The 288,358-nt window shown below is 45.0% G+C and overlaps 1 protein-coding gene across 1 annotated transcript; it reads right to left on the reverse strand.

Annotated features, from left to right (window-relative positions):
* Positions 1 to 201,571: 201,571 nt before the first annotated feature.
* Positions 201,572 to 202,521, reverse strand: LOC144893066 (mitochondrial protein C2orf69 homolog). The gene has a single exon (XM_078782690.1). It carries the CDS (start codon positions 202,507 to 202,509, stop codon positions 201,670 to 201,672), a length of 840 nt encoding a protein of 279 aa, XP_078638816.1. The 5' UTR covers positions 202,510 to 202,521; the 3' UTR covers positions 201,572 to 201,669.
* Between the last annotated feature and the right edge of the window lie 85,837 nt (positions 202,522 to 288,358).

Here is a 288,358-nt window from a genome sequence, read left to right on the forward strand (position 1 = left end):
GCGTCATAAAATCATCAATTTTCATCCAATTGACCTGACATTTAAATTTATACCATTTGAGTTTTGTCATCAAATTTTCACCAGAGCTTTATTATGAGAATATGGAGAATACAAATCAATAATTTGGTCAAAAGGTCAAAGGTCAGCGTCACATAAAATTGTCAATTTTCATCATATTGACCTGAAATTTTAAGAATTTGCATATCGGGTCACTGAATTGGTTCACTAATCAAAAGGTAGGAGTCCATTGTTTTTGTTTTTTGTACACCGATAGGTCAAAGGTCAAGGTTGCATAAATAATCAATTTTCATTCATTCATTTTTTTTAAACTGCTTTCGTTGTTTTAAGCATATTTAAGAAGAAGAAGAAGAAGACGTCTCATACAAACGGACGTGCGGACGGGATTTGCATTTTCAGATGTTTTCCAGTTATCTCTTACTATAATTCACCAAATGTCCATATGTCTGTCGTTCGAAGGTACCGTAAAAACTGCTGAACCGATCGCAAAGATATTTTGGGTGGATAATCGTGGGATCCCCAGGAGTAAAATAGGCTATTTAGTTTTCCCAATTTCAGCTTTAGTCTCCAGCATTTTCAGGTTTGGACTCCCGCATAACATTCGCGTTTGCATGACGTTCATTGTGACGTCTTACGTCGAGCAACGGTACCCGCCCTATGGGCGGGGCTTCAATTGGGAGGCCCAAATGAAAAGGCTAAATATCGGAAATTGAAGCTTTTTTTCTTTTAAACGATTTATATAAACATCCGTCATGCGGGAGCAAGTATCAGCAGGATGTGGCAGTATGGGGGTCCACGTTTGCACCGATCGCTGCACCGTGTGCCGCACAAACGACTGCACCGATCGCTGCACAGCTGCATCGATCGGATGTGGCATGAAGGATCAGATCTAACAGATCGCTGTCTCCATCGATCTTGCCAAGGCCGTAACACCTATCGGCTCAAAATCCTTTCAACTGTTGATTTGGTACAGCTATACGTTTCGAGAATTTGGTACACTAGGGCATGCCCGTACTATATCTATATCTAAAATTATATCCCCCCCTCTATTTACATGAAATGGTTTGGTCCATGAAATGTTTTGGTCCATTCGCAACGCCAAAGCGAACGGCGAACGCTTTACATGAAATGGTTTGGTGCATGAAATGTTTTGGTCCATTCGCAACGCCAAAGCGAACGGCGAACGGCTTGCGAGTACAGTGACAATCCCCCCGGGGTTTTTATTAGTTTTAAAACATAGTTTAACGCCAACATAGCGCCAACATAGTTTGCAAACGTGAAATAAATGAATACGCTCTCAAATGTGCCATCCGAGGCAGAGTGTGTCCGCCACGTTCGGCACACGCGATAGCTCGCTGCTCTCTGATTGGTTGAATCGTTTTTTGGACATAGCTCGGTAAGTAATTGTCAGATTAATATGAAACCTTGAAAAGGCACATCCTCGGGTCCCCAGCAATATACCTGGCAAGTTTAAAGTATATCGGACCCGTGGTTGTCGAGAAACAGCGGTCACAGACAAACAAACGTACAAACAAACACACAGAGATTACTGGAATTATAGATAGATGTATCGGGAGTACATATGATCTAGCGATTGTGAACACGATTATCGATCACGATTCACGATCACGATCATCACGATCATAGTGTATGATCACGATTTGAAACACGATGGAATAATATTTACTGATATGAACAGTGATGTGGCTTTTATTGAAATTCTAAAGATACTGTTTAGATTTTGATGTTTTGCGTGTGGTATGATTCAACGGATGTTTATATGAATCGTTCAAAATAAAAAGCCTTCAATTTCTGATATTTTGCCATCGCCATATGCAGATTCGCCACGGTCCCACGATCGATGTTTCTCCACGTGAATGTACCCGTTTGTTTGCGAACGGGTACGTTTTTCATGGAAGTCCTTCACGAACTTGCTGTCCATGTCTGACGTGCGTCTTAAGGTGCTAAAGGAATGTGGAATTTATTGGTTTCATGCTTTAGCATTCACCGTATCTGCATTGCCTGTTTGCTTCTGGCCTCCCACCCGTGCGTAGCACGGGTATCTCTCTAGTATGTTTAAAATTACATTGTCTCCTCATGTTACTGTCCAGTATGTGATATATGTACAAGCTCTTGCATGAGCCTGGAAATGCATATGTCACACAAGGTTACAAAGTTGCATAAAGCTGCATTCAATGTGACATACTGTTACATATTTATGTGAATGTATGTGAATTACCATTCAGGTCTTTGCTTATCCATGTTTAATAGATTAAGGGTTGTTGTGGTTGGAGGGTCATGAGCCCTTCTGAAAAGTGTCCGGAAACGGAAGTGACCGGAAACGGAAGAAGAAAAGACACGAGGAAGGAAAACGACGAGTATTCTTCTTCCTCGCCCCGCTCCGACAAAAGGTGGGATCGACCTTGCGCTGCGTGGAAAAGCGGCGTTCCGAAGCCCGTCTGGCGAGAGGAATTACCGGGACGTGTACCTGCCCGGTGGAGACGTCAAGTTGACGTGGGGCCGTGCATCGACCCCGCGTCTGGCACCGTTCGCGGCACCGTCTAAACAGACGCGTGCGGGTCGCACCTTGGGGCCTAACGCGCCTTGCAAGCGGCGTGGGGCTTTTGGCTTGCTCTACCGTACCCGCTTCGCGTGGCCACGAGGGGCTGCAGCCACGGTGCCTGGTACGATACCTGCCCGGTGGAAAAACGTCCACCCGGGGTTCGTTCAACCGCCCGAGTGCGGCGACGCCGACCAGTATCTTGGTCAGGAGGGGCCCAGAGACATTGTGAGGAGCAGAGATCAAAAGGGGGTCGTGAGTACCGAAGTGAACACACATATATAAGATGGCCATCTTAATCATATAGGGAATTGATTGTGGATTGGGAATTGTTGATGGTGGTTTGCTATTGATTGCTCGGGGAAAATCTCCGTGGTTGTATCATTGAAATTGTATGGTGTCATTACCATTGAAATATATCCTTGAACATCAGTTTTCTCTTGGGTGGAATTCATATGGATTGCGTGGCGAAAGCGCATATATAATACAACTTTCTGGCGAAGTTCCTCTCACGGTCCGGGGGTCACCGAGACCAGGTATTCACCGAGGGGACCACGTAACAGAATTGGGGGCTCGTACAAATTACGATTACGCAATTGGGTCTACGTCCGGGATCTAAAAGAGTATTTGTATAAAATAATAAAATAATATTTTTATTAATTAAAATTTATTAATTAAGTATTAATTGGAAAATTTTTGGGGAAATTGGGGTAAAGTCTTGGGTGAAGGTTAACAGGTGTTAACGATAGTCACCATGGCGTTTGTGGCACAGAACTTTGCGGTAACACCGAGTGAGGCACAGTTCCGAGCGTTACTAAAGTCGGACCTCTTGAAATTGGCCAAACATTTTAACTTGGAGGTCCGAACTAATTTGAGGAAGGCAGAGTTGCAGGCCACGGTGATACAATCTATGGTGGGATTAGGAACATGGGACGAGTTAGCCTGGGAGTGGCTACCCGAAGAACCAGAAGACGTTGAGCTCCGGAAACTGGAGTTGCAATTACGGAGCCAGGAACGGATTAAAGAAGAAGAAAGGAAAGCAGAAAAGGAAAGAGCAGAAGAAGAAAGGAAAGCAGAAGAGAGGAGAGAAGAGAAACAAGCAGAGGAAAGGAGAGTGGAAAGAGAACTCCAGGAAAGGTTAGAAGGGAGAAAAGCAGGGGAGAGGACAACTGGGCGGTAGTTTTGGTGGTGGCCGCAATCAATATTATTATGGAGGCTCCCTGAGTTACGGCCGCTCCCGAAGGAAGGATTGGCAAAGTAGTGGCCGAGAAGGAGACCGCTATTCATGGGACTACAGGGACAAGTGGTCCCACCCTAAGTATTAGGGAAGTTCTGAGAAGTTGAAGCACTGAATGCGGCGGAGCCGCCGAGCCAAGATTCCTACACGGATTAACCGTGAACGCCGTTCCTAAAGGCGTCCATGTAGTGAACTTTCATGCACGGACTAACCGTGAACTCCACGTTCCTCAAGGCGCCCATGTAGAGAACTTTCCTGCACGGACTAACCGTGAACTCCACGTTCCTAAAGGCATCCATGTAGTGAATACTCGGCTTGGCCTCCCGGAAAAAGTGCTATCGAGTGGCTTAACTTTGGATCTTTGATCAACCCCTGAACCTTCATTCACAAGAAACTGACGGTCGAAGTCAGAGGGTCATGAGATGGAGTTTGATTTGGCAGGGACAATGTCGTTGCTGGTGCTTAGTCCAGAGTGAGTAATCTGGAGGGGTTGTGGTGAAATTTTGGTTGCTTTATTTTTAAGTGATAACTGTGCCCGGGGGGAACTGATAATGTGGGGGGGTTGAGTTATCTGGTTTGTTTCTCCAAATTGGCCGGCAAAGAAAGTTTTCGCTGGGTTCAAACTTTCTTTCTTGAAGGGGGGGAGTGTTACATATTTATGTGAATGTATGTGAATTACCATTCAGGTCTTTGCTTATCCATGTTTAATAGATTAAGGGTTGTTGTGGTTGGAGGGTCAGGAGCCCTTCTGAAAAGTGTCCGGAAACGGAAGTGACCGGAAACGGAAGAAGAAAAGACACGAGGAAGGAAAACGACGAGTATTCTTCTTCCTCGCCCCGCTCCGACAAAAGGTGGGATCGACCTTGCGCTGCGTGGAAAAGCGGCGTTCCGAAGCCTGTCTGGCGAGAGGAATTACCGGGACGTGTACCTGCCCGGTGGAGACGTCAAGTTGACGTGGGGCCGTGCATCGACCCCGCGTCTGGCACCGTTCGCGGCACCGTCTAAACAGACGCGTGCGGGTCGCACCTTGGGGCCTAACGCGCCTTGCAAGCAGCGTGGGGCTTTTGGCTTGCTCTACCGTACCCGCTTCGCGTGGCCACGAGGGGCTGCAGCCACGGTGCCTGGTACGATACCTGCCCGGTGGAAAAACGTCCACCCGGGGTTCGTTCAACCGCCCGAGTGCGGCGACGCCGACCAGTATCTTGGTCAGGAGGGGCCCAGAGACATTGTGAGGAGCAGAGATCAAAAGGGGGTCGTGAGTACCGAAGTGAACACACATATATAAGATGGCCATCTTAATCATATAGGGAATTGATTGTGGATTGGGAATTGTTGATGGTGGTTTGCTATTGATTGCTCGGGGAAAATCTCCGTGGTTGTATCATTGAAATTGTATGGTGTCATTACCATTGAAATATATCCTTGAACATCAGTTTTCTCTTGGGTGGAATTCATATGGATTGCGTGGCGAAAGCGCATATATAATACAACTTTCTGGCGAAGTTCCTCTCACGGTGCGGGGGTCACTGAGACCAGGTATTCACCGAGGGGACCACGTAACACATACCCTTAACATGTTGTTGAGGTACTAAAAATGTTTTTTGTGTATTCATGTTGAAACACATTTCTGACGATGAGACTACACACGAAGGAATAACCAGGAGAGGGCGATGCAAACAAGTGCACGACTGATGTGAAGATCCTTCCTTCTGAGCCTAACTTGAGAACATGGGTGGAAAACACTGTCTAATCATGGATATTATCTCCAAGGACACAGCAGGCGTTTCGCAAAGTCATGCAGGTATTATAGCTGGAGGATGAACTTTATATCAATCACCGGAACTGTGGTTAACTCCTCAGTAGGTTGTCTGGGCGAACTTGCGAAAAGTCTGTCTTGTACGTTTACAAATTATTTAAAGTTTGAAACACTTTGAGTCGACATTTTCAATTTCCAACAGCAAGTAACTGTGCATTCGTTGCAATATGAACATGGCACCACTCTCAGAATGCTCAAAAAGTGCAGATACAAAACCAACCTGGCAACCAGTGAGCTCTTGGTTAAAATATTTTGTATTAACGGTACCAAATACACCATGTCCACGATTTACTGATACTCATCAGTGGTAACTAGTAAGAAAAGCGTTTTGATGAAAGCATTCCACCACGGCCTTGATAGCATCAGGGAACCAGAACGGCACTCAGTAGAGAGCATCATACCTCCACCTGGTTGGACATATCTCTCAATGGTGAAGAATCACTTCAAACAATTCTACCAGCTGGATCCGGATCTTCACGAAAATCGAATCGATTCTTCCTTGTCACACACCCAACCTGTCCAACATGTTTCGTCCAAATCCATCCATAACTTTTTGAGATGTCCTGCTATGTATCGTTTTTTGCCCTATCTCCCAAAGGTGAAGAATCACTTAAAAATTAAATAATTCTTCTATCCGAATCCATATTCAGATCTTCACCAAAATCGAAGCAATTCTTCCTTGTCACACACACAACAACATGTCCACCAAGTTTCGTCCAAATCCGTCCATAACTTTTTGAGTTATCATTATATGTATCGGTTTTAACCCTATCACTCAATGGTGAAGAATCACTTTAAAAACTCTTAGATCCAGATAATTAGCAAAATCGAATAATTTCGTCCTTGTCACATACACAACCTCTCCACCAAACTACATATCGTTTTTGGCCAGTTTGAGAGCAGGGACCGAGAGACATGGAGACATCGAGAGATCTGAGAGAGGGCGAGGGCTTTGGGGAGTGGGGGGGACATGGGAAGGGGGGGGGGGGGGGTGGGAGAGGTATAAAACATATGGACACTGCCAGGACTTCCAGGAAAGAGGTTGGAATTTCAAACAAGGTGGATCTGGGGTGAATTAGCGGGGGTAGAAAAGATCAAGGTTTTGGATGGGGGAAGATAAGAGATGCTGGTGAACAGCTGTTTTAAAGACCTGGAGGGAGGAGTGGGATTGAAGGGAGTGAGGGAGTTTGTTCCAGAGGCGGGAGAAAAGAGGAATGAAAGAGTGAAGGTGAGCAGAGAGCCGAGATTTCGGCAGTTTAACCATCAGAGGGTTGCTGGCAGATCTTGTGCGACCTGTAGGAATATTTGGGGGACAGAGCACAGAGAGAGCTGGGGGTGCAAGGCCGGAGAGGAGTCGGTAGAAGACAGAAAGACCACCTACCTGCCTGCGGTGAGTGAGTGAAAGGCCCTCAGCATTTCAACAATATTGATAGATAAAGGTGATATAATACAACAAATATCATGAAACATTTACATTTTGTAGTCCATTGTATAATTTAAATAAACATAAATGCAAATTTCACATGTGGAAAAAGTAAGTACACCCTTGGCTCTAATCGGTGGTATTGCCCCCTTTGGCAGAAACAACCTCAAGTAGGCGTTTCTTATAACTGTCTACCAGTCTCTGACATCGACTGGGAGAAATTTTTGCCCACTCCTCCATGCAGAATTCTTTCAGCTGTGCGATGTTTGAGAGGTTTCTTGCATGCACAGCTCGTTTCAAATCCCCCCACAACATCTCGATGGGATTTAGATCCGGGTTTTGACTTGGCCATTCCAGAACCCTCCATTTCTTTCTTTTCAGCCATTCCTTGGTGGATATACTGGTATGTTTAGGGTCATTGTCATGTTGCAAGGTCCACCTTCGGTTGAGCTTCAACTTACCGACAGATGGCCTCACATTATCCTCAAGCACCCTCTGGGTCCCAAGTAGCTCTACCTTTGACTCATCTGTTGAAATTCCAACTTCTTTCCTGGAAGTCCTGGCAGTGTCCATATGTTTTATACCTCTCCCACCCCCCCCCCTTCCCATGCCCCCCCCCAAAGCCCTCGCCCTCTCTCAGATCTCTCGATGTCTCCATGTCTCTCGGTCCCTGCTCTCAAATGTTGTGTTTGTGTCCTTCCCCCTCTCTCCCCATCTTGTCTACCGCTCCCGATGTTATATGTTTTATGTGTCGGTTTGTCTTTCTGTGTGATTAATGTTCGCTCTTTCACGAGCCTCGATCTTGTATACAAAAAAAAAAAAAAAAAAAAATCTCTTGATAAATGGTGAAGAATCACTTTCAAAATTATCGTATCCGGATCTTCACCAAAATCGAATCGATTTGTCCTTGTGACACACCCAACCTGTCCACCTAGTTTCATCGGAATCCTTCCACAGCCTTTTGAGATATCCCGCTCAAGGACAAACAAACAGACAGACAGACATAGGCGAAAACATAATGTCCTACCCCCTTCGGTGGCAGAGATAAATATGAAGGTAATTTTGCAATGCCCTCCTGGACAACACGAGTCCAAGCGTTACTCCGTATCTCTGCGAAGCAACCGCCCGCAGCTAAATTCCGGGCCATCGCACCAAGGTCCGATCGATCCCAAATTTATCACCGAGTGAAAGGAAGCGGGCACGAGGTCAGGAATCCTGCATGGTCGTCCATAACCCACAGTACCTTGCGCCCCGCCGGGCTCCCTGTAACCAGTTAGCCAGAGAAACTGCTCCGCAAAACGGACCCTTTTCAAACGTCCCAGTGGCCACGCATGTAGTTTTATGGCTGTAGTTTATAGAGTAGATGCATTTGCTGTGTGGTGCCACTTCCTGAAACCCTGGGGTCCCTTTGCATTGCTGTTTGCAGGGCTGAGGGTTTAACGTCCAGTGACTTTAGCTCTCGGCCACAAAGAGGTCCTGGAGCGCATGGTCAATCAGTCTGAGTGTAAAGGGACATTTATCAAGGGAGAGGCCATACTGGAAAATTTACCCATTGGAGAACCAGTCTGCAGCAGAGATTAATTCTGGTCTACATTTTTTAAAGCGTGCCATGGACGGTGTCGTGCCCACATTAATCCAAAGGTCATTGCACACCAATGCCGCATTGCTTGGGCCACAATGACCTGGTCACGAGCCTCCCACTTGTCACTAAATCTAAATCCTCAAAACACTCGAGTAATGATCCATAAGGACCAGTCTGCAGCGTAGATCGTCTGATCTGTATGTTTTTGTCTGTTGGATAAATAGAGATCTTAGAGACATGCTCGGTACATCTTCAGTCTGATAAAGAGTAGACCGGAATCACCAGTTTTTTGTGGTTTTGTATACAGGATCGAGGCTCGTGCAAGAGCTAACATTAATGACAAAAAAAACAAACGGACACATAACACAAAATAAAGGGAGCGGGAGACCAGATGGGGAGAGGGGGAAGCACACAAGTACAACATTTGAGAGCAGGGACATCGGGAGATCTGTGGGAGGGAGAGGGCTTGGGGGGAGGAGGCATGGGAAGGGGAGTGGGGGGTGGGAGAGGTAAAAAAATGGAGTAAAAAAAAAAGAAAATGTTTGGATCAAAATTGTATTCCTAGCATATGTCAATGGACCAAAAAAAATTGCTTTTTAACTTTTGATCCAAGAATGAATGACCCATGCAATTTATTTACTTGAAAAAAATAAAAGCAAGTATAATCACCATAAGGAAAGTTCTGGTAAGTTTGGTAAAAAAATAAAATTCTCTTAAAGTAAATAATAAAATCAATAATAAAATTCTCTTAAAAATAAAATTCTTAGGCTCATCGACTGGAATCGGAACCTTGCAGAACCATAAATTTTTCGATAACTCAAACTCAACTTTCTGGGACGATTTAAGCATTGAGAAAGTTGTTGCCCACCCCGCCATTGGTAGGTAAAGTGAGCTGTCATACCTGCTGGCATTTACTGGCGGACTTCCAAGGTTCCGCCACAGTACCTTTCAAGGTAGTAGGCCATTACGTGTTAGTAACAGAGCGAAAATCTAAATCCTAACGTTAAAGGTGAATTATATCAGAGGTATACATGAAACCCCCAAAATGATACAAGCTAGCAGGTGCCAGATTCTGCATACACATGATAATGAGTTACCTGCATGTGATTGCTTGAATCTGGGCAAATGAATCTGAACCTTTATCAGAAAAAAAAATTCACCAAGGGAAAAGGTGGCCGGTCAGATCAGATGGCCACATGCTCAAGGGTCCAAGTAGTCCTTGAGCCAACCGGCCATTTTTTGAAGTGAATGCTCCGGGGGGGGGGGGGGGGGGGGGGGAGTAATTCTCATTATGATTTTCCATTAGACCAATGTCTCAAGTGTCAGAAAAGGTGTGATGGGACATCTGAGAACGATAGCTTAGTGCCCGGATGGACGCCATCTTTGAAACCACCCAGCTCGAAAATGCCCATTTGGTGGGGTACATTGTTGCACGTGTATCTGGACTTCTATACTAGCTATCGATGTGCGGTTGACGACTAAATATACGTCCGATGTGTACCGTCTAAATAAAAAATAATATGAAGCATTTTGTTTTAGATTAATTATTATAAAAATCAATTATCGAAAAAAAATCATATATTTTTCAATATTTTATTATTAGACTTGTACTTTTTTTAGTGAAACAACACTGCTATGATTTTCCAAATTATGCATTGTGCTACACCGTTTATCTGTCTATAAAAATAACTCAAAAACTAAAACATATCATCCACCACGAGTGTACACAAAAAATATATGAAAAGGCATGCACTTTCCACAAACCGAAACTATGTCAGTTGGAATTTCCCGCCGATAATCAACCCACAGAACCCAGTGCCGAAAGTGACGTCAGTCTATTCTATATCTATAATCTATATTCTATATCTCAGTCTGAGATTTGTTGCGGTGACCTGATTAATTTCTGAGGGGGGGGGGGGGGGGGGGGGTGGGTGGCTTAAGAACTAAAAGTGAACATGTTAGATGGCGCCACATACAACTCTATTATAGAGTTGTATTGTGGCGCCATCTAACATGTTCACTGACTTGGATGAGTATGTCTATGTAAGCTGGCGAGCTTTTCGGATATCGGAGTAATCTAACGTCAGTCTTTTTGTTCTTTCAGCTGAGATGGCCGGTGTCGAGGCGAAACGGGCGAAGATTGAACCTGAGTCCGGAACGTGCACCCTGTGCAGCAAGAAGTCGCCACTCTCTGAACTAAGCAAGGCAGCGGGCAACAGTTCTTGGAAGACATTGTGTGACGCAGCCGCAGTTAGAAACTTTTATCCAATTCTAAAGCTAGTCCAAGAAGGCGCAGTTGAACTTCCTAATATTCCAATATTATACCATAGGGCTTGAAGATCAGACTTCACTCACAAAAACCACCTAGCTACTTTGACCAATGCAGCTAGAAGTTCTTCAGTTGATACTGGCGATGCGGTGCGACGGCGATCATCACGGGAAGAGACAGGATCAACTTCAACGGTCTACGATGATAAATGCATTTTTTGCCAGCGTGCTTCAAAATTCATAAAAGGCAGTCGTACCCGTGAAACAGTTGTCTTGGCTGTTGAACTTCGAGCAGATAAGACAATAAGAGATGCTGCGACAGCTCGCAATGATGAGAGAGTTTTGGCATTGACTACACGAGATATGGTTGCAGCTGAGGCTCACTACCACTTCTCCTGCTATAGAAACTACACACGGCCCCAAAAACCTCAAGTAGAAACTGACATTGAAGATAATATCGAGAAAAAAGAAATGATACGATGTATATTCAATTTCATTCGCACTGACTTGTTCTTGAACCCGAGGATTGTTCCAATAGTTGATGTTGCAACAGATATCCTGTCTTCAGATACATTTTCAGTTGATGTTCATGACTCCATCAAGAAGAATCTGCAGCGCACATTACAAAGAGAGTTTGGAGAATCGCTCATCTTCTTCAATGTGAAACACCGTGTATACTTGATGCCCGATAATCTGACAAAGCGAGAGATTGCTGCAGAGTGCGTAAACCTGAAAGCAGAAGTGAAAGCATTTGAACGAACGGACGGTGAAAGTAACATTGTGCGTGCAGCTACTTCACTGCGACACCAGATCAAAGATGCTCATTACAATGAACGTTGGCCGCCTCAGCCAGCAGAACTCACTTCAGATTACGTGAAGATACCAGATTCTCTTCGTGTATTTCTGCATACTTTGATTTGCGGGAGTGGGGGTAGCTCTGCGCGTGCCGACACACTGGTATGGTCGATGGCTCAAGATATCATCAATGCTGTACACCGGGGTACCATCAGAACATCGAAGCATGTCCTACTTCCGTGGGTCATGAAAACGCTCACCGGTAATACAGAGGTCATCAGAATATTGAATCGACTCGGGCACGGATGTTCGTACACAGTTCTGGAAGAAATCGAGACAGCGCTATGCATAGACAAATTAGCAAGTGTGGAGAAAGATACAGTACCACTTCCGTCACATGTGCACCCTTCGGTCCCGACTGTATTAGCATTCGATAACATCGACAGGCTAGAGGAATCGCTGAGTGGTGGCGGAACATCGCATCGCGTCAACGGTATCATCGTCCAACCGAAGTCGCAGTCGTGTTTGCCGCCCCAACCTCCATCGGCAGTATCCAAAGCAGATAAGAAGCGATCTATCCCGTCATCCAGCGATTTAGTTCCAATATACAGCGGTGGGAAACGAGAGGGCCCACCTGCAATCAAGCCTGCAGATCTTTCTGACACTCTTGCAGGCGCAACATCCCTTGCGCAGCGCCGAAATCACGTATGGATTATGACTCGCATGCTGGAACCATGCGACCAGACAATCAGTTCGTGGACTGGTTTCAACATCATGACTAGAGATCGTGTTCAGGTGACGGAAGATGTAGTTGGCTACCTGCCGACTATAAACGCGCCTGCCACAGATATGGCAACAGTGCAAGAAATCCTCAGAGAAGCTCTGAACATCATGTCATCACTTCAGCTTGAGCGTATACCGGTGGTGCTAGACCAGGCACTATTTGCTAAGGCGACCAAAATAGCATGGAAAGATGTCGATCGATATGGAAGAATCGTGCTCATGATGGGGAACTTCCATACCATCTGTAACTTCATGTCGAGCATTGGGAAAATGTTTGGAGATGCAGGCCTTCGGGATGTAGCTGTTGAGTCAGGAGTAATCGCTGAAGGTTCCATCAACAGGGTTCTGGAAGGCAAGCAATACAACCGTGCTGTGCGACTCCACAAGTTGATGTACGAGGCACTAATGCGCATCATTTGGAAGGGCTTCCAGGTGTGGATAGAAAGCAATCATCCTGACAAGGAACCCCAGATTCGAAGCACTGACCTCAAAATTCGCAGCATCAAGGAGGATGTTTGCCACGAGACTCTCGCTGCTGCTCTCGATGATGATTCATGTGTACAGAGCTTTGACATGTTCGCGAAATACCTACATTTTCTGCGAACCAAACATGGAGACCTGGCTCGCTTCTGGATGATGTATATTGATATGGTAGAGACCCTGCTGGGGTTGATTCGTGCGGATAGAGAAGGCGACTGGATGCTTCACTTGGCTTGTGTCAGAAGAGTGATCCCTTGGTGTTTCGCAATGAACAAGGTGAACTATGCTAGATATCTACCAGTGTACTATGCACAGATGACGCAACTCCACGAAACATGCCCCGAGTTGTACAGGCATTTCAATCAAGGCTACTTCTCCGTACAGCTTAGACCAGGGAATCCATTTGCCAGAATCGCTGTTGATCAGACAACAGAAGAAACAGTAAACAAAGATACGCAAACAGCTGGAGGAACACGAGGTTTTAGTCTTCGACAAGGGGCTGTGTCACGATACTATCTAACTGCAGAAAATCGGGCTACTGCACTGAGGCAACTACGAGAAACTATCCTTGTGAATGGCAGCGACACATCTCACACCAAGCACCCTGACTTGTCTACTTCTCGCATCAAACGTGATGAGTCTGGCGTCACAGCTATCTGTGATCTACTGGAAAATGACTGGACCAATCCATTCGCCGATGATCCGTCATGTCTTCTCAGTATATCTACCGGAGCGGCTGCGAGGGAGGACGTTTCTAATGACCTACTCAACACCCTGCAAAAGGGGGAAGTGGCGTATCAAAGCTTCCAGAAACGTCTTGAAGAGGGAACAGGCTTTCATGACACATTGAACAAGCTAAACTTGAAGACCTTTGGTAAGATCAAGCAGAAAGTTGTGAAGGGCACAAACAAGGAGATCGTCCTGAGAGCTGACAGACAACTGTTTGCCACCATGATACTCATCGCCAAGACAAGGAACCTCGACATGCAACTTGTCCTTTGTCACCCACTAGGGCCGTTACCATGGTCTTTGGCAAACGTTGATGGGTCAATGAAAAAAACGAACAAAGCTGCACTTGCGAAACACATGGAAGGTCTTGTGGAACCAGCCGAGAACGTTGACAAGCGAAGTGCAACAATAATTGATGCGATGGCTCTCATACAAAAGATGCATGGCGAGAACGACACGTTCGAAGAACTATCTGACACGCATCCTTGCTGCAGCGCTTCACGCTGGTCAAGGCAGTGAGCGCATCGATGTTGTCTTTGACACATACACAGAAGAATCCATCAAAGCAGCTGAGCGTGTGAACCGCGGTTCAAATGAAGGCATCAGTTTCAGCGAGATCAGACCCGCACACAAAATCATGAACTGGCGGCGTCTCCTTGCTTGCAGCCAGACAAAGGAGAAACTGGTTGTGTTTCTGGCGGAGTCGTGGAAACATGAAACAAATCGCGAAAAGCTAGGCAACAGAACACTGTATGTCACCTGTGGTGAAAAATGTCTGGTACTGACCCGCGATAGGTGGAAGTTGGTGCAAGCACTCGAATGTAGCCACGAGGAAGGAGACACGTGTATGTTTCTCCACGCAAAGCACGCCGCTACCCACAACAAGACGATCATCTTAGTGGCAGATGACACCGACGTTCTGATCATCAGTCTTCATCTCAGCAGAACCATCGATAGTCAGCTCTTCATCAGACGAGGAACAAAGGTTCGAGTCAGAATGATCGACGTTGGAAAGTTGGCTGCGGTATTGGGGTCTGGAGTTTGCAGTGCATTGCCAGGGCTTCATGCATGGAGCGGGTGTGACACTGTGAGTGCTCTGGCTAGCCAAGGAAAGATAAAGGCTTTGAAGCTTGTGCAAGCGAATGAGCTGTATCTTCAAGCATTCACAGATCTGGGATCTTCGTGGAATGTACCAACAGACGTCTTCAATAGCATTCAGGCCTTTACGTGTCAGCTGTACGCCAAGAACACGAAGATCGTCGGTGTTAATTCGCTCCGTTATCACATGTTCTGTGCAAAGAAGGGCCAGATCGAATCTGGACAATTGCCGCCTTGTGAAGACTCCTTGATGCAGCATACGCTTAGGGCCAACTATCAGGCGGCTATCTGGCGACGCAGCCTTGAAAACCTACCAGACGTCCCAACACCATCAGCAGGACATGGTTGGGAACTCGATGATGGCGGTTCGCTCACAATCCGATGGATGGCGGGTCTACCAGCTCCAGATGTCGTCTTGAATCTCATCTCATGCACATGCAGAAGGACGTGTCGACCGTCAGATTGCTCCTGCATACTGAATGGGTTGAAGTGCACTGTTGTGTGTAAGCTGCAGGGATGCTCCAACATGGTGCAGGATGATGCTATCGTGGCTCAGGATGCCAATGACTCTGATGGCGACTCTGATGATTAACTTTGTGTGCACTGTATATTGTATAGCATATGTTGTTCTCTATTATAATGCAGGCCAAATTGCCTGAAAATCTTTATAGACAGATAAATGGTTTATCAAAATGTATAATTTGGAAGATCATACCGGTGTTATTTGACTAAAACATGACATGTTCAATGATACCTCCGCTTGCTTATTAGGAATATACATCGTATGGTGTTAAAATCAGCTCCATACGTCTTTCCAAACTCTAGTAATGAATAATTAATATAATTGGCGGCCATTTTGAAATCCAAGATGGCCACCAAAGTGCAGATTTCCTATGTAACAATTTCCGCCTGCTTATTAGATATCGTATGGTGTTAAAATCCTCTCCGTACGACATTCCTAACTTGCGTTATCGTCAGAATAGATAATGCCAGCGGCGGCCTAAGTCATTTTATGCCTCTTTACATTTATTTGTTGTAAACTCGTGGTGGATGATATGTTTTAGTTTTTGAGTTATTTTTATAGACAGATAAACGGTGTAGCACAATGCATAATTTGGAAAATCATACCAGTGTTGTTTCACTAAAAAAAGTACAAGTCTAATAATAAAATATTGAAAAATATATGATTTTTTTTCGATAATTGATTTTTATAATAATTAATCTAAAACAAAATGCTTCATATTATTTTTTATTTAGACGGTACACATCGGACGTATATTTAGTCGTCAACCGCACATCGATAGCTAGTATAGAAGTCCAGATACACGTGCAACAATGTACCCCACCAAATGGGCATTTTCGAGCTGGGTGGTTTCAAAGATGGCGTCCATCCGGGCACTAAGCTACCGTTCTCAGATGTGCATCACACCTTTTCTGACACTTGAGACATTGGTCTAATGGAAAATCATAATGAGAATTACTCCCCCCGCCGGAGCATTACTTTTGGTCTGGCTCAAGGACTAAAGTACCTGAGATAGGTGCAGGCCAGCAGAGGCTCTCTTGTTTTCTTTCCGACGTGTGTATCTCGGTAGCATTTAGCTTCATACTATTATACCAGGAAAGTGATTTCATTACTTACAAGTTACCGGTATCTACCCCTACCCATGGGTATGACACTGAGACCAAGCAATATTTTCTTTGCAAAATTTTGAGGATGAGATTGGCGAAGAAAATGAATGGTCCTATAGGTAGACCATGCCTATCCTCGGTGGGCTCAAGAGATTTGATTTCTGTGCAGGTGCATGCCTCCTCGTACCGGTGGATATCCACTGCGGTGCCGTGTTCCCACAGTTCGCTCCATCGCACATCCCGGTGCAGTTACTCCAGCTGCCGCTGGTCCAGCTCTGTGAGCGTTTTCCTTAATTTCGCTCACACTCCCAATAACAGCATGCTCCCGCGCACATTGTGCCTCCCGCGCACATTGTGCTCGAGCAGGCGCACCTGCTAGCATGTGTTTGTGTGCGTTTGCCTGCGCTCTCCTCGCTCTGTGCTTTTGCTGGCTCATCAGCTAGCACGGGACCCTAGAAGCATGCTTTTGCTCACACGATGCTTGTTTTGTGGCACAGGATAGCACAGACCCATAACAGCATGTGCTCACTCATCCCAAAGGTTAGCATATACCTAATACGGTGTGTGCTTGCACTTGGACTCATTCACTGTGCTGGTCAGAGCACACCAAGACCCATTTATTGTCTTCACCGACATGTTACAGACTTGACAATCAGTTATTGGTGCTATCTCCAACACACACCCGGGCTTTGTGTGTCAAGCTCTCAAGTACTCCTGCTTCCTGTCAGCTCATCAATGGCTGAGCAGCTGCCTGCTGTGCAGATTCGCAAGTTAGTATGTGCAATTGGCCAATTTCTGGGCATCTTGCTGTTGTGGTAATCCACAGATTTACATGAGCCATCAGCCAATGGCTAGGTAGCTACCTGCTGCGATGATCCACAAATGGGCATTGGCAATCAGCAGTTTCCATGATCAATGCTACATCTCTCTTCCCTCTCCAGAGAGGTTTTGACCACATTCTTGTGGTATGTTCCATCACCATGGTCAAAGTGGTATGTTCCCTCACCATGGTCAAAGTGGTATGTTCCATCACCACGGTCAAAGTGGTGTGTTCCCTCACCATGGTCAGAGTGGTATGTTCCCTCACCACGGTCAAAGTGGTATGTTCCATCACCACGGTCAAAGTGGTGTGTTCCCTCAACATGGTCAAAGTGGTATGTTCCATCACCATGGTCAAAGTGGTATGTTCCATCACCACGGTCAAAGTAATTCACAAACATGGATGGCACATCTCATGGCAGATCCTTTCCCCTAGTTTTTGCACCATTACCCCCTACCCACAGCAAGCTCTGGCATATTTACCGCGTCCTTTCTCAATCTCCCCTTGGATTGGCTTCCCCTATTCCTGCAAAGTTCCCGAAAGCCACTGCCCCCCCCCCCTCCACCCCCATAGGTACATCACAATCACTGCCAATTAGGTATATAGGCCCACAAGCCTCTTTGGGGGCTGAGGATTTTCTTAGCCCACACTGGTAATAGCACTTATTTTTGTTCACATGGACCACTGTTGCATCTCCACCCTGGAATCAGTGGCTCAACTGGTCATCAGTGATACATGCCACACTATTTATATGGGGCCCTTTCAAGATCAATTCAGTTTACCTGCTTTCTCTTGCCATACTTCAGTGTTCAACAGCCAGGCTCGACTCCCGTTGGCAAACAAGCGTGGCGCCACATACCAATAATGGTCTTGCTTCTGGAAATGATTGACATGTTGCAAGCGTTCTTTCACCAGCCACAAAATTCACTGTGTTGCTTCTACCTGTTGCTGCATGAAATACATACATATGAGGGACAGTTTGGAGGTGGTACTCACAGCACCAAATCCAATGGTAGGAATGCCCACAGGAAAGTTAGGGCTGGGAGAGGTTGAATGAGGTCTGAAGTAGTGAACTGAAATGTCACTAGCACACATGGTGCCCGCATAATAGAATGGGCCAAGCAGGCTAGGAAATGTGGCAGGAAGTTATGGGATGGGCCATCTTATAGTCACAACAAAAACAATGCCTAAATTGGTGGGGATGCTATGCCCACAGGGTCATCTGGTGGGGGCAACTAGGATGGCAACCAATGTGCAGGGAAGTATTGAGCAGTGTTCAACTGACGTGCTCATGGAGAGAGCCGGATTTACATTGGTAGATATGCGGTCTGATATGGGGCAAGGGAGAAAATCTGGTGCAAGGGCATGTCCTGATCTGATGTCCATGATCCATGTCCTGATGTCCAGATAAACCTGGTGCAAGGGCATATCCTGATCCATGTCCTGATGTCCTGATATGAGCAGCATATGACACGTCACTATGGGTGCTCAGACACACTGAGGTGCTGATCCAGGTTAGCAACTCGAGATGCAAAATTCATGTGTTTGTGATGGAAGGTCAAGCTACACTGTTTATTAGTTACTAGCAAATACCACCTGTCGCTTCGCTGATGGTAATACCAAGAGAGGGGGGAGAGAGACAGGTGGGAGAGACAGGTGGGAGAGAGTGAGGTGACAGCAAAAGAGGTGGGAGAGAGAGAGGAGGGTGGGAAAAGGAGGGTGTGAGAGAGGTGGGGGGGGGGGGGGGGGAGAGAGAGAGAGAGAGAGAGACTTTTTGTGTGCTTTTATTATAAAAGTATCAAAACACACACGGAAAACACCACAATTTTTTACAAGAAAAGGAAGTTGTACAAGCAAAAAACTTGTATATACATTTATATGTGATCATTGAGCATAAGTAAAATTTACAAAAACAAACTCAACACCTAATCTGTAAAAAAATCGTCGTTCACACTGCCGAAACTCAAATGGTAAAATCATTTGATTAAAATCTCTAATTTTATCTGGGCCGACACTATTCCTTTAAAGCAAAAGAGCACATTTTCATCTCTGCCACTCAATTTGATCTTCCTAGTTTTATAAATTGCAAGCTTAGCAATCCCGCACAGAAAATTCAAGAAAAGGACCGCTGTCTTGCTCTTGGTGCTCCTTTCAATGCCATACACAAAAATTGGAACAGAAAAAACAAACTTAAATTTATAAAATAACTGTTGGAGGAAACAAAAAAAGGGGTACCAATCTCCTACATTCCACAAAAGCATGGGTCACATTTTCAGCCTCTTCACAAAAAGGACAAACATTCTGTACAGGGAGATCAAACTTATGAAGTAAGTATTGGGTGACCAGGGCCTGATGAACTAATCTCCAATTTAAGTCTCCGGTTCGACCTAAAGTAGGAGACCGATACATCTCTTTCCACACTGGAGATGTACGAGCCGGAATGATCTCCTCCCACCGATTTTTTAAAGGTTTTGTGAAACCCGGTATAAGCACCTCTTGGCATATCCCATAAATAACCTTTTTCCCCATCACATGAAACACACTGCGACCATCTGACTTTGAGAAGACACACTGTTGTTTTTTTGAGGTGATTTGGAGCTCGGGGAAATAGAGACGAGAGTCCACCACTTCATCTACCCCAGTCCACCCGATATTTAATTCCCTGAAAGTTTTAATCACAACTCTCAAAACTTTGTCCACCATTCTCGATGACCGAACCCCCACTTTTGATGTGAGAGAGCCGGTGGATAACCATCCATTTAGGGAAGGCTTCATCAGGTCTCGCACTCTGTTTATTCCATTACTGGTGAAGCAATGCATAAATGACCTGGAGGTTGAAATTTCAGGGAATAAAGGATTCAGAACCAATGGCTCATGCATATATTTTATGGCATCGTAGGACACCTCTAATCGTTGTATTCCAAGGACTTGCCAGGCATTCAAAAGGCTCTGATGAAACTCGGGGAGCAGAGTCGTGTTGACATGCTGCAGGTCCATGAGGAAGAGCTCTCGGTCATACTTCAACCCATCTGCTTCCTGCAGCCAAGCATTTGTGAGAGGCCGCCACGGGACACACTCACCATACAATAAACGCTTTATCGTCAACATGTGGAAAGCCATTATCCGACTCGGCACATGTATCAAGCTTTGGCCACCTTCATTTCGGGTCTGCACACCACATCTGGTCCAAGCCAATGGTGGCCTCCCCAGAAAAACTGAGTTAAAACCCTCTGAATGCCTGTGACCAAGTATCTAGGAGGTTGGAGGGGGAGAACTTTATGCCAAATAAATGGAACCACCAGGTTATTTATTATTGTCACCCTTGCCTTAAGCGATAGAAGGTGGTGCAACCGTTTCCACCTAGCTAGTTTCTGCTTAATTCTTTCCAAGAAACCCTCCCAATTTTTTTGTTCATATACTTGGACTCCTAGAAATAACCCTAAATATTTAAACCCCTCTTTATTCCACTGCATTCCTCCTGGTAACACAGGCAGAGCTGAGGAAGGCGGACTGGGGCCCACCCATAAGGCAACACTTTTGTTCCAATTTACTTTTGCCGTGGAGGCGAGCTCAAACTGGGACAGACATCGAGAGACCTCACCCACATCATTTTGGCTGGAAACAGCAACACAAATGTCATCCGCATAAGCTGAAGTGACCATTTTGTAGTTTTTTGTTAAGGAGACTCCTTCCACTGAGTTGCGGAGCAAAGCTAGTAAAGGTTCGACCGAGAGACTGTAGAGCATACCGGAAAGCGGGCAGCCCTGATGGATGCCTCGCTGAAAGGGAAAAGGGCGACATAAGCTGTTGTTTACCTTCAGACAGGATGCATTTTCATACAACAACTTAACATAGGAAACAAAATTTTGTCCGAAACCAGCTCTCCTTTGTACAGCAAAATGGTCTGGTCAACACTGTCAAAAGCTTTTTTTGATCTAAAAGAACCAAACCAAAACCATGAAATGTAGTACGACCGAGACTGATCAAGTCTCTCACCAAAAAAATGTTATCGTAAATAGAACGTTCGGGAACACAATAAGACTGATCGATATCAATCAAAAGGGGGATGACTTCCTTTAGATGTATCGCGAGCGCCTAAAACAATATTTTATAATCCGTATTTAGGAGTGACACAGGCCGCCAATTTGTGACGTCTTGCAAGTTCTCTTTTTTAGGAAGGAGACACAAAACTGACCTCCGGCAACTTAATGGCAATTCACCTTGTTCAAGGCTATCATGAAAGATGTCAAGTAGAGTAGGGCCTAGAATGTCCCAAAAGGCCTTTTAAAATTCAACTGGGAGGCCGTCAAGTCCAGGGGCTTTCCCATCTTGGATTCCTTTAAGAGCAGCAGTAAGTTCTCCGAGAGAGATGCCAGGCTCCAGTTGTTGTTGCTGGTCTTCAGACAGAGATGGGAGCAGTTCAAACATCCCGTTTCTGTTTTCCTGGTTCACCGTTCTCAAGGCAAACAGCTTTGAATAAAAGTTTCGTAATTCATTCTTGATGTCACTTTGAGAAGACAGAAGCGCACCGGCAGAAGAGCGCAAAGCGTGAATTTGTTGAGGGATCTTGGCTGTCTTTTCCAAATTGAAAAAGTCTTTGTTTGGTTTGTCAAGTTGGATATTGTCCATTCGCAGTCGGACGAAAGCTCCAGATGCACGCTCTTTCACCATTTCAGCCAGTAGTGTTCTTTTCTCTGACAACTGCTGGACATTTTCGTTGGACATTCCAGATTTCTGCTCACAATAAAGTATATCGTTTTTTAAGGCAGATATCACACCGAGTGTGTTACACGTATTGTAACGGCAGTATTGCTGGCAAAAACACTTAATTTGGGATTTTGTGCAATCCCACCATTGCCTTAAATTTAGGGAGGAAAACTTTTGCATTTCACATTCTTTCCATACCATTCTGAATGCTTCTTTGAAATGCTCACTTTGTAAAAGTTTGACATTGAAAGTCCAATATGCACTTCTACAAACGTGATGAGGTAAGCCACATACAACAACAACCATGTGATGATCAGAAAAACCAGATGGCCTTATATAAGAATTCTTGACAAGATTTACCTTATCACGGTGAACATAAAATCTATCCAAATGAGCCATTGTCAAAAGATTTATTGCGGCACAAACCCACGTGTACTGCCGGATGTTAGCGTTCTGTACCCGCCACACATCCACAAGTTGAAATTTTTTAACGAGCTGTGCCAAAGGCCTTGTACTCGGTGGATGAGGCTCAGGAGTGTTTCTATCAAGTTGTGGGTTGAGGATACAGTTGTAGTCTCCCCCCAGACAAACCAACATGGACAGGTCAATAGTGCTTAAAAAACGCGCTAACTTGTGAAGAAAAGCACTTCTTGCAGAGTTAGCACTGGGGCAATATACATTAGTCGTGCAAATCTTTTGATTACCACTGACAAACTCCACAGATAGTAAATGGCCCTTGCAAATTTCCCTGCATCTGATCCCCAACGGCTGGAGTCTAGGATGTAACACTACTGCCACACCAGCCTTGGCATCAACGAAAGCACTGGAGAAAAAGTGACAACCTTTAAAGATTTAACGCACTCAACCTCAGAAGACCGATTTGCATGCGTCTCTTGTAACATCAGCACATCAATTTTTTCATTCTGAAAAATTTGAAATACCTGGAGGCGACGCACACAACTGCGACCACCGTTGATGTTTAAGGATGCTACTTTTATCTCCATTCTGTTAACTATTCATGAAGTTCCTTACCCGCTCGAGTTACACATTTTCTTAGCCTCTGGAATTGAGGTTCTGACATGTTAACCTGATAAGGTTCACGAATCATGTTCTTTGCAGTCAAAATAAAATCATGCAGATTCGGAAAGTAGTCTTTGATTTTTACATGTCTTTTACTGAACGTTTCGTCAAGGAACTTAAAAACATTTTCTTGAGAAACCATGGTAATGGTGTTGTCATCACCCACCTCACTCTCTTGAGCACTTAAAGCACTAAAGAGTGGAGTAGAAGAGGTTTCATCAGAATCAAGTGCTTCATCTTGATCTGCACCTTTTCCGACTATTTGTTGAACACTTCGTTTTGGAAACAGCAATTCTACAGGGTCAAAGACCTCCGTGCTCTTTGCAGACCCTTCCAAATTTACCATATCCCCTGTCGCTATAAGTATGTCCCCCACCTCATCATCCCTTTCATTTTTATCTGTCAGGGAAGGGTTAACGTTATCCTCACAATCGCAAGGACTTTCCCCTTTATCTATTTTTTCCTCACTAGCAGATCCAGCTGTTAACTCGTCTGAGCGAGTTTGGTCGTCAGGACAAGGACTTACCACATCCTGAGATGATCGACTATTTTCGGGGTCTTGCTCAATCTCGGCAAGTGGTGCAAGCGAATCTTCCTCACGTACACACACTTCCGGTACCATCTCCGTTACCGCCAAGGAGTTTCCGGTGTAGGCCTCACCCTGGAGGTCCTGCGAGCCTGACACGATCTGAATCTTATTTTGTTTTTCTTTGGAATCACAGGATTCATCACTTGAACGCTTCTGACCTTTTTTCCTGGTGTCCGCTACGGATACTTCCATGTTATCGTCCGCACTATCGTGTACAGTGGACGAAATGGGAGAGGGTCTCCCATCCCATTGGAGATCTCGCGAGATCTTTGTTGGCGAGTCACGTCTTTTCGAAGCTGTCCACGCTCTCACGCTTTTGAAGTTAAGTAATTGTTCACAATTGTGTTTTTGTCAAAACTGTATTTATCTTTCGGTGTGTGTACCTATAGTGTGTCCTTAGGAAGATTCTCGGTGTTAATTTTTCATACCTGTACAGAAAATCGTTGGTTAATTAGTGTCGCGTCTTTTGAGGCCTTGTAGGCTACCGTGTCCTACCTTGAGGCTCTGTTTTTCTCTCAGCGGTCCGTCGATTGTGCTCCAATTACTTTAGTTCTCTCAGTTTTTCCCAGTATTTTCACCCCATACGTCTTTGTTTAAAATCTCAACACTTATCAAAAAAAAAAAAAAAAGCAAAAAAATATTTCCTTCTTTATTCTTATTCGTTGTTCTTATTCGTTTATTCATTGGTCTTATTCGTTTATTCGTTGTTCTTATTCGTTCATTCGTTCTTCGATCACGTGTTTCGCCTCCATTTCCCCAGATAGTTTTCACTGTTAAATTTAAAAATGTTTAAACTTTCCCCTGAAGTACTGTATTCTGTCGTATATGATAACACCTTTTTCTTCTTCTTCTTGAAAAGGGTGTTTTCGACTTGCTCACCAAATCTATTCATTCCAAAAAAAAATTCCATCTCTTACAGTTCCTCTTTCCTACATTCCCTAAACTCACCTGCACTCCACCCCCCCCCCCCCCCCCCCTCCAGCATCCTCAAACGTATTTTGACTCGAAGGTCACAAGAAACTCATTTTACAATAAATGTTCGTTTCCCATTAATCGTACACTTTCTAAAATCCAATCTCACCCCTCCCCTCCTAATCTTCCCCATCACCCCTCCCCTCCAAAACTTCCCCATCACCCCTCCCCTCCAAATCTCCCCCTTGCCCCTCCCCTCCAAATCTTCCCCATCACCCATCTCTTTCAAATCTTCCCCCTTGCCCCTCCCATCCAAATCTTCCCCATCACCCATCCCTTTCAAATCTTCCCCTTTGCCCCTCCCCTCCAAATCCTCCCCATCACCCATCCCTTTCAAATCTCCCCCTTTGCCCCTTCCCTCCTAAACTCCCCCCACACCCCTCCCCTCCGAGACTCCCCCTCACCCTCCCCTCCTAGACTCCCCCCTCACCCCTCACCTCCAAATCTCCGCCATCTCCCATCCCTTTCAAATCCCACCCTTGTCCCTTCGCTCCTAAACTCCCACCTCGCCCCTCCCCTTCAAATCTCCCCACCCTCATTTCTTCTCCATTTCCCCTCTCTCACCCCTCCTCCTCAAAGCGTCCTCCCTGCTTCTTCCCCCTTCCAACTCTCACCTCCATCTCCCCCAACCTTCTGCCTCGCTCTTCCCCCTCCCCAAATAACACCTCATTGTGCCTCACCCAATCACCATCAAACCTTTTGTCTGCCCCATCCTTCCCTTTCTCCGAGCTATTCTGAAATCTCTGAAACACCTTCAACAGCTCTCCCTACCTCTTCCACCTCTTCCCCTACCCCTCCTTCCCCCTGTTCTGTATCCGATGCTCCCCCTTCCTCTTCATTAACGGCATGGACCTCAAACATCCGGGGCCTTCGTTCAAACTCAACTGATCTTTCCATACAGGATGCTTCTGTCAAACCAGACGTGATCTGCTTAACAGAAACTTTCCTCCTTCATGATGTCTCTGATTCCTTCGTATCTCTCCCGGGTTACTCCCTCCTCCGGTATGATAGACCTGAGCCTCGTCCTGGAGGTGGGGTTGCTATCTTTATCAAAAACTCTCTTCCTCACTCGCCCTGCACTGCACTCTCTCCACCTCACCCCCAGGAATACCTGTGGCTACGGCTTCCCCTTCGCTCCCACCTCTTGTTCATATGTGTGTTGTACCATCCACCAAACAGTGATGACTCCATCAACATCTCGCTGTCTGATAATATGGACCAACTTCTGTCTACTCATCCCAACTCTCTCTTCCTCATATGTGGTGATTTCAATTGTCACCATGCCAGTTGGCTGGGTGTGGGTACCTCTCTCACGAGCCATGGCTCCTCAGCAAAGGACTTCTGCAACTCACTGGGACTGACACAATCTGTCAATTTCCCGACCCGGATCTCAGTCAACGGAGCATCTTCTCTTCTGGACTTGGTTATGACTAACTTCCCTGAAAATGTCTGCTGCTCTTCTTCTGCTCCAATCGGCTCATCTGATCATGTGCTTGTTAAAGTGGACATCTCTCTGACCATTCTCAGAGAGCCTCCTCAGCGTCGACGAGTCTGGCATTTCACTCAGGCCAACTGGCACGGTCTTCAAGCAGCCATCAATGATCTGGACTGGTCTCCCATCTCTAACACCTCTGACATCAACTCATCCTGGGAATTCTTCCAAAGTAAATTGCTCTCTCTCATGCACAGATTTATCCCATCTCGTCTTCAGTTGTCATACCCTTCCTCCCATCCATGGTACACGGAATCTTGTGGTGAGGCTGTTGCCCAGAAACAACTTGCCTTCGTCTCCTGGAAAGCAAATCCAATGGAAGGAAATCACATTTCTTTTCACAAAGCCCGAAACAAGTGTGTGTCCACCCTCAGGAGAGCCAGGAAACAATATCTCTCCGTTCTCAAGACCGAACTCTCTTATCTGTCTCCCTCTTCCAAATCCTGGGTGGCATCTGGTCAAATCTGTTTCTGGTGTTTGTTCCCCCTGCATCCCCTCCCTTACCTCAAACGGCGATACAGCTGACTCCGCGCGTGAAAAAGCTGAATGCCTCAACTCTGTGTTTGCCTCTAAATCTTGTGTCCCAAACCCATCCCTCTCTGTACCCACCGTACCCAGTCGTACCCAGCTGCTCCTGGACTCTGTGTCCTTTCCTCCTGACAAGGTGGAAAAGTTTCTGTCAACCCTCTACTCTGATTCTGCAACTGGAACTGATGGCATCAGCCCACGGGTCCTAAAATCCTGTTCTTCCACTCTTTCACCCCCTCTCTTTGTTCTCTTCACCCTCTCTTTTGCTCAAGGTCATCTGCCTTCTGCTTCGAAATCAGCCAACATCACCGCTTTACACAAAAAGGTGCAAAAACAGATCCTTGCAACTACAGACCAATCAGCCTTATCCCAATTATCAGCAAAGTCATGGAATCTATCATTGCTTCGGATATGAAATCTTTCCTCTTCTCCAATGGCTTGATCTCTGATCATCAATTTGGTTTCAGACCAGGTCACTCTACTCTGGACATGCTGCTTCTGCTGTCTCAACAATGGATGGAGGTCCTCAATGCCAAACAGGAAATTAGAGCTGTCTCCCTTGACATATCACGTACCTTCGATACGGTCTGGCACCCCGCTCTGCTCACCAAACTCTCCTCTTTTGGTATCCATGGAAATCTCCACGCATGGCTGGCGGACTTCCTCTCTAGTCGCAGTCAACGTGTGGCCCTGAATAGGTTTCTCTCATCTCCTCTTCCTCTTCAGGTTGGAGTTCCCCAAGGCAGTGTTCTGGGCCCTGTGCTTTTTCTGGTCTTCATCAATGATCTCTCCGACTCTCTTGAAAATCCTCTCTGTCTCTTTGCTGATGACTCCACTCTCTGCCGCTCCATTCCTCATCCCTCAGATCGGCAGTCTGCAGCCTCCTCACTCTCTGCAGACCTGGACAAAATCACAGACTGGGCAAACAAGTGGAACATGTCTTTCAATCCTGACAAATCTCACACTCTTACGATGTCTCTCTGAAAAGACCGACTGGACAACCCTCCCATCCACTTTCTGAATAATCCTCTCCAAGAAGTTCTGTCACTCAAGCTTTTGGGTCTCACTATCTGCCATGATCTTTCCTGGGAAAACCACATTTCCAAGCTGGCCTCCAAAGCCAGTCGCCGACTGGGCATCCTCCGTCGTGCTAAGTCCTTCCTTGGCACACCTGAGCTCCTCACCACCTACAAGGCTTTCACCCGCAGCTCAATGGAGTACTGCTCTCCCCTCTGGGCTGGTGCTCCTGCCTCACAACTAGCTCGTCTTCACGCTGTTGAAACCAAAGCGTTCAGAATCATTGGAATCTCCTGCGATGAAGCTATCTCCGATGGCCTTTCACTTACTCACCACAGGCAGGTTGGTGGTCTTTCCGTCTTCTACCGACTCCTCTCCGGCATTGCTCCCCCAGCTCTCTCTGGGCTCTGTCCCCAAAATATTCTTACAGGTCGCACAAGATCTGCCTGCAACCCTCTTATGGTTAAACTGCCAAACTCAAGACTCTCTGCTCACCTTCACTCCTTCATTTCTCTTTTCTCCCGCCTCTGGAACAAACTACCTCACTCTATTCAATCCCACTCCTCCCTCCAGGTCTTTAAAACAGCTGTTCACCACCATCTCTTATCTTCCCCCATCCAAAACCTTGATCTTTTCTACCCCCGCTAATTTCTCCCCAAATCCACTTTTTTGAAATACCAACATCTTTCCTGGAAGTCCTTGGTGTCCTTGTGTTTTATACTTCTCCCTCCCCCCTCCCCCTTCCCACGCCTCCTCCCCCAAGCCCTCTCCCTCCCACACATCTCCCAATGTCCCTGCTCTCAAATGTTGTGTTTGTGTGCTTCCCCTTCTCTCCCCATCTTGTCTACTGCTCCCTCTTTTTATATATTTTGTTTGTCTGTTTGATTTTTTTTGGGGGGATAAATGTTAGCTCTTTCACGAGCCTCGATTCTGTATACAAGAAAGAAAAAAAAAGAGGGTTCAACCACTTTCATTCCCACCTTGGGTGGTGGGGCAGGGTTAGTCACCTCACCTTCTAAATCTATCACTTCCCCCCCGGTCGGGGTGGACGCGTCTGGCACTTCGCTCACCGCAGTAGGTGGGGTGGTTGGGTTATCCACTCGATCCACCTCCTCCCCGTCAGTGTGCGGTGAAGAGGAGTCGCTCCTCACCAATCCGCCGCTTTCCTGCGGTGTAACCGCATTGGGGCAGGCACTCTTCACATGCCCATAATCCCCACATCCGAAACACGCCATGGCGTCCGAGGAGGCATACATTTTGTATTCAAAGCTGTTGATTTTCACACTCAACACGACATTGAGCGTTTTTACATTTGCAGGCAGTATCATGTGCACCACTCTTAAAAGGACATGACATGTTTGAATCGATCGCAAACATTTCGCATCGGCACCATCGAAATCCTCGATACTGTGGCGGTTACCTTATTGGGACATAATCCACGGGCACGGGCTTTTGATTGTGTGGGCGTGACGTGCGCGCGGTTGTTGGAGCCAGGCGTTACCTTATTGGGACATAATCCACGGGCACGGGCTTTTGATTGTGTGGGCGTGACGTGCGCGCGGTTGTTGGAGCCACGCCCTCCGAAGAGGGTTTTGGCTTTATAAAAGCTGTACGAGTTCTGTTCGCGATTACAGTGCTGAGGATTTCTGTTCGCGATTACAGTGCTGAGGATTTCTGTTCGAATAAAGGAGCTTTGAACACCTGCGAAATGGCCTCGTCTTCTCGTCATCCGCAACTCCTAAACTGGTGACCCCCGCTGCTCCCGAACGGATTCGGGGGCTTCAAACGAACAATCGAACATAGCAAGCGCAGTTTCGATCGACCTGCCGGAGTTTTGTGAACGTTTTCGGGGGCTTCCAACGAGCATGGCGACACCTACATTGGTGACCCCGGCTGCTCCCGAATGTATTTGGGGGCTTCAAATGAAGGTGGCAAACGCAGTTTCGATCGAACTGCCGGAGTTTTGGGAACGACGGGCGGCCACATGGTTCACGCAGGCTGAGGCCCAGTTCGCCCTTCGGAACATTTCCGCGGGCGACACGGCGTATTTTCGGGTCGTGTCTGCGCTCGGCTCCTCTGCGACCAGATGGGCAAGCCTGCTCCAGGATCCTCCAAAGGAATGCAGTTACGAGACGTGGGTGGCACTGCTGCTCGTCTCCTGTGCGCGCACTGACGTTGGCGGCACGGCTGCTTCGTCACCTTCGCGCGCACTGCTGCTCGTACCCTTCGCGCGTACTGCGCTGGGCTCCTCTGCAACCAGAGTGGTGAGCCTTCTACAGGATCCTCTGATGGGACACTGGTGGCACTGCTGATCGTAACTTTGCGTGCACTGCACGCGGCACCTCCTCTGCGACCATAGGGGTGCGCCTTCTCCAGGATCCTCCGATGGGACGCGGGTGGCACTGCTGCTCGTAACTTCGCACGCACTGCGCACGGCACCTCTGCGACCAGAGGGGTGCGCCTTCTCCAGGATCCTCCGATGGGACGAGGGTGGCACTGGTGCTCGTAACTTCGCACGCACTGCGCGCGGCACCTCCTCTGCAACCAGAGGGGTACGCTTTCTCCAGGATCCTCCGAAGGGACACAACGGTACTGCTGCTCGTAACTTCTCGCACACAGGCCGAGTACTGCTGCTCGGAGCCTTCGCGCGCACTACGGCCAAGCACCTCTGCGACCGGAGCGGTGAGCCTTCTCCAACGAGCACTGCTCGTCACCTTCGCGCAACTACATACTACAACTACAACTCGCGAAAACTCTACAACTACAGCTACAGCTCACGTGTAGAAAGCTGCAACTCGCGCAACTACTACTCCTACTCTGCAACCTTGGGAGGCCCACGAGGAACCTCAGCAGCCTCCCCCGAGGCCGTGACCAGCCCCTCGGTTGGCTCAACCCCACGGCGGGGCCGTCCCCTGTCGGGTAAGGCCCTGGTTGGCCCACCCACCGCCAGGCCGCTCGCAGCCCCTGCTCGGGTCATTAGTCGTTTCGGCCCGTGCGAGTGCATTCTGGGGGGGGGGGGGGGCGCGCATGTGGCGGTTACCTTATTGGGACATAATCCACGGGCACGGGCTTTTGATTGTGTGGGCGTGACGTGCGCGCGGTTGTTGGAGCCACGCCCTCCGAAGAGGGTTTTGGCTTTATAAAAGCTGTACGAGTTCCGTTCGCGATTACAGTGCTGAGGATTTCTGTTCGAATAAAGGAGCTTTGAACACCTGCGAAATGGCCTCGTCTTCTCGTCATCCGCAACTCCTAAAATACGCCCTTACTGAACTTGCTTAATTGTTCACGTAAATCCTCATTTCTAATAAATGGCGGGATATTACTGATGGTAATCTTTACCGTAGGGGCTTGTAAAGCGAACACGGAGAGGAACGTGGTCGGTTCAATGAACAAGCCTTGTTCAACTACACTCGCTACCATGTGATCCTCGGACAAAAATACGACGAATTTCTTATTCATACGAGAGGCAGCGCGAATACTGTGTGCACCAACGATGTTTCCAATGGCGGAAAGCACATCGTTAATTTCCACCTCGTTGGGAGGAACACAAACTAGTCCGTGTTTACGAGTTAGCGATTCGTAAAGGGCCTATCTCATTGGTGGAGACGTCGCCGCGACTGCCGCGACTGATCAGTCGCGGCGACTCGGGAGACCAAAAAATGGCTTGCGCTCTCACCAAGGCGACGCCAGGGCGACGTCTACGCCAGGGTGATGATATTCATCACTACTCCTTTCGCTACATTTTAAACATTTTTTTGCATGTATTTATTTTAATGCAATTAAATATAAATTCAATGCAATTTAAATATACACACATGTATGTAGGGGCTTCTTGATCTCGAAGATGTTCTGCATATCAACAAGGAAGGTTTCAACCGCTGCTTTCTTGTATTGGTTATCTTTGTATCTTGCATACGATTTATCGTAAAATTCCGGATGATCCTCCCAGAAGTCAGCCATTGCCTCTTGATGTCCCTCTTTCCAATCATATTGTTTTCTAGTCGGATCGCCGCTGGAACCATGTTCCTCATCTTCTCTAGCATCAACTGCTGCCTCAGCATCCACAAACTGCGCTGAAGCTGCTACAACCGCTTCATCCTCCTTCTTCTTGCCCTTCCGGCCCCCACTGCCTTTGGGTGGCATGGTGGAAGGACAGTACTACTCTGGAGTTGGAACTGTCCCCTGGCAAGACAAGATGGTGGGGCCTCTTCCAAGGCAGTACAAGGAGCAGTAGCAGGAACAAGTACCAAATGATGAAGACCTTGACCGGATCCTGTACCTGACTTGGACCAGGAGTGAAGGCGTCTCGATGATGCCAGCACGCGCTCAGTCACGTGGTCTCTAAAATGGGTCAAGCAGCGTCAAGCAGCGTCACGGAGACGTCGCCGCAACATCGCCGCAACGTCTCCTCAGTCTCCTTGGTCTCCAGCAGATCGCGGAGACGTCGCGGAGACGTCTCCCCAGTCGCGGACAAAATTAGTCTCCGCGACGTCGCCGAAAAATCGAACATGTTTGAATTTCCCGCGACTTCCCGGAGACCCGGCTAGTCTCCAGGAGACGTACGTCTCCGCAACCAGCGGAGACTCGAGTCGCCACCAGGTCGCCACCTAGTCTCCAGGCCAATGAGATAGGCCCTTTAGTATCAATGCGGAAACGTTCGCCCACCATTCTAACTCGGCCAAAGACAAGTTCGTAACCGAGGAAACCTAATGTTTGTCGAACACCAACAAACAGATCAGCTATACATACTGCTATAGGGAAGTTGCATGTGACGTCATCGTCTTAGTCACGTGACCGCTTGGGTGGCAAAACATTGCTTCTGCCACCATACGTAATGGTGGCAATTTGAAACTCGTCTCACATATAAATTGCCCCCTACACGATGGTAAAGAGTTGTTGTGCTGTCGGATGTACAGCCCGATTTCATAAGGGATCGGGCTTGTCATTCTACCGTTTTCCGGACGACACAACGCTAAAACGACTGTGGAAAGCGGCGCTGAGTAGGAAAGATTGGGAGCCGACCCCCCACAGCTACGTCTGCAGCCATCACTTCGTCACCGGTAATACAACCGTGTTGCATTTATTCTGCTTTAATTTCACAAGTATGTGATATCTTCAGTATGTTGAGGTATTTTGTAATTAACAATAACATGCGTATATTCCGACAGAAAATTGCACCAATTTAAAACACATCCGACCTACCAAGGTGCCATACCCACGCTGGGATTTCCGCGATGTCAACGTAAACAAAGGGTAAAGGGAGGTAACTACACTCGCATTTTGATTTATTTGCAGGCAGAAGAAGTTTTGATCCAACCCACCCAGATTATGTTCCAACTATATTCAGCAATTCTACTCCATTTGCACAGGAGAAAATAGCCAAAAGCATGGACAGGTGAGAAGTAGCCTTGACTTTTGTAAATATTGTGTAATTTTGTAGATCTAGGCCTAAATGAAATTGTTTTGACTCTAAACCTAAAATACATTAGAATCTAATTTGAAGAGTCTGCATAGTCTGTTTTAATTTGCAATAATGTAAAATACAAGAGATTATTCTGTACCTGCATAGTCTATTTAAATATTCCTGGAAGCAACTTTGTAGAAATTTAGTATTGAGTTTAAAATTGTTCAAATTTATACAAGGTGACTAATTTGGATGCCAAACAAATAGACCTTTGAAATACACTTATTAATTAATTTATTATATCAAATCGCAAATGCCTACTTTTCCTCAGCAGTTTTTAGGTAGAGCCTGTATTTTAATTTCATAGATTAATTTCTTAACCACACTATATAGTATCTATAGTACATGAATTTCATCTTATATTAATTATAGATACAATAACGTGCAAGAGCGACGTGGGAAGCGAGAGGAGTCCATGAAGAGGCGAGTAGCAGCCAAGGCTCTCATGGTACTCACTCACCTAGAGGATGATGTCGAAGATGTTTATGATGAAACTTGCACACCTGTGGCATGCCAAACAGAATTGACCATGAAGGACATCAGCGAGTTGGAAACAAGATCTTCCTTTGACTTCAATTCATTGAGAAAGGAAAATGAAGAGTATGTGAAAAGCATTAACAAATTGTTTGTAAGTGAGAAAAGCTTTCAGGTTGATGAGAAGAAGGTTTTGTTCTACACCGGTTTGCCTAATTTTGCGACTTTAATATGCCTCTTGCAGATGCTGTATCCATGTGTGAAAGATTTTCAATCTAGGATTTTGACAAATTTCCAGCAGCTGATGATTGTATTAATGAGACTGCGACTGAATTTAAAGGGTGAAGATCTTGCATACAGATTTGGCGTTAGTCCTTCTACTATATCTAGAATTTTCAGGAAGTGGATTCATGTTTTGTACATAAGACTGAGACCCTTGATAAGATGGCCTACTCATGCTGAACTGAGGTGTACCCTGCCATTAGAGTTCCAGAGATGTTTCAGGAATTGTGTGTGCATTTTGGACTGTTCAGAGGTGTTTATTGAAAAACCGTCCGATTATAAAGCTCGAGCGCAGACTTGGAGCAGCTACAAACAGCACAACACTGTTAAGTTTCTTATAGCAATTACCCCCCAAGGTAGTATTTCTTACATTTCCGAAGGATGGGGTGGACGTGTCTCAGACAAAAATACCACAGAAAACTGTGGAATCCTGAATAATTTTCTATCTGGAGACGTTCTTCTAGCAGACCGAGGATTCACTATTGAAGATTCTGTTGGCATTTATTGTGCCGAATTGAAAATTCCAGCATTCACTAAGGGGAAAAACAGCTATCACGACGAGAAGTTGATGAAACACGAGAAATTGCTCATGTTCGCATTCATGTTGAGCGCGTGATCGGACGGTGGAAACAAAAGTACACCATGATGGAAGGACCAATAGCTATCTCTTTAGTATGTGGTGATGCAGAAGATGATGTAAACATTGTTGACAAAATGGCTGTTGTGTGTGCTGCTTTATGCAATATGTGTCCATCTGTTGTACCCTTTGATTGATGAAATAATATATGCATGATATTCTCTCTGGCGCATCAAAACATAACACCGTTTACAAAATATCAATTATTATTATTATTAATGTTCAACATATCAAACTTCTTTCAGCATTAAACTGACCAGATACATATTTCATTATGTTCTGTCAAACCTTTTATGTAATATCAAGGTGGTCTGAAAATGTCGCATTTCATTTTGAAACTTTTTCTTTACCAAGACTTGTTTAACATGAAAATTAATAAATATTATTGGTTCTATAATTGACACTATTCAGTTCTAGTTCTCTGTTTGCAAGGCAAAGATAAACAACACACAACACAACAACACAACACAAATAAAACTGAACCATTGTTTACTGATTTTTAGTCTCTGAATATATTTTCATATCATTTGAAAAATAAAAACAAAAATTACAACAGCAAGTAGTCTATCTAAATTATAAAGTACTCAATTCTCAACAAGATATCTCTACCTTTGACTCACCTTTGCTGTCAGAACTCGGATGCTGTTATCAGTCCTAACACAAAGCACATCTGACACGAAACCAGCTACAAAATATTTATCAGCGTCCAGGCTCTTGTATGCCCGGAGCGTCTCGCGGGTGTAAGGACTAACAGTGCTGTCAATGAAAAGGTTGTATATGTCCGGGTAGGAAACGTGAGGAAAAACATCGTGATCCTTGGACCATTGTGTAACTGCTGTCGCGTACGGGTCCACAGGCAGATGACACAGCCTCAGTTTCTCGCAATACCGCGAAAACGCCTCAACGGGCAAGCTACGGGCGTAAACTGACAGGTCCGTCTGATCAAACGACAGCTTTCCCGCCATGTTGTTTATGCCACCCAAGATGGCGGCCGGAACCGGTTGCCATGGACGACGCTCACGTCATGCAAGGCCTCTATAGCTTAAAGCCATCGAACACAGCCACAGAGTGAAGAAAAACCTCCCCCCTGGCGGCCATACCAGACCACCGGCTTAGGACCCTCTCAACACCGGACTGTGCGCTCTCTCTCGAAGACAAAGGTGCAGAAAGGATGAAAAACAAAAACGCCAAAGCACACAGGATGGAGAAAGGAGAGGGAGGGGTAGGGCAGGAAAGAAGAAAAATCACACAAAGGACTCACCGCAACACAGAGCAGTTGCTCACAGCCGCCATGATGCCACACCCAAATTGCAATAAACGGCATATATTATATTATATTATATTATATATATATATATATATATATATATATATATATATATATATATATATATATATATATATATATAATGTCGCCCCGCCGTTACGGCGTTGGTGTTAGGTAACAGACTGCGCGAACGTTTTTTTAGGAGCAACAGGCCTTGCGCAGAAGGCAGTCGCTCCCTCTCGCCAAACAACCCAAAGTCCAGTGGCAGGCCACAGCCCGACAAACCGGAAGGGAAGTGTGGTGCAGCGGCTGGCCGGATGCACAGGGAATACCCATAGTGCACCACCCTTATTTTACAGCATACCACAGGTGCTGCTGGTTAATGCAGTAACTCACTGCCGTTGTTCCAGTAAGACAAGACATCCACCAAACGAGCTCATCATTCATCCCAGCAAGCTGGCACTCAATTTGCTGACCTCAGAAGGATGACAGGCTGAGTCAACCCCCCTGGCGTTAATTCAGCAATCGACCGGGATTCGAACTCAGGATTCTAAGATACCAAGCCGGCACCCTAACCGCTAAGCCAACACCAGAGATAGATAGTCCTCATAGATATATATAACTGTGCAGTGTCTGTGTTGTGTTGTCTTGTCACTGAACTACTTTCTCAAACTTTTGTGAAATCGTACCAAACTTCTGGTATGCACATATCTCTCCCGTCGATATGTCCTAAGGGTATTTGTTTGAAAAATTTTCCAATGTTTTTTTTTTTGGAATTTTTTGGGGAATTTTTTTTTTTCTACTTAAGTTTTCAACTTCAATAGTTTATAAAATGTGACATCACGTATATTACAAATACATTTGTGCAAAATAATTGTTTGAATTATGATTGGTTTAAACCATGACAAAACGGCAACTCGGGTACAGTCATTTATCTAATTATCTACACATCTGGGCAGTGTCTGTGTTGTCACTTAACGACTCCCTCAAACTTTTGTTTCCGTGGTTGTGAAGTGTTTTTAATAACGTTGTGGTGCTTTTGAATCACGTGGTGGTGAGGTATTTTGAATTATGTGGTGGTGAGGTGTTTTTAAATCACATGGTGGTGAGGTGTTTTGAATTTCGTGGTGGTGAGGTGTTTTGAATTATGTGGTGGTGAGGTATGTATAATTACTTAGTGGTGAGGTGTTTTTAATTATGTGGTGGTGAGGTGTTTTCAATTAGTTGGTGATGAGGTGTTTTGAATTACGTGGTGGTGCGGTGTTTTGAATTACTTGGTGGTGAGGTGTTTTTAAATGACGTGGTGGTGACGTGTTTTTAATTTCGTTGTTGTGAGGTGTTTTTATTATGTTTTAAGGCTGTGAGGTGTTTTTAATTTCGTGGTGGTGAGGTGTTTTTATTACGTGTTTTATGGCTGTGAGGTGTTTTTAATTTCGTGGTGGTGAGGTGTTTTTATTACGTGTTTTATGGCTGTGAGGTGTTTTTAATTTCGTGGTGTTGAGGTGTTTTTATTACGTGTTTTATGGCTGTGAGGTGTTTTCAATTTCGTGGTTGTGAGGTGTTTTTAATTTCGTGGTGGTGAGGTGTTTTTATTACGTGTTTTATGGCTGTGAGGTGTTTTTAATTTCGTGGTGGTGAGGTGTTTTTATTACGTGTTTTATGGCTGTGAGGTGTTTGTAATTTCGTGGTGTTGAGGTGTTTTTATTACGTGTTTTATGGCTGTGAGGTGTTTTCAATTTCGTGGTTGTGAGGTGTTTTCAATTTCGTGGTGGTGAGGTGTTTTTATTATGTGTTTTATGGCTGTGAGGTGTTTTTAATTTCGTGGTGTTGAGGTGTTTTTATTACGTGTTTTATGGCTGTGAGGTGTTTTCAATTTCGTGGTTGTGAGGTGTTTTTAATTTCGTGGTGGTGAGGTGTTTTTAATTTCGTGGTGTTGAGGTGTTTTTATTACGTGTTTTATGGCTGTGAGGTGTTTTCAATTTCGTGGTTGTGAGGTGTTTTTAATTTCGTGGTGGTGAGGTGTTTTTAATTTCGTGGTGGTGAGGTGTTTTTATTACGTGTTTTATGGCTGTGAGGTGTTTTCAATTTCGTGGTTGTGAGGTGTTTTTAATTTCGTGGTGGTGAGGTGTTTTTATTACGTGTTTTATGGCTGTGAGGTGTTTTCAATTTCGTGGTTGTGAGGTGTTTTTAATTTCGTGGTGTTGAGGTGTTTTTATTACGTGTTTTATGGCTGTGAGGTGTTTTCAATTTCGTGGTTGTGAGGTGTTTTTAATTTCGTGGTGTTGAGGTGTTTTTATTACGTGTTTTATGGCTGTGAGGTGTTTTTAATTTCGTGGTGGTGAGGTGTTTTTATTACGTGTTTTATGGCTGTGAGGTGTTTGTAATTTCGTGGTGTTGAGGTGTTTTTATTACGTGTTTTATGGCTGTGAGGTGTTTTCAATTTCGTGGTTGTGAGGTGTTTTTAATTTCGTGGTGTTGAGGTGTTTTTATTACGTGTTTTATGGCTGTGAGGTGTTTTCAATTTCGTGGTTGTGAGGTGTTTTTAATTTCGTGGTGGTGAGGTGTTTTTATTACGTGTTTTATGGCTGTGAGGTGTTTTCAATTTCGTGGTTGTGAGGTGTTTTTAATTTCGTGGTGTTGAGGTGTTTTTATTACGTGTTTTATGGCTGTGAGGTGTTTTTAATTTCGTGGTGGTGAGGTGTTTTTATTACGTGTTTTATGGCTGTGAGGTGTTTTTAATTTCGTGGTGGTGAGGTGTTTTTATTACGTGTTTTATGGCTGTGAGGTGTTTTGAATTTCGTGGTGGTGAGGTGTTTTTATTACGTGTTTTATGGCTGTGAGGTGTTTTGAATTACTTGGTGGAGAGGTGTTTTGAATTACGTGGTGGTGAGGTGTTTTGAATTACGTGGTGGTGAGGTGTTTTTAAATCACATGGTGGTGAGGTGTTTTGAATTTCGTGGTGGTGAGGTGTTTTGAATTATGTGGTGGTGAGGTATTTATAATTACGTAGTGGTGAGGTGTTTTTAATGATGTGGTGGTGAGGTGTTTTCAATTAGTTGGTGATGGGGTGTTTTGAATTACGTGGTGGTGCGGTGTTTTGAATTACTTGGTGGTGAGGTGTTTTTATTATGTTTTAAGGCTGTGAGGTGTTTTTAATTTCGTGGTGGTGAGGTGTTTTTATTACGTGTTTTATGGCTGTGAGGTGTTTTCAATTTCGTGGTTGTGAGGTGTTTTTAATTTCGTGGTGGTGAGGTGTTTTTATTACGTGTTTTATGGCTGTGAGGTGTTTTTAATTTCGTGGTGGTGAGGTGTTTTTATTACGTGTTTTATGGCTGTGAGGTGTTTTTAATTTCGTGGTGTTGAGGTGTTTTTATTACGTGTTTTATGGCTGTGAGGTGTTTTCAATTTCGTGGTTGTGAGGTGTTTTTAATTTCGTGGTGTTGAGGTGTTTTTATTACGTGTTTTATGGCTGTGAGGTGTTTTCAATTTCGTGGTTGTGAGGTGTTTTTAATTTCGTGGTGGTGAGGTGTTCTTATTACGTGTTTTATGGCTGTGAGGTGTTTTCAATTTCGTGGTTGTGAGGTGTTTTTAATTTCGTGGTGTTGAGGTGTTTTTATTACGTGTTTTATGGCTGTGAGGTGTTTTTAATTTCGTGGTGGTGAGGTGTTTTTATTACGTGTTTTATGGCTGTGAGGTGTTTTGAATTACTTGGTGGAGAGGTGTTTTGAATTACGTGGTGGTGAGGTGTTTTGAATTACGTGGTGGTGAGGTGTTTTTAAATCACATGGTGGTGAGGTGTTTTGAATTTCGTGGTGGTGAGGTGTTTTGAATTATGTGGTGGTGAGGTATTTATAATTACGTAGTGGTGAGGTGTTTTTAATGATGTGGTGGTGAGGTGTTTTCAATTAGTTGGTGATGGGGTGTTTTGAATTACGTGGTGGTGCGGTGTTTTGAATTACTTGGTGGTGAGGTGTTTTTAAATAACGTGGTGGTGACGTGTTTTTAATTTCGTTGTTGTGAGGTGTTTTTATTACATGTTTTATGGCTGTGAGGTGTTTTCAATTTCGTGGTTGTGAGGTGTTTTTAATTTCGTGGTGGTGAGGTGTTTTTATTACATGTTTTATGGCTGTGAGGTGTTTTTAATTTCGTGGTGGTGAGGTGTTTTTATTACGTGTTTTATGGCTGTGAGGTGTTTTTAATTTCGTGGTGGTGAGGTGTTTTTATTACGTGTTTTATGGCTGTGAGGTGTTTTTAATTTCGTGGTGTTGAGGTGTTTTTATTACGTGTTTTATGGCTGTGAGGTGTTTTCAATTTCGTGGTTGTGAGGTGTTTTTAATTTCGTGGTGTTGAGGTGTTTTTATTACGTGTTTTATGGCTGTGAGGTGTTTTCAATTTCGTGGTTGTGAGGTGTTTTTAATTTCGTGGTGGTGAGGTGTTTTTATTAAGTGTTTTATGGCTGTGAGGTGTTTTCAATTTCGTGGTTGTGAGGTGTTTTTAATTTCGTGGTGTTGAGGTGTTTTTATTACGTGTTTTATGGCTGTGGGGTGTTTTTAATTTCGTGGTGGTGAGGTGTTTTTATTACGTGTTTTATGGCTGTGAGGTGTTTTCAATTTCGTGGTTGTGAGGTGTTTTTAATTTCGTGGTGGTGAGGTGTTTTTATTACGTGTTTTATGGCTGTGAGGTGTTTTCAATTTCGTGGTTGTGAGGTGTTTTTAATTTCGTGGTGTTGAGGTGTTTTTATTACGTGTTTTATGGCTGTGAGGTGTTTTTAATTTCGTGGTGGTGAGGTGTTTTTATTACGTGTTTTATGGCTGTGAGGTGTTTTGAATTACTTGGTAGAGAGGTGTTTTGAATTACGTGGTGGTGAGGTGTTTTGAATTACGTGGTGGTGAGGTGTTTTTAAATCACATGGTGGTGAGGTGTTTTGAATTTCGTGGTGGTGAGGTGTTTTGAATTATGTGGTGGTGAGGTATTTATAATTACGTAGTGGTGAGGTGTTTTTAATGATGTGGTGGTGAGGTGTTTTCAATTAGTTGGTGATGGGGTGTTTTGAATTACGTGGTGGTGCGGTGTTTTGAATTACTTGGTGGTGAGGTGTTTTTAAATGACGTGGTGGTGACGTGTTTTTAATTTCGTTGTTGTGAGGTGTTTTTATTACATGTTTTATGGCTGTGAGGTGTTTTCAATTTCGTGGTTGTGAGGTGTTTTTAATTTCGTGGTGGTGAGGTGTTTTTATTACATGTTTTATGGCTGTGAGGTGTTTTCAATTTCGTGGTTGTGAGGTGTTTTTAATTTCGTGGTGGTGAGGTGTTTTTATTATGTGTTTTATGGCTGTGAGATGTTTTTAATTTTGTGGTGTTGAGGTGTTTTTATTACGTGTTTTATGGCTGTGAGGTGTTTTTATTACGTGTTTTATGGCTGAGGTGTTTTCAATTTCGTGGTTGTGAGGTGTTTTTAATTTCGTGGTGGTGAGGTGTTTTTATTACGTGTTTTATGGCTGTGAGGTGTTTTAAATTACTTGGTGGTGAGGTGTTTTTATTACGTGTTTTATGGCTGTGAGGTGTTTTAAATTACTTGGTGGTGAGGTGTTTTGAATTACGTGGTGGTGAGGTGTTTTGAATTACGTGGTGGTGAGGTGTTTTGAATTACTTGGTGGTGAGGTGTTTTAAATTACGTGGTGGTGAGGTGTTTTGAATTACGTGGTGGTGAGGTGTTTTGAATTACGTGGTGGTGAGGTGTTTTGAATTATGTGGTGGTGAGGTGTTTTAAATTACTTGTTGGTGAGGTGTTTTGAATTACGTGGTGGTGAGGTGTTTTGAATTACGTGGTGGTGAGGTGTTTTAAATTACTTGGTGGTGAGGTGTTTTGAATTACGTGGTGGAGAGGTGTTTTGAATTACGTGGTGGTGAGGTGTAATCGTCCCAAACTTCCAGTCTGCACCTACCCCTCCCCTATGTATGTGCTGAGGGGTTCTTTCTTGAAAAAAAAACATTCAACCTAAATCTTCAACCTAAATTGCCTATAAAAATGTAATATCACAAACACAACAAATACATTTGTGCAAAGTAATTGTTTGTATTATGATTGGTGTAAATCATGACAACACAGCAACTCAGGTACAGTCATTATCCTCAGCTAAAATAAGCCTGTTCCTCAGTAACGACGCTTGGTGAGGCGAGCGCAGCGAGCCGAGACAAGCTAGTATACTGGTATATATATATATGTATACGAGAGTGCGTGGACAAATAAGACCTGTTGCCTTGATAAGATAAAGGCAAATAAGACCATACAGCTTACCATGCCGTGATTTTAAACCCTCACCCATCTCCCCCAGGGGTATTTTACTGGTCAACGGTTAAACATGACAATCACCTCCATTACCCAACACAGAGCACCATTTCCGGTGTGTTTTCTATATTACAGCGATGGCCCCACTTCACACAGGGGCAACAAAGGTTTAATCGGCTTGAAGTGTGTCCTCCTGAACCAGGTAGAACAGCCAACTGACTGAAGGACAACACAGTGACTCTGGATTTTTATTGTTCTGGATTTTCTGCTGCCCTAGATTTTAGTTATTCTGGATTTTCTGCTGCTCTGGATTTTTGTTATTCTCGATTTTCTGCTGCTCTGGATTTTTGTTATTCTGGATTTTCTGCTGCTCTGGTTTTTTGTTATTCTGGATTTTCTGCTGCCCTAGATTTTAGTTATTCTGGATTTTCTGCTGCTCTGGATTTTTGTTATTCTCGATTTTCTGCTGCTCTGGATTTTTGTTATTCTGGATTTTCTGCTGCCCTAGATTTTTGTTATTCTGGATTTTCTGCTGCTCTGGTTTTTTTAATTCTGGATTTTCTGCTACTCTGGATTTTTGTTATTCTGGATTTTCTGCTGCCCTAGATTTTTTGTTATTCTGGATTTTCTGCTGCCCTAGATTTTTGTTATTCTGGATTTTCTGCTGCTCTGGTTTTTTTAATTCTGGATTTTCTGCTGCTCTGGATTTTTGTTATTCTGGATTTTCTGCTGCCCTAGATTTTTTGTTATTCTGGATTTTCTGCTGCCCTAGATTTTTGTTATTCTGGATTTTCTGCTGCTCTGGTTTTTTTAATTCTGGATTTTCTGCTGCTCTGGATTTTTGTTATTCTGGATTTTCTGCTGCCCTAGATTTTTGTTATTCTGGATTTTCTGCTGCTCTGGTTTTTTTTATTCTGGATTTTCTGCTGCTCTGGATTTTTGTTATTCTGGATTTTCTGCTGCCCTAGATTTTAGTTATTCTGGATTTTCTGCTGCTCTGGATTTTTGTTATTCTCGATTTTCTGCTGCTCTGGATTTTTGTTATTCTGGATTTTCTGCTGCCCTAGATTTTTGTTATTCTGGATTTTCTGCTGCTCTGGTTTTTTTAATTCTGGATTTTCTGCTACTCTGGATTTTTGTTATTCTGGATTTTCTGCTGCCCTAGATTTTTTGTTATTCTGGATTTTCTGCTGCCCTAGATTTTTGTTATTCTGGATTTTCTGCTGCTCTGGTTTTTTTAATTCTGGATTTTCTGCTGCTCTGGATTTTTGTTATTCTGGATTTTCTGCTGCCCTAGATTTTTTGTTATTCTGGATTTTCTGCTGCCCTAGATTTTTGTTATTCTGGATTTTCTGCTGCTCTGGTTTTTTTAATTCTGGATTTTCTGCTGCTCTGGATTTTTGTTATTCTGGATTTTCTGCTGCCCTAGATTTTTGTTATTCTGGATTTTCTGCTGCTCTGGTTTTTTTTATTCTGGATTTTCTGCTGCTCTGGATTTTTGTTATTCTGGATTTTCTGCTGCCCTAGATTTTTGTTATTCTGGATTTTCTGCTGCTCTGGGATTTTTGGTATTCTCGATTTTCTGTTGCTCTGGATTTTTGTTATTCTGGATTTTCTGCTGCTCTGGATTTTTGTTATTCTGGATTTTCTGCTGCCGTCGATTTTTGTTATTCTGAATTTTCTACTGCTCTGGATCTTTGTTATTCTGGATTTTCTGCTGCTCTGGATTTTTGTTATTGTGGATTTTTTGCTGCTCTGGATTTTTGTTATTCTGGATTTTCTGCTACTCTGGATTTTTGTTATTCTGGATTTTCTGCTACCCTAGAATTTTGTTATTCTGAATTTTCTACTGCTCTGGATTTTTGTTATTCTGGATTTTCTGCTGCTCTGGATTTTTGTTATTCTGAATTTTCTACTGCTCTGGATTTTCTGCTGCTCTGGATTTTTGTTATTCTGGATTTTCTGCTGCTCTGGATTTTTGTTATGGATTTTCTGCTGCTCTGGATTTTTGTTATTCCAATTTTATACTGCTCTGGATTTTTGTTAGTCTGGATTTTCTGCTGATCTGGATTTTTGTTATTCTGGATTTTCTGCTGCCCTAGATTTTTGTTATTCTGGATTTTCTGCTGCCCTAGATTTTTGTTATTCTGGATTTTCTGCTGCTCTGGTTTTTTTTATTCTGGATTTTCTGCTGCTCTGGATTTTTGTTATTCTGGATTTTCTGCTGCCCTAGATTTTAGTTATTCTGGATTTTCTGCTGCTCTGGATTTTTGTTATTCTCGATTTTCTGCTGCTCTGGATTTTTGTTATTCTGGATTTTCTGCTGCCCTAGATTTTTGTTATTCTGGATTTTCTGCTGCTCTGGTTTTTTTAATTCTGGATTTTCTGCTACTCTGGATTTTTGTTATTCTGGATTTTCTGCTGCCCTAGATTTTTTGTTATTCTGGATTTTCTGCTGCCCTAGATTTTTGTTATTCTGGATTTTCTGCTGCTCTGGTTTTTTTAATTCTGGATTTTCTGCTGCTCTGGATTTTTGTTATTCTCGATTTTCTGCTGCTCTGGATTTTTGTTATTCTGGATTTTCTGCTGCTCTGGTTTTTTGTTATTCTGGATTTTCTGCTGCCCTAGATTTTAGTTATTCTGGATTTTCTGCTGCTCTGGATTTTTGTTATTCTGGATTTTCTGCTGCTCTGGATTTTTGTTATTCTGGATTTTCTGCTGCCCTAGATTTTTGTTATTCTGGATTTTCTGCTGCTCTGGTTTTTTTAATTCTGGATTTTCTGCTACTCTGGATTTTTGTTATTCTGGATTTTCTGCTGCCCTAGATTTTTGTTATTCTGGATTTTCTGCTGCTCTGGTTTTTTTAATTCTGGATTTTCTGCTGCTCTGGATTTTTGTTATTCTGGATTTTCTGCTGCCCTAGATTTTTTGTTATTCTGGATTTTCTGCTGCCCTAGATTTTTGTTATTCTGGATTTTCTGCTGCTCTGGTTTTTTTAATTCTGGATTTTCTGCTGCTCTGGATTTTTGTTATTCTGGATTTTCTGCTGCCCTAGATTTTTGTTATTCTGGATTTTCTGCTGCTCTGGTTTTTTTTATTCTGGATTTTCTGCTGCTCTGGATTTTTGTTATTCTGGATTTTCTGCTGCCCTAGATTTTTGTTATTCTGGATTTTCTGCTGCTCTGGGATTTTTGGTATTCTCGATTTTCTGTTGCTCTGGATTTTTGTTATTCTGGATTTTCTGCTGCTCTGGATTTTTGTTATTCTGGATTTTCTGCTGCCGTCGATTTTTGTTATTCTGAATTTTCTACTGCTCTGGATCTTTGTTATTCTGGATTTTCTGCTGCTCTGGATTTTTGTTATTGTGGATTTTTTGCTGCTCTGGATTTTTGTTATTCTGGATTTTCTGCTACTCTGGATTTTTGTTATTCTGGATTTTCTGCTACCCTAGAATTTTGTTATTCTGAATTTTCTACTGCTCTGGATTTTTGTTATTCTGGATTTTCTGCTGCTCTGGATTTTTGTTATTCTGAATTTTCTACTGCTCTGGATTTTCTGCTGCTCTGGATTTTTGTTATTCTGGATTTTCTGCTGCTCTGGATTTTTGTTATGGATTTTCTGCTGCTCTGGATTTTTGTTATTCCAATTTTCTACTGCTCTGGATTTTTGTTAGTCTGGATTTTCTGCTGATCTGGATTTTTGTTATTCTGGATTTTCTGCTGCCCTAGATTTTTGTTATTCTGGATTTTCTGCTGCCCTAGATTTTTGTTATTCTGGATTTTCTGCTGCCCTAGATTTTTGTTATTCTGCATTTTCTGCTGCTCTGGATTTTTGTTATTCTGGATTTTCTGCTTCTCTGGATTTTTTATTTTGGATTTTCTACTGCTCTGGATTTTTGTTATTCTGGATTTTCTGCTGCTCAGGATTTTTATTATTCTGGATTTTCGACTGCTCTGGATTTTTGTTATTCTGGATTTTCTGCTTGGGGATTTTTTATTTTGAATTTTCGACTGCCCTAGATTTTTGTTATTCTGGATTTTCTGCTGCTCTGGATTTTTGTTATTCTGGATTTCCTGCTGCCCTGGATTTTTGTTTTTCTGGATTTTCTGCTGCTCTGGATTTTTGTTATTCTGGATTTTCTGCTGCTCTGGATTTTTGTTATTCCAAATTTTTTACTGCTCTGGATTTTTGTTCGTCTGGATTTTCTGCTGATCTGGATTTTTGTTATCCTGGATTTTCTGCTGCCCCAGATTTTTGTTATTCTGGATTTTCTGCTGCCCTTGATTTTTGTTATTCTGGATTTTCTGCTGCTCTGGATTTTTGTTATTCTGGATTTTCTGCTGCCCTAGATTTTTGTTATTCTGAATTTTCTGCTGCTCTGGATTTTTTATTTCGGATTTTCTACTGCTCTGGATTTTTGTTATTCCGGATTTTCTGCTGCTCAGGATTTTTGTTATTCTGGCTTTTCTGCTGCTCTGGATTTTTGTTATTCTGGATTTTCTGCTGCCCTGGATTTTTGTTTTTCTGGATTTTCTGCTGCTCTGGATTTTTGTTATTCTGGATATTCTGTTGCCCTGGATTTTTGTTATTCTGGATTTTCTGCTGCTCTGGATTTTTGTTATTCTGGATTTTCTGCTGCTCAGGATTTTTATTATTCTGGATTTTCGACTGCTCTGGATTTTTGTTATTCTGGATTTTCTGCTTCTCTGGATTTTTTATTTTGAATTTTCGACTGCCCTAGATTTTTGTTATTCTGGATTTTCTGCTGCTCTGGATTTTTGTTATTCTGGATTTCCTGCTGCCCTGGATTTTTGTTTTTCTGGATTTTCTGCTGCTCTGGATTTTGTTATTCTGGATTTTCTGCTGCTCTGGATTTTTGTTATTCCAGATTTTTTACTGCTCTGGATTTTTGTTCGTCTGGATTTTCTGCTGATCTGGATTTTTGTTATCCTGGATTTTCTGCTGCCCCAGATTTTTGTTATTCTGAATTTTCTGCTGCCCTGAATTTTTGTTATTCTGGATTTTCTGCTGCTCTGGATTTTTGTTATTCTGGATTTTCTGCTACTCTGGATTTTTGTTATGCCTTGTTTTTTTTTCTTTCTTATTTTTCTACTTCTACCTTACTTTATCTTCCTGTCTTTCTGCCATTATTCTTGTTTTATCTTCCTTCTTCTATGTGCCTCTACTCCTTCTTCCTTTCTTTTTTGTTATCTTTTTTCATTGTTCTTCTTCTATCTTCCTTCTCTTGTCTTCCTCCTTATTCTGTGTTCCTCTTTCTGTCTTTCATCTTCATCACTGTTTCTTCTTCTTCACCACTGAGGATTTCACAACACATTTTAACATTGTGTTTGACATTTTCTTTTATCCTAGTGGAGCTTTAGGATGGACAATGTTGCATGTTTTCCCATGTGTTGCCAAAATGAAGCACACATACATTTTTCCCTTCAGTGCTGGTTCCTGCCTGCAGCCATTCCTGCTGCGTTTGCTTCTCGTCTTGATTTTTGTCGTTGAGGAGTTAACCCATAAAGTGCTGGATTTACTGATTAGTCAGCCAGAAATGCATTTTTGTCAAAGGCTTTTCTCCACCAATTAGAAGCAAGTTTTCATAAGTTACCTGGGCATTATACATTGTAAGAAAGGTCATGATTCGTGCTTTGGGTTGACGTCAGTTTAAACTCATTTGCATACACATGTCGGTGGCCCGATGCGATTTATGAGTTAAGGCTGCTCTGGATGCAGCTTTTGTTGCAGTATTTGTTTCTTGGCTTCTTTCATGCTCTTGAGGAATTTGAACTGCAAGATGGAGATACAAGATGGAGATCGAAGACATTATTGGAGCCATCTTCCTGCAAAATAAAGGAGCGAGGAGTGAGTAGAGTGGATGTGGGAGGTAAGCCTGAATATTGGCAGTTTAACCAGAAGTCTTGCTACTGCAGAAATCATACATCCTCATGGAGCTGGGGAAGATCAGAGGACAGTGAGGACAGAAGGAATTATACCAGAGGAGAGGTGGTAAAAAAAACAGAGGTGCTATACTGTCCTGTCTATGTCGTGAGAGCAATAGGTCTTAAGCAATAGGTCTAATATATACGTGTTCCATTTATCAAAGCAGCATCTAATGTTGATCGCTTCAGATTTCAAAAAACCCAGTGGAAATATAGTGCTGGGGTACCAGCCAATAGAGGAGAGCATCATTACTCCATTGAGCTATGGATGAAGGACTTGTTGGCTGTGTATTAGTAATGTTTAAAGGAATGACTTGGCATGATATAATATGTCCATTCTGTGAGCTTTGCTATCTCGTCAGCCCAAGAGACTGCATCACTGATGGTGAGGCTGAATTCAAGAGAGTGAACCACTCCCAGGGGATGACCGTGGAAGTAAATCTGTGGGTTCATTTAATGGTCTTTTCCAAGCAACAGGATCAGATGAAGATGCACCAGGATTGAAAGACGTGTTCCATTTATCAAAGCAGCATCTTATATATTCCAGACCAGCAGAGAGCAACACAGCTGGTGAATGCCTGTCAGTGGGATGGGATACTTATTGTCTGACACAATGTGCAGTCATCTGTAAAAAAAAAGGAAGAGCCTCAGAGAGGTCGTTAATGTTCAGGAATTACTAGACTGGCCCAAACAAAATTCCATGGGGGCACTCCTGCCCTAACTGGGGAAAATAGGATATGGTTCCATTGATCGTAGAGGAATTCAGAAAGGCAGATATGAAGGCGGTCTTGTATGCAGCAGGAAACCAGCTTGGCAAGTGGGGCAGTTTGTCAGAGTGTGATGAATGCCCAAGGTATGCTCAGGGAGACAGATGGTCCTGACCTCTTGTTTGAGATTTAGGGTCTCAGACCATTGCTGAGAGAGCCGCAGCAGCGTGTCCAGAGTTGAGTGATCGGGATAAAATCCAAACTGATAGTCAGAGATCAAGCTATTTGAAAAGAACAAAGACCTGATGTCAGGAGCGAGGATGGATTCCATACATTTCCTTATAATTGGAAGCAAGCTTATACGGATGAGCAAGATGAGAGGATCTGGGTTTTTTCACCCTTCTAATAAACGGAAGGGATGTTCAATACCTCCACCACCTAAGGGTTATGTTTTCACCCCTGTCTGTCTGTCTGTTTGTTTGTGAACAGGATATCTCAAAAGGTTGTGCTCGTATTCGGACGAAATTTTGTGGAGAGGTTGAGTGTGTGAGACGGACGAAATGATTCGGTTTTAGAGAAGATCTGGATCCATATCTGATAATTTTAAAATGATTCTTCAACATTTAGAGATATGGCAAAATGATATATAACACGATATCTCAGAAAGTTAAAAGACAGATTCGGCTGAAACGTGGTGGACAGATTGTGTATGTTAAAAGGAAGAATTGATTCACTTTTGGTGAGAATTCGAATCCGGATCCGGATCAAAGAAAATTTTTAAGTGATTCTTCACCATTGGGAGATAGGGCTAAAACCAACATAGAGCACGATATCTCTAAAAGTTATGGATAGATTCGTACGGAACTTGGTGGAAAGGTTGCCTATGTTACAAAGAAAAATTGATTGAATTTTGGTGAAGATTAGAATCCGAATCCAGATCAGAGAAGTTTTGAAGTGATTCTTCATGATTGAGTGATAGGGCTAAAACCGATATATAACACGATATCAAAAAGTTGTGGATGGATTCGGACGAAACCTGGTGGACAGGTTGGGTGTGTGACAAGGACCAATCAATTCGATTTTGGTGAAGATCTGAATATGGATTCAGATATGAGAATTATTTAATTTTTAAGTGATTCTTCACCGTTGGGAGATAGGGCCAAAAACTATACATTGCGGGATATCTTAAAAAGTAATGGATGTATTTGGACGAAACTTGGTGGACAGGTTGGGTGTGTCACAAAGACCAATCGATTAGATTTTGGTGAAGATCTGAATATGGATTCAGATATGACAATTATTTAATTTTTAAGTGAATCTTCACCATTGGGAAATCGGGCCAAAAACGATACATTGCGGGATATCTTAAAAAAGTTATGGATGGATTTTGACGAATCTTGGTGGACAGGTTGGGTGTGTGACAAGGACCAATCGATTTGATTTTGGTGAAGATCTGAATATGGATTCAGATATGAGAATTATTTAATTTTAAGTGATTCTTCACCATTGGGAAATCGGGCCAAAAACTATACATTGCGGGATATCTCAAAAAGTTATGGATGGATTTGGACGAAACTTGGTGGACAGGTTGGGTGTGTGACAAGGACCAATCGATTCGATTTTGTTGAAGATTTGAATCCGAATTCGGATATGAGATTTGATTTTTTTTTTTTTAAGTGATTCTTCACCATTGAGTGATCGGGGGAAAAAACGATATATAGCATGAGATTTGAAATAGTTATAGACGGATTCGGACAAAACTTGGTGGACAGGTTGGGTGTGTGACAAGGACCAATCGATTCGATTTTGTTGAAGATTCGAATCCGAATTCTGACATGAGATTTGATTTTTTTTTTTTAAGTGATTCTTCACCATTGGGAGATCGGGGAAAAAACTATACATTGTGGGATATCTCAAAAAGTTATGGATGGATTTGGACGAAACTTAGTGGACAGGTTGGGTGTGTGACAAGGACCAATCGATTTGATTTTGGTGAAGATCTGAATATGGATTCAGATATGAGAATTATTTAATTGTAAGTGATTCTTCACCATTGGGAGATCGGGCCAAAAACTATACATTGCGGGATATCTCAAAAAGTTATGGATGGATTTGGACGAAACTTGGTGGACAGGTTGGGTGTGTGACAAGGACCAATCGATTCGATTTTGGTGAAGATCTGAATATGGATTCAGATATGAGAATTATTTAATTGTAAGTGATTCTTCACCATTGGGAGATCGGGCCAAAAACTATACATTGCGGGATATCTCAAAAAATTATGGATGGATTTGGACGAAACTTGGTGGACAGGTTGGGTGTGTGACAAGGACCAATCGATTCGATTTTGTTGAAGATTCGAATCCGAATTCGGATATGAGATTTGATTTTTTTTTTTTTAAGTGATTCTTCACCATTGAGTGATCGGGGGAAAAAACGATATATAGCATGAGATTTGAAATAGTTATAGACGGATTCGGATAAAACTTGGTGGACGAGTTGATAAAGTGACAAGAACAAGCCGATTACATTTTGGTTCAGGTGTGAATGTAGATCCGGCCTATCAGTGGGATACAAAAACATACACTGTTCAGCCTGGTGGAGATATACGCTCTACCGAGTGCCCTTTTATTTTCGAATATAATAATGATAAATTCAATAATTCCACCAGCAAGCCCTGTTGTTTTATTCTCTGTAATTATTGCATCATTTACCAATGCCAACAATGAAATGGAATGCCAAATGAAGGTAATCCAAGGTGAATGTGTGGCAGATGCTCACGGAAAACAGAAATCTCAGCAGTTCCTTGGGGTTGCAATCCGTACCTGGATGAGGGTTTCATACATCCTTTCAGGTTACCGACTCACCGAGACAGAATGAGCTTTTCAAAGTGCCCCCGTGAATCACACGACTTGGGATTCTAAAATATACTCCCCTTCCTCCTGGCTCCAAAACAATCTCCGCTCCGTATCTCCAGCTGTCATTTTACGTCGTCCGCTTAAACCAGAAACGGAACAAAGTCAAATGTTTCAGCAACTGTAAGCACAAACCATGTTCCTGTGGATCATTTAATTGAAAACTATTGGAATCACCATACCACTATGGACAATATTTCATTTAATTGTTTCATTGACATCTAGAAAGTCACATCAAAGGACGGAACGCACGTTAATGTTTTTATACACCGGCGAAGCGTCGTAAAAATGGCGAGAAATACATTACACATTATGAGGAGATTGTGAGCATGAAACGCAAATCCATGTCGTTTAAATGCATGGATAAATGAACCTCAATTTTCCAAAGTCCTCTGGTGTTGTAAAAGAAAAATGATGGTCTGAAAAATAAATGACGTACTTGAATCGTTGGTCCTTTATGTTGCCATCACCACTTAGCCTACTAAATCTTGCGGAGTGAAGAAGAGACCTTTTCTTGACCATATAATTAATTAATCTAAAGTTTTGATCAGATAATGCATCATGGGATCATACCTATTTAGATTCTCATGATGGCAAAGAGCTTGGGTATAAACCAGGGAGGGTGAGTTTATCTTATGCTTGATATATTTGGCTCGAATGGCTGGCTACCTTTTTATCTGCGACTTGTGGCAGGTGCACAAGAGCTCTGCATGGTTGTTGTTGCTGTTGTTCCTGGTTCTTGGTGGGGGGTCGATTTTTTAAATGTGCACCTATTGGTCAGACAGCTGCTGGACCTCATCCACATTTGTCGCTTGGCTCCACCTAATCATGGCTCCCAGACAAAATAATATGGCCACCATCCTGTTTTTTTGGTGGGCCTAAGACATCAGGCCTGTAGGTCTCTGATGATTATACACTGCCCGGGTTTGTAGCGTCAGATGTCCATTGGCTTTGTTTTGGTCGAGTGTTCCTCACGATGAGGGACCCCAAAAAATCTAATCAATCTACTATATAAGAGAGCCGTTGGTCTGTGTGTCACCATTTTACTCAGACATGGCTGAACGGATCTTCTCAAACTTTCAGAGGTTCATCGGTGATTGCCTGGGAGTGTTTTAGGCAAAAAAAACCCAAAAAACAAGTTCGTTTTTTGGGGATTAAAAAAAAAATCGCTCTATAGTGCCTAAAACTTTTTGATTAATGACAGTTATATACAAGTACACATTCGTATAAATAAATACAAAAGAATCACCAGACATTTGAACACAAATATAATCAAACTATTCCGGAAGCGGGCAAGGTTGGTGGCAAGGCTTCTTCTTCCTGAACGTCATCAAACTTAACTCAGAAACGTGATAAATGGTACTTTCACAGCATATATTCAATGAAAAGGTAAAATGATGATTTGACATTTGTGATGGATTCTGATTTGGATGTAATTGCTTTTCCATTATATTTGCCCTCATTTGAAATACTAGGGCATGCCCGTACTATATATAAGCTAGGACGTGCCCGTACGTGGGTGCCCGTTCCTTGCCAAAAAAAAAAAAAAAAAAAATTTGTGTAGGGGTGTGTGTGTGTAAACATCCTAGGGCGTGCCCGTACGTGGGTGCAAAAAAACATGCGTGCAAACAACAACAACAAAAAAAAACTTTGAAACCACGTGGCAGTAACGACCACAGAACCCCCCTCCCTCTATTTACATGAATGGTTTGGTCCATTCGCAACGACCACAGAACCCCCCCCTCTATTTACATGAATGGTTTGGTCCATTCGCAAAGCCAAAGCGAACGACCACAGAACCCCCCCCTCTATTTACATGAATGGTTTGGTCCATTCGCAAAGCCAAAGCGAACGGCGAACGGCGAAATCGCCATAGCTCGGTAAGTACTTGTCCGATTAATTTAAAACCTTGAAAAGGCACATCCTCGGGTCCCCAGCAATATACCTGGCAAGTTTCAAGTATATCGGACCGGTAGTTGTCGAGAAACAGCGGTCACAGACAAACAAACGTACAAACGTACAAACGTACAAACGTACAAACGTACAAACGTACAAACGTACAAACAAACAAACAGAGATTACTGGAATTATAGATAGATGTTAATGTTTCTTTTTCGCTTGAGCAACGCCGGGTACTCCAGCTATAAACACTCCCTCTCTCTCTGACCCGGCCACCTTCGCTAACCTGCAAAGCTGGATTGATAAGACTGCCTCTCCGTCTCTCGTCTCTTTGCCTTGAAATAAAAGGCTGTACATTTGGTGCCTTTCAAACCTGCTCGTGTTGTCCTTTTCTCCATTGGCCTAGCATCATCCGAAACTGAATTTCACTTGAATCAGGCCCATCAATCATGCAAGGTAACGCCACTTCCCACACCGTGCAATCCGCTCGGCACGCCATAAGATGTGTGGAAGCGAGGGTTCAATCCCCGGTCTCTTTGGCCACGTGTCTTGAAGGTATTTGGGATTCATTGACCAGCAAACTCTTCGGCGCGTGGCTGGGAGATTGGCGATTGGAGTTGCTTAGCAACCTGTCGACCACGAGTTTAGTCGTGGTCGGCAGCCTGTGGACCCGGAGTTTGAGGGGGGAATGGGGGTCATAAACCCCCCTTAGTACGTCGACTGACCCAGGATCCGCAAGAATATATGTATGTATATATATATATATATACTTGGCATTTAATATGGAATATTTTTTTGTGGGGGTGAACTTACTTTTCAAGATGTCTTAGAACCAAAAGTTCATTGGAATTATGTTGAAATTATTCTTGTTTTTGTTAATGTGACCTTTAAAAGAAACAAAAACCACATTTGACATTTCAAAACAAATAAATTGATCCTTGAAAGTGATGTAAACTGATATCGAACTCAATTCATGGACAGTACTGTGTTAAACTTCTGTACGTTTTCCAGAAGTATCTCTTTATTTTGCACATTAGCCAAATTTTTTTTTAACAAAAACAAAAGTTAAATTACGACTGGGATTATGGACAGTAAAATTACAGTTCAGTACTTCGTGTAACCCCCACGAGCATTCAGGAGACCACGCACACATTGAGGCATGCTGTTCACGAGATTTGCCAAGGTTTGGACAGGATTTCGCTTGCCATGCAGTGACAATAGCCTGCTGCAATTCACGCACAGAGGTCGGCTGCTGGTCCAAGTGATCGATTTGACGCGTTAATTCTGCCCACAAGTTCTCTATCGGATTCATATCCGGGGACATGGCAGGCCACTCCATATGCTCTACACCACGGTCAGCAAGAAAGTGTTGGATCATGCGAGCACGATGAGGCCGCACATTGTCATCTTGGAAGACAAAGTTTCCTCGAAAGGCTGCACGAGCAAATGGAAGCAAAGTTCCTTCCAGAATGGCCCTGTACTTGAACTGGTTCAGGTTTCCATTCAGAACAACCAGGTCAGTTTTTCCCCCTGCATGAAAAGCAGCCCAAACGTCACCCCACCACCTCCAGCTTGGACTCTTGGCACTATACAATCTTTGTTGTTGGCTTCATGCACTTGTCTGCGCACTCGGACGCGGCCATCTTGATGATAGACCAGAAATCTAGACTCGTCACTGAAGTTCACGTGATTCTAGTGTCCTGGCTGCCATTGACGGTGCTCTCTGGCCCCCTGCAATTGGTGCTGGCGGTGTTGTCTGGTCAGGCGTGGATTTCTCAAGGGACACCTGGCACGATAGCCTGCTTGAACCAGTCGTTGGTTGACTAGCCTTCTGGCTACAGGCACATTTGTCAGTTGCTGCCACTCAGCCGTAAGCCGATTAGCTGACTTGGTACGGCCATTGCGGACTAACCGGTGCAGCTGGCGATCATCCCTCCTTGTGGTTCTGCGGGGACGTCCTGGCCTCGGTATTGGAGTAGGGACACCCCTCTGAGCATTTCGTTTCAGGATCTTTGACACCTGACCTTGAGTGATGCCATACTGCCGAGCAACAGCACGCTCTTTCATGCAGTAATTTCGTAAAGCCACCACTCCATGACAAACAGCATTGTCGAGTTGACGGACCATCTCCAGAGGAAGCGGCAATAACTTTTGGAGACGTGCAGCAGTTGTTTTCCACTGTACAGAACGCAACAACCCTTTTATACCCGACTGAAGCCAATCGTCAAATGCACCTGACTGTACATTTTGCCACGCCACCTGTGATATAATCCTGTTGTTGACTTCTTGCTGCGACAGACAATCAGTGACATGGTTATTTTAACAAATAAAACACCAAAGTGTAAAAGAAACTCACCAGATTGATATACTGAGTTAAGAAAGTAAACCCAAGTCAAGAAAAAAAAAAATTCAATATTAAATGCCAAGTCTGTATATATGCCTCTCTCTCTCTCTCGCGCCCCCTGCTGGTCGTTTGCATGCTGGTTGTACTGTCATGGCGTCTGCTTGTGGAGGCCTGTGAGTGCTCTGTGTTGTTGCTCCATTCCCCCCCCCCCCCCGTTTTCCCCCCTCTGTGTCCTTGTACCTGTTCGTGGAGTCTTCCTGGTGATTCCCATATACGTTGAGACGAGAGAGAGAGCCGGAGAGCACAGGGTGATCGCTGGTAAGGGTTCGCCGTTTTTGGGCGTCGCCCGATCGGTGTTTGCTCCTTCATCTTAAACCTCTATTTCCTTTTTTTCCTTTCGTTTATCCTTCCTTCAGTTTGTTTTGTTGCCTCCCTTTTCCGAAGTTAGGGAAATCGGAGAGGTCTGATTGCTTCCCATTCCCGGAGTTCGGGTAGGGAAGATTGTATTATATATTCACCCTCCCCGAGTTGGGGAGGGGTTGTAAGTGCAGCTGTTCCAGCATGGCAGCTGCACTATCTCGATTTACGGCCTTTCAGAGCCTGACCCGTAAGCACGGGTTCTTTTGTGTACCTCCGGAACGTGAGGTTAGTGTCGAGGACGTTGTCCTCGCAACCGGTCGTGTTGTCGGGATCGACAAGGTTGTTGCCGCTTCGCGGATGAACAAGCGGATCGTTATTTTTTTGTCCGACGTGGATTGTGTCCCACAAATTGTCGAACAGGGTTTGACAATCGATCCAGATTTATTTGTAATGATTTCCCCACTAGATAGCCCAGCGATAAAAGTCGTGATATCAAATTGCCCCCCATTTGTATCCGACGATGTACTAATTAAAGAGTTGTCCCGATACGGTACCATCGTGTCTCGTATCTCCATGATTCCCTTCGGGTCACGAAACAACGATTTAAGGCACGTGGTTTCATTCCGGCGGCAAGTGTTTATGATTTTAAAAAATTCCCAGAAGGATTTAAACCTTATAATAAAATTAAAACATCAACAGAACGAATATACAGTGTACGTGTCCACCAACGTTCTAAAATGTTTTGGCTGCGGACAATTTGGGCATGTTAAGCATGACTGCCCCCGAAAAGAGAATTCTCCACAAGTGCAACCTCCCCTCCGAACCGGGAATAAGCAACCCCCCCACCTTCCCACCACCGGTCCAAACCCTTCCACCACTGACCCAAGCCCTCCCACCACCGACCCAAGCCTTCCCACCACCGAACCAAGCCCTCCCGCCGCCGAACCAAGCCCTCTCACCACCGACACGAACCTTCCCACCATCGACCCAAGCCTTACCACCACTGATCCCAATCTGTCCACCACCGACCCAAGCCCTCTTACCACCAATCCAAACCCCCCCGCCGTACCCCCCTCCCCTCCCCTTGAAACAGGGGCCCCTCCCTCTACTGAAGGATCTAATTGCAGCCATCTCCTGTTAACTATAGATCTCACCCCCCAGGCGACATCGTCCAATCACAGCTTGTTGCCTGCTACAACTGATCCTACCTCTCCCGCCGTGGTAGCCGATGGGATCCCCCTCCCGATGATCACGTCCTCCCTCCCCCCCCTCCCCCCAAACCCTTGCAATCTCTTCCCACTAACCAGGACGAGTTTCAATTAGTCTGCCCAAAAGGAAAAAGACATCTGCAAACAACAGATGAAAACGGTCATCTCTTCAAAAAACCTACAACTGAAAACCGACAGCCCCTCCTCTCTGGCCTAGATTTGTCCCTCGTCACAGAAAATCGTTTCTCGGTATTGGAGGACATAGATGTGGATGAATCCTCGCCCTTGTCTACTGACCTAGAAACTGATATGGTTGAACCACAAAAATTAGTACCCCCCCCCTCCCCTGAAGATGGCTCATTTCTCTCCCTCCCCGTCCCCCCCCCCCCCCTCTATGGACTATGCCCCATCCGATAACGTGGAGGGATGTGATGACGGTGAGGAGATAAATGATGAAAACCAGTGTGACACACCATCTGAGCCATCTGATATAGATGACTCTGTTAGTGAATGTGGTAGCCTTAAGGAAGAAGAAATCCCTCCAATCCCTCCCTCCGAGATAAAAAGGTTTCTTAAGGACACATTCCGAAAAAGGAATGTTGTAATAGAAACCTTTTTTCCGGAGCTACCTGATTTTATACATTCCGCTAAACTGATGGTAAAACGGCCCCACGTTTTTAATTTCAATTCCTCCCAACGTCACCGTTTAAAGAAGTGGTTGCAAAAAGCTAAGAATGAACTGCTATCAAAAAATTGAGTGGTGGTCACTCCTCCTTATAGCTGTAATGAGTTTTTCCATTTGTAGCCTGAATATTAACGGAGGATGTAGCTCTGTCCGTAAAGTTCAAGTAAGGGATTTTTTATTACAGAAGAAAGTTGACATTGCCCTCTTACAAGAGACCCATGCCAACGACTGCTGTGTCGCAGAGTGGTGTAGGCTCTTCCCCGGCCTGTCCTTCTTTAGTAACGGTGACTCCCGCAAAGGCGGTGTCGCAATAATTCTTAGCCCCCCCTTTTCGCCTTCATCGCTTAAATTCGACGAAATACACAAGGGATCCCTAGCATCCCTAGAATTCCACTACTATGGAAAATTCTATACTATTTTTAATATCTATGCCCCAAGTACGCCTGTAGCTCGGCGAGTTTTTTTTAATGACCTTGGGACACACCTAACGTCCCTCGACAGTCAAAACGCCCTAAAAAACCAAGACAATCATGTTTGTATTGGTGGAGATTTTAACTGCACCCTCCAACCCCAACTAGACAGGAACAGTGCAGAGCCCCATCCTGCCTCCACAATCCCTCTCAACAAATTTTTAAAACAAATGAATTTGACAGATATATGGCGGGTACAGCACCCATCAATCAGGCAATACACATGGTGTCGATGCATTCAGGGTAATATTGTACTTGCTCGCTTGGACAAGTTTTATATTAATCCTCCACTTGAACGCCTCGTTCTGTCATCCAAAATTTGCCCATCAGGATTCTCGGACCACAGCGCAACATTTCTCAAAATTTCTGCCCCCTGCCCAAAACACAAGAGTGCTTTTTGGAAATTTAATAACAACTTACTTGATGATAGTACCTTTAAGGACATTTTTCCGGAAATTTGGAATATTCTGGTTGCCTCCCAAGGGAATTTCTCAAACCTCAGACAATGGTGGGATAATGCCAAAACGCACATCAGACTGTTCTGCCAACAATATCGTGCGTATGGTGTTCAAGAGGAAAGAAAAACCACAACCTTACTTGAAGATGAAATCCTGGAATTACAGGAACAGCTTCAGGGAACCGCAAGTGTGAGCTACCAGGGAATGAGGCAACAAATCCATGGAAAAACGGCCTTACTGAATTCCATATCCGAAAGGCGAGCACAAAATGCTTTATTGCGCCTGAAGATGAGGTACATACACGACCTTGATGCTCCAACCAAATTCTTCTTCAGCCTTAAAAGGGGGGCCTCTTCGTCAATGATTACACGCTTGCTCCATGATGGGGAACTCCTTTATGAAGATGGCAGAATCAGGGAATGTGCCCGGAAACATTTTAAACAACGGTTTATGCGGCATGACATTAACCAGGATGCAATATCGGAACTTGTTTCTAACCTTCCAACATTGGCGGAGGATCAGAAGCAGCAGTTGGAGGATCCTCTTAGGTTACCTGAGCTCACCGCTGCCTTGAAGGCCTTGGAACCTGATAAAGCCCCTGGACTGGATGGGCTGACAAGTGAATTTTTCCAGTTTTTTTGGGACACCATTGGACCTCACCTACTGCGGGTATTGAATGAATGTTTAGAGGATGGACAACTGCCGTGGAGTTGCCGGAGAGCAGTCACCACCTTAATTCCTAAGAAAGCGGACACTCAACTTATAGAGAACTGGCGTCCTATTTCTGTTTTATGTACGGATTATAAAATTTTAGCCAAAGCCTTGTCTAATCGAATGAAACCTTTTATGAATGTACTAATAGGAGAACATCAATCCTTTTGTATTCCTGGACGTACTATTTTTAATAATATCTTTCTTATCCGTGATACCATTCGGTTTTGTAACAATTTTAATATGAATGTTGGTCTGTTTTTTATTGACCAAGGAAAAGCCTTTGACTGTATTGACCACATGTACCTTTTTAGAGTTTTAGAAAATTTTGGGTTTGGACCTATTTTTATCTCGTACGTTAAACTTTTGTATTGTAATATATCCAGTGTTCTTAAAATTAATCAAGTATTGTGTAGCCCCATTGCTGTACAACGGGGAGTACGGCAAGGTTGCCCGCTATCTGGACTTTTATACTCTCTTGCCATCGAACCTCTTCTGCTCCAGTTACGTACGCACATTTCTGGCTTCACTGGATCAATTCTTACCACACCGCTAAAAGTCTCTGCCTATGCAGATGATGTCTGTATTTATATAAAAAATAGTGCTGACGTCACTGCGGTGGCTCAGGCACTAAAAACATATTGTCAGGCTTGTTCAGGCCAGGTAAACTGGAAGAAGAGTGAAGCCCTTTGGATAGGACCTGGGGATTGCCCGCCAATTGTCCTACCAGGAGGAGTGAACTGGCAGAAAAGTGGCATTAAATACCTCGGTATTTTCCTCGGAAACAACACCTTTGAGCAGCAGAACTGGGTGGGATTACCAGACAAGGTAATGGCAAAACTGGCCCGCTGGAAAGGACTTCTTTTTCAACTTTCGTACCGCGGAAGAACTCTCGTCATTAACAATCTTGTCGCCTCTATGCTATGGCATAAGATGATATGCCTACAACCGCCCGGGAGCCTTCTTATTACACTGCAAAAGAGCATTGTCGACTTTTTCTGGAGCGGGAAACACTGGCTCCAACCCCCCGTGGCATACTTACCACTCACTGAAGGTGGCCAAGGTCTTATTGATATCCGCAGCCGGATTATGGTCTTCCGGCTTCATATCGTGCGCCAACTTGTATATGGAGATGAAGCCCTACTCTGGAGGCCTCTGGCTAACTGCATATTACAGCTTACATGCAAACTGGGTTACGACCGAGAACTTTTCTTGATGAACCCTCATCAAATCGATTCATCCTTGCTGCCCACCTTTTACCAAGGGGTGATTAACGCCTGGCAAGCCCTGTCCTTTTCCCGTGAAATGGCAACATACAACATGGAAATGTTGTTGAATGAGCCCCTATGCTACAACCCCTTCCTGGAAAACAGCTTGAATAATAGGGGACTCGTTCAACGCTTTATTGATGCCAAGCTGCTACGAGTGAAAGACCTCATGACAGAGTCTGGGAGCTGCCGGCTGAGTGCTGCCGCTGTGGCACAAAAAACCGGAATAAAATCTGTCAGGATCATCTCTCGGTTCCTTCAAGGGATATCCACAACGTATCGTAATACCTGCGAGGAACTTGGCCCTTCCCCCGAGGAAACAGCGGGTGACTTCCCCAAACTCCTAGTCTTCAGCCCGCCACTTAATCTGTCCCCTGGCCTGAACAGCCCTGATGATACTGCATTATCCCTTCCCGCCTTTCCAAAGAAAACTTTGTACAACGCGTACGTTAAAATTTTATACGCAAAAACATTTTCTGAGCACCCGAGGCTTCGATGGCGGGATGTTTTACCCCCAATACCCCCCAATTGCCTCAATTGGCGAAGTTTTTATCTCTTGCCTACTCCAAAGTATGTTGGAGATATTCAATGGAAACTTGTACACTGGATTTTACCTTATAATGTTTTACTGAACCGGTTTTCTACTGCTAACTCTAATCTATGCCCTTTCTGTGCATCCATTGAAACCCTACCGCATATATACCTTGAGTGTGAACGATTGCAACCTCTTTTTACATTCCTTCAGGAACGTTTTGTGAAGCTTGGTTCCCTCTTCAATCACAATGTTTTTATTTATGGTGTTTTAGGACCGTCTTCCCTTAGAAATGTGGTTTTAATGAATTTTTTAATTGGCCAAGCCAAGTTTGCAATTTATAAATCCAGGAAGAAAAAAATGGGAAACGCTTCTGACTCGTCATATGATGTACTGCTCACCTTTAAGGCTCTTGTAAATGCAAGACTAAAGCTAGAGTACCGGTTTTTTAAAATGAACAAGAATTTAACATGTTTTAAAGAAAAGTGGGTTTTTAATGATGTCATATGCACACTTGATGATGATGATTTGATAATAATTTTTCCTTGAGACCATTTTTATTGTGTTTTGTTTCTTTATGACTGAACATTACTGATTTTTTGTACTCTTGTAATAAAAGGAAGAAACAGTCAGTCTCTCTCTCTCTCTCTCTCTCTCTCTCTCCCTCTCCCTCTCCTTCTCCCTCTCCCGCTCCCTCTCCCTCTCCCTCTCCCTCTCCCTCTCCCTCTCCCTCTCTCTCTTTGTCGCCACCTGCTGGCCGTTTGTATGCTGGTTGTACTGTCATGGCGTCTGCTTGTGGAGGCCTGTGAGTGCTCTGTGTTGTTGCTCCATTCCGCCCCCCCCACCCCCTCCGTGTCCTTGTGCCTGTTCGTGGAGTCTTCCTGGTGATTCCCATATACGTTGAGACGGGAGAGAGAGCCGGAGAGCACAGGGTGATCGCTGGTAAGGGTTCGCCGTTTTTGGGCGTCGCCCGATCGGTGTTTGCTCCTTCATCTTAAACCTCTATTTCCTTTTTTTCCTTTCGTATATCTTTCCTTCAGTTTGTTGTGTTGCCTCCCTTTTCCGAAGTTAGGGAAATCGGAGAGGTCTGATTACTTCCCATTCCCGGAGTTCGGGTAGGGAAGATTATATTATATATTCACCCTCCCCGAGTTGGGGAGGGGTTGTAAGTGCAGCTGTTCCAGCATGGCAGCTGCACTATCTCGATTTACGGCCTTTCAGAGCCTGACCCGTAAGCACGGGTTCTTTTGTGTACCTCCAGAACGTGAGGTTAGTGTCGAGGACGTTGTTCTCGCAACCGGTCGTGTTGTCGGGATCGACAAGGTTGTTGCCGCTTCGCGGATGAACAAGCGGATCGTTATTTTTTTGTCCGACGTGGATTGTGTCCCACAAATTGTCGAACAGGGTTTGACAATCGATCCAGATTTATTTGTTATGATTTCCCCACTAGATAGCCCAGCGATAAAAGTCGTGATATCCAATTGCCCCCCATTTGTATCCGACGATGTACTAATTAAAGAGTTGTCCCGATACGGTACCATCGTGTCTCGTATCTCCATGATTCCCTTCGGGTCACGAAACAACGATTTAAGGCACGTGGTTTCATTCCGGCGGCAAGTGTTTATGATTTTAAAAGATTCCCAGAAGGATTTAAACCTTATAATAAAATTAAAACATCAACAGAACGAATATACAGTGTACGTGTCCACCAACGTTCTAAAATGTTTTGGCTGCGGACAATTTGGGCATGTTAAGCATGACTGCCCCCGAAAAGAGAATTCTCCACAAGTACAACCTCCCCTTCGAACCGGGAATAAGCAACCCCCCCACCTTCCCACCACCGAACCAAACCTTCCCACCACCGACCCGAACCTTCCCACCACCGACCCAAGCCCTCTTACCACCAATCCAAACCCCCCCGCCGTACCCCCTTCCCCTCCCCTTGAAACAGGGGCCCCTCCCTCTACTGAAGGATCTAATTGCAGCCATCTCCTGTTAACGATAGACCTCACCCCCCAGGCGACATCGTCCAATCACAGCTTGTTGCCTGCTATAACTGATCCAACCTCTCTCGCCGTGGTAGCCGATGGAAATCCCCTCCCGATGATCACGTCCTCCCTCCCCCCCCCTCCCCCCAAACCCTTGCAATCTCTTCCCACTAACCAGGACGAGTTTCAATTAGTCTGCCCAAAAGGAAAAAGACATCTGCAAACAACAGATGAAAACGGTCATCTCTTTAAAAAACCTACAACTGAAAACCGACAGCCCCTCCTCTCTGCCCTAGATTTGTCCCTCGTCACAGAAAATCGTTTCTCGGTATTGGAGGACATAGATGTGGATGAATCCTCGCCCTTGTCTACTGACCTAGAAACTGATATGGTTGAACCGCAAAAATTAGTACCCCCCCCCCTCCCCCCCCCCTCCCCTGAAGATGGCTCATTTCTCTCCCTCCCCATCCCCTCCCTCTATGGACTATGCCCCATCCGATAACGTGGAGGGATGTGATGACGGTGAGGAGATAAATGATGAAAACCAGTGTGACACACCATCTGAGCCATCTGATATAGATGACTCTGTTAGTGAATGTGGTAGCCTTAAGGAAGAAGAAACCCCTCCAATCCCTCCCTCCGAGATAAAAAGGTTTCTTAAGGACACATTTCGAAAAAGGAATGTTGTAATAGAAACCTTTTTTCCGGAGCTACCTGATTTTATACATTCCGCTAGACTGATGGTAAAACGGCCCCACGTTTTTAATTTCAATTCCTCCCAACGTCACCGTTTAAAGAAGTGGTTGCAAAAAGCTAAGAATGAACTGCTATCAAAAAATTGAGTGGTGGTCACTCCTCCTTGTAGCTGTAATGAGTTTTTCCATTTGTAGCTTGAATATTAACGGAGGATGTAGCTCTGTCCGTAAAGTTCAAGTAAGGGATTTTTTATTACAGAAGAAAGTTGACATTGCCCTCTTACAAGAGACCCATGCCAACGACTGCTGTGTCGCAGAGTGGTGTAGGCTCTTCCCCGGCCTGTCCTTCTTTAGTAACGGTGACTCCCGCAAAGGCGGTGTCACAATAATTCTTAACCCCTCCTTTTCGCCTTCATCGCTTAAATTCGACGAAATACACAAGGGATCCCTAGCATCCCTAGAATTCCACTACTGTGGAAAATTCTATACTATTTTAAATATCTATGCCCCAAGTACGCCTGTAGCTCGGCGAGTTTTTTTTAATGCCCTTGGGACACACCTAACGTCCCTCGACAGCCAAAACGCCCTAAAAAACCAAGACAATCATGTTTGTATTGGTGGAGATTTTAACTGCACCCTCCAACCCCAACTAGACAGGAACAGTGCAGAGCCCCATCCTGCCTCCACAATCCCTCTCACCAAATTTTTAAAACAAATGAATTTGACAGATATATGGTGGGGACAGCACCCATCAATCAGGCAATACACATGGTGTCGATGCATTCAGGGTAATATTGTACTTGCTCGCTTGGACAAGTTTTATATTAATCCTCCACTTGAACGCCTCGTTCTGTCATCCAAAATTTGCCCATCAGGATTCTCGGACCACAGCGCAACATTTCTCAAAATTTCTGCCCCCTGCCCGAAACACAAGAGTGCTTTTTGGAAATTTAATAACAACTTACTTGATGATAGTACCTTTAAGGACATTTTTCTGGAAATTTTGGAATATTCTGGTTGCCTCCCAAGGGAATTTCTCAAACCTCAGACAATGGTGGGATAATGCCAAAACGCACATCAGACTGTTCTGCCAACAATATCGTGCGTATGGTGTTCAAGAGGAAAGAAAAACCACAACCTTACTTGAAGATGAAATCCTGGAATTACAGGAACAGCTTCAGGGAACTGCAAGTGTGAGCTACCAGGGAATGAGGCAACAAATCCATGGAAAAACGGCCTTACTGAATTCCATATCCGAAAGACGAGCACAAAATGCTTTATTGCGCCTGAAGATGAGGTACATACACGACCTTGATGCTCCAACCAAATTCTTCTTCAGCCTTAAAAGGGGGGCCTCTTCGTCAATGATTACACGCTTGCTCCATGATGGGGAACTCCTTTATGAAGATGGCAGAATCAGGGAATGTGCCCGGAAACATTTTAAACAACGGTTTATGCGGCATGACATTAACCAGGATGCAATATCGGAACTTGTTTCTAACCTTCCAACATTGGCGGAGGATCAGAAGCAGCAGTTGGAGGATCCTCTTAGGTTACCTGAGCTCACCGCTGCCTTGAAGGCCTTGGAACCTGATAAAGCCCCTGGACTGGATGGGCTGACTAGTGAATTTTTCCAGTTTTTTTGGGACGCCATTGGACCTCACCTACTGCGGGTATTGAATGAATGTTTAGAGGATGGACAACTGCCGTGGAGTTGCCGGAGAGCAGTCACCACCTTAATTCCTAAGAAAGCGGACACTCAACTTATAGAGAACTGGCGTCCTATTTCTGTTTTATGTACGGATTATAAAATTTTAGCCAAAGCCTTGTCTAATCGAATGAAACCTTTTATGAATGTACTAATAGGAGAACATCAATCCTTTTGTATTCCTGGACGTACTATTTTTAATAATATCTTTCTTATCCGTGATACCATTCGGTTTTGTAACAACTTTAATATGAATGTTGGTCTGTTTTTCATTGACCAAGGAAAAGCCTTTGACTGTATTGACCACATGTACCTTTTTAGAGTTTTAGAGAATTTTGGGTTTGGACCTATTTTTATCTCGTACGTTAAACTTTTGTATTGTAATATATCCAGTGTTCTTAAAATTAATCAAGTATTGTGTAGCCCCATTGCTGTACAACGGGGAGTACGGCAAGGTTGCCCGCTATCTGGACTTTTATACTCTCTTGCCATCGAACCTCTTCTGCTCCAATTACGTACGCACATTTCTGGCTTCACTGGATCAATTCTTACCACACCGCTAAAAGTCTCTGCCTATGCAGATGATGTCTGTATTTATATAAAAAATAGTGCTGACGTCACTGCGGTGGCTCAGGCACTAAAGACATATTGTCAGGCTTGTTCAGGCCAGGTAAACTGGAAGAAGAGTGAAGCCCTTTGGATAGGACCTGGAGATTGCCCGCCAATTGTCCTACCAGGAGGAGTGAACTGGCAGAAAAGTGGCATTAAATACCTCGGTCTTTTCCTAGGAGACAACACCGTTGAGCAGCAGAACTGGGTGGGATTACCGGACAAGGTAATGGCAAAACTGGCCCGCTGGAAAGGACTTCTTTTTCAACTTTCGTACCGCGGAAGAACTCTCGTCATTAACAATCTTGTCGCCTCTATGCTATGGCATAAGATGATATGCCTACAACCGCCCGGGAGCCTTCTTATTACACTGCAAAAGAGCATTGTCGACTTTTTCTCGAGCGGGAAACACTGGCTCCAACCCCCCGTGGCATACTTACCACTCACTGAAGGTGGCCAAGGTCTTATTGATATCCGCAGCCGGATTATGGTCTTCCGGCTTCATATCGTGCGCCAACTTGTATATGGAGATGAAGCCCTACTCTGGAGGCCTCTGGCTAACTGCATATTACAGCTTACATGCAAGCTGGGTTACGACCGAGAACTTTTCTTGATGAACCCTCATCAAATCGATTCATCCTTGCTGCCCACCTTTTACCAAGGGGTGATGAACGCCTGGCAAGCCCTGTCCTTTTCCCGTGAAATGGCAACATACAACATGGAAATGTTGATGAATGAGCCCCTATGCTACAACCCCTTCCTGGAAAACAGCTTGAATAATAGGGGACTCGTTCAACGCTTTGTTGATGCCAAGCTGCTGCGAGTGAAAGACCTCATGACAGAGTCTGGGAGCTACCGGCTGAGTGCTGCCGCTGTGGCACAAAAAACCGGAATAAAATCTGTCAGGATCATCTCTCGGTTCCTTCAAGGGATATCCACAACGTATCGTAATACCTGCGAGGAACTTGGCCCTTCCCCCGAGGAAACAGCGGGTGACTTCCCCAAACTCCTAGTCTTCAGCCCGCCACTTAATCTGTCCCCTGGCCTGAACAGCCCTGATGATACTGCATTATCCCTTCCCGCCTTTCCAAAGAAAACTTTGTACAACGCGTACGTTAAAATTTTATACGCAAAAACATTTTCTGGGCACCCGAGGCTTCGATGGCGGGATGTTTTACCCCCAATACCCCCCAATTGCCCCAATTGGCGAAGTTTTTATCTTTTGCCTACTCCAAAGTATGTTGGAGATATTCAATGGAAACTTGTACACTGGATTTTACCTTATAATGTTTTACTGAACCGGTTTTCTACTGCTAACTCTAATCTATGCCCTTTCTGTGCATCCATTGAAACCCTACCGCATATATACCTGGAGTGTGAACGATTGCAACCTCTTTTTACATTCCTTCAGGAACGCTTTGTGAAGCTTGGTTCCCTCTTCATTCACAATGTTTTTATTTATGGTGTTTTAGGACCGTCTTCCCTTAGAAATGTGGTTTTAATGAATTTTTTAATTGGCCAGGCCAAGTTTGCCATTTATAAATCCAGAAAGAAAAAAATGGGAAACGCTTCTGACTCGTCATATGATGTACTGCTCACCTTTAAGGCTCTTGTAAATGCAAGACTAAAGCTAGAGTACCGGTTTTTTAAAATGAACAAGAATTTAACATGTTTTAAAGAAAAGTGGGTTTTTAATGATGTCATATGCACACTTGATGATGATGATTTGATAATAATTTTTCCTTGAGACCATTTTTATTGTGCTTTGTTTCTTTATGACTGAACATTACTGATTTTTTGTACTCTTGTAATAAAAGGAAGAAACAGTCAGTCTCTCTCTCTCTCTCTCTTTCTCTCTTTCTCTCTTTCTCTCTCTTCTCTCTCTCTCTCTCTCTCTCTCTCTCTCTCTCTCTCTCTCTCTCTCTCTCTCTCTCTTTCTTTCTTTCTTTCTCTCTCTCTTTCTCTCTTTCTCTCTTTCTTTCTTTCTCTCTTTCTCTCTTTCTCTCTTTCTCTCTTTCTCTCTCTCTCGCCCCTGCTGGTCGTTGGTGAGTCGTGCGTGGGTGTGGCATCATGGTGGCTGTGCATGTTGAGCTGTGAGTTCTCTGTGGTCTTGATTGTTTTTTCCATCCCCCATCTCGCTCCCTTGTGTCCTTGTTTATGCTTGTAAAGTTTCCCCTGTGGGTCCTTTCATTGTTGAGACAAGAGAGAGGCAGAGAGCGCACACGGTAGGTGGTGTTCAGTTGCCTCTTTTCGAACCTCCGGGTTTGAGGCCTGGCCTCCATTTTGCCGTGTTTTCCTAGTCCAGGCAGCGGTGTTTCGCTGCTCTAAACGGTTCTTGGACCTAGTCCATTAGTTTTTGGTTTTACCTCCACTTGCCGGTGTTGCTTGTGGTTGGTATCATTTTGTTGATTTCTCACCTTTTATTTATTTAATTTACGTTTGCTATGGCAAATGATTGTTTGAGGAATAGCATGTACGAGTCGCTCACTCGCAAGCATGGGCTGGTGTGCGACCCTCCGAGTGAGGTAAAGATGGAGCAAGTGCTTCTAGCAATTGGAAAATGCGTCGGCTCACATAATATCCGTGCAGCCTCTCGAATGAACAAGAAGGTTGTTGTGTTTGTATCGGAGGTGCACATGGTGAACTCCGTTGTGGAGCAAGGCCTTCTCATAGAACACGACCTGTTTCTAGTGGTTTCCCCATTAGATACACCTGCGGTGAGGGTCAATGTGTCTAATGCCCCTCCCTTTGTTAAAGGTGAGGACTTGTGTGCTCAATTGAGCAAGTTCGGTACGATCGTATCAAAAGTGACAATGGTGCCGATACACTCGGCAAGGGGTGAATTTCGACACGTGATGACTTTTAAAAGGGTCGTTTACATGATATTGCCTGAAAATGTGCAAAAGCTCAATGTAGTTTTGCATGCAAAGATTAATGGCCATACTTATAGAATGTATGCCTCCACGGACGTCATGACGTGCTATGGGTGTGGAGCTTACGGACACGTAAAGAGTTCCTGTCCCGGTTTGGTGAGACCATTAGAAAATCGAGACCAGGTGATTGCAGATTCTCCTCCCTCCCCACCTAATGGGGCGGATGATATTGTAGACTCCTCCCCACGACCTAATGGTGATCGGGAAACAGTTGACTTCTCCCCCTCACCTACTGGGATACGTGGAATGGTAGACCCCTCCCCACAACCAATGGGTGAACAGGAAACAGTAGACCACTCCTCCCTTCCTGCTGGTGTGACAAAAGTGGTTGATCCCTCTCCTACTGTACAGGACTGTACGGATGACAATATGGAAGGGTTCGTAACAGTGGTTCGTAAAAAAGGACATAAACGTTCATGTCCCGTCGTGAAGGATGCAAGCACAGTGCAAAGTAAGGTACTTGTGTCAAATGTGTCGCCGAGCTTGCAAGGTGGAGCTTGTGTAGAGAATCCCTGTTTGGGATTGCAAACTGAACCGGCACCGGGTTTAAATCTAAGCAATTCGTTTGCACCACTTGCCGAACTGTTTGAGGGTTCTGAGTGTGATATAGACATCGAGCATCCTCGTGCATCTCAGGAGGACACAAGTGGTGATATTGATAACACTGATGTCGTACATGACATTAATGTAATGGTCACAGAGGTGGGCGCAGGGATGACCAGGTGTAATGATAAAACAGATAAGTCAGACAGCCCCTCAGAAGAAACCTGTAAGCCTACACGTTTCGAACAAAATAAAAGGGATGATAAGAAGGAAGCTGCATATGACGATGAGCAGCTAAACATGAATGAAAACGATATCCATGTTTCTGATCCTGGGGAGTCTTGTGCCTCAGAAATAGGGTTGCATCAGGAAGAGAATGACAAAGATGATGCGTTTGATTTTGATGAACCCTACTCTACCTCATCAGGTAGTGGGTTTTGTGCCCAAGAGGATGAGGATGGGGACACTGTAGTTACAGAAGATGAAGTAAAAAAATTCCTCGATGAATCCTTCAGAAAAAGGAATGTCAGAATTCAGGATTATTTCCCAAACCTACATGCTTTTCTAAAAACTACTAGAAACATGATTCGTGAACCCCAGCAAGTTGGGATCTCAGAACCTCAATTTCAGCGGTTGAGGAAGTGTGCCACTAAGGCAGGAAAACAACTCCAAGAGGAGGAAAATTAATAAAGAATAAATGAAGGTAACGTCTCTCAACATAAACGGAGACCGCAGCTGTATGCGGCGTCTGGAGGTGTTACAACTACTTGAGAAAGAAAAGATTGATATTTTCATGTTACAAGAGACACACATTAACGAATCTTGTGAAGACGAGTGGTGCAGAATGTTTAAAGGGTGCCATGTTTTCTCCAGTGTGGTTGAAGAAGCTAAAGCGGGGGTGGCAATAATCTTGCATTCTCGCCTTCAATCATCTGAGATTCACTATAGAGAGATTTGTAAGGGTTTCTTGATGGTGGTGGATTTTATTAGCAGCAATCAAAAGGTTAGCATTATTAATGTGTATTGCCCCAGTGACAGCGCTGAAAGGGCTCTATTTCTTCCAAAATTAGCGGATTGTTTCAGCACTGTTGATTTGACTTGTTTAATTTGTATGGGGGGAGACTATAATCGCACACTCAACCCTCGACTGGACAGGAACACTTCTGAGCCACATCCACCCAGTGCAAAGTCCTTGGCACAACTTGTGAAAAAATACAAACTTAGAGATGTATGGCGATTACAAAATCCAAACACCCGTCAATATACATGGGTGTGCTGTGCAAAAAAACAGTTAACCATGGGTCGACTGGACAAATTGTACGTGAACCAAGGAATGGTGAATCTGGTTAAGAGAACATGTATAACTCCATCTGGCTTTTCTGATCACCATATGATTGCAATGGATTGTATGTTACCCTATCATTGCTGTAAGAGTGTACACTGGAATTTCAATGTGAAATTGTTACAAGATGAACATTTTAAAAATGCCTTCAGACTGGTATGGGAAGGATTAGAAAAGAAAAAGTGTTCCTATGTCAGATTTGCGACAGTGGTGGGACTGTACCAAGTCACAAATTCGGATTTTCTGCCAACAATATTGCTCGTATGCCACCAGTAATACGTCTGGGTTGATAAGTGCTCTAAAAGCAGATGTACTTAAATATGAACAAAAAGCTGGAACATCTTGGGGAAGTGACCAATATCAGCAGCTGATATAAAAAAAGACCCTGCTGGCCGAACTGGTCAAAGAGCGTGCGGCGGGAGCAATGATTCACCTGCGGATGAGCATAATACACCTCGAGACTCCAAACAAAGATTTCTTCAAAATGCAGAAGGCTGCCAACACTTCTCGGCAGATTCAGAGTCTACGCTCTTCCGACGGTGTTCTGACTCGCCAAAGTGACATTAAACATTCACTGCAAGAGTTTTACTCAAACTTGTTTACGCCAAGAACGGTGGATAAAACGACGGCAAATGAGATGATTGAACTTCTCCCATCTCTTTCTGAAGAGCAGCAACTCCAACTGGAATGTGACATTTCTCTGGAGGAGTTCACAACAGCAGTGAAACAACTCGAAGACGGCAAGGCCCCCGGAATTGACGGACTTCCTGCTGAAATTTACAAAGTTTTTTGGAATGTTCTGGGTCCTCCTTTAATTGAGATTTTTCATGAGAGCCTAAATCAGGGGGAATTGCCCTTGAGCTGCAGAAGAGCTGTCTTATGTCTTCTTCCCAAGAAAGGGGATTTGCAGCAGATCACAAACTGGCGGCATGTGTCATTGTTAAATACTGACTATAAGATTGTGTCAAAAATGCTTGCAGTGCGTCTTAAAAAGGTCATCTCGTTCTTAGTTGGGAATGACCAAACGTATTGCATACCTGAACGATCCATGTATGACAGTATTTTCTTGGTTCGAGACTTGATTACTGTCGGTCAAACTGCGTCGCACGCTTTTGGGTTATTACTCCTTGATCAGGAGAAAGCTTTTGACAGTGTGGATCACTCATTTCTGTTTGCAGTTCTTACTAAAGCAGGATTTGGAGAAAAATGGATTTCTTGCATAAAACTTTTATACAACAATGTATCATGCCTGCTAAAAGTAAATAACAGTCTGTGTCGTCCTTTCCCCTTTCAGCGTGGCATCCGTCAGGGCTGTCCACTGTCAGGCATGTTGTACACACTGTCCATCGAACCCTTACTGGCTCTCCTTCATACCACTTTATCTGGGTTGTCCTTGTCAAACAATTCCAAAATTGTTACGTCAGCATATGCAGACGACGTGTGTGTTGTGGTTAAAAACCAGGAAGATGTTTTTGAGCTATCCCGGTGTTTTGCCAAATTTGAACTTGCTTCATCAGCAAGAGTAAATTGGAACAAAAGTGTAGCTCTTTCTCTGTACCCAGATACCCTATCGGGGTCACAGGCTTCACATATGGTTCCCCCAACTCTTCCAGGAGGAATGTTATGGAAAACGGATGGGTTTAAATATTAGGCATCCATTTGGGAATTTCAAGCTATATGAAGAAAAACTGGGATGGTTTCCTAGATAACATTAAGCAGAAACTATCAAAGTGGAAAGGGATGCTCCATATCTTGTCACTTAAGGCACGGGTAACGATAATAAACAACCTGGTGCTTCCAATCGTATGGCATAAGATCATAGCACTCCAGCCTCCTCAAGCTCTGATCACCAACATTCAGAGGGGTCTAGTTGACTTCTTCTGGGGAGGCCACCACTGGCTTAAGCCAGATGTGTTGTGCAGACCACGTAATTCAGGTGGTCAAAACCTAGTGCACATCCATAGTCGAATAATGGCTTTTCGACTAATGACAATAAAACGTCTGCTGTACAGCGAGGTTGTGCCCTGGCGTCCTCTCACGAATACCTTGCTCAGGCAAGTAGGTGGAATGGACTACGACCGGGAACTTTTCCTTATGGACTTGAAGCAGGTCGACAGAGCTCGGCTCCCTGCATTTCATCGGTCTCTCCTGAATGCCTGGCAAGCTCTAGGAGTGCAGCGGTTGGAGATCTCTTATGATCCCAGGAGGTTTGTGCATGAGCCATTGTTCCAAAACTCACTATTCGCTGAAGTATCTACCAGCCGAGCTTTTATGGAACATTTTACGAACAATGGGATTAATAAAGTGCGAGATCTTATGGAGCTATCCTTAAAGCGATGGTTGTCTGCCAGCACTGTTTCTGGAAAAATTGGCTTGCGTTCAATTAGAATAGTGAGCAGGGTCATAAAGATTGTATCCCAGACTTTTTTAGATTTAAACATTGGGTGGAATGGGGTAAATGAAGAAGTAGATTTTCGTTTAACCTTCCCTGAACTCTCAGTCACTGCCCAGGAACAACATGGTGTGTTTTCCTCTCACAGCGAAGAATCCGGTGTGTTCCACATAATGGGAAAAAGGGCAATGTATAGAATTTGTCTAGAGGTGTGCTTACCGGGCTGTGCAGCACCCTTAAGGAACAAGTGGAAAGCGCCTCTACCTGCAGGAGCATTTCTCACTCCAAATTGGGATGAAATGTACAGGAGTCCTACTGTTGGACGTACAGGAGACCTAAATTGGAGACTGGTCCATCACGCCCTGGCCACACAGGTGTTAGTTCAGAAATTTAACCCTGCTGTGTCTAATTTATGTCCTTTTTGCGGTAATGTTGAACATTTGTATCATGCATTTATTGAGTGCAAGAGATTGTCATCTCTGTTTCTGTATCTGAGCCGAATCTTTTGTAAATTCAAAATTGTTTTTTCTGTTACAATCTTTGTTTACGGACTTGCATGTAATACTAGGAAAAACTCTGTGATTTTTCTTTTGAATTTTTTGCTTGGAATTGCTCAGCTTGCAATTTATAAAACCAGAAAAGCCAGATTAGGTAGTGGAAAAAATGAAGCCAGATATTTCAAATATCTTGGTGTCTATCTCGGCAACCAGGAAGTAGAAATGAAGAACTGGGAAGGAATGATTGAACAAATTACACACCAGTTGAAACGATGGGAAGGACTGCTGCGATCTCTTTCTTACAAAGGCCGCACTCTTGTTATAAATAACTTGATAGCAGCAAGATTATGGCATAAACTAATTGCCTTGCAGCCACCCAAGGAGTTGATACCAGCCATCCAGCGGGTCTTGGTCAATTTCTTTTGGAATGGATACCACTGGCTTCGGCCGCAAATACTGTACCATCCTCGGAAGGAGGGTGGACATGGAATTGTGGATGTGTCCACCCGGCTTATGGCTTTTCGCCTGCAGTCTGTGCAACGTCTGTTGTATGCTGAAGAGCTGCCCTGGCGCTCATTTGCGTTCTGCTTGTTGCAACAAGCGGGAGGCCTGTGTTATGATAGGCACTTGTTCCTGGTGAACCTTGACCGTGTCAGCTTAGTTTCAATCCCAATTTTTTATCAGAGTTTGGAAAGGTTTTTGGGGTTCATCGTTGCCTTGAGGCTTATAATTGCCGGATGTTTATCCAAGAGCCTATTTTCTATAACGGTTTTTTTCCATGCATTCCTCATAGTCCGACTTTGATTAGGAAATTTACTCAAGGAGGAATTGGCAAGGTTTGTGACCTGAGGGATACATCTGGGACAAAATGGATGTCTGCTGGCAGGGTGGCGGCCATTCTTGGTTTAAGATCCGTGCGTATTGTCAGCCAAATTATACGCATCGTCAAGAGGAAGTTTAAGGAGTTAAATATTGGCTGGGAAGGTATAAACAATGTCGAGGATTTTCGGCTGTCTTTCCCTGAAATTAAGGTGCTCCCAGCTCTCCAGTCAAATGGTGAACTTGTATCTCCTTTTCATTTGGTAAAAAAGGCGGGTATTCACAAGCTCCTTCGAGAAAACCAAGCATCACCCTTCTCCGGAGTGGCCTTGTGGTCAGAACGGTTAGGGCCGGGGTTTCCCTCTACTCCACTGTGGCATAATATGTTTGTTCCACCCATCTATGGGTTCTTAGCGGATATCCAATGGAGGCTAACACATTGGGCTCTCCCCTCAAACACTTTTATCCACCATCTTAATGCCTCGGTGCCTGTAAATTGTCCCTTCTGCGAACAGGAGGAGGATCTTTTTCATGCATATGTCCAGTGCAGGAGGTTAGCACCTCTACTTTCTGTGATTGCACACCTTTCTTATAAATTATCCTTCACCTTTACCTTGCATATGTTTATTTTTGGTGTACCCTTTACCTCCTCTTGTAAAAATGCTGGTGCCTTGATGAATTTCCTGATTGCCATTGCAAAATATGCAATTTATAAGTCAAGGAAAATTAAGATCGATAAATGTTATGGTGATGACGTCATTCCAATATTTAAAGGGCTGGTGTCAGCAAGATTAAGGCTGGAATTTGATCACCATATGAGTAACGGGAATATTGAATTTTTTGAATGGAAATGGTGCACTCACGAGGCCTTGTGTGTGGTTCAGGACTCGAAACTCGTCATGATGTTTTAAGAATTGCATCAAGAGTGTGATGCTTTGGTGTTGTTGTACCTTTTTTTCTCTGCCCCTGCTTGTGGTGTAATAATGAAGCATTATGTGTTGTAAATGAATCGGATTTGTACTTTTTTCGTTTTAACATTAAGAACTGTTGTTTTTATTTTTATTTTTCTCTCCTGTAAAAATGTAACTTGACCTGGTGTATTTTTTTGTGTGAAATAAATGGTGTTGCAAATTCAATTCTCTCTCTCTCTAACTCTAACTCTAACTCTAACTCTAACTCTCTCTCTAACTCTCTCTCTCTAACTCTAACTCTCTCTCTCTCTCTCTCTCTCTAACTCCCTCTAACTCTGTCATGATCCTGACTTCATGAAGGTGGGGGATCTCTTGGTCGCTCCTGCGAGATCGATTGGCTGTCTCCGTGCCGTGGGCTTATTCGAGAGAATTGTCCGGGGCTATACAACAACAGCAACCAAAGACATGACAACAATATGTGTTACAAAAAACAAACAAACTTTTTTTCAAGTACTTTACTTTGTTTTCCATCCTCATTGAGATTTACAGATAGACATGCAATATGTTTGTGAAGCACAACATGCTGTCTTTTGATTAAACTACTCAGTGAAGCGACGAGAGGCACATCTAGCTTCCTTTTAAACACGTGTTTCAACTGGGAATTGTGGGACAGGTGGTATACATAAGCCTGAATATTGGACGTTCTCGGTTTTGATCGTAACTGCTGATAAATCTTTTCCCTCAAATTGCACGAATAAAACAGTCCGATCCTGAATAATCGAGTCCGAGTCTCACATTTAGTTGATGGAATCAATGGAGATCCAACTTCTCAGTTAAATTAAGTTTGAAAATTGTCTTTCCTTCTTGCTTAATGAAACAAAAGTTTGTCGTTCACTGAAAAACGTCTTGCACTTACCCACACATTTCATTTGTGCATAGTTGTGGGTAAGTGCAACATGGACCTGTGCATGATCACTTTGAGAGTTCATTGTAGCTCATTCTTCCGGTTGTAAAACAACATGAAATACTTGTACCCGACTGCAAAGCCGCAATGAGCCGGCGAAGCCAAAGCTCTTGCCACTATTTTACCTATCACTATGGCATCAGTAGGTTAGGTAGTTGGTAGTAGGTAGGTGTAGTAGGTACCGTATCTAGTTCAAAATGACACCATTTGCATTCTGGATGAGATTAAAATATATAAAATCTTGATTAATTCGGTGAATTCCATCTCAACTTCGGATATTTCCGGCCGTGAAAAACTATCCCCTACGGCCGCAAGATTCCTAAAAAATAATTCTTCGTCAATTTTAGAATATTTGACGCCGTTTTCAGCCTCCGAAACGCGGTAATAAGCTTTTTAAAAACATTTTTTCAAATGCTCAAATCTCATTGGTTCCGGTGTTTGGTGACGATTTTCGTTGAAGATAACCAGGGCCCGGGGAACGAAGTTGGTCTTAAAGTATTTTAATTACAAATTAGAGGTGCATTAGATTGTGAATCAAACAAAGGTGGGTGAAACAAACTCCTATTGAACTTTTTCTCAATTTTTTATACATACTTCCGCATCTGCAAGATGGCGGCCTCCATGGAGCGATTTGGTTTTTGAAATATTTTTTCAAATCCTCGAATCTCATTCGTTCCGGTGTTTGGTGGCGATTTTCGTTGAAGATAACCAGGGCCCATGTGGGCCTGGGGAACGAGGTTGGTCTTAAAGTATTTGAATTACAAATTAGAGGTGCATAAGATTGTGAATCAACAAAAGACGGGTGAAACAAACTCCTCTTGAACTTTTTCGCAATTTTTATGCGTACTTTCGCATCCACAAGATGGCGGCCTCCATTGAGTGATTTGTTGCGTCAAAGCTCGGAATTCTCAAAGGATCCAGCAAAATCTGTTTTTTCAACATAATACGTACGCGTTCATTCACAACACCGGCTTCGCCGGGTATGATGAGCTGGATAGGAAATGCAGAGTTGGACAACAGCAAAAGTGAAAAAAAATAAAAATAATCGAATTGGCTTGTTCTTGTGACGTAACCAACTCATTCACTTAATTTTGCCATAAGTCGTCCACAATCTTTTGAGATATCATGCTATATATCGTCTTTGACCTCATCCCTCAAGGGTGAAGAATAACTCAATTTTTTTTTTAAATCTCGCATCAGGTTCTGGATTCGGATCTTCACCAAATAGAATCAATTCTTCCTTGTTCACACCCAACCTGTCCACCAAATTTAATCCGAATCGGTCCGCAACTGCTCGACAGACAAACAGACGGGTGAAAGCATATAGCCTGCTCCGTCCACCTTCGTTGGCGGAGGTAAAAGAGCATGCATTATGATCTTGTCAAGAGAGATATATTTACCAATATCTACACCAAGGCATATCAGTATTTGGAAAATAAATAAAATAAAATTTTTAAAAAAAGATAAATACCCAGGTCTCTCCTGATGCACTCTCAGTGGCACTTTGAACTACAATGGCACTCAGTAGAGAGCATACCTCCACCTGTTGGCCATATCACTCAATGGTGAAGAATCAAAAAAAAATTCTTAGAGCAGAGCGCGGAATCCATCTATATTCAGATTTTCATCAAAATCGAATCGTATCGTCCTTTTCAGACACTCAACCGATCCACCAAGTTTCGTCCAAATCCGACCACAACTTTTTGAGATATCATGCTATGTATCGTTTTTGGCCCTATCTCCCAATGGTGAAGAATCACTTTAAAACTCTAGTAGCCGGATCCGAATCTGATCTTTACCAAAATCGAATCATTTCGTCGGTGTCACATAAGCTACATCTCTGCCAAATTTCGTCCGAATCCGTCCACAACTTTTTGAGATATTTAGTTCACAAACAAACAGACCAAAAAACAAACGGACAAACAGACAGGGGTGAAAAAATAACCTCCATCCACCTTTGGTGGCAGAGGTAAAGATGTTTATAAAATTGGATACAGCACCAAGGTTTGTGCGAGGAAATCATGTAATAGAAAATATATTTTCTGAAAGAAAGTGATAGATGCGGTTAAAATGAGCTTCAGAGCAGTGAAAAGTTGCTGATGTCTGTCCCACTTCACTAATATTATGATCAATCATACTTTCCAACAACAGCAGGTGTATTACTGTAGATTCGTCTTTGTGACATCATTTCATCTTATTTGGTGTCCTCCATATCCTCAACCTTTTTGGATATATTGTCGATTGAGCCCCCAACAACTGCATGCTGTTTAACCTGCAGAAACTGATTTCCAAGGAAGCTTTCAGGTAGCATTTGCAAGAGGTAGTATAATTTGCTGCACAGACATAGGTAAACGTTGGTGCCTCAAACCTTTCAGTTATCTTTTGCTAAATATAGCGGGCAGTTTATTTGGTGGTTCGTCACTATGACGACTCCTGCAGTGATGTCACGTGTTGTTTTCATCTCAGTTGAGGGTTATTTCGACGTGACAAACTTTATTGCAATCCCAGTACATCCGCTGCATTCAGTATCTACGCCACCAGGAAATGAAGCCCAGGCCAAACGAAAGTCACACGCGCCTCCCAAACTCCCCTTCTCTGGTTTTGCCTTATAAGTACTGACAGCAAGCAGGGCATAGTCGGATGCAATAAGCAAGGGAATCAACAAAACAAGAAAAAAGAGGAGAAACAGAGCGGGGAAGTAAACACAGTGACATACAGGTAAAGGAGTTGTGTTTGGTGAGATATGATTAATGGGAGCAGCAAATATTGCAGGTTGGTGAATTGGGGATGAGAGGAGAAGGTATCACACTGACTGATCAAAGTCCTGGAAGTAAGAATAGGATTAAACAGGGTCAGCAAGGCAGTTCCACAGATGGGGGGTGAGGGTGGTGGAGTTGGCCGGGGTAGTAGTTGATCCATGCCTTCATAAGAACACAAGCATCTAAAAGTTTCTATGAAGCGCCGGAGGGCTGAGAGAGCAGATTGAGCTACACCGGGGGAGAGGTGGGAGAGACCACTGACCCGTCTACCATGAGAGAGCCGTCTGATTAATCTTCATTACTGGCAATGCCAATGATATTGAAAACTTCAGGTTCTACAAATTCTGGGAGAAACAGACACGGTGCCAGGGTGCCAGCCCATATGTGAGGACAGCACTCCATTGAGCGATGGACAAAGGTCTTTTAGGATGTGATTAGTTCTGATCTTTCAAGAAATGACTTGGATCGATGGATGATGCCCAGTCTGCGGATGCTTTAAAAGCCAGATTTTCTATGTGGTTGGCCTAAGAGAGACCCCGGCTCAAGGCGAGGCCTAAATGCTGCGGACACTGAACCTCTTCCAGTGGCAGGCCGTATGTACATAGATTAGTGGGTTAATTTGAAGATCATTCCAGAGCAACACTGCGACACTTATGAGATCTCATTTGGGATCTTTGACACATTTCAGTTCATGAAATTCCAAAACATTTGGAATTTTAAAAAACTCATTTGCAATTTCAAAAACCACTTGAAGAATCTTCCATCATTCAAGAGTTCTAAACGACATACTCTGGAATAATGTTTTTTCCTTCTAAATATATTCATCATCTCACCTTTAAGTTAAATTTGACGGATAATCAGTGAAATCTTCATCTTGTTCCAAGAGTAACATTACATCCAATTGTCAGACAAGTGGTATGGATAAGGTGCTCTCACCTCTTATCACCATCCACGTCCAGAATCGCCCATTCAACTAATCTCAGGCACTCCATCGGGGGAACCTGTGAGGTCAAAATATTTATGCGGAAACCGAATCGACCACGATTCTTCCAATGCAAATCAGTGCTCCACCCACGAGAGGTTGCCCGAGATGATGGATGTGAGGACAGAGATGCAAAAGAAGCCACAGCACCATGATCGTCCATATTGGTATGGTGCTGCATGGCATGCGAAGCGTGCTTGGCCTGAGACATAGCTCAGACTTAAATGGCAATGAGTCTGTCAAAAAAGGGAACCGAAATTATTTATTACAAAAGCCTTGAGCACCTTGTTTCAATCTCCTAGCCATGGCTCTCCTTTAGTTCGTACTCTACTTCTCTGCCGTTAATGAAGCATGTCAAAGCTTATGGTAGAAATTCACTTTGCTCATTCTGTTCACTCCGTTGTTGGAATTTCCATTTCGGTTTTCATTCACGTTTTATTTTTTCCTGGCCCGAGACCGAGCGCTTGGGTTTCTTTGCTTAATCAGGTGTGCAAGATTGTGTTACGTGTAATGTGCAGACCTCCTGAGTCGTTTGTCATTCCCTGTCATCTCACAAAAGCCAAAGTGCCCTTCCTCGCGGGCTGCCATCAACGGCCGACTTTGTCTGCACTCCGGGGACTCGGTGTGGATACTGTACACGTACCTTGTCCTCACGTGCTCTTTACCCTTTCTTGGCTGCAAATTAAAACTAATGGATACCTCTTTATCCCCATGAAGTTTGTGCCAGTGCAATATGATTATACCTTTGTTGATTGCAACTTTCAAAATCAAACGTAATTATATATGTATATAATATAATATAATATAATATATATATATATATATATATATATATACTGTATATATATATATATATATATATATATATATATATATATATATATATATATATATATATATATGTATGTATATATACAGACTTGGCATTTAATATGGAATTTTTTTTTTTGTGGGGGTGAACTTACTTTTCAAGATGACTTAGAACCAAAAGTTCATTGGAATTATGTTGAAATTATTCTAGATTTTGTTAATGTGACCTTTAAAAGAAACAAAAACCACATTTGACATTTCGAAGCAAATAAATTGATCCTTGAAAGTGATGTAAACTGATATCGAACTCAATTCACGGACAGTACTGTGTTAAACTTCTGTGCGTTTTCCAGAAGTATCTCTTTATTTTGCACATTAGCCAAATTTTTTTTTAAACAAAAACAAAAGTTAAATTATGACTGGGATTACGGACAGTAAAATTACAGTTCAGTACTTCGTGTAACCCCCACGAGCATTCAGGGGAGCACGTACACGTCGAGGCATGCTGTTCACGAGATTTGCCAAGGTTTGGACAGGAATCGCTTGCCATGCAGTGACAATAGTGTGCTGCAATTCACGCACAGGGGTAGGCTGCTGGTCCAAGTTGTCGATTTGACGCGTTAATTGTGCCCACAAGTTCTCTATCGGATTCATATCCGGGGACATGGCAGGCCGCTCCATATGCTCTACACCACAGTCAGCAAGAAAGTGTTGGATCATGCGAGCACGATGAGGCCGTGCATTGTCATCTTGGAAGACAAAGTTTCCTCGAAAGGCTGCATGATCAAATGGAAGCAATGTTTCTTCCAGAATGACCCTGTACTTGAACTGGTTCAGGTTTCCATTCAGAACAACCAGGTCAGTTTTGCCCCCTGCATGAAAAGCAGCCCAAACGGTCACTCCACCACCTCCAGCTTGGACTCTTGGCACTATACAATCTTCGTTGTGGGCTTCATGCCCTTGTCTGCGCACTCGGATGCGGCCATTTTGACGATAGACCAGAAATCTAGACTCGTCACTGAAGGTCACGTGATTCCAGTGTCCTGGCTGCCATTGACGGTGCTCTCTGGCCCACTGCAATCGGCGCTGGCTGTGTTGTCTGGTCAGGCGTGGCTTTCTCAGGGGACGCCTGGCACAATAGCCTGCTTGAACCAGTCGTTGGTTGACTAGGTTTCTGGATACAGGCACATTTGTCAGTTGCTGCCACTCAGCCCTAAGCCGATTAGCTGACTTGGTACGGCCATTGCAGACTAACCAGTGCAGCTGGCGATCATCTCTCCTTGTGGTTCTGCGTGGACGTCCTGGCCTCGGTATTGGAGTAGGGACACCCCTCTGAGCATTTTGTTTCCGGATCTTTGACACCTGACCTTGAGTGATGCCATACTGCCCAGCAATAGCACGCTGTTTCATGCCAGAATTTCGTAAAGCCACCACTCCATGACAAACAGCATTGTCAAGTTGACGGACCATCTCCAGAGGAAGCGGCAATAACTTTTGTAGACGTGCAGCAGTTGTTTTCCACTAATACAGAATGCAACAACCCTTATATACCCGATTGTGAAGCCAATCGTCAAATGTACCTGTCCTTACATTTTGTCTCGGTGGCGACCTGTGATATAATCCTGTTGTTGACTTCTTGCTGCGAAAGACAATCAGTGACATGGTTATTTCAACAAAGACATCACTGAAGGGTAAAAGAAACTCAACAGATTGATATACTGAGTTCAGAAAGTAAACCCAAGTCAAGAAAAAAAAAATATTCCATATTAAATGCCAAGTCTGTATATGTGTGTGTGTGTGTGTGTGTGTAAAAAGGCTTGTATCCCAGGTCCCACACTTGAACTATATATATATATATATACACACACACACACACACACACACACACACACACACACACACACTGGCCACAAAGTCCCAATGTATAATAATGTGTCCTCTGTTACTTATTTGTTGTGTTTGTTTTCCATGTACGGCTTCAGCATGATGAACACCAGTGAGTACACGATAGAAGATAGACTGATGACTTGAGTTTGGGTTCACGACCGCGTGCGAGAAAGAGCAAGTTTTGAAGACATAAGAACAATCAAGATTTTCGCAGAGGTTCGATAAGCCAGCTCCTATGTGCAACACGATGCGGGCATGCGAGAAGAAGGCTTTTTCAACTGGAGTGTCCTTGATTTAAAGTGTTCTAGTCGTCCAGCATCACGTCAATGCCATGTGGACATTAATGAAGTGTCCTGCTCGAGATCACCACTGAAATCATCTCAAAAAATATTTTTCTGAGTTGGGCATTCCACGCTCAACAGTCCAAAAAATAATGAAAAAGGTCTGGGATTGAAGCCATTTAAGCCTGGATGTGTTAATGAGCTTTCTGATAGAGACTTGGCCACTCGTTAGGTCGCTTGCAAGGCTCTTCTGCAGCGATTTCCCACCAATAAATCAAGATGAAGCGTATTTTTTTTTCGGAAGAGTGTGCTATTTACCTCAGCAATCGATCCAGGAATATTTATGTTTGGTGCAAAGAATATCCTCATTTTTATGAGGAAATTGAACAGCATCCTCCTCATGTCATGATGTGGGCAGCAATTTCAGAAGATCGCTTCATTGGGCAATATTTTTTCGACACAAGTGTCAATCACCCTGCTTATTTGAACATGTTTCAGACGTGGTTTGTTCCACAACTGTGTGAGAGGTCTCGAGGCAACAGATATCCTGCAACAAGATGGTGCACCGGAACATTATGCTCTCGCAGTTGGAGAATATCTCAACGACAAATTCAGTGGAAGATGCATTGGACGTGGATCTGAGATAGTGTGGCCTCCTCGACGTCCGGACTTAACAACATGTGACAACTCATTTCGGGGCATTGTGAAAGAGGAAATTTCTCATCTTCGCCTAACAACAGCTGAAGACCTCAAAACAGCTGCCAGGGGATGCTTTTATGACCTCCAACCCTCAACATGGAAGAAGATGTCCAGAAGAACATGGAGAAAAATTACAAATTTTAAAATTTCAAATTCAAAAAATTCAAAAATTCAAGTTCCGTCTGGCCACTCTGCCATAAAGCCCAGATCGGTGGAGTGTTGCAGTGATGGTTGTCCTTCTGGAAGTTTCTCCCATCTCCACACAGGATCTCTGGAGCTCAGCCAGAGTGACCATCGGGTTCTTGGTCAGCTCTCTTACCAAGGCCCTTCTCCCCCGATTGCTCAGTTTGGCCGGGCGGCCAGCTCTAGGAAGAGTCCTGGTTGTTTCAAACTTCTTCCAGTTAAGAATTATGGAGGCCACTGTGCTCTTGACAACCTTCAATGCAGCAGAAAATTTTTTGTAGGCTTCCCCAGATCTGTGCCTCGACACAATCCTGTCTCTGAGCTCTGCAGGCAGCTCCTTCGACCTCATGGTTTGGTTTTTGCTCTGATATGCAGTCAGCTGTGAGACCTTATATAGACAGGTGTGTGCCTTTCCAAATCATGTCCAATCAATTGAATTTACCACAGGTGGACTCCAATCAAGGTGTAGAAACATCTCAAAGATGATCAAGAGAAATGGGAGGCACCTGAGCTAAATTTCAAGTGTCATAGCAAAGGGTGTGAATACTTATGTCAATGTGATATTTCTGTTTTTTCTTTTTAATAAATTTGCAAAACGTTCTAAAATCCTGTTTTCTCTTTGTTATTATGGGGTATTGAGTGTACATTGATGAGGGAAAAATGAATTTAAACGATTTCAGCATAAGGCTGCAACATAACAAAATGTGAAAAAAGTGAAGGGGTCTGATACTTTCTGAATGCACTGTATGAATAAAATACATACAAAAAGCAGAGTATCGTTTATGCTCACTCACCCTCCTCGAGTTCAACGAAAATGAGCTCCAGTTTACAGTTACAGTTTTACATTACAATTTGTACACGCGTACATATATAAACACATCCAAGCACATATTCATATACTATTTAGATTTATTGAAATAAACTGCCTGCATTTGTTAACGACATATGTTTTTGAAAATAGGATGTTAATAAAAAAATTAAGTGAATGAGTTACGGTGATTGAGCTGAATGAGTTGAGGTGGATTGAATGAGTTGGAACATCCGTTAATCGTCAAAATTTATGCCATGAGGGAATTTTGTCCGAAGTTTGTGTATCCAAAAAGACTCACGTCTCAGAATTGTGGTGTGTGATCGATTTGTAATTTATTCGATGGCAGAGATTTGAATATCGTTCATAGAGTGATCCGGTTGATTAAAATGTACAGTGTGAGTTAGAGATTTGCCCTGATTTGTGTGAAAGTTACTGATCTCTGACCGTGTGTTATTAAAGCGTGTGTAGAGTGTGTTTTCAGTTTTTCCAACATGTTGTTTGGTGCACTTTTGACAAGTGATTAGGTATATGACCCGTGTAGATTTCCAGTCCATATAGGCGGTCATGGGGAACTTTTGTCCGGTGCGAGAACTGCAGAATTGGTTTCCTTCTAATAAATGATTGTGAATAATACATTTGTTTGCTGTGCATTTATGGAAGCCTGGAATCTTCTTTTCTTTGCTGTGGGGCTGTGGGTGCTTTGCTTTTACTAAAAGGTCGCTGAGCGTCCGACCACGTCGAAATTTCGAAGTTTGTTTATATATATATATATATACATGTGTGTGTGTGTGTGTGTATAATCTATATATATATATATATATATATATATATACACACACATACACACTCGTGGGGGTATGTACACATCCAGGTGTAGCTACTGCATGTGGAGGCGTATGTGCCCCTGCCGGCCCACCTAAGCTGACCGTATCGAGGTTGAAGGGCCGAAACGGGATGATGATGAAGGACCTCGACTGAGGACCCAGTCAGTGAGGCACACTTGTGACCAGGTGTGTTTTGAAATTATCCGTATGTACACTTCATGACCAAAAGTATGCGGACACCACTTATAATTAGTGGATTCGGCTATTCAGCCACACCCATTGCTGGCAGGTATATATAATGATGCACACAGCCATGCAATCTCCATAGACAAACATTGGCTGTAGAATGGGCCTTACTGAAGAGCTCAGTGACTTTCAACGTGGCACCGCCTTGGGATGCCACTTTTCCAACAAGTCAGTTCGTCAAATTTCTGCCCTGCTAGAGCTGCCCAGGTCAACTGTAAGTGCTGTTATCGTGAAGTGGAAACGTCTCGGAGAAACAACAGCTCAGCCGCAAAGTGGTAGGCCACACAAGCTCACAGAACGGGACCGCCGAGTGCTGAAGCCCGTAAAAATAGTCTGTCCTCGGTTGCAACACTCACTACCGAGTTCCAAACTGCCTCTGGAAGCAACGTGAGCACAACAACTGTTCGTCGGGTGTTTCATGAAATGGGTTTCCATGGCTGAGCAGCCGCACACAAGACTAAGATCACCATTGGCGGAGCCCTGATTGGCGGCTCGTTGCTTACCGGCCACTCCCCCTTCCGCTCGTCCCTTCGGCCGTGGTAGACTTGCCCAGGCCTGCCGCATGGTATTTCAGCGCCAAACCAAAAGCATCAAAGCAAAGCGCCAAAAGAACACCTAATCTCACTGGCCTACTCAATGCAAAGCTAAACACAGGAAAGGACTACGCTTACATTCACTAAGAAATAACTGAACTATCGCGAGGCTTCATGTTGTGGTGTAACTAACTAAGAGGGGGAATTAACCTTTATTCCAAAACCGCAACAATATCATGGTTTTTGATGGGCATAATATATTTGAGATGGTGGAGAACAGCTATTCTGAAGACCTAGAGGGCAGAATGAGACCTGTGAATTATTTGTGGGTTTCACACTTTTTACCATATAACCTTATTATAAACGATTATATTTACTGATAAACTTTGTCCTAATTCACCAAATCAGCAGTGTTGAATTTGGAGATGTATGGATATAGCAAAGGCAATCAAACACCTTTGCGTAAGGCAACTTTGGACGTCCCTTGCTTTGTGGTTTACAAAACTAGCGAGCAAACTGGGATGGACTGGAATCATCCCTGTCTCACAAGGACTGGTCAGGTCTTTACCTCCGTCAAGACAGACATTTTTGTGACCTCTCCCAAGACAGACAGCCTTAATGAAGAGGTAAGGGTGGGAGCAAAGTCTTTGGATATATCATGGTACTTTGACACTGTCTGCAACCCTGCTCTGCTTTGCAAGGTTTGTAAAGGAACAATTTGTAATCCAATGACCATGCAAGTGATATCCAGTGCAACCTTCACACTTGGATTGACAACCTCCTCCAAGCACAATTAGTGCATAAAACTCAACAGAGTCCATTAATCTCCTTTCGCAGTGGAGATTGGAGTGACAATGTATCGCCTTGGGTCCAGTTTTGTTCCTCATATATGGCAATGACCTGATGACATAGAAAGCCCTTTGTAATGCAAAATATAGGCTCATGGAAGACTGGGGTAACAAAGGAATAATGTAATGCATTGACAGTGGGGCAGGAGGAAAACACATGCACGCAACATAAAACACATGCAAAACACATGCAACATATAGACAGGAAGGGTTAATGAGGGTAGAACACATCATGAGTGGGGATGGACGATGAAATAGTGGTGTGCACTACCAACCCGAAGTCTTGAAAGGAAGAGTGAGATTGAATGGACTGAGAAAGGAGGTTCTGCAAGTTGAAGAAGACAGGACTAAAGCAGTGGAGGTGAAGAGTAAACCTGGATTTTGGAATATTCACAAGGAGTTGCTGCAAATACAGAAGCACTATAGAAAGACTGAGGTGAGATGGAGGAATAAAGCAGTAGAGGGAGCAACACCAGAGGATATGTGGTACAATGGCTTCAAAAGTATTCACATCCCATGACCTTTTTCCACATTTTGTTGTGTTACAGCCTGAATTAAAAATGGATTGAATAGAGACTTTAAAAATCGCTAATATACACATAATACAACATAATGTCAAAGTGGAATTCTTTTTTTTTTTTTGAGAGAGAATTTTTTACAAAATAAATAAAAATAAAAAGCTGAAATGTCTTGAGTCAATAGGTATTCAACCCCTTTGCTATGACACACCAAATTGAGCTTAAGTGCATCCAATTTCCTTTGATCATCCTTGATATGTCGCCACAACTTGATTGGAGTCCACCTGTAGCCAATTCAATTGATTGGACATGATTTAGAAAGAAACACACTTTTCTATATAAGGTCCCACGGTTGACAGTGTATGTCAGAACAGAAACTCTACCATGAAGTCCAAGGAAATGTCCATAGAATTCCAAGATAGAATTGTGAGGAGGCATAGATGTGGCGAAGATGATAGGTATAGATGTAGGGAATAAAACAATTTTTAGAGTCTTTAAAGTTCCCAAGAGCACAGTAAGCTCCATCATTAGGAAATGGAAAGAATATGGAACTACCCAGACTCTTCCTACAGCTGGCCGTCTGACCAAACTGAGCAACCGGGCAAGCAGGACGTTGGTCAGGAAGGTGACCAAGAACCCAATGACCACTATGACAAAACGACAGATTTCCTTGGCTGAGATGGGAGAACCTGCCGGAAAAACATGAGTCTGCAGCACTTCACAAATCTAGTCTTTATGGGAAAGTGGCCAGACGGAAGCCACTCCTGAGGAAAAGGCACATGACAGCACGTCTGGAGTTTGCAAAAAGGCATGTGAAAGACTCAGAGTGTGAGGCAAATATTCTGTGGTCTGAAGAGATGAAAATTTAACTCTTTGGCCTGAATGCAAATCGAAATGTCTGGCGGACACCCAGCACAGCTCATGACCCATCTAACACCATCCCTACCATGAAATATGGTGGTGGCAGCATCATGCTATGGGGATGCTTTTCAGCGACAGAGAATAGGAGACTTGTAACGATGGAGGGAACAATTAATGGAGACAAATACATGCAAATCCTTGAGGACAACCTGCTTCACAGTGTAAAAGACCTTAGACTGCGGCAAATATTTATGTTCCAACAGGACAATGACCCCATGCATACAGCCTAAGCAACACTGGAATGGCTTCAGAACAAGAACGTGAAAGTCCGTTAGTGGCCCAGACTTGAATCCCATTGAGAATCGGTGGTAAGACTTGAAGATTGCTGTTCACCGACACTCCCCATCCAACTTGACAGAGCTTGAGCAAATCTGCAAGGAAGAATTGGAGAAACTCCCCAAATCCATATGTGCAAAGCTGATACAGACATTCCTCAAAAAAAAATCGAAGCTGTAATCACTGCCAAAGGCACTTCTACGAAGAATTGACTCAGGGGGTTGAATACTTATGTAAATTCGATATTTCTGTAGTTCATTTTTAATTATTTTGTAAAAATTTCAAAAAAATACAAAAATCTCACTAATATTATGGAGTATTATTTGTAGATCAGTAACAAAAAATCTCCATTTCATCTATTTTTAATTTCAGGCTGTAACACAAAATAATGTGAAAACAGTCAAGGGGTGTGAATACTTTCTGAAGGCACTGTCGATAACAGCTATCCGTGATGAGAAAGCAGGAGTCCCTGTGCTTCTACAACTTCGTCGGAGGTGCTATTGATATTGATAGCTTTGGATATCATGGCATCCAGGATAAATAGGGGTGAAACTAGGGCAGCAATCCATAAAGAGCAGTACTCCATTGAGATATACAAGGAAAACAACATACAAGGCCAACAGACTGACCAAACTACGTCCCTCTACAGTCAGATCACCAAATCCATGACGCCACTAACACACCACGACAACAACGGTACCCACATCACAATCCAACATGCCATCCACTCAATACAAATGGAAAAGCCAAACAGTTGGAGAGGCAGGGGTGTAGAGGTTAATTACACACATCAACAATCACAACATATGTGTGAGTTAAGAGTAACCGTTCTGAGTCTGGGAGGTCGGCAGTCTGAATCCTGGCCGAGTATTACCAAAGACTTTAAAATGGTACAAGATGCTTCCTTCCTTGACAGGATAGAGCAAGGAAAAAAACCCATAGGTTGGCAATACTAGTGCAGTCTTTGATGGGCCTGATGTTCTCATCCTGTGTGGAAGTTCTTTGAAATGGAACTCATATTTTATTTTATTATTTTTATTTTATATAGAGACTTTTGAAGGGAAATGTAAGGCGAGTATTCAATTAACACATACAACATACGTTGGGTGTTGACTTTACGGCTAAGGTGGCTGGCTTGAGATCTTAGGGTCCTTATTTTGACCTCCCGTCATACCATTAAATTAACACCAACACGTTGGTTGACCCAGCCTATCATCCTTCCGAGGTCTGAAAAATGAGTACCAGATGACTGGTAATAGAGGGAATTGCATCAGTGGCAGACACACCCCCAGAAAATGATGCAACCAGCAGTCACAGGCTGCACACGAATCACCACGACACTTGCAACATGAAACAAGTACAGATGCATTCAAAGTACACTGCCCTCATGCCACATAAACAAATAACATATCCAGCAGGGCGTGACATTACCTGAGCGCCAAGCCTATGGCGCCCGGCAATGCTGCAGTGCAGCACATGGAGATTGAATTGGGAGGGAGCGGTGCACAATAATTGATTGATTAATTGATTAATTTCGTAATTAAAATAAATAAATAATCTTAAAATAATTAATTTCCAAATAAATTGGCTAGTATCATACCTAAACCACCACTGCTTCATCCGAATCTGTAATTTTTTGAAAATTAATTAAGCAATTAATCGAATAATAAAATAATTAAGTGATTAATTGATTAATCAATAAATCAAAAATACCCTTTATAGCCAAATCACTTGGTCACTGTCTTGTCCAAATATCAGCTTCCTCGCTTTAAAGGTGCCTAAGATATTGCCCACATGAGAAAGAAAATAAATAAGTACATAATAAATTGATAATAATTTAGTAATTCATCAATTAATTGGAAAAATAAAAAATAATGTTTTGCCAAAGTACTTGCTCACTATTGTGCCCAAATTTCAGCATCCTAGCTCAGAGGATGGCTGAGATATCGCCTGGCCAAACAAACAAACAAGAAAGGTGTTGGTGTTGTGCAGAGGATGATACTTGCAAAATCCACCCCCTCTCTCTCCAAATAAAAAAGTTGATGGACCAAATTAATGACAAATACATCAATTTGTCCGTTTCATTAAGATTAAAAATTAACGATCTTAATTAGTGCTCAGGTCAATCGGATGAAAATTGACGATTTTTCAGATGTTAATTGATGATTTTAGAAGCTTTACCTTGAGTTGACCTTTGGACCTCCGAAAAGTTGGTTTCCTAATTCAGTGAAGCACTGCGCAATTACTCTTTAATTTACAGTTTAATCGGATGAAAATTGACGATTTTTCAGATGTAAATTGACGATTTTTCAGATGTAAATTGATGATTTTAGAAGCTTTACCTTGAGTTGACCTTTGGACCTCCGAAAAGTTGGTTTCCTAATTCAGTGAAGCACTGCGCAATTACTCTTTAATTTACAGTTTAATCGGATGAAAATTGACGATTTTTCAGATGTAAATTGATGATTTTAGAAGTTTGACCTTGAGTTGACATTTGACCTTTTAACCTTAAATAGTTGCTTTCCTAATTCAGTGAGGCACCATGCAATTGTAATTGTGATTGACATACAAACAGAGAACAACGGACAAGACCAACCAATATACTTGAAAAATCTTTGATTTCGCAAGTGACAAACGGAGTGAAAACTGAATACTCCCTCTTGGCACGCGTCATCGCCGGGCCCCCTTCGGCACCTGCGATGACCTCACGTAGCACCTGGAGATGGAAGAGGAAAGGGGTGGTGTACTCTTTGCTTGACAAAACCTACAATTCAGAGAATCAATACCTTGAGATATCAATACAGCACAACATGCACACAATATCCACAGATCATCATCCAATATAGGAACCGCCTTTCGAGGCCATCTTTCCCCGCAGAGTGGGGGTTTGCCTTTTTCCTGCCACCAACCCTGTTAGTCGCCTCTTGCGACACACAGCGAATTACCAGTGAACTGGTACTCAATTTGCCCCTCAGAAGGATGACAGGCTGAGTCAACGCCCCTTGGCGTTAATTCAGCGATCGACCGGGATTTGAACCCAGGATCCTAGGATCCCAAGCCGGCACCTTAACCGCTAAGCCAACACCAGGCTCAGATCATCATCCAATATGATTCTCGTTTACCTTCCATTTTTACCAATGTATCAATACTTCTATATCACTGTAATGTTTCTGGTCACCATTCAATTTCAACGTCCTTCATCATTTTAAACATTTCAATTAGATCCGCTTAGTCAACTCCCTGCTGGAGTAAAAAGTCAATTTTCCCACAGCTGATGCACATAGCTTTGTCTTTAACCGTGAAATCAACCTGTTAGCTCTAAACCTCTTCAATGGCAGATTTTCCCATCCTCATATGCAGTGACCAAAACTGAATATAACATTGGGAAATTAAATGAGTTGACTGTGAAAAATGACCTAGCTATAGTCCCATAAAAACCAGTTTCTCCTTGGGGAAGGGATTTTCACAGTTTAGAGTCATGCTATTTGGTTTATGAAATGTTCTTTCTGCCGTTGAAAGGTTTATGGAAAAAGTAGTGTGGCCTGAACTTGCAAAACTACTTTGTATTTTTGGATGACATTTTGGTTCATTTGAAAAAAACCTTTTAATTAGCCTTGCAACAACTGGATCATATATTCTCTTGCCTTTGATAATTTTGACAGGCTGGTGCAGAGGTAGCACAATTAACTTTAAACTGTCTCGTTTGGGTTATATTACAGACTTGAATTTACAAACAGTCGAATTTGGGCTTCACATGTGTTGCATTGCATCACACGGTGTGCCCTCCCTTTAATTTACGTTAAGCTGGGTATCCCATCTGCGAACATTAAAGATCACATGGTGTACTGCAGAGTTATCATGGGCACTCGGAACAAATTACAAATTCCTGCCCAAATCAGCTCGAGCTCAATGGCAGACTTGTCCTGGAATTACATTACAATTGTGAATATTAAACTAGTAGTATTAGTCGTAGTAGTAGTATTCATAGTAGTTGTCGTAGTAGTATTAGTTATGGTAGTCGTCGTACTAGTAGTAGCAGTGGTAGTAGTGGTCATAGTAGTAGCAGTTGTAGTAGTAGTTGTAGTAGTAGTCATAGTAGTAGTAGTTGTGGTCGTACTAGTAGTAGCAGTTGTAGTAGTAGTCGTAGTAGTTGTAGTAGTAGTCATAGTAGTAGTAGTTGTGGTCGTACTAGTAGTAGCAGTTGAAATAGTGCTCATAGTAGTAGTATCAGTTGTCGTAGTAGTGGTCTTCCAAGTATCAGTTGTAGTAGTGGTCATAGTAGTAGTGGTCATAGTAGTATCAGTTGTAGTAGTGGTCGTAGTAGTATCAGTTATAGTAGTGGTTATAGTAGCACTTGTAGTAGAGGTCGTAGTAGTATCAGTTGTAGTAGTGGTTATAGTAGCAGTTGTAGTAGTGGTCGTAGTAGTAGTTGTAGTAGTGGTCGTAGTAGTATCAGTTGTAGTAGTGGTTATAGTAGCAGTTGTAGTAGTGGTCGTAGTAGTAGTTGTAGTCGTGGTCGTAGTAGTATCAGGTGTAGTAGTGGTTATAGTAGCACTTGTAGTAGTGGTCGTAGTAGTATCAGTTGTAGTTGTGGTTATAGTAGCAGTTGTAGTAGTGGTCGTAGTAGTAGTTGTAGTCGTGGTCGTAGTAGTAGTTGTAGTAGTGGTCGTAGTAGTAGTTGTAGTAGTGGTCGTAGTAGTATCAGTTGTAGTAGTGGTTATAGTAGCAGTTGTAGTAGTGGTCGTAGTAGTAGTTGTAGTCGTGGTCGTAGTAGTATCAGGTGTAGTAGTGGTTATAGTAGCACTTGTAGTAGTGGTCGTAGTAGTATCAGTTGTAGTTGTGGTTATAGTAGCAGTTGTAGTAGTGGTCGTAGTAGTAGTTGTCGTAGTGGTCGTAGTAGTAGTTGTCGTAGTGGTCGTAGTAGTAGTTGTAGTCGTGGTCGTAGTAGTAGTTGTCGTAGTGGTCGTAGTAGTAGTTGTAGTCGTGGTCGTAGTAGTAGTTGTCGTAGTGGTCGTAGTAGTAGTTGTAGTCGTGGTCGTAGTAGTAGTTGTAGTAGTGGTCGTAGTAGTAGTTGCCGTAGTGGTCGTAGTAGTAGTTGTAGTCGTGGTCGTAGTAGTTGTGATAGTGGTTGTAGTTGTAATAGTAGTTGTGGTAATGGTCGTAGTTGTAGTAGTAGTAGTAGTAGTCGTAGTAGTAGTGTAGTAGTAGTCGTAGTAGTAGTAGTAGATTCTCTTGTGTTGACAGGTGTGCTTAGCTCATGTTCTTTCCTTCTTTGTCTCCTCTACTTTCCCATGCGTTCACCCAGCTGCTTAATTTTGTCCCAATTCACCAACACTGCACTGTCAGTCTGTTTTCCATCATCAATTGATTTGCTCTTCCATGTGCCTGTATGTTGAACACAAAAACGCACTAACACTGAAGCTGGAATTTTGTCCTCCTTTCACGTTTTCTTCTGAGCGGAATACTTTCTCGATTGACGACATATGGACTTGTTGGTTTACATGAAAAGCCTAATCTTTCATTGTACCAAACACTGGTATCACATTATGATTGAAAATGCGAAGAAAAATAACAATTGTTCACTCGACCAACTTAAATCTGCTCAGCATCGCATTAATAATTGTTGATAAAGGAGATGTTGATGTAAGTGCAGGAGCCTCGAGGGCTATTCAAGCATTAGTAGCAATGGCTCACTCTAAAAGTTCTACCTAGGGCAAAATAGAGCTGAAAATGTAAGTGCACTTTTCACAAGCCTTGCAGCAAGCCTATCCACCGGAGTGCTTACAGATTTTTCAAAAGCCTTCGATCGAATTGATCATAATATTCTGGTTTGTAAATTGATTCACCTTGGAGGACGCCCATATATTATCTCTTGGATTATTAGCTTTTTGGAATTCCATCGGCAGTGCGTGAAATATGAGGGAACAATATCAGATAATGAAAATGGTCATGCTGGAAGACCACAGGGTACAAAATTAGGTCCAATTTTGTTTTTAGTAATGATCAATGATGCATGTGAGAAAAGTATTTTTATTTATCAAGTATTTATCAAAAAGTATTTTTATTTTATTTTATTTATCAAAAAAAGTACCAACCATCCCGTTTTTTTAAATACTAGGGCATGCCCGTACTATATCTATATCTAAAATTATATCCCCCCCTCTATTTACATGAAATGGTTTGGTCCATGAAATGTTTTGGTTCATTCGCAACGCCAAAGCGAACGGCGAACGCTTTACATGAAATGGTTTGGTGCATGAAATGTTTTGGTTCATTCGCAACGCCAAAGCGAACGGCGAACGGCTTGCGAGTACAGTGACAATCCCCCCGGGGTTTTTATTAGTTTTAAAACATAGTTTAACGCCAACATAGCGCCAACATAGTTTGCAAACGTGAAATAAATGAATACGCTCTCAAATGTGCCATCCGAGGCAGAGTGTGTCCGCCACGTTCGGCACACGCGATAGCTCGCTGCTCTCTGATTGGTTGAATCGTTTTTTGGACATAGCTCGGTAAGTAATTGTCCGATTAATATGAAACCTTGAAAAGGCACATCCTCGGGTCCCCAGCAATATACCTGGCAAGTTTAAAGTATATCGGACCCGTGGTTGTCGAGAAACAGCGGTCACAGACAAACGTACAAACGTACAAACAAACAAACACACAGAGATTACTGGAATTATAGATAGATGTGGATGGTCTTGCCCTTGTTGAAAGTTGAAAGGAGACTCAACAGTCATAGATGCAGCAATCCTTAGTTTCTTTTCAGAATTTGACATCTAATAATAACATGAAACTAAGTGCATCAATGTTATGTTACACGATGATAGTTTCCTTCACCAAGCAGCGAGTGCAAAACACAAAAAACACTCTTTATAAACTAGATGGTATTCATAGAATACTTACCCTGCGCAATCAACTTGTTGTGAGCCAACTCTTCTGTTTTTGAACATTTTTTTTTCTTTGATCCAATATGACTGCCAGACCACGTGAGCGATGACATCATACATTTATATTCTCTAATATAATTGTTGCATAGATCACGCCCAATACATTTCAAACTGATCAGACTAAGCGTTGTCTCTGTCGAATTATGATGTTGTGGCGGACACAAAAGCCCACTGGCGTGGTGACATCATTCCGCGCACCAAGCGGGCGGTGGCCACGCACCAGGGGTAGGCGTGGCCTCATGATATACACCGGGCGCCCAGCCCGGGACAGTACAGTGTTACAGTGTAGTCTTACAATAAAGACATTTATATGTTACCGCTTGTCCGCTTCCTCCTTGCTCACAAGCAGCGCGCGTAACGCCGCGCCTTACTGGTGACCCTCGACGTTGGATCCGCCGAAGCGATCCTTCCGAACACGACGCCATGGCATTGGCGATTAAACTTCCCGAGTTTTGGGAGGCCCAGGCCGAGGTCTGGTTCGTTCAAGCCGAAGCCCAGTTTCAGCTTCAGCCTCACCAACGACGACCTGCGCTACTGCCATGTCGTCGCCTCCCTCGGGCCCGGCACGGCCGCTCGAGTTGTGTCCGTCCTTCGCCACCCACCGGACGGCCACAAGTACGAGACACTCAAGCGGCTACTCCTAGCCACGTTCGGCCTCACGGACGACGCACGTGCCGATCGCCTCCTGGATCTCCCCGAGCTCGGTGAGACGCGCCCGTCGGTCCGAATGGACCATATGCTGTCACTGTTGGGCGACGAAGCCCCCGGTTCGCTATTCCGGGCGCTTTTCCGGCGCCAACTTCCAGCGCAGGTTCGCCTTGCGTTGGCCGGGACCGAGCTAACGGAACCCCGAGCATTGGCAGCTGAGGCGGACAGGTATTTCGCCGCTTCGGACACGCGGGCGAGCGTCGGCGTGGTCTTCACGGCCCTCGACGCTGATGTTCAGCAGCACGCTGATGTTCAGCAGCACGCTGATGTTCAGCAGCACGCTGATGTTCAGCAGCACGCTGATACACGCCTCGTGAGCGCCACCACGCCCCGCCCACCGCCGCGGCGAAAACCGCCACCGCGGGGAAACCCGCCAACTCCACCGGCCTGGCGGAGCCAGCCGCGCTCCTCCAGCTCCACCACCTGGTGCTGGTTCCACACCAAGTTCGGCCACGAAGCTCGGCGGTGTCATCCGCCGTGCTCCTTCCACGGGTCGGGAAACGCCCGGGCCGGCGCTCAATAGTGGCGATGAGCGCCGGCCGTTCGAACAGCCTGCTGTTCATAACGGACACCTTCTCCGGGCTACGTTACCTGTGCGACACGGGAGCACAGGTGAGTGTCATTCCCGCCGGCACGTCAGACAAGCACGCCACGGGTGGGGGCCCCGCGCTGCTTGCCGCGAACGGGACGCCCATCCGTACGTACGGAAAACGCTGCCTCTCTCTGCGGTTTGGAGGGCAGGTTTTCCGATGGACGTTCGTCACTGCCGACGTGCCCATGGCACTGCTTGGCGCGGACTTCCTGTGCGCTAATGGGCTCCTGGTCGACGTCAAGCGCAGACGGCTTGTCCAGGCCGAGACGTTCAGCTCGCTCGCTTGCGCGTTGCCCAGCTCAACGAGCGGCTTGCCAAGCGGCTTGCCGAACGATTCGGTTCCGGCCACGTTGGGCTGTACGCTTCCGGCAGCGGACGCATTCACCCGCCTCCTCGCCGGCTTCCCGGCCCTCACGCGGCCCACCTTCTCGGCGGGGGCCGTCAAGCACGGGGTGGCCCATCACATCCCCACCGTCGGGCCACCGGTCTACGCCCGGGCACGCCGCCTCGAGCCGACGAAGCTGGCGGTGGCAAAAGCGGAGTTCGCTACCCTGGAGCGACTCGGCATCGTGCGGCGCTCAGAGAGCGCTTGGGCGTCGCCGCTGCACATCGTGCCGAAGCCCGGCGGGGGATGGCGACCGTGCGGGGACTATCGCCGTCTCAATGACGCTACGACTCCCGACCGCTACCCCGTCCCCCACATTCAGGACTTTTCCGCCCGTTTGGCGGGCAGGTCCTTCTTCTCGAAGGTGGACCTCATACGCGGCTACCATCAGGTCCCCGTCAGGCCGGAGGACGTCCCGAAGACGGCGGTCATCACGCCATTCGGACTCTTCGAGTTCCTGCGCATGCCCTTCGGTCTGAAGAATGCGGCTCAGGCGTTCCAGCGACTGATGGACAGCGTCCTGCGCGACTTGGATTTTGTCTTTGTCTACCTGGACGATATCCTCGTCGCCAGTGCGTCCCGCGAAGAGCACCTACGCCACCTCCGCACGCTCTTCGAACGCCTGGGCCAGCATGGCCTAATTGTGAACCCCGCAAAGTGCCGGTTCGGCGCCACCACAATCGATTTTCTGGGGCACCGTGTCACCAGGCACGGAGCCGTCCCCCTGCCGGCCAAGGTGGAGGCGGTGAAGGGGTTTCCGCGCACCCGCACGATCAGAGGGCTGCAGGAGTTCCTGGGCATGGTGAACTTTTACCATCGGTTCCTGCCCCGTATCGCCCAGCTCCTGCGCCCCCTGCACGAAGCTCTCCGAGGTAAGCCGGGCAAAGGCGACGTTACCTGGACCGAGCAGATGGACACGGCGTTCACGGGCGTGAAGCTCGCCTTAGCTAACGCCACCATGCTCGCGCACCCGGCGCCCGATGCACCGATCGCCCTCACCACCGATGCCTCGGACTACGCGGTGGGCGCGGTGCACGAGCAATGGGTGCGTGGAGCTTGGCAACCGCTGGCGTTCTTTAGCCGGCAGCTTCGCCCGCCCGAACGCCATTACAGTACCTTTGACCGCGAGTTGCTCGGACTTCACTTGGTGGTCAGGCACTTCCGCCATCTGCTCGAGGGCCGTGCGTTCACTGCCTTCGTCGACCACAAGCCGTTGATCTTCGCGATGGGCAAGGTCACCGAGCCGTGGTCGGCCCGGCAGCAGCGTCACCTCTCGGCCGTGTCCGAGTACACGACGGACATCCAGCACGTCGCGGGGAAGGACAACCCGGTGGCGGATTGCCTTTCCCGGGCCGTCGCCCACGCAGTCCACCTCGGCATCGACTATGCCCGGATGGCAGCGGACCAGGCCGCTGACCCCGACGTCCAGGCCTTGCGGACCGCCGTCACGGGCCTCCGCGTCACCGAGGTGCCGTTCGACGGCGCGGGCGCGGCCCTCTTGTGCGACGTCTCTCTCGGGCGTCCTCGCCCCATCGTGCCCGCGGGCTGGCAGCGCCAGGTGTTTGACGCCATCCACGGCTTGTCCCACCCGGGCGCGAGGGCCTCCCAAAGGCTGATCGCCGACAAGTTCGTCTGGCATGGCCTCCGGAAGGCCGTCCGCGGCTGGGCCAGGACGTGCCTCGCGTGCCAGCGCGCCAAGGTGCACCGGCACACCCAGGCCCCGTTGGCCCCGTTCACGGTGCCGGAACGCCGGTTTGACCACGTCCACGTGGACCTGGTGGGACCTCTGCCCCCCTCGCGGGGTTTCACCTACGTCCTCACCATGGTGGACCGCACCACCCGGTGGCCGGAGGCCGTGCCCTTGGCGTCGACAACGGCGGCCGATGTCGCGCAGGCTTTCATCGCCACCTGGGTCGCCCGGTTCGGCGCCCCCTCAGACATCTCATCCGACCGCGGCCCCCAGTTCACCTCGGAGCTCTGGGGGGCGGTTGCGCAGGGGCTCGGGGTCCGGCTGCACCGAACCACGGCCTACCACCCCCAGGCTAACGGCCTGTGTGAGCGATTTCACCGCTCATTGAAGGCCGCGCTCCGGGCCACCCTCCGCGACGGCGGCTGGGTCGACAGGCTCCCCTGGGTCCTGCTGGGCCTCCGGACGGCGCCCAAGGAGGACCTGCGCGCATCCGCGGCGGAGTTGGTCTTCGGGCAACCGCTGCGGGTGCCGGGCGAGTTCCTCCCCGACTCCACGGCACCATGGTCCGCGGCACAGCAGCGCTCCGCTCTGCAAGAGACCGCCCAGAGGTTCGCCCCGGTGCCAACGGCATGCCACGGGCACCCACCGACACACGTCGCCCCGGAGCTTCGCACGGCGGAGTACGTCTTCGTCCGCCACGATGCCCATCGGACACCACTGCGGCCCCCATACGACGGGCCTTTCCGCGTGCTGGAGACCGGGGCGAAGCACTTCACCCTGGACATCGGCGGTACTCCTGACCGCGTTTCGGTAGACCGCCTCAAGCCGGCCCACCTCGATGTGGACCATCCACCGCCAGTGGCCCGACCCCCACGTCGGGGCCGACCTCCTGCGGGCGGACCCCCGGCACCGCCCAGCCCCGCCGCCACGCCGCCCCCCGGTCCTGCACCCATCCCAGGGGCAGCCAGGGGCATCCCACCTGGCATCCCTGCACCCCGGACGCCGCCGATCGCCAGGGGGCGCTTCGGCCGGGTCATTCGTCTGCCCCGCAAACTGGCCCTCCAGGTGCGCGGGAATTCTGGGGGGGCGCGTGTGGCGGACACAAAAGCCCACTGGCGTGGTGACATCATTCCGCGCACCAAGCGGGCGGTGGCCACGCACCAGGGGTAGGCGTGGCCTCATGATATACACCGGGCGCCCAGCCCGGGACAGTACAGTGTTACAGTGTAGTCTTACAATAAAGACATTTATATGTTACCGCTTGTCCGCTTCCTCCTTGCTCACAAGCAGCGCGCGTAACGCCGCGCCTTAATGTCATAATTATGGCACCAATGACGTCATCGTTAACAACACCTATTCCCCATATGGAGTTATTTACAATGAGCCATGGTTTCAATTTTTTTCCATTCATCATAATTATCATTAAAATATTCTACAGGAGGAGGCCATCATATGGTGACAATTTCGTGTCCATCGGTCCAACAGTTGCAGAGGAATTTTTGTTTTATTCATACTGATCAGATCAAGCATTGTACTTGTCGAATTAAGACGTCATAATTAAGGCACCGATGACATCACCATCAACATAACTTATTCCCCATGGTGAGCACTTGACAATGAGCCACGTCTCTATTTTTTTCCATTGAGCGGTTTGGGAGATATAGAGGTGTAACGTTTTCCAAGATGGCGTCTGTACCACGTGACCAATGGCGTCATAATTATCATTAGAACAATTCTACAGGAGGAGCCGCTCATATTCTGAAAATTTAATGTTCATCGGACTATCAGTTGCAGAAGAATTTTTTTTTTCATACTGATCAGATCCAGCGTTATACTTGTCGAATGACGTCATCATGGAGGCACCTATGACATCATCGTTAACATATTTTATTCCCCATGGGGTGTACTTGACAATGAGCGATGTTTAAATTGTTTAAATGAAGCGGTTTGGGAGATATAGAGATGTTGTAGCGACCCATGGGTCCCCCAAGCGAGACCAACAACAGAATCTCCTTGCTCCAGCCGGTGACGTAACCGGCGGGCAAACCACGGCGCCGGGGTGGCCGGTCACGTGACCACCAAAGCGTGCCGCGCGTGCGGTTATAATCCTTTGCACCTGTCGGTCACGTGACCACCAAAGCGCGCCTTGCCTGAGAGGCGTGGCTTTCGGTTTCGGTTGTGCTTTTCTGGTTGTGATATATATATGCAGCCCGATAAACGGGCTTTTTAGAGTTCCCGAGTTGGTTTTTACAATAAACATCTTCTCGGACGAGTTTGTGTCTTGCCCGTCACTTCGTCCGTCTCAAGCAAGAGCCCTGCTCTTCACTGGTGACCCCGACGTGATTTGAACACGCAACCTTCAACCCCCGAATTTACGACACGCGATGGATACCGCAGTGTCCCTCAAATTGCCCACCTTCTAGGAAGCACACGCCGCCGTCTGGTTCGCGCAGGCGGACTCCCAGTTCGCCCTGCATAGCATAACGGAGGACGCCACGTGATACCATTACGTGGTCGCCGCGCTTGGCTCCGCGACCACCGCCCACTGCCTGAGCTTCCTCCAGAACCCGCCCGCTGACGGCAAGTACGACGCCATCAAGGCACTTCTTCTGGGCGCTTTCGCCCTCTCCCTGGCTGAGCGCGCACGATGCCTGCTCGACCTTCCTGAGCTCGGCGATACGCGCCCGTCCGAAAGCATGGACTACATGCTCGCGTTGCTCGGCGAGCACCCCTCGGATTTCCTTTTTCGGGAGCTTTTTCTTCGCCAGCTCCCGGCCCAGGTACGGGTTGCCCTGGCAGGCACGACCATCGTGAACCCCCGCGACCTTGCCAAGGAGGCCGACAAGATCGATTCGGCAAGCCAGCTCGCCGAAGCGGCGAGCCAGCTCATCGGGGTGGCGGCCCGGGAACCCTCCCGCCCACCCGCCCGGCGCCTGCGACGCAGTTTCCTTCCCGGAGGCCGCCGGGCCGGCGACTGGCAGCGGCGACGCCGCGTCGCCCGGTCCCGACGCGTCGACCGGAGCCCCCGCCGGACCCGGCCTGGTGTTATTTCCACGCCAGGTTCGGGCGGCAGGCCCGATCATGTCGACCCCCATGCACGTTCGGCAAGTCGGGAAACGGACGGGCCGGCGTTCCCTACCAGCAATGAACGCCGGCCGTTCCGGAAACCTGCTATTCATCGCGGACCAAGCGTCGGGGCGGCGCTTTCTCTATGACACCGGCGCCCAGCTGAGCGTCATTCCCGCTTCGGCGGAGGACAGGCGGGCCGCCGTTTGCGGCCCCTCCTTAATCGCGGCCAATGGCTCCGCCATCCGCACCTTCGGCCCACGCACCGTCGCCCTCCGCTTCGGCAGCCAGCTCTTTCACTGGGAGTTCGTGACGGCAGACGTCCCCATGGCTTTGCTCGGGGCCGATTTTCTGTGTGCCCACGGGCTGCTGGTCGACGTGAAACGCCGGCGTCTCGTCAACGCCGAAACTTTCAGCTCCCTGGCATGCGCTTTGAGCCGTTCCGCGCCCACCGAGTTTTCCTGTGTCCTCCCATTGGCAGACGACTTCGCACGTCTCCTCGCGGAGTTCCTGGACCTCATGCGACCGACGTTTTCGGCCATCGCGGTGCGTCACGGCATCGAGCATCACATAACCACTACAGGCCCGCCGGTGTACGCCCGGGCTCGCCGTCTCGATCCCGCCAAACCCGCCGTCGCGAAGGCTGAGTTCGCCGCGCTGGAGCGCCTCGGCATCGTGCGGCGCTCCGACAGCGCCTGGGCCTCGCCGCTGCACATCGTCCCGAAGCCGGGGGGTGGATGGCGGCCATGCGGCGACTACAGCGGCCTTAACGACGCCACTACCCCTGACAGGTACCCCGTCCCGCACATCGAGGATTTTCCCGCCCGGTTGGCGGGGCAGACCATTTTTTCAAAAGTGGACCTGATTCGGGGGTACCACCAGGTGCCCGTCCGCCCGGCCGACATCCCGAAGACGGCCGTTATTACACCTTTCGGCCTCTTTGAATTCCTCCGGATGCCCTTCGGCCTCATAAACGCGGCACAGGCGTTCCAGCGCCTGATGGACGGCGTGCTGCGCGACTTGCCGTTCCTCTACACCTACCTGGACGACATCCTCGTCGCCAGCACGTCCAGAGCCGAGCACCTCCTCCACCTCCGGACGCTGTTCGGCCGCCTCAGCGAGCACGGATTGATCGTCAACCCGGCCAAATGTCACTTTGGTGCGGCGACGATCGACTTTTTGGGCCACCGCATCACACGGACCGGCGCCGTGCCGCTACCGGCCAAAGTCGAGGCCCTCGCCGCTTTCCCGTGCCCCCGCGCCGTCAAGGCGCTGCAGGAGTTCCTCGGGATGGTGAACTTTTATCACCGCTTCGTGCCCCGAGCTGCGCAACTCATGCGGCCCTTGTACGCCGCCCTCCGTGGCCAGCCGGCGAAACGCGACATTGTCTGGTCCACGGACATGGACGCTGCTTTTACCGGTGCAAAACGGGCCCTCGCCAACGCCACGCTGCTGGCCCACCCGGTACCCCAGGCTCCCATCGCCCTCATCACGGATGCCTCCGACTACGCCGTGGGCGCGGTCCATGAACAATGGGTAAACGGGGCCTGGCAGCCGCTCTCGTTCTTCAGCCGGCAACTCCTGCCCAACGAGTTGAAGTACAGCACCTTCGACCGCGAGCTCCTCGGGCTGTACCTGGCCGTCCGCCATTTTCGGCACCTCCTGGAGGGCCGCCCGTTCTCGGCTTTTGTCGACCACAAGCCGTTGGTTTTCGCCATGGCCAAGGTCACGGAGCCGTGGTCGGCCCGCCAGCAGCGCCACCTTTCCGCCGTGTCGGAGTACACCACGGACATCCGGCACGTCGCCGGGAAGGACAACGCCGTGGCCGACTGCCTTTCTCGAGCCGGCGCCAACACCGTCGACCTCGGCGTCGATTTCGCCCTGATGGCAACGGACCAGGCCACCGACGGCACGGTGCAGGCGCTCCGGGTGGCGGACACGGGCCTCCGCTTGGCTGACGTCCCCTTCGCGGACACGGTCCTGCTGTGCGACATCTCCCAAGGCCGACCTCGCCCCGTTGTGCCGGTCACCTGGCGGCGGCGCATTTTTGCTTCGCTCCACGGCCTCTCTCACCCGGGCCGGAAGGCGTCCCAGAGGCTGGTGGCGGCGCGTTTCGTCTGGCATGGGCTGCGACGGGACGTCCGTGACTGGGCCAACGCCTGCACACCCTGCCAGCGGGCCAAGGTCCACCGTCATACCCAGGCTCCGCTGGCTCCCTTCACCGTGCCCGAGCGACGGTTCGACCACGTCCACGTGGACCTGGTGGGTTCCCTTCACCCGTCGCAGGGGTTCACCCACCTGCTTACCATGGTGGACAGGACCACCAGGTGGCCGGAGGCCGTGCCCCTTGCCTCCACCACCACCGCCGACGTGGCCCAGGCGTTCATCGCCACCTGGGTCGCGCGTTTCGGCGCACCAGCGGACATCTCGTTGGACCGCGGCCCACAGTTCACGTCCGAACTATGGGGCGTGGTCGCCTGCACGTTGGGCGTTACCCTGCACCGCACCACGGCCTACCACCCCCAGGCCAACGGGTTGTGCGAGCGGTTCCACCGCTCCATGAAGGCCGCACTCATGGCCGGCTTCCAGGACGACGGCTGGGCCGACCGGCTCCCGTGGGTCCTTTTGGGCCTCCGCACGGCTCCCAAAGAGGACCTCCAGGCATCCACCGCCGAGCTGGTGTACGGCCAGGCCCCCCGCGTACCGGGCGAGTTCATTCCCGACGCCACCAGCCCCTGGTCCGCCGCGCGCCAGCGCACGGACTTCCAGGAGGCCGCCCGACGTTTCGCCCCGGTGCCCACGCCCCGCCACGGCGACCCCCAATCCTACGTCCCCCCAGCACTCCGCACGGCGGAGTACGTCTTCATGCGCCACGACGTGCACCGGGGGCCGCTCCGGCCACCATACGACGGACCCTTCCGGGTCCTACGACGGGACAAGTCCTTCATCGTCAACATCAGCGGCCGGGCGGACCGGATTTCGCTGGACCGCCTCAAGCCGGCCCACATGGACGTCGGCCAGCCGCCACGGCTGGCTCTCCCACTGCGGTGCGGCCGCCCCCCGTCCACTGCACCCCCCGTCCGACCACCCGCCACCACACCGCCCCCCCCCCCCCCCCCGTGACTGGCCAGGGGTCGTTTCGGTCGGGTCATCCGGACCCCCCTCAGGTTGACCTTCCTGGATCAAGTCCATTCTGGGGGGGCGTGTGTAGTGACCCATGGGTCTCCCAAGCGAGACCAACGACAGAATCTCCTTGCTCCAGCCGGTGACGTAACCGGCAGGCAAACCACGGCGCTGGGGTGGCCGGTCACGTGACCACCAAAGCATGCCGCGCGTGCGGTTATAATCCTTTGCACCTGTCGGTCACGTGACCACCAAAGCGCGCCTCGCCTGAGAGGCGTGGCTTTCGGTTTCGGTTGTGCTTTTCTGGTTGTGATATATATATGCAGCCCGATAAACGGGCTTTTTAGAGTTCCCGAGTTGGTTTTTACAATAAACATCTTCTCGGACGAGTTTGTGTCTTGCCCGTCACTTCGTCCGTCTCAAGCAAGAGCTCTGCTCTTCAATGTAACGTTTTTCAAAGATGGCGTGCGTACCACGTGACCTATGACGTCATAATTATCAGCAAAAAAATCTGCAGGCAGAGGCGCTCCTACGGTAAAATTTCACGTCAATCGGACGAACGGTTGCCGAGAAAATGAATTTTAAAAAGGAAGGAAGCTCTTTCGATAAGTTATTGATGGATATAAAATGAAGCGTTCCTGCTTGTCTAGTCTTGTGAAAAGCAACTTTAACACAAAATATGAAAATGCAGGAACAGGGAATCCACGAGTTACAAAAGGATTCCGTTCCGAACAATTATTAATTAATTAAATTAATCACCTGTTCACAAAGTGTTATAATAAATGGTGTTAGCAGCACACAGGTGGGGGCACTCACCTGATTTCACAAGGTTAGCATGAGAAGAACCAAAACAAGGAAATTTCGGCATCCTTGGAACTTGTACCAGAGGGTAGCGCACGAGCACCACTCGATATGGGGCTCCATGTGGTCCCGTTCAAATCACAAATGGAGTTGATGAAAGAATCAGTGGCGAAATGCAGGTGTTGGGCACTAGAATGGACGCGATGAGCGGGGAAATCAAGTGTGAGATGGGCGAAGCGATGCGCAAGGAAATGGCGCCTGTTCGGGAAGAGTTAAGGAGAGCGAAGCCAGACTGGCGGGAGAGATGGGGAATGTGAAGGAGGTAAAATGGGAATGGTTAAGGTGGCGTTTTGAGTGAGAACTCGTAGAGGTGCACCAGGAAATAACATGGGTAACAGAGGATGTAGACGAGGTTAAAAACGAAGTAATCATTATTACGGGGAGGAATAAATAGAGCTCCATGTGTTTGGTTCCGTGTTTTGGGAAGGCCATGCGCCTTATAGTTATAGGATCACGTGAGATTGAGCGAGAGCACGCCAGAGCATACAGTCTAACGAATGAAGCAGTAATTTTACAAACTGCATGTAAAATGTGCCTCATTTTGCTCGGGGAGCCAGAATACTGTGAGTCCACTTTTGAAAAGTGAAAAAAATAAATATAACAGACACTTTGATGCACCTTTGCAACGTACGACGTCAAGACGTATTCTGCCATGTCAGGAAGGACCATCGCAAATCACATGGTACAGTATGAGCCGTCGCGTTTTACTTTGTACTCGCAGCTTTTTCCAAAGCAATAGGTGAAACGTTTTCTCTAATCTCTTTATTGAAATTTGCTCTAAACAAGGGTGAAAGCTACTCAAGGTTTGAGGGTTGTATAGAGTACAGTACAACTGTAATCGATAAAATCGGAACTGTGCACCTATTGTAAACTGCCGGTAGTTGTACCAAAAAATAGCAGATGTCGGCCTGTTCCGATATCGGCACAGCACTAATATATATATATATATATATATATATATATATTTATATATATATATATATATAGATATATATATACAGACTTGGCATTTAATATGGAATATATATTTTTTCTTGACTGGGGTTTCCTTTCTGAACTCGGTATATCAATCTGGTGAGTTTCTTTTACGCTTCGGTGATTTCTTTGTTAAAAGAACCATGTCACTGATTGTCTGTCGCAGCAAGAAGTCAATAACAGGATTATATCACAGGTGGCGTGACAAAATGTACAGACAGGTACATTTGACGATTGGCTTCACAATCGGGTATATAAGGGTTGTTGCGTTCTGTATTAGTGGAAAACAACTGCTGCACGTCTACAAAAGTTATTGCCGCTTCCCCTGGAGATGGTCCGTCAACTCGACAATGCTGTTTGTCATTTAGTGGTGGCTTTACAAAATTCCGGCATGAAACAGCATGCTATTGCTCGGCAGTATGGCATCACTCAAGGTCAGGTGTCAAAGATCCTGAAAAGAAATTCTCAGAGGGGTGTCCCTACTCCAATACTGAGGCCAGGACGTCCCCGCAGAACCACAAGGAGGGATGATCGCCAGCTGCACCGGTTAGTCCGCAATGGCCATACCAAGTCAGCTAATCGGCTTAGGGCTGAGTGGCAGCAACTGACAAATGTGCCTGTATCCAGAAGGCTAGTCAACCAGCGACTGGTTCAAGCAGGCTATCGTGCCAGGCGTCCCCTGAGAAAGCCACGTCTGACCAGACAACACCGCCAGCGCCGATTGCAGTGGGTCAGAGAGCACCGTCAATGGCAGCCAGGACACTGGAATCACGTGATCTTCAGTGACGAGTCTAGATTTCTGGTCTATCGTCAAGATGGCCACGTCCGAGTGCACAGACAAGGGCATGAAGCCTACAACGAAGATTGTATAGTGCCAAGAGTCCAAGCTGGAGGTGGTGGGGTGACCGTTTGGGCTGCTTTTCATGCAGGGGGCAAAACTGACCTGGTTGTTCTCAATGGAAACCTGAACCAGTTCAAGCACAGGGCCATTCTGGAAGAAACATTGCTTCCATTTGTTCGTGCAGCCTTTCGAGGAAACTTTGTCTTCGAAGATGACAATGCACGGCCTCATCGTGCTCGCATGATCCAACACTTTCTTGCTGACCGTGTTGTAGAGCATATGGAGTGGCCTGCCATGTCCCCGGATATGAATTCGATAGAGAACTTGTGGGCAGAATTAACGCGTCAAATCAACAACTTGGACCAGCAGCCTGCCTCTGTGCGTGAATTGCAGCAGGCTATTGTAACTGCATGGCAAGCGATTCCTGTCCAAACCTTGGCAAATCTCGTCAACAGCATGCCTCAACGTGTACGTGCTCTCCTGAATGCTCGTGGGGGTTACACGAAGTACTGAACTGTAATTTTACTGTCCGTAATCCCAGTCGTAATTTAACTTTTGTTTTTGTTAAAAAATTTTTTGTCTAATGTGCAAAATAAAGAGATACTTCTGGAAAACGCACAAAAGTTTAACACAGTACTGTCCGTGAATTGAGTTCGATATCAGTTTCCATCACTTTCAAGGATCAATTTATTTGCTTTGAAATGTCAAATGTGGTTTTTGTTTCTTTTAAAGGTCACATTAACAAAATCTAGAATAATTTCAACATAATTCCAATGAACTTTTGGTTCTAAGTCATCTTGAAAAGTATTCACCCCCACAAAAAAAAAAATTCCATATTAAATGCCAAGTCTGTATATATATATATATATATATATATATATAATTATATATATATATATATACGTATATATATATATTTATATATAATTATATATATATATATATATATATATATATATATATATATATATACGTATATATATATATATATATAATTATATATATATATATATTTATGTATATATATGTATATATATATATATATATAATTATATGTATATATATATATATACAGTTACATATTTATGTGAATGTATGTGAATTACCATTCAGGTCTTTGCTTATCCATGTTTAGTAGATTAAGGGTTGTTGTGGGTGGAGGGTCAGGAGCCCTGCTGAAAAGTGGCCGGAAACGGAAGTGACCGGAAACGGAAGAGGAAGGGACAGGAGGAAGAAAAGGGACGAGTATTCTTCTCTTTCCTCGCCCCGCTCCGAGGAAAGGGGGAATTGATTGAGCCGTGTGGAAAAGCGGCGTTCCCGAGCCTGTCTGGCGAGAGGAGTTACCGGGACGGATACCTGCCCGGTGGACGTCAAACTGTCGTGTGGCCGTGCACCGACCCAGCGTTTGGCGCCGTTCTCGACACCGTCTAAAAAGACGCGTACGGGTCGCCCGTTGGGGCCTAACACGCCTTGCAAGGGGCGTGGGGCTTTTGGCTTGCTTTCCCGTACCCGCTTCGCGTGGCCACGAGGGGCTGCAGCCGGGGTGCCTGGTAGCGGTACGATACCTGCCCGGTGGAAACACGTCCACCCGGGGTTCGTTCAACCGCCCGAGTGCGGCGACGCCGACCATCATCTTGGTCAGGAGGGGCCCAGAGACATTGTGCGGGACCGAGACCAAAAGGGGGTCGTGAGTACTCACCGGGACACACATATATAAGATGGCCATCTTAATCATAGGGAATTGATTGTGGATTGAGAATTGTTGATGGTTGTGTATTGTTGATTGCTCGGGGAAAATCTCCGTGGTTGTGTCATTGAAATTGTATGGTATCATTACCATTGAAATATATCCTTGAACATCAGTTGTCTCTTGGGTGAAATTCATATGGATTGCGTGGCGAAAGCGCATATATAATACAGCTTTCTGGCGAAGTTCCTCTCACGGTCCGGGGGTCATCGAGACCAGGTATTCACCGAGGGGACCACGTAACAGAATTGGGGGCTCGTCCAAATTACGATTTCGCAATTGGGTCTACGTCCGGGATCTAAAATTGTATAACATAATAAAATAATAATATTTTATTAATTAAAATTTATTAATTAATTATTAATTGGTAAAAAAATTTTGAGAAATTGGGGTAAAGTCTTGGGTGAAGGTTAACAGGTGTTAACGATAGACACCATGGCGTTTGTGGCACAGAACTTTGGGGTAACCCCGAGTGAAGCACAGTTCCGAGCGTTGCTAAAGTCGGACCTCTTGAAATTGGCCAAACATTTTAACTTGGAGGTCCGAACTAATTTGAGGAAGGCAGAGTTGCAGGCCACGGTGATACAATCTATGGTGGGATTAGGAACATGGGACGAGTTAGCCTGGGAGTGGCTACCCGAAGAACCAGAAGATGTTGAGCTCCGGAAACTGGAGTTGCAATTACGGAGCCAGGAACGGATTAAAGAAGAAGAAAGGAAAGCAGAAAAGGAAAGAGCAGAAGAAGAAAGGAAAGCAGAAGAGAGGAGAGAAGAGAAGCAGGCAGAGGAAAGGAGAGTGGAACGAGAACTCCAGGAAAGGTTAAAAGAAGAAGAAAGGAAAGCAGAAGCGAGGAGAGAAGAGAAACAAGCAGAGGAAAGGAGAGTGGAACGAGAACTCCAGGAAAGGTTAAAATAAGAAGAAAGGAAAGCAGAAGCAGAGGAAAGGAGAGTGGAACGAGAACTCCAGGAAAGGTTAGAAGGGAGAAAAGCAGAGGAGAGGAGAGCTGCAAGGGACCTCGAAGCAGAGGAGAGAAAAGCGGAAAGGGAATTAAAGGAACGTGACATGGAGCTTCAGCAAGAAATCAAATTCAAGGAGCTGGAGTTAATGAGAGAACGGGGAGAGGCACCACCCTTGCTGACGGGGTCGACACCTAACCAGAGAACCTGGGATGTGGGCAGACATGTGAGGCTGGTTCCACCGTTCAGTGAAAAGGAAGTCGCGAAATTTTTTCCACACTTTGAGAAAGTGGCTCGACAATTAAACTGGCCGGAGGAGGCCTGGACCATACTCGTGCAAAGTGTGCTGGTGGGGAAAGCTCAGGAAATTTATTCGGCGCTACCAATGGACCAATGTGCAGATTATGAGGTACTGAAGAAGCACATCCTCAAAGCCTATGAGTTGGTTCCGGAAGCTTACAGGCAAAAATTCAGGAATGCCAGGAAGGGGGAGAGTGAGACCCATGTGGAGTTTGCCAGAGTGAAAGAAAACATGTTTGATCGGTGGTGTGAGTCAAAAGGAGTCGGGAAAGACTTCAAAACATTGCGGGACTTGATCCTGGTGGAGGAATTCCAGCAGTGTGTCCACGAGGACATCAAAGTGTACCTGCAGGAAAAGAAAGTACCAAAGTTGTGGGACGCAGCCACCATGGCAGATGATTATGCTTTAACCCACCGAATAGGGGTCCACAAACCTAACTCCTCGCCTAGACTTCAGCAGGGGAGTTATGGAACAGCAGGGGCGGAGAACGACCATACATGGCGGCGGCCTCGAGATGATTATGGGGACAACTATGATACCCCACCTGTTCGAAATCAGAGGGATGCGGGCCCAAGACAAACTTATAGTTCGGGGGGCCCGAGGCAGACCACGAGTTTTTCCTCCGGGCCTACTTGCGCTTTTTGCAAGAAACCTGGACACTTGATGTCCAGTTGTTACCGCATGAAAAGCGAAGACCCAGAGCGGAGTCCGACTACTACGACTCCAAACGCAATGGCCATTGTGAGAAATCGCCATCAAAAGGGTTACCAACCATTTATTTCAGAGGGGTTTGTGTCACGGGATGGAGCCTCGACTAACCGGAAACCGGTTAGGATATTGAGGGACACAGGGGCACATCAATCTTTAATGCTTGAAGGCATTTTGCCATGGTCCGAGGAGACGGCAACGGGGGATAGTGTTCGTTTACAGGGGATCGGGGGCGGTGTTAGTGCTCCCCTTCATGTCATCCATTTGGAGTCCGATTTGGTGTCAGGACCGGTCACCGTCGGTTTACAAGCCACGCTTCCTGTAGAGGGTGTATCTGTGGTTATCGGGAATGATTTGGCCGGGGGTCAAGTTTATGGTAACCTGAGGGTTGGTAAAGAGCCCAGCAGGGAAAATAACGCCACACCAGCTCGGGATGGCGACAAAAGGGCCAAGCTATTTGTAGGGGGACTGAACTTCAAAACAGAGGAAGAAGTTCTGACCTCTGTCTTCAACAGATATGGGCCGCTGGTGGAAGTGCGGTTGGTAAGAGACTGGGAAACGCAACAGTCAAGAGGGTTCGGCTTTGTCACGTTTGCCAGCACAAAAGACGCCAGAGAGGCAGAGAAGAATTGGAATGGCAAGGATTTGGAGGGTCGGACCATAACAGTAGGGAAGGCATTTCGTAGGCGTCGAGAGGTCTACAGGAGAGGACAACTGGGCGGTAGTTTTGGTGGTGGCCGCAATCAATATTATTATGGAGGCTCCCTGAGTTACGGCCGCTCCCGAAGGAAGCTGGGCAAAGTAGTGGCCGAGAAGGAGACCGCTATTCAGGGGACTACAGGGACAAGTGGTCCCACCCTAAGTATTAGGGAAGTTCTGAGAAGTTGAAGCACTGAATGCGGCGGAGCCGCCGAGCCAAGATTCCTACACGGATTAACCGTGAACGCCGTTCCTAAAGGCGTCCATGTAGTGAACTTTCATGCACGGACTAACCGTGAACTCCACGTTCCTCAAGGCGCCCATGTAGAGAACTTTCCTGCACGGACTAACCGTGAACTCTCCGTTCCTAAAGGCATCCATGTAGTGAATACTCGGCTTGGCCTCCCGGAAAAAGTGCTATCGAGTGGCTTAACTTTGGATCTTTGATCAACCCCTTAACCTTCATTCACAAGAAACTGACGGTCAAAGTCAGAGGGTCATGAGAGGGAGTTTGATTTGGCAGGGACAATGTCGTTGCTGGTGCTTAGTCCAGAGTGAGTAATCTGGAGGGGTGGTGGTGAAATTTTGGTTGCTTTATTTTTAAGTAATAACTGTGCCCGGGGGGAACTGATAATGTGGGGGGGTTGAGTTATCTGGTTTGTTTCTCCAAATTGGCCGGCAAAGAAAGTTTTCGCTGGGTTCAAACTTTCTTTCTTGAAGGGGGGGAGTGTTACATATTTATGTGAATGTATGTGAATTACCATTCAGGTCTTTGCTTATCCATGTTTAGTAGATTAAGGGTTGTTGTGGGTGGAGGGTCAGGAGCCCTGCTGAAAAGTGGCCGGAAACGGAAGTGACCGGAAACGGAAGAGGAAGGGACAGGAGGAAGAAAAGGGACGAGTATTCTTCTCTTTCCTCGCCCCGCTCCGAGGAAAGGGGGAATTGATTGAGCCGTGTGGAAAAGCGGCGTTCCCGAGCCTGTCTGGCGAGAGGTGTCTGGCGGGACGGATACCTGCCCGGTGGACGTCAAACTGTCGTGTGGCCGTGCACCGACCCAGCGTTTGGCGCCGTTCGCGACACCGTCTAAAAAGACGCGTACGGGTCGCCCGTTGGGGCCTAACACGCCTTGCAAGGGGCGTGGGGCTTTTGGCTTGCTTTCCCGTACCCGCTTCGCGTGGCCACGAGGGGCTGCAGCCGGGGTGCCTGGTAGCGGTACGATACCTGCCCGGTGGAAACACGTCCACCCGGGGTTCGTTCAACCGCCCGAGTGCGGCGACGCCGACCATCATCTTGGTCAGGAGGGGCCCAGAGACATTGTGCGGGACCGAGACCAAAAGGGGGTCGTGAGTACTCACCGGGACACACATATATAAGATGGCCATCTTAATCATAGGGAATTGATTGTGGATTGAGAATTGTTGATGGTTGTGTATTGTTGATTGCTCGGGGAAAATCTCCGTGGTTGTGTCATTGAAATTGTATGGTATCATTACCATTGAAATATATCCTTGAACATCAGTTGTCTCTTGGGTGAAATTCATATGGATTGCGTGGCGAAAGCGCATATATAATACAGCTTTCTGGCGAAGTTCCTCTCACGGTCCGGGGGTCACCGAGACCAGGTATTCACCGAGGGGACCACGTAACAATATATATATATATATATATATATATATATATATATATATATATATATATATATATATATATATATATATATATATATATATATATATATATATATACACGTATATATATATACTAGCGGGGTCACCCGTGGGAATCCCACGGGCATGGATGTGTGTGACATTTCGACATATTGAGTTATATGCTGCACATTCATTTTTACAAAATGGTTACTGGCAAGTCATCAGATCCAGAAATGGTGTGAATTTAGTTATTTCACATAATATGTGACCCCTCACTCCTCTCCACCTGACACTCTCCTGTCTCCACCTGACACTCTCCTGTCTCCACCTGACACTCTCCTCTCTCCACCTAGCACTCCTCTCCTCTCCAAACCCTCACATCCCTCTCCTTTCCAATCCCTCACCTCTCCAATCCCTCACACTCCTCTCCTCTGCAATCCTTCACACGCCTCTCCAATCGCGCCTCACACTCCTCTCCAATCGCGCCTCACACTCCTCTCCAATCGCGCCTCACACTCCTCTCCAATCGTGCCTCACACTCCTCTCCAATCGTGCCTCACACTCCCCTCCAATCACTCCTCTCCAATCGTGCCTCACACTCCTCTCCAATCACGCCTCACACTCCTCTCCAATCGTGCCTCACACTCCTCTCCAATCGCGCCTCACACTCCTCTCCAATCGCGCCTCACTCGCCTCTCCAATCGGCTTTCCCCGTCTCGTTATCTCTCCTTTTTCTCCCGTCTCGTTCTTTTTCTTGCTCCAAATCGGCCCGTCGGAATCGGAAATCGGCCCGTCTCGCCCGTCGGCCCGTCGGAATCGGAAATCGGCCCGTCTTGCTTTTGTGCTTGTGCGTAAATAAATTGTGTTCATGACACCATTTCTGGTGTTGGGCTAGCGGCTAGGGTGCCGGCTTAGGATCCTGGGTTCGAATCTCGGTCGATCGCCGAATTAATGCCAGGGGGGTTGACTCAGCCTGTCATCCTTCCGAGGTCGGCTAATTGAGTACCAGTTCACTGGTAATTCCCTGTTTGTCGTTGAAGGCGGCAAAAAGGGTTGGCGTCAGGAAGGGCATCCGGCCGTAAAACATTGCTTCAAAAAGGGGACAAAAAAACAACAACTACCACGGTCCCCGAAAAGGCCAACCCCCGCTTTGCGGGGAAAAATGGCCTCTAAACGGTGGTTTTTACACCATTTCTGGATCTGATGACTTGCCAGTAACCATTTTGTAAAAATGAATGTGCAGCATCTAACTCAATATGTCGAAATGTCACACACATCCATGCCCGTGGGATTCCCACGGGTGACCCCGCAAGTTTGCATTGACGTTCGTCGATGGACTCGTTCGCCCGTCTCATTCGTTTTCTTGCTGCATCCTGTTCAAGTCTGCGTTCTTCATCGATCGTCTCATTCATTTTGGAAATAGAAGTTTCCACGCAGCGCATGAATTGTCACGATCCTCAAGAGGAATTTGTCTCGTAATCATCAAATGATAAATGGCAAGTAAATTATATTGTGGAAAATTAAAGATTTCAAATAAACCTATTTAAAGTGTATTCGCACATAACTAATTTTAAAAAACGAAGAAATATCTCTCGGTAATTTCCTGAAACATATTTTACTTCCGGCTAATAATGTTGAATTAAATAAAAACGAAGAAATATATGTCGGCATCATTGTTGACGTTTTTGTGACGACTGTCATCAAACGAAAAAGTAATATATCTTAACGGAAAAGCAAAAGCGAATTTTTAATATATATCGACACGTTGCCGTTGGTGTCATGTTGGGCGGTGTATGATACACCATGACGCGATTTTAAAAAATATATCTCTGCATTTTCCCGCGTGTGTGGAATGTTCTCAATTATTGCTGACACCGAGTCCAAAACCATCGATAAAAATGAAATCATATGGTGAGTTAGATTGGAGATAAAGGCGTGAGAGAGACTCAATGGCCTTGAAGTTGAAGTTACAGGCGTTTGAGAATTCATTTCGTTCTATAAACGGCAACTTTCATTGGATTTCCTTCCCGTTTTTTTTCAACCGAGTCGAAAACTATGTTAGCGACTGTGAAAAATGAAATGATATATCGAATTTTTAATATGTATCGACACGTTGCCGTCGGTGTCATGTTAGGCGGTGTATGATACACCATGACGCGATTTTAAAAAAGATATCTGCATTTTCCCGCGTGTGTGGAATGTTCTCAATTATTGCTGACACCGACTCTAAAACCATCGATAAAAATTAAATCATATGGTGAGTTAGATTGGAGATAAAGGCGTGAGAGAGACTCAATGGCCTTGAAGTTACAGGCATTTGAGAATTCATTTCGTTCTATAAACGGCAACTTTCATCGGATTTTCTTCTCGTTTTTTTTCAACCGAGTCTAAAACTATGTTAGCGACTGTGAAAAATGAAATGATATATCGAATTTAAAATAGATATCGACACATTGCCGTCGGTGTCATGTTGGGCGGTGTATGATACACCATGACGCGATTTTAAAAAATATATCTCTGCATTTTCCCGCGTGTGTGGAATGTTTGTGGAAAATTAAAGATTTCAAATAAACCTATTTAAAGTGTATGCGCACATAACTAATAAAAAAAACGAAGAAATATCTCTCGGTAATTTCCTGAAACATATTTTACTTCCGGCTAATATGTTGAATGAAATAAAAACGAAGAAATATATGTCGGCATCATTGTTGACGTTTTTGTGACGACTATCATCAAACGAAATAGTAATATATCATAACGGAAAAGCAAAAGCGAATTTTTAATATATATCGACACATTGCCGGCGGTGTCATGTTGGGCGGTGTATGATACACCATGACGCGATTTTAAAAAATATATCTCTGCATTTTCCCGCGTGTGTGGATTGTTCTCAATTATTGCTGACACCGAGTCTAAAAGTAAAACCATCGATAAAAATGAAATCATATGGTGAGTTAGATTGGAGATAAAGGCGTGAGAGAGACTCAATGGCCTTGAAGTTACAGGCCTTTGAGAATTCATTTCGTTCTATAAACGGCAACTTTCATCGGATTTTCTTCCCGTTTTTTTTCAACCGAGTCTAAAACTATGTTAGCGACTGTGAAAAATGAAATGATTTATCGAATTTGATTTGAAATAAAACTGGGGGAGAGCAAGACACCACGGGCCTACAAAACAGGACTCAAAGCTATGCGAGTTAATAAAATGGTGGATATTTGTTTATAGCCACTCCCAGAATGGGTGGAGCTATGGGTGGAGCTACTCTGCAAACCGAGTAAGCCACACCCCGGACAGACACCCAACAGATAGACAGACAGACAGACAGACAGAATCATCTACGGCTATTATAATATAGATATATTATACTGTATTGTTGTTGTTGTTGTTGCTGGGGTTCTTGTTGGGGGTCGATTTTTGAACAAATAATGTCCCAAAGACCAGTGTATCATACACATACAGAATCTAATGAAGATGATGCCCATTTAGTCAGTCCTCAAAACAAGGACTCCTGGCTATTTTTACTTGGAGCATCGAGAGTGAGAAACCTTTTTTTTCTTCTTTTTTTTTGTATACAGAATCGAGGCTCGTGAAAGAGCTAACATTTATGACACAAACAAATCAAACAGACAAACAAAATATATAAAAAGAGGGAGCGGTAGACAAGATAGGGAGAGAAGGGGAAGCACACAAACACAACATTTGAGAGCAGGGACATCAGGAGATGTGTGGGAGGGAGAGGGCTTGGGGGGAGGAGGCGTGGGAAAGGGGGGGGGGGGGAGAAGTATAAAACACAAGGACACCGAGGACTTCCAGGAAAGAAGTTTGTATTTCAAAAAAGTGGATTTGGTGTGAAATTAGCCGGGGTAGAAAATATCAAGGTTTTGGATGGGGGAAGATAAGAAATGGTGGTGAACAGCTGTTTTAAAGACCTGGAGGGAGGAGTGGGATTGAAGAGAGTGAGGGAGTTTGTTCCAGAAAAGGAAGGCGGGAGAAAAGAGGAATGAAGGAGTGAAGGTGAGCAGAGAGTCTTGATTTTGGCAGTTTAACCGTAAGAGGGTTGCAGGCAGATCTTGTGCGACCTGTAGGAATATGTAGGGGACAGAGCCCAGAGAGAGCTGGGGGGCAAGGCCGGAGAGGAGTCGGTAGAAGACGGAAAGACCACCAACCTGCCTGCGGTGAGTGAGCGAAAGGCCCTCGGAGTTAGCTTCATCACGGGAGATTCCAATGATTCTGAACTCTTTGGTTTCAACAGCGTAAAGGCAAGCTAGGTGTGAGGCAGGAGCACCAGCCCAGAGGGGAGAGCCATATTCCATTGAGCTGCGGATGAAAGCCTTGTATGTGGTGAGGAGCTCAGGTGTGCCAAGGAAGGACATCGCACGACGGAGGATGCCCAGTCGGTGACTGGCTTTGGAGGCCAGATTTGAAATGTGGTTTTCCCAGGAAAGATCATGGCAGATAGTGAGACCCAAAAGCTTGAGTGACAGAACTTCTTGGAGAGGATTATTCAGAAAGTGGATGGGAGGGTTGTCCAGTCGGTCTTTTCGGAGAGACATCGTAAGACTGTGAGATTTGTCAGGATTGAAAGACATGTTCCATTTGTTTGCCCAGGCTGTGATTTTGTCCAGGTCTGCAGAGAGTGAGGAGGCTGCAGACTGCCGATCTGAGGGATGAGGAATGGAGCGGCAGAGAGTAGAGTCATCAGCAATGAGATAGAGAGGATTTTCAAGAGAGTCAGAGAGATCATTGATGAATGAATGATCGTTTTAAGGCCATTTCCCCCCCCCCTAGAGCGGGGTTATCCTTGCGGGCCCCATGACAATCATGGTTCCCTGTTTGAGGCAATGTTTTTATGGCCGGATGCCCTTCCTGATGCCAATGAGAGATCATTGATGAAGACCAGAAAAAAGCACAGGGCCCAGAACACTGCCTTGGGGAACTCCAGCCTGAACAGGAAGAGGAGATGAGAGAAACCCATTCAGGGCCACACGTTGACTATGACTAGAGAGGAAGTCCGCCAGCCATGCGTGGAGATTTCCATGGATACCAAAGGAGGAGAGTTTGTTGAGCAGAGCGGGGTGCCAGACCGTATCGAAGGCATGTGATATGTCAAGGGAGACAGGTCTAATTTCCTGTTTGGCATTGAGGACCTCCATCCATTGTTGAGAAAGCAGAAGCAGCATGTCCAGAGTAGAGTGACCTCGTCTGAAACCAAATTGATGATCAGAGATCAAGCCATTGGAGAAGAGGAAAGATTTCATATCCGAAGCAATGATGGAATTCCATGACTTTGCTGATAATTGGGAGAAGGCTGATTGGTCTGTAGTTGCTAGGATCTGTTTTTGCACCTTTTTTGTGCAAGTCGGTGATGTTGGCTGATTTCCAAGGAGATGGCAGATGACCTTGAGCAAAAGAGAGGGTGAAGAGAACAGAGAGAGGGAGTGAAAGAGCGGAAGAACAGGATTTTAGGACCCGTTGGCTGATACCGTCAGGTCCAGTTGCAGAATCAGAGTCGAGGGTTGACAGAAACTTTTCCAGCTTGTCAGGAGGAAAGGGCACAGAGTCCAGGAGCAGCTGGGTACGACTGGGTACGGTGGGTACAGAGAGGGATGGGTTTGGGACACAAGATTTAGAGGCAAAGACAGAGTTGAGGCATTCAGCTTTTTCACGTGCGGAGTCAGCTATGTAGCCATTTGAGGTGAGGGAGGGGATGGAGGGGGAACAACCACCAGAAACAGATTTGACCAGACGCCACCAGGATTTGGAAGAGGGGGTCAGATAAGAGAGTTCGGTCTTGAGAATGGAGAGATATTGTTTCTTGGCTCTCCTGAGGGTGGACACACATGTTTCGGGCTTTGTGAAAGGAAATGAGATTTCCTTCCGTTGGATTTGCTTTCCAGGAGACGAAGGCAAGTTGTTTCTGGGCAACAGCCTCACCACAAGATTCTGTGTACCATGGATGGGAGGAAGGGTATGACACCTGAAGACGAGATGGGATATATTTGCGCAAGCGCAAGATTGGAGGTCAAGTTCTTTCGAAGCTGTCCATACGCTCACGCTTTCGAAGTTAAGTAATTTTTTCACAATTGTGTTTTTGTCGTAACTGTATCTATCTTTCGGTGTGTATACTTATAGTGTGTCTTTAGTAAGATTCTAGGTGTTAATTTTTCATACCTGCATACAAAATCGTCGGTTAATTAGTGTCGTGTATTCTGAGGCCTAGTAGGCTTCCGTGTCCAAACTTGAGGCTTTGTTTTTCTCTCAGCCGTTCATCGATTGCGCTGCAATTACTTTCGTTCCCTGTTTTTTGTCCCAGTCTTCCACCCCATAATTCCTTGTTTAAAATCTCAACTCAGAAAAAAAAAAAAAAAAATATCATTCTCTGCTCTTATTCGTTTATTCGTTGTTCTTATTTGTTCGTTCGTTCTTCGACCACGTTATTCGTGATCACATGATCACGTTGTTAAAAAGGTTTAAACTTTCCCCTGAAGAATTGTATTCTGTCGTATATTATAACACCTTTTTCTTCTTCTTCTATAAAAGGATGCTTTCGACTTGCTCACCAAATCTATTCATTCCAAAAAAAAAATCCATCTCTTACAGTTCCTCTTTTCTACATTCCCAAAACTCTCCTGCACTCCACCCCTCCTTCAACGTCCTCAAACGTATTTTTGACTCGAAGGTCTCAAGAAACTCATTTTGCAATCAATGTTCGTTTCCCATTAATCGTACACTTTTCAAAATCCAATCTCACCCCTCCCCTCCAAATCTTCCCCATCACCCCTTCCCTCCAAAACTTCCCCATCACCCCTCCCCTCCAAATCTATCCCCTTGCCCCTCCCCTCCAAATCTTCCCCATCACCCATCTCTTTCAAATATTCCCCCTTGCCCCTCCCCTCCAAATCTTCCCCATCACCCATCCCTTTCAAATCTTCCCCCTTGCCCCTCCCCTCCAAATCTTCCCCATCACCCCTTCCCTCCAAAACTTCCCCATCACCCCTCCCCTCCAAAACTTCCCCATCACCCCGCCCTTCCAAATCTACCCCCTTGCCCCTCCCCTCCAAATCTTCCCCATCACCCCTTCCCTCCAAAACTTCCCCATCACCCCTCCCCTCCAAAACTTCCCCATCACCCCTCCCCTCCAAATCTACCCCCTTGCCCCTCCCCTCCAAATCTTCCCCATCACCCATCCTTTTCAAATCTCCCCCCTTGCCCCTTCCCTCCTAAACTCCCCCCACACCCCTCCCCTCCGAGACTCTCCCTCGCTCCTCCCCTCCTAGACTCCCCTCTCACCCCTCCTCCTCAAAGCGTCCTCCCCGCTTCTTCCCCCTTCCAACTTTCACCTTCATCTCCCCCAACCTTCTGCGTTGCTCTTCCCCCTCCTCAAATAACACCTCACTGTGCCTCACCCAATCACCATCAAACCTTTTGTCCGCCCCATTCTGCCCTTTCTCCAAGCTATTCTGAAATCTCTGACACACCTTCAACAGCTCTCCCTACCTCTTCCTCCTCTTCCACATCTTACCCTACCCCTCCCTCCCCTGTTCTGTATCCGATGCTCCCCCTTCCTCTTCATTAACGGTATAGACCTCAAACATCCCGGGCCTTCGCTCAAACTTGACTGATCTCTCCCTACAGGTTGCTTCTGACAAACCAGACGTGATCTGCTTAACAGAAACTTTCCTCCTTCATGATGTCTCTGATTCCTTGGTATCTCTCCCAGGTTACTCCCTCCTCCGGTTTGATAGACCTGAGCCTCGCCCTGGAGGTGGGGTTGCTATCTTTATAAAAAAACTCTCTTCCTCACTCGCCCTGCACTGCCCTCTCTCCACCTCACCCCCAGGAATACCTTTGGCTGCGGCTGCCCCTTCGCTCCCACTTTTTGTTCATATGTGTGTTGTACCGTCCACCAAACAGTGATGACTCCATCTACATCTCGCTGTCTGATAATATGGACCAACTTCTATCTACCCAACCCAACTCTCTCTTCCTCATATGTGGTGATTTCAATTGTCACCATGCCAGTTGGCCTGGTGTGGGTACCTCTCTCACCAGCCATGGCTCTTCAGCAACGGACTTCTGCGACTCACTGGGACTGACACAATCTGTCAATTTCCCGACCCGGATCTCAGTCACGGAGCATCATCTCTTCTGGACTTGGTTATGACTAACTTCCCTGAAAATGTCTGCTGCTCTTCTTCTGCTCCAATCGGCTCATCTGATCATGTGCTTGTTAAAGTGGACATCTCTCTGCCCATTCTCAGAGCGCCTCCTCAGCGTCAACATGTCTGGCATTTCACTCAGGCCAAATGGCACGGTCTTCAATCAGCCATCAATCATCTGGACTGGTCTCCCATCTCTACCGCCTCTGACATCAACTCATCCTGGGAATTCTTCCAAAGTAAATTGCTCTCTCTCATGCACAGATTTATCCCATCTCGTCTTCAGTTGTCATACCCTTCCTCCCATCCATGGTACACGGAATCTTGTGGTGAGGCTGTTGCCCAGAAACAACTTGCTTTCGTCTCCTGGAAAGCAAATCCAACGGAAGGAAATCTCATTTCCTTTCACAAAGCCTGAAACAAGTGTGTGTCCACCCTCAGGAGAGCCAGGAAACAATATCTCTCCGTTCTCAAGACCGAACTCTCTTATCTGTCTCCCTCTTCCAAATCCTGGTGGCATCTGGTCAAATCTGTTTCTGGTGTTTGTTCCCCCTCCATCCCCTCCCTCACCTCAAAAGGCTACACGGCTAACTCCGCACGTGAAAAAGCTGAATGCCTCAAGTCTGTGTTTGCCTCTAAATCTTGTGTCCCAAACCCATCCCTCTCTGTACCCACCGTACCCAGCCGTACCCAGCTGCTCCTGGACTCTGTGTCCTTTCCTCCTGACAAGGTGGAAAAGTTTCTGTCAACCCTCGACTCTGATTCTGCAACTGGACCTGACGGCATCAGCCCACGGGTCCTAAAATCCTATTCTTCCGCTCTTTCACTCCCTCTCTCTGTTCTCTTCACCCTCTCTTTTGCTCAAGATCATCTGCCATCTGCTTGGAAATCAGCCAACATCACCGCTTTGCACAAAAAAGGTGCAAAAACAGATCCTAGCAACTACAGACCAATCAGCCTTCTCCCAAGTATCAGCAAAGTCATGGAATCCATCATTGCTTCAGATATGAAATCTTTCCTCTTCTCCAATGGCTTGATCTCTGATCATCAATTTGTTTTCAGACCTGGTCACTCTACTCTGGACATGCTGCTTCTGCTTTCTCAACAATGGATGGAGGTCCTCAATGCCAAACAGGAAATTAGAACTGTCTCCCTTGACATATCACGTGCCTTCGATACGGTCTGGCTGGCACCCCGCTCTGCTCACCAAACTCTCCTCCTTTGGTATCCATGGAAATCTCCACGCATGGCTGGCGGACTTCCTCTCCAGTTGTAGTCAACGTGTGGCCCTGAATGGGTTTCTCTCCTCTCCTCTTCCTGTTCAGGCTGGAGTTCCCCAAAGCAGTGTTCTGGGCCCTGTGGTTTTTCTGGTCTTCATCAATGATCTCTCTGACTCTCTTGAAAATCCTCTCTATCTCTTTGCTGATGATTCTACTCTCTGTCGCTCCATTCCTCATCCCTTAGATTGGCAGTCTGCAGCCTCCTCACGCTCTGCAGACCTGGACAAAATCACAGACTGGGCAAACAAGTGGAACATGTCTTTCAATCCTGACAAATCTCACACTCTTACGATGTCTCTCCGAAAAGACCGACTGGACAACCCTCCCGTTCACTTTCTGAATAATCCTCTCCAAGAAGTTCTGTCACTCAAGCTTTTGGGTCTCACTATTTGCAATGATCTTTCCTGGGAAAACCACATTTCAAATCTGGCCTCCAAAGCCAGTCGCCGACTGGGCATGCTCCGTCGTGCGAAGTCCTTCCTTGGCACACCTGAGCTCCTCACCACATACAAGGCTTTCATCCGCAGCTCAATGGAATACTGCTTTCCCCTCTGGGCTGGTGCTCCTGCCTCACACCTAGCTCGTCTTCACGCTGTTGAAACCAAAGCGTTCAGAATCATTGGAATCTCCTGCGATGAAGCTAACTCCAAGGGCCTTTCACTCACTCACCGCAGGCAGGTTGGTGGTCTTTCCTGCTTCTACCGACTCCTCTCTGGCCTTGCCCTCGCAGCTCTCTCTGGGCTCTGTCCCCCAAATATTTTACAGGTCGCACAAGATCTGCCTGCAACCCTCTTATTGTTAAACTGACAAAATCAAGACTCTCTGCTCACCTTCACTCCTTCATTCCTCTTTTCTCCCGCCTCTGGAACAACCTCCCTCACTCTCTTCAATCCCACTCCACCCTCCAGGTTTTTAAAACAGCTGTCCACCACCATCTCTTATCTTCCCCCATCCAAAACTTTGATCTTTTCTACCCCCGCTAATTTCACCCCAAATCCACTTTTTTGAAATACCAACTTCTGTCCGGGAAGTCCTTGGTGTCCTTGTTTTATACTTCTCCCACCCCCCCTTCCCACGCCTCCTCCCCCCAAGCCCTCTCCCTCCCACACATCGCCCTGCTCTCAAATGTTGTGTTTGTGTGGTTCCCCTTCTCTCCCCATCTTGTCTTCCGCTCCCTCTTTTTGTATATTTTGTTTGTCTGGTTGATTTGTTTGTGAAATAAATGTTAGCTCTTTCACGATCCTCGATTCAGTATACAAAAAAAAAAAAAAAAAAAATCTGTGCATGAGAGAGAGCAATTTACTTTGGAAGAATTCCCAAGATGAGTTGATGTCAGAGGCGGTAGAGATGGGAGACCAGTCCAGATGATTGATGGCTGCTTGAAGACCGTGCCAGTTGGCCTGAGTGAAATGCCAGACTCGTCGACGCTGAGGAGGCTCTCTGAGAATGGTCAGAGAGATGTCCACTTTAACAAGCACATGATCAGATGAGCCGATTGGAGCAGAAGAAGAGCAGCAGACATAATATGTCCCTCTTGTCCCCATAACCATGTCCCTATTCTGGACATTTCCGAACAGCTTGAAGACCAAGAAGTCCCAAAAATATTTTATCACCGGAAATGCAGAAGCCTCCCCACCATGAAAAGAGATCTGGAGATTCTGAAAAGGAAAGCACATGAAGGCCTCAGTGCTGAGGCTATTAGTTGTGGTTATACATAAAAAGGCCATCTGGGAGATCGTCATCAGAAGCTCGGGTGTGTGATCCAATCTGCATTTTCTTTAACAAGGTCAAGAAAGATGAAAATATTGTAGCAGTGACACTTATCTTGTTCATAGATATACTATCATCATATAGGTCTTTCTGTTGGTTGCAGGTTGGTGGTCTTTCTGTCTTCTACCGACTCCTCTCCGGCCTTGCCCCCCCAGCTCTGTCTGTGCCCCGTCCCCCAAATATTCCCGAAGGTCGCACAAGATCTGCCAGCAACCCTCTTCTGGTGAAACTGCCAAAATCAAGACTCTCTGCTCACCTTCACTCTTTCATTCCTCTTTGCTTCCGTTGTTGCACTGATGCACCCGCCTCTGGAACAAACTCCCTCACTCTCTTCAATCCCACTCCTCCCTCCAGGTCTTTAAAACAGCTGTTTACCACCATCTCTTGTCTTCCCCCATCCAAAACCTTGATCTTTTCTACCCCCGCTAATTCACCCCAGATCCACGTTTTTGAAATTCCGACTTCTTTCCTGGAAGTCCTAGCAGTGTCCATGTGTTTTATACCTCTCCCACCCCCCCCCCGCCCATTCCTATGCCTCCTCCCCCAAAGCCCTCTCCCTCCCACAGATCTCCCGATGTCCCTGTTCTCTGCTGTTGTACTTGTGTGTTTCCCTCTTTCTACCCATGTGACTCCCGCTTCCTTTATCTTATGTTTTATTTGTCAGTTTGTCTTTTTGTGATTAATGTTGGCTCTTACGAGCCTCGATCTTGTGTACAAAAAATAAATAAAACACTCGTCTTTGTTTCTCGGAGTATATCCTTCAATAGCAACAGGGAAAGTATCCTGACATTGATAAAACTCCAAAACTCCCTTAAAATGAGGTATTTTTCATTTTGGGGTTACATTTTCTGCTGTTCTGATTTTGATATACTACTGGCACAAAAATATTTAATTATTTGGATTCGTCAATAAATTTGCTCGAGACCCATGCAAATTCCATATGCAGCACATGGCTGCGAGTAGCATAATTGGCTGATGGCGATGTGACACCGATGTGACACCCTCTGTATAGGTTCGGGTAGGAATTTGTAATTATTGTTCAGCGTGTCGCCCAGAAGCTCACCCACTCTTTGCGATGGACACGGTGGGATCTCTTAGCATCCTTCAACTAATGCCAGTAGATGGGACTCCAACTTTAACATCCACCCATCCATCCGAGGGATGGAACACACATCGATGCTTCGCTCAGCAAAAAAAAAACCCAGGATGACATTTCGCAGCTGGGCCGAGATTCAAACTCAGCATAGACAGCTCAGCCATGCGCGTGCATATCTCAAGCACCAAGGCCATCCTGCCGGCCCCAGATGAGTCTCGACTCGAGTCCACAATTCCTCAACTCCAGGCATCGTCTGCCCGTCCCGTTTTGCTTCCAATAACTCAGGTCTCCAGCCAACAACGTACGGTCTATCCTCATTCACTGGAATAAATGAACACAATATAATTTCTCGCAGCAGTAAACATTCATTTGAAGATCGACAGAAGCTGCGCCATTATGGAAATTGTCTGTCAGAGAGCACTGCCTGAAAAGCTATAAGGGGTGATTTGCACACATATGTGTCTCGGCAACTTATAAAAGTAATACTGTGGGGATTATACATTTTAAGCTTCGGTAAATACAAGGATGAAGTTTGAAGAGGAAGTGTGTCGTCAACTGGAAATGTTGAAAATTCGCTCTGAACCCGTGTGGGATTCAGGTGGCAATGCTCACTCGAGTGCTGCGGATAAAGGTTTACCTGTACACTTATTTAATTTTAAAGGTAAAGCAGATCACCTTTACCATTAATATTCGCTCTTCAAGGACAAAAAGAGGCTCTTGGCAAATCCTTATCGCTACGAGCAGAGTTACCGTTTGCCAAGCGAAGAGTTCTTACTTTCACACCTTTACTCCCACTTTACGTCATGGCAGGTGAGTTGCTTATCGGACACTCTTCTGGCGGCTTTGCCATCGTCCTGAGTGGTGTGTGTGGCATCTGCTGCCGTTCCACGGATGCGTAAACGTGGCTTGCAGACAGCTGCCCGATGTCTGTCGTCGGGCCGCGGTGCGCAATGAAAAGCAGAATCCATCGTGGCCTTTACCTTCGGTGTACCAACGCGTCACCACGTGTGCCTGCGCTGACAGTTCCTGCAGAGTAAATACATCATTGTTCGTCGTCATTACTTTTTGTTGAAGCCTTTCGTTGTTTTTTAGTAGATTCAGGAGATTAAACTTGGTGGAGTTTGGTGAAGGTTAAATTGTTTTCGCTATAACTGGGGTTAGTGATAACATAACGTTAATATTAATGCTAAGGTTACAGTCATTGTTGGGATTAGAATTCGTGTTAGGAGTTAATGGCAGTTATGGTTGGGGTTAAAATGGTATCGATTGGTTATTGATAAATATTGTTTGAGGTTAAAAAAAAGTATGTTATTGCAATAGTAAACGTGGAAAGGTTAACACGAGAACACTCTGGCAATAACCATGTGATATTGTGATAAATTGGTGCCACAATCATCATCACTCAATTTGCCAAACATGCTCTTAGCAAAAGGACGGTGCTGACAAAGCAGTTCCTTCAAAACGGATATGCTGGGTGCTTTGCCTTCCCAGAAATCAGGTGGGGCAGGAATTTGGAATTTTTCCTGGTGACCGTGATAACTCGGCTACACTTTGGGAAACACACAGTGGGACCTTTGCTACTGACCAATGACCAGCTTTGGTAGATGGGTCCTCTGGCTTAACGTCCTTCTGGTGGACATTGCACACACTGATGCACCACTTGCATGCGAAACTCCAGGGTGACAGTTTTGTATTTGAATCGCGATTCAAACCCATGCTCGACGCTCAAAGGCAGGTACACGTTTTTCTGTATGCGCAGTCGAGGCTCGTGCAAAAGCTGGTACAGGGAACGGATCAGAGCATAACAGACAATATCAGGACGCAAAACACGCATGCATGGGGGGGGGGGGGGGGGGGGGGACAAGCTGGACGCAGAAGACGCATGGGGTGGACAAGTTGGACACAGAAGATACATGGGGTGGATAAGTTGGACACAGAGGACGCATGGGGTGGACAAGTTGGACACAGAGGACGCATGGGGTGGACAAGTTGGACACAGAGGACTCATGGGGTGGACAAGTTCGACACAGAGGACTCATGGGGTGGACAAGTTGGACACAGAAGACGCATGGGGTGGACAAGTTGGACACAGAGGACTCATGGGGTGGACAAGTTGGATACAGAGGACTCATGGGGTGGACAAGCTGAACACAGAGGACGAATGGGGTGGATAAGTTGGACACAGAAGATGCATGGGGTGGATAAGTTGGACACAGAGGACTCATGTGGTGGACAAGTTGGACACAGAGGACGCATGGGGTGGACAAGTTGGACACAGAAGATGCATGGGGTGAACAAGTTGGACACAGAAGATGCATGGGGTGAACAAGTTGGACACAGAGGACGCATGGGCTGGACAAGTTGGACACAGAGGACGCATGCGGTGGACAAGCTGGACACAGAAGATGCATGGGGTGGACAAGTTTGACACAGAGGCCGCATGGGGTGGATAATTTGGACACAGAGGACTCATGGGGTGGACAAGTTGGACACTCATGGGGTGGACAAGTTGGACACTCATGGGGTGGACAAGTTGGACACTCATGGGGTGGACAAGTTGGACACTCATGGGGTGGACAAGTTGACCACAGAGGACGCATGGGGTGGATAAGTTGGACACAGAGGACTCATGGGGTGGACAAGTTGGACACAGAGGACACATGGGGTGGACAAGTTGGACACAGAGGACACATGGGGTGGACAAGTTGGACAGAGGACGCATGGGGTGAATAAGTTGGACACAGAGGACTCATGGGGTGGACAAGTTGGACACAGAAGATGCATGGGATGGACAAGTTGGACACAGAGGACGCATGTGGTGGGAAAGTTGGACACAGAGGACGCATGGGGTGGATTAGTTGGACACAGTGGACTCATGGGGTGGACAAGTTGGACACAGAAGATGCATGGGGTGGATAAGTTGGACACAGAGGACGCATGTGGTGGGCAAGTTGGACACAGAGGACACATGGGGTGGACAAGTTGGACACTCATGGGGTGGACAAGTTGGACACTCATGGGGTGGACAAGTTGAACACAGAGGATGCATGGGGTGGATAAGTTTGACACAGAGGACTCATGGGGTGGGCAAGTTGGACACAGAAGATGCATGGGGTGGACAAGATGGACACAGAGGACGCATGGGGTGGACAAGTTGGACACAGAGGACGCATGGGGTGGATAGGTTGCACACAGAGGACACATGGGGTGGACAAGTTGAACACAGAGGACTCATGGGGTGGACAAGTTGGACACTCATGGGGTGGATAAGTTGGACACTCATGGGGTGGACAAGTTGGACACTCATGGGGTGGACAAGTTGGACACTCATGGGGTGGACAAGTTGGACACTCATGGGGTGGACAAGTTGGACACAGAGGACGTATGGGGTGGACACGTTGGACACAGAAGATGAATGGGGTGGACAGGTTGGACACAGAGGACGCATGGGGTGGACAAGTTGGACACAGAGGACTCATGGGGTGGACAAGTTGGACACAGAGGACGTATGGGGTGGACAATTTGGACACCGAGGACATATGGGGTGGACAAGTTGGACACAGAGGACTCATGGGGTGGACAAGTTGGACACAGAGGACTCATGGGGTGGACAGGTTGGACACAGAGGACTCATGGGGTGGACAAGTTGGACACAGAGGACTCATGGGGTGGGCAAGTTGGACACAGAAGATGCATGGGGTGGACAAGTTGGACACAGAGGACGCATGGGGTGGACAAGTTGGACACAGAAGATGCATGGGGTGGACAAGTTGGACACAGAGGACGCATGGGGTGGACAAGTTGGACACAGAGGACGTATGGGGTGGACAAGTTGGACACAGAGGACTAATGGGGTGACAAGTTGGACACAGAGGACACATGGGGTGGACAAGCTGGACACAGAGGACGCATGGGGTGGACAAGCTGGACACAGAAGACGCATTGGTTGGACAAGTTGGACACAGAAGACGCATTGGGGCAAAGAAGGAAACTATAGAGGTATAAAAGGAAACTCCACGGAGGGAAAACTGGTAACTTGGAAGAAGGAGGGATTTGGGTGGGGTTAACGAGGATAGAAAAGATGATGGTTTTGGAGTGGGGACGATCTGAGATGGTGGTGAGCAGTTGTCTTGAAGACCTAGAGGGAAGAATGAGATTTAAGAGGATGTGGAAGTTGATTTCACAGTTGGGAAAAAGAGGAACACATGGGTGGAGTTAAGCAGTAATCCTGGAGTTAGGTAGTTTCACCAGAAGGTTGATGATAGTGGATGGACCATGTGTGTATTTCAAAAACCTGGAGGGGGGGGGGGGGGGTGTGGGAGGAAAAAGCACGGAAAGAGCAGAGGGTGAAAGACCAGAAAGGAGGTGGTATAAGACAGACCACAGACCTGCCTGTGATGCCAAAATGATAGATCCATTGACTCAGCTTCAGTGCAGGGGATTCCAACAATCTTTGCTTTGGTTTTCACGGTGTTAAGCCGAGCAAGATGTGAGGCAGAGGGAGCCAGCCCAGAGGGGAGAGCAGTACTCCATTATGCATTAAGCTGTGGATGAAGGCCTTGTAGAAGGATAGGAGTTCAGGTGTGCCAAGGAAGGACTTTGTACGACGTAGCATGCCCAGATGCTTGTGAGGCCAATTTTGAAATGCAGCTTGCCCAAGAAAGATCATGGCTGATAGTGAGACCGAGGAGTTTGAATGACTGAACTTGCTCAAGAAGATTGTTAAGAAAGCAAATGGGAGGGGGGGGGGGGTGGTTGCCAGATAGGAAGGAGAGTTTAGACATACCTCTGTATATTAGAGGAGCAGAGATACTTTTTTTGCAACAAAATGTTAAAAGGCATCTGATACTCAGAGCAATGCCACTTCTTCTTTTTTTTTTTCAATCGTTTTTATTTATTAGAGTGTGGCGGTTACCTTATGTGCAGATAACCGCATGTGGCGGTTACCTTATGTGATTACCTTATTTGGGCATAATACACGTGCACGGGCCTGTTGGACTTGTGGTTGTGCGGACGTGACGCACGCGCGGTTGCCGGAGCCACGCCCTCCGAAGAGGGCGTTTGGCTTATATAAGCGTGCCGACTTCCGTTCGAGTTTAGTGTACTGGATCTTGCTGTTACAATAAACCATCTTCGAACCCTACGAATGGCCTCGTTCTCTCGCCTTCCGCGACTCCTAAAAGAGTAGTGTTAGTGTAGTGGACATGTGAGGACATACGTAGATAAATGTATGGCCATTTTGATTTGTGACAAAGTGTGTGTACACTTCTGAAAGAGACACAACAGTTGATAGTTCCAGATCATAGGCATTGTTTGATTTCTCTATTTGGGGGGGCAAGGGCTTTATATTAATAATGGGTAGCTAGGTCTGACTACCAAAATTACTGTTTGTTTGTGTAGTTACAGTGTACGTGAAATCACATTTACAGTTTACGTTCATTATTGTTACTCACCTTTAAATATGGGATGTTTTTTTAATCAAAATTGTAAACTACTGAAAACAAGTACAAAAAGTTTTAATTAAAACAAAAGCCGCGTCGATGTTACACAATGCCTAGATGCAGCTGTGCCTATAACGTCGATGTTATAGGCACAGGACATTCCTATTGATTCGATTACTTGATGTTATTTTTGTGCAAAGTGAAAATATATCTCGACAATTTCCCGTGTGTGGCGACGAATTTTTAATATATCTCGGCATTTTCCCGTCTGTTATTTCAGGTGGTGTATGACTGACCATGCCGCGATTTTAAAAAAATATATCTCGGCAATTTCCCGTATGTGGCGACACGTGAACGAAGCTATGCTCCTCTCTCCACATTATTGTGACGACGTATAAATTAAATATTTCATCGTGACGATTGTCATCAAATGGACGAATTTTTAATATATCTCGGCATTTTCCCGTCTGTTATTTCGGGCGGTGTATGACTGACCATGCCGCGATTTAAACAAAATATATATATATATCGGCATTTTCCCGTCTTATTTCGGGTGGTGTATGACTGACCATGCCGCGATTTAAAAAAAAAATATCTCAATGGACTTGAAGTTACAGGCCTTTGAGAATTCATTTCGTTCTATAAAGGGCAACTTTCATCGGATTTTCTTCCCGTTTTTTTTCAACCGAGTCTAAAACTATGTTAGCGACTGTGAAAAATGAAATGATATATCGAATTTGATTTGAAATAAAACTGTGTGAGAGAGGAAGACACCACGGGCCTACAAAACAGGCCTCAAAGCTATGCGAGTTAATAAAATGGTGGATATTTGTTTATATGAAGCCTCTTCCAGAATGGGTGGAGCTATGGTTCCCAGAATGGGTGGAGCTATGGTTCCCAGAATGGGTGGAGCTTTGAGGTTTTGTCTTCTCTGCAAGAACAAGAAGCAGAAGAAGAAGAAGAAGAACAACAACAACAGCAGAGGGCACTCTATGACCAGCGTCTGCGACGCGGCTAAAAATTAAGGTGGGGGCATTGCCCCCCTTCCCCTCCCCTCCCCAAACTCCGCCGGTGTTCCAGATACAGTATTGTCATGTCCTATAAAACAAGGTGAAAGCAAATGTTCTCGGAAAATGCAGACATTTTCATTCCAAAAGCTTATGATGGAACCTGACAATGTTCGTACACACACTGCTAAACTGAGGAATTAGGAAGTCCGAAGGTTAGACTGAAACTGTGAAAGGTTATACCATAGCTAATTTGATCCAAATATCACAACATAAGATTTTCACCCATGTGGGTCCCATAAAATGATATTTTGGTCAACATTTTGAAAGTGATGAATATTGGTGAAAAGACTAGCTAAAACAGCAGCATCTATATTTCCTCACTACAAGCATATGAGCTTCAGTTACATAAATCAACGAAAGTACTTCCAAAGAAAGTCAAAAAGTGATGCAAACATTGGAAATATACTTATATATCCACTAAAAACTGCAGAATAAAATACAAGCATCTTTCCTTTTTAAAATAGTCTCCTACAGACAAGTACATTTCAACATGGCCTAGTTCAGTTCCGAGAAGTTGAATCAAAATCTCAAGATTTTGAGTTCAAGTCCTTGAGTTTCAAGTCTTTGAGTCTTGGACGTGTGTCTTGTATTACTTGCATTTGGTCATGACAATGCTACTGTAAGAATATCCCGCTGCTGCTTGCAAAGTCCTACAAATTTCAATAATCTAAACCAGACAATTAATTAACCACACAGAGGCGGCAGAAGTGAAAATAAATATGTCAAAGTCAACACCAATGGAAATATTGACACAAAACAAATTTTAAATGATTGCGTGTAATTTAAAATGTGCATTCATTATTTTCAAAGACACTTAACAAGCAATAGGCAAGAATGAGGTCATTTAACCCATGGGCATCTCGTGATTAGAAGAAATATGCCTGATGGACCATGGCATCTGATGCCAATTATCATTGGAAGTGATCCGAGGAACTCCAAGCGCATTGAGAACGATTTATATGTGTAATATTTTGCCCATCACATCGGAAACTTTTTAGGAATAAATAGATATCTTCTATAATCTTGGGGAAAATGGGATAGCTTAGTTCGTAGTGAACTGGAACTCTTATTTTTTGTATACAAAGTCAAGGCTTATGGAAGAGCCAACACATTGGATCAGGATGCAACAGAACGAAATGAACCGTAGAGAGAGCAGGGAAACAGCAACAGCTGGGTGGAAGGACAAAATATAGGGAGACTTGGACAAATACGGGATGTGGGGAGGAATGAGGGGTATGCGGAGGACACATGAGGAAGGATAGAGAAGTAAACACTGAGGAAGGAAACTAAGGAAGGATGCAGAAGGAAATACTGAGGAAGGAAACTCTGGAAGGATGCAGAAGCAAACACTGAGGAAGGAAACTCTGGAAGGATGCAGAAGCAAACACTGAGGAAGGAAACTCTGGAAGGATGCAAAAGTAAACACTGAGGAAGGAAACACTAGAAATTTGGAATGAGGTGGGGTTGGGGTGGGGTGAACGTGGGTAGGAAATATCATGGTTTTGGATGGGGGTGACCTTCTGAGATGGTGGCGAACAGCTGTCTTGAAGACCTGGAGGGAAGAATGATATTGAAGGGAATGTGAAAGTTGGTTCTACAGGTGGGGGGAGAATAGAGGAATAAATGAGTGGAGGTGAGCAGTGATTTTTTTTTTTTTTTGTATACAAGATCGAGGCTCGTGAAAGAGCTAACATTAATCACACAAAAAGACAAACCGACACACAAAACACAAAAAACAAGGGGAGCGGCAGACAAGATGGGGAGAGAGGGGAAGGACACAAACACAACATTTGAGAGCAGGGACATCGGGAGGACTTGGGGGGAGGTGGGAGAGGAATAAAACCTATGAATACTGCAAGGACTCTGGGGTGAATTACCGGGGGTAGAAAAGATCAAGGTTTTCGATGGGGGAAGATAAGAGATGGTGGTGAACAGCTGTTTTAAAGACCTGGAGGGAGGAGTGGGATTCAAGGGAGTGGGGGAGTTTGTTCCAGAGGCGGGAGAAAAGGGGAATGAAAGAGTGAAGGTGAGCAGAGAGCCTAGACTTTGGCAGTTTAACCATAAGAGGGTTGCAGGCAGATCTTGTGTGACCTGAAGGAATATTGGGGGGACAGAGCACAGAGAGAGCTGGGGGAGCAAGGCCGGAGAGGATTCGGTAGAAGACGGAAAGACCACCAACCTGCCTGCGGTGAGTGAGTGAGAGGTCCTCGGAGTTTGCTTCATCGTGGGAGATTCCAATGATTCTGAAAGCTTTGGCCTCAACAGCGTGAAGCCGAGCAAGGTGTGAGGCAGGAGCACCAGCCCAGAGGGGGGAACAGTATTCCATTGAGCTGCGGATGAAAGCCTTGTATGTGGTGAGGAGCTCAGGTGTGCCAAGGAAGGACTTCGCACGACGGAGGATGCCCAGTCGGCGACTGGCTTTGGAGGCCAGCTTGGAAATGTGGTTTTCCCAAGAAAGATCATGGCAGATAGTGAGACCCAAAAGCTTGAGCGACAGAACTTCTTGGAGAGGATTGTTGAGAAAGTAGATGGGAGGGTTGTCCAGTTGGTCCTTTCAGAGAGACATTGTAAGAGTGTGAGATTTGTCAGGATTGAAAGACATGTTCCACTTGTTTGACCAGTCTGTGATTTTGTCCAGGTCTGCAGAGAGTGAGGAGGCTGCAGACTGCCGATCTGAGGGATGAGGAATGGAGCGGCAGATAGTGGAGTCATCAGCAAAGAGATAGAGAGGATTTTCCAGAGAGTCGGAGAGATCATTGATGAAGACCAGAAATAGCACAGGGCCCAGAACACTACCTTGGGGAACTCCAGCCAGAACAGGAAGGGAAGATGAGAGAAATCCATTCAGGGCCACACGTTGCCTACGACCAGAGAGGAAATCCGCAAGCCATGAATGGAGATTTCCCTGAATACCATAGGAGGTGAGTTTGGTGAGCAGAGCTGGGTGCCAGACCGTATCGAAGGCATGTGATATGTCAAGTGAGACAGCTCTGATTTCCTGTTTGGCATTGAGGACCTCCATCCATTGTTGAGATAGCAGAAGCAACATGTCCAGTGTAGAATGACCTGGTCTGAATCCAAATTGATGATCAGAGATCAAACCATTGGAGAAGAGGAAGGATTTGATATCTGAAGCAATGATGGATTCCATGACTTTGCTGATAATTGGGATTCTGGATTTTGGGAGTTTTTCACCAGAAAGGGTTGATGGTGGACCACGTCTTGATGTTGATGGTTGATAGTGGACCACGTCTTGATGTTGATGGTTGATGGTGGACCATGTTGCAATTTGCAGCAAGCTGCTTTTGTAAACAAACTTTCTGGGCTATGGCTATACTTGTGCCTACAATAGAGAAGATCTTTACGAGTAAGATGGGAACAGTTTAATAACTAAAAAAGAAAAACAGAATGCACGAAACAGCCTTCTTCTTTTTTTTATTTTCTTTTTTTTTTATACAGATATTGAGGATCGTAACATTTGAATTACAGAGAGGTGCCATTGATGGAGCGATGGAGCAGGTGGGAGTTGGCATGCAAGTGAGGACCAAGAAATAGGGAAGGAACAAATGCAGAGGCAGCATAATTGGGGATATTCTGACAGGACAAGGGAACCAAGTGGGCTGAGCAGACAGGAAGAGCTGGCAACACAGGATGTGTGAAAAAATGTGGGTTTACAGGAGAGAAGAGGCAGAGAGAATAGAAAAGATCCAGAATAGGAAAAGGGGAAAAATGAGAAGTGATCACTTGCCAATTTTATGGAGTGGACAGAAGGGTAATGCTGGATATACTCAAGGGGCAATCCCACAGTTCAGAGAAGAGGGACAAAATATTGGAGGTGAGTCGTTTGACCTGGATTTAGAGAGAGATTAGAGAAGGTAACAAGGTTTAGTTTGCTTGCTCGGACGCAGCTCGGACTGTGGCCTGTTCAGGCTCATGAGGAATAAATAGCTGAAAATTTAGGTGGGGCAAGACCAGAATGAGGTGATAAAAAACTGCCAAGCCACTAGTATAAAGGAGAACAGAAGATTGATCAAAGTATTCCATCCGCCATGGTAAACAAGGAGAAGCTGACGTTTCAGGGGTTAACCCTTTGTCAGAGCAAAAGTGTACCACTAACCTATCTAGGCCACTAACCTGTCTGCGGTAGGAATGCTCAAGCTACAAGCTCAGGTCTGACACCTGAGCATCCTATTGAATACTGTTGAATGTTGAACTCTTATAGTCGAATTAGTCTCAGGACCTTGGATTCTACTTCTTCAGGGGCACTGCACGAGAGCTGGCAGCACCAACCCACACAGGACATCCATCCACTATGGCATTGTGGATGAAGGCTTTGTATGTTGTTGTGATATGAGAACCACTGAAGAATACCTTAACTCAGTGGAGGATTTCAGATTTCAAGGTGGCTCTCTGCCATGGAGGCAGCTTGGATATGCGATCAGCCCAAGAAAGGTTATGCTAGATTGTTGTTATGCCGCAAGCTTAGTGGCGGCCAAATGCAACCGTCATCGTTTGACTGGCTATCATGTTTCTAATCGCTGGTGATTTTCCTGCTTCGCCACAGGACCAGTCATCATCAAAGCCTATATTCGTCCCATTTCATTTTCTTCATTATTCCTTCTACCCACTGTTTGAAAATTGCACCAAAATCATTGTAGTTATCTCTTCTGCAATTGGCAGGCCCCCTGGCCCACTTATGCTCTACTTCCCTCACAACTAATCATGGAAACTCGATTTCATTGCCCACAATTTTTCCACTCTTCATTCCAACCTTACTATCCACCATTCCAATATTACAATGGATCATTCTAAATATGATTTACATAACTGAGAGTGATTTGGGGAGGGAGTGTAAATATATTTAGAAAATATAACACATTTAATAAATCAAAGAAAAGAGGGAGGAGGGAAAGGAGGAAAATGAAAACAATATTCTGAATAATATGCCTTTTCTTTTTCTGAATAATATATCTGTTCTTTCTCTACATTAAAAGTTCATCCATTGATACCAAATAATTTATAAGGAACCCTGTACCGTAAAATGGGGTCAATAGGGACACAAACTGAAAAAAAGTTCGGAAACTTTTTTCGCTGAAAATTGATAACCATACTGATTTGTTGATATTTGGGTTGAAAGTGTTCTCTTGTTTTTTTAAAAAGCAACTTATAGTCCCTATTAACCCCATATATGGGTTAAATAGGAATAAATAGGATTTTTATGGCTGTCCTGATTCACCCCGTTTTACGGGTGAATCGGGACAGTCACTAATACAAAAAAATAATAATCAAGAAACAGGGAAAGTTTGGAGAAACTTTTTATCCCACATTTTTTTTTCATTGGCACCGTGGTTTATATTATGGGTGCATATTATGTGCATCCATCTGAGCTATCAATTTAGCAATAAGTTGGAAACTCAGGATTGTTTCTTGATTATTATTTTTTTGTATTAGTGACTGTCCCTATTCACCTGTAAAACGGGGTGAATAGGGACAGCTATAAAAATCCTATTTATTCCTATTTAACCCATATATGGGGTTAATATGGACTATAAGTTGCTTTTTTTTAAAAACAAGACAACACTTTCACCCCAAATATCAACAAATCAGCATGGTTATCAATTTTCAGCGAAAAGAATTTCCGAACTTTTTTTCAGTTTGTGTCCCTATTCACCTTGCTGTCCATATTCCCCCCATTTTACAGTAATTAATAAATAATTATTTATTTGGTGGTGAACCTGAAATGTGGCTTAACCTGATGTTTTCCTATTTGTGCTGATACAGAACCGTCTGGAAAGAACAAACCCAGAAGCTACATTGTATGTGGAGGTCTTGCACACATTTCTGAATGAATCATCACTATTATTGACACCCAATCTTAAAAGGGCCACATCCTTAATGTGAGTGTTTTTTAGAGTTTTGCATGTCATCAAAGACAGTGATGGGAAAAAATATTGCCCATCACCGTCTTTGTTGGAATGAAACATTAAGCATTGCAAAGCAAGACATTGTATATTGTCCGCCATTTGTCAAATGAGCATTTAAAACGAGCTAATTACCAACAACAACCACGGTCCCCGAAAAAGGCCAACCCCCGCTTGCGGGGAAAAAATGGCCTCTAAAGGTGTTTTTTTAAATTTTTTTATTTATTACCAGCAGGGAATGTTTATTGTTTTTCGGAATGCATTCGATTGGTGATGTTATTTAGCTGATATATTTTGTGCAGCACTTAGTAACAAATTTTCAATGAAACTATTTACTGCAAAGATGGATCGTTAATAACTGCAGTACATTGCCTCATCAGAAAGATTTAAATTCATGGAATATGGCCTCCACCAAAAAAACTGTTTTTTTTTCTTTTCTTTTTTGACGCAGAAGTCTTTGAAATGTCTCCCTGGGTTATATTCTCGGACCATCTCGAAACTATTGGATTGGTGCTCCGCAGGCAGGAAATTTTTTTCACAAAGTGCACCGCCGCTCGAATGAATGCGAAGTTATATATACTCCACCACCATTAGTTGGTCGACCTTAAAGATCCAACGGTGTCTTTCGATGCAGAGTAGGCGAGTTATTGCCAGGATCTTGGCGAAATACGAAATGTCTTGCCTTCATTCACAGGTGGAATTGCATCAGCGGCACGACTGCGATCCCAACGATGATGCTCCGAGCAGCCTTGTGCTGCACACCGATGAATCAAGCCATACCTTATTAATTACCTCTGGTTTGCTCCAAATTCAGTAAAGTAGAGTTGATTCCTTTCTTGTACAGAACCTAAGACACATGGAAACAGATTTAATCAACCAGAAGCCAACAAGTTATCGACTGAAATAATTACTGATTGTTTAGGTGAGCTTAACTCAGACATGCATTTTGTGCAGTATTTTCTTACTAGTGCAGTTCAAACTAAAATTGTGCAATTTATTTAGCCTTCTCAGCTCTCTGGTGATTCTTTGTTTGTACATCTTCTATCAATCTCTGCTTCTTCTTTTTTTTTTTACAGTGATCTAAGGCTCATGGAGGAGCCTATAATTTATACACCACAAAGACATGAGTAGATTATTGATACTTCAACCCTAGTCCAAGGATTACAAGCTCTGAGCTCAGATGGGAATACCAACAACACGAAACCCTCTTGTTTTCTTGTTTGTTTTTTCTTGTTTTTTTGTTTCTTGTTTCTTGTTTTCTCTTGAACTTCTCTTGTTCTGCTTGTCTTGTTTCTTGTTTCTTGTTTTCTCTTGTTTTTTTTTCTTTCTTTCTGAACTGTTTTCAAAATTCATTAATTTCCTCAGATTTTAACTCTATGTTATTGAACCTCAATCTTAATTTATATATAAGCATATTCATCTCATATTTAATGCATGTTTTTGAATGCCTATAAGCATATTCATTTTTATATGTTCACCACATTTCTGTTGGTGAAGCTTGTTGCTCCTAATTTAACTTTTTTTTTTATTTCACTTTAAACCTCACACCACATTTCTGGATTAAAGAGAGTGTGGGAGTTTGTTCCAGAGGTGGGAGAAAAGAGGAATGAAAGAGTGAAGGTGAGCAGAGAGTCTTGATTTTAGCAGTTTTAACCATAAGAGGGTTGCAGGCAGATCTTGTGTGACCTGAAGGAATATTTGGGGGACCGAGCACAGACAGAGCTGTGGGAGCAAGGCCGGAGAGGAGTCGGTCGAAGACAGAAAGACCACCAACCTGCATGCGGTGAGTAAGTGAGAGGCCCTCAGAATCGGCTTCATCGCGGGAGATTCCAATGATTCTGAAAGCTTTGGATTCAACAGCATGAAGCCGAGCTAGGTGTGAGGCAGGAGCACCAGACCAGAGGGGAGAGCAGTACTCTATGAAGCTGCGGATGAAAGCCTTGTATGTGGTGAGGAGCTCAGGTGTGCCAAGGAAGGACTTCGCACGATGGAGGATGCCCAGTCGGCGACTGGCTTTGGAGGCCAGATTTGAATATGTGGTTTACCCAGGAAAGATCATGGCAGATAGTGAGACCCAAGAGCTTGAGTGACAGAACTTCTTCAAGAGGGTTGTTGAGAAAGTAGATGGGAGGGTTTTCCAGACGGTATTTTCGGAGAAACATAGTGAGAGTGTGAGATTTGTCAGGATTGAAAGACATGTTCCACTTTTTTGCCCAGTCTGTGATTTTGTCCAAGTCTGCAGAGAGTGAAGAAGCTGCAGACTGCCGATCTGAGGGATGAGGAATGGAGCGGCAGAGAGTGGAGTCATCAGCAAAGAAATAGAGAAGATTTTCCAAAGAGTCAGAGAGATCATTAATGAAGACCAGAAAAAGCACAGGGCCCAGAACACTGCCTTGAGGAACTCCAGCCTGGACATGAGGGGAGATGAGAGACCTCCATTCAGGGCCACACATTGACTGTGACAGGAGAGGAAGTCCGTGAGCCATGCATTAAGATTTCCATGGATACCATAAAAGGAGAGTTTGGTGAGCAGGGCAGGGTGCCAAACCGTATCGAAGGCACGTGATATGTCAAGTGAGACAGCTCTGATTTCCTGTTTGGCATTGAGGACCTCCATCCATTGTTGAGACAGCAGAAGCAGCATGTCCAGAGTTGAATGACCTGGTCTGAATCCAAATTGATGATCAGAGATCAAGCCATTGGAGAAGAGGAAGGATTTAATATCAGAAGCAATGATGGATTTCCATGACCTTGCTGATTATTGGGAGAAGGCTGATTGGTCTACATCACTAATATAACCCGAACTCACTCAACTTTGGCAAACACAAGTCAGCAAGCAAAAAGGTGGTTCCAACCACTAAATTAAGTGAGTTCAACCACAAAGCAGCCTCAATTAATCAGCAAATGAGCTCGAGCTTGGATGAGTTTATTTATTTATTTAAATTTAATTAATTTAAATTTAATTTAAATTTATTTAATTTAAATTCACCCACATCAAGGCTGAAAGGCACTAAATGTGAAGAGGGAGTATGTATGCCCTCTGTAGCTTAGGCAGGAATTTTGAATTTGTAGACTGGACGCCTAGTTTAACGTCCATCCGAGGGATGTCACACATTGATGATTCTCCCTGACTGTGGAACATTGGGATGGCAGTTTATAGCTAGGTCGGGATTCAAACCCAGGCTAGATAGCTCAGAGGCGAGTATGCGTACCTCTCGGCCATCATGTCAGCTCCACTCGGAGCTGGGAACTTGTTTCTTCACGCTCACATTTAACGAATAGCGGATTACATTTTTCTTGAGTCTTTGGTACATAGCTGTATTCTGAGAAATACTTGATAAGGAATTAGGTGGGGATATTATAATGTATATGAGAAAGAATATCATGCTGGAATTTAAGAAAAAAAATCCTTTAAAAAGGTTTGCATTTTAATCCATCGGGTGGCCTCCACACATAATTATCACAAACTGCCACCCAAAAGATGCATGACAGGAGCCAGAAGGAAAACTATTTTTGGTTTACAATGCAATATTCCCATTTTGTTGGTTGGAAGTAAATTGTCATCTGTGCATTAATTAGGAAATATTTATAGTTGCAAGGACTATTTTCAATGTCTGACTATTATACAGTGTACAACTGTAAGGGGACAGGGGGCTTCAAAGACCCTGCCACATTTGATGACTCAAGCTGTAAGAAATCACTGAAGTAGCTGACAGGGTAGACAAAGGGTCACAGACTATCACTCAATGATTTCCCATGCTCTCTATTTTCAAACAATCCTAGCAGCTTTCGACATGAAATCATGTGGAGTGAGGGATAAATATATACCATTGATGACAAATGAGCAGCAGATGTGCTCCACTCCAATGAAGAGTAATGCATTATATACATTTACCCCACTGTCCCTGTGCACGTAAAGCGAAAAGTGGGGTTAAGCAATTGGTTAATGTCCATCTGTCCGTCTGTCTGTCCATCTGATCAGTTTATGATAGTCAGTTTATGATCGAGGAACATCTTATTTAAATTGAATGTTATATATATATATTTATATATATAACATATATATATATATATATATATATATATACATATCTTTTTTTTTTTTTGGATACAGAGTCTAGACTCGTGTAAGAGCTAACACATTAAACATGAAAACATGTAAGTTTTCTAACATGCAAAATAAATAATAATGGTAATATTTTGAACACAAATCGGAACATGAATTGGAAGGCAAGTTTCTTGTTTACCGTACTTTGGCTCTGAATTTGTCCCGATCGCGCATGCGCAGAGAGGAGCGCGATAATATTTTTACTCTGTCTGCCTTCCTGGCAAATTTTCTATCAAACAAAATAGAAAATCATTCCAAACAGGAAACTTCCTGTTTTAAGGACGTTATAATAGACACAAACAACATACACTAATATCTAATGTAACGTGTTAGATAGGGTGATGTAATAGACACTGGGTAAACTGGCGCTGAAACCCAGAATTAATTTATTTATATGCCATTAAACCTCTTCAAACATTTATTTAAATGGGATTATATACTTGAACACTGTAGAACACAAATTGCCTTCATAATACTTCCAAGAACCATGACATGTATCGATACATAATGTAAGAGGGAGTGGCATGAGAGGATCCGGATGAAGAAGAGGCCGATTGAAGCTGGTTCAATAGATGGTGATCAATGAAGTCTTCATCTCCTAAACTGCGGCTCAACGTCGTCGTATTACATTTTACAAGTGTGATGTATCGAAGACTGCTTCAGTAGCGTTAAACTTCCGGATTTTTAAAACGGTCTGTAAAACCATTATTTTATTGTAATTGAAATTTTATAATTGAACACTGTGTGGGGTATCGTGTTCTATGAATTCTCTGGTTGAACGAAGAGAATGAGCTTGGTTAAAAAAAAAAAAACTCTTATAATCAAGGAAGAACTTTACTTGTTGAAGAATGTGAAGGTGACAATCCACCTGTGAAGCCAATATTGAAACATAAAGTTCCTACAAAAGTTAAGTACAGTACAAATATTGAGTCACAGGAATAGTAGAGGACTCCAGAGTTTGACCAAAGAAGATGGTTTTATTAACTTTTATTTGTTTTACTAGCAGGAGTACCCAGCGTTGCTGGAGGGGGGGGGGGGGGGGAGGGGAGGGGGAAGGAAGCAGGAGAGGGAGGGGTGAGGAAGGGAGTGGGGGGGGGGGGGGGTGCAATGGGGGGGGGGGGGAGGGAGAGATGAGGAGAGAGGGAGGGGAACTATATACAACATATACATCTTTTGGGGGGGTGTGGCTTTGACAGGCCCCTCCGTTTTGGGGGAGATGGGGGGGGGGGGGTAAGGGAGGAGGAAAAATTTTCCCATGCAAAGAGTGCTTCATAACCTCAGTGTTGACCAGGTTAAAAAAATGAATTTGTAATACCCTCTGCCACCATCACCAGGTGGCGCTATACGGTACACATTTACATAGAGAATTGACGCCCCTCCCACGGCACCCCAGACCCCTGAATGAGGATGCGGCCACATAGCCTATGTTACCCACCAGACAAAGTTGTATTTGTATTTGTACCTCGAGTAAAGTATATAAGCGTTTATAGCTGGAGTACCCAGCGTTATAGCTGGAATGGGACCCAGAAAAAAAACATTAACATATTTGAAATGAGGGCAAATATAATGGAAAAGCAATTAAATCCAAATTAGGATCCATCACAAATGCCAAATCAGCATTTTACCTTTTCATTGAATATATGCTGTGAATGTGCTGTTCATTACGTTTCTGAGTTAAGTATGATGACGTTCAGGAAGAAGAAGAAGCCGTAACACCAACTTCGACTGTTTCCGGAATTGTTTTATTATCTTGTATTTATTTATGCGAATGTGTACTTGTATATAACTGTCATTAATCAAAAAGGTTTAGGCACTATAGAGCGATTTTTTAAAAATCGAAAAAAACGAACCTTTTTCGTTTTTTTGTTTTTTTTGCCTAAAACACTCCCAGGCAATCACTGATGAACCTCTGAAAGTTTGAGAAGATCCGTTCAGCCATCTCTGAGTAAAATGGCGACACACAGACCAACGGCTCTCTTATATAGTAGATTGATTAGATTTTTCGGGGTCCCTCATCGTGAGGAACACTCGACCAAAACAAAGCCAATGGAAATCTGACGAGAAAAATGGCGACACAGATAGACACACACAGACCAACGGCTCTCTTATATCGTAGATTATTAACTTATCATAAAGTGAAATGAAACGAGTTAGAAATTTATACTAATTTTTGCCCAATATGGCCAAGAATTGCATCAAGATGTGAAATTAGTTCAAGATGACAAAACTCATTCAAAATGCACACAACCAATGAAGATGCAAGTGACGTCACAAGGAAGTGACAACAGCATTGGTGCACACATTGGGAATGATGGCAAAACAAGTTAAAAACAACGAATATTAAAATATATAAAACGAACCATAGCAGAACAAGGAGGAATAAGAGGGAGGAATCGGAGGGAAGCTTCACAGCTAGCTCAAATGTCTGGTAATTGTTTGATGAATTATTTGTCAGTTGATGGAAATGTAATTTTGAATTTTGGTAATTTGATGGAAGCGCAGAGTTGATGAGTGCCGAAGCGCAGCTGGATGATGTTGGATCAAGTGGGTGGGAGTATACTGTCTGCGGTTAGTTTATGCAAACAACTTCAACGCTGAGAACAGCTCGGATTGACCCAACCAGCACAGGCCCCACATTGGCTTATACATATGAAGTCATTGCTTGACTGCCAAAACACAGCTGGAGCAATTTGTCTGTCAATCATTCAAATTCAATGATGCTGGATATGCAGCGTATTCAATATGGCCCATATGTTTGTTAGCATGGATCTTAGATGGTGGGGGGAGCTGCTATTAGAAAAGGAATCGAAGGGAGAATGATAGAGGAAGGAATAAGTATGGCTGAGCGCACCGGTCAAGGAGCAAATGCGACTCAGTGGGTTTGACAAGGGGTCAGTGGGAGATTTCCACAGGGATTTATTATGGATCATGACCCCAAACAGGCAGTGTGCAATGGTCATGCAGTGTACTTTAACAAGTTTATTTCAAGTCTTCACAGCCAGAAGCTGGAGCTCAGATTTTTTTGATTTTTACTAATGGTGCTTGAGGTTTTTATATTCCAACAGTTTAGGACCAGATTGTAAACACAGCCTTGTATGCCATAATATATATATATATATATAGATATATATATATATATATATATATATATATATATATATATATATATATATATATATATATATATATATATATTGTTACGGTCCGCGGTTAAGGATGTTGTTTGCCGAGCGGAGGCGCCGCGGCCCGAACAGTTTTTTCCCGACTAAACCCGATTCACCCAGACGTTGGCCGTATCGCGCCACAGCTACTCAATATGGAAAAGACTAAGACGACGAATGCAAAGAGGAAGAAGAAGAAGATGTACAGAAGAGTAACGGGGTTTATTATTATTTACACACACATAAGCAAAAAGAGCAGTCACGGGTATTTACAGCGGACATGAAAAAACAGGTAACACAGTGCAAATTACTAGCTTATACAGACTTAGTTACCTACCCAGGACAGAACAAACAAAGACGACTCACACGGGGAATGATGATAGGAATTGGCTGGAAGGAGAGGAAAGTCCAATTGGTTCGGCAGCACGAATCGGCGCGTTGGGCCGCCGCCGTTCCTCCGCGGCCCTGCTCCAAACCGCCGTCCAGGCCCCAAATGGATGGCGAGCGTTGTGGCTGCTGGGGACGCTGCTGCTGCTGCTGCTGCTGTAGACGCTGCCGCTGGCGAGCAAGGTGACGAATAGCAGGCTTTTGCGCTTCCCTGGATGACCTCTGCTTTTGGACCTCACAACTCAGCTCTTGTCATAGCTCATCTCAGATCTCAGCTCATCTCTCGTAAAAGCTCCTCTCCTTTCTCCGCCCATCTCATGTCTCTCTCGGGAACGTCCCGCGGCGGGTTATATAGCCCCTGCCCCTCAACCTTTTCGAACCTCCTTGCTGTTCCTTTCCACACCCTCTCCAAGTCCAACCCCTTGTTCGTGGTTGGTTGAGTGGGGCTGACTCACTCCTCCCCTCTCTGACGAGGTAGGGACCCGCCTTTCTTCCCCAACCCTGCCTCGTGGTCAATGGCGGCAATTGGAGGGGATGTAATTGGCAATCGAGGCTTGGCAATGACGAAAGGGGGAAATGGAGGTTTTTGGGAATGGGAATGAAGGGAATCTATCTCTTTGGTTTGGTGCAATGGAGTGTCATTCTAATGGAAGACAAGGCCTTACTCTAAAACACATAATAAGATATAAGCTACTGAACAAGGGTTTTATCGTGTCCTTCAATGTGGTGTTTCATGGAATTAACTACCGGGACGCCCTTTTTACCTTTACACAACTCCGGAGGCAGGAGGGGCCATAATCAACAATGTTACACAACAATTTACCACAATACAATACACACAATCAAAAAAATGCAATCCTCATATCCACAACACTGCACCCTCCTCCTCTTAGGCACGTCCCGGGCCTATAACTTTAATTTAGTGTGACACGTAGGTGTAGTTCCCTCTACTTTTAACCTGACCCTGAGTGCGACAGTTTTAAAACATAGATAAATATGTCCCGCTGCTCCATTGCACCCTGCCTAACAGACTCACGCCCACAGTTAACCGAATTGCGGAATGGTCTTCAAACTACACACTGACGGTGGGGAGCATTATTTACAATTGACGCTACTTTTATTTACAAAACTAACCCAGGACCTGTGATTGTTCTTTCTGTGGGGGAGACAGTCTGCTCTGCATCAATGCACCATGAAAGCACCCATAACGCACCAACACACCCTCAAGCACCAATCAGTGCAGTCACCACAGTTCATCAATAAAAAATAAATCAACAACCCCTAACCCTGCAGGTGGTCTCTTGCTCTTCGGCTCCCTCTGCTGGCTATTTACTTTCTTCCAGATGTTGTCATTTCCTTTCATTTTCTTACTGGCGGCCTATTTGAGCATAAAATGAAATGCACCCAACGTGTCCATTTTTATTTATTTATGGCCCACAGGGCCAACTAGTGTGGTTCACCTGTGGGGCATCGGTGCCCTGTGGCCAAGGTACGCCAGCAAGATTTCGGGCCCTCATGGCCGGTTCCAGCAGAGGGGCCATGCCCCAACCCATGGGGTCCATAAGTGGTGCTCGGCCACAGACATGTGGTCCATAATGTGGTGCATCGATGCAGACAGCTGGTTCTGGGAGTTCCGGGTGCACAATGGCGGACTCACGCACGCTCCCCTCGGCACCCAATGGCGCACAGGTCATGTGGGAGACAAAAGGGGGGAAGACAGATGAGCGAGGGGTAAGGTCACAAGGGTACACATCAACAAAGGCAATGCAAGGCGAAATGCGTACGGAGAGCGGTGAGAAAACTCGTCCCTACCGTACGTCACCCCCCCTGTCACCTACACTACCCTTGCCCTTACCCCATATCTACAAAAATCTACACATTTACCAATCCGTCGCTATCATCACGTCTTCCCCATATTTCTTCTATACCTAGTTCGTCTCCACAATCCCTCTACTTCAAAATTTGCCATCATCAATTCATCATCAATCCTCATAAGGAGGAAGAGATGGAACATCAAGCACAATGTCACACCCACGTCATGATGCGTCTCACAATCCAAACATTTGCACAAAAATAATAAAACAACCTGGCATGGTGTGGAGTACCTGTCATCTCAGGTGAGTGCATGTAGATGGTGCGAGGAGACTTCAATCCTAACTATCCTCTAAATGACTTTAACACACTTTACTCTACCCGGGGTCTCTCCCTGCCAATCCATTGGCCAACTTACACTATGGGTTCTAAAAACCAATCCCCATTGACCAAACTGTGGTGCTTCTCAATTTGGGGTCTCACTCCCCCGATTCATCTCCCGGTGCCCTTGCACAATTTCTGGGCTGAGACGTGTAGCTCTCCCAGCAGGTCTACCCACCTGCACACCTCCACCACTGCAGTTGCCACCCGAGCTTACCTAGCTCCTCACCCTAACCTAACTACTGGGGAAGGTCCCTTCTGGCTCTGTCACCCCTTGGTGCCCTCTGGCACTGGGCTACCCGGGTTCGTCCTCCGGATCCTCGGGCCCCATCCACAACAACTACCGGCTCCCAGAGCCCACCTGCGGCCTCACCTGGCCGACATCCTCACAGTGGTGGAGTGCCCAAACCAACTACACACACTAACAGGCTACACGCCCAGCCATTTCCACAACACTAATGCACCCATCCAAATATCATTCTCTCACCCGCACCACAGATGCCAATATCCAACCACAATTTACCTATACCCTCTACCTAACACTTACACTACCCGCCCCGGGTATTCGTGATTGGGGTCCATCCTTCCCCCATTCACACCTTCGCACCATCCACTCCACTCCATAGTTTCCACCATACTCACTCCACGACCATCCATTCCAATACTCCATATATTCCACATTCCATGTATTCCACACAACCATTTATTCCATACACCTGTTGGTGCACACCTGTGCACTCACACCTGGTGCCACCTGCACCCTCCTTCTCTGCTGGACCATTTGGTCAACACAACACCCATCACCTTCACTCACTCATACACTGCTCTATCCACCTGTTCAGTTGCACACCTGTGCAATCACACCTGTTCCTCATACACACGGCATCATCTCATCTAACTACTCCCCTCTGAAACTTGCGCTTCCCCGTCGCCCCTTACATTATTGCGCTCCCTCGTCATTATCATCGCCACTAATCTACCTGCGTCCCCACTACAGGTATCAGTCACTAACTAACCTTAACGTTACCTAAGGTCATCTTCTAGGTCCTTACACACGATATATCCTAACCCTCCCGGGCTAGTTTTCACTGCCATCAACCCCATAAACTAGTGCTCCTTTGCCCCCCGGCTGTGAGGGATGACAGAGTTGCCATCCCACCACATCGGGGACGTTCCACTATCAATTTTGCTTACCAAATTTCAACAAATCAAAAATTTGCCAATCACTACCCATCATCTGCCAATCACTGTACCATTACCAATCATCACTCTGCCAATCCTTTGCCAATCATCAAATTTTGTTTTTCTAATTTCGGGTCCAGACCACTATCCTCATCACCCGTCTACTTACTAGATCCTCTCGGTGCGCCAATTCACTTCTAAAGCTCGGCTTCGTAAAGCCGAGCAATGAATGCGGTTGTTTGGTGCCGGCGGCTGGATGCGTCCGGCACTCGGTGCAGGGAAGGGCGCTTACCCGGGCCGAGATCCCATGCACCACCTCGGCACGGAGCCATCCCATGGCCCGATCTCGACCTGCCGGAACGCCTCAACAAAAGGGGGTCGCCATGATGACCCTTCCTATCGGGCTGCCCGTTCCGCCTAGCGGAGCACGGACGCGGCCGTTCCATGCGCGGCCCAGCGTGGATCACGTACGGCGGTCCTTTCGAACCCGCCGTGGTTCGGATCCCCGCTGGTCCTCGCGGCACGCGAAGCTGCCCGACGCGCACCGAGGGCCCGATTCGGCTAAATGTCGTTCTAACCGCTAACCCGGTTACCGTCGATGCCTCACCTGCATGCTTACATGCATACGCTACCCCTTTCACCCTCACTGAGCTTGATGCTCCAACGCCGCCCGTACACCCCGCATACTTCGTGATTGCACTCGTTCTTTCGCTCACAGACTTGGTCACACACCTGACCACCGAACACCTTGGCACACACTCGTCGTTCGCACACCTCACCAACACACCTCTTCGCGCCCCCTCCTCGGTCACCTCCTCCGTGACAATCACAGGTGTGCTCTCACTCGCACACCCAACCACGTGCCTCACTACCAACTCAAGTGTGCATTCCCACACACGCTCTACCATTCCAGGTGTGCATCCTTCCATTCCAGGTGTACATCCTCTCTCACCTGTCACAACCAACTCACGCTCCGTGTCACTCTCACTACTTTCACCACCACTCTTGACAGCGCACTCACCCTTACTCTCGACAGCGCACTCTTTCCTCATGCACCTGTCCATTACACACCTTTCTCGCACACACTCTTGCGCACACTCTCCCGTTACTTCCTCCGTAACACTCACCACAGGCGTGCATTGTCCCTTACTTTTGACAGCACACTCTTTCCCCATGCACCCGTCCGTTACACACCTTTCTCGCGCACACTCTTGCGCCCACTCTCCCGTTACACCCTCTGTAACACTCACCACAGGCGTGCATGCTTCCGTTACATCCTCTGTAACACTCCTCACTACGCGCTTCCATGTGCTCCCTCGCACACGCGCTACGACCGACTCACTCTCGACAGCACACTCACTCCTCGGCGCGCACTTTTTCCTCACACACCCCAGAGTCGGACATTCTCGCACACCTCCTCCTTCGCACACCGTACCTGTCGCACACTTCACCAACGGCCTCTCACGAACACCCGGATCCAAATCAACCCCCAAGCCGACTGAAGCTCCCCTCACATCATATACATTTCCGAATATATCGCCACTCACCTTGACACCTCGTCTCCGCACCTCCTCTGCCACCTGCAAACCCTTTATTTGGTTAGTGAGCACATCATCAAGATTCGAGCACAGACCTTGTACCAATTCCATTACCTCCTCCTTTATTTCCTTTTTAGTTTCCCTTCGTCTCTTCTTAATTTCACTCACCCCTTCTTCCACCTCCTCTAATTTTTCCTTTACCTCCTTCATCTCCTGGTGCGCCCCCTCTATCTCTTCCTCTAATGCCACTTTAACCGTTTCTATGTGCGTCCTCACCTGCCGGTCCTTCGTCTCCATTACCTCTGTCACCTCGTCCAACCTCATTGTCAGTCCCTCACGTACCATCTGACATTGCCTCTGTGTCACTATTAAGTCGTCCTTAATGTCTTTTTGTGTCGCTTTTAACCCTCCTAGTACCGCAGTGTTCCTTTGAACCTGCTCCACTAACTCCATCTGTCCCTCCGTCAGCTGTTCCACCTCCTCCGTCAGGTCCTCTATTCCCCCTTGTAACTTTGCCGTCCCATTTCTCACCTCTTTCTCTATACGCTTTTCGCCTCGCTTTACCTCCTCGCGTACCCCCGAGACCTCCTCACTTACACCTCGTCGTATCTCCTCTTTCATCTCCTCCCTCTTTTTTGTAGATGCCACCCTCATCTGTCCCAATTCATCCCTCTGAGCATCCAGTTTGGTTTCTACCCCGATTTTCACCTCCTCTATCTGCTCTCCCATTTGTTTAATTTCTCGGGCGGATTGCTCCCCTATTTCCCGCAATTTGCCTTCCATCCTATTTTCTATTAACTATATAGTCTAGTAGGAAGACTAGGTCCCCCTGCACCCCCCGGAGATATACTTCTAATCAGTGTTTCTAGATTGGAAAAAATGTGTAGAAAATGACTAGCTATGGCCCCAAGCTGAAAAAATGTCCCACATACCATTTTTATGCAAATTACTGCTGCAAATTTTATGCAAAATTATGCAAATTTTATGCAAATTTTTGATGAGGAGTAGAGTTGAGGGGTCTTTGAGGGCTTCATCGAGGTGCTCTCGGTTGCAAGACTGGGTCATTCTGAGAAGCACAGCAGGGTCAGAGATCATGATGTTCTCCTCCTCAGTGAATCTCTCCATCAACAGCCTCTCCATTGCCTCACACACTGTTTTGAGGCAAAAGAGGGACTTTGCGTAGGCCTTTCCACTGAGAACACCTTTGAGAGATCCACTTGTTACTAGTTGTGCCTCAAAGAGAATCTCTGCATATCCAGAACCACGCATCTTGTGTCCAGTGAGCATCCCGATGTAGTTCATGGATGTGTGGAAGGGTCCAATCGTTACTACATGACTAGCAAATTCATTTGGCCAGCGCCAGATGATGGGAAGGGCTTTCATGCAGACACCCAGATCAAATGTATTCAGGACCCATCTCTGACCCACCTCAGCAGTTGCTGCCTCGGAACGCTTCAGTAGCTCACGAACAACTGCGTTGTCTGTGATCGGTCTGTGCCTGGTGCCTGCATGGCATGGCAATGGCCTGCAGCCTGTGCCTGGGCTAGGGGGTTTCACCTCTGCAACTGGTTCTCCCCCACCCAGCAAATCAACAGTCGACTACTGCACGCCTATCCACCAACCGATCACAGACAACGCAGTTGTTCGTGAGCTACTGAAGCGTTCCGAGGCAGCAACTGCTGAGGTGGGTCAGAGATGGGTCCTGAATACATTTGATCTGGGTGTCTGCATGAAAGCCCTTCCCATCATCTGGCGCTGGCCAAATGAATTTGCTAGTCATGTAGTAACGATTGGACCCTTCCACACATCCATGAACTACATCGGGATGCTTACTGGACACAAGATGCGTGGTTCTGGATATGCAGAGATTCTCTTTGAGGCACAACTAGTAACAAGTGGATCTCTCAAAGGTGTTCTCAGTGGAAAGGCCTACGCAAAGTCCCTCTTTTGCCTCAAAACAGTGTGTGAGGCAATGGAGAGGCTGTTGATGAGAGATTCACTGAGGAGGAGAACATCATGATCTCTGACCCTGCTGTGCTTCTCAGAATGACCCAGTCTTGCAACCGAGAGCACCTCGATGAAGCCCTCAAAGACCCCTCAACTCTACTCCTCATCAAAAATTTGCATAAAATTTGCATAATTTTGCATAAAATTTGCAGCAGTAATTTGCATAAAAATGGTATGTGGGACATTTTTTCAGCTTGGGGCCATAGCTAGTCATTTTCTACACATTTTTTCAATCTAGAAACACTGATTAGAAGTATATCTCCGGGGGGTGCAGGGGGACCTAGTCTTCCTACTAGACTAATAGATATTTTCTATTTTCCAAGGGATCTGAGTGTATATATGTATATATATGTATATATATATATATATATATATATATACATATATATATATATATATATATATATATATATATATATATATATTATATATATATATATATATATATATATATATATATAAATAAAACACAGTTTGCGTGTGTGTGTGTGTGTGTAATGTTACCGATAGACTCCGAAACGGAGAGGCTCACGTGCTTGATATTTGGCATAGACATGGCCATTGAGCGTGGGACGAACATGGCCGAAACAATATTTGACGAGATCCATATTTTTTATTCATATTTACCTCAGCGCATTTCAGCGAAGTACCCGCTAATCTCAGCCAGTGCGAGCAGCTCGCTGATTCGCTCAGAGCGATCACGTGATGTTCCATCCGCCGCTCGACTGATTCGCTCAGAGCGATCACGTGATGTGACCATCGCCATTCACTCCACATCGGTGGAGATGCAGTTACCGGGCGCCATCTTGGTTGGCATTCGATGCTGGGCGATGGTGATTTCCGTCACACGTTTGCACGTAATTCAGAGCGAAAAGCGATCGTGTTTTGTGGCGATTTTTGTCGATTTTGTGCGATATGGATTAAATGTCTTTGATAGGGACCGGTAATTCCGCCAGGGGCGCTGCGCGCACGACTTACGTCACGCTGTGCATGGCACTCTGTGACCGCCGTTGCAGTGCAATGCTTTGCGGGCAAATCGTTTTTATGCCATGGTATGCCATATTTTGGATTTAACCACTCTTCATGACTGATCATGTGACATCCACACACTCATGGCTACCACCGAGACGGATCCTGGTTACACGTGAGTAATATTTACCATATTTGCTCGATTTTTGAAACCGATGCATGCAAATATCGTGTCTATACCACACCTAAAATATTTTTTAGAAAGAATAAGCACATCTCCCCTTTGAAAGTGCCCCCTGAAGTGTGTCCAGGTGGAATTTCTAAGTCGTAGGTCTTAGCAACTCTCAGCAATCTTTTAGTTTTACCGCATGGATTTATCTCGAGTATTTACTAAACTGTGCTAAGTTGAAGTTGCGTACATATATCAGCAGTTTTCAATGTAAATCGGTGTAATGTAACCTCCCCCTTCCCCCTCCCCCTCCCCCTCCCCCCTCCCACTCCCCACCCCCCCTTACCGCTCCCCCTCCCCCCTTCCCTGCCCCTCCCCCCCTATCCCTCCCCTCTCCCCCTCCCCCCTTAACCCCCTCCCCCCTTAACCCTCGCCCCTTCCCCTCCCCTACCCCTCCCCTCTCCCCCTCCCTCTCCCCCCTCCCACCCCTTCCCATCCCTCACCCTCCCCACCCCCCCCTCTTCTCCCCTCTCCCCCTCCCCCTCTTCTCCCCTCTCCCCCCTCCCCCCTCTTCTCCCCTCTCCCCCTCCCCCTCTTCTCCCCTCTCCCCCTCCCCCTCTTCTCCCCTTCCCCCTCCCCCTCTTCTCCCCTCCCCCCCGTTCCCCTCCCCTCCCCTCCCCCCTCCCCTCCCCCGCCCGGCAATGCGGGTACTTCTGCTAGCCATACTATATATCACCCAGATCCCTTGGAATCGACCACCACCTCCTCCTACAATACTATTGTTGTGGATATGAGAATGTTTTTTTATTTTGTTGTTGTGGTAAAATGTTGTTGTAAAAGGTTGTTGTAAAATATCACCCCTCCTCCCTCCGTTTGTGGTTGTATAAAGGTCAAAGGGCGTTTCTGTAGTTAGTCCATAAAACATACATGCAGGACACGATATATCCTTTCTTTTGACAGTTATATCCTTATTATGTGTATTAGCGTAAGGCTGTGTCTTCCATTAATTGAAATACTCCATTGCACCAGTGAAAGAGAATAGATCCCCTTTCCTCCCATCCCCAAAATCTCCATCCCATATTACATCCCCTCTCGTCATTGCCGAGCCTCGATTGCCAATATTACCTCCCCTCCAATAACCGCCATTGACCACGAGGCTCGAGTCAGGGAAGAAAGGCGTGTCTCCACCTCGTCAGAGGGGAGGAGGGGCGTGCCCGCCCGTCGTCATCCAGGGCGGAGCCCGAGGGTCGCGCGACCAACCAGGGCCGAGGTGAGCACCCCGATGGGCGTTGTCCTGAACGCCGGCGGCTTAACCGCCGGAGGCGCTATAAAAAGGCGCGCACGGAAGTAAAAGGAGAGGTGGTTGGACAGTTGGTTGGTTGCACAGAGTTGGTTGCGCAGAGAGTTGGTTGCACCGTTGGTCAGGGTTGGTTGCACCGTTGGTCAGAGTTGGTTGCACAGAGTTGGTTGCGGTGAGGAGTCGGTGGTCAGAGTGAGGGACCAAGAAAGAGTGGAGGGTTTTGGACCAGACGAGTGGGACAAGGCCTGGCAAGGCAAGTGGAGGCGGGAGCAGCAGCGACACCCGGCAGCCGCTTGGGGCCTGGGCGGCGGTTTGGAGCAGGGGCCGAAAAGGAACGGCGGCTGCTAAACGCGCCGATCGTGCTGCATGACCCCCCCTTGGACCTCCCTCTCCCTCCAGCCATCCACATCCTGCGATTCCTGCAATTCCCCGCGTGAGTCAGTGTCTTTTGTTTGTTCTGTCATGGGATAAGTTAAGCCTGTAGATAAGCTAGTATTTGCACTGTGTCACCTGCGTCTTATGTGTTGTAAATAAACTTGATTGCTCCTTTTTGCTTGTGTGTGTAAATAATAAACCCCATTACTCGTCTGTACGTCTTCTCGTTTTAATTCCTTTTCCTCTTGCATTGCGTCGTTTTTGTCTTTTCCCTCATTGAGCAGCTACGGTGCGATACGGCCAAAGTTCTGGGTGAATCGGGTGAGTTTTGTTAGGTCGCGGTCTTACACCACCGCTCGGTCTATAACATCTAACCGCGATCTGTAACAATTGGTGTCAGGAGTGGGATTCGAGGCCCGACCAAATTTGAAAAAAAAAACGAATAGAGGAAAAAAAAAAATTTGGTCAAAATTTGGAGCGGCCGAAATTCGTTTTGTTTTACAAAACCCCGAATTTTGAAAGTCGCGCTATGGCGGATCAAGACGGCTGGGGTCCGGTTAGGGAGAGTGAAGCAGGGTCGGTCCCAGGACCAAATTGAGGGACATGAGGGACATGAGGAGAGCGAAACAGCGGGGTAGCAGATTCGCAAAATAGCGTCGTCACGCACGAGGTAACGGGCGCGCGAAATGGCGCCTCGCAAGTAGCTACGGCGGCCGCACCCGCTGCACAAGTGGGAGGGATGGCCCAAATGCAGGCCCTCATGGAGCAATTTATGGCGCAAATGCAGGCGTCCCTCAACCTGCAGAAGGACGATATGAGGGCTAATAGTGAGCAAATGAGGGCTGATAGTAAGCGATTGGGTGAGCGATTGGAGGACCAAATGGGGGTAATGGGGAACCGGATGGATGCTCAGGGTGAGCGATTGGAGGCCAAATGAGGGTTGATAGTGGGCGATTAGAGGGCCAAATGAGGGGTACCGGTGAGGGATTAGAAAAGAAATTTGAGGGGTTAGACAACGGGATAAAAGAGGTGAAACATGGGTTAGAGGGGGTAGAAAACAGAATGGCCGCTCAGAGAATCAAATAGAGGGAGTGAAAAATGGGTTAGAGGGGTTAGAAAACAGTATGGAAGGCAAATTGAGGGACATGAGGGACCAAGCGGAAAGGGAAGTTAAACAAATGGAGCAGCAGATAGAGGGGGTCAGAATGGGGGTAGAAACCAAACTGGATGCTCACAGGGAGGAAATGCAGCAGATGAGGGTGGCATCTGGGCAGGAGATGCAAGTGATGGGAGAGGAGATCAGAAGAGGAGTGAGTGAGGAGGTCGGAGGAGTGCGCGAGGAGGTGAGGCACTGTAAGGAGCGCATGGAGAAAGAGGTGAGAAAGGGGACTGTAAAATTGCAAGGTGGTATAGAGGAGTTGACGCTGGGAGTAGAACAACTGACAGTGGGACAAAAGGAGTTGGGGGACCAGGTAAAGAAGAACACAGCGGTAATAGAGGGTTTAAAATCGACACAGAAGGAGATGAAAATGGACGTAGGGGTAATTAAAAAAGAGTGTCAGACGGTACATGAGGACCTGACGAGGAAAATGGACAAGGTGGTAGAGGTAATGGAGGTTAAAGAGCGGGAGGTGCGGGAGCACATAGAAAAAAATAAAGTGGAGTTAGAGGAAGAACTTAAAGGGGCGCACGAAGAGATGAAGGAGATGAAGCAAAAATTAGAAGAAGTGGAAGAAGGGGTGAGCGAAATTAAAAAGCGACGGAGAGAGGATAAGAAAGAGATAAAAGAGAAGGTAAAAGTAATAGGCCCGGGACGTGCCTAAGGGGAGGAGGGTGCAGTGTTGTGGATATGAGAATGTTTTTTTATTTTGTTGTTGTGGTAAAATGTTGTTGTAAAAGGTTGTTGTAAAATATCACCCCTCCTCCCTCCGTTTGTGGTTGTATAAAGGTCAAAGGGCGTTTCTGTAGTTAGTCCATAAAACATACATGCAGGACACGATATATCCTTTCTTTTGACAGTTATATCCTTATTATGTGTATTAGCGTAAGGCTGTGTCTTCCATTAATTGAAATACTCCATTGCACCAGTGAAAGAGAATAGATCCCCTTTCCTTCCCATCCCCAAAATCTCCATCCCATATTACATCCCCTCTCGTCATTGCCGAGCCTCGATTGCCAATATTACCTCCCCTCCAATAACCGCCATTGACCACGAGGCTCGAGTCAGGGAAGAAAGGCGTGTCTCCACCTCGTCAGAGGGGAGGAGGGGCGTGCCCGCCCGTCGTCATCCAGGGCGGAGCCCGAGGGTCGCGCGACCAACCAGGGCCGAGGTGAGCACCCCGATGGGCGTGTCCTGAACGCCGGCGGCTTAACCGCCGGAGGCGCTATAAAAAGGCGCGCACGGAAGTAAAAGGAGAGGTGGTTGGACAGTTGGTTGGTTGCACAGAGTTGGTTGCGCAGAGAGTTGGTTGCACCGTTGGTCAGGGGTTGGTTGCACCGTTGGTCAGAGTTGGTTGCACAGAGTTGGTTGCGGTGAGGAGTCGGTGGTCAGAGTGAGGGACCAAGAAAGAGTGGAGGGTTTGGACCAGACGAGTGGGACAAGGCCTGGCAAGGCAAGTGGAGGCGGGAGCAGCAGCGACACCCGGCAGCCGCTTGGGGCCTGGGCGGCGGTTTGGAGCAGGGCCGAAAAGGAACGGCGGCTGCTAAACGCGCCGATCGTGCTGCATGACCCCCCCTTGGACCTCCCTCTCCCTCCAGCCATCCACATCCTGCGATTCCTGCAATTCCCCGCGTGAGTCAGTGTCTTTTGTTTGTTCTGTCATGGGATAAGTTAAGCCTGTAGATAAGCTAGTATTTGCACTGTGTCACCTGCGTCTTATGTGTTGTAAATAAACTTGATTGCTCCTTTTTGCTTGTGTGTGTAAATAATAAACCCCATTACTCGTCTGTACGTCTTCTCGTTTTAATTCCTTTTCCTCTTGCATTGCGTCGTTTTTGTCTTTTCCCTCATTGAGCAGCTACGGTGCGATACGGCCAAAGTTCTGGGTGAATCGGGTGAGTTTTGTTAGGTCGCGGTCTTACACCACCGCTCGGTCTATAACATCTAACCGCGATCTGTAACACTATATATCACTCAGATCCCTTGGAATCGACCACCACCTCCTCCTGCAATACTAAATATCACCCAGATCCCTTGGAATCGACCACCACCTCCTCCTACAATACTATATATCACTCAGATCCCTTGGAATCGACCACCACCTCCTCCTACAATACTATATATCACTCAGATCCCTTGGAATCGACCACCACCTCCTCCTGCAATACTAAATATCACCCAGATCCCTTGGAATCGACCACCACCCCCTCCTACAATACTATATATCACTCAGATCCCTTGGAATCGACCACCACCCCCTCCTACAATACTATATATCACTCAGATCCCTTGGAATCGACCACCACCCCCTCCTACAATACTAAATATCACCCAGATCCCTTGGAATCGACCACCACCCCCTCCTACAATACTAAATATCACCCAGATCCCTTGGAATCGACCACCACCCCCTCCTACAATACTATATATCACTCAGATCCCTTGGAATTGACCACCACCTCCTCCTACAATACTATATATCACTCAGATCCCTTGGAATCGACCACCACCTCCTCCTGCAATACTAAATATCACCCAGATCCCTTGGAATCGACCACCACCCCCTCCTACAATACTAAATATCACCCAGATCCCTTGGAATCGACCACCACCTCCTCCTACAATACTATATATCACTCAGATCCCTTGGAATCAACCACCACCTCCTCCTGCAATACTAAATATCACCCAGATCCCTTGGAATCGACCACCACCCCCTCCTACAATACTATATATCACTCAGATCCCTTGGAATCGACCACCACCTCCTCCTACAACACTAAATATCACCCAGATCCCTTGGAATCGACCACCACCCCCTCCTACAATACTATATATCACTCAGATCCCTTGGAGTCGACCACCACCTCCTCCTGCAATCTATATATACTAGGACGTGCCCGTACGTGGGTGCCCGTTCCTTGCCAAAAAAAAAAAAAGAAAAAAAAAAAGAGGTCTTCGCCCATGCATGCATGGGCGTGCCCATGGGCCCATGGGCGTGCCCGTAAGTGCGTGATGTGACCGTACAATGAATGTATCGTCCCGACGCCGCAGCTCGGATGGCGCTGCAGTTAATCGGGCCTGTATCGGCAGAGTTATTATAAACGTGTACTACAATCGATCGTACCTTACAACAATCAACACAGATTGCAATGTCAAATAAATGAATACACTCTCAAATGTGCCGTCCGAGGCAGCGTCTGCTCGCCACGTTCAGCATCAGTACGTCGTCACTATGACTATCCGTAAGTCCGGAAGTGACGTCCTCATTTGACTGTCCGGAAGGTCGCATATCGCAGTTACGATGAATCGCAAATTAGTTTTAATTAGTTTTAAAACATAGTTTAACGCCAACATAGCGCCAACATAGTTTGCCAACGTGAAATAAATGAATACGCTCTCAAATGTGCCGTCCGAGGCAGAGTCTGTTCGCCACGTTCAGCACACGTGATAGCTCGCTGCTCTCTGATTGGTTGAATCGTTTTTTGGACATAGCTCGGTAACTACTTCTCCGATTAATATGAAACCTTGAAAAGGCACATCGTCAGGTCCCCAGCAATATACCTGGCAAGTTGCAAGTATATCGGACCCGTGGTTGTCGAGAAACAGCGGTCACAGACACACAGACACACACACATACACACACACATACACACACACATACACACACACATACACACAGAGATTACTGGAATTATAGATAGATAAAACACAGTTGTGTGTGTGTGTGTGTGTGTGTGTGTGTGTGTGTGTGTGTGTGTGTGTGTGTGTGTGTGTGTGTGTGTGTGTGTGTGTGTGTGTGTGTGTGTGTGTGTGTGTGTGTGTGTGTGTGTGTGTAATGTTACCGATAGACTCCTAAACGGAGAGGCTTACGTGCTTGATATTTGGCATAGACATGGCCATTGAGCCTGGGACGAATATGGCCGAACTCAAAATATTTGACGATCCATGTTTTTTATTCATATTTACCTCAGCGCATTTCAGCGCACGGAATCAACGGAATCAGAGCAGGTGGGCACTGATTCGCTCAGAGCGATCACGTGATGACGCTATGACGCTATGAACGCTATGACGCTATGAAAAAATAATCGCTCTCACGCTATGAAACGCTATGAAACGCTATGAACGCGATGACGCTATGAACGCTATGACGCTATGAAACGCTATGAAGGTATGAACGGTATGAACGATATGACGCTATGAAAAAAAAAATCGCTATGACGCGATGAAACGCTATGAACGCGATGACGCTATGAACGATATGACGCTATGAAGCTATGACCGCTATGAACGATATGACGCTATGAAAAAAACAATCGCTATGATGCTATGAAACGCTATGATGCTATGAACGATATGAACGCTATGACGCTATGAACGCTATGACGCTATGACGCTATGAAAAAAAAAAAATCGCTCGCTTTACCAAGGGGCTCGCTCTCCCCCCGTTCCCCTCCCCTCCCCTCCCCTTCCCCCTCCCCTCCCCCGCCCGGCAATGCCGGGTACTTCTGCTAGTATATATGTGTATATATATATATATATATATATATATATATATATATATACTGTATATGTATACTGTATATGTATACTGTATATGTATACTGTATATGTATACTGTATATGTATACTGTATATGTATACTGTATATATGTATATATATATATATATATATTGTTACGGTACGCGGTTAAGGATGGTATGCTTGCCGAGCGGAGGCTCCCCGACCGAACAGTTGTTCCCCGACTCACCCGATTCACCCAGACGTTGGCCGTATCGCGCCACCGCTATTCAATCGGGAAAAGACTAAGATGAGTAATGCAAAGAGGAAGAAGAAGACGTACAGAAGAGTAACGGGGTTTATTATTTACACACACATAAGCAAAAAGAGCAGTCACGATTATTTACAGGTGACATGAAAACGCAGGTGACACAGTGAAAATTACTAGCTTATACAGACTTAGTTTACTACCCAGGACAGCACGAACAGAACAAACTCACGTACGCAAATGGATGGAAGGGTAGGAATCATTTGGAGGATGAGCAGGTGGGATCACAGGGCACAGCGAGCAGGTCCACTCTGGGCGGGAAGCGAGGAGCCGGCAGCTCCTTGTATTCGGCTTCACAGCGCATGCCGGCAGGGTCACTCGGCGGGTTGAAACGGGGCTGGTTGAAGCGGCTCTTTGTCAAAGGCTTTTCGTATCTCTCACGCAACTCCGGTGCTACTCTGAACTCTCTCCCGGTGGACTGCCGACCCTCTTACGCACCTGGACTCATCTGCCGTATCTCTGGTGTAGCTTGTCCCTGCGATCGTCGCACCCTTCTCCCCAAACCTTCAGCGCGGGTCTGACACGCCCCCCTCGGATTTGGTACCGCCCTCCCCCCGTGCTCTGTTTCGTGACCTTGTATGGTAATCCCACGGGCTTGTCTCCTTATTTGGGCATGGCGCCGACGGCACGTCCCTCGTGGCGAGCCACGGGCTTGTTTCCTTATTTGGGCATGGGGCTGAACAGCCCCGCCCTTCGTGGCGCGCCCTGGGCTTGCCTCTCCCTGGCGACCCCGCCCCTCCTGTTCAAACAGAGCACGGAGCACATATTCACCATAGCAGCGAAATGAGAGGGCGTGCACCCCACGCTTGTGAACTGCTTTACCCGCAGATGGAGAGTTTGGCTGGGAAATGGAAGTATTGAAGGGGAGCTATTCTTAATTGATTCGGTGCAATGGAGTGTCATTCTAATGGAAGACAAGGCCTTACTCTAAAACACATAATAAGATATAAGCTACTGAACAAGGGTTTTATCCGGTCCTTCAATGTGGTGTTTCATGGAATTAACTACCGAGACGCCCTTTTTTCCTTTACACAACTCTGGAGGCAGGAGGGGCCATATCCAACCAATGTTACACAACAATTTACCACTAGAATACACACAATCAAAAAAAATGCACTCCTCATATCCGCAACAATATATATATATATATATATATATATATATATATATATATATATATATATATATAATAATAATAATAATAATAATAATGCATTTATTTTATATAGCGCTTTTCAGGGAGCCCAAAGACGCTTTGACAGAGTGCAAAACATAATGCATAGCAAAACATAAAAACAATTGCAAAAAAGAAGAATCAATAGGGAAATATTCAAAGCACAAAGGAGGGAGAAGGAGAGGAGATAGTCAGGGGTTAGATGCTGTGGGTTAAATGTTGAATGCAGTGTTGAACAGGTGGGTCTTGAGTGATGTTTTGAATGTGGTGAGTGAGGAGGAGTCTCTGATGGTGTGAGGTAGTGAGTTCCAGAGGGTGGGAGCAGCGATGGAGAAGGCCCTGTCCCCCCAGGATCTAAATTTGGTCCGGATGGGGGGGGGGGGGGGGGGGTCAGGAGGTTGGTACCAGCATAGCGGAGGTTGCGGGTGGGAGTGTGTCTGGAGAGGAGGTAATATATATATATATATATATAAATATATATATATATATATATATATATATATATATATATATATATATATATATATATTGTTGCGGATATGAGAATGGTTTTTTTTTTTTATTGTATAGTAAATTGTTGTAAATATCACCCTCTGTAAAATGTAATGATTCCTTGTAAATACCTCCGTAGTGTAAAGGTCAAAGGGCGTCTCGGTAGTTATTCCATAAACACCACATTGCAGGACCCGATAAAACCCTTGTTCAGTAGCTTATATCTTATTATGTGTCTTAGGGTAAGGCTGTGTCTCCCATTAATTTAAATACTCCATTGCACCAAGTGAAATAAGAGTAGATCCCCTTTCATTTCATTTCAAAGGCCAACTGCATTTTGGGCGGTTTTCTTCAACCACCATTGGCCACGAGGCAGGGTTGGGGAAGAAAGGCGGGTCCCCACCTCGTCAGAGAGGGGAGGAGTGGCCCGGCCCCGAACAACCAACCAAGCACGAGGGGTTTGGTTTGAGAGGGCGGAGGAAGAGCGATCGGGGAGGTTCGCAAAGGTTCAAGGGTGGGGCTATATATAACCCAGGAGAGACGCCCCCAAGAGAGGAGTCCAGGAGATGAGTCCAAGGAAAGAGCTGGGTCGTCAGGAGAGATGCGCTTTTACAGAGACAAGGAGATGAGTTTGAAAAGAGAGGTCCATGACAAGAGCTGAGTTGGTCGTCAGGGGTGGTCGGTGGTTGCGTTGAGTGGTTGCGTTAGAGAAAGAGTGGTTGGACAAAAGAAAGAGAGAGGAGAGAACCCGTCACGCCAGACCCCCCACCAGCGCGTCGGCTCCGACCGTGATCCGACCCGTGATCCGACCCGTGATCCCGCGCACATGACAGGATCGGTGGCATCAGCGGCCGTCGAGGTCCAGCCCGACGTCCCGTGCGGGATCAAGCTCCAGCCAGCTCTGTGCCGTCCTCCCCCTCCAGCCACACACCTCCGTCCAGCCAATCCACTCTGCAATTCCCCGTGTGAGTCGTCTTTGTTTGTTCTGTCCTGGGTAGTAACTAAGTCTGTATAAGCTAGTAACTTTCACTGTGTCATCTGCGTCTCATGTCCCCTGTAAATAATCGTGACTGCTCTTTTTGCTTATGTGTGTAAATAATAATAAATCCCGTTACTCTTCTGTACGTCTTCTTCCTCTTTGCATTCGGTCGCTTTAGAGTTTTCCAGATTGAGTAGCTGTGGCGCGATACGGCCAACGTTTGGGTAAATCGGGTTTTGGTCAGGGAACAACTGTTCGGCCGCGGTTATACCTCCGCTCGGTAAAAATAACATCCTAATCCGCGGACCGTAACAAATTGGTCGGCAGGAGTTGGGATTCGAACCTGGGACTAAATTTAGTTCGCCCAAATTTTGGACACCAATTGTGTTATTACAGTAACAAATTGGTGTCGGGGAGTGAGATACGAGGCCCGAAGCGCGCTTAACGCGCTCAAAATTACGAGCTGCTGGAAATTGTTTTGTTTTTAAAGCAAAACCCGAATTTTGAAATCGCGCCATGGCTGGTCAAGGCGACGGGATGCCGATGGGAGAGATAAGCGGGGTGGAATCGACCCATGACCTCGGGGAAATGTATGTGGAGGAAAGGGAGGAGGAGAACATAGGCAATGTGGTTGAGGGGGTATCAGGCGCACAAAATGGCGCTCTCGCGCACGAGGTTATGGGCGCGCAAAATGGCGCCTCGCACATGGCCACGGCGCCCGCGACCATAGCAGCGCCGCTGGTGGATTCGAACCTTTTTTTCCTGCAAATGGGGGCCTATATGGACAAAATGAGGGACGAAGCGAGGGCTAATAGTGAAAAAATGGAAAACAGAATGATGGGGGCTCTTATGGGACAAATGGGAGAAATGGGGGAGCGACTAGGAAATCAAATCAGGGGGCTAGAAGCTAAATTTGAGGGGTTAGACAATGGGATAGAAGGGGTGAAAAATGGGTTAATGGGGTTAGAAAATAGGATGGAAGACAAATTGCGGGAAATAGGGGAACAATCCACCCGAGAAATTAAACAAATGGGAGAGCAGATAGAGGAGGTGAAAATCGGGGTAGAAACCAAACTGGATGCTCAGAGGGATGAATTGGGACAGATGAGGGTGGCATCTACAAAAGAGATGGAGGAGATGAAAGAGGAGATACGACGAGGTGTGAGTGAGGAGGTCTCGGGGGTACGCGAGGAGGTAAAGCGAGGCGAAAAGCGTATCGAGAAAGAGGTGAGAAATGGAACGGCGAGGTTACAAGGGGGTATAGAGGACCTGACGGAGGAGGTGGAACAGCTGACGGTAGGACAGACGGAGTTAGTGGAGCAGGTTCAAAGGAACACTGCGGTACTAGGAGGGTTGAAAGCGACACAAAAAGAAATCAAAAATGACTTGATAGCAACACAGAGGCAATGTCAGATGGTACGTGAGGGACTGACAATGAGGTTGGACGAGGTAATGGAGACGAAGGACCGAGAGGTGAGGACGCACATAGAGACGGTCAAAATAGCCTTAGAGGACGAACTTGAGGAGACGCACCGGGAAATAAAAGAGGTGAAGCAAAAATTAGAGGAAGTGGAAGAAGAGGTGAGTGAAATTAAGAAGAGACGGACAGAAACTAAGAGAGAAATACAGGAGGAGGTGATGGAATATGTACAAGGTCGGTGCTCAACTCATAATGGTGTGCTCACTAACCAAATAAAGAGTTTGCAGGTGGTGAAGGAGGTGCGGAGACGAGGTGCCAAGGTGAGTGGCGATATACGTGGAAATGTACATGATGTGAGGAAAGCTTCAGTCGGCTTGGGGGTTGATGTGGACCCGGGTGTTCGTGAGAGGCCGTTGGTGAAGTGTGCGACAGGTCTGGTGTGCGAAAGAGGAGGTGTGCGAGAATGTCCGACTCTGGGGTGTGTGAGGAAAAAGTGCGCGCCGAGGAGAGAGTGTGCCGTCGAGAGTGAGTCGGTCGTAGCGCCTGTGCGAGGGAGCACATGGAAGCACGTAGTGAGGAGTGTTACAGAGGATGTAACGGAAGAGGGTGCGCGAGAAAGGGGTGTAACGGACAGGTGCATGGGGAAAGAGTGCGCTGTCAAGAGTAAGGGAGGATGCACACCTGTGGTGAGTGTTACGGAGGAAGTAACGGGAGAGTGTGCGCAAGAGTGTGCGCGAGAAAGGTGTGTAACGGACAGGTGCATGAGGAAAGAGTGCACTGTCGAGAGTAAGGGTGAGTGCGCTGTCAAGAGTGAAGGTGAAAGTAGTGAGAGTGACCCGGAGCGTGAGTTGGTTGTGACAGGTGAGAGAGGATGTACACCTGGAATGGAAGGATGCACACCAGGAATGGTAGAGCGTGTGTGGGAATGCACACTTGAGTTGGTAGTGAGGCACGTGGTTGGGTGTGCGAGTGAGAGCACACCTGTGATTGTCACAGAGGAGGTGACCGAGAAGGGGGCGCGAAGAGGTGTGTTGGTGAGGTGTGCGAGCGACAAGTGTGTGCAAAGGTGTTCGGTGGTCAGGTGTGTGACCAAGTCTGTGAGCGGAATGAGTGTACCTGGGTGTGTTAGAGAAGGTGCAATGACGAGGGGCATGGGAACAGCTGGATGTATGAGCAAGAAAGGGGTAGCGTATGCGTGTGAGCATGCAGGTGAGGCATCGACGGTAACCGGGTTAGCGGTTAGAGCGACTAAAAGCCGAATCGGGCCCTCGGTGTGTGCCGGGTTCCGCGTGCCGCGAGGACTAGCGGGGATCCGAACCACGGCGGGTTCGAAAGGACCGCCGTACGTGATCCACGCTGGGCCGCGCTTGGAACGGCCGCGTCCGTGCTCCGCTAGGCGGAACGGGCAGCCCGATAGGAAGGGTCGTCATGGCGACCCCTTTTTGTTGAGGCGGTCCGGCAGGTCGAGATCGGGCAATTGGATGGCTCCGTGCCGAGGTGGTGCGTGGGATCTCGGCCCGGGTAAGCGCCCTTCCCTGCACCGAGTGCCGGACGCATCCAGCCGCCGGCACCAAACAACCCGCATTCATTGCTCGGCTTTACGAAGCCGGGCTGTGGAAGTGAATTGGCGCACCGAGAGGATCTAGTAAGTAGACGGGTGATGAGGATTGTGGTCTGGACCCGAAATTAGAAAAAACAAAATTTGATGATTGGCAAAGGATTGGCAGAGTGATGATTGGCAGAGGATTGGTAGAGTGATTGGCAAATTTTTGATTTGTTTGGATTTGGACGAGCAAAAATTTATAGTGGGACCTCCCCGATGTGGTGGGATGGCAACTCTGTCATCCCTCACACCACAGGGGGGCAAAGGAGCACTAGTTTTATGGGGTGTATGGCAGTGAAAACTAGCCCGGGTGGGTTAGGATATATCGTGTGTAGGGATCTAGAGAGATGACCTTAGGTGACGTTAAGATTAGTTAGTGACAAGGATACCTGTAGTGGGGACGCAGGTAGATTAGTGTGGATGATAATGACGTGGTATGTGCTTAGTTTAAAGGGAAGACAGGGAGCACTAAGTTAGCAGGGCAACAGGTAGTTCAGATGATGCCGTGTGTTTGAGGATTGGAAGTGTATTGTGAAAAGTGTGTGAGGAACAGGTGTGATTGAACAGGAGTGATTGCACAGGTGTGCAACTGAACAGGTGTGTGGAGCAGTGTTTGAGTGAGTAATGGTGATGCGTGTTGTGTTGACCAAATGGTCCAGGAAGGAAGGAGGGTGCAGGTGGCACCAGGTGTGAGTGCACAGGTGTGCACCGACAGGTGTATGGAGAATGGTTGTGTGGAATAAATAGTAGTGTGGAGTATATGGAGTATTGGAATGGATGGTCGTGGAGTGAGTTTGGTGGAAAATGTGGAGTGGAGTGGATGGTGCGAAGGTGTGAATGGGGGAAGAGTGGACCCCCATCACGAATACCCGGGGCGGGTAGTGTAAGTGTTAGGTAGAGGGTATAGGTAAATTGTGGTTGGATATTGGCATCTGTGGTGCGGGTGGAAGAATGATGTTTGGATGGGTGCATTAGTGTTGTGGAAATGGCTGGGCGTGTAGCCTGTTAGTGTGTGTAGTTGGTTTGGGCACTCCACCACTGTGAGGATGTCGGCCAGGTGAGGCCGCAGGTGGGCTCTGGGAGCCGGTAGAGTAGTTGTGGATGGGGCCCGAGGATCCGGAGGACGGACCCGGGTAGCCCAGTGCCAGAGGGCACCGAGGGGTGACAGAGCCAGGAGGGGCCTTCCCCAGTAGATAGGTTAGGTTAAGGAGCAGGTAAGCTCGGGTGGCAACTACAGTGGTGGAGGTGTGCAGGTGGGTAGACCTGCTGGGAGAGCTACACCTCACAGCCCAGAAATTGTGCAAGGGCACCGGGAGATGAATCGGGGGAGTGAGACCCCAAATTGAGCAGCACCACAGTTTGGTCAATGGGAATTGGTTTTTAGAACCCATAGTGTAAGTTGGCCAATGGATTGGCAGGGAAAGACCCCGGGTAGTGTAACGTGTGTTAAAGTCATTTAGAGGATAGTTAGGATTGGAGTCTCCTCGCACCATCTGCATCCACTCACCTGAGGTGACAGGTACTCCACACCATGCCAGGTTGTTTTTGTTATTTTTATTGGTGCAAATGTTTGGAATGTGAGACGCATCATGACGTGGGTGTGACATTGTGCTTGATGTTCCATCTCTTCCTCCTTATGAGGATTGATGATGAATTGGTGATGGCAAATTTTGGCTAGAGGGATTGTGGTGACGAATTTGGTATAAGGGAAATATGGGAAGACGTGACAGTAGCGACGAATTTGTAATGTGTAGATTTTGTACATATGGGGTAAGGGCAAGGGTAGTGTAGGTGACAGGGGGGTGACGTACGGTAGGGATGAGCTTTCTCACTTCGCCCTCCGTACGCATTTCGCCTTGCATTGCCTTGTTTGATGTGTACCCTTGTGACCTTACCCCTCGCTCATTTGTCTTCCCCCTTTTGTCTCCCACATGACCTGTGCGCCATTGGGCGTGAGTGAGTCCACCATTGTGCGCCCGGAACTCCCAGAACCAGCTGTCTGCATCGATGCACCACATTATGGACCACATGTCTGTGGCCGAGCACCACTTATGGACCCCATGGGTTGGGGCATGGCCCCTCTGCTGGAACCGGCCATGAGGGCCCGAAATCTTGCTGGCGGACCTTGGCCACAGGGCACCGATGCCCCACAGGTGAACCACACGTAGTCGGCCTGGTGGGCCATAAATAAATAAAAAGGACACGTTGGGTGCAAGTTTTAATACAAATAGGCCGCCAGCAAAGAAAATGACAACAACTGGAAGAAATAATAATGGCCAGCAGAGGGAGCCGAAGAGCAAGAGATCACCTGCAGGGTTAGGGGTTGTTGGTTTATTTTGATTATTCATGAACACTGATGAACTGTGGTGACTGCACTGATTGGTGCTTGAGGATGTGTTGGTGCGTTATAGGTGCTTTCATGGTGCATTGATGCAGAGCAGACTGTCTCCCCCCCAGAAAGAACAATTACAGGTCCTGGGTTAGTCTTGTAAATAAAAGTAGTGTCAATTGTAAATAAAATTCGGTTAGCTGTGGGCGTAAGTCTGTTAGGCAGGGTGCAATGGAGCAGCGGGACACATTTATTTATGTTTTAAAACTGTCGCACTCAGGGTCAGGTTAAAAGTAGAGGGAACTACACCTACGTGTCACACTAAATTAAAGTTGTAGGCCCGGGCCGTGCCTAAGAGGAGGAGGGTGCAGTGTTGCGGCTATGAGAATGTTTTTTTTTTTTTTAATTGTATAGTAAATTGTTGTAAATATCACCCTCTGTAAAATGTAATGATTCCTTGTAAATACCTCCGTAGTGTAAAGGTCAAAGGGCGTCTCGGTAGTTATTCCATAAACACCACATTGCAGGACCCGATAAAACCCTTGTTCAGTAGCTTATATCTTATTATGTGTCTTAGGGTAAGGCTGTGTCTCCCATTAATTTAAATACTCCATTGCACCAAGTGAAATAAGAGTAGATCCCCTTTCATTTCATTTCAATGGCCAACTGCATTTTGGGCGGTTTTCTTCAACCACCATTGGCCACGAGGCAGGGTTGGGGAAGAAAGGCGGGTCCCCACCTCGTCAGAGAGGGGAGGAGTGGCCCGGCCCCGAACAACCAACCAAGCACGAGGGGTTTGGTTTGAGAGGGCGGAGGAAGAGCGATCGGGGAGGTTCGCAACGGTTCAAGGGTGGGGCTATATATAACCCAGGAGAGACGCCCCCAAGAGAGGAGTCCAGGAGATGAGTCCAAGGAAAGAGCTGGGTCATCAGGAGAGATGCGCTTTTACAGAGACAAGGAGATGAGTCTGAAAAGAGAGGTCCATGACAAGAGCTGAGTTGGTCGTCAGGGGTGGTCGGTGGTTGCGTTGAGTGGTTGCGTTAGAGAAAGAGTGGTTGGACAAAAGAAAGAGAGAGGAGAGAACCCGTCACGCCAGACCCCCCACCAGCGCGTCGGCTCCGACCGTGATCCGACCCGTGATCCGACCCGTGATCCCGCGCACACGACAGGATCGTTGGCATCAGCGGCCGTCGAGGTCCAGCCCGACGTCCCGTGCGGGATCAAGCTCCAGCCAGCTCCGTGCCGTCCTCCCCCTCCAGCCACACACCTCCGTCCAGCCAATCCACTCTGCAATTCCCCGTGTGAGTCGTCTTTGTTTGTTCTGTCCTGGGTAGTAACTAAGTCTGTATAAGCTAGTAATTTTCATTGTGTCATCTGCGTCTCATGTCCCCTGTAAATAATCGTGACTGCTCTTTTTGCTTATGTGTGTAAATAATAATAAATCCCGTTACTCTTCTGTACGTCTTCTTCCTCTTTGCATTCGGTCGCTTTAGAGTTTTCCAGATTGAGTAGCTGTGGCGCGATACGGCCAACGTTTGGGTAAATCGGGTTTTGGTCAGGGAACAACTGTTCGGCCGCGGTTATACCTCCGCTCAGTAAAAATAACATCCTAATCCGCGGACCGTAACTATATATATATATATATATATATATATATATATATATATATATATATATATATATATATATATATATATATATATATATATATATATATATATATATACATATATATATATCTATATATATATATATATATATCTATATATACATATATATATATCTATATATATATATATATATATCTATATATATATATATATATATATATATATATATATATATATATATATATATACATATATATATATATATATATATATATATATATATGTATATAAAAATATATATATGATTATATGGAGTTAGTATGTAAAATATTTGGCTGGTGGAAAATTCCCAGATGCCATCTTCACCTTGAAGAATTATAAGAATATATTTTAGGTTGACTAGAGCACATTATGCATAATAAATGTAGAGCAGGATTTTTAATCATGGAAAGGCTGCTTTGTAGAATCAGGAAGTAATTTAGTTGTTGGTACTTTAATGGTTGGTTTTGTAACTATGGAGATGTACATTATTGTAGAGATTGTAATTTACTTTTCTGTAAAGTACCATTGCTATTAGCTGAAGTGGAAAAATAATTTTCACACTTGGGTTTTGTTTATTAATTTCACTTTCTGCTAATGGCCAGTTTTTAATGAGTTCATAAACTTAAGCTAAATATAGTTATCCACAAAAAAGAGTAGGCCATTATGGGATGGTAGCCTGGGCAAATTTAAAATTCCTGGAAACTCACTGAGGAGGAAATAGAAAACCATCTAGCACATTTATTCATAAGTGCACTGATTTGCTGAAACATACCGTAATATCTGAGAATGCCAGCTCACCCTCCCAAGTAAACCTGCTGAGTAAATTGTATTCTGTGCTACAAAAGGAGCCGTTCATACGTGCGAGTTCCAACCACTGGTTGGACAGTTTGTCTGGCTCCACCCACAACATTTTTATACCACGGCCGCCAATTGGGAACCCTTTAAAATTTTACCATATTTACCCTTTAGAACCGTGTCGCTCAAGCAGCGCTTTTAGTACAGAGGACATGCTGGTCCTTGCTATTATTTCTGATTATTTTATTATAAAACTGTGAGTAGAACAGGTGACTGATGGGTTTCTGTGAAGTTGGTGACAGCATGAAGGGGAGCAGAAAGTGTTAAATATTCCGCCGTGGAGGCACTTGCTGATTGGAGTGTGCGGGGATGTCATCAGAGAATGTTCGAGACCGATAATTTTCCTACTAATTCATTTTAATACTGAAAAATAATGGCATTCCTTGGACTATTGGGAGTATCTCTTCCATATCCGACAGAGCATAATTTTCATCTTAGTTCAGATACAGTCATAAGTGTATGAAAAACTCACAGTTACCGACCTGGTTTTGCCTGGTATATAACTGGTATATAACCGAAAGGTTTACAGAGTCATAAGTGTATGCAGGACTCACTGCATTGCACTGATGAGCCCCAACAGGGCATACATATATATTTAATATACATGTAATATTATTACGTTTATGGGCGTAGCTCATGAAATACCTTAGTCCAGGTAGAAGTGCATAGGATACCCTGCACCGAATGTCGTGTAAGGACGCCTTGATGTAAGTAAGTCAGCCTACACCTTGTGTTCGTGTGAGGACACCTTGTGATCGGCGTAAGTGTATATTTGTCTCCATGCGAGAGGTGGAGCTATGCTAATTAGTTCGGGTATAAGGGTAAATTCCCTGTATGTAAATTGCCTCTGTGGTTTTCCCTTTGTTCCTTATGACACATGCAACACCAGCCATGCACTCCGCACCTATTCTAAATACACTAAATAAAGCTACCGGATGCGGACATTCGAACACTACCACTTACGCCACCAGCCGTGTCATCACAAGGGCCGGCAAGAGGGGCCATGGAGCCCCGCCCTGAAAGGTGATGATTGGTCGTGGCCATGGAGCGATGCGATGGCACTTGCTGATTGGAGCGTGTGGGGACGTCATCAGAGAATGTTCGAGACCGATAATTTTCCTACTAATTCATTTTTATACTGAAAAATAATGGCATAACTTGGACTATTGGGAGTATCTCTTCCATATCCATAAGTATCTCAATCGAGCAAATCTCATCAAAATCTTCCCTATCTTCCTCTACAAACTGGTGCCAGTGGAACATATTGTTTCAATAGCAGACGAAATAGACAAAATTCAGTCCTTCCATATCAAACTATAGACATACAAAATCTCTACTGTCCTGCAAAATGAACATTGATAGACTTCATTCAGCAAGGAAATACCCAAATATCCTGTTTATTTCAACCAAATCTGCATGGACTATAGGAAAGAACTGGCTCATGCCAAGGAAGATAAAAAGAAAAAGAATGAATATAAACTTCAAGTTTTAATCCTTTTATCAATTAGTCAGGGTTATTATGGCCAAAAAAGTGGTCAGATGTTTTCTGAGGGCTAGAAACGATGTGAAGACAGTTTGGAATCTATAGAGGGTGTATATTAAGGATTCACATGTTTCCAAAAATATTTTTTGGGGAAACACCCATTTTGGTGGCCATTTTGAAAATGGTGGAAAGATGCTTATTTTCACCTATAACTTCACAAGTAAACATGCCACAGTCATAGCCGGCGAAGCCGGTATTGTGAATGAACGCGTACGTATTATGTTGAAAAGCCAGATTTTGCCGGATCCCTTGAGAATTTCGAAGCTTTGACGCACCAAATCGCTCAATGGAGGCCGCCATCTTGCGGATGCGGAAGTATGCATAACAAATTGAAAAAAGTTCAATAGGAGTTTGTTTCACCCCCCCCCCCCTTTGTTTGATTCACAATCTTATGCACCTCTAATTTGTAATTAAAATACTTTAAGACCAACCTCGGCCCGCACGGGCCTGGTTATCTTCAACGAAGATCGTCACCAAACATCGGAACCAATGAGATTCGAGCATTTGAAAAAATATTTCAAAAACCAAATCACTCGATGGAGGCCGCCATATTCCGGATGCGGAAGTATGCATAAAAATATTGCGAAAAAGTTCAATAGGAGTTTGTTTCAGCGTCTTTGTTTGACTCACAATCTTATGCACCTCTAATTTGTAATTAAAATACTTTAAGACCAACCTCGTTCCCCACGCCCACACGGGTTATCTGGTTATCCACCAGATAACCACCACCCTGGTTATCTTCAACGAAAATCGTCACCAATTACCGGAACCAATGAGATTCGAGCATTTGAAAAAATATTTCAAAAAAGCTTTTTACCACATTTCGGACGCTGAAAACGGTGTCAAATATTCTAAAATTGACGAAGAATTATTTTTTTAGAAATCTCGTGGCCGTAGGGGATAGTTTTTCACGGCCGGAAATATCCGAAGTTGAGACGGAATTCACCGAATTAATCAAGAAGGAAATTTTATAAATTTTAATCATCCAGAATGCAAATGGTGTCATTTTGAACTAGGTACGGTACCTACTACACCTACCTACTACCAACTACCTAACCTACTGATGCCATAGTGATGGGTAAAATAGTGGCAAGAGGCTTTGGCTTCGCCGGCTCATTGCGGCTTTGCAGTCGGGTACTAGTACTTTTTGCAGTTTTACCCATGTTGTATGCGTCTGTAGTTTCAAAATGCAGCATTAAGGAAAATTGTAAAATGTACTGTCACGTCTGATGATGATGATAACCATTCCTTTTTGCACCGTGATGATGCATAGGGCTGCCAAAACAGTCTCCTTGGCTATTGGGCACAATCCTGGACGGGTCGCCACTCCGACGCAGGATACCCTAATGGCTCATTCATCCCAGCCAACTGGTATTCAATTTGTTGACCTCGGAAGGAGGACATGACAGGCTGAGTCAATAAAAATAATGTCAGGATGGCACTTCCATCTCCAGAGCATATTACGCCACCATGGCTGACGCACACTGGCCAGACAGATGTGTGACCCTCTCATGAGAAGTTTTTGCCTACTATAATCCCACCTACCATGATGTGTACACACCCACATATTAACATCTAACCTGCCTATAAATTACATACGCTGCCTCCTCAGTGCCACATGTAGCAAACAACTTAAAATGACAGGTCCCCGTTACATGTCTACCTAACAGCTACTCGAGACACACGGACCATACTACACTTCACACAGAAACACACGGGTAACTGAACCACCACAGAGACAGCTTGTGGTAGATGGTATGGCTATCCTGCATCTGATATCAGACAAAGCAAAGATAGAGACAATGCCTGATCTCTGCAGAGCCTTCAATTCGATTAATTTATCAGAGCATGGTGATGGACGACCGGATTATGTTGGTTTTTGATCCATATTGTGAGGGTTCAAGAAAGATGACAATGAAGGAGCTGCGCTCCAACGCGAGTCGAAAGAAGTGACGCGACCAAAGATGGAATTCGTCTGAGTTGCTTTATTGAAACAAAACAGCTCAGGTATTCTGACAAAAGCCCGTTTATCGGGCAGCAATATATATACACATTTATGTCGGGAAGTTTGCCCGGCAAAAGCTATACCGGGCATGCCCGGGTGTCAAGGGCGAGCCTTGGAAAGGCGAGTCTGGACCTGCCCGGGTGTGTTTGGCTGCTGCCTGGCAAGTCGAGGCTGGGCGTGCCCGGGCGCTCTGGATGAGCACTGCAAAGGCGAGAGCGGGCATGCCCGGACGCTCTGGGCGAGCCCTGGAAAGGCGATAGCGGGCATGCCCGGATGCTCTGGGCGAGCCCTGGAAAGGCGATAGCGGGCATGCCCGGACGATCTGGGCGAGCCCTGGAAAGGCGAGAGCGGGCGTGCCCGGGAGGTTCGGGCGTGCCCGGGAACAGTGAGTCCGGGCATGCCCGGGAGAGGCGCGTCTGGCCGTGTTCTGGCCGGTGCAAAGCGATTGTGTGCATCCAGCGGTAACCGCTACAAACGCCCCTCCAGAATCGACCTGCACCGGCAGGGTCAATTTAAGGGGGGTCCGGATGACCCGGCCGAAGCGACCCCTGGAGGGTCGTGGGGAGGGGTCCGACGTGGTGGTGGTGGGTGGTCGAGCGGGGGGAACTGTGGACGGGGGGCGGCCTCGCCGCAGAGGAAGGGCCAACCGTGGTGGTCGGTCGACGTCCATGTGCGCCGGTTTGAGGCGGTCCACAGAGATCCGGTCCGACCGGCCGCCAACGACGACGACAAAGGACTTGTCGCCCCGTCGCAGGACCCGGAAGGGCCCGTCGTACGGCGGCCGGAGTGGCCCCCGGTGCGCGTCATGACGCACAAAGACGTACTCTGCTGTGCGAAGCGCCGGGGGGACTTAGGACTGGGGGCCACCGTGGCGGGACGTTGGCACGGGGGCAAATCGGCGGGCGGCCTCCTGGAGGTCCGAGCGCTGGTGTGCGGCGGACCAGGGACTGGTAGCGTCGGGCACGAACTCGCCCGGGACGCGGAGCGGCTGGCCGTAGACGAGCTCGGCGGCGGACGCCCAGAGGTCCTCCTTGGGGGCCGTGCGGAGGCCCAAAAGGACCCACGGCAGCCGGTCGGTCCAACCGTCGTCCTGAAGGCCGGCCATGAGTGCGGCCTTCATAGAGCGGTGAAACCGCTCGCACAACCCGTTGGCTTGGGGGTGGTAGGCCGTAGTGCGGTGCAGCATGACCCCCAATGAGCGGGCGACCGCGCCCCAAAGTTCGGACGTGAACTGTGGGCCGCGGTCGGACGAGATGTCCGCCGGTGCGCCGAAGCGCGCGACCCAGGTGGCGATGAACGCCTGCGCCACGTCGGCGGTGGTGGTGGAGGTGAGGGGCACGGCCTCCGGCCACCTGGTGGTCCTGTCCACCATGGTGAGCAGGTGGGTGAACCCCCGCGATGGGGGCGGGGGACCCACCAGGTCCACGTGGACGTGGTCGAAACGCCGTGCAGGCACGGTGAAAGGTGCCAGCGGGGCCTGGGTGTGGCGGTGGACCTTGGCCCACTGGCAGGCCGTGCAGGCGTTGGCCCAGTCGCGGACGTTCCATCGAAGGCCGTGCCAGACGAAACTCGCCGACACCAGCTTCTGAGAAGCTTTCTGGCCCGGGTGAGAAAGGCCGTGGATGGAGGCGAAGATGCGGCGCTGCCAGGAAACGGGCACGATGGGGCGAGGCTGGCCCTGGGAGACGTCGCAGAGCAGGACGGTGCCCGCGAAGGGGATGTCGGCCAGGCGGAGGCCCGTGTCCGCCGCCCAGAGGGCCTGCGCCGAGGTGTCGGTGGTCTGGTCGGCCGCCATGAGCGCGAAGTCCACGCCGAGGTGGACCGCGTTCGCGCTGGCCCGAGAAAGACAGTCGGCCACAGCGTTGTCTTTGCCGGCGACGTGCCGGATGTCCGTGGTGAATTCCGACACGGCGGAGAGGTGGCGCTGCTGGCGAGCCGACCACGGCTCCGTGACTTTGGCCATTGCGTAGACCAACGGCTTGTGGTCGACGAAAGCCGTGAACGGGCGGCCCTCCAGGAGGTGTCGGAAATGGCGAACGGCCAGGAATAGACCGAGCAGCTCGCGGTCGAACGTGCTGTATTTTAACTCGTTCGGCCGGAGCTGCCGGCTGAAAAAAGCGAGTGGCTGCCAAACCCCGTCCACCCATTGTTCATGGACGCTGGACGGCGCCCACCGCGTAGTTGGAGGCGTCCGTAGTGAGGGCGATGGGCGCGTTGAGCACCGGGTGAGCCTGCAGTGTTGCGTCGGCGAGGGCCCGTTTTGCGCTCACGAAGGCCGCGTCCATGGCCGCAGACCAAACGATGTCATGCTTGGCCGGCTTGCCCCGGAGGGCCTCGTAAAGGGGCCGCATGAGCTGAGCAGCGCGGGGCACGAATCGGTGATAAAAATTCACCATGCCGAGGAACTCTTGTAGGGCCTTGATGGAACGGGGACGCGGGAACATGGTGATGGCCTCGACCTTGGTCGGCAGCGGCACGGCCCCGGTCTTGGTGATGCGGTGGCCCAAAAAGTCAACGGTCGTCGTGCCGAAGTGGCATTTGGCCGGGTTGACGATTAAGCCGTGCTCGCTGAGGCGACCGAACAGTGTTCGGAGGTGGAGGAGGTGCTCGGCGCGGGACGTGCTGGCGACGAGGATGTCGTCCAGATAGACGAAAAGAAATGGCAGGTCGCGCAGCACACCGTCCATTAAGCGCTGGAACGCCTGGGCCGCGTTCTTGAGGCCAAACGGCATCCTCAAAAATTCGAACAGGCCGAACGGCGTGATGACGGCCGTCTTCGGGACGTCGGCCGCCCGGACAGGTACCTGGTGGTATCCCCGCATCAGGTCAATTTTGGAAAATATGACCCGTCCCGCCAAACGGGCGGAAAAGTCCTGGATGTGCGGGATCGGGTACCTGTCGGGGGTGGTAGCGTCGTTGAGGCGGCGGTAGTCGCCACACGGGCGCCATCCGCCCCCCGGCTTTGGCACGATGTGCAGTGGTGAGGCCCACGCGCTATTGGAGCGCCACACGATGCCGAGGTGCTCCAACGCGTCGAACTCGGCCTTTGCCACGGCGAGCTTGGCCGGGTCGAGGCGGCGGGCCCTGGCGTAGACCGGCGGGCCCGTAGTGGGTATGTGGTGCTCGATCCCATGCCGCACTGCGACGGACGAAAACGTTGGCCGTGTGAGGGCCGGGAATTCCGCGAGCAGGCGAGCGAACTCGTTCGCCGTCGGGAGGGCACACGCCAGTTCGGTCGGCGCGGAGCTGCTCATCGTGCACGCCAGGGAGCTGAAGGTCTCGGCGTTGACAAGGCGACGACGTTTGACGTCGACCAGCAGCCCGTGCGCGCAGAGGAAGTCGGCGCCCAGCAAAGCCATGGGGACGCAGGCGGTCACAAAGGTCCACTGAAAGCGCTGGCTGCCGAAGCAGAGGGTGACGTTGCGCGGGCCGAAAGTGCATATGGCCGAGCCATTAGCAGCGACCAAAGAGGGGCCGCAAACGGCGTCCCACCTGTCCTGCTCGGAGGCGGGTATGATGCTCAGTTGGGCGCCGGTGTCACAAAGGAAACGCCGCCCGGATGCTTTGTCCCGAATAAAAAGCAAGTTGCCCGAGTGGCCGGCGCTCATGGCTGGGAATGAACGCCGGCCCGGCCGTTTCCCAACTTGCCGAAATTGCACGGGGGTCGGCACGTCCGAGCCTTGTGTCCGAACCTGGCATGGTAATAACACCACGCCTGGTCAGGTGGAGGCCCCGGCCGTCGTGTCGGTGCGGCGTGGCGGCCGCCAGTTTCACCGGCAGTTCGGCCTCCAACCGCGCAGGGCGCTCGGGCGTCGTGGGTGTCGCCTCGGACGGCGGCAGGCTCCAGGTAGCCGCGCCGATGTGTTGGCCCGCCGAGGAGATCTTATCGGCTTCCCTGGCGAGGGCGCGGGGATCGGTGATCGACGTGCCAGCCAGGGCGAGGCGTACCGGGTGAGGCAGCTGGCGAAGGAACAACTCGCGGAACAGAAAATCCGGAGAGTGCTCACCGAGCAACGAGAGCATATAGTCCATGCGCTCGGACGGGCGCGTGTCGCCGAGCTCGGGCAGGTCGAGCAGGCGCCGTGCGCGTGCCGCCGGTGAGAGGGCGAAAGCGTCGAGGAGGAGTGTCTTCAGCGCGTCATACTTGTCGGCAGCCGGCGGGTGCTCGAGGAGGCTCAGGGCGCGGGCCGCGGTGGCGGAACCGAGCGCTGCCACGACGTGGTGGAAGCGGGTGTCGTCCGCGGTGATGCCTCGCAGGGCGAACTGGGAGTCCGCCTGGGCGAACCAAACAGCCGCGTGAGCCTCCCAGAAGCAAAAGGTAGGCATGTTTCTTGCAAATGCATTCATTAATGATGACTTCCAAGGAAATAAATACTTGTAACAGCATAATCAGATAATGCAAGAAGTACACCAGTGCCATGCACAAAAAAAAACATCAAAGGAGATGTACAGCCAGTTCCTGAGTTGATGATGGATCATGATGAATCAGATACAATATGCTATTTACAGCTGCTATTCATTTCACCGATCAAGGTTCACCTGAAGATGTCCTACGCATTTGGAGTCTAGATGCTAATGTATTACTTCTACCGGTGTACTGCAGGCCATCACTCCTGTTTTGGCAGGAGAAGACATAGTGTATCACTGGGCTGTTCAGCTATATAGGCCTAGGCAAAGCTATAGGTGTATTGGAATGGCATGCTCGTATAGGTTAATTACGACTTGAAGTTTTACAGAATGAGGAAAAAAAATAGTGGTGGAACCTGTTCCTTGATCTGGACACAAAAAATGACAAGGACATAATGGAGGGATTCCAGTAATTTGAAAAAACGCTGAAATATCAATCTGTAGAACAGGCACTCACTATATTTGTTTGCCTCAGATATGTGAAGGGTACAAGCACATTTCCTGTCACACAGTGGCATTTGTTCACAAATAAGATGGCTGCAAGAGAGAAGCTACCACCAACCTCAATGCCTTCAAATAATAGTTGCAGAGGGCTTTGGTCTAGACATACATAAAGCGATACGTTCATCTGCCGAAGAGGCCTCCTCGAGATGTGAAGAGTGGTGTGTTTGGTTTGAAGAGGGATGGCAACAACTGGAGAACGCTATTCCACTCATGATTGGGGCAGCACCTTCAGCTATCATGGAGCTGATCAAATGCAACTGTGCAACTGCCATGGAACATGTGATACCAGAGTCTGTACTTGTTTAAAGGAGATGCAACCATGTCCTGAGATGTGCCATACCTCTGGTGACAATAGCTGTGAAAATATTGATCCAGAAGGGGTATTAGGCATATAATCTGAAGGATTGGTAAGGAGTGCATCAGAGGGAGATGGAATGCTAGAGTCATCCATTGTGGAATTGGAAGAGAGAAGAGAACCAAAAAGAGTTGCTTTATCAGCCGGAGAGACAGCGGTATCATCGGTATGGAAAAGCGAAGGAAAGGTAGAGCGACATAAGTTGTTGGTGACACTTTTAGCTAATGTCCAGAAAGATATATTAGTGGAATCAGATGAGAGGTTGTCACATTTCTTTTGGATAAAGGAATGCTTTGCCTCACGAATAACATGTTTGCAATGATTTCTGGCAGATATGAAAGCTGAATGCGAGTCAGAGGAAGGAGAGTTTTTCCATGTGTTCCACCATGCACGAATGGCTGCAAAGAAGGAATTATTGAACCAATAATTGGTAGGCGAGATACTGGATAGATTTGAACGAGAAGGGGATATAAGCCTCCATTCTTGTACTGTCTTTCCCTCGCGGTCCCCCTGTACTGTCTTTCCCTCGCGGTCCCCCTGTGCTGTGTTCCTGGATGTTCTTTTGTTGAATGTGTTTTAATGAATGTTTCCCCCTGTACTGTCTTTACCTCGCGGCCCCCCTGTACTGTCTTTCCCTCACGGTCCCCCTGTACTGTCTTTCCCTCGCGGTCCCCCTGTGCTGTCTTTCCCTTGTGGTTCCCCTGTACTGTCTTTCCCTCGCGGTCCCCCTGTGCTGTGTTCCTGGATGTCTTTTTGTTGAATGTGTTTTAATGAATGTTTCCCCCTGTACTGTCTTTCCCTCGCGGCCCCCCTGTCTTTACCTCGCGGCCCCCCTGTACTGTCTTTCCCTCACGGTCCCCCTGCACTGTCTTTCCCTCGCGGTCCCCCTGTACTGTCTTTCCCTCGCAATCCCCCTGTACTGTCTTTCCCTCGCGGTCCCCCTGTACTGTCTTTCCCTCGCGGTCCCCCTGTACTGTGTTCCTGGATGTCTTTTTGTTGAATGTGTTTTAATGAATGTTTCCCCCTGTGCTGTGTTCCTGGAGGTTTTTTTGTTGAATGTGTTTTAATGAATGTTTCCCCCTGTACTGTCTTTCCCTCGCGGCCCCCCTGTACTGTCTTTCCCTCACGGTCCCCATGTGCTGTCTTTCCCTCGCGGCCCCCCTGTACTGTCTTTCCCTCGCGGTCCCCCTGTACTGTCTTTCCCTCGCGGTCCCCCTGTACTGTCTTTCCCTCGCGGTCCCCCTGTACTGTCTTTCCCTCACGGTCCCCCTGTACTGTCTTTCCCTCGCGGTCCCCCTGTACTGTCTTTCCCTCGCGGTCCCCTGTACTGTCTTTCCCTCACGGTCCCCCTGTACTGTCTTTCCCTCGCGGTCCCCCTGTGCTGTGTTCCTGGATGTCTTTTTGTTGAATGTGTTTTAATGAATGTTTCCCCCTGTACTGTCTTTCCCTCGCGGCCCCTCTGTCTTTCCCTCGCGACCCCCTGTCTTTCCCTCGTGGCCCCCCTGTACTGTCTTTCCCTCGCGATCCCCCTGTACTGTCTTTCCCTCGTGGTTCCCCTGTACTGTGTTCCTGGATGTCTTTTTGTTGAATGTGTTTTAATGAATGTTTCCCCCTGTACTGTCTTTCCCTCGTGGTCCCCCTGTGCTGTCTTTCCCTCGTGGTTGTCAGCTCTTTCACGAGCCTCGATTCAGTATAATAAAAGAAGAAAAAAAAAAAAAAAAATATTCAGTTATACTTTCAGCAGAGATAGAGGCAGTGCCCAGAGAGAGGCAGTAATCTTTCCAGGGAAAGTCATAAATTTAATAAGTTTCGTAAACCAGTCAAGTCAGCACTATTGAAATGCCAATATGGTATTTAGTCAGAGCAGTCTGAGGAGAAGGAATGGTAGTAAGTAAAGTGATGTTCACAAGATTGCGGTCAAAAGAACCAGGAACCGATGTGCCAAGCTTTTAACTGTTCCGTTCGTCAAGGAATTTGCCCACAGAACTCAGAAGTCGTTTGTTTTTTTTGGATGCCGGCCACCAAAAGATCGTTAACGATTGTGTGCTTTGTGGTTGAAAAACCTAGGAACAAACAGATTCCACATGAAAACGTATGTTCATTCAAAACATCATGTTGTTTGTGAAGACCATTTTGAGCCATCAGCATATTTGATCAACAGGTGATCACTACTTGGGAAACAAGCCTCGGACATTGCTGAAACACGACGCTGTACTGACACTTACCGGGCGAGAGTTACCTGTGGATTTGAAGGCAGGCCCATGTGACCCAAGCTCCGAGATAGTCCTCAAGTATAGTTGTTGTATAATATTATACTATAATTATATATATAATATTATACTCCTCAAGTATAATCTATATTACTAGAATACTAGCAAAGCCTACCTGTTGCTTCACTAACAGACCAATTAATCATCCTGTTTGTCAAAAATTTATATATTGGTTCACTGTGTCTGTACTGAGTCCGCAGATTACAGATCATAACTGACCAACATCTATATTATAAAACAGGAGTGTCTGTCTGTCTGTCTGTCTGTCTGTCCGTCCCCAAACTACACCCTCAGTTTTGGGGTTAGCCCCGCCAAACCTTCTGTGGAACGTTTTGAGTCCCAGCGGATGTTGTAAGGTAGGTAGGAGGTTTCAAAAATTCCTCAATAAAATTATGAATTCGAAATTAACTCGATATGAACCTGCTGCGATGTGGTGGTGTACCAATATGGCGGCCCGCCATCTTGGTCATCCCACTGCACCTCGCTGGGTTCTTAAGCCGCCATTTTGTTTCAGCATACTCAAACGTGCCTTGCCTTGGAAGCACGATTGCTTACCATTACATAATTGAAGCATATCATCAAAATCTGGATTCTGATATGTGGATTGGATGCTGTAAACGAAATAATTTCCAAATCTGGAGTGAAATCTGACAAAATTTACCATATCTCTCGATTTTATAACTAAGTGTATGTATGCATTTATTTAAGCAAGGTTGTGATTCTCGTTCTGGTGTTAGTTAAAAAAAAAATTTAACTTAATAATAGTTTTTAACTTAATTCTTACTTTCATGGGAACTGTTCGGAGACGCGTTTTTTGAAGGAAACGCTTTTAGCAAAGAACACTATTTTAGTAGTTGGGACTGCTGTTACATTTTTAGTAACAGCTTCAATTTTAGTAGAGTCAATTCTGAAGTTGGAATTTTGAAGATCGGTTCGGATTAAGAGTTTGTGGAGCTTATTGGATTGTGGTTTTTAACCGTGTGCGGAAATTAAAGAAAGGGGTGGAGGGGGTCGGGGGGAGTCGTGAGGGTAGGATCAGTTGCAACTGCTAAACCCGAAAGCATCTGAAAATGCAAAGCCTGTCCGCGTCTGTTTGTATGTAGACATCTTCTTCTCCCTCCGTATGCTCAAAATAACGAAAATAGTTTTTTTTAAATACAAAATGTGTCATGTATGAAGGCTCGGATGCCCCGAAAACCTCTGCGAACGCTACACCCCTCGTGGAGACCAAAGGAATCACTTCGGACTCTGTATCCACTGGTCCACCGCGACACTTAATGTGCGAGAGAAAAGCACCCGACCGTTTGAATCTTTGAAGATGTTTTTTCACGTTGACACTTGTTCTATTTTCACGTTGACACACGTTATATTTTCACGTTGACACACGTTCTATTTTCATGTTGACACACGTTCTATTTTCACGTTGACACATGTTCTATTTTCACGTTGACATGTTCTATTTTCACGTTGACACATGTTCTATTTTCACGTTGACACTTGCTCTATTTTCACGTTGACACATGTTCTATTTTCACGTTGACACATGTTCTATTTTCACGTTGACCCTTGTTCTATTTTCACGTTGACACATGTTCTATTTTCACGTTGACACATGTTCTATTTTCACGTTGACACACGTTCTAATTTCACGTTGACACACGTTCTATTTTCACGTTGACACATGTTCTATTTTCACGTTGACACTTGTTCTATTTTCACGTTGACACATGTTCTATTTTCACGTTGACACACATTCTATTTTCACGTTGACACACGTTCTATTTTCACGTTGACACATGTTCTATTTTCACGTTGACACACGTTCTATTTTCACTTTGACACACGTTCTATTTTCACGTTGACACATGTTCTATTTTCACTTTGACAAACGTTCTACTTTCACTTTGACATACGTTCTATTTTCACGTTGACACATGTTCTATTTTCACTTTGACACACGTTCTATTTTCACGTTGACACATGTTCTATTTTCACTTTGACACACGTTCTATTTTCACATTGACACATGTTCTATTTTCACTTTGACACATGTTCTATTTTCACGTTGACACACGTTATATTTTCACGTTGACACACGTTCTATTTTCACGTTGACACACGTTCTATTTTCACGTTGACACACGTTCTATTTTCACGTTGACACACGTTCTATTTTCACGTTGACACACGTTATATTTTCACGTTGACACATGTTCTATTTTCACGTTGGCACATGTTCTATTTTCACGTTGATACATGTTCTATTTTCACGTTGACACTTGCTCTATTTTCATGTTGACACATGTTCTATTTTCACGTTGACCCTTGTTCGATTTTCACGTTGACACATGTTCTATTTTCACGTTGACACTTGTTCTATTTTCACGTTGACACACGTTCTAATTTCACGTTGACACACGTTCTATTTTCATGTTGACACACGTTCTATTTTCACGTTGACACATGTTCTATTTTCACGTTGACACTTGTTCTATTTTCACGTTGACACACGTTCTAATTTCACGTTGACACACGTTCTATTTTCACGTTGACACATGTTCTATTTTCACGTTGACACATGTTCTATTTTCACGTTGACACACGTTCTAATTTCACGTTGACACACGTTCTATTTTCACGTTGACACATGTTCTATTTTCACGTTGACACTTGTTATATTTTCACATTGACACATGTTCTATTTTCACGTTGACACATGTTCTATTTTCACGTTGACACACGTTCTATTTTCACTTTGACACACGTTCTATTTTCACGTTGACACATGTTCTACTTTCACTTTGACAAACGTTCTACTTTCACTTTGACAAACGTTCTACTTTCACTTTGACATACGTTCTATTTTCACGTTGACACATGTTCTATTTTCACTTTGACACACGTTCTATTTTCACGTTGACACATGTTCTATTTTCACTTTGACACACGTTCTATTTTCACATTGACACATGTTCTATTTTCACTTTGACACATGTTCTATTTTCACGTTGACACATGTTCTATTTTCACGTTGACACATGTTCTATTTTCACGTTGACACATGTTCTATTTTCACGTTGACACACGTTCTATTTTCACTTTGACACACGTTCTATTTTCACGTTGACACACGTATTTTCACGTTGACACATGTTCTATTTTCACGTTGACACACGTTCTATTTTCACGTTGACACATGTTCTATTTTCACGTTGACACACGTTCTATTTTCACGTTGGCACATGTTCTCTTTTCACTTTGACACACGTTCTATTTTCACTTTGACACATGTTCTATTTTCACGTTGACACATGTTCTATTTTCACGTTGACACAAGCTTTAAGCGCTTTAAGCGGTGAAGCCACTTCAAAATTTGGCGATATCCTTCCTTCCATCCATCCATCTGAAGAAGAACGTTCCTATCCCATCGTGTTTCATTCTAAAGGGTTCTAAAGGGTAATTCTAAAGGGGAATACTAAAGGGTAATTCTAAAGGGTTCTAAAGAGTAATTATAAAGGGTTCTAAAGGGTAATTCTAAAGGGAAATACTAAAGGGTAATTTTAAAGGGTTCTAAAGGTTAATTCAAAAGGGCAATTTTAAAGGGTTCTAAAGGGTAATTATAAAGGGTAATTCTAAAGTGTAATTCTAAAAGGTAATTTTAAAGGGCAATTTTAAAGGGTTCTAAAGGGTAATTAGAAAGGGTAATTCTAAAGGGTAATCCTAAAGGGCAATTCAAAAGTAATCCTAAAGGGTAATTGTAAAGGGTTCTAAAGGGCAATTTTAAAGGGTTCTAAAGGGTAATTATAAAGGGTAATTCTAAAGTGTAATTCTAAAGTGTAATTCTAAAGTGTAATTCTAAAGGGTAATTCTAAAGTGTAATTACACTTTATTAATTTACACTTTGTAATTACACTTTGTAATTACACTTTACACTTTGTAATTACAAATACTCTATTACACTTTTGTAATAGTAATTACACTAATTGTAATAGTAATTACAGTGTAATTACACTTTGTAATTACACTAAAGTGTAATTCTAAATAATTAATTCTAAAGGGTAATTTTAAAGGGCAATTTTAAACGGTTCTAAAGGGTAATTAGAAAGGGTAATTCTAAAGAGTAATCCTAAAGGGTAATCCTAAAGGCTAATTCTAAAGGGTAATTTTAAAGGGGTATTTTAAAGGGTTCTAAAGGGTAATTCTAAAGGCTAATTCTAAAGGCTAATTCTGAAGGGTAATTCTAAAGGCTAATTCTGAAGGGTAATTCTAAAGGGTAATTCTAAAGGATAATTATCATGGGTAATTCAATTCTAATGGGTAATTATAATGGGTAATTCCAAAGGGTAATTATAATGGGAAATTCTAAATGGTAATTCTAAAGGGTAATTCTAAGGAGTAATTCTAAATAGTTCTGAATGGTATTTTTAAAGGGTAATTCTAAGTCGTTCTGAAGTAAAATTCAAAAGGGTAATTCTAAATGGTAATCTAAAGGGTAATTCTAAAGGGTAATTCTAAAGGGTAATTCTAATGGGTAATTCTAAAGGGTAATTATAATGGGTAATTCAATTCCAATGGGTAATTCTAAAGGGTAATCTAAGGGGTAATTCCAAATGGTTCTAAATGGTAATTTTAAAGGGTAATTCTAAGGAGTAATTCTAAATAGTTTTGAATGGTATTTTAAAAGGGTAATTCTAAGGAGTAATTCTAAATAGTTTTGAATGGTATTTTAAAAGGGTAATTCTAAGTCGTTCTAAAGTAAAATTCTAATGGATAATTCTAAATGGTAATTCTAAATGGTAATTCTAAAGGGTAATTCTAACGGGTTTTAAATGGTAATTCTAAAGGGTTTTAAATGGTAATTCTAAAGGGTTCTAAATGGTAATTCTAAAGGGTAATTCTAACGGGTTTTAAATGGTAATTCTAAAGGGTTTTAAATGGTAATTCTAAAGCGTTCTAAATGGTAATTCTAAAGGGTGATTTTAAAAGGTAATTTTAAAGGGTAATTCTAAGTCGTTCTAAAGTGTAATTCTGAATGGTAGTCCTAAAAGGTAATTCTAATTGGTTTTGTTCGTTTCTAAGCTTTGTAGTCAGGTTCACTATGTTTTTTCGTTCAAAATTTTGGTAGATTAGCAAAACTATACATTTTTGGAATATTCAGAGCATGAGGAATCCAAAAATTAATGTTTACATTTGCGTAGACACCTTTGCGAAAATGACACTCAGGACAGTGATGAAGATCTGTAAAAGCATAGTCCTGAACGGTATAGACCTCGTAGATCCTGTGTATAGGACTTATAGTTCAATCTGATACTACCTATAACTTCCTATAACAACCTATAACTTCAAAGGACTTGCAATATCATGTATTATGTAATACAGTTATATCACAAATATAAAGACAATGGTTTTCAATTACCTTTGTTTGTTGCTTTTCTATAATCCTGAGCACTATTTTGAGGCCTTTATTGGATTCCTTGACCCAGAAAACATAGGATTAGCATATTTAATTAAGTCTCTGGGTTGACTAGAAGCCGAGATCGCGCAAAATATGTATTTTATGGCGGCCATTTTGAAAATCCAAAATGGCGGCCATGCAGGTGTCTGTGCAAATGCCAACATTGATTTTCAGATTCTCCATGCTCTGAAGATTCCAAAAATGTACAGGTTTGCTAATCCCAAAATTTTGAAAGAAATTATATTTGTTAACATAGTGAACCTGACTATCTTCATCACTGTCCTGAGTGTCATTTCCGCAAAGGTGTCTACGCAAATGTAAACATTAATTTTTGGATTCCTCATGCTCTGAATATTCCAAAAATGTATAGTTTTGCTAATCTACCAAAATTTTGAACGAAATTATATTTGTTAACATAGTGAACCTGACTATTGCCTATTTCATATTAAAAATGCAAAACTGAACCACTTCCTTGAGACACAGGTGCGATTATTTGAATAAACAGTGACTGCAAACTGCAATTAGCTGGTATCATTTTATCTATTACTATGTTATGCTGTTATTATGGTATTATAGGATGATATACTGTTGGTCCTTAGCTATGCTATAGAGATGAAACGGGATGATATGCGAAATAACACACTATTATCGCACACCTTGAAAATTAATTTGGCCTTCCATAATAAATATTAATTTCTGTATGGTTCTGGTATTCTCTGCCTCCTGTATTTTTATTGTAAACATGTAATTTGCAAGCACAACATTTATATATCTTCTTCGTTAAATGAATTTTAAAAGAATAATATACCATAAAAAACAAGATCTACTTTTTGAAAGAATGTTTCATTAAGTGGAATGTATGGATTTACTGGGGGTGTTAATTAGGTAGAGTATTTGTAAACATCCTGATCCAAGCTAGATGGTGGGCCCTTTCTGGGATCATGCACCAATTTACTGGGATGAATATGAAATGGTAATTTTTCCAGCTAAACAAGTTCCAGTATGGCATTGTACCGGCTACTGCCTTTCCTGATAACTCAGAGTATTCCAAAGCCATCTGTATAATATATTGGAAAATTCAGAGAAATGCTCATTAACTTTGGGAATCATGCTGCATGAGTCCTTTGCCTTATCATTTGCCAATGTGGTGGCCATGTTGCGAGATGGAATTGAAGTCATGCCGATTGTAAGTACACCAGGCAATCATCGAATTCCCAATTTATTGTGATGTAGTGCTGTACATTTATAAAGGTTCTGAATATAGGTGGCCCTTAGGTGATTTTTTTTGGCAATAGCTACTTGTGGGAACAGGTTAAAGATGTCATCTGCTGAGCAGACGATGAAACAGTTGAATTTCAAAAATGCAAATTTCATTCTGTGCCCGCCCCTTGGAGATGATTCTTATGCCACATTCCATTTACTTGCAGTAATACATTTTGGTGTTTTTGCATATCGGTAGGGTAATACTGCACTATGCTAGTTGCCACTTGATGCTCCATGTTCCTGCACTGAAATTAATTGCAGGGAAAGTCTGACCTGTTCCTACGATGTGAGATCAGAATTCAACGCATCACATCCTTTATATTTCATATGAAGCCACGGAAGTAATATTATTAATAAAAAACGGTGTTTGAAAATTAGTGTTAATAAAAAACGGTGTGTGCAAATTAGTGTTAATAAAAAACTGTGTGCAAATTAGTGGTAATAAAAAACTGTGTGCAAATTAGTGTTAATAAAAACTGTGTGTGCAAATTAGTGTTAATAAAAAACGGTGTGTGCAAATTAGTGTTGATAAAAAACGGTGTGTGCAAATTAGTGTTAATAAAAAACGGTGTGCAAATTAGTGTTAATAAAAAACGGTGTGCAAATTAGTGTTAATAAAAAACGGTGTGCAAATTAGTGTTAATAAAAAACGGTGTGTGCAAATTAGTGTTAATAAAAAACGGTGTGCAAATTAGTGTTAATAAAAAATGGTGTGTGCAAATTAGTGTTAATAAAAAAAACTGTGTGCAAATTAATGTTAATAAAAAACGGTGTGTGCAAATTAGTGTTAATAAAAAGTGTGTGCAAATTAGTGTTAATAAAAAAACGGTGTGTGCAAATTAGTGTTAATAAAAAAACGGTGTGTGCAAATTAGTGTTAATAAAAAACTGTGCAAATTAGTGTTAATAAAAAACGGTGCGCAAACTCCACTGATGCAACTCGTTTTGAGTGAACACATAACCTATTGCAGTAGGATTTTGCTTTAAATATGCACTGCGACTTTCCCCATTGATCTGCGATTATGTTCATTCTCTTGAAGATTATTCAGCAGTTTGATTATACTGTGTAGTGAATCGTAGAGTAATTCTACCATGTTTTTTTTATAATGCATGTGGTCTTCAAAGTGCAGTACATTGTTGAAATGTTTTTATAGAAATGTGTTGGAGTTGCAAAACAGAGGGCAGCGAATTTATAGATTGACAGGAGATCAAAGGGGACTAGGAAGGACAAAGAACTCAGAAACCGAAACCGGAAACCGTTCGGAAACCGAAACCGGACCTTTTTAAGCTGCCCTCTTCCTCATATATATTTAAGAAAATGAAATGCATGCAGATTACTAATGTGGTGCCTTACTTGGTATAGAGTGGGTCAATGATAACTTGGTTGTCCAGACCAAAGAAGCAGAAGGAGATAACTCCCTGTGGATAAGAAAAAAGGATAGGACCAAAATGGGGAAGGAGGCATGGATATTAAACTTAACCAGGCACAAATAATTATCTTAGAGCTTCTGGTATGATGCAACAACAAACATTGTTATATTCAAGGGGGGGGCAGGAGAAGTGGTAGATATACAATAAGACCTTAGTACATTTTACAATGATGGTAAGAATTTAGTAAACTTTCTCTGTATCAAGGTCAGTGTTGAGTGCAAAGTTGCCCTTCGTACTACCGCTGAGAGGAGGGTGCTGTCCAATTCAGTAGTTGGATAGAAGAACAACATCTCGCCGCATGATCTCCATAGCCCGAAACCAGTTGGGGTCCAGGCAAGGTAATGGTGTCATGGCGGTGTCACCAAGCCTCAACAACCAGGCTGAGGGACGGTACTAGTGATTGGCTGCATCCTTATTGGGTATCAGGGCCTCAGCGGCTTGGTGAGTGGGAAAGACTGTGGCAATGGATTCTGGCCGGTGGCTCGCCACTACGGGCAGCGCTAGACTACCCCATCCAAGTCGTGGAAGCTGGGCGCGGTGTGGAGAACTAATAAAAGCCGAGGCAGAAAACGGCTAGTCCTCTCTCACTTACTGCCCTCTTCCTAGCTGCACTGCTGCTGCACCCGCTTTACTCACCCACGTCTCATTGGATGCCTTCCCCACCTTCCCCACCCTATGCGCATGCCAGCGAATCCCTCAGGGAGAAGGAGGACTCAGAACTGCGTGCCAACAGCACCTGTTCCCTGCCCAGGATGCAATAACCTTAAAACTCAACCGAGACATTCAGACATTTAGTATGTGATGCCTGGACATTTGGATCAATCTCTATATGTCCAAGTTATTTATTGTAAATACCTGCCCTTTTGTCTGTTCTCCCAAGATTTTTTTTACAGTACGTTTGTGTTCTGTCTCGTCGAATAAATTATTTATATTTTATAAAAGACAAGTCTGCCTCGCCTCGGATCTGCTTTACTCACAAAACATCTTGGTCCATTGGACTTTCCCTGGTTGGGAGGATTTTGTTGAGTTAAGTTCATCAAGGGGGATTATCATAATCTGATAATTACTTGCGCCTTCAGTGGTTGCCGAAGGCGGTCCAATAGAATCACTCGCTATCGGATTGACCTACCAATTGGTGGCCAACCCTAAAAAGTGAGCCATACACACAACAATATATAAACTTCAAAATCAGCATCATGTTCACGAGTACATTACCCACTTAAATAATTATACCTGTTGCACCATTTTTTGCATTACTATGAAATTGAGCAAAGGATGATAACGGTCAAGTATAAAGCGGCTACGTCTCTCGCATTAAAAATGAGTTGCCCAAGGAGGTTATTGTACCACTTGATAAGTACCAAGTTAACCAGAGGATGTGCTTTTAAGAAAACAAGTGATCACAGGCAGAGAGTTGGTGGTACAGAAACTTAAGTTGCCGTTCCCAGCATCATCACTTCAAGATTGCTCGGGCTGCACATCATGCCATTTGATTGCTTCCGTTGAAGGTATCGATAACACTGGTCGACAAAATCGAACCTTTTTATCTCATGAAAGATTTAAACACACTTTTCTGGAGCAGTAGTGCATGCCGATTCCAAATCCGTTTTTGGTTTTCCTCTAGCATGTGTAGTTTTAGTGATGAAACTGATCAAATTTGAAAGGTTATTGCCTTACAACTCAAAAACCCATCAGATATGACACAGTTGGAACCGTTTATTTGACGGAGCAGCCTTGTGAGCATGTCAAAGTCTGAAGCCTTAGTCTAGTGTCAGGTGTGCTTATATCTTTATTTACAAGACATCATACGGATGTAAATGAACACTCGTTTTACTCTGCGAGCATTGCACATCACGTGCGGCGAATTTCATCTACCTGCGCCTTTATTTCACCTACCTGCGTATTTATTGATATTAAAAAAACAAAAACGCTTCTGTACACCGCCCTTGAGGCTCGATTTGCCAGCCACCGTCTAAAATTCCAATAGAAGAGACATAATTACTTTATTAATGGAAAATGTTTTTCAAGTTTGTTTTATCCTCAAAAAATAGACTGTAGTGAATGCACATTCCTGTTAAAACATTGGCCTTTAAAACCTACCCTTATGAAAGGGGGACAGACATCTGTACAAACATACAAACCGACAATGTGTTTTATATGGTAGATAAGGCAATAACCTTTCAAATATCACGAAAACCTTGACGTGCTAAAGGAAAACCAAAAGCATATTTAGAATCGGCGTCCGAAAAGCTATCTAGTCCCCTATAATTCAAATACCTGTCCAAAAGTGAGCACAACACAAGTGAGCTTCAAAATGGTGAAAGGAGCGCTTGGCTTCATCCTCAGCAGCCACCAAACTGCCAAAGTGGCATTCTACAGGGAACAAAGCATGAGTTTATCAAACTTTGTCAACTTCATCTATGGTGTATGCTCCTCCACCCCCTTCCATTTTATCAGACACCTCAAGACTCTGTTGGAGGTGTCATCACTCTCTGCTATGAAGTTGATTATATGATGGTCTAATTAATAATAAAAGCTCTCAACATTATTTGCATCTCTCACGATGAGGCTGAAGCACAAGCTCTGCTACTGTGATACAACAAACAGGTCGGCAGTTTGTCTGACTGCTTATTACCAACACCTCTGATTGAGTTCCCCAAGCTCTCTCAGTCCTCTGACCATCCCCAGCAACTCCGGGATGCACCTGTTCTTCCAGTAACCCCTTCCTGGTTAAACTCTCACAATATAGGCTTTCTGCTCGTCTGTTCCTCTTTTCTCCCCTTTGTGGAACTTGCCTTACACTGAGACCGTTTGATTGCACTCTTCCCTCAAGGTATTCAAGTAAGTAATGTACTACTAACTCTTGCATTCCCTTACAAGGAAATGTATCTATCCCTTACAAGGAATATCCTTTTAACACGTGAAGACGCGTGACGTCAAGGCTCCATAGCGAGGCTGGTTTACCGAAAGTCGCGAGGGAATTTTGAGTTCCTTGAAGGGACATCCAGCGATAGGAATTATCGCTGGAGTGGAAAATCTGCGTAGTCAGATTTGGGCGCTGAGATTTCGACGAATCCCCCATCGGCTCAAGTAAGAGCCGTCGGCCATTTTGAACCCCGCGCTTCGGACACCTGCAAAGGTTTTGCCTCGTGTCATCTTCACCCCAACATCCTACCGTTTGTCGGGGATGTGTGTGTGCGACCGCCTCGTCTCCAATTACATTGCAGTTCACTGAGTGAGCGGTGAAGGTGCCCCTCTGAAGGGCCGTTGTACAGTTGCGGCGGGGCGATCCCCATTGTCAACTGTACGCGATTCGAAATCGACTGGAGAGCGAGATTCGGGCTTCAACTGGATATCGTTCCAGCGACCGCTGAGGCGAATCACATTCGCCTTGGAAAAGGTTATAGAGACATTGAGGAGTGTCCTTTTCACTCGCTGGGAGCAGTGATTTATTTGACTTTATTGATGGTATATAGAGTGCACTCTTAATTGCCATTTGTTGTACCGTTATTCCTGTGTGATTTTCAATATATTATTTGTTCATTTATAATCATTGGTGTGGTTTTACTATTGATTTCTAACACAGAGAATAACATATTTTTCTGCCGGGGCTCTTCTCTGGGTTCAGAGGTTTACCGAGACCAGGGGATCGGTGAGGAACCCGTAACACTTCTACATTCATTTTCATCACTCTTCTCAACCAGTCACTTTCATCCTTCCTCAACACATGACCAAACCATCTCAAACTGTTTCTCTTCACAGCATCCATCACAGGCTCTATTCCCATCATCTTTCGCAATTCATCATTTGTCTTTCTCTCTCTCAACGATACTCCACACATCCACCAAACCATTCGCATTTCCACCCTTTCCAGCCTTCGTTGCTGCTCCACGTTCATTACCCATGTCTCGCTCTCATAAATCATAACACTTCTCACACATGCAGCATACATCTTTCCCTTCAGCTTCAACGACACTCCCCTCGCCATCTGTGGAGTGGAGTGGATGGTGCGAAGGTGTGGATGGGGGAAAGGAGGATGGACCCCATCACGAATACCCGGGGAGGGTAGTGTAAGTGTTAGGTAGAGGGTATAGGTAAATTGTGGTTGGATATTGGCATCTGTGGTGCGTGGTGGAAGAATGGTGTTTGGATGGGTGCATTAGTGTCGTGGAAATGGCTGGGCGTGTGGCCTGTTAGTGTGTGTAGTTGAATGGGCACTCCACCACTGTGAGGATGTCGGCCAGGTGAGGCCGCAGGTGGGCTCTGGGAGCCGGTAGAGTTGTGGATGGGGCCCGAGGATCCGGAGGACGGACCCGGGTAGCCCAGAGCCAGAGGGCACCGAGGGGTGACAGAGCCTGGAGGGGCCTTCCCCAGTTAGATAGGTTAGGGTAAGGAGCAGGTAAGCTTGGAGGCAACCACAGTGGTGGAGGTGTGCAGGTGGGTAGACCTGCTGGGAGAGCCACACGCCCCAGTCCTGAAATTGTGCAAGGGCACAGGAGTTGAATCGGGGGAGTGAGACCCCAAATTGAGGAAGCACCACAGTTTGGTCAATGGGAATTGGTTCTTAAAACCGCATAGAGTGTAAGATGGCCAATGGTTTGGCAGGGAAAGACCCCGGGTAGTGTAAAGTGTGTTAAAGTCATTTAGGAAGTAGTTAGGATTGAGAATCTCCTTGCACCATCTACATCCACTCACCTGAGGTGACAGGACTCCACACCATGCCATGTTTTTATTATTTTATTGTGCAAATGTTTGGAATGTGAGACGCATCATGACGTGGGTGACTGGGTGTGACATTGTGCTTTGTGTTCCATCTCTTCCTCCTTATGAGGATTGATGATGAATTGGTGATGGCAAATTTTGAAGTAGCGGGAGTAAAGACGAATTTGGTATAAGGGAAATATGGGGAAGACGAGACATTAGTGACGAATTTGTAAATGTGTAGATTGTTGTAAATATGGGGTAAGGGCAAGGGTAGAGTAGGTAACAGGGGGGGTGGCGTACGGTAGGGACGAGCTTTTCTCCGCTCCGTCTCCATACGCACCTCGCCTTGCATTGCCTTTATTGATGTGTACCCTTGTGACCTTACCCCTCGCTCACCTGTCTTTCCCCCCCCCTTGTCTCCCACACGAGGACTGTGCGCCACTGGGCACCGAGGGGAGCGTGCGGGAGTCCGCCATTGTGCGCTCGAAACTCTCGCAACCACAGCTGTCTGCATCGATGCACTACGTATGGACCACATGTCTGTGGCTGAGCACCACTGATGAACCCCATGGGTTGGGGCATGGCCCCTCTGCTGGAACCGGCCATGAAGGCCCGAGATCTTGCTGGCGGACCTGGGTCACAGGGCACTGATGCCACACAGGTTAACCACAATAGTCGGCTCTGTGGGCCATAAATAAATAAAAACGGACACGTTTGGTGCATTTCATTTTATGTCCAAATAGGCAGCCAGTAAGAAAATGACGAAGTTGACAACATCTGGAAGATAACAATAGCCAGCAGAGGGAGCCGAAGAGCAAGACACCACCAAGGGTTTGTTGTTTTTATTTTTATTGAACTGTGATGACTGTGCACCGATTGGTGCTTGAGGGTGCTTTGGTGCGTTTTGGGTGCTTTCTGGTGCGTCGATGCAGGGCAGACTGTCTCCCCCCCAAAAGAACAATCACAGGTCCTGGGTTGCGTTTTGTAAATAAAATAGCATCGTTGTAAATAATGCGCCCCCACCGTAAGTGTTTTAGTTTGAAGACCATTCCGCAATTCGGTTAGCTGTGGGCGTGAGTCTGTTAGGCAGGGTGCAATGGAGCAGCGGGACATATTTATTTGTGTTTTAAAACTGTCACACTCAGGGTCAGGTTAAATGTAGAGGGAACTACACCTACGTGCCACACTAAAAAGTAAAGGTAATAGGCCCGGGACGTGCCTAAGAGGAGGAGGGTGCAGTGTTGTGGAAATGAGAATTGTGTTTTTTATTGTTCTAAAAATATCACCCTCCTTCCTCCAGTTGTGTATAAAGGTCAAAGGGCGTCCCTTAGTTAGGTCATATACAATCGCGTTAGCCAATCATAGATTTCCTGCTTGTTGGTAGTTATTTCCTCATTCTGTGTATTAGGTTAAGGCTTTGTCTTCCATTAATTAATACTCCATTGCACCGAATTCAAATAGAGTAGATTCCCTTTCATTTCCATTCCCTTTCATTCCCATTCCTAAAGCCTCTATTGCCAACTGCATTTATTGCCAACTGCATTTGCCGCCATTACGGCGTGGTCAGCTCGGGGAAGAGGGGCCCGCCCGCCCATCGTCATCAAGGGTAGAGCCAGAGAGCCCGTGCCAACCAATCGGCACTGCGGAGAGCGACCCGATGGGCGTTTCCAAAAGGCCGGCGGCTTGATCGCCACGCGCCTCATAAAAAGGGGTTGGGAGGGATTGCTTAAGCAGATGAGTTCTGAGTCCAAGAGAGATGCGCCTGAGATAAGTCAAGAGGAGGTGAGACAAGCTTCGGAGAGAGACGCACAAAAGAGTCCACCGCAGCTTGTGAACAAACCGCAGCTTTGAACCAATGGCAGGTTTAGCCACCGCAGCTTGGAGCATCGACGGCGGTGACGGCAGTTGCGGCCAAGAAGCCACGTCGCCGTGCGGAGATGATTGGGGAGAGTCGACAGCTGCTCAACTCGAACCAGGGATCACACCCACCACCCGCATCCTTCCAGCTCTGTGGACCACTTGGACCTTACCCTCCTTCCAGCCAATCGTTCCTGCCTTCATTTCCCCATTCGTGTGAGTTTGATTGTCGTCCATTTTGTGTGTCTTGTCCTGGGGTATAAGTTAAGCCTGTTTAGATAAGCTAGCATTTTCACTGTGTCCGCTTCTTCCTCTTCTGTGGTTATTTTCTTATCCTTCTTTCTCCTTGGTTATTTTGATGTGTAAATAGTAATAATAAATAATAGTCGTATTTCCAACCATTTGCCTTCGTCTTCTTCTTCTTCACATCCGTCGTCTTTGTCTTTTCCCCATTGTAAACCTGTGGCACGATTTTGGCCAACATTAAGGAATCGGGTCTAGTCTTGGTAAACGGCTCACGCCGCGGTTCGCTTCGCTCGGCGCAACATCCATTACGCTGCGGCCGTGAGCGGGGGGTGTTCCTTCGCGTACCGGGAAGCGCTGGTATTTAGGTCATAGGACTTGTGGGCCTAAAACCCTACCCAGCGCCGACCGGGCGTGGCGTCATACCCCCGGGACCACGTCGGTCAGTAACAGACTAGGGGCTTAATCCCCCCTCAAAGGGGAACCATAGGCTGACGTTGGGTGCCGTAACAATACTATCTTTAATTTCAGTTTATCAAAGTATCCTCTGCAATGCAATACATTTTACATTTCCTTTACATCGATACAATATTCTCCATTTTTTCAAAACCTGCTTTCTATAAATCATGACAGTTAAACAAAATCTCAAAGTACAATGCAGTCATCATTTTCACTTAGCAACCGCTGCTTATGACATATCCATACTTTTACCATTTAGCATGGTTGGTTGAAATATTCAGCCTACAGTGTGTGAACCAGAAGTATGGACATACCCCAAATTCTTAAAATTAATTCGACCAGCCTTCATTTAAATATCACACACCTAAGGGGGCTACCAGCTACCAGCTTTGATGCAATACTTACTGCAGTGAGTTCTTCCACCCAACTTCCACAAAAAATTGGTACAAAGTGAGTGTCACAGATTGGCTCATGTCTATTACCAAAAGGCAGACCAACACCACATGGGATTATTACAACATTTATTCAAGATACCAATATTTTTGGGAACAATGAATTATTCAATGTCAACATTCAGGAAAAATAAATTGTGCACACTTTCCATGAATTGGTCATTGGAAGGTTAATGTCGAAAGGGGAGGTCCAAATGTAAGTGTAATGAACACTGTGACCATCAAAACACTTGGTAACTTGAATAATTATGTAATTATGCTCATAAGTACATTCGGCTGAGGCCGAGCGAGGCGAAGTCAAGGATGTTTATTCCTTACTAGGAGATACATGAAACACCCTGCAACCCATGCTTGCAGAAAACAGACTTTTTGGAAACGCCAGCCACATTTTCCATCCAATCATCATGTAACTGTTTAAAAAATATCCATGGGAAGGCGCTCCTATGTTGAAAGTTTTGTATCAATCGCTCATGCGGCTAAACATTTTTAATGCGAATAAAGGTGAAAAAGTGAGGGCCTCGGCTGATGTTCCACAAAATGGTTAAGGATGATTGTGGACGCCCATTAATATCTTCATTTTTGTTGACGGTCGTGGGGGGAATGTTTAGTGTTGCTACAGTCTGGCCGTGAAAGAATAACCAACAAACACTTGAAATTATTTACAAGATTTATCATATAATCATGTAACGGTTGGCATGGTTGGTTGAATGGTTGCAGGATCTTTAATGTTAAAAAAAGCATAAATAGGCATTCATTCACAATATTTGCATCTGATAACTAGGTACAGATTTATGTGAATAACTGGTCCTCCATTGAATGAACACAATGCACTTTGGATTGTAGTACATAGACTATTGTAAAGCAGCAAGGCTACTGGCTAATGACAAACAAAACAAATTTAAATGTGCGATGTCAACAAATAACAATAGAGATAAACTTCAGCAATAAGACTTGTTTCAATTTTTTTCAACATCGTCCAAGTTGAAACCCTTGCAACTTGCTCATGAAATGTGTGGGTCATGCATGACCCATTGCTTGTATGTTAAAGTAGGTCTTGCCAATTGTAGCATATGCTGCAATTATGATGCATCTTTCAAGATCCTATGTAAAACATTGCTTCAAAAAGGGGACCCAAAAAAAAACAACAACAACCACGGTCCCCGAAAAAGGCCAACCCCCGCTTTGCGGGGATAAATGGCCTCTAAAGGTGTTTTTTTTTTTTTTTAAGAAGATCCTATGTACGGCCTCTTTCACTGCCACGACTATGTCAGCAGATGACCATATCTTGGAAGAAAAAGAAATACTACTCCAAAGTCCAATGTGTGTTCCTCAACACCTCAGAATTCCTCCAGTATGCGAAAGTGTTTTTCCAACGAAGGCTCCTCATCCTCAAAATGCACTTTCTCCTGCACCAAGCCACCAAGCAAATGTAAGGTCCGAACAAACCGCCGTTGCTCTCTTCCAATCCAAGCACGCCGAGGGTCCTGGACCTGGTAGGGTGAGACATGCACGTGGACGGTTGCACCGCAAGCCCCCAATTCTCTTAAGGGCTCCTCTGCTGTCACCCAGGTGTCCGAGCCACCAGGATGTCCCCCATCGAGCCAAAATAAATCTGTAATGCAGTGCATGAGAGCTGCTAATTCCGGTTGTTGCTGTGCAGTGCTGAGCTCATACACTAGCTGGTTGAGGACAACAGACCCTTTGCTGAAACCTACTAGTGTGAGCTGTGTGGGAAGCTGGAACAAGCAGTCTTGAATCCTGCATGAACCTTTAGCACCATCGGTTTGTAGCTTTTCTGGACAAGCACTTTCACGGAGATTATCATTAGCTTTAGTGGCCGCTGCGTCACATGCACTTTTACCAGTAGAGAAACCTCCATTGTGTTCTTGTACAAAATCTGAAAATTCTGCACTTCCTTTGATAATTCGTGAGGCTTGCCGTCCACCATGCAACAACAGAGCAAGCAGGTGTTCAAAGGCGTGACCGTTGGAGCTATGCTTGGGTGCACCGAACAGGTTGCTCGTCACAAAGTTGTCGTAGCAGCTGAACTTTTGCAAGTGCATTCGTGAAGCCGGTATAAGCCACACAAAGCTATCAGGAAAACGGCGAGAGAGCAGCTCGGTCGTGTCCTCGAGGCTCCAACGTTGGCAGTGAAAATTATCACGATGGGCAGCCATCTTTGCCCGATAGTTCTGCATGCCAGGGAACAGACAGCTATGTGTAAGGGGACTTGTAAACAACAGAACATTATTCAAAATTTAGAAGATAGCTGTAGTATCTTACTATAATTCACCAAATGTCTGTCTGTTCATCCATTCCCAGGTACCGCAAAAACGGCTGAACCGATCGCAACGAAATTTTGGGTGGGTAATCCTGGGACCCCCTGGAGTCAAATGGGCCATAATGTTATTCCAATTTTTTTTCTCCAAATTTCCAGTTTTTCCAATTTTCCTGTTTTTCCAAACACGATGGAATAATATTTACCGATATGAACAGTGATGTGGCTTTTATTGAAATTCTACAAATACTGTTTAGATTTTCATGATTTGCATGTGATATGATTTAACGGATGTTTATATAAATCGTTTATAATAAAAAAAGCCTTCAATTTCTGATATTTTGCCTTTTCATTTGGGCCTCCCAATTGAAGCCCCGCCCGTAGAGCGGGTACCGTTGCTAGTCATTACAATTTACTAATTCTGTATTTTTTCTATGAAGATGAGAGACAAAAGGAACATCCAAATTATTTAAATCTAAAGAGAAAATAGTTCAGTCGTACAAAGACATCAAAAACTAAAACAACACTCGTTGGAGAGCATACCTGTGCCAGGCTGAACAGTACATTTTGTATCTCACTGATAGGCCGGATCTGGATCCGAACTTGAACCAAAATTGAATCAATTTGTTATTCTCACTTACTCAATTCATCCAAGTTTTGTAATAACTCATCCATAACTTTTTGAAATATAACGCTTCACATCCTGGTGTTGGCTTAGCGGTTAGGGTGCTGGCTTGGGATCGTAGGATCCTTAGTTCGAATCCTGGAATCCTTAATTTTCATTATTAATCATTTATTTATTTTCTTTCTCATTTGGCCAATATCTCAGGCACCTTTTGAGCTCGGAAGCAAATATTTGTACATGAGTGACCAAGTGATGTGGTTATCAAGGATATTTTTGATTAATTGATGAATCAATTAATCAATTAATCGATTAATTATTTAATTATTCGATTAATTACTAAAAAAAAAAAAAAAAAAATCAGTCACAGATTCTGATGAAATGGTGGTGGTTTATGTGTTCTGTGCCTGAATTGATTAATAATTTAATTTTTTAATGATTATCATTATTATTTTTTCATTATATTAATCATTTATTTATTTTCTTTCTCATTTGGCCAATATCTCAGGCACCTTTTGAGCTGGGAAGCTAATATTTGGACATGACAGTGACCAAGTGATGTGGCTATCAAGGATATTTTTGATTTATTGATTAATCATTTAATCGATTAATTATTTTTTAATTAATCGATTAATTATATTTATTGATGAATCAATTAATTATTTAATTTTCTATTGATGACTTATTTAATTACATTTCTAAAAGATACATCTTCGGATGAAGCACTAGTGGTTTAGTTATGCTATTAGCCAATTGATTAAGAAAATATTTTGTGATAATCTTTTATTGATTTTAATTATACAATTAATCAATCAATTCGTGTACACCTCTCCCTCCCAATGCAGCCTCTATGAGCTGCACTGCGGTATTTCCGGGCGCCGGAGGCGCCCCAGCAATGCCGCGCTGCAGGATATTTAATTATTTGGCATGTGGGCGGTGTACTTTGAATGTATCTGTCCTTGTTTGTTTGTTTTCTTGGTTGTTTGTCCAGGCGATATCTCAGCCATCCTTTGAGCTAGGAAGCTGAAATTTCGGCACAATAGTGAGCAAGTACTTTGTCGAAAACGGTATTTTTTTTTGATGAATCAATCAATTGATGAGTTATTTAATTATTAGCGATTAATGAAGTATTTATACATTTCCTTTCTCTTCTGCCCATTATCTCGGGCACCTTTTGACCGATGAAGCTGATATTTGGACGCACCAATGACCACGTGATTTCGCTGCAAAGGCAATTTTTGATTTATTGATTAATCAATTAATCGATTAATTATTTAATTATTTGATGAATGACTAAAACTTTTTTTTTTTTTAAGTTACAGATTCTGATGAAATGGTGGTGGTTTATGTGTTATATTAGCGAATTGATTAATTATTTCATTTTTTATGATTATTATTTATTTATTTTCAATATTAATTATTTATTTATTTTCTTTCTCATCTGGGCAATATCACAGGCACCTTTTGAGCTAGGAAGCTAATATTTGGACATGACAGCGACCAAGTCATGTGGCTGCAAAGGATATTTTTGATTTATTGATTCATCACTTAATCTATTCATTATTTATTGATTAATCAATTAATTGTTTAATTTTTTTAATTAATGCCTTATTTTAATAAATTTCTGAAAGATACATCTTCGGATGAAGCACAAGTGGTTTAGTTATGCTCTTAGCCAATTGATTCAGAAAATATTTTATGATAATCTTTTTTTGATTTTAATTATGCAATTAATCAATCAATTATTGCGCACCTCTCCCTCCAAATACAGTCTCGATGAGCTGCCCTGTGGTATTGCCGGGCGCCGGAGGCACCCCGGAAATGGCCTGCTGGAGGATATTTTTTTATTTGGCCTGGGGGCGGTGTACTTTGAATGTATCTTTACTTATTTTCTTTCTTGTTTGTCTGGGCATCTCAGTCATCCTTTGAGCTCGGAAGCTGAAATTTCGGCACAATAGTGAGCAGGTGCTTTGGCAAAAACGGTATTTTTGGATTCATCAATTGATTGATAATTATAATCAAACGTGTGTGGTTTATAATATTTTTACTGCTGGTAAGGGGTGCTCCCTGTTGGTCAAACGATAAGTTGTTTATACACGTTAACACTGGCGTTTGTTCAAGGAGGAAACACTCACCCCATGGGAGACGGGGTATTATTCGTATTAATCGTGTTACGTAATAACATTATTATTATGATTTGGTTATTAGAAGCGTCCTTGGAAAAACGCAACGATAAAGCTAACTTTACATGGATATACATCTCAACACGCAACCCCATTGGCGGGGGAAACCCCCTTGGTGGAGAAAACCCCCATAGGGAGGGGGCAAATTAATTCGCTACAACCTTGTGTGACCCTTCGTCCTCCTGTCAAGTTTGGTTAAGATTGGATAAGTAACGACCGAATGTATCACGGTAAAAAATAGTCAGAGAGACAGACACCAAATTGCATATTTTAGATTGATAAAGCTTTTGCATGATCAATACTTCTGATTTGTGAGTTATGTTACTGTATCTGATGGCTCCTGGAGAGTTTAAGCTTGGAGGTGCATATTCGATGAGTTATCAGGGCATTAAAATGGCGAAAAGCCAAAAGCTAAAGTGTTTGCAATGCCGGCTAAAGTGTTTGCAATGCTGGCCAAAGTGTTTGCAATGCTGGCGAAGGTGTTTGCAATGCGAGCGAAAGCGTTTGCAATGCTGGCCAAAGTGTTTGCAATGCTGGCTAAAGTGTTTGCAATGCTGGCCAAAGTGATTGCAATGCTGACTAAAGTGTTTGCAATGCTGGCTAAAGTGTTTGCAATGCTGGCCAAAGTGTTTGCAACGCTGGCCAAAGTGTTTGCAATGCTGGCTAAAGTGTTTGCAATGCTGGCTAAAGTGTTTGCAATGATGGCTAAAGTGTGTGCAATGCTGGCTAAAGCGTTTGCAATGCTGGCCAAAGTGTTTGCAATGCTGGCCAAAGTGTTTGCAATGCTGGCCAAAGTGTTTGCAATGCTGGCCAAAGTGTTTGCAATGCTGGCTAAAGTGTTTGCAATGCTGGCTGAAGTGTTTGCAATGCTGGCTGAAATGTTTGCAATGCTGGCGAAGGTGTTTGCAATGCTGGCTAAAGTGTTTGAAATGCTGGCTAAAGTGTTTGCAATGCTGGCTAAAGTGTTTGCAATGCTGGCTGAAATGTTTGCAATGCTCGCCAAAGTGTTTGCAATGCTGGCTAAAGTGTTTGCAATGCTGGGCAAAGTGTTTGCAATGCTGGCTGAAGTGTTTGCAATGCTGGCCAAAGTGTTTGCAATGCTGGCTAAAGTGTTTGCAATGCTGGCTCAGGTGTTTGCAATGCTGGCCAATGTGTTTGCAATGCTGGCTAAAGTGGATGCAATGCTGGACAAAGTGTTTGCAATGCTGGCCAACGTGTTTGCAATGCTGGCTAAAGTGTTTGCAATGCTGGCTAAAGTGTTTGCAATGCTGGCTAAAGTGTTTGCAATGCTGGCCAAGGTGTTTGCAATGCTGGCTAAAGTGTTTGCAATCCTGGCGAAAATGTTTGCAATGCTGGCCAAAGTGTTTGCAATGCTGGCCAAAGTGTTTGCAATGCTGCCTAAAGTGTTTGCAATGCTGGCTAAAGTGTTTGCAATGCTGGCTGAAGTGTTTGCAATGCTCGCCAAAGTGTTTGCAATGCTGGCTAAAGTGTTTGCAATGCTGGGCAAAGTGTTTGCAATGCTGGCTAAAGTGTTTGCAATGCTGGCCAAAGTGTTTCCAATGCTGGCTAAAGTGTTTGCAATGCTGGCTAAAGTGTTTGCAATGCTGGCCAAAGTGTTTGCAATGCTGGCTGAAGTGTTTGAAATGCTGGCGAAAGTGTTTCCAATGCTGGCTAAAGTGTTTGCAATGCTGGCTAAAGTGTTTGCAATGCTGGCTAAAGTGTTTGCAATGCTGGCCAAAGTGTTTGCAATGCTGGCTAAAGTGTTTGCAATGCTGGCGAAAATGTTTGCAATGCTGGCCAAAGTGTTTGCAACGCGCTCTAAAGTGTTTGCAATGCTGGCGAAGGTGTTTGCAATGCTGGCTAAAGTGTTTGCAATACTGGCAAAAGTGTTTGCAATGCTGGCTAAAGTGTTTGCAATGCTGGCTAAAGTGTTTGCAATGCTGGCCAAAGTGTTTGCAATGCTGGCCAAAGTGTTTGCAATGCAGGCTAAAGTGTTTGCAATGCTGGCCAAAGTGTTTGCTATGTTGGCCAAAGTGTTTGCAATGCTGGCTAAAGTGTTTGCAATGGTTGCTTAAAGTGTTTGCAATGCTGGCCAAAGTGATTGCAATGCTGACTAAAGTGTTTGCAATGCTGGCCAAAGTGTTTGCAATGCTGGCCAAAGTGTTTGCAATGCTGGCTAAAGTGTTTGCAATGCTGGCTAAAGTGTTTGCAATGATGGCTAAAGTGTGTGCAATGCTGGCTAAAGCGTTTGCAATGCTGGCCAAAGTGTTTGCAATGCTGGCCAAAGTGTTTGCAATGCTGGCCAAAGTGTTTGCAATGCTGGCCAAAGTGTTTGCAATGCTGGCTAAAGTGTTTGCAATGCTGGCTGAAGTGTTTGCAATGCTGGCTGAAATGTTTGCAATGCTGGCGAAGGTGTTTGCAATGCTGGCTAAAGTGTTTGAAATGCTGGCTAAAGTGTTTGCAATGCTGGCTAAAGTGTTTGCAATGCTGGCTGAAATGTTTGCAATGCTCACCAAAGTGTTTGCAATGCTGGCTAAAGTGTTTGCAATGCTGGGCAAAGTGTTTGCAATGCTGGCTGAAGTGTTTGCAATGCTGGCCAAAGTGTTTGCAATGCTGGCTAAAGTGTTTGCAATGCTGGCTAAGGTGTTTGCAATGCTGGCCAATGTGTTTGCAATGCTGGCTAAAGTGGATGCAATGCTGGACAAAGTGTTTGCAATGCTGGCCAAAGTGTTTGCAATGCTGGCTAAAGTGTTTGCAATGCTGGCTAAAGTGTTTGCAATGCTGGCTAAAGTGTTTCCAATGCTGGCCAAGGTGTTTGCAATGCTGGCTAAAGTGTTTGCAATCCTGGCGAAAATGTTTGCAATGCTGGCCAAAGTGTTTGCAATGCTGGCCAAAGTGTTTGCAATGCTGGCTGAAGTGTTTGCAATGCTGGCTAAAGTGTTTGCAATGCTGGCTGAAGTGTTTGCAATGCTCGCCAAAATGTTTGCAATGCTGGCTAAAGTGTTTGCAATGCTGGGCAAAGTGTTTGCAATGCTGGCGAAAATGTTTGCAATGCTGGCCAAAGTGTTTGCAACGCGCGCTAAAGTGTTTGCAATGCTGGCCAAAGTGTTTGCAATGCTGGCCCAAGTGTTTGCAATGCTGGCCAAAGTGTTTGCAATGCTGGCTGAAGTGTTTGTAATGCTGGCCAAAGTGTTTGCAATGCTGGCCAAAGTGTTTGCAATGCTGGCCAAAGTGTTTGCAATGCTGGCCAAAGTGTTTGCAATGCTGGCCAAAGTGTTTGCAATGCTGGCCAAAGTGTTTGCAATGCTGGCTAAATTGTTTGCAATGCTGGCCAAAGTGTTTGCAATGCTGGCCAAAGTGTTTGCAATGCTGGCTAAAGTGTTTGCAATGCTGGCTAAAGTGTTTGCAATGCTGGCTAAAGTGTTTGCAATGCTGGCGAAGGTGTTTGCAATGCTGGCCAAAGTGTTTGCAATGCTGGCGAAGGTGTTTGCAATGCTGCCAAAGTGTTTGCAATGCTGGCTAAAGTGCTTGCAATGCTGGCCAATGTGTTTGCAATGCTGGCTAAAGTATTTGCAATGCTGCCAAAGTGTTTGCAATGCTGGCTAAAGTGTTTGCAATGCTGGCCAAAGTGTTTGCAATGCTGGCTAAAGTGTTTGCAATGCTGGCTAAAGTGTTTGCAATGCTGGCTAAAGTATTTGCAATGCTGTCAAAGTGTTTGCAATGCTGGCTAAAGTGCTTGCAATGCTGGCCAATGTGTTTGCAATGCTGGCTAAAGTATTTGCAATGCTGCCAAAGTGTTTGCAATGCTGGCTAAAGTGTTTGCAATGCTGGCTAAAGTGTTTGCAATGCTGGCCAAAGTGTTTGCAATGCTGGCTAAAGTGTTTGCAATGCTGGCTAAAGTGTTTTCAATGCTGGCTAAAGTGTTTGCAATGTTGGCTAAAGCGTTTGCAATGCTGGCCATAGTGTTTGCAATGCTAGCTAAAGTGTTTGCAATAATGGCTCAAGTGTTTGCAATGCTGGCTAAAGTGTTTGCAATGCTGGCGAAGGTGTTTGCAATGCTGGCCAAAGTGTTAGCAATGCTGGCTAAAGTGTTTGCAATGTGGCTAAAGTGTTTGCAATGCTGGCTAAATGTTTGCAATGCTGGCCAAAGTGTTTGCAATGCTGGCCAAAGTGTTTGCAATGCTGGCCAAAGTGTTTGCAATGCTGGCCAAAGTGTTTGCAATGCTGGCCAAAGTGTTTGCAATGCTGGCCAAAGTGTTTGCAAAGCTGGCTAAAGTGTTTGCAATGCTGGCTGAAGTGTTTGCAATGCTTGCCAAAGTGTTTGCAAAGCTGGCTAAAGTGTTTGCAATGCTGGCTGAAGTGTTTGCAATGCTGGCTAAAGTGTTTGCAATGCCTGCTAAAGTGTTTGCAATGCTGGCGAAGGTGTTTGCAATGCTGGTAAAGTGTTTGCAATGCTGGCTAAAGTGTTTGCAATGCTGGCTATCCTGTTTGCAATGCTCTGAAGCACCTGCGGCTGTAAGTGCACCTGGAAAAAAAACTTGCTGGCAATTACCAGATATACACTACTCACAATAAGTTAGGGATATTGGCAGGTTCTTCGGTGTGGTTGATTTTGTGTATTAATTATGTTGAAAAAAGTTATTGGTCCTCATTCTATGGTTATTAATGAGTGTGAAAAAACACAGCATTCTCGATTTCAATACCCCAACCGTAACCCCTATAAAAAAAAATCAACTCACTCCCACAATATCCCTAACTTATTGTGAGTGGTGTACATTGCTGTTTTGGGTGCTATAATAATTGGAGAGTTAAAGATTATTCTCAAAGAAATCAATGGAAATTGCTGAAGCCTGTGACTCAGTGTTAGGGTGTGACAAAAATGGCCTATGTCACTCCAGCAGAAATATGCATGCCCACTCAACATAAATCCTTACCTTGTACCTGGAAAATGGAGAGTTTTGCCAGTACACTGAAATCCTCTTACCTTTCAAATGCTTAAAGAATAAATTTCTGATTCTTTATGCAAACCATGATGAATGAACTCATTCGCATTAACTGTCAGGATGGCCAAATCAGAACAAAGCTTTCATGTAATAAGACGAATGAGAAAGTGATTGTGTTTTCAGCCATGAGGGAAGATTTTCTTCACCAGCTCTTCGCATAAAAGCTGAATGGACTGCAAAGCTCATCCGAGAGAACTTTGCGGATGTTCATGCCAGCCAAAGGGAAAGATACTTGTATCTATATCAAAGTAAGTACGGTATTTCTATATTAAGGCAATGTGAATGTGTCTGGAAAACCAGTGAGAGATTAATTGACTTGCAAGAAAGTGCTCGGTTCTAGAAACTCATTAATTTATTCTTTTTATGTTTGCATCGATTCTTGTTAATGGTATCTGGTCAACTTTTCCAATGCTCTAGATGCAATGAATAAATAGTGAGGGGAGCGAGGTGATAAATCAGAGAAAGTGAACTGCATTTTTGATTTCCTGTACAGTGAGTATTTACAACCACTGACTGTCGATAAATCCATGGGTTAGTCCTTTTATCTATTCAACTCCCTGCTCCCACCCCCCAAACATTTCACCTTTCGAATGACCCTCTTCCAGTGGCTGACCATGGGAATAGATCGGTGGATTCGTTTGATTGCTCAAGAGTGACAGGGTGAGACAAAGGTTTCCCAAGATTGAAATACATGTTTCATTTGTCAAACCATTGTCGAATCAACCGGGAATTCCAGATCAACAGAGATATACAGGACTGGGGGTGGGGGTACTCTGTGACACAATGTGCAGTCATCTGCAAAAAAAGGAAAGCTTTTCCAGAGCTTCAGAGGTTTATTATACAAATGTATACATATATATAAATATATACACACATCAAAAAAAATAATATATATATATAAATATATATACATATACATATATACACAGTCTTTTTTTTTTTCTTTTTTTTTTTGTTTGTTTTGTATACAAGATCGAGGCTCGTGAAAGAGCTAACATTAATCACACAGAAAGACAAACAGACACACAAAACAAATAACATCGGGAGCGGTAGACAAGATGGGGAGAGAGGGGGAAGGACACAAACACAACATTTGAGAGCAGGGACCGAGAGACATGGAGACATCGAGAGAACTGTGGGAGGGAGAGGGCTTTGGGGGGGAGGCATGGGAAGGGGGGGGGGGGGGGGGGTGGGAGAGGTATAAAACATATGGACACTGCCAAGACTTCCAGGAAAGAAGTTGGAATTTCAAACAAGGTGGATCTGGGGTGAATTAGTGGGGGTAGAAAAGATCAAGGTTTTGGATGGGGGAAGATAAGAGATGGTGGTGAACAGCTGTTTTGAAGACCTGGAGGGAGGAGTGTGATTGAAGTGAGTGTGGGAATTTGTTCCAGAGGCAGGAGAAAAGAGGAATGAAAGAGTGAAGGTGAGCAGAGAGCCGAGATTTCGGCAGTTTAACCATCAGAGGGTGGCTGGCAGATCTTGAGCGACCTGTAGGAATATTTGGGGGACAGAGCACAGAGAGAGCTGGGGGAGCAAGGCCGGAGAGGAGTCGGTAGAAGACAGAAAGACCACCTACCTGCCTGCGGTGAGTGAGTGAAAGGCCCTCAGAGATAGCTTCATCGCGGGAGATTCCAATGATTCTGAAAGCTTTGGATTCAACAGCGTGAAGCCGAGCCAGGTGTGAGGCAGGAGCACCAGCCCATAGGGGAGAACAGTATTCCATTGAGCTGCGGATGAAAGCCTTGTATGTGGTGAGGAGCTCAGGTGTGCCTAGGAAGGACTTCGCACGATGGAGGATGCCCAGTCGGCGACTGGCTTTGGAGGCCAGCTTGGAAATGTGGTTTTCCCAAGAAAGATCATGGCAGATGGTGAGACCCAAAAGCTTGAGCGACAGAACTTATTGGAGAGGATTGTTGAGAAAGTAGATGGGAGGGTTGTCCAGTCGATCTTTTCGGAGAGACATAGTAAGAGTGTGAGATTTGTCAGGATTGAAAGACATGTTCCACATGTTTGACCAGTCTGTGATTTTGTCCAGGTCTTCAGAGAGTGAGGAGGCTGCAGACTGCCGATCTGAGGGAAGAGGAATGGAGCGGCAGAGAGTGGAGTCATCAGCAAAGAGATACAGAGGATTTTCCAGAGAGTCGGAGAGATCATTGATAAAGACCAGAAAAAGCACAGGGCCCAGCACACTGCCTTGGGGAACTCCAGCCTGAACGGGAAGGGGAGATGAGAGAAATCCATTCAGGGCCACACGTTGACTATGACCAGAGAGGAAGTCCGCAAGCCATGCATGGAGATTTCCATGGATACCATAGGAGGAGATTTTGGTGAGCAGAGCTGGGTGCCAGACCGTATCGAAGGCACGTGATATGTCAAGGGAGACAGCTCTGATTTCCTGTTTGGCATTGAGGACCTCCATCCATTGTTGAGACAGCAGAAGCAGCATGTCCAGAGTAGAGTGACCTGGTCTGAAACCAAATTGATGATCAGAGATCAAGCCATTGGAGAAGAGGAAAGATTTCATATCCGAAGCAATGATGGATTCCATGACTTTGCTGATAATTGGGAGCAGGCTGATTGGTCTGTAGTTGCAAGGATCTGTTTTTGCACCTTTTTTGTATAAAGCGGTAATGTTTGCTGATTTCCAGGATGCTGGCAGATGACCTTGAGCAAAGGATAGGGTGAAAAGAACAGAGAGAGGGTGAGATAGAGCGGCAGAGCAGGATTTTAGGACCCGTGGGCTGATGCCATCTGGTCCAGTTGCAGAATCAGAGTCGAGGTTTGACAAAAACTCCTCCACCTTGTCAGGAGAGAAGGTCACAGAGTCCAGGAGCAGTTTGGTTCGACTGGGAAAGGTGGGAACAGAGAGAGATGGGTTTGGGACTAAGGATTTTGAGGCAAACACAGAGTTGAGGCATTCGGCTTTGTCACGTGCGATGTCAACTGTGTGGCCATTTGAGGTAAGGGAGGGGATGGAGGGGGAACAAACACCAGAAACGGATTTGACCAGACGCCACCAGGATTTGGAGGAAGGAGACAGGTTTGAGAGTTCATTCTTGAGTGAGGAGAGATAGTGCTTCCTGGCACTCCTGAGGGTAGACACACACTTGTTCCGAGCTTGGTGGAAGGAACTGAGATTTCCTTCAGTTGGATTAGCCTTCCAAGAGGCAAAGGCAAGTTGTTTCAGGGCAACTGCCTCACCACAAGATTCAGTGTACCATGGACGGGAGGAAGGGTAAGACAACTGAAGGCGAGATGGGATAAATCTGTGCATGAGAGAGATCAGTTTGCTTTGGAAGAATTCCCAGGAAGAATTGATGTCAGAGGCAGTGGAGATGGGAGACCAATCCAGACGATTGATGGCTGCTTGAAGACCGTCCCAGTCGGCCTGAGTGAAATGCCAGACTCGTCGACGCTGAGGAGGCTCTCTGAGAATGGCCAGAGAGATGTCCACTTTGACAAGCACATGATCAGAAGAACCGATTGGAGCAGAAGAAGAGCAGCAGACATTAGCAGGGAAGTTAGTCATAACCAAGTCTAGAAGAGAAGATACTCCATTGGCTGAGATCCGGGTCGGGAAATTGACAGATTGTGTCAATCCCAGTGAGTCACAGAAGTCCTTTGCTGAGGTGCCATGACTGGTGAGAGAGGAACCCACACCCAACCAGGTGGCATGATGACAATTGAAATCACCACATATGAGGAAGAGAGAGTTGGGATGAGTGGATAGAAGTTGGTCCATGTTGTCAGACAGTGAAATGTAGATGGAGTCATCACTGTTTGGGGGACGGTACAGAACACATATGAACAAAAGGTGGGAGCGGAGAGGAAGCCGTAGCCAGAGGTACTCCTGGGGGTGAGGAGGAGAGAGGGCAGTGCAAGGAGAGTGAGGAAGAGAGTTTTTGATAAAGATAGCCACCCCACCACCAGGCCGAGGCTCAGGTCTATCATACCGGAGGAGGGAGTAACCAGGAAGAGATATTAAGGAATCAGAGACATCTTGAAGGAGGAAAGTCTCTGTTAAGCAGATCAAGTCTGGATTGTCAGAAGCAACCTGTATGGAGAGATCAGTCAGGTTTGAGCGAAGGCCCCGGATGTTTGAGGTCCATACCGTTAATGAAGAGAGAGGGGGAGCATCGGGTACAGGACAGGGGAGGGGAGGAGTAGGGTAAGATGAAGGATGAGAGGGGGAGGTAGGGAGAGCAGTTGTTAGTGTGTCAGCGATTGCAGAAGAGTTCCAAGAAAGGGAAGGATGAGGAGGATGAAAGGTTTGAAGGTGAAGGGATGAGGCACAGAGAGGGGTTGTTTGAGGGGGGGCAGAGGAAAGAAGAAGGTTGGGGGGGGGGGTGGAGGTATGAGATAGAAGGGAGATGAAGTGGGGAGGAGTCAGCTTTGAGGAGGAGGGGGGAGGAGGGAGAATTGGAGAGGAATGGTATGGGGAGAGATTTGAATGGGAGGGGTTGGGGGGGAGTTTTGAAGGGGAGGAGTGAGGGGGGAGTTTAGGAGGGGAAGGGCAAGGGGGGAGTTCAGGAGTGGAAGGGCAAGGGGGGAGTTCAGGAGTGGAGGGGTAGGGGGGGAGTTTAAGAGTGGCGGGGCAAGGGGGGAGTTTAGGAGTGTAGGTGCAAGGGGAGGGATTTGGATGGGAGGGGCAAGAGGGGAGTTTAGAAAGTGGATGATTAATGAAAGACGAACATTGAAAACAAATTGGGTTTGTTGTGATTTTCAAGTTAGCAATCCGGTTCAGAATGATGGAGGAGGGATGGAATGAATGTGAATTTAGACCATGTAGTGAGGGAGACGTATAAGATATTGAATTTCTTTTTTTTGAGGTGGAATGAGTTGGAGAGGAAATTGAGAAAAGCCTTTTAAATAGGAAGAAAAACAGCGTGTTGTAAAATACCACTGAGTAAAACACTGAAGGGGAAAGGTTATACATATTTAAATAATATTTAAACAGAACCGTGAACAATCTTATGTGCACAAAAATACCAACGGGGGGAGAGCCGAGAGGGACCACCACGAGTCACGTGAAGGGCAAACGGTGGATGGCAAGGAGTTAATGGGGGCGGGGCGAACAGCACACCTGGACAGAAAATACAGGATGAGTCAACAGTACACGTGGAGAAAGGAAAATAAATGTTTTTGGTTTTTTTTTTGTTTGTTTGGTTTTTGGGGGTGGGGAGGTGGGGATTTAGAACGTTAGACAGAGTATTATGTTCGGGGTAGAAGGGAAAAAAACTAAGAGCCAAGCAAAACACGATTAAGATAACAAACACCGACGGGGGTACAACTACAAGGCCGCACACGAGGAGCAGAACACGATTAAATAATTACAAGTTACAGGAAATTCAAACCAAAAGTAACTATAATCAAAACAATAATGCATGGACGATAAAATAACGAGTTGAAATTTGACAATCTATCTGGGGAAATGGGGGAGAAACACGTGGTCGAAGAACGAACGAACGAACGAATAAGAATGAATAAACGAATGAGAACAGAGAAGGAAATGTTTTTTTTTTGGATTTTTTTGAGTTGTGATTTACACAAGGAAGAGGGCTATGGGGTGAAAAGATTGGGAAAACAGAGAACGAAAGTTATTGGATCACAAAAACACGGACCGCTGAGAGAAAAACAAAGCCTCAAGGTTGTACAGTGTTCACTGTACAACTACAAGGCCTCAAAACACGACCCGAATTAACACGATTTTCAATACAGGTATGAAAGATTTGCACCGAAAATCTTCGTCGGTAGACAATATATACACCATAAAATAAATAGTTATAACGAAAATACAAATGGGAACAATTACTTAACTTCGATTTCGATGGATAGCATGGAGAGCTGAGAATAAACGAACCCTCGCCAGCAAGACCGGAAACGGAAGTCAGTTGGCATTTAATATGGAATATTTTTTTTTTCTTGACTTGGGTTTACTTTCTTAACTCAGTATATCAATCGGGTGAGTTTCTTTTACACTTTGGTGATTTATTTGTTAAAAGAACCATGTCACTGATTGTCTGTCACAGCAAGAAGTCAACAACAGGATTATATCACAGGTGGCGTGGCAAAATGTACGGACAGGTGCATTTGATGATTGGCTTCACAGTCGGGTATACAAGGGTTGTTGCGTTCTGTATTAGTGGAAAACAACTGCTGCACGTCTCCAAAAGTTATTGCCGCTTCCTCTGGAGATGGTCCGTCAACTCGACAATGCTGTTTGTCATGGAGTGATGGCTTTACGAAATTACGGCATGAAACAGCGTGCTATTGCTCGGCAGTATGGCATCACTCAAGGTCAGGGGTCAAAGATCCTGAAACGAAATGCTCAGAGGGGTGTCCCTACTCCAATACCGAGGCCAGGACGTCCCCGCAGAACCACAAGGAGGGATGATCGCCAGCTGCACTGGTTAGTCCACAATGGCCGTACCAAGTCATATAATCGGCTTAGGGCTGAGTGGCAGCAACTGACAAATGTGCCTGTATCCAGAAGGCTAGTCAACGAACGACTGGTTCAAGCAGGCTATTGTGCCAGGCGCCCCGTGAGAAAGCCACGCCTGACCAGACAACACCACCAGCGCCGATTGCAGTGGGCCAGAGAGCACCGTCAATGGCAGCCAGGACACTGGAATCACGTGATCTTCAGTGACGAGTCTAGATTTCTGGTCTATCGTCAAGATGGCCGTGTCCGAGTGCGCAGACAAGTGCATGAAGCCTACAACAAAGATTGTATAGTGCCAAGAGTCCAAGCTGGAGGTGGTGGGGTGACCGTTTGGGCTGCTTTTCATGTAGGGGGAAAAACTGACCTGGTTGTTCTGAATGGAAACCTGAACCAGTTCAAGTACAGGGTCATTCTGGAAGAAACATTGCTTCCATTCGCTTGTGCAGCCTTTCGAGGAAACTTTGTCTTCCAAGATGACAATGCATGGCCTCATCGTGCTCGCATGATCCAACACTTTCTTGCTGACTGTGGTGTAGAGCATATGGAGTGGCCTGCCATGTCCCCGGATATGAATCCGATAGAGAACTTGTGGGCAGAAGTAACATGTCAAATCGACCACTTGGACCAGCAGCCGACCTCTGTGCGTGAATTGCAGCAGGCTATTGTCACTGCATGGCAAGCGATTCCTGTCCAAACCTTGGCAAATCTCGTGAACAGCATGCCTCAACGTGTACGTGCTCTCTTGAATGCTCGTGGGGGTTACACTAAGTACTGAACTGTAATTTTACTGTCCGTAATCCCAGTCGTAATTTAACATTTGTTTTTGTGAAAAATATTTTTGGCTAATGTGCAAAATAAAGAGATACTTCTGGAAAACGTACAGAAGTTTAACACAGTACTGTCCATGAATTGAGTTCGATATCAGTTTACATCACTTTCAAGGATCAATTTATTTGTTTCGAAATGTCAAATGTGGTTTTTGTTTCTTTTAAAGGTCACATTAACAAAATCTAGAATAATTTCAACATAATTCCAATGAACTTTTGGTTCTATGACATCTTGAAAAGTAAGTTCACCCCCACAAAAAAAAAATTCCATATTAAATGCCAAGTCTGTATATATACAGTACATTCAGAAAGTATTCAGACCCCTTCACTTTTTTCACATTTTGTTATGCTGCAGCCTTATGCTGAAATCGTTTAAATTCATTTTTTCCCTCCTCAATCTACACTCAATACCCCATAATGACAAAGAGAAAACAGGATTTTAGAAAGTTTTGCAAATTTATTAAAAAGAAAAAACTGAAATATCACATTGACATAAGTATTCATACCCTTTGCTATAACACTTGAAATTTATCTCAGTTGCCTCCCATTTCTGTTGATCATCTTTGAGATGTTTCTCCACCTTGATTGGAGTCCACCTGTGGTAAATTCAATTGATTGGACATGATTTGGAAAGGCACACTCCTGTCGATATAAGGTCTCACAGCTGACAATGCATATCAGAGCAAAAACCAAGCCATGAGGTCGAAGGAACTGCCTGCAGAGCTCAGAGACAGGATTGTGTCGAGGCACAGATCTGGGGACGCCTACAAAAAAAATCTCTGCTGCATTGAAGGTTGTCAAGAGCACAGTGGCCTCCATAATTCTTAAATGGAAGAAGTTTGGAACAACCAGGACTCTTCCTAGAGCTGACTGCCTGGCCAAACTGAGCAATCGCGGGAGAAGGGCCTTCGAAAGAGAGGTGACTAAGACCCCGATGGTTACTCTGGCTGAGCTCCCGAGATCCTGTGTGGAGATGGAAGAAACCTCCAGAAGGACAACCATTACTGCAACACTCCACCGATCTGGGCTTCATGGCAGAGTGGCCAGACGGAAGCCTCTCCTCAGTGAAAGACACATGAAAGCCTGCTTGGAGTTTGCAAAGAAGTACCTAAAGTGGGCCAGTTGCCATTGCAGATCAAATTGCTCTTTTCGTTATGAGCTTACCATACATTAAATCACAAACAGGTTCAGGGGGGAGACTTTCAGATACTTATACTCTACTGAGCAACCCCAGTGGATGGTGAATTCCCAAGATGTAGCTTGATAAATGATACATAATGTTGTGAAACAGACTTGAACTCATACTTACAGGAAGTAGTCTATTATGAATGAAATCTACAATTAAGATTGGAAAAAATTTTTTTTATTGGACGACGTCTTAACACTGAGTCCATTGTAGACTGAGCTGGAAAACCTTTTGGATCACATATAAAAACTCTTCCAACTGGTCTTTTTGACCAAATCTAGACGAGAAGATGCTCCGTTGACTGAGATCTGGGTCGGGAAATTGACAGATTGTGTCAGTCCCAATGAGTCACAGAAGTCCTTTGCTGAGATGCCATGGCTGGTGAGAAAGGTACCCACACCCAGCCAGCTGGCATGGTGACAATTGAAGTCGCCACATATGAGGAAGAGAGAGTTGGGATGAGTGGATAGAAGTTGGTCCATGTTGTCAGACAGCGAAATGTAAATGGAGTCATCACTGTTTGGAGGACGGTACAGAACACATGTGAACAAAAGGTGGGAGCGGAGAGGAAGCCGTAGCCAGAGGTACTCCTGGGGGTGGGGTGGAGAGAGGGCAGTGCAAGGAGAGTGAGGAAGAGAGTTTTTGATAAAGATAGCCACACCACCACCAGGACGAGGCTCAGGTCTATCATACCGGAGGAGGGAGTAACCAGGGAGAGATATTAAAGAATCAGAGACATCTTGAAGGAGGAAAGTTTCTGTTCACGAGATTACGTCTGGTTTGTCAGAAGCAACCTGTATGGAGAGATCAATCAGGTTTGACTGAAGGCCCCAGATGTTTGAGGACCATTCTGTTAAGGAAGAGGGAGATGGAGTATCAGGTGCAGGACAAGGGAGAGGAGGGGTATGGTAAGATGAAGGGTGAGAGGGAGAGCTGTTGATAGTGTGTCAAAGATTGCAGAAGAGTTAGGAGAAAGGGAAGGATGAGGAGGGCAAAAGGTTTGATGGTGAAGGGATGAGGCACAGTGAGGGTTTTTTTGAGGGGGAGGGGCAGAGCAAAGTAGAAGGTTGGAAGAGGTGGATGTATGAGATAGAAGGGAGATGAAGTGAGGAGGAGGCAGCTTTGAGGAGGAGGGGGGAGATTTGGAGAAAGATTGTTGGGGGAGGGGAGATTTGAATGGGAGGGTTTGAGGGGGAGTTTTGAAGGGGAGGGGACAGGGGGAAGAATTGAAAGGGAGGGGTGAGTGGGGGAGTTTAGGAGAGGATGTGTGAGGGAGTTTAGAAAGTGGATGATTAATGAAAAACTAACATTTATTACAAACTGGGTTTATTGTGATTTTCAAACTGGCCTTTTGGATAACGTATAAAAACTCTTCCAACTAGTCTTTTTGACCAAATCCCTGTTAAATCAACCACTTCATTCACAGATTTCCAGCTCCAATTTGAATCACCAGTCCTCCTGTTTCCTATGGGAGTGGTAAGAAGGGTCATTCCTCTATGGGGAATATAGATTACAGTATAGCTAGGGTTGGGTCTCAAGAACATTGGGTGTGTGTTCATTTACCAATTTCTTGTGGAGAAATCGCCAAGTGGTTTGAGCATTCCAGCAAGCATTCCATTCAATACCATTGATAAGGAAAGGCTGGCTTGGCAAGCGCTAGCTAGCTAGCTGTTAGGTAACGGAATACACCCCAGGTTTCCTCCCTTTCCGTTTAGTGTTAAACAGCATTAGCAGCTGTTTAAAAAGGTAATCATACGTGTTTGTGATTTATAATATTTTTACTTCTGGTGGAGGTGCTCCCACGAAAATGGCACGATAAGCTATTTATACACAATAACACAGCATTTGTTCAAGGAGGAAACACCCCTTGGAGAGAGATGGGATATTATTCGGACTAGTGGGGTCACCCGAGGGAATCCCACGGGCATGGAGGTGCATCGTTGCGATCGGTGCAGCCGTTTTTGCAGTACCTGGGACAATAACGTTAGGCGGGAGTCCAAACCTGAAAATGCTGGAGACCAAAGCTGAAATTGGAAAAACAATATAGCCTATTTTACACCAGGGGATCCCAGGATTACCCACCCAAAATATAGTTGCGGTCGGTTCAGCCGTTTTTGGGGTACCTGGGAATGGACGGGCGGACATTTCGTGAATTATTGTAAGATTAATATAGCTTTGTAATAACATTAATATTATGCTATTATATTTGGTGTTGTTGTTACTTTTGTTATTAGAAGTGGGCGTGGAAAAACGCCATGATAAAGCCATCTTAACACAGATATACACCTCAACACGCAACCCCCTTTGTGGGGAAAACCTCCTTGGGATGGGGTGTGAGTTAAATCGCTACAACCTCCACCGCTCACGTTTATATAACATAGGTATCCACTTGGTGTCTCAGCGAAAACTCTGTCAGGCATTCGAAAGACTGGTAAAAAAAAAATGGAGAGAAGAGATATGTCAACATGGTAGAGATTGATCAATAATATCTCAAGGCCACAGCCAAGATTGCCTGCTTGCCACAAAATGAGACAGGCCAAAGGCCGGCCGAGCAGGCAATCTACATACAACAAGCATTCTGGGTATTGCGCTGCAATACATATCCCCTACCAAAGTTCAAAGTGCCATAACTTTGTCAAAAATGATCGAATATGCAAATTTATGCACGGTTGATGCTGGTTTTCAAACTTGATCTGAGGTATGCTGAGACACGTGTGTCACGCCTCGCCTCGTTGATAAGCCCGCAAGGTCGCTCCGTGGAGCGGCCTGCACGTATTGCACTGTGTGAATTATATAAATTATTACCAACTCATGGTCTGAGGTACTGGCGATTCAAGAGATATCCTTTTTTTTTTTTTTTTTTTTAATATATTTTCGTTTAATTAACGACATCTGCCAAACCACGTGCCCTATCGCAAATTCCAAAAGGACATTTTAGTAGACTGACATGCTGAACAGATTTGTGAAGTTTCCACTCGATTGGATCAAAAATGAGGGAGGAGCTTGGTTTTATAGGTTCATGCTTAAAAACGTCATAACTCTGAAACCATCAGTAATTTATTATATTTTTGGGTTCACGATCAATGATCGATGTATATATACATGTGTATACATATATATATATATATATATATATATATATATATATATATGTTGCTCGGCTTGGCTCCGCCCTTCTGGAAAGCGCGCGCTGTGTCGCGCTGTTGATGTTCGCGAGACGAGGCTGAGGACACGCAGTGCGGCTTGAGGAGAACCGGAGAATAAACAAGAGATATCCATTTTTTAAAAATATTTTCGTTTAATTTACGATATCTGCCAAACCACGTGCCCTATCGCAAATTCCAAAAGGACATTTTAGTGCTGAAAAGATCTGTGAAGTTTCCCCTCGATTGGATCAAAAATGAGGGAGGAGCTCGGTTTTATAGGTTCATGCTTAAAAACGTCATAACTCTGAAACCATGTGATGCATGACGTCATGCTCGGTGACTTTTTTTGTTCGTCATGGGTATGCGATTCTGCCTGCAAAGTTTGGCCTCGATCTCTTCAACCGTTGCAGAGAAAAAGGGGTTTTCGTGTTTTCACGAAAAACAATATGGCGGCCGAACGACGTGACCTGTGACGTCATAATTACCATTAAAATATTCTCCAGACCGAGTCCATCATATGGTGAATATTTTATATCAATCGGTCCTATTATTGCAGAGAAATTTGTTTTTAAAGGAAATTAAAACTTAAAATGGCACTGAGTTAAGGATCATCAGAATTATCAGAATTCCCAAAGTTCAAAGTGCCATAACTTTGTTAAAAATGATCGAAACGTCGTGAAGTTCGAACCTGACCTGTAAGTTATCATGAGGAAACCATGTGCCAAGTTTGAAATCATTAGCATTAAGCGTTTAGAAAAAAAGTCCGGGAAACTGTTCTTTGCGTGATGGACTGACGGACTGACGGACGTAGGGACGGCGTGCAAACCTATAGTCCCCTCCGGTGTACACCGGTATAGTACATGGTGTTGTGTTATTGTAGTGCAAATTTTGCTACACTAGTGGAACCAATGTTTTTTGGAATCCTTTTACCCTAGGCAACAAGACCTGAGTTGGTTCCATTTTTTTCAATGGCGTCTTTTGCGGCCATTTTGACTTTCAAAATGGCCGCCATTTTTGCAATTTTGTATGTATCTTTTCACATAAAACACTTTGATTAACCGTTTTTTCTGGCATTTTTGTCATTCCTTGTACAGAAAATCCACCAGAACACTTATATTTGTTTGTTTTGGTTTGTAGTTTGCAGGCTTAACAGACGTTTTTTGAGAAATATCTTTGGCTAACAACTTGTTTTGAGCATAATCTAGTGGGTTGTAGCTGAAGAAGTATATGCACAAATTTTCTAGAGACGCCAAGTACAGGAAGAAATCTGACTGCTTCAGTGAACGTGTGAAGTTAATCAGCACCAACACTTGCCTCATGTACATTCGTGCCCATTGATACATTGGGAATTTACTGTAGCTCCTGTCAAAATCACTCAGCTGTTTTTCCAAGTTTAGATGTTCAATCTCCATTAGAAGTTGGTGATGGGCTTCCTGAATGCCTACCTCTTTCTTGTTTGCTTCTATCAAGTTATCCATACAGGCAGATAGAGCTTCTACAACTGCAGGCTTCTCTTTCAGAAATTCTGAAAGCCAGAGATCAAAGAATACCTCTAATGTGAGCTCATGAGCTTGAACAGCACGATTGTGGTGATTCCCATTGAGTATCTGATTTACTATCACAGTGCTGTACAGATCCTTGCTCCAAGCTTCATCAAGCCCGCTGTGCTCAACAGTCCTCTCAAGGCACCTTAGTGCACACAAGACAGTGTGGAAACCACCAGGGCATACCATCCATTTCCCAGCATATTGGTCATGAAGATATTCTAACTTTAGGGCCCTCTTTAAAGATCCATGTCAAATGTAACTAAGATCGTTCCAGTGTTTTCTGGACACAACACTATTGAGGTACGAAAGCTTCTCAAGAACTGTCACCACTCATGAGCTGGTGCCTTAATGATGGGCATTGTGTGATCTTGATCAAGGTTGGGTGTCTTGTTCTCTTCTGGAGTGCACACACGAGAATTGTATGCTGACCAAACTGGTATACCGTCTGATGTCTCTTCATGGTGTCTCTGTGAATACCGTGAAAGTAGCCATGCAAAGCCTTGCTGTGTTGCATTAACAACTTTATCTTGATACTGACCAAGTTGAAAGTTTTCATAGCGTGGACTTCTACTTGGCTTGGGGTTAGGGACGAAGACGCCATTGAAAAAAATGGAACCAACTCAGGTCTTGTTGCCAAGGGTATATAGATGCAAAAAAAACATTGGTTCCACTAGTGTAGCAAATTTTGCACTTACATATAATAATTCTACATCACACCATGGACTAGTAGGGGACTAATAAACGGTGGATGGAGCACAGCCGAAGGGCTATTACACAGCATTTCGCATCAATGATACTTTGGATGGTCAAAGGGTGGACACATATAATATTCGGCTGTAACCAGAGATGCCCCCCCTCTCCCACCCCTCAGAAAAAGTCAACTGGTTGTCCTTGAACTGCTCTAAGCAATTGAGGGGACGAAATTATTAAATAATTAAAACCCAGCCCTTTCAGACAAGTGGGTTTTGGGCCTTCTGTCATAGATTTAGATCTTCCTTTAATTTGATCACCTGTACCATCCCAATTTTTGAGAAAATAAAGTGGACATCCAAGGAATACATCGAGATACTGTACCTTAACCCCTTATTTTTCCCAATCTAACTCTGCTGGAAGAGGCATTGCTGGCACGAACATCAAACCAGGTAGCTGACCATGAACAAATGGCACCAATGCAGTCTTACTCTATTTCCAATTACACATCAAGGAAGAAAGTAAGTTGAAGAGATTTATGCACTCAAAGATAGAAACATCATGGTTATGTTTAATAACAAGAGAAAAATGACCACAGTGTGGTCACCAGCTGCAACGTGTAGAATCATGAGGATATCCGTTGCAATATGTTCTTAGCTCATACCAACGCACGTCCGAGTGTATGCGCATGCGCTATTCAAAAAGGCACCCCAACAACAAGAACAACAACGCGGTCCTCATAGAGCTGCTCGTCACAGCTAAAAACAAACACCCTCTGCATATAAAGGACATCCAAGGAAGAAAGTAACTCCAGAAATATTTTTCCTTTTTCCAGAAAATAAAGGGTTTGATAGTAAGAGCAAACAATAAACGAGAAACCAGACATCACAAATAACTTTCTTCAGCTGGTTTGCCAGGACCTTGGAGAAAAGTTTAGAATCTGTGCCAACAAGTCGGCATCTGTCGGAGATCTCCAATCTTTGGATGAACGCACACCACTGCCTTCCTAAAACTTAGTGGCGTTTCTCCAGACAGCAAGGATGCATCTCGGACTTCAAATAACCCTGGGCCCAAAAGGTCCAAAAATGCCCGAAAAAAAATTCATTCCATTAGCACATAATCCATCAATTACCGGAGCCTTCCAAGAATCCATATCAGCTATAGCACAGGTTAACTCAAGAAGCATGAATGGAAAGTCCAGCTCCAAGCGCTGGTCTTCACTTGCGGAGGGAAGGTCAAAGGTGAGGTTAAATGTAATTTTGTCACAAATAGTCTGTTTTGTAAAGGTTCAGAGAATTATTTCCTAATACTCAACCTGACATCATTCACACTCACCTTTAAGTTCTCTCGCCTTGGTGTGAATACCAACCCAGCTATAAACGGTCATCCTGGTGTTTCACAGGAAGGGTGATTCGTCAATACGTGTGCCGTACCTGGATGGACGCTAAACCGGTGTCCGTTCTGCCAAAATTAGTTGAAGGACGTGGAAGATCCCATGGTGCCCTTCGCGAAAAGTAGGCGAGCTATCACCGGCACTCTGAAGAAATGACAAATTCCAGCCCTAACCTGAGTCGAACGTCAGGACTGGCCTCCGGGGGTGACGCTGTGGTCTGAGCTGTGCAAACGCGATTGTCTGCGCATGCATAGAGATCTGGAGGAGCGCCCATCACACTCCATAGATTTTATATACTAGGGCATGCCCGTACGTGGGTGCAATGCCCGTACGTGGGTACGTGGGTACGTGGGTGCGAGTACGGTGACAATCCCCCCCCCCTCTATTTACATGAAATGGTTTGGTCCATGAAATGTTTTGGTCCATTCGCAACGCCAAAGCGAACGGCGAACGGCTTGCGAGTACAGTGACAATCCCCCCCCTCTATTTACATGAAATGGTTTGGTTCATTCGCAACGACCACAGAACCCCCCCCCCCCCCTCTATTTACATGAAATGGTTTGGTCCATTCGCAACGCCAAAGCGAACGGCGAACGGCTAAATCGCCATAGCTCGGTAACTACTTGTCCGATTAATTTCAAACCTTGAAAAGGCACATCCTCGGGTCCCCAGCAATATACCTGGCAAGTTTAAAGTATATCGGACCCGTGGTTGTCGAGAAACAGCGGTCACAGACATACAGACATACAAACAAACAAACATACACACAGAGATTAATGGAATTATAGATAACTAGGGCATGCCCGTACTATATCTATATCTAAAATTATATCCCCCCCTCTATTTACATGAAATGGTTTGGTCCATGAAATGTTTTGGTCCATTCGCAACGCCAAAGCGAACGGCGAACGCTTTACATGAAATGGTTTGGTGCATGAAATGTTTTGGTCCATTCGCAACGCCAAAGCGAACGGCGAACGGCTTGCGAGTACAGTGACAATCCCCCCGGGGTTTTTATTAGTTTTAAAACATAGTTTAACGCCAACATAGCGCCAACATAGTTTGCAAACGTGAAATAAATGAATACGCTCTCAAATGTGCCATCCGAGGCAGAGTGTGTCCGCCACGTTCGGCACACGCGATAGCTCGCTGCTCTCTGATTGGTTGAATCGTTTTTTGGACATAGCTCGGTAAGTAATTGTCCGATTAATATGAAACCTTGAAAAGGCACATCCTCGGGTCCCCAGCAATATACCTGGCAAGTTTCAAGTATATCGGACCCGTGGTTGTCGAGAAACAGCGGTCACAGACAAACAAACGTACAAACGTACAAACGTACAAACAAACACACAGAGATTACTGGAATTATAGATAGATAATATATATATAGAGATGTCCATAGAGATATATATATGTGTGTATGCATGCATGGACTGTATATACATATATACTTTTTTTTTTAAGGCGCTTTTTTGCCTTTAGCCATTAAGCATTTAGGTGCATTTATGCAAACTCCAAGCGGGCTTTCATTTGTCTTTCACTGAGGAGAGGCTTCCGTCTGACCACTCTGCCATAAAGGCCAGATCGGTGGAGTGTTGCAGTGATGGTTGTCCTTCTGGAAGTTTCTCCCATCTCCACACAGGATCTCTGGAGCTCAGGAAGAGTGACCATCGGGTTCTTGGTCACGTTTCTCTCCAAGGCCCTTCTCCCCCGATTGCTCAGTTTGGCCGGGCGGCCAGCTCTAGGAAGAGTCCTGGTTGTTCCAAACTTCCTCCATTTAAGAATTATGGAGGCCACTGTGCTCTTGGGAACCTTCAATGCAGCAGAAATCTTTTTGTCGGCTTCCCCAGATCTGTGCCTCGACACAATCCTGTCTCTGAGCTCTGCAGGCAGTTCCTTCGACCTCTTGGCTTGTTTTTGCTCTGATATGCATTGTCAGATGTGAGACCTTATTTAGACAGGTGTGTGCCTTTCCAAATCATGTCCAATCAATTGAATTTACCACAGGTGGACTCCAATCAAGGTGGAGAAACATCTCAAAGATGATCAAGAGAAATGGGAGGCACCTGAGCTAAATTTCAAGTGTCATAGCAAAGGGTATGAATACTTATGTGAATGTGATATTTCAGTTTTTTCTTTTCAATAAATTTGCAAAACTTTCTAAAATCCTGTTTTCTGTTTGTCATTATTGGGTATTGAGTGTAGATTGATGAGGGGAAAAATGAATTTAAACGATTTCAGCATCAGGCTGCAACATAACAAAATGTGAAAAAAGTGAAGGGGTCTGAATACTTTCTGAATGCACTGTATATCTACACTGCCGGTCAAAAGTTTTTGAACACCTCAATTTTTCCAGTTTTTATTGAAATTTACGCAGTTTAATGTCTCAATGTACACTCTGAAATTAAGCATAGAACAAATAAACAATTGGAGATAGAAAAGAAATCATCGAATCATTTTGTTTATCAAAATTTAATTTAAATTTTTGACTCAGCAAAGTCGCCACCTTTTGCAGATATAACCGCCGAACACACTCGTGGCATTCTTTCTATAATGGAAAACAAATATTGTTCGGGAAGTTCTTCCCAACAATGTTGCAGAAGTTCCCACAAATGTGTTGCACTTGTAGGTTGCTTTGCTTTCACCCTTCTGTCCAGTTCATCCCAAACCAGCTCGATGGGGTTTAAGTCTGGAGACTGTGCTGGCCATTCTATGATTTGAAGCCTACCGTCTTGTTCTTTTCCTCGAAGGTAGTTTTGACATAGCCTGGAGGTGTGTTTAGGGACATTATCTTGTTGAAGGATGAACCCCTGACCAACTAGGCGTATACCAGAGGGTATTGCATGGCGCTGCAAAATGCTGTGGTTGCCCTTTGGGTTCAGGGTGCCAGTCACTCTGTGCACGTCGCCGACTCTGGATCCAGCAAAAGAGCCCCAGACCATCACGCTTCCTCCTCCATGTTTGACAGTTGGTGTCACGCACTGAGGAATAATCCTTTCTCCGACTCAAAAACCAAAAACTTGAGGAACCCAAAAAATTTCTGCTGCATTGAAGGTTCCCAAGAGCACAGTGGCCTCCATAATAGTATATACAGTACATGCATGCATATACATATATATATATATATATATATATATATATATATATATATATATATATATATATATATATATATATATATATATATATATATATATATTGTTGCGGACGCGGTTAAAGATGTTATTTTACCGAGCGGTTGGTATTACCGCGACCGAACAGTTATTCCCCGATTAGAACCCGATTCCACCCAAACGTTGGCCGGATCGCACCGCGGCTGCTCAATGAGGGAAAAGACTAAAACGACGAATGCAAAGGAGGAAGACGAAGGCAAAGAAAGGTTTGGAAATACTACTAAATTTATTTACTATTTACACACATAAGCAAAAAGAAAGCAGTCACGTTTATTTACAGCACATAAGACGCAGGTGACACAGTGAAAATACTAGCTTACCTACAGTCTTAATTAACCCAGGACAGAACAAACAAAAGACAGACTCACGCGGGGAATGATGACAGGAATCGCAGGAGGTGGATGGCTGGAGGTGAACGCTTGGTGGAGGTGAACGCTTGGTGGAGCTTTGGTGGAGGTGAACGCTTGGTGGAGCCAACGTGGAGCTTGGTGGAGCCTTGGTGGAGGTGAACGCTTGGTGGAGCCAACGCAGAGCTTGGTGGAGCCTTGGTGGAGGTGAACGCTTGGTGGAGCCAACGCGGAGCTTGGTGGAGGTGAACGCTTGGTGGAGCCAACGCGGAGCTTGGTGGAGGTGAACGCTTGGTGGAGCCAACGCGGCTGGTGGGGGGTTGGTGTGACGGGTTCTCTCTCCTTCCCTCACAAGCTTCAGGACTCTTTCTCTCTCTTTCTTAGTCCCACCCAGTCCAACAACTTCCTCTCTTGCTTAGTCCAACTCAAGGCCTTTCTGTCTTCTGATCTCCTCCCTCCTCGACTCTCTCCGGGGGCCTCTGCCTTGGGTTATATAAGCCCCACCCTTGACCCTTTGCGAACCTCCCCAAAACGTTCTCTCTCCGCCCTCTAAAGCCAACCCCTCGTTCTGGGTTGGTCGGCAAGGGCTGGTTCACTCCTCCCCTCTATGACGAGGTGGGGACCCGCCTTTCTTCCCCAACCCTGCCTCGTGGTCAATGGCGGATGAAGGGAAAACCGCCCAAAATGCAGTTGGCAATTGACGAAAAGGGGGAATGGAGGTTTTGGGAATGCGAATGAAGGGAATCTATCTCTTTCACTTGGTGCAATGGAGTACTTCTATTAATGGGAGACACAGCCTTACCCTAAAACACAGAATAAGATATAACTATCGAACAGGGGTATTCTATGATTGGCTGACGTGTATGCTTGTGGACTAATTATGGGATGCCCTTTGACCTTTACACAGCTCCGGAGGCAGGGGGCGCAGAATAACAATAATAATAATAATAAAGCACACAATCAAAAAAAAATACACAATCCTCATATCCGCAACAATATATATCTATCTATAATTCCAGTAATCTCTGTGTGTGTGTGTGTGTGTCTGTCTGTGTGTGTGTTTGTTTGTCTGTGACCGCTGTTTCTCGACAACCACGGGTCCGATATACTTGAAACTTGCCAGGTATATTGCTGGGGACCCGAGGATGTGCCTTTTCAAGGTTTCATATTAATCGGACAATTACTTACCGAGCGATGTCCAAAAAACGCTTCAACCAATCAGAGAGCAGCGAACTAGCGCGTGTGCCGAACGTGGCGGACACACTCTGCCTCGGATGGCACATTTGAGAGCGTATTCATTTATTTCACGTTTGCAAACTATGTTGGCGCTATGTTGGCGTTAAACGATGTTTTAAAACTAATAAAAACGAATTTGCGATTCATTCGCTTTCCTGCGCGTTTGTGTACGCGATGGCGATTTCTTTACCAAACTCCGGAAGCCGTTCGCTTTGGACCGAACCATTTCATGTAAATAGAGGGGGGGGGTTCTGTGGTCGTTGCGAATGGACCAAACCATTCATGTAAATAGAGGGGGGGGATTGTCACTGTACTCGCAAGCCGTTCGCCGTTCGCTTTGGCGTTGCGAATGGACCAAACCATTTCATGTAAATAGAGGGGGGGGATATAATTTTAGATAGATATATAGTACGGGCATATATATAGTACGGGCATGCCCTAGTCTATCTATAATTCCAGTAATCTCTGTCTGTACGTTTGTACGTTTGTACGTTTGTCTGTTTGTCTGTGACCGCTGTTTCTCGACAACTACCGGTCCGATATACTTGAAACTTGCCAGGTATATTGCTGGGGACCCGAGGATGTGCCTTTTCAAGGTTTTAAATTAATCGGACAAGTACTTACCGAGCTATGGCGATTTAGCCGTTCGCCGTTCGCTTTGGCGTTGCGAATGGACCAAACCATTCATGTAAATAGAGGGGGGGGGGGGGTTCTGTGGTCGTTCGCTTTGGCTTTGCGAATGGACCAAACCATTCATGTAAATAGAGGGGGGGGGGGGGTTCTGTGGTCGTTCGCTTTGGCTTTGCGAATGGACCAAACCATTCATGTAAATAGAGGGGGGGGTTCTGTGGTCGTTGCGAATGGACCAAACCATTCACATCGAATCATCGAATCACATCGAATGGACCAAACCGTTCGCTTTGGACCAAACCATTGCATGTAAATAGAGGGGGGGGGGGTTCTGTGGTCGTTGCGAATGGACCAAACCATTCATGTAAATAGAGGGGGGGGGGGGGTTCTGTGGTCGTTACTGCCACGTGGTTTCAAAGTTTTTTTTTGTTGTTGTTGTTTGCACGCATGTTTTTTTGCACCCACGTACGGGCACGCCCTAGGATGTTTACACACACACACCCCTACACAAATTTTTTTTTTTTTTTTTTTTTGGCAAGGAACGGGCACCCACGTACGGACACGTCCTAGCTTATATATAGTACGGGCATGCCCTAGTATATATAATCTATGGAGTGTGATGGGCGCTCGTCCAGATCTCTATGCATGCGCAGACAATCGCGTTTGCACAGCTCAGACCACAGCGTCACCTCCCGGAGGCCAGTCCTGACGTTCGACTCAGGTCAGGGCTGGAATTTGTCATTTCTTCATAGTGCCGGTGATAGCTCGCCTACTTTTCGCGAAGGGCACCATGGGATCTTTAACGTCCTTCAACTAATTTTGGCAGAACGGACACCGGTTTAGCGTCCATCCAGGTACGGCACACGTATTGACGAATCACCCTTCCTGTGAAACACCAGGATGACCGTTTATAGCTGGGTTGGTATTCACACCAAGGCGAGAGAACTTAAAGGTGAGTGTGAATGATGTCAGGTTGAGTATTAGGAAATAATTCTCTGAACCTTTACAAAACAGACTATTTGTGACAAAATGACATTTAACCTCACCTTTGACCTTCCCTCCGCAAGTGAAGACCAGCGCTTGGAGCTGGACTTTCCATTCACGCTTCTTGAGTTAACCTGTGCTATAGCTGATATGGATTCTTGGAAGGCTCCGGTAATTGATGGATTATGTGCTAATGGAATGAATTTTCTTTCGGGCATTTTTGGACCTTTTGGGCCCAGGGTTATTTGAAGTCCGAGATGCATCCTTGCTGTCTGGAGAAACGCCACTAAATTTTAGGAAGGCAGTGGTGTGCGTACATCCAAAGATTGGAGATCTCCGACAGATGCCGACTTGTTGGCACAGATTCTAAACTTTTCTCAAAGGTCCTGGCAAACCAGCTGAAGAAAGTTATTTGTGATGTCTGGTTTTTGGTTTATTGTTTGCTCTTACTATCAAACCCTTTATTTTCTGGAAAAAGGAAAAATATTTCTGGAGTTACTTTCTTCCTTGGATGTCCTTTATATGCAGAGGGTGTTTGTTTTTATTAAACATAACCATGATGTTTCTGTCTTTGAGTGCATAAATCACTTCAACTTACTTTCTTCCTTGAAGTGTAATTGGTAAAAGAGTAAGACTGCATGGGTGCCATTTGTTCATGGTCATCTACCTGGTTTGATGTTCGTGCCAGCAATGCCTCTTCCAGCAGAGTTAGATTGGGAAAAATAAGGGGTTAAGGTACAGTATCTCGATGTATTCCTTGGATGTCCACTTTATTTTCTCAAAAATTGGGATGGTGCAGATGATTAAATTAAAGGAAGGTCTAAATCTATGAAAGAAGGCCCAAAACCCACTTGTCTGAAAGGGCTGGGTTTTAATTATTTAATAATTTAGTCCCCTCAATTGCTTAGAGCAGTTCAAGGACAACTCATTGACTTTTTCTGAGGGGTGGGAGGGGGGGGGGGGCATCTCTGGTTACAGCCGAATATTATATGTGTCCATCCTTTGACCATCCGAAGTATCACTGATGCGAAATGCTGTGTAATAGCCTTTCGGCTGTGCTCCATCCACCGTTTATTGTATGTAGATTGCCTGCTCAGCCGGCCTTTGGCCTGTCTCATTTTGTGGCAAGCAGGCAATCTTGGCTGTGGCCTTGAGATATTATTGATCAATCTCCACCATGTTGACATATCTCTTCTCTCCATTTTTTTTTTTTACCAGTCTTTCGAATGCCTGACAGAGTTTTCGCTGAGACACCTATTGGATACCTATGTTATAAAAACGTGAGCTTTAAAGGCCGAGAAAAATATATTTCCGGTCTCTGGTCAGCGCGTGCATCGATTTTGACCCTGCGCGTCAAAAAAATTTTTGTTTTAATTTCTAACGGTATCAACAACAGCGTGTGCCTATTGTTGCCGGGCCTGCGCGCTATCTCGGGAAATACAGTCACGTGAAAAAGTAAGTGCACCCCATGTAAAGTTTTGACTTTTTCAACATATTTCAACATACAGCTATTTGATCTTCATTTCCACAATATTGATAGATAAAGGTGATATAATATAACAAATATCATGAAACATTTACATTTTGTCGTCCATTGTATAATTTAAATAAACATAAATGCAAATTTCGCATGTGGAAAAAGTAAGTGCACACCTACATTTATCACCACTTCAAATACCTAAAATTGAAATCAAGTGTACCAGCTCAGGTGCAAATGATAAGAACATCGTTAGAGAGGATCTTGGAGGAACCTGTCTTATTTAAACCTCAGACATTTAGTTTGGTTTGCTCTTTGTTGTTGAAGTGTGCGGCGTCACAATGCCTAGATCAAAAGAGCTCTCTCAGGCCTTCAGAAAGAAGGTTATAGATGCCTACAAGTCTGGGAAGGGATTTAAAAAGATCTACAAGCAATTTGAAATCAATCATTCGACTGTCCGGAAGATCATCTACAAGTGGAGAAGATTCCAAACAACTGCCAACTTGTTCAGGCCAGGACGCCCCAGCAAGTTCAGCCTGAGAGCAGACCGCAAGATGCTGAAAGAAGTCTCTAAGAACCTCAGAATGTCATCACGGGACCTACAGGTAGCTCTTGCCACTGTTAATGTCAAAGTGCACGAGTCTACCATTAGAAAGAGGCTCCACAAATTTGATCTACATGGGAGGTGTGCCAGGAGGAAACCTTTGCTGTCCAGAAAGAACATCAGGGCAAGACTAAAGTTTGCCAATGAACACCGAGTCAAAGACCAGCACTTCTGGAACAATGTCCTCTGGACAGATGAGTCAAAGGTGGAGCTATTTGGCCACAGTACCAGAAGAGATGTTTGGTGCAAACCAAAGACAGCATTTGACCACAAGAATCTGAAACCAACTGTAATGCATGGTGGTGGAAATATTATGGTTTGGGGCAGCTTTGCTGCATCAGCGCCTGGGCAGCTCACCATCAGAGAATCCACTATGAATTCTTAATTGTACCAGAGGGTGCTTGAGGATAATGTGAGGCCATCTGTCGGAGAGTTTAAGCTCAACCGAAGTTGGACCTTGCAACATGACAATGGCCCTAAACATACCAGTAAATCCACCAAGGAATGGCTGAAAAGAAATAAATGGAGGGTTCTGGAATGGCCAAGTCAAAGCCCAGATCTAAATCCCATCGAGATGTTGTGGGGGGATTTGAAACGAGCTGTGCATGCAAGAAACCCCTCAAACATCGCACAGGCGAAAGAATTCTGCATGGAGGAGTGGGCAAAAATTTCTCCCAGTCGATGTCAGAGACTGGTAGACAGTTATAAGAAACGCCTACTTGAGGTTGATTCTGCCAAAGGGGGCATTACCATCTATTAGAGCCAAGGGTGTACTTACTTTTTCCACATGCGAAATTTGCATTTATGTTTATTTAAATTATACAATGGACTACAAAATGTAAATGTTTCATGATATTTGTTATATTATATCACCTTTATCTTTCAATATTGTTGAAATGAAGATCAAATAGCTGTATGTTGAAATATGTTGAAAAATTCAAAACATTACATGGGGTTTACCTACTTTTTCACATGACTGTACCGGTCTGTGAGGGTCGCCATTGATATTGACGTTCGTGCACGGTTCTCCTCTATGTTAATTTGTCCAAATCCAACCAGCCATTCCAAAGATATGAGTAGTGTTGTGTGCCGTGACGTCATGAATCCAATCGGCTGGATATTGTCATTTATTGAAATGGAGACGTTCTTCGTCGGGTTCGTGTGAAGCAACCAGAAGGCCTAGAGAGCTGCGGGTGGTCTCGTCAGGTAGGTCTAGATCCTATCTCGTTTGTCCTGAAGTTGTAGGTGTCTGTGATAATCTGGTGGACTGGGCGAAGAGATCGTGGGAGACCATCGGCCTGTTAGACCACTTGCGCATGCGCAGTGTTGACGCGATCGACGCATTGGAATGTTTGACGGTACGGTGAGGCGATCTCGAGAACGAAATGGCAGTCTGTAATATGCTTGAAGAACTTAATGATTTTCAGAATAAATACATTTTAAAATAACTTAAGCTTGTGTTCATTATTTACACAAAAGGCCTACAAGTCCCATTGGCTGTCTTTAATTTCTCTCTGGACGGCGCCACGGCAGATGAGGAGGACCGCAAGGCATGAGGACACAAAAAACAACACCTTTATATGTGCAATCAATGCTTAAAAAAAAAAAACAAGAAAAAAAAAAAACAGCATCGCCGCATCAATTCTGCAACTTTGGTCTGACCAGAGACCAGCAATATATTTTTTTTCGGCCTATATGAGCTTTTATTTCATAATCCTCTTCTTCTTGACATTTTTAGAAGTCGTGATTTTCCTCAACATTTTATATTGGCAGATATTATAATGATGTGGCACCTCTGACATCATATGCTAAAATATGCAATTTGGTGTCTGTCTGTCTGTCTGATAATTTTTCACTGCGATATATTCGGTCGTAATTATCCAATCTCAACCAAACTTGACAGGCAGACTGAGGGTCACACGGTGGAGCTTGCAGCGATTTAACTCACACCCCACCCCAAGGAGGTTTTCCCCACAAAGGGGGTTGCATGTTGAGGTGTATATCTGTGTTAAGATAGCTTTATCATGGCGTTTTTCCAAGGCCGCTTCTAAAAACAAAAGTAACAACAACACCGAATATAATAGCGTAATATTAATGTCATTACAAAGCTATATTAATACTAATAATATCCCATCTCTCCAAGGGGTTTTTCCTCCTTGAACAAATGCTGTGTTATTGTGTATAAATAGCTTATCGTGCCATTTTCGTGGGAGCACCTCCACCAGAAGTAAAAATATTATAAATCACAAACACGTATGATTACCTTTTTAAACAGCTGCTAATGCTGTTTAACACTAAACAGAAAGAGAGACAACCTGGGGTGTATTCCTTTACCTAACAGCTAGTTGGAGCTTGCCAAGCCAGCCTTTCCTTATCAACGGTATTGAATGGAATGCTTGCTGGAATGCTAAAACCACTTGGCGATTTCTCCACAAGAAACTTGGCAAATGAACACACACCCAATGTTCATGAGGCCCAACCCTAGATCTGCTGTAATCTATATTCCCCATAGAGGAATGACCCTTCATGCCGCTCCCATAGGGAACAGGTGTACTCGTGATTCAAATTGGAGCTGGAAATCTGTGAATGAAGTGGTTGATTTAACAGGGATTTTAGGTCTAAAAGACCAGTTGGAAGAGTTTTTATACGCTATCCAAAAGGTTTTCCAGCTCAGTTTACAATGGACTCAGTGTTAAGGCGTCGTCTAATTAATTGTTTTTTTTTTCAATCTTAATTGTAGATTTCATTCATAATAAACTACTTCCTGTTAGCATGAGTTCAAGTCTGTTTCACAACATTATGTATCATTTATCAAGCTACATCTTGGGAATTCACCATCCACTGGGGTTGCTCGGTGGAATATAAGTATCTGAAAGTCTCCCCCCTGAACCTGTTTGTGATTTAATGTATGGTAAGCTCATAACGAAAAGAGCAATTTGATCTGCAATGGCAACTGGCCCACTGGATTCTTCCTTCCAACACTTTATTAGTCATTTTCCCCTGTGTCTGCTTGTTGCCCTTTTTATATGATTGCTGAACTTGTTTAATATTTACATTGATTATTACAGGCTATTTCCCCTATTTCATTGGCTAGACCAGCTTTTACATGGAGGTAATGCTACTTTTTCCCTTCGGTGTTTTATTTTTGTTGTTAAATTAGCATGAAAAATGGGAACGGGTACATGTGCTACTCTTTTTCTAATAGCCATGGCTAAGTCAAAAATTTCCGCTTCTGGTCCCTCGAGCAAAGAGGCTTTCTTCGATCTCTCAACGACATCGAAGTTTGAGTATTTTCTGATTCTTGTCTTTGTCGAATTTCCATTGGTTATTTTATTGCATATGTGTTATTGTGTGTTTCTAGTTAGTTTTGGTTTTGTAATTATTGCAAACTTGTGTGTAATGAGTCGTTTTTTGTTCACACCTCGTGCACGGCCTGGTTTATCTAGGCTCCCTCCCCCGTAGGTATATTGAGAATATAAGTTCTTTCTGTCGCTGTATTTGCTTGTTTCTTTGATTTTCTTTCCCCCCCCCCCACGAATATAAGTTCTACCTCCCACGAACATCTTATCCTTTGTCAAATGTTTTAAATACAAAAAAAAAAAAAACTTTCTTAATTCTTTCTCTCCTCACTGAACACGTGCTTGTTCTCTCACCCGCTCATCTCACCTTGTGCACCATGCCCTTGTCTCGCCTTGTGCCCCACCCCCTTTATCTCCTGTTTCTCCAGCCTTTCCAACTCTAGTTTCCTCCAAACTCACTCAACCCTTTCTCCTTCTTTCTCAAATCCACGTCCTCACTTAGGGACTTTTCCCAGATTGTTTTTCACGGTTTTGTTTAAATATTATTTAAATATGTTTAAACTTTCCCTTGCAGAGTTTTATTTAGTGGTTGATTACAACATGCTATTTTTCTTCCTATTTAAAAGGCTTTTTTCAATTTCCTCTTCAATTCATTCCACTTCAAAAAAAATTCAATCTATTACAGTTGCTCCTCCCTACATTCTCTAAACTCAGCTTCATTCCACCCCTCCTCAATCGTTTTTAAACAGATCTATGACTTGAAAATCACAATAAACCCAGTTTGTAATAAATGTTCGTTTGTCATTAATCATCCACTTTCTAAACTCCCTCCTCACACCTCCTCTCCTGAACTCCCCCTCCTCACCCCTCCCTTTCAATTCTCCCCCCTCTCCCCTCCCCTCAAATCTCCCCCTTTGCCCCTCCCCTTCAAATCTCCCTCCTCTCCCCCATTCAAAACTCCCCCCTCGCCCCTCCCCTTCAAAACACCCCCTCAACTCCTCCCATTCAAATCTCCCCCCCGACCATCTTTCTCCAATTCTCCCCCCTCCTCCCTCCTCCTCAAAGCTGCCTCCTCCTCACTTCATCTCCCTTCTATCTCATACATCCACCTTCTCCAACCTTATACTTTGCTCTGCCCCCCCTCAAACAACCCTCACTGTGCCTCATCCCATCACCATTAAACCTTTTGCCCTCCTCATCCTTCCCTTTCTCCGAACTCTTCTACAATCTCTGACAAACTATCAACAGCTCGATTACCTCCCCCTCTCACCCTTCATCTTACCCTACCCCTCCTCTCCCTTGTCCTGCACCCGATGCTCCCTCTCCCTCTTCCTTAACGGAATGGACCTCAAACATCCGGGGCCTTCACTCAAACCTGATTGATCTCTCCATACAGGTTGCTTCTGGCAAACCAGACGTAATCTTGTTAACAGAAATTTTCCTCCTTCAAGATGTGTCTGATTCCTTAATATGTTTTCCTGGTTACCCCCTCCTTCGGTATAATAGACCTGAGCCTTGTTCTGGAGGTGGGGTTGCTATCTTTATCAAAAACTCTCTTCCTCACTCTCCTTGCACTGCCCTCTCTCCACTCTACCCCCAGGAGTACCTATGACTACGGCTTCCTCTCCGCTCCCACCTTTTGTTCATTTGTGGTCTGTACCGTCCTCCAAACAGTGATGACTCCATTTACATTTCGCTGTCTGACAACATGGACCAACTTCTATCCACTCATCCCAACTCTCTCTTCCTCAAATGTGGCGACTTCAACTGTCATCAAGCCAGCAGGCTGGGTGTGGGTACCTTTCTCACCAGCCATGGCATCTCAGCAAAGGACTTCTGCAACTCATTTGGGACTGACAAAATCTGTCACTTTCCCGACCCGGATCTCAGTCAACGGAGCATCTTCTCTTCTAAACTTGGTTATGATAAACTTCCGTGCAAATGTCTGCTGTTCTTCTTCTGCTCCAATCGGTTCTTCTGATCATGGGAATTCTTCCAAAGTAAATTGCTCTCTCTCATGCACAGATTTATCCAATCTCGTTTTCAGTTGTCATACCCTTCCTCCCGTCCATGGTACTCTGAATCCTGTGGTGAGGCAGTTGCCATGAAACAACTTGCCTTCGCCTCTTGGAAGGCTAATCCAACTAAAGGCAATCTCAGTTCCTTCCACCAAGCTCAAAATATTGTGTCCCAAACCCATCTCTCTCTGTACCCACCTTGCCCAGTCAAACCCAGCTAATCCTGGACTCTGTGTCCTTCTCTCCTGACAAGGTGGAGAAGTTTCTGTCAAACCTCGGCTGATTCTATAACTGGACCAGACGGCATCAGCCCACGGGTCCTAAAATCCTGGAACAACCTCCTTCACTTTCTTCAATCCCACTCCTCCCTCCAGGTCTTTAAAACACCTGTTCACCACCATCTCTTATTTTCCCCCATCCAAAACCTTGATATTTTCTACCCCCGTTATTTCACCCCAAATCAACTTTTCTGAAATACCGACTTCTTTCCTGGAAGTGCTAGCAGTGTCCATGTGTTTTATACCTCTCCCACCCCTCACCCCACCGCACCCCCTTCCCATGCCTCCTCCCCCCAAGCCCTCTCCCTCCCACAGATCTCCCGATGTCCCTGTTCTCTGCTGTTGTTCTTGTGTGCTTCCCTCTCTATCCCCATCTTGTCTCCCGCTCCCTTTATTGTATGTTTTGTGTGTCCGGTTTTTATTTATTTGTTTTTTTTTTGTGATTGATGTTTGCCGTTTTTTATTTGCCGTTTTTTGTGTTAGCTCTTACACGCGCCTCGATCTTGTATACAATAACAACAACAACAACAAAAAGCTTGTTGAAAAGCTGCAGCAAAAGAAAGATGTATTGTAAACCCATTGAACAATGTGATGACATGATTGATGCATTTCAGCACTGTTATGTCAGCAATGGCAAAAACTATTATTTTATTTTTCCAAAAGCATTTTCAGCTTGAAGTTTTATTGATAGATGGTGTGTCTAAGGTATTTGTGAAGTGTTTAAAATGAACTAGACAGCTGTTCATCACCATCTCAGGCCACCCCCCATCCAGACCCATCATCGTTTCGACCTTCATTATAACCTTCCCCAAGCCCACTTCTATCCAGGGTTTCAGGTTATTGGGATAATTTCTGCTCCCTCACGCTCCTCTTCGGTGTTTATTAGCCCGTTCCCTGCTGTGCAGGGGACGGAGTTTTGTAATCACTTCTGTGCGTGTCTGTCTCTGTGCGTGTGGGTGTGGGTGTGTCCGGTCGTAACTTTTTTACCAATTGAGTTTTGTCATCAAATTTTCAACAAAGCTTTGTAATGATAATAATAAGAAACCAAATTTATAATTTTGTCAAAAGGTCAAAGGTCAGCATCACTAAAATCATCAATTGTCATCCAATTGACTTGAAATTTCAATTTACCATTTGAGCCATTTTCATAAAATTTCCACCAAAGCTTTATTTTGATAATAATAAGCCAAATTAATAATTTTGTCAAAAGGTCAAAGGTCAGCATCACTAAAATCATCAATTTTCATCCAATTGACTTGAAATTTCAATTTACCATTTGAGCCATTGTCATCAAATTTTCAACAAAGCTTTATTATGATAATACGGAGAAGGCAAATTAATAGTTTTGTCAAAAGGTCAAAAGGTCAAGGGTCAGCATCACTAAAATTACCAATTTTCATCCAATTGACTTTTAGTTTCAATTTACCATTTAAGTTTTGTCATGGAATTTTCACCAAAGCTTTATTATGATAATACAGAGAAGGCAAATTAATAATTTTGTCAAAAGGTCAAAAAGTCAAAGGTCAGCATCACCTAAAATCATCAATTTTCATCCAATTGACCTGAAATTGAAATTTACCATTTCAGTTTTGTCATCAAATTTCCACCAAAGTTTTATTATGATAATACAAAGAAGGCAAATTAAGAATTTTGTCAAAAGGTTGAAAGGCCAATGGCCAGTGTCACTAAAATAATCAATTTTAATCCAATTGACTTGGAATTTAAATTTTCCATTTGAGTCTTGCCATCAAATTTTCACGAAAGCTTTATTATTATAATACAAAGAAGAAAAATTGATAATTTTGATAAAAGGTCAAAAATTCAAAGGTCACCTTCACTAAAATCATCAATTTTAATCCAATTGACTTGGAATTTAAATTTTCCATTTGAGTCTTGCCATCAAATTTTCACCAAAGCTTTATTATTATAATACAAAGGAGAATTAATAATTTTGATAAAAGGTCAAAAATTCAAAGGTCAGCTTCACTAAAATCATCAATTTTGATCCAATTGCCTTGAAATTTCAATTTACCATTTGAGTTTTGTCATCAAATTTTCAACAAAGCTTTATTATGAGAATATGGAGAAGGCAAATTAATAATTTGGTCAAAAGGTGTAAGTTTAGCATAACATAAAAGTGTCAATTTTCATCTGATTGACCTGAAATTTTAATAATTTGCATATTCGGTCACTAAATTGGTTCACAAATCAAAATCTAGAAGCCGATATTTTTTAGATCAAAAGGTCAAAGGTCAAGGTTGCATAAAATCATCAATTTTCTTCCAATTGACCTGAAATGTTAAGAATTTGCAGGTCACAGAATTGGTTTGCCAATCAAAAGCTACAAGCTGATTCTTTGTTTAGATCTAAAACTCAAAGGTCAAGGCTGCATAAAATCAATTTTTCATTAAAAAAAAACTATTTTCGTTATTTTGTGCATACAGAAGAAGAAGAAGAAGAAGAAGAAAAGCAGAAGGCATCTGAATACAAATGGATGCAGACGGGTTTTGCATTTTCAGATGCTTTCTAGTGTTCTTTGTCTTTTTCTTTATTTTTTGTACTGTTATATATAGTTTATGTATATATATATATATATGTATATATATATATATATATATATATATATATATATATATATATATATATATATATATATATATATATACGGGGGGTGTTAATTTGCTGTGATGGCGAATACACGCTCTCGGTTAGAGGCGTTCGACAACTTAACAAGGAAGCATGCATTTGTGTGTGTTCCACCCAAAGAAACTTCCACCGAGGACATTGTTTTGCGGTGGGGAAAATAATCGGTTGTGAGAATGTACGAGCAGCGTCGAGAATGTATCAGAAAGTTGTTGTATTTGTGTCCGATGAAAAATTCGTTCACGATGTTGTTAGTGCGGGATTAACCACAGAGACAGGTCTCTTTGTCTTGACAGTCGCCTATGGACACTCCGTCGATGAGAGCCGTCATATCTAATGTCCCTCCATTTATAACCTGCGATCAGCTGATGTCCGTTTTGTCCCGATACGGAACAGCGGTGTCGAAAATCACAATGATTCCGCTCCGGTCTCACGATGAACGTGTTAAACACGTGATGAGCTTTAGATGGCAGGTGTATGTGGTGCTTCCGGATCGAGGCGATGACACGGGGTTAAACATCACGTTCAAGGTAAAGGTGAACAACCATGAGTACCAGATGTATGCGTCATCGGCCTCATTAACATGTTTTCATTGCGGAGCTTTTGGCCACGTGAAAAGTTTTTGTCCGAAAGTATCGTGTGTAAGGTGCGGTGAAGCAGGTCATAATGACGCTGATTGTAAAAGAGATAACACCCCGGTCTCTAACGTACGAAACAGGGTAAACCGAGATACCCGAGAACGGTTCCTACCGCCACTCCCTCGCACACGAGGAGTAGGGATAATACTCCTGTTTGTGTTGGTGAAAACGACAACACCGCTGATTCGGTAAATAATGAAATAATCCCAGATAATCCACCTGTGGTGGCAGATGCTACGTGCAGTGAGAACATGGAAGAAGATCCCATTGTGGTGACAAAAAAACGATGAGCTTCTGGTGCTTCTAACTCCAACATTACTTTGAAAAAGGTAGTGTTGGATAAAGATAGTGTGGGTGAAGATGCCCTGAAACGTCTTTCTCAGGTGTCCCTGACCACAAGCTGTATTGACACCAGGGAGAAGGAACCTGAATTAATTAATTCTGAAACACTATCGGGCAGCACCGATAATTTGGGAGAAAAAGTAGATGGCGAGACTAATGACGATGGTGAGCTCATTAGTGAGCCGCCACCTTCACTACCTGCTGAGACCGAGTGGAATGGGAATGTTTCAGCCGCTAGCTCCTCTTTATCAATGCAAGATCTAAATCATGACACTGGTTTGTCAACTGAGCCAGTGAACATCTCCTCACAGGAGGGTGAAGCCGAGATTTCAGCTCCTGCTGAATGTCCCAGGTACCAGAGTGAAGGTGACTCCACAATAGAACATTCCAGCAAATCTTCGGACTTGGCTGGAATCAAAATGGGGACGGCGCAGACTGATATATGTGACCCGGGCGGAGCTGTTTCTGATTTGTCAGAATCGGATGATGAAGTTGAGATGACTGAGTTTTCTCAATCTTCATCGTATCAGTCATCCATAGCCCCTCAACTTATTATTTATTTTCTAAATGACACCTACCGACAGCGAAATGTGATGGTAAAAGATCATTTTCCTGATTTAATTTCATTCATCCAGGCTGCAAAGGACATAATTAGGAAGCCGGATGAATTTCATTTAACAAGGTCGCTGTTTCATTGGCTTAGAAAGGCTGTTACAAAAGCAGGGAGCGAGATTTCCCAACAACCGCTCAAGCCTTTTGATAATCCATGAAAAAAAATCACCTTTGGAACCTTAAATATGAACGGTGCAAGCCAAAACCGCCAGGTTCAGGTGAAAAGTTTATTTGAGTGCAAGAAAATTGATGTACTCTTACTCCAGGAAACCCATATAATTCAAAATGTGGAGTACGACTGGTGTCGCCTCTTTAAGGGACAGTGATTTTTTAGTAACTTGTCTTCTTCTTCTGCTGGTGTGGCCTTTTTACTCAGACCAGGCCTAGTACCTGAGTCATGCCTCGTCCAGGAGGTGATTAAAGGCCGGTTTATTTCATTGGAACTGGTCATTAATACTTTTCGGTTTACACTATTCAACGTTTATGCACCAAATGAGAGTGTGGAACGAAGAGCTTTCTTTTCATCTTTAATTCGACACATGCAGTCGATAGATCTCAATAATTGTATTTGCATGGGGGGTGACTTTAATTGCACCTTTAAACCCAGTATAGACCGAAATACAGCAGAACCTCATCCCGAAGGTAGTACTGATTTGTTAAATTACTTTTCGGCAGTGGGTGTGCTAGATGCATGGAGACTGCATTACCCCAACAAATCTGAGTATATTTGGGGACGATGTGCCAATGGGAGAATGACCTTCGCTAGACTTGACCGTTGGTACATAAACTCACAGTTCAGGAATGCGGTTATCTCTCCAAATCATTTTCCATCTTTGTTTTCTGATCATCATTTAGTTACCATGGGCCTCTTTTTCCCTCAACCCGTACGCAAAAGTGCATACTGGAAATTCAATACCAGTCTTCTCGAAGATGCTTTGTTTAAAGACGCCTTCTGTGCTTTTTGGGCCATTCAACTTTCAGAAAAGCCCTCTTTCTCTTCTTTAGCATTATGGTGGGATAACACAAAAGCTCAGATTAGAGTGTTTTGTCAGCAGTTTGTTTCAAATGAAACTGATGTAAAAAATATAACAATGGCTTAGTTAGAAGCTGCTATTATAAGGTTAGAGTGTAAACTGGCTAAAGATAATATCAGAAGAGACCACAGGTTATTGGTTGAAAAGAAGGCTCAACTGAGAGAGCTGATTCAGGAGAAAGCAGCAAGCCTGTTAATCAGATTAAGAACAAACAATTTAAAGGTATTAGACACCCCAAGTAAATCTTTCTTCCAAATGGATTTTGTAAATAAGTCACCCACAACTTTTTTCTCTGTACAAGATTTTAGGGGAAACATGGTTGCCAACCCTGGAGATGTAAGGTTGTGCATTGGAGAGTTTTTTTCAAACGTTTATGCAAAACAAAATGTTTGTGAGCAAACCATGGAATTTCTAACTTCTCATCGTTCATCCCTAACTGAGCCTCAGTGCCTGGGCCTGGATTCACCAATTATTTTGCCTGAGCTAACGCAGGCCCTAACTGAAATGGACTCGGGGAAAGCTCCTGGGATTGACGGCCTACCGGCAGAATTTTTCTTGGCTTTTTGGGACCTTTTGGGCCCCGAAGTATTGAATGTCCTGGAATCATCCTTGGTGCTTGGAGAACTCCCACTAAGCTTCAGAAGAGCAGTGGTGTCGCTGATTGCAAAGACTGGAGATCTACGACAGATAAAGAATTGCGGCCGGTCTCGTTATTATGTACGGACTACAAAATATTGTCAAAAGTGTTGGCCAGTCGGTTGAAGATGGTAATCGGTGATCTCGTCCACCATGATCAGAATTACTGCATCACAAACAGATCTATTTATGATAATATTTTTTTGATCAGAGATTTAATGGAATGTGATTGCTTGGAAAAAGATTTTGGGATAATATTCCTTGATTTGGAAAGGGCTTTTGATAGTGTTGAGCATGTTTTGTCCTTTTGCTTCGTCCCTCATTCGTCGTTTGTATCGTGTGCTAGAAGCATGTGGCTTTGGTGCCAATTTTAGGGCCGACGTGACTTTGTTGTACAACAATATATTTAGTTTATTGAAAATAAATAAGGAACTCAGTTCTCCGGTACAGGTTCAAAGAGGGGTTAGACAAGGATGCCCGGTTTCGGGGTTATTATTTTCCTTGGTAATGGAATCGCTCCTAATTTTATTTAGGGAAAATATTTCAGGAGTGACTGTATCCCCTGGGAGTCCTTCAGTAGTTGTATCGGCTTATGCAGATGATGTCTGTGTGGTTGTTAAGAAGGAGAGTGATATCCCAGCACTTGTTGAATGTTTAAATCTTTTTTGCCTCGCTTCTTCTTTGAAGTGTAACTGGGACAAGAGTAAGGCCTTATGGATTCCCTGTCTCAAGAACATTCCACCTGGAAGAGTGCTGGTACCACCTGTGCATCTACCAACAAAGTTAAAATGGGTGGAAGACGGAGTCAAATACCTTGGGGTTTTCCTGGGATCTCCACATTACGTCCTCAAAAATTGGGACGGGATTGTTTAGCATGTCAAAAAAAGATTGGGACTGTGGAAACGAGCTCTGGCCCACCTTTCCTACAAAGGCAGGGTTCTAGTGGTTAATAATTTGGTGGCTTCTTCCCTGTGGCATAGGTTTATCTGCCTTCAGCCACTGGAGGCACAACTAAAGGCAGTGCAGAGGCTACTGGTGGATTTTTTTTGGAGTGGTCACCATTGGTTACTACCAAATGTCATATGTAGCCCCTTGTCTGAAGATGGCCAGGGACTGATCGACATAAAACGTCGTATCATGGCTTTTCGGCTGCTTGTATTTTTATATTTTTGTAATAAAAAGTCTAAAAAAAAAAAAAAAAAAAAAAAGTCTCTCTCTCTCTCTCTCCCTCTCTCTCACACACACTCTGTTTCTCCATGGGACACTCTACCCAGATTTGTGAAATTTATACAGTTCCACAAAATGAATTTCCTTCCTGTTGCTAGATAACTCAAATGCCAATGGTTGGTGTTATCTTATACAAGCGAGATGCAGTATGCGAACTTGGTTGTCATTTCTCATATAAATTTTGGGCTGGAGAAACCGAATATATTAAGTATCTGCAAAAGTGATTTTACGACATGCACGCTTAAATAAATTCACCCTAGTGTGACGCAAATGCTTTCTATAACCATCTTAAACATACATTCACATGAATAATTGCCTTAAATTTGCAATACAAGATCACAATATCCCATTTTATTAACATTATGATTATATGTACTTCATTGATGTTTTTAATCATTCTTTCAGTGGATATTTGTCAATCACTTTGTACAACTCCCACCTTCCCCTTCTTTGCTTTGCTCCCCAACATTGTTTTGTTAAATTATGGTTCTGTAGGTGTGAGACCATGATGATGGATTGGTGAATCAATGATGCTGTATGCATGTCTACACCACTGCATCTATCGAGTACAATCAGACCTGATGCATTGATGCAGGACACCCAGAAATTGCCTGCAGTCAGACTCCGCTGAAAGTCCTTCTGTATGAGCTTTTATTGTGAGATCATCCCTCCAAAGTCATATTTTCAGACGGTTGATAAATTGCATCATTATACTCACCCACCTGTTTCTAAACTTGCTCTTTAAAAGCTGGGGATTAAACAATCTGACAGCGGGCTATTATTTTTCCCAGTTTTCTGATGCTGTGTCAGAGAGCATATGCTGAAGAAGGTCAATGCATTAAAAGCAGAACTGAGATATCAGCCGAGCTGAGCAGGTAAATACAAATCCGAGTCGTCGCCTTCGTGGCCTGACAAAATGGATAGAGAAAGTATGGGATGGTGCCATGCTTGGTTTTTCTGTACTTGTTCTGCAAACTTGTGCCTCGTTATAACCCAACTCATGGCGAAGAGATTTTATGGCAAGAGCAGGAGGTAAGTTCTAATTATATGGCAAGAGACTTCTTTGCAGCAAGGTGGAAGTTGCTATTCAAGGTGATGTCAAAATAAGCCACTCTATTTCAAAATCTGATCAAAGGTAGGAAGAGTATTCCTGGAAGAGGCTCTCTGATATGTGCACTTGCAAGATCCAAGCAGTTAGCATTTACTCCATGAGGATTATACATTGTTTAGCACAGGACTGATTTTTCAGGTACATGTTCTGAAGTCCAGTTCCACCATGAACCTTGACCTAAATATCAAATAGAGAGAAAACGACTTGATCTAACCTCCAGTAAAAGCAGGCCAATGGAACAGCCATAATTTATGTCCAGTACTAAGTTAATCGGATGTGTATAAAAAACAGTTATGAAGGGCTAAAATGGCCTGTGTCTTTGTATAAGGGGTGTTTAAACAGTTCTGTGAATGAGATTATCAGTGATTCAAAACACACCAATGCTTTTTATTATTTTTCACTCACAAGTGTTTCCTTTTACCATCCAGTAAGAAAATGTATGATGCATTCATAGATGTACTCGCAGACGACCCGGTTGCACCCGGTTGTTGTATTGTAATGCAATTCGTTCCCAATAGAGTGTGGAATATTTAAGTAATTTGCGATGAATGCCCTTTGACAGCATAATAGTCACTAACTGAGACTGCTAAGGTTTCTCGATGAAGTAAATCAACGGAATGGTAATTATACGTTGATAAAATTGACTGAATAGTTGTGGTTATATTATTATTTTTACTTCCGATAGGAGTGCGAACCAACGACTCTGAACCTATACACCACCGGTATGCGCATCGAAAATGCACATAACTGAAAATTGTGTGAATATTGATATTTTTACACAACCGCATGCAATGCCCGAACCCAAGAGCTCTTAATTGAGGTATCATCCAGGATTATACATGCTGTGCTTACGATGTTTACCCCGTTCAGACACAATCGTGCAACTTGCATTTATATATACTATATAGAGAGAAGAAGATATTTTGATATATTATGATTCTGATGTAACCTACTCTGTTACAGAGCATTGGTGCTGCCAAAGCAGTCTATTGCCAAGGGTTATACTGTGTGGTTTGCCATTGCCCTCCCAGCAATAGTTGGGGCAGGAATTTAGAATTTGTTCAGGGTCCCGGCAATAGCTCGCCTACTCTTCACGAAGGACATTGTTGGAACCTCAATACCCACCAGCTAATATCGGCAGATGGGATCTCTAGTATACATTTTTGAGGCTCATGGAAGAGCTGGAACAGCAAGCAGCATGGAAGGGAACAAAATGGAAAGGGGGAAGCACCAACTGCAGAGTAGAAGTAAGGGTGAGTGTGAGATCAATGGGAGGGGAAAGGACACGTGGGGATGAACAAGCTTCACACAAGCTGAACGAAACACAGCAAGAAGAGGAAGGGGGAAGTGCAATATTATCTGGAGGATTCATTTATAGTCTGTATAACCACATGATCCATGCAGAACTAGTCATTATAGACTTCCGCAGCTTCATTCTTCGAGACTTCCGCACTAGATCTTCACTCAACAAATAATTTGTCGAAGTACAGCATTACTTATGTGCACTACATTCAGGTTATACTTCCTCTTTGCAAATATCGATCCTACAGCATAATAAATATCATTAATAATATCATTAATTGTGATGTAATATGTTGCAATATTTTCATCATTTTTATTATCTTGATAGGAACAGGTACATACAGTCACGTGAAAAAGTAAGTACACCCCATGTAAAGTTTTGACTTTTCCAACATATTTCAACATACAGCTATTTGATCTTCATTTCAACAATATTGATAGATAAAGGTGATATAATATAACAAATATCATGAAACATTTACATTTTGTAGTCCATTGTATAATTTAAATAAACATAAATGAAAATTTCGCATGTGGAAAAAGTAAGTACACCCCTACATTTATCACTACTTCAAATACCTAAAATTAGAATCAGGTGCACCAGCTCAGGTGCAAATGATTAGAACATCGTTAGAGATGATCTTGGAGGAACCTGTCTTATTTAAACCTCAGACATTTAGTTTGGTTTGCTCTTTGTTGTTGAAGTGTGCGGCGTCACCATGTCGAGATCAAAAGAGCTCTCTGATGCCTTCAGAAAGAAGGTTATAGATGCCTACGAGTCTGGGAAGGGATTTAAAAAGATCTCCAAACAATTTGAAATCAATCCTTCGACTGTCTGGAAGATCATCTACAAGTGGAGAAGAATCCAAACAACTGCCAACTTGTTCAGGCCAGGCCGCCCCAGCAAGTTCAGCCCGAGAGCAGGCCGCAAGATGCTGAAAGACGTCTCTAAGAACCCCAGAATGTCATCACGGGACCTACAGGTAGCTCTTGCCACTGTTGATGTCAAAGTGCACGAGTCTACCATTAGAAAGAGGCTGCACAAATTTGATCTACATGGGAGGTGTGCCCGGAGGAAACCTTTGCTGTCCAGAAAGAACATCAGGGCAAGACTAAAGTTTGCCAATGAACACCTCGGCAAGGACCAGCACTTCTGGAACAATGTTCTCTGGATAGATGAGTCAAAGGTAGAGCTATTTGGCCACAGTACCAGAAGACATGTTTGGCGAAAACCAAAGACAGCATTTGACCACAAGAACCTGATACCAACTGTAAAGCATGGTGGTGGAAATATTATGGTTTGGGGCAGCTCACCATCATAGAATCCACTATGAATTCTTCATTGTACCAGAGGGTGCTTGAGGATAATGTGAGGCCATCTGTCGGAAAGTTGAAGCTCAACCGAAGGTGGACCTTGCAACATGACAATGACCCTAAACATACCAGTAAATCCACCAAGGAATGGCTGAAAAGAAAGAAATGGAGGGTTCTGGAATGGCTAAGTCAAAGCCTGGATCTAAATCCCATCGATATGTTGTGGGGGGATTTGAAACGAGTTGTGCATGCAAGAAACCCCTCAAACATCGCACAGCTGAAAGAATTCTGCATGGAGGAGTGGGCAAAAATTTATCCCAGTCGATGTCAGAGACTGGTAGACAGTTATAAGAAACACCTACTTGAGGTTGTTTCTGCCAAAGGGGGCAATACCACCTATTAGAGCCAAGGGTGTACTTACTTTTTCCACATGCGAAATTTGCATTTATGTTTATTTAAATTATACAATGGACTACAAAATGTAAATGTTTCATGATATTTGTTATATTATATCACCTTTATCTATCAATATTGTTGAAATGAAGATCAAATAGCTGTATGTTGAAATATGTTGAAAAAGTCAAAACTTTACATGGGGTGTACTTACTTTTTCACAAGACTGTATACACGATTAACATATTTCATCACGTGATTCCCTGCAAGCCAGCTTTTAGAACGGTTTGATCCTTCGACTTATTACCCCATGAGACCAAAATTAGATTTATATAAGAAATTGCATCATTTCAGAATGGGTTCTTTTGATTGGTGAGAGCAGTGGGCATGCCTGCTCCCCATGGGTAATCGGCTGGGCCAAAGTAATGAGATATTCCATTATCATTTTATGAATTATGCTCCATGATTTTCATTCAAACTTGTTGAACAAAATTCAAAACCTCAACTCGTCAGCTAATCTTATTCCATTTGCAGGACTATAATAATGAGGAATAACATTGGCTGTATTATATAGACAAAAGAAGGAAGGTTCAAAAGGTTATAGGAACACGAGAATAAATAGTCCAACAGATGCCAATTAATTTTATTTTGCAATATTGAGTATGTGTACATTATTATTACCTGTGCTGCCGAAGGTGGATGGAGGTTATGTTTTTACCCCTGTCTAGTTTGTCTGTCTGCCTGTTTGTGAACAGGATACCTCAAAAAGTTATGGACGGATTCGGACGAAATTTGGTTGAGAGGTTGGGAATGTGACAAGACTGAATCGGTTCGATGTTGGTGAAGATCTGAACGGGATGAAAAAAACTTTTTTTCATATCGCATGATATTTCTAAAGGTTGAGGACGGATTATGACAAAACTAGGTTAATGAGTTGATTAGGTGACAATAACAAGCCGATTCGATTTTGGTTAAGGTCTGAATTCAAATCCGGCCTTTCATTGGGATACAAAATGTAAACTGTTCAGCCTGGTGGAGGTATGCGCTCTATCAAGTACCATTCTAGTTTTGCATATTTATATTTTTCAGAAGTGCAGAGGAAATGGAATTGTGTGCTTGTTATCGAGACAATGGACATGCATACAGACAAAAACAATTGTAAACAAGTTGAGCTACATTTAAAGTACACAGCCCCCATGCCAAATAAATAAGCAACGCATCCTCCAGCACGCGACATTTCAGGGACTCCTGGCGATGCTGAGACGTGCAGCACATGGAGACGGAATTGGGAGGGAGCTGTGTACAATAATTGATTGATTAATTGTGTAATTAAAATAAATAAATGATAATCGTAAAACAACTAATTCCTTAATGAATTGGCTAATATCATACATAAACCACCACTGCTTCATCCCAATCTGGAACATTTTGAAAATTAAATAATTAATCGAAAAATATAAAAATTAATCGATTAATTGATTAATCAATAAATCAAAAATATCCTTTACAGCCAAATGACTTGGTCACTGTCGTGTCCAAATATCAGCTTCCTAACTCTAAAGTTGCCTGAGATAATGCCCAGAAGTGAAATAAAATAAGTACTGCATAAATTGATAATAATTAAACATAAACATAAATTATCCCTGGTGTTGGGCTAGCGGCTAGGGTGCCGGCTTAGGATAATACCAAGGATCCTGGGTTCGAATCCCGGTCGATCGCTGAATTAACGCCAGGGGGGTTGACTCAGCCTGATCATACCTTCCGAGGTCGGCTAATTGAGTACCAGTTCACTGGTAATTCCCTGTTTTTTGTCGTTAAAGGCGGCAAAAAGGGTTGGCGTCAGGAAGAGCATCCGGCCGTAAAACATTGCTTCAAATAGGGGACCGAAAAACAACAACAACCACGGTTCCCGAAAAAGGCCAACCCCCGCTTTGCGGGGAAAAATGGCCTCTAAAGGTGGTTATAAATTGATAATAACTTAAGTAATTCATCAATTAATAGATTAATCAAAAAATAGAAAAATATCATTTTTGCCAAAGCACTTGTTCACGGTCACTATTGTGCCAAAATTTCAGCTTCCTAGCTCAAAGGAGGCTGAGATATCATCCGGACAAACAAACAAAGAAGAAAGAAAACAAGAAACTGGAGTGAAAACTAAGTACTTCTTTTCAGCACGCGTCATCCCAGAGCCCCCTTCGTGCTCCGTGATGACGTCCTGCAGCGCCTGGAGATGGAATCGGATAGGAGTGGTGTACAAAATATGATGGTTGATGCAAAACCAGTGAAAGTAATTCCATATTTAGTCAAAGTCCAGACTCATGGATTTCATAGTAAGTGCAGATATTTTACACACAAACTCTTTGGAAAGTTAATGAGTCACACGTTTTTGAGTACGAGTGAAAATTATCATTTGGAAATATAGGGACTGAAGTTAAATAATATAGGGACTGAAGTTAAATTTGAATCTGAGTTATGGATTTGAGCAATAAGTTGCAGCCTTTTATCGTTGGAATTACAGGATTTCAATCAACTAATGCATAATAGTCAGGGCCCTTAGGGATATTTTGGTTCAAATTCTTCCAAAAGCATCAAATTTGGCGCAGATGTTGCCCATGCCATACTCTTTCGATTTTTGACGGGCGCCAAGGGCGGTATGATCCGGGGACCATACCGGTCCATCCCGCCATGTCACCTGACCTATGACATCATAATTAGGATATGCATCCAATCACATGGCGTACTATAAGTGGTCAAAGTTCAAAATGAATCGATCGAAAAATGAAGGCAGGGATCCATTTTTAAGGTTTTCATAAAATCCAATATGGCCGCCAGGTCACATGACCTATGACGTCATATTTATGACAGGTATACAATCATGTATACATGAACCCGGATCATGATCGCACAAAAATTAAACACAAGGATATGGCATACAGTTCATAAAACATCAAAATCCGTACCTTTGTAATTAGACTGATGAACTGCATATAATAATAATAATAATAATAATTCATTTATTTTGTATAGCGCTTTTCATGAAGCCCAAAGGCACTTTGACAGAGTGCAAAACATAATGCATAACAAAACATGAAAACAACAATTGCAAAAAGACAAGAATCAATCGGGAAATATTTAAAGCAAAAGGAGGGAGAAGGAGAAGTGATAGTCAGGGGTTAAATGCTGTGGGTTGAATGTTGAATGCAGTGCTGAACAGGTGGGTCTTGAGTGATGTTTTGAATGTGGTGAGTGAGGAGGAGTCTCTGATGGTGTGAGGTAGTGAGTTCCAGAGGGTGGGAGCAGCGATGGAGAAGGCCCTGTCCCCCCAGGATCTGAATTTGGTCCGGATGGGGGGAGGGGGGGTCAGGAGGTTGGTACCAGCAGAGTGGAGGTTGCGGGTGGGAGTGTGTCTGGAGAGGAGGTCAGCCAGGTAGGATGGGGCCAGGTTATGGAGGGCTTTGTAGGTCAAGAGGAAGATTTTGTACTGGATTCTCTGGGAGATGGGGAGCCAGTGAAGCTTGTAAAGGACGGGGGTGATGTGGTCACGGGTCCGGGAATGGGTGAGTAGACGGGCAGCGGAGTTCTGAATGTATTGGAGTTTATTGGTGATTGTTGAGGGTGAACCATAGAGGAGGCTATTGCAGTAGTCCAGACGGGAGGTGATGAAGGCGTGGATGAGGGTTTCTGCAGCCGTGGAGGAGAGGGATGAGCAGAGACGGGCGATGTTTTTCAGGTGAAAGAAGGCTGTCTTTGTGATCTGTTTAGTGTATTTGTCGAAGGAGAGGGTTTGGTCAAAGATGACGCCAAGATTCCGGATGAGGGGGGAGGTGGATACTGGGATACCGTCGATGTTGAGGGCAAAGTTATGGGTGGATTTTGTGAGCGTTTTTGGGCCAATGATGATTATTTCAGATTTATCACAGTTAAGTTTGAGGAAGTTGATTTGAAGCCAGGATTTTATTTCAGAGATGCAGTTTGTCAGGATAGAGTGGGTGTCGGTGGAGACGGACTTGGTGGAGATGAAAAGCTGGATGTCATCGGCGAAGCATTGGAATTGGAGACCATGACGGCGGATTAAGTGACCGAGGGGGGACAGGTAAAGGATGAAGAGGAGGGGGCCAAGAACTGAACCTTGGGGGACACCTTGGGGGAGGGGAGCAGTGGGGGATTTGCAGTTATTGATGGAGATGAACTGGCGTCTGTCAGAGAGGTATGATTTAATCCAAGAGAGGGCAGTGCCGGTAACGTTAAAGGTGGATTCAAGTCGGGTGAGGAGGATGGTGTGATCGATGGTGTCAAAGGCAGCGCTGAGGTCGAGGAGGACGAGAATGTTGAGGTTGCCAGCGTCAGAGGAGAGGAGAAGGTCGTTGGTGATTTTGAGGAGAGCAGTTTCAGTACTGTGGTTGGAGCGGAATCCAGATTGGAATGTTTCATACAGGTTATTGGCAGAGAGGTGATGTTTGAGTTGAGTGGCTACAGCGCGTTCCAAAACTTTTGACAGAAAGGGTAGGTTGGAGATGGGTCTGAAGTTGTTTAGGGTGTCAGGGTTTAGACCAGGTTTTTTTAGAGTGGGGGTAACAGCAGCAATTTTGAGGGATGGTGGGACGATGCCTGTAGACAGGGAGGAGTTTATTGTTGCAATGATAAGTGGAGAGAGAGCAGGGAAGGAGGCCTTGACAAAGCTGGAGGGGATGGGGTCAAGAGTGCAGGTGGCAGTTTTCATTCCTATGAGGAGTTCAGAGAGGTCAGTAGGGGAGACCGGGGAGAATTGAGACAGGGGAAGGCAGGATAAGGGGGGACAGGTGGTTGGAGAGGGAGCGGGTGCGGCGGTGGTCAAGCTGTTGTAGATGTTGTCAATTTTGCGTTGGAAGAAAGAAAGGAAGGAGATGCAGTTGTCTACTGTGAATGACTGGGTGGTGGTGTCCAGGGGGCGGAGGAGTTTGTTTATTGTCGAGAAGAGTGCTTTTGGGTTTCCGGAGCCAGAGTGGATAATTTGAGAGTAGTAGGTGGAGCGGGCGTGAGAGAGGGCATCATATGCCTGAAAATTAGGAAATAGACATGTAAATATTTCCTCTAATTGTCAAAAATAAGGTCAGAGTTCGATTACCCAACCCAGAAACATAAAATGGTGAACCTCGCGTAAATCTTGACAAAAAACTCAAAAACCGACATGTTTGACTCAAAAATGACCTTTAAGATGACCTTGAGGGTTGACCTTGACCTCGAATCATCAAAATAACATCATAATTGGATTCCTCGACCTCGAAAACCCCTGAAAAGTGGTATCGTACATGATTCCAACCCTTTTGGTTATTTAACTGATTTTCCTCTAATCCGGGTGGCGGCCATTTAGTATTTCGCCAAAATGGGGCCCCCGGGGGGGGGGGCGCCCGTCTTGGCGCCCGTCAAAAATCGAAAGAGTATGGCATGGGCAACATCTGGGCCAAATTTGGTGCTTTTGGAAGAATTTGAACCAAACGGCCCCAAAATATCCCTCAGGGCCCTGACTATAATGTATATTTCAGAAGATCTCATGCACATGAGTTGTGATGGAATAATTTAGTGAGCAACAAATAAAGAAACGAACAGTGACTTTTACAAACTTGTAGTCATGTTAAACCCGTTGGACAGGATGTTAAGACAGCTGTGTTGTCTGCTAGCAACTGCCCGTGGACATTAAAGACCCCATGCTACTTTTTGAAAAGAGAGCAGTATGCACAGGCACTCAGGAAAAAGGGATTGTGTGTACTACATTTCTTCTCTAGTCTCTGGGACTCCTGCATCAGCAGAATAACTAGACTTCAGTCATAATGCAACCGGCTGCAGAATTTGTATATTTGAAATTTTCTGCATTCACCACATAGCTTCATTAACTAGTTCTGGGCACTTTTGTGCACAATTTGGTGGAAATCCTAAAAATATGTGCAATTTAAAAAATATCATCATCTGTTCTGGTAACTATACAATTTATGAATAACTTATCTTGAGATCTTTGTGAAGTGCTAAACATGATGTCAAGTCTGCATGAAACCACCTCTTGGTCTATATCAACTACGTATTAAAGATAAAGTATATCTATAAAAAATTTAATTCTACATGACATTGATGGAAAACAATGAAACTGTGCGCACACAATATGGTTAGAATAACCTTTGGAGTAAGAGCGTTGCACCGCATACACTGATTTTGGAAGGTTCTCCATAACCCACGAGGGATAAGGCTGCAGAGGATCATTGGGTCCTTGTATCTTTTACGGTGATCGATCCATTGATTGCTTACTCAGCACATCGATTGCCGAATCAATCCATTTCACACGAGAACATGCTGTTTCTTCTGATGTTCTGCATTTTCTGTTTCCAATAAAACTGTGGTTTGGGCATCTGCTGGGATGACGCAATTATAATGCACTAAATTATCATTTGTATACACTATTCGGCAGTTTGCTGATGGAGCTGGTTTGTTGATTTGTAATACTCAGTTCCAGAAAGCGGGTTATAAGCTTGTTACATATACATCAGGTGGGTCGATAGGGGGCACCTCCGGGACACAAAGGTGATCCCGGGGGAGGAGGCTGTTTCACAGCACCACTTGGTTGTCTGCGACATAAGGGTGAAAGGTGCGAGGAGAGCTCGGCGGGTGAAGTACCAACCGAGAATGAAGGTGTGGAGGTTGAAAGAGGTGACAGTGAGGGAGGCATTAAAAGAGAGGCTGAGTATGGTAGAGGATGATGTGGTTGAGCATGATAGTGGTTGGATGTCAATGAAAGATAGTCTGTTGGGAGCCGGTGGTGATGTATGTGGATGGACAAAGGACCACTGTGGCACTCGGAAACATGGTGGTGGGATGATGAAGTTGGAAAGAGGATTGACAAGAAGAGGAAGACGTTCAATGAGTGGCAGAAGGCGAAGGGTACGGGGGTAGAAAAGGCAGAGCATGAAAGTTAGAAGGCTGCAAAGAAAGAGGTAGCAAAGGCGCAGGAGGCATGGAGGAAAATGTTCAGAGAACGCTTGGATTCGGAAGAGGGTCAGAAAGCGGCTTTCAGGATTGCAAAGCAGACAGCGAAAGAGAGGTGCTATGTGATGGGGATGAGTTGCTTGAAGGATGAAGTGGGACAAATCGTTGTGGACCCAGATGCAATTAAAGGAAAATGGAAGAGATATATGGAAATGCTGTTGAATACAGAGAATGAATGGGATGGAAACATAGAGAGTAACCCAGTTTTAGAACCGGCTGAGAGGATAACTGAGAAGGAAGTTGAGGAAGCGACACAAGCAATGAAGAGTAGAAAAGCGGGAGGGACGACGGGAGTTGTGGGAGATATGTTGAAGGCAGCGGGAAGTTGGGGTGTCAAGGGAATGACAGAGATCTGTAATCTGGTGGTGAAAGAAGGCCGCATTCCAGTGAATTGGGAACTGAGTAACCTCGTCCCTCTATACAAGGGGAAAGGTGACCCTCTGGACTGTGGCCCGTATGGAGCAATAAAGTTAGAGCATGGAATGAAGGTATTGGAAAGGTGTTGGAGAAGAGGATAAGGAAGAAAGTGAAGATCGACGAAATGCAGTTTGGATTATTGCCAGGAAGAGCAATGACAGACGTGCTTTTTGTTGTAAGGCAGTTGCAGGAGAAGTACATGGAGAAAAGGAAGAAGTTGTTTTTGGGGTTTGTTGATCTGGAGAAAGCATTCGATAGGGTTCCATGTGATGTAGTGACATGGGCATTGAGGACGTTAGGAGTGGAGGAATGGTTGATCAGAGTAGTGATGGCAATGCACGAGAGAGCGCGCACAGCTGTAAGGACAAAGAACGGGAACAGTGGTGAGTTTGAGGTGAAGGTGAGAGTGCATCAGGGGTCGGTACTAAGTCCACTACTAATTGTAGCTGTGATGGACGTGCTGGCTCAGAATGTAAAGGAGGGTTTACCGTGGGAGTTGTTGTATGCAGATGATCTGGTGTTGATTGGGGAGAGTATGGATGGACTGAAGGAGAAGATGAACAAGTGGAAGGAATGTAGGGAGCCAAAAGGTCTGAAGGTGAATATCGGAAAGACGAAGGTGATGGCAAGCGGTAAAGCATGTGGTGAGGTGGAAAGAACTGGGAAGTGGCTGTGTGCTGTGTGCAGGAAGGGTGTCGGAGTGAACTCCATTCAATGTACAATGTGCGCTGAGTGGGTTCATCAACAATGTAGTGGTTTGAGAGGGTCATTAACCAGTGTGGCAGCTACATTCAAGTGTAAGGTGTGCACAGAGGGAGATGCAGATGGAGGAAATGTTGAGTTGGATCTTGGAGACGGCATGAAGCTGGAAGGTGTGAAAACATTTTGCTACCTAGAAGACATGCTGAATGGAGAAGGTGGATCAGACTCGGCAACGGTTCCAGAAACAACTTGCTTTCGTCTCCTGGAAAGCAAATCCAACGGAAGGAAATCTAATTTCCTTTCACAAAGCCCGAAACAAGTGTGTGTTCACCCTCAGGAGAGCCAGGAAACAATATCTCTCCGTTCTCAGGACCAAACTCTCTTTTCTGTCGCCCTCTTGCAAATCCTAGTGGTGTCTGGTCAAATCTGTTTCTGGTGTTTGTTCCCCTCCATCCCCTCCCTCACCTCAAACGGCCACACGGCTGACTCCGCATGTGAAAAAGCTGAATGCCTCAACTCTGTGTTTGCCTCTAAATCTTGTGTCCCAAACCCATCCCTCTCTGTACCCACCGTACCCAGTCGTACCCAGCTGCTCCTGTACTCTGTGTCCGTTCCTCCTGACAAGGTGGAAAAGTTTCTGTCAACCCTCGACTCTGATTCTGCAACTGGACCTGACGGCATCAGCCCACGGGTCCTAAAATCCTGTTCTTCCGCTCTTTCACTCCCTCTCTCTGTTCTCTTCACCCTCTCTTTTGCTCAAGGTCATCTGCCATCTGCTTGGAAATCTGCCAACATCACCGTTTTGTACAAAAAAGGTGCAAAAACAGATCCCAGCAACTACAGACCAATCAGCCTTCTCCCAATTATCAGAAAAGTCATGGAATCCATCATTGCTTCAGATATGAAATCTTTCTTCTTCTCCAATGGCTTGATCTCTGACCATCAATTTGGTTTCAGACCTGGTCACTCTACTCTGGACATGCTGCTTCTGCTCTCTCAACAATGGATGGAGGTCCTCAATGCCAAACAGGAAATTAGAGCTGTCTCCCTTGACATATCACGTGCCTTCGATACGGTCTGGCACCCCGATCTGCTCACCAAACTCTCCTCTTTTGGTATCCATGGAAATCTCCACGCATGGCTGGCGGACTTCCTCTATAATCGTAGTCAACGTGTGGCTCTGAATGGGTTTCTCTCATCTCCTCTTCCTGTTCAGGCTGGAGTTCCCCAAGGCAGTGTTCTGGGCCCTGTACTTTTTCTGGCCTTCATCAATGATCTCTCTGACTCTCTTGAAAATCCTCTCTATCTCTTTGCTGATGACTCTACTCTCTGTCGCTCCATTCTTCATCCCTCAGATCGGCAGTCTGCAGCCTCCTCACTCTCTGCAGACCTGGACAAAATCACAGACTGGGCAAACAAGTGGAACATGTCTTTCAATCCTGACAAATCTCACACTCTTATGATGTCTTTCCGAAAAGACCGACTGGACAACCCTCCCATCCACTTTCTGAATAATCCTCTCCAAGAAGTTCTGTCACTCAAGCTTTTGGGTCTCACTATCTGCCATGATCTTTCCTGGGAAAACCACATTTCAAATCTGGCCTCCAAAGCCAGTCGCCTACTGGGCATCCTCCGTCGTGCGAAGTCCTTCCTTGGCACACCTGAGCTCCTCACCACATACAAGGCTTTCATCCGCAGCTCAATGGAATACTGCTCTCCCCTCTGGGCTGGTGCTCCTGCCTCACATCTAGCTCGTCTTCACGCTGTTGAAACCAAAGGGTTCAGAATCATTGGAATCTCCCGCGATGAAGCTAACTCCAAGGGCCTCTCACTCACTCACCGCAGGCAGGTTGGTGGTCTTTCCATCTTCTACCGACTCCTCTCTGGCCTTGCCAGCCCCCCCCCCCCCCCCCAGCTCTCTCTGGGCTCTGTCCCGCAAATATTCCGACAGGTCGCACAAGATCTGCCTGCAACCCTCTTATGGTTAAACTGCCAAAATCAAGACTCTCTGCTCACCTTCACTCCTTCATTCCTCTTTTCTCCCGCCTCTGGAACAAACTCCCTCCCTCTCTTCAATCCCACTCCACCCTCCAGGGCTTTAAAACAGCTGTTCACCACCATCTCTTATCTTCCCCCATCCAAAACCTTGATCTTTTCTACCCCCACTAATTTCACCCCAATTACACTTTTTTGAAATACCAACTTCTGTCCTGGAAGTCCTTGGTGTCCTTGTGTTTTCTGCTTCTCCCACCCCCCCCCCCCCCTTCCCACGCCTCCTCTCCCCAAGCCCTCTCCCTGCCACACATCTCCCTGCTCTCAAATGTTGTGTTTGTGTGCTTCCCCTTCTCTCCCCATCTTGTCTTCCGCTCCCTCTTTTTATATATTTTGTTTGTCTGGTTGATTTGTTTGTGAAGTAAATGTTAGCTCTTTCACGAGCCTCGATTCAGTATACAAAAAAAAACGGTTGCTGGAGTGAGATGTGCATGGAAGAAGTTTTGGGAACTGAGTGGCGTGCTGACGAGGAGGGGAGTGTCATTGAAGCTGAAGGGAAAGGTTTATGCTGCATGTGTGAGAAGTGTTCTGATTTATGGGAGCGAGACATGAGTTATGAACATAGAGCAGCAACGAAGGCTGGAAAGGGTGGAAATGCAAATGGTTCGGTGGATGTGCGGAGTATCGTTTAGAGAGAGGAAGACAAATGATGAATTGCTAAAGATGATGCGAATAGAGCCTGTGATGGATGCTGTGAATAGAAACAGGTTGATATGGTTTGGTCATGTGTTGAGGAAGGATGAAAGTGACTGGTTGAGAAGAGTGATGGAAATGAATGTCGAAGGAAGTAGAGGACGGGAAGACCGAGAAATACTTGGCTAAATGTGGTGGAAGAAGAAATGCAGGCAAGGGGGTTAACAAGGGAGATGTAGAAAATAGGGCAAAATGGAGAAGATTGTCATGGGGCCCGCAAGGCTAACCTCCGCTCTGCAGGGAAAATGGCCTTAAAATGCATGTTGTTGTTGTTGTTGTATACACTATTCGGCAACAATAATGATTCAGTGATTGCTTGGAAAGAAGGAAATGTCTCGATAATTTCACAAGGGAGACGATAGGAATGCATTGAAAATTGTGCTAATTAATATGATCACGCGTTCCCAAAATATACACATTTACAGACATCGAGCATCACATATAATTTTATTCATGGAAGTTGATGAAGTTGATGAAATATCAATTTCCTCCATGCGTGTGCAGGAACCTATATCATAATTAGTAATGGACACACTTGACTGGCCTGGATCATTTATTTTATCAAATATGCAGATGTGGGCTCTCTTGCCGGTTCATGAGCAACATTTTAGTTCATATACCGATTACATGTAGTTACTAGCCCTAGTTGGACTTAGTCCGGAACGGGGGCTTATGGATTGGGTCTTGTCCGTCCATCCGTCCGTTCATCCGCAACCATATCTCAGAAATGTGTGGACCGATTTTCTTCATACGTGGCACAAAGACAACACATGACAGTATACATATGCACATTATTTTGTTTCGCGATGCGATCAAAGATGGCCGACTAGTAGACTGGCGGCCATTTTTGTTGTAAAAAAACCCGATATTGAACACATCCTCAGCTATTTCTCGGAAATGCATTTGCCGATGTTGTTCAATCTTGGAATACAGTTAATGACTAATGGCTTACATATATATGCGCGAACTTTTTTTGGAGATAAGATTCAAGATGGCTGACTGGCGGCCATTTTTGTCACTTAAACGTGTCTCCATCCATTTCTCGGACATGCATGGACCGATTTTCTTCAAACTTGGCGCAAAGACAATACATGAGAAAAATATGTGGAATATTTTGTTTTGTCATCTGACCAAAGATAGCAGACTGACAGACTTTAACACCGTACAGCAAAATTACTCAAACCACTGTGGGGGCTATGACATTTTATTGGTTCACGAGTTATCAAACAGAGTGACCACGATATTCGTCATGGGTGTGTGTCTGTCTGTCTGTCTGTCCGCAGCATAACTACCCGATGATATCATCCGATCTTGATGAAACTTGGGTGTGAGGTTGATATCATGATCTAGTTGTGTCCTGCCTAGAGTGGGCGTAATGCGCCCATTGTGGGCGGAGCCACGCCCGAAAAAGATGTCTTGTTAGGGGGTAATCGAGTTCAAGCTACATCTTCTCCGAGGGAGTTGGTGGAATCTGACAGGGGTTTCGGTATTTGGTTGGGCCAATGTCATGTGTCCAGCCCCATGGAGCTCGATTTTTCATTTTCACCCGAAGGTCAAGGTCACAAGGTCACGAAATTTAGAAAATTTGATTTTTGATGGTTTTATTACATTGTTCGCTTTCTGATAGGGTGAAATGTCGTACATGATCTTATATTATCACATACATCATGAAATACAAGTTTTCCAACAAATTTCAGAATCTTCGACCTTTGACCTTTGACGGTCACAAAAGTCAAAGTTGTCGGAATCGAACCGAATTTTCGGTATTGTGTAGCTAACTAACCTCATAACTGATTATACATTATTTTCTATCTCATTTCAAGGTCAGTAACCTTCGTTTTGACATTTCCGGGCCTGGCCTGTCAGGGCCTGTTTCGGTTATAGTCCGTCCTTTGTCATTGAATACAGCTCGCTCGTGAACCATCGTCGTCTTCTGACTTGTGTCTTTTTTTTCTACGCCTACTTCTGGTAGCATTATAATCTGCCATAGCATTTTACTTCTGCTTACGCATTCAGTCATTGCTGAGAGTTAACTTGCGCTAGTTACCCTCGCCTGAGGAGAGGGTATTGCATTTGAGTCCATTTGTTTGTCTGACTCTGTCTGTCTGTTTGTTTGTTTGTCCGCACAGAATAATTATGATTTTCTCTGCAACCGTTGCTCCGATTGACAGGAAATTTTCACCATAGGTGCAACTCCACCTGCAGCATTTTTAAAGGATAATTATGATGTCATAGGTCACGTGGTATGGGCACCATCTTGGAAAAACCGAAAATTTTTGCACTTCTATATCTCCGAAAGCACTGCATACAGAAAATTGAAACATGGCTCATTGTAAAGAACTCTCCATGGGGAATAAAATATTTTAATGATGATGTCATAGGTGCCTCCATTATGATGTCATAATTCGGCATGTACAAAACTTCATCCGATCAAGATTAAATTTCTTGGGCATCATCTGGGGATAAACTGATGAAAATATATATATATATTGATGACGTCATCGGTCACGTGGTTCGGCCGCCATATTTGTTTTAACACAAAAGCCTTAAAAACCACTGAAAACACGTCCTGGCGAGGGTCTGCAATTTCTGATTGCTCTTTCTGGTTTTAAGTTGTTTTCCTTCATTAGATTTTCTGGGAAATTCTCCAAATGCTGTTTTCATGTGCGTGTCCTTTATGCACGTCACGTCACATTCTCCAAAGAAAGTGGGAAAGTATCAGTTCATGGTGAGAGTGATGTGAATAAAATTTCCACATCAGACTTCATTGCATTGCTGGAAGAAACTACTAAGATATGTGTGTGGGGTTTAGGGTTAGGATTAGGGTTCTCATCCTCTCTTCATTGCCATTTTGTTTAACGAAAATAGTATCGTCAACATTTGCGTTGTGTGAGTTACCTGTGCGGCATTCTCTGACAAACAAGATTGTACAAGATTCGCTGCTGACAATGTTGTTGCATTGCATCGGCAAACATCGGCTAATGTGCGGTGAGCTTTAATCACGAAGTGTGGACACATGTTGACCAGACTACATGGGGAAGCTTCATTGCTTCCTCTCTGAACTTCATGAGTAAGGCAACTGAGTTTTACTGGTAATCTGAAAAGATCATGGTTATTCTCCTAAACTAACTTGGTTTCTAGAAGCTGAGAGTAAAAACCCATAAAGCTGATATCTACAGCAAGAGTTGAACCGACAACCTGTGGGATAGCAGTCCAGTATTGTCACCACTTTGCCACTGTATGCAAAATAATTACAACATCTTGAATTAAACTGCAAGTCATACATGTAGGTAGTACAAAGATTTTGATTAGTTGAAATAACAAGAGAAACAGGTTGGTCCTTGCAGGATATTTCAGTTGAAAGTGTGCTTTCCTCTAAGATGTCTAATTCAGGGTTTGACAACTGGTGGATCACGAAGTCATGGTGCATGTCCACCTTTGGAAGAGACTGGCCGTGCCTAAGGTGAAAGGGAAAATAACGTGAAACACACAAAAAATGGACTTTTATAACATGTAGTTGTTGTTGCTGTTGTGTAACTCCGGACAGTTCTCTTGAACAAGCCTGCGGCACGGAGACAGCTGATTGAACTTCCAGGAGTAACCCAGAGATCCCCCACATCGAGGATGGTGTACCCCAGCCTTCATAAAGTCGGCGCCACAACGGAGTTAGAGAGAGAGAGGGAGAGAGAGAGACAGACACACAAGAGGGAAATGGCTGGTCCATGGGGACCGATTGGCACTCTGACCATGACTGTGCTACTCTGACGAATCCGGGCAGCAGGGAAGAATTGGTAAGATTTGGCCCCTGACTTGTGTTGGGGGGTAGAACCACCACAAAGTGGCGTCCCCGATAGTACCTGTAGTTGTTGTTGTTGTTGCTGTCGCCGTTGCTTTGGTTGTTGCTTTTTATATGCTCCTTCTGTGCACTATTATATATTTTTCTATTGCTTCAAGAAATATTACTATATATAATTTTGTGTGCTCCTCATAGGCCTGTCACACTTAATTCTAAAGGGTTCCTGCTTTCGTACCATTGCAACCTCTACATTAAGCTCCAAATCCATCTTCTTATTTTTCTTCCATCCCCGAAAGACGGACTGTTAAAACAGGAGTTTTTGATGATTAAACGGATATGGATCATGATTAAAACGCCATGCATATCTGTGAAATAAAATGTCAAATGCAGCGATAGGATTCCAAGCTTAAACTTATGACACTTTAATGGAGTTGCTAAAAGGGGAGAGAGGAGTGACTTGCAAGATTGATTTAGAATTCCCACATTCACATAATCATTACGCAATATGGCACCTATTCTAAGGATGCAATTTGTGTGGGATATTCCAATGTTTCTTGTTACGACTCAAACTCTGACAAACACCTCCCCATATTTCACTTTTCCCGCATCACCTTGCTACATAGCACATTTTCTTTCCTTCTCTTAAAAATACTTTTCTTTTCTACATCTTTCCAACTCCTATCCTTGTATGAAGTTGTGAAACATAAGGAGCTATCTTCATAGTACATATAGACAAACGAACCCATGTTTTCCATCCTCTTAACCTGCTCTCAGCTTCATCTCCTTTTCCCTACCCTCTCCCATCCTCTTACCCTCTGCTCTCCCCTTTTTTATATCCTTCCACCTTCCCTTTCGTCTACTTCTCTTGATTTCTTGTACCATGAATATTTAATATGATTGTGAAATTACTCACCAACTTGATGAAATAAGTTTTTTAAGAATATACCTAGTTAACTTGTCCACAACTTTGTCTCCAGGAACATGGCAGTTATGGTGTTTATGTTTGTGCCAATCATTATCTCGATTGCCATATCCCAGCATCCAATGCAACATCTTCACGCTATTTCTGTGGGTAGAGGTGATGTAGGCATACAAGAGATGCATCATCTAGCCTTTAATGAGGGTCTGATAATTGGCAGACAATATGAACTTGCTGTTCTCATTGTTGTAGATGAATTACCCAACCACAAGATGGATCAGCCATTAGCCACTCGCTTCTACTTATTTTACAGTTCACGCAGAGGTTGGCATACTTCAATCAACATTCTGTTGCTTTCCTCCATTGTTCTACCTATCTGCCAACGCAGGTCGACCCTCGGCTTCACGAGCAAGTCTAGTTTATCATTTGACTTATCCTAAGTAGGTTGTGGCTAACAATAAAGCAAAGATGCTGCAGTGACTGTACCTCTACCAGTAATTATTGCAAGAGTAAAACGTGCTGTCTGCTTACTTTATGAAGATCTTTTAGGACATTCCAGCATTGGATGTCATGTTCCAGGTTGTTATTCCGTTTTTTTTTATCACCTTTTCACATTTGCACTGAGAAGGATGCCACCTTAGCCTGCTTGCTATCGTGCGAGATTGCCACAGAGCGTTACCATAAACCAGATCACCCACCAAAGGAACTGTCTGACACAACATGGAATAATCTGTAGAATGGTCAAGGGAGTTTATCTAGGAAGCAGAAAAGTATTTTGTGCATATAAGGATGTAGTTTTTGTATAAACAGGAGTCCGAGAGATAATGACGTTTAGAGCTGTAAGCTGCATGCCTCCACAAAAAATGTTGCCACACAAGCAATAAGAGGATACCATTGATGGCAATTGATACCAAATAATGCCATTGATGGACTGCTTGGTGAGTTGGACTAGTTGTCGTGCAGTATCATTGCTCGATGAGCTACAATATTGATTACTATTACAGTACATGGTAACTTGGATAATCAGCCTCGACCCTGGTTATTATTGTGTAGTATATTGTGAGCCATACTCTAAAAACATTTCAGTTGCGTTTTTACCCTGCGCTCACGAAGCGAAAAGCAGGGTTAGGTGATCGGTTGCGTACATGTGGCGTATGTATGTGCCTGTCTGAATTTTAAAAATTCATTTTCTCGGCAACTGTTGGTCCGATTGACACGAAATTTTACCATCACTTTTGCCTCTGCCTGTTCAATTTTTCACCTTCGCTTTTGCCTCTGCCTGTATAATTTTTTTCATAATTATGACGTCATAGGTTATGTGACATGGACGCCATATTGGAAAACGTTGCCCCTCTATATCTCCGAAGCCGCTCAATGGAAATTTTTTTTGAAACATGACTCATTGTCATGTACTCCCCATGGGGAATAATATATGTTAATGATGATGTCATCGGTGCCTTCATTATGACGTCTTAATTCAACAAGTACAACACTTAGTCCGATCGGTTTGAAATTTATTGAGCGTGATCTACGGAAGAATTATGTTAGAGAATGTAAATTTATGATATCGTCGCTCACGTGGTCTGGCAGCCATATTGGATCAAAGAAAAAAATCCTTCAGAAACAGAAGAGTTGGGTCACACCAAGTTGACTGCGTGGGATAAGTATCCTATGAACACCATGTAGTTAGAGCTGTAATAAAAAAAGAAAACTGTTTTTGCTTATGTAATTGAAAGATCTTTACCCAAGTCCCAGTTGTCATCAATACAAAAATGAAATCCTTATGGCTCATTAGATCCAATTGAAAGTCAGCTCGAATGCGTGATTTGTGCTCCTATTTAGGTCTCAAAAATCTGTGGCCTGCATACAGCAATCTCGATTTGTCATCTGCGAGCAACAATTCCATTTGTGAGTCCAGAATAGCAGAGATGATATTTGTATTCTTGGTTAACATGTTTGCATACCTGACAAGTTGTACAATGATGCACAAGTGGCGGAAGGTTAGCCAAAGCCTTTGTCATCCCAAAGGCACAGTAATGCAAAGTTTAGATTTCCATAAAAAAACATCAGCAAATGTATATGCACCAGACAAATTGAGTAGTCGTACAACGACCATGTAGGTAATTATTCGACAATTTTTGTCCATGTATTGGATAGAATGTCGAAGCATGAATTCAGCGCACATCAATATACATGCTGGTTGCATGAGAAAGCTTCATTACTGCAATTAACATCAGCAGACCGTTAATGTTCTTTATCACCCTTGTATTTCTATCCGAAACAAATTCCCTGCTCTTGGAATGTTTCATGCAAGGAAAATGTTGGGAAAATCAATGCTGGATGAATTATGCATGAGCGAGCCGTGGATGGGTTTGCTTAATTTTTTTCAGACGTGTACCCCCAAGGTGCTCCTCTACATTGAAGGCAAATATAATTGCTTTCCTGTTTTAATTTGCCTCGCTCTGCCACTGGACTGCTTTTTTCCCCTGGAAATGGCCAGCTATCCACACCTAGCTCATTTTATCCTTGATGTTGTTGAATATTGTAACTGAATAATGCTGAATAGTCTTCATTTTCTCAGGTCGAAATGCTTAAGGAAGGAGGGAAGAGAAGTGAGCTCGATGCATACTGATATTATTTGTGGAAATGATATACAGTGATATTAACATTGATGAACACATTTCACCAGTAATTATAACTATTTTAAGTGGAAGTTTTGCAATGAAGAAGGTTCTGACCACAATAAGAGTATTCAGAGATAGAACTGTCTTAACAATCTGTGTTGATAGATCTGTGTTGCGATTGTATAGTAAGGAGTGAACCTATTGAGTGTCTTGGACTGGTCTGTAAATTTGTTAAGGTAACTTTGACTGTCCTCTCCTTCTTCGTTTTCTTCTTCTTCCTTGGCTGGCCTGTCCACTCCCTTTCAATGTTGTATGTATTTCTATCACTATGAATAAGAATATGGTTCTACAATTTAAGAATAACAGATCTCTACCTTCACGTGTTAATCCACCAGCCCGTGAGCAGCGACGCTCAAATCCTTTTAATATTTACTTTTCCAATGTCAGGGGCTTTCGCTCCAATTTTTCTTATGTGCAATATTTTGTTCAGCTTAACTCACCTGACCTGCTGGCTCTATGTGAGGGTCGGTTGGACAGTGGTATCTCCTCCATTTCTTTAAAGCTACCTGGTTACATTTTTCACCCACTTGATCACCCTCCTTCTCATGGTCTTGGTATCTATGTTAAGGATTCTCTACCTTTAGCTCGTGAAAACTCTTCAATTTGGCTCTCATGAGTTTATGTGTTTCCACCTTGCTCTCCTGCATTCAACAACATATCTCTTCTTACTGTATCACTCACCTTCCTTTCCCTCTGGTGCCATGCTCGATGCAATCTTAGACAGCATTGCCAGGTCTATTTTACTCCACCCTTCTGCACACATCATGGTATTTGGTGACTTCAACATTCACCACAAGGAGTGGTTGGTACACTCTCGCAATACTGACCTTCCTGGTATCAATGCCTATAATTTCTCAATATCTCAAAACCTCACCCAAATTGTTTCCTCTCCCACTCATATTCCTGACCGTGCTTCTGATGGAAGATACCTGCTTGATCTCTTTCTGTGTTCTAACCCCGGTGATTGTGTTGTCGATGTTCTGCCTCCAATCTGTAACTCGGATCATTCCACTGTTTCTGTTTGTGTCTCCTACTCCTCATTCTCAACTCCAGTGCATCCTTTTCACCGCACTGTGTTTCAGTTTGGGAAAGCTGATTGGGATGGATTCCATTCATTTCTTGCTGATGTGCCATGGACTTCAGCTTTTAGCCTTGGTCCTGATATGGCTGCCGAGGAAATATCACAATGGATTTGCACTGGTATGGGCATTTATATTTCCTCACGTACCTATTTATATTTCCTCACGTACCTCACGTACCTCACGTACCTTCACTATATCAAGTGAAGGTCCATTCCCATCCATGGTGCACTCCGGCTTGTGCATCAGCAATTGCTCATTGCAACCACTTTTCAAACAGTACCATGTGCAAAGGTCTCTGGAGTCCAAATGCCTCTTCCGCAAAGCAAGTAACCACTGTAAAAGAGTTATTGAGGATGCCAAGCAACAATATGCTGCTTTTGTAGCCGATAACATTGAGACTCCGCGGCGGTCGGCTCTCGTGACTTTTGGAGGATTGCCAACAGTGTACTCAACCGCAATAAATCTTCCATACCTCCTCTTTTTCATGGACCAGATGTTGTTACTTCACCACTGGATAAGGCTAACCTTTTTTCAAACCGCTTTGTTTCTAATTCAACACTCAATGATCAGCGATACCCTCTTCCTGATTTTCGGTCTTGAACAGACTCTGATATTCTTGTTCCATTTATCACTCCAAAGAAGGTTGCCAGAACTATTCGTACTTTAGATGCCTCAAAAGCGACTGGTCCTCATGGAATCCCTGTGATTGTATTGAAGATGTTTTGTCCCGAACTGTCACTGATTCTTGCCAAGTTATTCAACCTGTGCTTGTCTGCTTGGGTGTTTCCTTCATCATGGAAAGTGGCTTCTGTGGTCCCTGTTTTCAAGGGTGCCGGTGAGCATTCTGAACCAAGTAACTATCGCCCCATCAGCCTGCTTCCTGTAATAAGTAAGGTATTTGAATGCTTCATCAATGAGCAACTTCTCAGCCATCTGGAGGACAATGAACTTCTCACTGACTGCCAGTATGGCTTTTGCTATTCTCGCTCCACTGGTGATATGCTATCCTTAATTACGGATCATTTCAACAGGACATTGGAGCTCGAGGGTGAAGCTCGATTAGTTGATGTGGATATCTCAAAAGCCTTTGATAAAGTTTGGCACAGGGGTCTGCTCCACAAGCTTCAGTCATATGGTGTATCTGGGGTGATGCATTCAATCATCTCAGCTTTCATTACAAATTGTAAGATGAAGGTGGTACTTGACCCTAATCTTATCCTACCGGCTCCATCAATTCTGGTGTTCCACAGGGCTCTGCCCTTGGTCCCACATTGTTCCTTGTTCTCGCAAAACTGACCTTCCTAGTATCATGGAATCCTGATAATGTTCTGTCTCAGCTTGCCATGTATGCTGATGATTCCTCACTCTACTGTACATCTGCTGATTCACTCAATTCCACTCGTAATGAGGTTGGAGTTTCACTGGACAATGATTTGGGGATTGTGTTGAAGTGAGGGAGTGACTGGCTGGTAACCTTCAATGCAAAGAAAACTAAACTGTTGTGCATATCTCGTTGGAGAAACAGGTCTTTCCCTTCTGTGCACATGGGATCTTCAACCTTAACAGAATCATCGGAGCTTCGGCCTCTTGGTCTGGACACAGAGTCGGCGTCAGAACAAATCTAATCGGGGGGCATTAGGGTAACCGCGGGGGGGGGGGGGGGCACAAACTGCCGTTCGAGAACTCAATCTATGATGTAAATGCTTGATAATAAGAGTTTGCCGTCAACAATCAACACACCAACCCAGTTACAATTATTTTAAAACATGCTGCAAAGTCTCTCTCTTGCACACACACACACACACACACACACACAAACACACACACACACACACACACGCACACACACACACACTGCACAAAATATAGCCTACGTGCAAGCCACGTCTCTGTCTCTCACTCTTTCACTCTTTCACTCTTTCACTCACTGCACCGTGCGCGTCATTGGACCATCATTTGAAATAGACTATATACTCCAATCTTACCGAATAAATGCAGACAGACCCAAAAATCATTCAACATTTTGCGTAATAATCATGAAAGCCAAGGCTGGCATCATGAAGTGAATTAAACGCATGGCTTACCTTCAGAAGAGTTGCAGGCGGCGAGTGTTGGTGCTGAACCTCCTAAGAATGGTGTCCTTCCACTCAGTTGTGCATTTTCGGGTTAAGTCCCTCTCAAACGCTAGCTGAACCAACTGGGCCTTTCTTTTGTGGAGCATTGCGTGTCTGTGGTCCGAAAATACGTTTATCAGAGTGGAGAATGAATTCTCGCACATTTCTGTGGAGGCGCCAAATGTTGAGGCATGTTTGAAAGCAGTCAGTACACTGGGCATTCCGATCAGATGTGTGTGGTACTCTGAGAGCATGTGCTGTGTAGTCCAATCCCCCTCGATTGGCTGTGATTGTTTTTGTGAGCTGAAAAACTGTTTAGCAACTTCGTACTCTGTCTCAATTATCGGCGATCGTGACAGGTCCATAATATGCTTCACAGCCTTTACATCAAGAAATGTATCACTTTCTGGATTCAGTGCAACAAGTGCACTAGCCAAGTGTGAGTTGCACTCACTGAATCCGTGATCCATCTCTCCAAGTACTGAATCAATAGTGTTGTAGTACAGTCTCTGAAGTTCTGTTTTTTCGTCATCATCCCTGTGTCCTGTAGTTCCCATAACGCCATACTCATCCATATTTGTGTTCGCTTTGCGTCTCCGTTTGGGGGATCGCGGGTCTCAGTGATGCGCTGGCAGCCGTGGCCATGTCCCACACCTTATTAAACTCCTCGTCAATGAGCACACTACTTCCTCAAATGTGACCTGATGCAAATATGACCAAAAGGGTGTCTTATTTTTGTTTTTATTTCATTTCATTTAGCAAAAAGATTTTCACTTTTAATATGATAAATATAAATTAATTAATAAAACGCAAAGTTTGGCGCCAGAGGCTTGGCCTGCGGGTGGGGGGGGGGGGGCACAATAACTCATTTGGGGGGGCATGGCCCGCGAATGCCCCCCCATGACGCCGACCCTGTCTGGACATGTCTTCTAACCTCTGTTGGGATAAGTACATTTCTGGTATTGCTAAGAGTGCTTCCAAGCGAGTTGGTTGTCTTTCTCGAGTGCAGAGGTATTTACCTCCTGAGGCCATTTTGTACCTGTATAAGGCAACTATACGTCCCCTCATGGAGTACTGTTGTCACATTTGGGCTGGAGCACCACCAGTCTGATACTTTCCACTTAGCTTTACTTGATCGGCTCCAGAAACCCATAGTCAACCTGGTTGGTGTGGAGATGGGTAAACTCTTCAACGACTCTCTCACTGTAGGTCGATTGCCACTCTTGGTTTGTTCTTCAGATATTTTCATGGCAAATGTTCTGGTGGACTTTATAACTTGCTTCCTCCCATACAAGTGTTTGGACGCCAGACCCGGTTTGCCATCTCTGCACCCCCATGCACCATAGCTGATCCAAAGTGCAGAACGAAAGGCTATGCAGATGGTTTTATATCCTCGTGCTGTCTCGCTCTGGAATTCACGACCTGTAACATGCTTCCCATTATCCTACGATTTACTCTGCTTTAGGAGGAATGTCAATTCATACTTCCTACATCTTTGAGGTTTAATTTCATTTTACCTGACCTCTGCTACTTCCGGTGTCTTGGATGTTTTCTTGTTATTTATTTATTTTTATTTTTATTTGCTTTATCCTTATATTTTTTTAACTTTCTCTTAGCCCCTTACCTAAAGTGGCTGTATACCTTGTCTGGGGCGATATCCATTAAAAAAGAACCCCAAATATCATGTTTCGTCATTCTGCATTCCTTATTGCGGACCATCTGCCAAATATCACAGCCCCTCCCGGAACCACTTCATGAGCAGCTCTGACAAGAGATCGCACAATAATCAAACGCTTGCAGGCCAATTCTCCTCACGAACACCCAGAGGTCTAATGTCAGGCATATTTAATGCAGGCTTCCCGAAGAAGGTCATGCCAAGTTCGGGGCTCCACCCATAAATGAGGGGAGGGTGCAAAGCTTAGAATGAGGAAATTTGGAGAGCTATAAAAGGGACAGCGTGAAGAAATCTCGGAGACAAAGGGGGGAGAGAGGGGTGTATTCAAAGCTTTGTGATTTGAAGCGATCACATACAGTACTTTGCTAAGGGCTCGATCAATTATTTTTATTATTCGCCCAATGCAAGTCTTCTCTCATCCTTCTCTTCTCGCATGCTTCCCTCTTTTGCATCCTTCCCTCTATCATTCCTTTTGCTTTGCCGGTCCGCTCACATTATTTATTTGATTCTTCTGGGCGCTTTGCCAATCATTTCTCGTGTATGGTTCGTCTTCGGCATTCGGTCATTCCTGCATCTTCCAACTCAATCCTTTCGCTCTCTTCCTTATATCTTCTTGTTGCATCTTTGCACACCTTCGCTTTTGCGTTCCTGCATCCGATAGCTCCATCGCTGGACTCTCTGTCCCATCTATTAAGCTCAGTCACCCTGTCAGGAGACATAATCCATATGTGCCGCGAGCAACGTCACAGCACCGCTAGGTGGCTTGAAGACCTGGAGGGAAGATTGAGATTGCAGAGGATGTGGAAGTTGATTCCACAGGTGAAAAAAAAAGAGGAACAAATGAGAGGAGGTGTGCAGAGATTTTGGATTTTAGCAATTTCACCGGAAGTATGTTGATGGTGGACCGTGTATGTCCTGCAGAAACGAGGGGAGGGGGTACAAAATGCAGAAAGAACAAAGGGTGAAAAGACCAGAAAGGAGGTGATAGAATACAGAGAGTATCAACCTGTCTGTGACGAGAAAGTGACAGGCCCATGGACTCAGCTTCAACGTGGGATATTCAAATGCTCTTGAAGGTCTTGGTTTCCAGGTCGGCAATTTAAGCAAGGTGTGAGGCGGGGAAACCAACCCAGAAGGGAGAGTAGTACTCCATCATGCTGCAGATGAAGGCCTTAATTCAAACTAGTAGGCTGGAACCAAATAAGTTGATTCGCCATTTTTTTTGTAACGTCACACCAAATGTTCATCTCTAGCTTGGGTTTTGATTATTGACCCGACTGGATAAACTATCGGACTAGTAATTCACTTCCAAGGAATTGCATCAACGAGTTTTCCATCCCTCAGATCCACATTGTGGTAGAAATTGAAAAATCCTCTGGTGTCTTTTGCAAAGGTTGGTGGTCTTTCTGTCTTCTACCGACTCCTCTCTGGCCTTGCTCCTCCAGCTCTCTCTGGGCTCTGTCCCCCAAGTATTCCTAAAGGTCGCACAAGATCTGCCTGCAACCCTCTTATGGTTAAACTGCCAAAATCAAAACTCTCTGCTCACCTTCACTCTTTCATTCCTCTTTTCTCCCGCCTCTGGAACAAACTCCCCCACTCCCTTCAATCCCACTCCTCCCTCCAGGTTTTTAAAACAGCTGTTCACCACCATTTCTTGTCTTCCCCCATCCAAAACCTTGATCTGTTCTACCCCCGCTAATTTCACCCCAAATCCTCTTTTTTGAAATACCAACTTCTTTCCTGGAAATCCTTGGTGTCCTTGTGTTTTATACCTCTCCCACATCCCCCCACCCCCCCCCCTTCCCAAGCCGCCTCCCCCCAAGCCCTCTCCCTCCCACACATTCCCGATGTCCCTCACAAATGTTGTGTTTATGTGCTTCCCCTTCTCTCCCCATTTTGTTGTCCGCTCCCCTTTTTATACACTTTGTTTGTTTGTCTGTTTGATTTGTTTGTGTGAAAAATGTTAGCTCTTTCACGAGCCTCGATTATGTATACAAAAAGAAAAAAAGAAAAAAAAAGAGCAAGTCACGGTCACCACCCCAATGATAATGCAATAATCAGAAAGTCAAATTCGTAATTCAATCGACATCTCTATACTGAATTTGCAAACGATGACAGCCTCATTTACTAAAAAAATGTACTACTGTGTTCAAAAAGTATCCGACCTTTATTTTTCGTGCGTAAAAAAAAAGAAGCTAGGGAGGCGTTGATTGGTGCACGTATGTAGGCGATCCTAATGCACACGCGTGAATTTTTTCCCACCTGCAGAAGCTGTCATTCGACGGCAGACCGCCGATGAGTGAGGACATGTAAGTGAGCGCCGTCGGATTTTCGTTTTTGACAAAATGGCGGAAAAACTTGAACAACGCTACTGCATCAAATTTTGTGTAAAGCTTGGCGATTCCCAAGTGGAAACGATCCGCAAGATTCAGCACCGTTCATTCCATTATGAAGGAGGATTTGGGCTTCAGGAGAATCTCAGCAAAGTTCGTACCAAAGCTGCTAACGATTGAGCAGAAGCAACTCCGTTTGGAGATCGCACAGGACATGCTGGAGACTGTGAACAGCGATCCCAGCTTCCTCAACACAGTGATCACTGGCGATGAGTCCTGGGTTTATGGGTACGACCCAGAAACCAAGTTGCAGTCATCACAATGGAAGCATCCAACATCCCCGAGGCCAAAAAACACAAAATTTGATGCAGTAGCGTTGTTCAAGTTTTTCCGTCATTTTGTTAAAAACGAAAATCCGACGGCGCTCACTTACATGTCCTCACCCATCGGCGGTCTGCCGTCGAATGACAGCTTCTGCAGGTGGGAAAAAATTCACGCGTGTGCATTAGGATCGCCTACATACGTGCACCAATCAACGCCTCCCTAGCTTCTTTTTGTTTACGCACGAAAAATAAATGTCGGATACTTTTTGAACACACTACGTATATCACAAGAACATATTGATATCTTACGTAAATATTTGATGCACAATAAGGTCGATTCAAGAAGGATACAGACTCTATTTTCATGGAATACCGCACACTGATTCGAAATAGGAAAGATGGGGTGTGAGCAATAAATAAGGGAAAACTCTTAAGTCTAAAATGTCTCAGTGGAAGTCATTAGATTCATCATAGCTCAGCATTAATTCAATGCACCTTATGAATAGCGAGTGTAATTATTATGTGGATCTTTATTATGTTATGGTCAATGTGCCAGTGGAATTATGGGTGCTTGTAGGAAGGCCGTAACTCTTGAAGGATGTAGCTCTGTTTGTCCCTTTGACTATTGTGCGAAAGTTTTACATTATGCGTTGCACTGTGCTATGAATATTGTGGGCCTAATTTAGAATAATTATTAGCCCGTCCCGTGCACAGCAAGATAGGGGTTGTATTGTAATCGCTTGTGTGTGTGTGTGTGTGTGTGTGTGTGTGTGTGTGTGTGTGTGTGTGTGTGTGTGTGTGTGTGTGTGTGTGTGTGTGTGTCCGGGTCGTAACGTTTTTTTTTTTTACCATTTGAGCTATTGTCATAAAATTTTCACCAAAGCATTATTTTTATGATAACACGGAGAAGGAAAATTAATAATTCTTCAAAAGGTCAAAAGGGTAAAGGTCAGCATCATATAAAATCAGCAATTTTCATCCAATTGACCTGAAATTTCAATTTTCCATTTGAATTTTGTCATCACGTTTTCAACAAAGCTTTATTATGATAACATGAAGAAGATATCAATAATTTGGTGAAAGGTGAAGGGCAGTGTCACATAAAATCGTCAATTTTAATCAGATTGACCTGAAATTTTAAGAACTTCCATATAGGGTCACATAATTGGTTCACTAATCGAAAGCGAGAAGCTGATTATGTATTTTAGATCTAAAGCTCAAATGTCAAGGCTGCATAAAATCAACAATTTTCATTTTCTATTTTTTAAAACTGTTTTCGTTATTTTGAGCATACAGAAGAAGAAGAAGAAGAGGAAGAAGAAGAAGACGACGACAAACAGATGCAGACGAGCTTTGCATTTTCACATGCTCTCTAGTTTGTAATTTGAACCACTTTGACTGTTGATAGTGGGTAGTTCATATTGACTTGGCTGTTGATAATGGGTAGTTCTACACTACATACATTTTAGAAACTTGATAGGAGCTACAAAAATGAAACTGAGCATTACAACCCAAAATGCACTCACTTTGAAGCAACAGATTTGTGCTTCAACCTGATCATGTGAGTTTTGGATATGGTTGAGAGCTTTAGGTTCCATCAAAATCCACAAGAGCCAGATGTGATGCTGGTGTGGTCGTCATAAGGGAGAACAGTACTCTATTAAGCTATGTAAATGGGCCTTGTAGACTATGAGTAGCTTTGATTTTCCAAGGAAAGACTTGGATTGATCGAAGATTCCCAGTGTGCAGCTGGCATTAGAGGCCAGTTTTGCTATATGTCATTGACCCAGAATAGGCCATAGCTGATAGTGAGGCCTAGAAACAGATACTGAACCTCTGCCAGTGACTAACCATGGAAATTCCAGATCAGCACAGAGTGATGCAGCTGCAGTCTGCCTAGCACCTGTATGGGGGTACTGGCCGACACAATATGGAGTTGTCAACAAAAAGGATAACAAGGTTTTCCAGAGGAGCAGGGCGGTACTTTTGCAGATGAGGAACAAGACTGTGCCCAAGACAAGACCCATTTTACCCAAGCGTGGTAAAATCTTTCCCCAGAGGTGCCAAATTGGCATCTGGCAGACTTGTGCTGAAGTTTGGAAAAAGGTGAAAAAAAATACAAATGTACTCTTGGATACATATTTAATGCCACAATTACCATTTCACCACCACATTATATAATAGAAGCACTTGAGGTTCTTTTTTAAAACAAAACCAATAGTTTTACAATTATTTCTACAGCTGGATATGTTTATGATAAAAATGAAATAGGATGAAATAATAAATATTTTGTGGAGGTGGAAACTATACTATTCTGTAAGATGGTATTGGATGTGGGGATTAAATTATGGGCACAGTATTTTTTAAACCAATTTTTTTCCTGTGTATTATGTAAATAGTGTGAAATGAAAGGGCTCAAGGTTAAGGGTAATGCATGTTGGATATCAATGCATTGTTATTAAAAAATATATATTTCTATACCTTATGGAGATTGTATAAAGGAGGAAGCTACATAATGTTGTAGCGCCAAAGGTCTGCCAAAGCTGACCCACTGTGTCGGAGCGATGTGTGCTTCACGAATGACCAAAATCAAAGAATCACCTCCCTTTTACACACTTTTATTCAACTCTATGATGGATATGCGTGCCGTGAGGTTTTTTTTTTCTGTATACAGAATCGAGGCTCGTGTAAGAGCTAACACATTAAACACGAAAACATGTACAGACACATAAACCACAATAAAGGGAGCAGGAGACAAGAGGGGGAGGGTGAGGGAAGCACAACAAGCACAACAGTAGAGAACAGCGACGTCGGTAGATCTGTGGAAGGGAAAGGGCTGTGGAGAGGGGAGAGGGGTACACGCTATAAAACAAATGAACACTACTCGGAATTTCAGGAAAGAAGTTGGAGATTGAAAGAGGTGGATTTGGGGTGTTTTAACAAGGGTAGAATAGATAAAGATTTTGGATGGGGGAAGATAAGAGATGGTGGTGAACAGCTGTTTTAAAGACGTGGAGGGAGGAGAGGGATTGAAGAGAGTGTGGGAGTTTGCTCCAGAGGTGGGAAAAAGAGGAATGAAAGAGTGAAGGTGAGCAGAGAGTCTTGATTTTGGCAGTTTCACCAGAATAGCGTTTCTGGCCGATCTTGTGCGTCCTGAAGGAATATTTGGGGGACAGAGCACAGACAGAGCTGGGGGAGCAAGGCCGGAGAGGAGTCGGTAGAAGACAGTTAGCGTGGGTTCTGTTAGTTGAAATCCAAATCTGGCCGGTCTCTTAAAGCATATGCTTAACAATTTTTATACCCCCTGCTCCTTACAGATTTACTCAAAGCCGGCCGAAACAGTTTTCTCAATTGAGATTGACAATGGTCAGGTGATGCATGTTCTTGAGGAATGACAGTTTATTGAAAGGAGACAAAGGAAGACAAAAATGGAGACTCCCGAGATGGAAGGCAGACCGTAACAATGAATAAAGATAAATAAATACAGGCACACTCAGTTAAATGAAAGGCACTTGATACAAAATAATTGACTAAGGCACCACAAGTACACAACCATCCACTCACAATTGGGGGGGTGGGGGGGGGGCATACAATGTTTTTCAAAGGATACGGGGATCAAAACAGCTCCAAGGCGAGCAGGCTTCTTGTGCGAGCAGCATGGACCAGCCCACAACTGTAGCACCCAGAAAGGTGAAGGAAGAGAGGCAGAGTGCAAAGAGAGGAGCAGGCCAGCGAGCTCCTAGCTCACTGCACCAGCTCTAACCGGCTTCTTCCAACTCTCCACTCCGACTGACAGGTCCATACAACCTGACCCTCCCCTCTCGTGCACAACCCCCTTTATGACTTTTACCATGGCCATTGGCCATGCCCACAGCACTTGAGCGTTCACCCTCCCAGACCAGCTCCACCACTCATGCGACAAGTGGTTGCTGCCGCGGTGCAATTACACTGGCCGGCTGGCGTCACGGCACCTCTTGAATCATCACTGGCCATATGGAGGTTTTAAAAGCCACAGACAACTTCAGTCTAATAGGTCCCTGGTTACAAAAAGTGTTCTAGCCTACGCAAACACATTGACCACGCTAACTTAACATACTACCGAAGTCGTACCCACTCCAATGTAACAATATGTACAAACATCCCGAGAAAGGGAATAACTGTTTATTGGCTGGATGGAAATTGAGAAAAGGTAGTGGGAGGGAGAAAATAAGGAAATAAATATGGAGGAACTGGTGAGGAGGGTTAAAATTCCAAATTTTGCCCAGTTAATATGTAGATTAAGTTCTTCAGGCTGTGTAGTTTTGAACTTAGTAGTCTGCTTCTGTAGCTGGACACTGCCAGTATTGACACCAGTACATTAAATGTTGCCTGGTGTTTAGACAACTCTTGTATGGTGCTGTTCTCTATTGCGTTCTCATCTTGTGTAATACTGCGCATTGTTATTTGCATATTCTGTATCTATTATCTTATTCTAATATCTACCATCGCTTTCTTTGTCTTGCAGATTGATTGTTCATCGTTGTTGCTAATAAACCTGCATTCACTTGATACATTCTTGTTTATGAACAATCAACTCATCTGAAGATGCCTGCTGCAGTCTGCCCCTTCCCGAGCTGTGTCTACGTTACTGACAGCACTGACAATGCCGTTGCTGCTATCCAGCTCTCCATCCACGCCATGACTCACACGTCCATTGCACCAGCCAAACCGGACAAAGTCAGCCGTCCTCGTATCCAAACCGGCGGTACCAGCGAAGATTGGCAATATTTCACCAGAAGATGGGATGGTTACAAGGCAGCGACCCAGATAATCGGCAATGATGTTCGCGTTCAACTCCTTGAATGTTGTGATGATAACCTACGACGTGACCTCCACCGCAGCAACCCACGCATTGAAATCAAGGACGAGGCAGCTATACTACAAGCCATTCGGTCCCTTGCTGTCCGAGAGGAGAATACTATGGTGTCCCGCGTCAACCTCCACAACATGCGACAGGACCGAGAAGAACCAATTCGTACCTATGCAGCCCGTCTGGCTGGTCAAGCTGAGATCTGCAAGTTTTCTGTTGTATGCTCATGCAATCCCCCTACTGATGTCAACTACACCAAGGACATGGTTCGCGATGTCCTATGTCGGGGACTCGCCGATCAAGGTATACAACAGGACATTCTCGGCGATCAAAATCAGAACATGAGCTTGGAGGAAGTTCTCACTTTCGTAGAGGCCAAGGAAGCAGGGAAACGCTCCCAGAATGCCTTGCTCGATAGTGAAGGCGCTCATGGCGCAAGCCAATACAAAAACTGGAAGAACAAAAGAGCCCTGATCACTACCGACAAGCAGGCGGCCATTTGTAGTTATTGCGGCAAAACTGGTCATGGCAAAGAGCCGAACATCGACCAAAGGCGTCAATTCTGCAATGCCTACGGGAAAACATGCAGTAAAGGCACCACTCACGGCCATTTTGCACATGTCTGCCGGGGAGGCACGAAAAAGACGGACAACAAACCTACGGACAAATCAATGGATGCTCATTATGTGGAAGAAAGCAGCCAGGTCCACGATCTCCTCTGCTCTGTCACGGAACGAGAAACGGCCATTTGGAAGCCGCAAATTAAAAGGGCCATGGCCACCTTGTCAACTCCACTACACCTCGACCACCATATATTTGACCACCTCTCTGGCTGGACCAAGAAGAGGTCTCAACCACAGCCGTACATAACACTCATAGCACGGATCGATAAGGAAGCTTATGACCATTTCGGCCAGCCACTGTCATCCCGACCAAAATCGGCCAGGCTCCAGGCCATGGCCGACACTGGCTGTCAAAGCTGCCTCACAGGACTCAATATTTTCCACAAACTCGGGCTGCGTAATGAAGACCTGTTACCTGTCAACCTGAAGATGCATGCTGTTAACAGTGGAAGGGTCCGGATTATCGGCGCCATGCTCCTACACCTGTCTGGTCGCACAGCCAATGGCGACATTATTGAAACCCGACAAATCTGCTACATCTCACCTGACACACGGAACATGTATCTCAGTCGTGAAGCATGCGTCGATCTAGGCCTCGTGTCTAGTAGTTTCCCAACCATTGGCGAATCCAACACAGTTGGTGCTGCAGTGGCAGCAGTTATCGATGCAAATTGTAACTGCCCGGAAAGATCGCTTCCCCCTACACTGCCTACACCTATCCCATTTCCGGCCACTGACGAGAACCGAGAGAGGCTGGAGAAATGGCTACTAGAGTACTACAAAAGCAGCACATTCAATGTCTGCGAACACCAGCCACTACCCCACATGGAAGGTCCACCTCTCACACTGATGGTTGACCCCGAGGCAACACCAAAAGCGGTGCACACCCCAGTGCCTGTCCCCTTACACTGGCAGGCAGAAGTCAAGGCTGGTATCGATTGCGACATCAAGTTAGGGGTTCTGGAACCGGTGCCAATTGGTGAACCAGTGACATGGTGCAGCAGAATGGTCGTCTGTCCAAAGAAGGATGGGTCCCCACGGAGGACAGTTGATCTGCAACCACTGAATGCGCACTGCACACGTGAGACCCACCACACCCAGTCACCCTTCCATCAAGCAATGGCGGTGCCACATAACACCAAAAAGACGGTAACAGACGCCTGGAATGGCTATCACAGCGTTCCAATCAGAGAATGTGACCGCCATCTGACAACGTTCATCACACCATGGGGCCGATACCGTTACTGCACCACTCCCCAAGGTTACATCGCTTCAGGTGATGGATACTCCAGACGATTTGACGAAATTGTATCGGACTTCAAAAACAAGTCCAAATGTATTGATGATACCATCATGTGGAGCGACACATTGGAAGAGAGCTTTTTTTAGACATGCAACTGGCTCGACCTGTGCGGCCGTAATGGGATTACGCAAAATCCGACGAAATTCCATTTTGGTCAGGACACGGTCGAATTCGCTGGATTCGAGATCACCATGGACAGTGTACGACCATGCCAAAGGTATCTCCAAGCGATACAGGACTTCCCCACACCAAAAACAATTACTGACATCCGCTCCTGGTTTGGGCTAGTCAATCAGGTAACATACTGCTTCAGCATGACCGAGAAGATGCGACCTTTTCGGGACCTCCTAAAACCATCCACCCCCTTCTACTGGGATGCAACACTACAATCCCTATTCGAAGAATCAAAACGACTCATCATATCTGAAGTCGCAAATGGGGTCCGGATCTTTGACAAGGAACGGACAACATGTCTCCCAACTGACTGGTCGAAGGATGGGATTGGCTTCTGGCTCCTCCAAAAACACTGCAGATGCCCTGGTGAAACCCCACAGTGCTGCCCCGATGGCTGGAAAATCACCCTTGCTGGAGGCCGCTTCACCCATGCAGCGGAGTCGCGCTATGCTCCGATAGAGGGTGAAGCTCTAGCAGTGGCGGACAGCCTGGAAAAAGTAAAGTATTTTGTGTTGGGATGCAAGAACCTGATTATTGCCGTCGATCACAAGCCCTTAATCAAGCTTCTTGGCGACAGACGATTAGAGGACATCCATAACACGCGGCTTGCCAACTTGAAAGAAAGGACTCTAGCATATCGTTTCCGAATTATCCACATCCCGGGAAAACGACACTGCGTACCAGATGCGATTTCACGACATCCGTCGGGTGCCAGACCATCGGAACGACTGCCACTGGTGGATGACATTTCCTCCATTATGGATGTGGCCACATCGACTACACTACGACAGCACACCTTGACTGGGCTGTGGACCACATATGACGACACTGGCATGGAAATGGCTATTTCTATGGCAGCCATAAAGACGCTCGATTCTGTGCGGTCCGTCACTTGGGACGATGTTCGGGACGAAACAGCAAGTGACACTCATATGCTGCAGTTACTCAATTCTATTGAGCAGGGTCTACCTGTCAGTCGGGACGATTTCCCTGTGTCCATTTTGGAATACTTTCCCTTCCGTGAACACCTCTACACTATTGATGGCATCGTGGTCTACAAGGGGAGGATTATCATCCCACCGAAGCTATGGAAGCTTGTCCTTGAGAATCTTCATGCTGCTCACCAAGGAGCCACGGCTATGACCACCCGGGCCAGCAGCTCGATCTTTTGGCCTGGAATCACTCCCCAGATTCATGAGATGCGCAATCGCTGTTCACACTGCAATCGGATGGCCCCATCGCAACCAAGCGCTCCACCTACAGCCTCAGCTGAACCTGCCTACCCTTTCCAGTACGTTTGTTCAGATTACTTTCATCACAAGGGTCGGAGTTATTTGGTCACCGTTGATCGTTACTCTAATTGGCCAATCATTCAGCTAACAACTGGCGGAGCACAAGGCCTAGTGAAATGTCTGCGGTCGAACTTCGCCACTTATGGTATCCCCGACGAATTGGCATCTGACGGTGGGCCAGAATTCACGGCACATGACACCCAAGACTTCTTGCGTCGGTGGGGCGTTAACCATCGATTGTCATCCACTGCCTTCCCACACAGCAACTGTCGTGCCGAGATCGCAGTCAAAACATCGAAAAGAATGATCACCGATAACACTGGTTCCAATGGTGAACTAGACACTGATCGGTTCCAGCGTGCAATACTCCAGTACCGAAATGCACCGGATCAGGACACTAGGTTGTCTCCAGCCATGATCATCTTCAAGAGGCCAGTCAAGGACTTCATACCCATCATCCCAGGCAGATACTTGCCATCGGACACCTGGCTGGAAACACGCAACAATCGTGAGGAAGCTTTGCGCATTCGGCATGCCAGGGAGATCGAAAGACTCTCTGAACACACGACAAAACCACCTCCACTGGCCGTTGGGGACCATGTCCGGATCCAGAACCAGACCGGCCTGGAACCACGAAAATGGGACCGGACCGGAACCGTGATTGAGGTAAAACAATTCGATCAATACGTTGTCAAGGTGGATGGCTCCGGAAGAATCACTCTCCGGAATCGTAAGTTCCTGCGACGTTTTACGCCTTTCAGCATGACAACTCCCACTACGACTGGCAAAAGTGGCATGCTGCCAAGCGTTATGCCAAGTGTTATGCCAATCGTACCGAAATACTTAATGTCTGGTACCCAACCCATCGCCGCTCCAAGAGTCTGTCTCAATCCTGTTACCACTCCCCAGAAGGGTGAACCCCAACATGTCATTGCGCCGGGCTTACCATCACAGACATTCCGCTCCACTACCGCGATGACACCACCCGCGAGAGTCGCTAACCAACCACATGTACAGACCACCGCCACACCTCCACAGTCACTGCCTATTTCTGCCCCCTTGACGGTTTGGGTGATGATGGACCAGCTGGAGGGGACTCCGGCGTCGGACAGGGCGATAGTGAACCACCCACCGGAGACTCCCACAATGGACCAGGAAATTACGAACTGCCCTCAGAGGACTCCGACGATTGATCGGGTGGTGACGGGCCGCCCGAAGCGAATTATCAAACCACCAGCCCGATTCAATTCAGAAGAATATCAATTATAAACTCATGTGATCCTTTTTCTCGGTCCCCAGTTTTCGTTCTATTCTGTGTCACAATTGAACGTTTTTGGGAAAGGGAGATAGACAACTCTTGTATGGTGCTGTTCTCTATTGCGTTCTCATCTTGTGTAATACTGCGCATTGTTATTTGCATATTCTGTATCTATTATCTTATTCTAATATCTACCATCGCTTTCTTTGTCTTGCAGATTGATTGTTCATCGTTGTTGCTAATAAACCTGCATTCAATTGATACATTCTTGTTTAGTGTTGAATTACTAAAAGAGCAAGCTTCTCCTTGCCAGCCTCGTGCTCGATGTATTTCATGAGTTGCATGGAGACGTTTGGGGTTGGCATACCATAAATAATTTGTTCGGGCATTTTTATTTTCTCTTTTGTCACCACCATTAATCCTGGCATGGATGCCACCTGCACATTTTGGGTTTTTGTCTCAAGGTGTTTCAATCAATTTTCATTCTGCCTTTTGCTAGGATCATGCCTTGTAAGCTCAAGAAATATGTGCAATTTCAAAGCTCAGAAAACACAATCCAATTATATTTCTTGACAAGCAAAAGTTTTTTCTCATAAATTTGGCAACGATTGCCTTTGAGCATTTTTTTTTCCTTTTAAATTGTATAACTACTCTAACAGCAGTGATTATAAAGAACTGCATATTCTCTTATGAACACTTCTCTCATGGCCTTCTTTATTTCCTTCCACCTAAATTTTGGTCTGCCCCTTCTCCCCCTGCCAACTGAATCCATACCAAACACCTATCTGACTACATCCCTCTCCTCGTCCTTATGGAGGACATACAACTAATTATGTGACATATGTGGGAAAATTTCATGCCCAGACCAGGAATCAAACCCAGGTCCTCTGGAAAACCGTACCAGTGCTCTGCCATCTGAGCTATCTGGGCGATCCTGACTGAGTATGCAATTTTCCCACACATATGACTGCCACTCTCTTTCCATCACTGCTTCCGGGGCACTCACTGCCAACCATAGGAGCACCAACGACGTGAACATGAGAGGGTCTTCCTCTAATGGGGGGGTTGGGTGGGGGGGGGGGGGTGGGGGTGGCAAATCCATGTCCACTATTACAAACACCACTGGGAGGGGGAGGGGCCAGAGAAACAATTAAATAAATGAACAGGATTATAAGTAATTAATTGACATATGTGGGAAAATTACACGCCCAGACCAGGAATCAAACCTGTTTGAGGGTGTTTTCCGGACTGCCAATTGGTGGAGTGTCGCTTCTCCTGCCCCCACGAGCCCTGTCCAGAGTTCCTCTGGTGTTGATTAGTGGCCTATTGTGTCACCCTGCCCCCACAAACCCTCTCAAAGGGGCTTTTAACTGGTGCATAACCCAATGGTCTTTGGTGCATTTGAAAAGTTCCCTGTCCACAAAATGTTGTTGCTGGCATCCACCCTTGAGGCTTTGGCCTGTCTTCTGTCCTTCAAGACTTTGAATCAATATCTGTGGTTGCAATCTTTGTGCATCTGCCTGACTTCCCCTTTTGAGTGGAGGCCAGACGTGGCAGAGTGGCCAGACGGAAGCCTCTCCTCAGTGAAAGACACATGAGAGCCCGCTTGGAGTTTGCAAAAAAGCACCTGAAGGACTCTCAGACTGTGAGAAACAAGATTCTGTGGTCTGATGAAACCAGGATTGAACTGTTTGGCTTCCTTCTGGCCACTCTGCCATAAAGCCCAGATCGGTGGAATGTTGCAGTGATGGTTGTCCTTCTGGAAGTTTCTCCCATCTCCACACAGGATCTCTGGAGCTCAGCCAGAGTGACCATCGGGTTCTTGGTCACCTCTCTTACCAAGGCCCTTCTCCCCGGATTGTCAGTTTGGCCGGGCGGCCAGCTCTAGGAAGAGTCCTGGTTGTTCCAAACTTCTTCCATTTAAGTATTATGGAGGCCACTTTACTCTTGGGAACCTTCAATGCAGCAGAATTTTTTTTGTAGGCTTCCCCAGATCTGTGCCTCGACACAATCCTGTCTCTGAGCTCTGCAGGCAGTTCCTTCGACCTCATGGCTTGGTTTTTGCTCTGATATGCATTGTCAGGTGTGAGACCTTATATAGACAGGTG

Source organism: Myxine glutinosa, chromosome 7 (assembly GCF_964187855.1).
Source record: "Myxine glutinosa chromosome 7, kmMyxGlut1.1, whole genome shotgun sequence".
NCBI classification, from domain to species: Eukaryota; Metazoa; Chordata; class Myxini; order Myxiniformes; family Myxinidae; genus Myxine; species Myxine glutinosa.

Excerpts from the sequence above, each read along its gene's own strand:
- LOC144893066 (XM_078782690.1), bottom strand. The coding sequence starts at position 202,509 with ATGGCTGCCCATCGTGATAATTTTCACTGCCAACGTTGGAGCCTCGAG.